Here is a 258,464-nt window from a genome sequence, read left to right on the forward strand (position 1 = left end):
CATAATTTGCTTCCCATTCTGCAGATGACAGCACACAGAATTGTGCACGTACAAAACCATGCAAGCAAGGCCACAAACCAAACCCCCATGAGAGGAGGAATTCCTGCGGAAACACAAGCAGGGAACTTCCTGACCTGGTTCTGCCAGCAGAAAAAGCAGAGTACCTATACCATACCTTTAATTTCTTCTACCAGAGTGTTTGCATTCATATTAATGGATTTCAAATAGATCTGCTTCTCTGATATGTGTGGGAACAGGATGGATAATCTCAATCACAGAATTATACCTCTGTTGTATATGAACTTAACTTATTTGGTGTCACTTGTTCTTATCTTAACTAAGCGAAAAAGCTCGGGCTTTTCTGTCTTATTTTCTCCACCTGTGAATGGCAGTAACATTTACCAGATAACAGTGTATTAAGAGAAACCAGTCAAGACCATGTGAAGTACATTGGTATTCATACATACTAAATTTCAATTTTGCATGTCTGTTTATCAATAAAAATAATAATAATGTGGAATAAACAAGATCTCTGCACGCACACATTTTTATATTTTAAATATATCCTCATTATTTACAATTTGTATTTCTATATGACTGCTTAACCATAACTTCTGACACTTGGAAGATAAATTAGTGCAAGCTAGATTTGCATATACCTGTGTCACCAAAAATTCACCTCCTTGATACTGATATAATTGTGATAACGGATTAATTTAATGCATACACATAAGCCTGTTGTGTAAAGCTGGGCCACGCACAAGCTTTACGATGAAATAATTTGGGTTGTGTCCCTATTTAGATTTCCATATTTACTTAACAAAAGGTTTCGCTGGGGCTTTTCAGTCCGTATTTACATAGATCCATCAAAGCCGGCATAGTTAGACGCAGGATGTAGTTGAAACTAGACAATAGCACAGCAGGGTTAAGGTATTGGGCTGCGGCTGAAGTGTTTTGTTAGGAAGATCTGATAAGTGCTTAGACTTTTTGCTAAAATAAAGACCCCAACAACAGTAGGAATTCAGTGGGGTAATCACACTTAATGCAGACTTTTCAGAGCAATTAGAGTTGATTGGCAGTGTCGTAAAGCCCTTAAACAGAAACAACATACAAAAAGAACTGATCTCAATTGGATTTCAGCTTCATTGCCAGTTTCAGTCTAACGCATTGTATCATCTGGTTCAACGCATATAACGTATTTTCTATCGGTCCTGTGGCTGCAAAGCACGGCTACTGAGACGTCATCTTTCACAGAAACATTACAACCCTTCCGTGGTACTTAGCTGTATCAGGAGCCAGTGTAAATAAAGTGTTTGGACTCGCCAAAGGATAGATCTCTTTTGCGATGTCCATGAGGAATTTATCAATGAATGGATCAGGAATGCAGAGAGAAAAGCAGAGAGACAGTGACAGCTGGATCCAATAGCAGAATGGACTGCAAACAGAAAGTTTGTCAAGGCTCATTTTTGAACAGCTGTGGGTTTGTGCCTACAAATATCGTAAGATGTTTCAGCTTCAGTGGATGCAATACTCTGATTTAAACCTATGCCAAAGTCACAGCAAGAAGGCTGATTTTTTCTAAGTGGAACCAGAAAATGCACTGATTTGGTAAGGCAATAAGTAATGCACTTAGTAGTTTGGGCAAGATACATTCCTGTGATAGCATCTTTAGGCGCAAATTTGCTAACGCAACCAATACTACCAAATTTTGAGTAGATGTCCCAGAGGAGCTATTTGAAATGACAAAGTCGTGCTTATCTAGTCCTTAGAGACAGGGTTTGGTCAGACACAACTATCTAGTTGGAGCAGTTTGAATGATGGCAATCCACATCAAAATTACCATATCCTTGGTTGAATTGCAGGGCCAGACTATTTGAATGTTCCTAAACTGTCGAAGTGCAGAATTTAAGTATTTTAAATCATCTTTAGGAACTTCTAAAGCCAGGATCACTTTTGAATAATTTTTGCAAAACTTTACATATTTATCTTATATATTATATATCTTATACAATCTCATATCTTATTTATATTTTTCTTTTTATACAATCCTTACGTATTGATACAAAAATATTTTGCATTAGCTTGACATTCTCTTCACTGCAATGATATATCACAGAATTACCAAGGTTGGAAAAGACCTATAAGATCATCCAGTACAACATCCACCCATCACCACTAGTTCTCACTAAACCATGGCCCTCAACACAATGTCCAAACATTCCTTGAACACTTTCAGGGTCGGTGACTCCAGCATCTCCTTGGGCAGCCCATTCCAGTGCCTGACCACTCTTTCAGAGAAATAGTATTTCCTAACGTCCAGCCTAAATCTCCCCTGGAGCAGCTTGAAGCCATTCCCCCTAGTTCTATCACCAGTTACATGAGAGAAGAGGCCAACCTCCAGCTCACTACAACCTCCCTTCGGGTAGTTATAGAGAGCATGACAAGGTCTCCCCTGAGCCTCTTCTTCTCCAGACTGAACAGTCCCACTCCTTCAGCCACTCCTCATAAGCTCTGTGCTCTAGACTCCTCACCAGCTTTGTTGCCCTTCTTTGAACCCACTCCAGGGCCTCAGTGTCTTTCTTGCAGTGAGGGGCCCAATATGGTATATTAATATAGCATAACCATTGCACAATATATCTGACTGTGGGTGCAGGAGTTCTTGTGAAGAGATGCAGGGGAACACAGCCACAAGCTGGCTGCTGTGGCAGTCACCCCAGCCTGTGCTTTTAGGGCTTCAAGGGTAGGGGACTGCTCAAGCCCACAGCTGGATGCACAGCTTCAGCATCAGAGTTTACCACATTGTATACCACACACTCTTCCATAAGTTCAAACTAATAACAAAATAATTATCTGCCAGTTTGAATGTACAAGTGGAGTCAATATATGGGAAGAGCCTTCTAGATAAAACCTAGTAGAGGTCTTCATTTGCATGAAGCTTAGTCAATGGACTCTATTATGAAAGACAGACAAGAAAGCTGTTGTTTCAGCTCTCCTAATCAAAGCCCAAAGTTGTACCAGCAGCCACAATGATCCCATCTACATAAGTGCGGGAATCACCTCACTAGTTCAGCACCAGGCAGATATGGGTGCTAACCCACTCATCCAGGCTCTCACCACGACAGTGGAGACAGAATAGGCACCTTCACAGAGATATTCCTCTCACCCCAACTCAGGTACATAAACCAGGTGGCACAAGAAGGGATAGACTGACTATCTATGAGAAGCACTTGCGCTGGTAATCCAGGCCAGAGGCTCAGGTTTAGCTTAGCTTCCAGTGATTAAACTTTACATAAATATTTGCAAGTGTTGTCTAGCATGATCCAGAGATTAGTAGAATTGTCCTTTTCTTCAGTGAAAGGACCACCAGTTTAGGGGAGATCTGATCCAGGCAGACCCTCATGCTTTCATTTTAGTCACAGATGTTGAGAAGCCTTTCATCTGCTTTGAAATCCAGTAGGATCAGAGTTTTCTTTTGCTATTTTATGCCAACTGTCCTGAACCAATGGATAATTTCTGAGCTCTGCTTTGTTCCTTACTGATCACAAGCCACGCCTCAAATCTCTGCATGTATTTCAGCAAGAAAAACACAGGTAAATGACATTTTGTAGTTTCTATGTCTTGCTACTTTGGGAGACTAAAAAAATAGTGAAATTAAAATAATCTTATACTCCCCAAAGGCAAACTCTCAAGGGTGAAGAGACTTCATGCTTGCTTGGCTGATAAAATAATTTTGAGGCTTTTTCAACACAAGCAGCTTTCCTCGAGGTTCTGTTTTCATTTCTATAACATGAGTTAGAGGCTTGTGGCTACTTAGAGTGTTAGTTAATTAAAAAACACATTAAATTAACATCCTTTGCCTTGCCATGGGGAGCACACAGCTGGAGGATAATGAGCATTATTAACTCTCATAATGTCAGTGTTGATTGCATCCAAATATTGGATCCATTATTTGTCAGTCCCCAGAGAACCACCTACAGAAGGAAACGGGTCAAGGATTAATTGATCAGCGTAAGGTTTTCTCCTTCCAGTCATGGCTGTGCTGTTGTGCCATTTATAGGTGCAGGATTGGAGAGTCAAGCTTTGGGACAGCATTATTTCTGCACAGCTCCTACCGGAGTACTTCTTTTTTGCCTGGATACTCACATAGCCAGCAATACTCCTGCAGCTTTTGGGCAGGTGCCAAGTACTGTTACAGCAAACACTGATCTCCTGAGGAACCCATGAAGGAGTTATCCAAGTGAAGGGTGGTTTTACTGATTGTTTTGTTTTTTAAAACTCAATGCTAATTTGTGGAGATGGAGACATTAACTGAGAATGTGCTGCCCTCCAGGAAATTCTCACCAGGAAAGGACACTTCAGCACAGGAATTTTGAGAGACATCTCCACCCCAGACTAAGGAATAGATCAGTGATTAGGACACTTGCCTGGGATGGGGGGAGACCTCTTTTTCCTCTGCACTCAGCTCAGCAAGTAGCTTTGGGCAACTGCAGGAAGAAGAGGAATTTTCCCCAGGCACTTCTGAGGACTGGATGACAAAAACTGTGTGAAATATATCAAATACTTAGATGTTAGCCCAACATCTCCTAAGCAGATTTTCCTCAGGTTCCCTCTTGACTACACTGTCAGTGACATCCATCTGCTTCCATGTGTGAGGATGAGATTGTTTTTAATTCAGCTGTTTTTACCTGCATCCCTCAGCTGCAAAGCAGTGGCAAATCCCCATGACACCCCATTGGTTGATCTCAGGGATAATTTCTACCCTGCAAAGAGCAGAGAACCTGCCAATCTCTAAAAACTCCACAAATTTAGATGAAGCAGGTAAAATCTATTGCTTCCACAGTGCACTGGGTGAATTCCAATGCCTGCATCAAACCCAGCCAACTGTATTGTTCACCTGTTGAGTCATGTGCTACACCAGGTGGAATATGTAGCCAGCTGGGGTCATGCAGCTCCAAGGAGAGGCTGTCCCACCTTTCTGAAATTAAACAGAAACACAGTGTTTCTAACCCCTTGAGCTGTCCATAAATTGGGTTAAATTCTAGATTCAGCTTGTGTTCAAAAGAAGTTTGAGAAATAGAACTGGTTGAGAGAACAAAACCAAATTCAGATGGTATTTTTCACCAACCAATCCACATAGCAGTCAGTATTTCCTAGTTCTTTGACAAAGCACTCATAAAAGTGGTACTGCAGCAGCTTGACCCCTTCAGATACATCAAGAATTGAAGCGTTCTGATTAAAAAAATGCATCATGATCCCAAAAATACACAGTGAAATGTATGAATTTTTTTAAATTGCACAAAATCCTTCAGAAGAAGCTAAGTACAATATGCATTTTGACCTCCAGAAACTGCAGTGCTTTGTAATGTGTTCCAAAACATTTTAAGGCTCACCTCCTACGAAACTGTGATGACTAAGCTAAGCACAGGGTTTCCAGAAAAACATCTCTTACTTCTACGCCTTATCACACCACTAAGAACTGAACAACTTGGTAATAAAATTCCTGAAATATCTTCAGTATAAATCTTTCTGAAGCCCATTACCAAAGGACATTTTCCCTTTTCCCTGAACAAGCTAGCTCAGCCTTGGCAATGTGAATGGAATGTACCCCACGCTAGCTTCAAAATGCAACTCATGTTTTCATACAGTTGATGTTGAAAATGCTCTATAGAAACAGTAAGTTGTGATCTGGCAATAGCTGGCACAAGCATTCATGGCTCCACCCTGCTGGGAGGTCAGTGACATACTAGTGTCATCTGTCTTCCCTGATTCATCCAGTCTAATTTATGTACAGTGTCATACTGCTCTCCCACCCCATCGAAAGCAACTTCTCATGGGTACATCCTCTGAAGCAGAGTAGAAAACTGATCTGAATAAAAAGAAATTTTAAACAAATGAAAAAGCACCTCAAAAATATAGCTAAGAGCACTCATAAACCAGTATCATTGGTTGCATCAGTCTCAGCAACAGGAAAACAGCAGAGGACAAAGACAGTGGGATTTAATGCAGTCTGTAACAAACTTTGAGCTTGCTTACTCTCAAGGGGCTCAGCAAAGCTTCCACTTAATGCAGCAAGCCAACCTCTCCTTAAAATCAGCAGTGTTGTTGGGTATTAATACTGAAAGCCATCTGCAGCCTGGTGAGCTATATGTATTTTAGACAAGGCAAAGCCTCCAGGGTGGCCTTGTTTTGTTAAAATGGATAGAGAAGCAGGTGAAAGGCTATGAAGATAAATAATAAATGAGTGACAGCTCAAGACCACAATTAGACCAAGGTTAATAAGCATCAATTCCATTTCTCTTTAGAAGTAGCAGCCACAAAATAAATTCTTGCTGCAAACTGAATTGATAAAGCCACTTGGCATTATGGTTGATTACAAAATAGGAAAGGAGTCATACATTAAAAAAGCATCAGTAAAAGTAAAGCGACTTGCTTAATCTTTCATAAAGTCAGCTAGGCAGTGAGATTTGGTTAGCTTTTCCACTGCACTCCAGTGCTCCCAATGAAAACCTACAAGAGAAACCTGCAAATATATTTCTCCCTTGCTTTTTCATCCCTTGCTCAGACTCAGCAACAACTTCACAGTGATATATCTAGTGTAAAAACACCCGTGTCCTTATATCTGTCTGTCCTTATATCGTGCAATCCTAACCTTCAAGGGGGGTCTTCCAAGCATGGCTGGATTTGTTCTGTGTGCTAATGGCACAACCGAAAGGGAAATCCCTCTTTATGACAACTGTAAACTTCATGACTAATGGTAATTACATTGAATTCTGCTCAGCTGTGTGTCACTTATTCATTTTATTGTACCTTCTAGGTCTTCTCAAGATAGCTGAAGCAATCAGAAGGAAACTACAATTTTTTGCTGTGAAATGTTAGTTAAATTCTGCCTGTCTTCTATTGTCACTGTTTAATCACGCCATACTAAGTGGCAAAACATCACTCTGATACGTGTGGTTCCTACTGAGTACATTAACCTATCTATCTCTTAATCCCATCTTTTACAAAATCAAATCTTGCGACAAAACACAGCATTTAATCCTGTTCAAAATTCTTCAGCTCTAAACATCTTAACGTTGTTTTACTTTTGTTAAAGGTCACTAAGAGGCAAGGTATTGACAAAGTATTGATTTATTACATGAGACCAACATAACACAGGAAATAATAATAACAATAATAATAACTATCCTGAAGGTCACTCAAGCAATCATTGTTGAAGCACTCCTTGTTTCAGTTGTGGGAACAATGTAAGAGATGGTAGGGGAGCTAATACATCTCTGAATGAGTCCTGCCAAAGAGTTGGCACAAGGCTGTCATCCTCCTGGCATCTCCAAAGGAAGACCAGGTGGTATCAGCTCTGGTAACCAACATCAGCTGAGTGACTGAATGGATGGCAGCCTCACCTTACAAACAAGAGGAACCTTGCCCAACATGAATGACTGAGAGAAGTTTTCACTCTGTTAGAAGCCCGGTGGCTCTAAAATACAAATTAATCCTGAGGTAATAATCTATTTTCTTACATATTTAAATGAAAAAATCTCTCAGAGTAATACGTTGCAAACACACTTTAAAACTTCCTTTGATATTTCACGTATCAGTTAGATGATTATTTCCTCTATAGAAAACAAGCAGATGCTACCATTAGATTAAGCATGAATAGATAGAAACTTCAACCTCATGCTGTGTGCACTGGGTATTTCTGTGAAGCAACAGCATATTGAAACAGTAGTAACTGGATACAGTTCTGAAAGTTTACCTATCACATTACTTTGGCAACGAACAATTGACAAGGTCTCTTCAGCATGCCTGACATCAAAAAGTTCTGCTTCTGACTTTTGTTACCCTCATTCCCATTTTCCTAGCTCACAGCACTGTGCCCTGCCTGACAGAGAGAAAGACTCCAGTAGTTGTTGGGGATTACCTCATAATCTCAGCTTTAATTATCTACTGTCAGCTCTTATGTTCATGTATCAGCTACCTATAGACACTCACTGTACACTCTAAACAATGGTTATGTTCATGATTGATACATTTGATTTGTATCTTCTTCTGTCAATTCAGAAGACAGAACCCTATTGATTGTCTTTATTATAAACCTGACAAATATAAATACTGATGGCATTCACAATTCTTAGTATTTCCTCATGCAGTTTTGATGTTCTCTGCCAGGATGATTTGTCCCTGCCTGAGAAGTAATTTGGACTCAGAGCCTGTTCATTATAGGGTTACTCAACAGTGGATAAAATTACTGAGTGGTTTAAGGGATTTTTTTTTTAGTTCTGGATTACCACCATCTAGAATACAACCTGTGGTGGTTCTGGCCAGCAGCTCCTCAGTGATCCACATCATATGAGCTGCTTGTAGATGTCAGGTCCTTGGGGACCAGATGGCCAAGTGGGAAGGGTGAGCACTGATGGCTATAAGAGTTCAGCTGGGTGAGTACTGAGCACAAAATCCCAAAGAGATCATTTCACAAGCCTGCAAAAGCCTTTCCACACCCCAGACATTAGCTTACTTGCCATTAATTTTCCAGTGTCACTTGGAACTTGTCCTGCTAATTAGCTTCTCATTTACAGCTGATAAAAGGGCTCTTTTGTTGCTGGGGAGACATAGGTACAAGCACAGTTGGGCCCATCCTGTTATGAAACCTGGTAAAGCTGAACCAGTCACATGAGCTTGCCTCCTCTGTAGCACCTCCTGAAACAGATTAGCTTGCTTGTTATGCAGAAGGGTTAAGAAACAATAAATGGTATCTCTCCAAAACCGTTAAGGTTTTTGTGACAGGGTGATTTCCTTCAGTCAGGCAATTGTGTAAATACTCAACCTTCTATAATAAGTACCTAATAGGCCACAATAGTGATCCACGTTCATCAGTTTCGCCATAACAAATGTGTCATTAGGTTTGTAAGCCACCTTGCTTCATTCCCCATGCATCCACATCTGTGTAACTTTCTCACTCAGTAAACGTCTGTGTTGCAGGCCTCAGTGTTCCAAAGAAACAGACACCATGAGCAAATGGACTGCTTAGCTTTAGACTAGTCTGACTAAATTTCTTTTCTGACATGATTTATAAATTCATCCAAATTAATTTGCTGGTAGGAAGTGGAGTCATTTGGTCTGATTTATACCAGGAAAGTGTACAAAAGAAAATGGAGGTTCTCTATCTTGTTCTTGTGCTCTCCTAGATTCTTGTTACTATATAACAGGCATCCTTTTCCTTTAATTACTTTCTTCATGGCTTGAGAGCTTTGATGACTTGATTAAGCTTTGCAGTGCAGTTCCAGTCCCTACCCATCTGATTAATTAGTCCAAACCTTATTAACTTCCTAATTCCAATCAATAATGTACTGATGCTGAACTGTGCAAGGGCAAACTAAGGATAGTAATTTTATCTGAAGACACAGAGCCACAGACTAACTAAACTTCTTCACAGCTGCAAAATTAAAACTACAAGTCATGAATATAACCACACTGTGATGCACTTGGGCACAACACTTATTGTGTCTTAATCATTTCTGCAATAAAACTCATACTGACATAGGCATATTGGTGGCCTTTCTGTGCTGAGCTGTTTTTTTTTTTTTCCTGAATGTTTAGCTGTTGCTGATTGAGAATGGTGCCAAGCAAGTAGCTGCAGTTTTCTGCACCTCTTGCAGGTGCCCTCTCCTTCATCTGCCTGTTCAAGGGCTGGGAGACCATATTTTACTTTATTTTAATGATGCCTGCAGACAGACTTCCTCACTGAAGGGATATTTTAGTCAGCATAACCAAAAAAGCACCTAGCAGAGTCAATGCAAACTTAACCACAGTTAAGTTTGGTTAAAGAGAAAAGGGTGCCAATTTTGTGACCTTAAACTTCTCTGCCTTAACTCTGTTGCTGCACTGTGCTGGGAACTGAAATTCTACCCAAGTCTTGGCAGAAAGAAATCACTCATTTCCTTTCCTGGCATCAGCTGTATGTGCCAGAAGAGAATTCAAGCATATCCAGAACAGCTGTGAAACGTATCAGGAAACTCTTTTTTCACAGCTTTTTTTCCTCAAGCTCCCACTTTCCTCCTCAATGACCGACTATTGCCACTACTTTGTGTATTTTAGTTACTATGATAAAATATGATAAAGGACCTGGAGCATCTCCCATATGAGGAAAGGCTGAGTAACCTGGGTCTGTTCAGCCTGAAGAAGACTGAGAGAGGACTTGAAAAATGTTTATAAATATCTAAAGGGAGGTGGAAGGCAAATGGATGAGGTCACACTCTTCTCAATGGTGCACAGCAATACGATAAGGAGTAACAGTCTAAAATTCAAACACAGGAAGTTATGTATTAACATGCAGAAGAACTTCTTAATGGTAAGGGTGATGGAGCACTGGAACAGGCTGCCCAGAGAGTCTCCTTCTATGGAGATATTCAAGACCCAGCTGCCTGTGAGACCTACTGCAGGGCAACTGCTTTAGCAGGGGGTTGGAATTGGTGATTTGTTGAGGTCCCTTCCAAACACTGTGGTTATATGATTTTGTGATATGAGAGACCAAACATTCATGAACTAGTAGCTGTGTTCTGTTTTGTTTTTCCACAGCAACGCTGATTGCGTGAATGACATTCAAAGTTCTCCAGAAGTCTGAGTTAGCTTGTAACAAACTAAATAAATTCATTATATTATAATTATAATAATGTGGTACAATAACGTGCTGTGGTTTTCAGTTAGTTCATTCTACATATTAGGGGATCTTGCTTTCTTTACAACATACATTACAACATACTCCTCACTAAAGAAGACCACTCCTGGTTTGCATCTTTGGAATTTAGGATAAGGGTGGGTAACTAAGGCTGATGTTTGCTTTTAACTATCTACCCCTTATTCTCCAAATAGATGCAGCCAGTTTCCAGACTGAAAGCATCTGAATGACAGACCCGAGAAGCACTGTATTGTGCTGAGATTATCTGCAAGCAAACGAGGAGCTGCACAGGTAGAGCAGCCAGTAGAATACAAGGGACTGTACTTAAATGCCATTGTAATTCTTATTTTCACTGGGCTGTAATTTTCAGACACAGGTGAAGTTAGTTTTTTTTTTTCTTTTTTTTTTCTTCTCATCAATGTCCGCCATTCTAAACAATCTATAGTACCAAGTACCTCCATTATGCTTTCCGCAGGCTAGTAACAACAAACCACAATTCTCTGTACAATACATTGTCTTGGAGGTTACAAGCACCAAGGACTCTTAATAGTACTGTGGCGAGAATCAATTGTTCATCTCTATAGCGCAGGAGTGTCTCCTGAGCCTTCTGCCTTTGTGTTCAGTCTCACAGATGGTGAGTGACATTTCTTTCTTAGGGAACCTTCCATTAGAGAGGCTACTTCGCCACAAATCCGGTGGTGGAGCATTTGGAAAACAAAGCACGGGCAGAAGTGGGCTTTTATCGCATTTGGTCGTGTGATTGATAAGGAATCTGTCACTTCTTCCTGTACTCAGTGAGAGACTTTAAGAAAACATTTCAATTCCTGAGCTGTTACTGTTAAAGTTATCCTGGCTCATTTCTCTGAAGTTCTATATGTAAAATCCTGTAAATTTCCTAGCACAGAGCATTCAAAATTTCTTGATGACTCTACATTTTACTGAAATTTACCTTAGGAAATAATATTCAAGCTACCTCCTAAAGTTTTCTGAAGTTACGAAATCATGATTTTCATGCATCTACATTTTTAGTTCCTGGGTTTAAATTTACACAGTTACCAGAGTTAGGCCTAACCAGTGTTACTGTAAAGGTTTTCACTAAAGAAAGCGGCAGATGAACATAGTTACACTGAAAGCAGTCTAGTTTTCAGCAAGTCCTCTTACCATACCTATGTAAAATCCTTAACTTATGCATGAACGCTTGTGAGTTTGGATTCCAACATCATGACAGAGGTGTGAAGTGAACCAGGATTTCATTTTTACTGATGACAAACTATACTGAAGAAGCACAACATAATTCCTCCCCTCTCTCCCCCCCCCCACTTCACCCCTGCATTAACAATCCAATATTATCCCCAAACTCTTCATTTCCTAGACTTTCTTGGGGTATTGGGAGAAACCAGGATGTTTTAATTGAGGACAGCAATGGCTGTCTGAGATACACAGCAGCCCATTCACCAGTACATTGAGTAACGCTGCCATTAAATGACTGGTGAGGAGCATAATATCACAGTGTTGGTGGCCAAGCACCACAGAGTTAAGAGGAAGCACTCACATAACAGGACAAACAACTCTCTTTGCCTTAGCTTCTCGTTTTAACACTGGAAAGGAGTAACACTGGAAAGAAGTGGTAATTCGGATAAACCTTAACAGAGCACTATGAACACCAACAAGGTAGATAATGTAAGTGGCAGCTCCAAGAGTGAGGTGAGCAATATAACATGGTTTCACTGGCATGTGGTTTTGCATAGCTAGAGAAAGCTAGAGAAAAATACTACTGCTGCAGCTTTACAGAAGTGGATTTCTGTGTTAGCCCATACAGTGAACACTTTCTCCCTCTATGATCCACTTTTGTGCACATTACCTGCACACAGATTTCAAATAAATCAAGACTGAAGGACCAGTGCCCTGAGTCTAAATAGATTTTCTGAGGGCAAGGCTCATGAGAAATGAAGTTAAAGCAGCAAAACCAAATTAGGAAGATCAGGAAATCCCTATAACCTCCCTCCTCCTCCTAGCTTCAATAGAACATGTCATCCTGACCTCTTCACCAGACTTGCCAAGGATGAGGCACTGGCATGGCTCCCATTGGGACCAAACCTGTGAAGAGGGCAGAGAGGGATGGTATGAAGGCAAGAAATTGTGCCTTGAAGGACCCCAGCCTTGGAATGCAAGCAGAAATATGGAGGCCACCAGGGCAGTGGAGAAGTTCTAACTCAACATGGGAAGAAGCTGCTCCCACCACATCTGTGGTTAAGGTCAGGATATCTGGCTTAATGAGATTCCTTTCCTCCTTGTCACCAAGCCATCTTCAGAAGTATGTAACTGCAAGGTCCTGGCTCTAATAGCTTACGGAAAAGCACACAGCTCTTCAAACACTTTCTGACTTTCTGCTTTTCTACCATACTTCAGGACAGCAAAGAACTTCAGGCAGCCAAGGCCCAACACCTGTGATGTCTCTAACCCCATGTCTCTCTTCTGTTTTCTCAGACATGGTCTTTGACTTGTGCGCAAGAACTTCTTTACAGTGAGGTGACGGAGCACTGGAACAGGCTGCCCAGGGAGGTGGTGGAGTCTCCTTCTCTGGAGATGTTCAAGACCTGCCTGGATGCCTACCTGTGCAACCTGGTGTAGGGAACCTGCTTTGGCAGGGGGGTTGGACTTGATGATCTCTGGAGGTCCCTTCCAACCCCTACAATTCTGTGATTGAGTCTCTTAGACCTTCTTCCTCCTCATTTGTCTTCCATTCTCTCTCTACACCCTCCATTACTCCCTTGAACATTACCTTTCTCTGATAAAGTGCCTAAAAATCCCAATCTGATTTTCACAGATGTTAATGTGATCATACCTTCTACCTGTGCTTTTTTTTTTTTTCTTCCTTTCTCGTTATCAGTTCTTCTCCTTTTCCCACTACTCCTCAACCCACTCAGAAACATTCAGACCAGATAACCATCACAAGACATAAGCAGCATTATGGGTGGCAGACAGCGCTGAAAAGACAATCAGCTGCTGAAGTTTCACAAATGCTGCAGACCATTGTGTAGCAGAGCAACGCTGTCTACAGTCAGGACTAGGACAACACAGGTTTAATCAGGAGTAGAAAGATTACCATTCCTTCCCTTGACTCAGTGCAATACTGTTTCACCACCTTCTTCACTTCTGTGCAGGTATCAGCTCTTTCATTCTCTAACACTGCCACGAACACACTGGCCACCACTTTCTGATACTGGGCCACACTGCTTGTTGTGGTAGCCTTACCCTAAAGGACTATATGGTGATGCTCTCCTAATCATTGTCTTGAGAGACACTGGTGAATAGCATTGTCTGAGCAAACATGTATGCATTCTGGTACAATGCAAACCAGACTTGCCAGCAAGAAGTGATCGCAGAAAGGTTATTTTGCATTATATGAAAGATTCATGTCTAGCATAATGGGGAAGGGAACTGCTCAAGAGAAGGTTTCAGGAACAGCACGGAGCTCCCTAGGTTAGAGGAGTTGCAACCGTAGGAACAGCAACATATGGCCTGACTCTGACAACCCAGATCCTCCTCTACACACCTCTGGATTTGTGACAGTCGAAATATTTTCTATTAACACTACTACCTCTGTATTGTGTTCATCTTCTCAATGCTTTTATCACAAACCACGTATCCCATTTTGATCTATGTTATCCTGTTATCCTGCTGGGATTCCTTCCTCATGTTCTTAGGCACTGCAACAACCAGGCTAGTTAAAACTTGTCTGGACCTCTAATGCCCAAGTTTCTCATTGAATCATGCATTTTCAGTTATGCATTCTTGTATCAGGTTGTTAGTTACCTGCTGAAGCATTAATAGCTTAAAGGAATAAACCTGTTCATCAAGTACAGTAGCTCCATTATGTGTTAAAGTCTCCTGTTTAGATGTGCCTTGGGAGAAACAAAAACCGTAAACAAACAAACAAAAAATCAATGACAGAAACAACAACAACAAAAAAAAACTGCTTATATATAAAAAAGAAAAAATACAAATTCTATTTTTTCCTTTTTTTTTTTTTTTTTTTTCCAAGTATTTGGAATTGTTGTTCTAAGATAATCAAAAGGGATGATATTAAAAAAAAAAAAAAAGTAAGACAGCAAAGTCCATTTAGCGCAGTATCACCCTAAAAATACTAAATATTTAACGTTAGGATCCATCTCACTTAAATATATTTTTTACAAATGGATTGCAGTTTCCAGAAGACAGTGAAATTCCTCTGTTGATGATATCCCAGGGGCCTGAGCTACAGCTTTCCTTCCAGGGCATTAATGGAAGATTCCTAACCAGGCTGAGTTTACTAAGCCAATAACAACTCAAGGTCACCCTTCTTAGGATGAGATATGTTCAATAGGATCACTGAAAAGGGCACATATGTTGCACACAGATGTACTTATACATGTCAATTATATACATTCCTACCTTTTGAAAACTAGAGTGTAATGGGAGTATATTTATGTTGAAAGACATTTTAAAAAATATCAGTAATCAATTTCTAGTAAGAAGCCTTGATATGAGCAAGAACAAATGCTCTATCCGGCACTTTTGATCCTTCTTTATTTTTTAGGCTTACAGACAATGGAGTAAAGTACAGTAGAGGCTTTGAAATTGTTACTGATGAGGAGCAACCAAGGACATCTATGGTCTTGAAAACACATGATCAAGGCAAAAATAAATCAATCACACACACACAAAAAACAACACAAAACCATAGGAATCTGCAGTTAGCTCTTTCTGGTGTCTCCAATGGAAATGCTTCGAAAAAATTACCTTTTTTTTTTTCCTGTTGGGATCTCCCATATCAGTGAGACACCAGATGATACACTGGAACCCAGAAGCAGTCAGCCTATTCCTTTGGTAAAATATCCCATGACTGGAGGCAGCACAAAAACCCTTGTGTCGTGCCTAGAGCACTGTTACATACAGAGAAAATTCATCAGACACGGAGATACTGATCTCTCAATTCTGTACTGACCCTCAGATCTACCAAGGCAAACTTGACAAACATTAGAAAGTCTTCTCATGGAGAATTGTAGAATTTATCCCTCAATGCTGTGTTTCTTTGAAAGAAACCTGCACTATCCTGAACAGAGAGAGACAGTTTTCTTCATTTACAATAAAATTCAGAAATTGAAATGATCAGTAAAAAGTACGAGGTTTAGCAGGCATAATATTTTGGTTAAAACATAAGATACTATGATTTCTAAGGCTAGTAAAACAGCAGGTGTTTTTTTTTTTCTTCCAAAAAACAACTAAAATATAAGCATACAGTCCCTCACTCCTCTAGTTTTGTAACTACAGACTCATTATAATGGTACTGCAATAGTGTAAAAAGGCACCACTATCACATTTTAATTAGACTTGGTTTTCCACTTCACTAGAAAAATAATACTGAAATTTAATGCGTTGACATTATCTTTAGTGCAGTGAATGCTCTTATTTCAAAATATTTACTAAAAACTCAAAGCATTTGTTTAAGCAAGTAAATCCAATTTCTGTTTAACCTTGTTGGCTTCTTGCAGCATATTCAACATGATACAGAGTACCCTCTAATCTGATTTTTTCTTCCAAGAGAACCTCTACCCCCAAAAGCTTCTCTACACCTGGGAGAAGGATTCCAGTTATGTGTGTGCTCAATAGCCAGTACAAGGCTGAAAACCAGAACAAGTATTAAATTAAGTATCTTCATTCAGCTTAAGTTTCAGGTTTGTGTTGAATTCATCTCTTATCCAGAGTCCTCAACTTATCTCAAAGGGCTCATGTTCTACTTGTTTTAACATATGAAATGTATGAAGCTATAGGTATAAAGCAACAGCACATAGTGGTTATATCTGCCTTTCTGCTGGGCCCTTGAATATCAGCATCCTATGTAGGGAACTGTCACTAATATACATACATACATATACGTATACATACATACATATATATATATAAAGACATGGTTAGTAAAGGAGCAAATTCTGAGCAATGTCATTGCTGTTGCAGACAGTAGGGTTTTAATCAAACAATACAGACATCTATCATCTAAAAAAGAAAAGTGTATGTCTTAGATCCTTTCCCATATATGTGCTAATTATAATCTTGAATGTTATAAATAAGTATAAAGTTGCATCAATTTGTTCACTATCTAAAATAACAAAAGAATTTCAGTTAGATAATCTGCACAAAAGGAAAGTCAGCAATAGACAAGAAAAAAATTCCAAGTATATTCAAGTGGCTATAACAAATAAATAACTTCATTACAGAGGAAGGAATGGAACTGAGGGAAATCTGCCTCAGACATTCTGAACAACTTCTTAAGTGCCAGCTACAGTGAGGATAGATGCCCTGACAATTAGCAACTGAAGGAATTATCAGCTTAATAGAATATTAGACGAGTTCCTGAGTTTAGCTATAGAGGCATGGATATAGTGATCTAGCAAAAGGCATCACTGGATGTGTAAATACAAGTTCTGCCCTTGGAAAGCCAAAAGGAGCTCAACAAATGGGGTTAGGAAGAGCCCTGCAGTAAGACCTGGCAGAGACCAGTGGGATATTCAAGAGGGAAACTGTAGAGCAAAATAAGAAACAGTAAACCCTGGTTACAAATGTGTTGATTTGCTACTTATGACTATGATATTTATACAAGATCATTTGCATAATGACAGCCCTTTACTTTTTGTCCCCATACACTGGGAGATATGGCTGTCACCGTGTGGTACAGCTACCTTCCAAGTCACGCACCCACAGTCTTTCTCTTAGAAACTGTGCCCATCTGGATGTGCCTTCAGGGTGGCAGAAAGAGACACAGCTGGCTGAGAGGAGTTCACGACTGTGCCTTACTTCTGTACAGTAACGCAGACATAGGCTCCACTCTTACACCAGTCTGTGTAGCACAAGGAATATCATTCATTTGCTCTGTGGCTCTTTCTTTCATTTGGAAATGAATCACTGTCCCCAACTGGCTTTGCAAATGACTCTGAAGAAAAAGGCCAAAATATTGTGGGTTGTATCCCATCCTAGCACCTCGAGAAGGCACTCTTTCAGCAGAGAAATCACCGTAGAAGATTTACTGAAACGTCTCTGCTGCAGCCTTCCAGGCTTGGCTGCCCTGCAGAAGGTGCCTGAGAGATGATAGCAGGCAGAAGGCAGCAGGAAGGAGGCTCGGCTGTGCCGTGCAGCACCAGAGCCAGCCCTGCCCTGCGCAGCTGGGAGCCGGGAGGTGTGCCCAGGACATCGGTTTGGGTCATTGTGCTGCAAAAGCTCCATTGTCGGGACAGCCACGGGGATGCTTTAAAGCACCTTTACATGTCAATTCTAGCGTCAGAAGCGAGCAGGTCAAAGAGGGCTGGCCCTCATAGCAAGTTAAACTCCTGAGGGTGGAGATAATATCCCAGCAGGAAGGGAGGAAAGTGCTGCACCCGCCTGGGCAGAGATGCTTTCACACTCCCCACCGCCAGCTTTAGGCTACGGAGCCGGCCATTATCACAGTCATTGTCATTATTATCTTTAAATCTGCTGCCTGCCATTCAGGCACCTATCAGGAAAGACCTGAGACCCTATTAGTACAGGCAACAAACCCTGAGAAGGAAGGGAGGAAGCCAGTCCAGAGATAAATTAACGCTCCTGCGGGCTACATTCCTCAGCCACCTCTGTTAACTCTCCATAACATTTATTGATAAGTCATTTTAGCACCCTTCCCATCAATCTCATCGGTCAGCCTCCAAGCAGAGTTTTGTTATGCCCACACAGAAGAATTTGGCCCACGCAAACAAGGCTCTGCTGGCCCAGGGAACTGGGATGGGCACACAGGCCCTGCCATTCCCCTGCCGCCGAGGAGCAGTTGGGGACAGCCGCTATCTTGGCTCCTAATAGCGCCTGCTGGTTCTGTCAGTCCCTGTGTGCCTCCTGCCCAAAGCGGTGCTTCCAGCCTGGACTTGAGGCAGAGGTGTGAAAATAGTGACTGGAAAAGCCATCAATTTTACTGATACAAATATAAAATAAAATAAACAGGAAAGACGTTAGTAATAAGCCAAGTCTCACTGAGAACGCCTCAAGATGATTCAGAGATGTTTGGCCCTGATCTAGATGGCCAGCCACAAATGACAATATCTGACATGGGTAATTTTAGGCTCGTTGAATATTTTAACAGCAGCTCCGTGTCATGCAAAAAGAAGTAATAGATACCCTTCTCTCCTCCATCTTAGCTATTTGTTTGGGGAAGTAAATATTTGATCGTGAAAGGATCTTTAAAGATCTGGAAAGAAAAAACACACACCAAAACAAAAGCACACATTAATAAATTGCCAGCCAAGAGAATGGAGGTGGGAACTCACGCCTGCAGCTGGATGGGGGGTTGGGAGGTCAGGGGAGAGGAAGAACGTCGACGGCGGCTGATTTACATAGAGGTTTAAGTAAAATGGCCCCAACTCATGACATTGTGTGTGAACAGCATGGTCTTTAAGGTGATGAATAGCACTGAAAGACCTGTTTGCACCTCTAGAGGTAGTTAACCGAGCTGGCCGCTTCTTAAGCTTCGACGCTTTTAAATGCCGTGTTTAGCAAGGGAAAGATGGATTAAGTTTATAAAACCTTGGCCCTTGCTCTCTAGTCATAATCCACTAAACTTCGTCCATGTTTTATTTTATTTATTTTTTTGGCTTCCACATTCTGCCAGTGATGTGGAAAAGAGAGCCGTGAAGAAACCGACGCTGAATTAAAATACAAGTGCAACTCCGTCCCCCGCGAGGCGAAAGGTGGGAGGTGGCAGCCTTCCATGAGAATGGTTACAATAGCAGGTTAAAAGCTCCCTGTTTTTGAGGGCCCCTGGGAATTGCTATGTATATAAGCAACCTGTAATGCCTCTGGGTGCCGCCGAATTGCTGGCTGGGGAAGGGACGTGGCTGCACGGGGAGGTGCACAGCTGCATCCTTTTGGACTTTGCAGGTTAAACTTCTCAGGAGTTTCTAGTGCCTAAAGCTCCCCTTTGACCATCAGTGCTATAGCTACTTACGAGGCTGGTCCTTCGGTTGTTTTTGCATCTTTGAAAACTTTCTTAGACACAGCTCAGATCAATACCAATGCAGTAATACTAAGAAGCGGAGCAGCTTCAAAAGCTGGTGCTAAAATGTACTGATAGGAGAGCTCCTGCAAAGGACTTGCACTTTGCTGGGCACTGTCAGCTCTTTCATATTACAGAAAGGTATCAGAAGCACAAGAAAATACAAGGAATACCAAATATCAGCACAACACAAAGATTAAAAAAAAAAGGTTAAGTACCACAGGGACCAAAGGAAACATGGCTGAAATCAGCAGTACAGCAGTGACTGCCATCTGCCACTGCTGTAAGGTCTTCTGCTTTGCTGTGTGTTCAGACTGTGCTGGGAAGCCAACTGGTGATGCTGAATACCTAGTTTTAGTGATGGTTTCTCTCGAAAAGAAACTCTGAAATTGGGCATTCATTAGTTCTATTTTTGCTTATTTGAATATATGAAAGGACGTTTTTAATAGACTTTTTACATACACACAGACATATCTGCATCTACACAAATGGTCGTGTATGTGCATACACGTGAATACAAAACCAACACTAATATTCTGTTAAGAGTGATAATTATGCTTGGAAGAGGAGGAATACTAGTACAACCATATGGTTATGTCAGTATGGATTTTGTAATCCCCAATACAACACTTCGGAAAAAAAAGTTTTATCCCTATGAAAATAATAAAAGTATAAACACAACTCACACCATCTTTGGTCATCTCTGTACATTATACAGGGGCTGTAATTTGTTCTGAACTGATATAATTCTGTTGATAGAAGGCTGAGTCTGAAAGACATAGACTCAAGGAACAGCAAAGATAAAATTTAAAAGATAGTGACTGATAGCGATTTTGATTTCCTCGTTGCTAGCAGAATAACAAAAAAGATGATCCAAAGTGTCACTGAGCAAAAAGTTCCAGGGGTTTCTGGGGAAGCCTTAAATGCTACCTGCCACTTCAGTTTTCCTTCTCTTGTGGCTTTCTCCAAAATGATTTTCTCTTATTTGCAAGAACTGCTCTCTCTTAACCTCTCTGTATAACCTTTTGTCATAATAACATTCCAGCCAAAACAGCTCTCATGGGACAAACATCAATCAATGCCATAAAAGAAGGATGCCAGGCCCTGCTGCTTGCAGTTTACAGTTATAAAGCTGACAGCAACAATACAGGATTATACAGGACATCTGAAGAGATCTGGTCTGGACCCTCTAGCCAAAATTCACATGCATTTAAATTTGAATAATATATAGCTTTAAAAAAAAAAAAAAAAAAAAAAAAAAAAAAAAACCACATACAGAAGCAAGCTATGTTAACATTATAGTAGTGGTGTAATAGCAAGATAGAAACAAACAAAAAAAATCATTATAAAAGCCCAAAGTCCATTCTCACACTGAATTAAACTCAGACCCCCAAAATGTTTGGCTGACAGCACTCTTGGGAAGGGTCTTTAAGTCAGGTAAAGAACTCAGATCCTTGGACAAATAACTAACACTATTTTCCAAGAATTTTCCCTTTTGCTGACATGTTTTTCATGCTGTTTGTTTACTTGAGCATCTGGGCAGGGAACCCCTCACTGTCTCAGCTCCCTGGCTTCAAAACCATAGTGTGAAGCCTCCCCTTACAGCCACTGCAAGAAAGGAAGTGTTAGAGAAATGAGGTTGGCAGGCAAGGCAGGAAAGCCAAGGCAGAAATCCACCTCATGAAAACTTGTCATTCCCACCGCAGTCACCATGCTTAGGATGAAAAAGGCAGGGCTGAGACATGGGGGAAAACCTGAGCATTGCCCACTTCTAGAGTTGGACTGTCACTTTTTCAACACAGCACACAGCTCTTACCACTGTCCTTCAGTGCTGCCACCTCCCAGCACTGCTGATCCCACTTTTGTCAGCTTCCAGCAGTGACAGAATGGTGCAGGCAGGCTGCCTTTGCCACTGCTTACTTACTGGTGGGTGCCTTGATGGGAAGCAGCTACCCTTCAGCCTTGGGGGCTGGGGGGAGGGTCGACATTGCAAACAGATTCTCTTTTGGTTGTTTCCTTGGGGTTTTCACATCCCTGGGAAAAAAATAAAAGCCCCTTTTCATGAAAGGAGTTATTTGAGGATGTTGTTGAAACTGATACTTCAGAAATAGATGTTTCTGCATGCTGTCTTCCTCTTCCATAATGGCTCTTACATTAGGGACTGTAGTGGGGGGAGCTGCTGTTGTCCATTTACTTTAGTAAAGATTGTTATTGAATGAAACCTTTAATGGGGCGCTTATGATCCTACTCAGCTAAGAGCTCAGGGCCTGTGGTAGAGTAGTCTTTCTCTCCACCTTGACAACTCTTAGGGCATCAATATGGGTAATGCCTTTGTGGCGGTCAGCCCCAGCTGGCCAGCGGACTGCGGTGGCCACGTGGAGAGCCTGTGGGTCATTTGTGGGAAACTGAAAGCTCTCTGAGGAGTGCAGTTCTCCCTGGCACCATCACATCCATCCCCATCTTTACCACCACCACCACCCAGAGCTCTCCAAACCACACAGAGCCCTGTGGCGCTATGGCCACTGTAGGAGGCAGAGCTGCTCTGGTACTCCCCTACAGCTGGGAACCCCGAGACACTTCTTCCTGGAGGGGAGAGCCACCAGCCAGGTGTACTTTGGTGAATGACCTCTCTTGTTTAATCTTAGAAACCACAGGAGAGAGTGCAAAGTGCTTGGAAATCTCGTGTCTCTCAGGGCTGAACCTTAACAGCTCACTTGATGCTTTCCTTGGGCAGGACCATTTTTCATCATAGCCAGGAGGCAAGCTGCTGGCTCAGGTACAGCTCCTGTCTGCTTTTCCTAGGCGCAGGGCTACTCTCTGCCATCGATCTGACTGTGCAAGAACTCCATAATGCAGGGGGCTCTGCTTCTGGGCAGCTGCCAGGCAAAATTCTCACTGTGCACATGCACGTATAAATGAAATCCCAGCTGAGCTGGCCAGATCTGTTCACAAGGCTGTTGGCAGCACTGCCACAAGAACACATCAATGTGCTTCTATCAGTTAAGTCTCTTGAAAGAAAAACACCAGCTAATAAGATGTTAACAGGATGCAGATAAGAGCCATACTCTAATCTAAACTTGATCTCCCAAACCTTGTCCAGCACTTAAATCCTTCATTTTCCCCACAGAACACAACTCCTGCAGCCCAGTGTCTCACTGCAGGGCTGTCAAGTGTGCAGGCCAAGTGCCACCCTTGTTCTCTCTCCCAGTCCAGAGCCATCTGAACAGAGCAGCAGGCACAGCTGTGGCCTCCATTAAGACACCTCGATGCTGTGGGGCAGTCGAATGCCTTTTATACTTCTCCATTCAGATTTGTTGAGACCAAGTGGGAGTGATTAAGTCCAAATGTGAATGGTCTCAGCTACTGGGGACTCTTATGGACCAAGCAATCCAAGGTGCACTTGCCTCCTGATGCAGTCAGCTGTTACCCAGTGGGAGGATGACTGAAATTCCCAGAAAGAGGCGGTTTGATTCTGTAATGACTTGCAACTGACTTGGTAACACCCTTCATCCATTCGCTAATACTTCAAATATACAACCGAGATGCACTGGGCAGAAAGCAACTTGTAGCAATTCACCATAGCAGAGACTCAAATAATTTATTTTCTTCCTTTCTGTAAAGAAATTATCATAAAACATTTACACATAGAGTTTAATGTGCAAGACAGCTAGTACCTTGAGTCACAAGCAAAACTCTTCACGTACTCTTTCACAGATAACTCATCACACAATGCTGCAGAAGAGTGCTAATATTTGAGGACAAGGTAGATGGGGGATCTTTACATAGGAGAAAACACACACAGCTAAAAGCATTGCAAAGAGTGCACCACAGAAATAAATAACTCCCATTCACAAGAAACAGCAAGGTTACCCACAGGCAAAGCTAACTAAGCACCTCACTCATTCAGCTTTTCTCATTCATTCGGAGTCACAACTTTTTTCAGTAAGCAGCTGATGATTTCAACAAATCTGGAGTTATGTATGGGACCAAGCCAGCAAAGCCTTCTCATGCACAATTCACATTTCTGTTGCCCTGGGTTGTACATGCATGAGCAAAAACACCTGCATGTAGGCAGGCTGCTGTAACTAAGGCTCAGTGCTCTCAGCTGCATTCATTTATGGACTGCTTATTTCAGATGCTGCCCAATGCTGGGCCTCAATACTTTACTTACAAGTGGTTCTATAGTTTTTTTTTTTACTTTCAATTTTCACCATGAAAATGAGGACAATGCAACTTAAAATACAGTAAGTTATATAAAAGTTAGTGCAAGTCAATACATGTAGCTAAACAGTATCTGCAAGATATAATGTGCAAGTAACTTTTTTTTTAGTTTTATATTGTATTTTAAGAGATATTGAAGTTGTTAGGCACAGAATATACTTTCAGTTTCTGTACTTATGCTCAAAAAGTCCTTGTTAATCCTAAGTGACCTAGGATATTAAGAGAACCTTGTCACCTCAAGAATACCATCTTTAATACTGCATTAAAGAATCAGCTCCAGCAAGGGCCAGTATTGTCTGTGTGCAACACAGCACACACATCTGCACCAACACAGGAGCCTCCTGCAGAAACACAGCCCCTGCCCAGCACTGACAGATGGAGGGCTTTGCACTCCCCATGCACAGCGGTCCATCAGTACGGCTCTCCACATGAGCTGAGATTTCACATTGCCAGGGAATGCCACAGTTACTGATTTGGGGAATATGTTGCAAAAGTATCACTAAGGATTTTATGCTGAAAGTATTTTAGTCATTGAATAACATACACTGAGAAAGCTTCATCTGGGATGGTTTCTAGGTATTGAAAGACAGGATGCATGAGGTTGCTCTCAAGTCAGAGCACAAAAAAAGCAAACCCAGTTTTCAGCAAACAAGTTCTTCACTCATAGCTAAATAAGTAGCTTTTTCTGTAGAAAACAAAAGGCATTTTTATGAGGTAATACATAGCTTTCTTTTGCTAAAAAGAAAAGAAATCAACAGTAAGCCCACACATCAATCTGAACTTACTTGGATTGTCAGTGAGAAACACAGGGCAAAAACTCTAGCCTCCTTCAAAGTAAAGGCATTCCCATGGCTTGCGGAGGGAATTTTGCATGCAGAGAGATTTGTGGAGAGAGAAGTCTCAAGACTTCTGTCATACACCTCTCATCTTAAAGCAAAGATGGGAAAATGGCTTTCTCCCTTTTCTTAAGTGAGGTACAAGAATTGATTAAATACCTTCATGCCTCAATATAGAGGAACCTCAGGGGCGGGTAGAATCATGCCTACCCCTGGCCTGTGCTGAGCACAGTGCAAAACTGCTACAGAATGCTAGAATGCCCATGGCTCACCTGGGAGAGCTGTCAGTGTTCCAGAGCCACTTCAAGCTTGGTCTTCAGTAGAGAAAGAGAAGGTAGAGCCACCACCCCACAGCACTGCTGGAGCCATTTCACACACCTGCAGCCATTTATACACCCCACCCTTCTCTCCTGGGCTAAGGAAAAGTTGGTGTCACTGCCCCCAGAGCTCTCCTGGTCAGCTCAGCTGGCCCTGAAGCCACAATTAAATACTCTTATGCTGCTCCAGCAGCGTTCTCTATCAAATAGGGATTCATTAAAAGACTTGCACACTAGAAGGAGAGAACCCACACCTTGTCATGTGCCTAAATAAAACAAACAGGTTAAACTGCCTTAGGTATACATACTTGCTAAGAACACCTCTCAAATAAGCTTTGGCATGGACAGCACCAGGCAGCCCACAGCTGCAGTGAATTAGAGGTCTGGTAATGTCAATCACAGTGATACTCACACGCGCAAGAGGCTTTTGGGGAAGGGATACTCCTGAAAGTGAGGGAACACAGAGAGGAAGGGAAGGAAGGGCGGTGCATGTCAGATCTCACCCCAGCGCTGAGTCAGCGTGCTATGAACCAGCCGTCTGCATGCAGAAAGGAATTGGAGAGTGCACTCTTGTGACCCACACCATGAGAGTCAGTGCCTCCTGTGGCACGCACACAAGCAACATACACACACGTACACCGATGCAACCCACGGAGCTGGTCCAGGAAGGTACTCCTGGCTAATGAGCAGCAGCGTGGACGTTCATGTGGAAGCGGTAGTCCTCCAGCTCTGGGAAGTGCTGGCCGCACACCGCACAGGTGCTGCCCTTGTCCTTGCTGTGCGTGCGCCGCATGTGGCTGTCGTGTGCCGCGTGCGAGGCGAAGGCTTTGCCGCAGTGCTTGCACTTGAAGGGCTTCTCTCCCGAGTGCTGGCGGATGTGCGTGCGCAGGATGCTGGAGGCTGTAAACGCCTGGGAGGCCACAGGAGGAAGGGTGGGGGGAGAGCAGGGAGAGGGGTTAGCGGGCTCCGCTTTGTGGCTGTGGAAGCTCAGAAAGATTTCTGATTGCAGACACCAGTAAATATCTCCGATGTGACAAAGGATGAGAAGTCAAGTCAATACTACCCTAATTAGCTTTGTATAGGGGAAACGTAATGCAGGTTTTCTTTGCAGACTTTACTTTCAAAGTTACTCTTTCATGCTGATGAATGCTGGCTTGGAATTCAGCTGCCAGAATTTGCTCATGCTGGGCTAGCATCTACTTGAAGGGCTTTTCTTTTTCCTTCTGTCACGTTCTGCTCTTCCTTCGGTACCTCCTAGCCCATCTTTCCCCTAGCATGACTTTATCCCCTCATAACAACCTTACATTTTAGGAGAAAACCCTCTCACTAAGCCATAAGCAAACAGATTGCCAAACAGCCAACTGTTTCCTTAATTTTTCCCCAGCCAAGGCGCTCATGGGTCCTTTACTATTTGCAGACTACACAAAATAGTTGCTGCTAACCATGTCACTATCAGAAAGCTGAGGAAAATGCCATGCTGGAAGCAAAAATCCTGTACATGGGTGTGAGCAGGCAAAGCTCGCACCCACAGAGCCTCTATAGTGCCTGTTACATAGACTGCCCTGTTACTAAAAGTAAGCAAGCACACCATCGTTATCATGGAGGTTCAGCTCTTGAACTACATCTGTCCATCACACTACACGAGTAGTGTAGTGTGACCAAACATTAGTTTGGTAAGACCAAACATTACCAATCTGATGAAAAGGGAAATGTGTTAATTCGCTGAATGATTAGGATGGCATCTGAAATACTGTGAAGCATTCCTATACGTTGTCCCTGCAGCAGATTGCTGAGCAGGGAATTAGTCCAAATTCTGCCCCAATGGAAAGCAAGAGCTAGGAGCTGACCCTGCTTCTTCAGTTCCAGATGTTTGTATAAACATGATTTCAGAGTTGGGACTTGCATGGAATCATTTAAGTTGGAAAAGACCCTTAAGATCACCAGCTCCAACCACCCACCTGGTGCTATTAAAGCAAAGCCCATCTACTGTACCACATCCCGAAGCATCACATTGTCTTCTATCTACCTCCAGGGATGGGGCAGCCTGTTCCAGTACCTCTCCACTTTTTTCGTTTTAAAGACCATCCCAATATCCAGCTTAACCCCTCCCTGGTGCAACCTGCTGCTATTTCCTCACGCCTGATCCAACCCTCTCACTTCCAACCTCTTCAAACCCTTTCTCCCACTGCATCTCCCAGCTGTACCCAGACCGTACGCACTCAGTGTATCTGGATACCAACTTAAAGAGAAGGCATCTGTTTCCTGGATAGAAAAAGGGGAAGGGCAGCACATGGTGCTGTGAGGCACTGGAACATAGGAGCTGCCCACCTTATTGCAGTAGACGCATTTGTAGGGGCGCTCCCCGGAATGAACCCGCATGTGTTTGTTCAGGCTGGAGGACTGTGAGAAGCTCTTCCCACACACTGAGCACTGCAGAAGGAACACAGGAGTTACAGGAAGCACAGAACAGCACGGCTGGAAAGAGCTGTTCTACATGGGGTTAAATTAACTAGGAACAACTTGAAATATAGTCAGAATAATTTTTTTTAAAGACAGACAAATCATGCAAAATTGCAAGCTCTTTTTGTTTGTACGGTTAAAATAGCCCTAGTAAAACCTGTCTCTGGAACATTAGCAGAAGATACTGATAACTAGTAATTAAATCTGATTCCCCCCCCCCCCAAGTTATTAAGACAGTTACATCCTTTATTTATTCCTCTATTTAAGGGAATCCCTCTTAAGGAGCACTTTGCTGGGAGATGGTGTGACAGCCCCCAGGGCACAGCCACTGCCTTTCTGCTGTATCACTGCAGGCGGTGACACCCAGTGCTGAGGTGCTGAAGTCAAGGAGTCCGTGGGGACACTCGCACAAATCCTGAGGGAATGTGCAGGAGCCCACAGATCATTTCCTTATCCCGCTGTTATTTTGGAATAAATCATCATTCTCCAGTCCAAAATAAACTATCCTATGGAAGGTCATTTTTTACTGATATAATTTCCCTTCCTTGCTTTTCAAGTCTATTTGTTTCTCATTTAATTGCAATATCCATTCAGAACAAGTTTACTGCCACTGCTGTTCTCATGTATTTCTTCCCTATGTGTTGAAAAAAGGAAAGGAAAAAGAGAGGAAAAAAGGGAAAAAAAAGGTTAAGGAAAAAAAAGGAAAAAAGGAAAGGATAAAAAGAGGGATGGAGAAAGAAGAAAAACAGGAAGAAATAACTATGATTTCGATCTGCATAATTAGTAGAATCCTATTAGACCTCAAATTTAATACAATTTTCTTTTAAATCTCTTACTAAACCCTTAAAACCTTCGAATATGATATCATTGATTTAATTGGATCTATTCCAGGAAAACGGACGTTGTCTGGAGATGACCCATAGGAACAAAGGAGGGTGCTGGGGACCGAAGCAATAGCCGTGCCACACTGGAAGCCCCCCAGCCCTTCCCAACCCCGTTTCACTGCCAGGCGTTGCCGAGGCAGCGGCTCACGTCGGGTGCGACAGCCTCGGCCGGGGACAGGCAGCACTGGGAGCGATCGGGGGGTGGGTGGTGGGGTGGTGGGACAAAGCACCTCCCCGAAGACCCCGAGGTAACGGCGGGGACATCTCACCTTGTGGGGTCTGTGCTTCTCGTGGACGTGCAGCACGTGGATGCGCAGCCGGTCCCTCTTCTCGAAGGAGCGGCTGCAGAGGTGGCAGGGGAATTTCCTGTCGCCCTGGTCCACGCAGCGCGTGTACTTGAGGTGCTTGTCGCGGTAGTAGCGGTAGGCGAACACCTTCCCGCAGCGCTCGCACTTGAAGCTCTCCCCGGCGCCTGCACGGCAAAGCGCGGTGCCCGTCAGTCCCAGGGAGGGTAAGAATGTTACAAACGGATTCCGGCGTTATCATCAACCAAACCGAACCAAACCAAACCTCTCAGCTCCCGCAGCCCCCCGGTTCCCTTTGTGCCGGGGGAGGGGAGGCAGCTCCGCACCGCTCCGCCCGTGTCCGCGGGCAGCGGATGGGGCGCTTCCTAAGGCACGGCCGGCCGACCCCGGGACGCTGCCTGACGGCGGCACCGCCGCAGCCCTTCGCTTCCCGTTCCCCCAAAAAGGACCATCGATCCACGTAGCTTTTCTGTCGTTTTCAAAACACTATCAAACAAACGCGGGTTTATTTGGTTTCCTTTGGAGTTTTAAATTGTTCTTAACCACTGAACTTAGGAACAATACAGGAAACGTTTCGAACGTTAACAACATTTCCCTCTGCCTCTAATCGAAGGCAGGTAAGTGACATTCCCTCCAGCCCCGAAACGAACCACCGGCCGCCCCACAAAGCTGGGACGCAATCCCAGAGTCCCATCGTCCGGGGTTCCCCTCTCTCGCCGTCAGCGCACCCCCACCCCTCTCCGGCTTTTGTCTTCACACAACCCTGACTTCAGACCCAGCTTCGGCTGACAGCGGCGTCTCCCTTCTCCACTGCATTTCTCCCCGAATAAGCGCAGTTGACACCGCTGCGGTAGGATTAAACCAAACACCAACAAGGAACGCCGCAAAAAGTCCCCCACACCAACAGCTCGGCAACAACAGGGGAAACGGGGGATGCTTTACATTAGCACCTCTACGCAATCCGGAGTGGCAGAGGGGGAGCGGCACCGGGATGGCCGCCCCAGAGCAGCCCGGCCCGGGGCACCCTCGCTGCCATCCGACACGCATTACGAAGGGAGCTGGCTGAGTCCCTTCGCTTCCGAGCGCGATCCGGGGGACCCCCGATGTGCTGCCACGTTCTCACCTTCGGGGTGCTGCGGGGGCCGTCCCGCCTCCGGCATGCCCTTCAGGCAGATGGGGATGCCCAGGAACTGCACGTAGCAGTCCCCGTACCACACCAGCAGCTCCTCCTTGGGCGCGATCTCCCGGCAGCTCTCGTAAAAGATCTGCCCCTGGCACTGCAGCGCCGTCAGGTTCTGCTCCTCGGGGAAGCGGGCGCAGTTCACCAGAGACATCCAGTTGCCGGCCGTGCCCTTCCCGTCAATGAAGTGGCTCAGTTGTCCGTACTCGAAGACCTGAAGGGCAGAGAGAAGAGGATCAGAGCCGAGATCGGATCGGGGCCGGGCAGAGGTCCCCTCGCAGTTCCCCCACGGCCAAAACGTACTGCCCGCAGGAAGCCCCTCCGCCAACATCTCCCCGGCTCCCCCCCCCCCGCCGCGGCTACCTCCCACATCAGCGAGTTGTCGTCGTAAGTCTTGATCTCGGTGGTGTTGACCACTTTGCCTTGGAACGGGCCGAAGCGAACTCCTTTGGGGATGGGGGCGGTGCAGAACACCCCCAGGTGCCAAACGTCCCCGTAGGCCACGCGCAGCACGGCCAGCCCTGCGGGGACAGCGCGGGCTGAGCGCGGCCGGAGACAGGGAACGGGGCGCGGGCGCGGGCGGTGTCCCTGCCCATACCTTCGGGCAGCTGCAGCGCGTCCCCGTCGGGCGGCGGAGCCGGGGGGGAGCGAGCGGCACCTGCGGAGAGGGACCCTCGTCAGCGGCTCTGAGGGACCGTGGGGGCGGCCCCCGAGCCCCCGCACCCCCCTCCGGATTCTCCGTCCCCTTACCCGGGCTGACGGGGGGCACGCGGAGCCCCGAGATGGCGTGCAGCCCGCCGGGCAGCTGGGGGCTGCGCAGCGCCCCGTACAGCACCGCGTTCAGCTCCTGCTCGCTGAAGTGAAACCTGCGGCTCTGCCCCGCCGTCTCGCAGCCCCCCCCGGGCCGGGCCGTCCGCTGCGGGGTGTCCGCCGGAGCCTGGGCGGGGGGCGGCGGGGCCGTATGGGGCGGCGGGAGGCCGAGGAACGCGGGGATGCCGAAGGGGGGCAGCGGCGGGGAGGGTGGCAGCAGGCGGCCCAGAGGCTGGAAGAAGTCGGGGGGCGCCTCCAAATACTGCGCCGGGGGCAGGAAGGGCGGGTAGTAGGCGGCGAGTCCGGCGGGGCTCAGCCCGAGCGCGTCCGTGGCGTCCGCGGCGGGGCCCGGCTCGCCGGCCAGGGCCAGCGCCATGTCGAGGTGCAGCAGGTAGAGCGGGATCCGAGGGGAAGGCGAGGAGTCGCTGAGCCGCCCTCCTCGCCCGGTGCCGTCGGGGCGAGCGGGCCGCCGGCCTCCCGTGGCTATATGGGCCCAGGCAGGGGGCGGCCCGCCCGGGGGTCGCGTGGCCCCGGGGGCGGGCGAGTGGGGGGAGGCTGCCCCGACGGGAGCCCCTACCCCGGGGCGGGGCCGCCAGTGGTTGTGAGGGGGCTCTCCGCTTTGCCGGAGCCGCCCCCGATTCTGTCCCGCTGCCGGGCACGCTCGAGCGGTGCGCCCGGGCCCTGCGAAACGGCTTTTGGCTGTGAGAACGCAAAAATCCTTTTCCAAACAGCCACAGACAGCCGGCAGTGCGCTGGGTGCCGGGCTTGCAGCGGGCTCCTGCTGCTCCCAGGCCGGGCGAGTCCTCAGCTCCGCGCAGCACTGCTTAGCGACAACTGAAGCATCGCTGCATTAGCAACATCGTTCTTCTCCAGGACTCAGAACGCGGCGTCATACCAGGCATTACGGCTCTGTCCCAGGTGCAACCAGGAGAAGACAAGTGAGAGGTGACAGCATGCAATAAAAAACGAATTTTCAGTACTCTATGCAGACTATGCAGTCCTGTGTGAAGTGCTGCCTTCCTCTCACAGCAGGGACTCACCAGAAGTCACCTGGAGCAGCTACTGACAGAGAGACTTTGGCTCCAACCTGCCGCTGACTGCGCTTGGCTGGAGGTGAAGCCATCCTCCGAGCCTTGATTTCATGCTGACACTGCAGTTCCCACCTGCCCAAAGCTTTGGGTTGGAGCCTCCTCTTAGCCTTTCAGTCTGGTTGTGAGAGCTGAGTGCTTGCACATTGAGGAGAGCCAGAACGGTGCCAGGCAGCTCCTGAGACCCCGAGTCTGAGCTGTGACACATGTGGGACTAATTCCCCTACCTACTGCCACATTGTCTGTCCTGATTTCTATTTGCAAGGCAGAAGCAGTCAACACACCAGGGACAACCAATATGTGCAGCAAGCTTAGGGAGGAGGCAGGCATGCAGCCCTCTAATGCTTTCTCAAGGCAGTCTCTCAGTCTTTATGCCTGTATGGATTTTTTGGCTTTTCATCATTTTCCCTTTTCTCTCTCGTTTCGGACTCTATCTGTAGGGCTGAAGTGATGCTGTACTGCTTTACAAAGTGGCTTTGGATTGGCAGCATTAATAGTATAAAAGCAGTGCCATGTTTAGCGGGAGCCTTTGAGTGCTGATTGCAGAAAGAAGTTTGCTTTCTCCTTAGAAATGAAATGCTGCCATGAAAGGAAAAGGTCACATATCACTGTTGTGACCACTTTGCAGTTAATCTCCAGTGACTCACAATCCCCTATAGGATGAATGGTATTATGGCTTAGAAAGCAGCAGAGTGGGCATCTGCCTGCCCTGCTTAGAGACTGAAGAGGAGACAGCTTTGGGACATGGAGCAGGACTGTACCACAGTGCCTGCTCAGCATTCCCACCTCACATGTTCCCTCCCACCTGAGCCCTTTCTGTCTCACCATTCATTTGTAACCCAAGGATGTGGCCCAAAGAATGGAGCTGAGAACAGGTCACAGCTTTGGGCCATGCTAGCCCTCATCCATGCTTGCTCTTCGTGCTTCAGCTGATGATGTTTTTTATGTGGGTCAGTAACTCCTTATTGGCTTTAGCAACAGAGCAGCGATTATTTATCACAGCACACCTCCTGGACTCACTAACTGTTGCTCCTGTTCTAATACTGAGGGCATTCGCTTTACCCCTCTGAGCTTTATCCTTTCAGTTCCAGTTTCTAATTTCCTACAACATAATTTTACACAACAGAAGCAATTTTACTGTAACACAGACAACCACCTGAGTTAAGAAGAAAATAATCATGGAATTATTAAGGCTGGAAAAGACCTCTAAAGTCACCAAGCCCAACTGTCAGCCCATCCCCACCCTGCCCACTAACCACATCCCTCAGTTCCACATCTCCATGCTTCTCGAACACCTCCATGGATGGTGCCTCCACCACATCCCTGGGCAGCCTGTGCCAATGCATCACTATTCTTTCTGAGAAGAAATTTTTCCTAATGTCTTTCATTCATCAATTCAGCATTGCTCTTGGGTTTTCCCATACACAGACCTGTCCCTTGGTTTCAAGGAGTGGGTTTTCAGTGGTGGGTTCAGATCAGGCTCCTTTCAGCTCTATGTAGAAAGTCCTTACACTTTTCTGCTTAATAGTATTTTAGAAGAGCATCATCTGCCAGTGGCAAAATGCCTGCACAGGAGATAAAGATTCTGTGTGCTCCACTAGTGTGGGCCTACCCATGAAGATTTCATGATGTGGCAGGCAATGCTATCTGGCTAGGGTAACCCTGTTATGCATTAATGCAAGAGGTAACACACTTGGATATTTTAGACCAGTTTGGGTCCAAATCTTTGCAAATTTTGTTTCCAAACTGGAGCTTTCCTTCTCTATAGCCCCACTGGGCTGGGAATGGTAGATGCAGAGAATTCTGCCTTATTTGTGGAAATTTTCTGCATCACTTTTCCAGTAAAGTGAGTTTCTCTCTCCCTCTCTGGTACCAAGAGATATCAGATTGGGGGATTAACTTCTCTTAGAGTCTCTCCACAACTGTTGCTGTATCTGCATATGCATATTTACAAAGATGTGCCTGTACCTGCCCTGCAAATCCAACTAAAATGACAGGCGTGCTCTCAAACATGACAGCATCTGCACAGCTCAGAGCATGCAGCTTTTCTGTCAGCTCCTGCTGTCCTGAGTGATTGTGTTGAAAAGGTGTCATAACAACAGGACAGGAACAGGAAATAGAACAGTGATTTACTTGCAAGCTTCATTTCTAAAAACAAACAAACCAACCCCTCCCTCATCATCAAAGAATAAAATTATTTAATTGAAAATGGGAATAAATTATATAAATCCTAAATGCATGCGGACCATAAGCTAGAAAGGAAATAAGGTACGTTGATATTCCTTCTCTGTCACTACTGTATCATCAGATATAGCAGCATTTCAGTGATGTAGTATTTGTGCAATAGCTGGATCTGATCTGCTACTTACATGAGGCACGGTATGCATTCTAGTGAACTTCTTTCCATCCTGCAGTTACAGTTTGTGGCACTAGGCTCGCACCTTCACACTCCTACACCTCCTAATATTCTGTAAGCAGTTTTTCCCCCTTTTCTCTTTCTTCCCCAATCCAGTTGTTCACATCAGTCTGAACATTGCCCAGCACAGGTCCGTTTGGGTACCCACACAGCACTCTACAAGCTTGGTTACAAATTGCATTAAGAAAGCATCTGTGCCCCATCCCATGATTGTGTACGCATAACTTTAGGAATACTCAGACCTCAATGGGCTCCTGCTGGCTACAAAACTGCTGAAGGTTCTTGGGAGTATTTACCTCTAGCAGCTGTGGCCCAGGAGCCTCCTGCCCAGCTGCCTCTGCCCCTGCTGAGGGATGCACGAAACACAGCACTCCACATTTCACTTGTATTGCAGTGTACACTTGCAAGATTTCAGGCAAAATGCAAACTGCATTCTGTTTCAGCTGTGGCCCAGTGCCTTCAGGATGCTTTACTTGATCTTTCCATTCCTTTTTGCAGCTCTCTCAGACTTCTGGCTTGGGGTTCTGTTCTTTTGGAGGCTTTGTTCTATGGAAAACATGCATCTCACTGAAACTGGGATACCTTAGGTCCCCTGGACTGGAAGGTGTTCTTTAGGTGCATTAGTTCATCAGGATCAAAGCTACCTTTTTGAGGAACTGTTTTGAGTCATCATTCTTCTGCTCCAAAGTTCCATTTATGTCAGTAGCTGTAGGCACTGGGGCAGCATGGCATGTATGGATAATACTGTGCCGTTCTCTTTGGGGGTAGAAGAGCTCCCTTTTATCGCCTGGTTTCAGCTTTCATTCATTTGGGTGCAGCAAAGACAAGTCCGAGGGAGTCTGTATTGCTGGGATTTTCAGTGAGGGGTACCTGAGGTACGTGTGACAGAGAGACAGGATCAAACTTTATCCCCTCAAAGTAATTAACCATGGTTTTTTTTTTCCGTTTTCAAGATGACTTTCCATAACCAGAGACCAAAGGGAAGGAGACAACACACACAAGGGGTCTGCTGGGTCACAAATCCAGCCTGAGCCCACCATGTGGCCAAGCGTGTGGTTGTTAGCACTGTCAGGTGCCAAAGGAGGCTCACACTGGAATGAGACAAGGAATGTGGTGTCGGGCACACAGATCTCACACCAACACTGCCGTTTGCAGTGAGCAGTTGAGGACTATCACGAGAGGGTTTCTCTAAGCGGCAGCTTATCTTAAAGTCCGGCTCTCAAGGGCTGCCATCCATCCAGGTTCATTCATGTGGACCTTCCCTGACCTACCTTTCCCCTAAGAATGCATGCAACTGTCGTCACTCTTTTCTCTTTTACCAAGCAGCTGGGCTGTGGACAGCCCTTTATCAGAAGTTGGGATTCAGCAATGCGTGCAAAACCCTTGGCCACAGTCCCAGTACGGACTTCAAGTGGTCCCATACCTTTCCGAACAGAACCGATGGGTTTTGACAGGGAGCAGCCTGTGCTCTTACCAGGCACAGCAGCAGATGCTGCTGCAGCAATGACAGAACTGTGATTTAGATCAGGTCAGGGCAGTTTGTTGCTATAGCTGGAGGGCACAGCACAGAGCAGCAGCGACAGCCTCTGCTGGTGGGAGCTGCGTTCCTGCAAGGCAGATACGGCTCATGAACACTTAGCAGTGCTATGCCAAAGCCTAACAGGAATCAAGTTGTATGAGACTGTCACATGCACAGGTCTGTGCAACTGTTCATGGGCTATCTGTATTCTACTTTCTCCAGCTCAAGAATTAATTCATCACGTTTACTGTTTCAGGACATAATTTGAAGGCTGTCAAGAGGCCCACTTGGGCCTTGGCATTTCTGCTTCCACACTTTGTGACCTGCTAGGCCAAGACAGAGGGCAGATTCCCCAGGCTGCCATTTTCCCTTGCCATAGTGTGGTACCAAGCAGTGTTTGTTCTGCAACAGTGAGACACACAGCCTCTCCCCATATTGGTTATAGAATCATAGAATGGCCTGGGTTGAAAAGGACCACAATGATCATCCAGTTTCAACCCCCTGCTATGTGCAGGGTCGCCAATCACCAGACCAGGCTGCCCAGAGCCACATCCAGCCTGGCCTTGAATGCCTCCAGGGATGGGGCATCCACAACCAAACTGGGCAACCCGTTCCAGTGTGTCACTGCCTTCACAGTAAATAATTTCTTCCCAAGATCTAGTCTAAATCTACCCTCTCCAGTTTAAAGCCATTTCTCCTCATCCTATCCCTAACTGCCTTTACAGAAAGTCCTTATCAAAATGTTTTGGTAGAATGGAGAAACCTTTCAGTGGAATGGTGAAAGGATGACACAATTTGGAAGTCTTAATAATAACAATTATTTTAGCTTATAACATTTTTGACATAAATACCTGCTCTCCCTCATTCATTTCCTAGACGACAGCAGATGGTTCTTGTGAACAGCCATTCCTTTAGCTGCTTTTATGCTTTTCAGATAAACTCCCCATACATTTCCAACTTCCTTAAAACAACAGTGTGATGTAACAAGGAGAAGCAGGCCCTGAGTGTGCTCAGTCCTACTGTGTGCCGTTTGAGGTCTGCCTCTGCCCAAACCACCACCAAAGATGCCCGTTTAGGGCCGTGATATAGAGAAGTACTTACTGTGATCTGTTTTCATACTAAGCCACTCGATGAACGTGATGAACAGAATTATTAAAAGAAAATATTCTGAGTAATTACTGGTTGGAATATATAAAACATTCTGCAACGGAGAGAAACTGCTGTGCTTGTTAAAGCTGCAGACTACTCAATCCCGCAGTGCTTCAGTGCTGCCTCCTACACCCTGACAAGAATAAATGAAGACACAACAGAAACACGTTGAAATCTCTAAAGCCATGTAAAACCCGAAGGCATTAAAATTTATTAAATGATGCAATAACAACAGAATTCTTTATTTACAATAGCATTATTTAACATCAAATAAGCAAATAGCATCGGCAAAGCAATATTAACTTGCATAAATGTATTTAAAATTTCTCTGAATATATCTACCTTTGCATAAACTGCTCACACTAGAAATACAAACATCAATGCAGGTGAACAAAGTGATGTTCAGAGTTAACTCTGCTTTGAAAATAAATCACAACCTGAAACACTGTAAGCTTTCTCCTGAAGAACCATAGTTTATATATTGCTTAATTTTACCCTTGTATAATCTTTTCATATACACACATCTCAGATGCAACTTCATGATGAACTGTACAAATAAAACCCACAAATGACATAAAGGGAAAAAAATTAAATGACAGTAAATGTTTGAAGAAACGGGTCCATCATCTCTATTGAACAACATAAAGATTAAGTGATGATGCACTTATTCCAAAATTGTACACAATTCACTATACAAATATAATACATCAGACAGCTATGTAGGAATATACAATACTTAAAAACAGATCTAAGGCATTATGCTAGATTTTAGCATTTTGAGGTTCTTGCACATAGCTTTTACCTGTAGTAAGAAACTTAAAAGATTTTGTTTTAGTCTACAAAGAAACACCAGGGAGAAAATTCTAATTAAAATCAAAGCCACTACAGTAAATTTTCTTTTGTGCAGAGAATGCTTTTGCTCTTAGGCAGCATACTACCATACAAATACTAGAAAACTTTTAAATTCACACCAACAATTAATGGCTTAAGTTGCATTTCAAAACTGATTGTGTATCTTTGGGTTCTGCGAGTGGAGCTGTGCCACCCATTTCATCTGCTAAGCCCATATGAATTCCACTTTTCAACAAAGATTAAAAAATGTATTGTATAAACTGCAAAAACATTGCTTTTAATTAATAGGCCCAAAGGGATGCCGGCGTGGGACAATATTTTCAAGATTGAGTACAAATTAATTCATTGTAGCAAAACAGCTCACTTCACTTTTTAAACTTACCACATTACATGAACACTTAACCAGGCCGTATGACCATGTACATACGCTTATTTTTCACATTATGCGCCTTTCACATTTAGTAATGTAAGTAGAACACTGATTACTTGTTCTGTTAAACAAAATCCTAGTACTTTCTCCAACAAATTTACTGTATACACGATGAAAATACTGATAATGAAGGGAATCGATTTGGCTTTTTTGTTTCTATAGTGATCAATATGATCAGAAGATTCCTTCACTCACTTTTCTTTTTCTTTAGTCAGAAGACGACAAAGTCACGATGAACCCAAACTGAGCCAAAGTGATAGGTACAACTTCCTTCCTTTCAAAATGGCAATGGATGATGGAGTATCATAATCACTACCGATGATGGGGCTCTGCAGGTCTGTCATGGAACAGGACAAATTTCCACTTGTCCACTGTGAAAAAGAATAATCTATCTGAAGAGGTTACGGTTCAGAATTGAAAATGAATACAGCAGTTATTTGAAAACTCATCTACACTTTGTGTTGCATGAAGTTGATTCATTCCAATTTAGACATTTCTCATACAAATAACATTTTGTCAGATACAGAATGCAAGTTTAACGCAGATGTTGGTGCAACAATGAGGCTGTGGATCTCAGGGCTGATGGCTAGTTTGGTTTTCCATCAGAACACAGGCAAAAGGGCGGTTCAGTGACCCAGTATTATTTCTGAGTTTGAGAGCCAAATACTGACTGCTGAAAAGCGTTGTTTCCCCAGAGTCATGGCACTGCCCTCCTTAGAAACCGACAGCACCGAATGTTTCCTTGACAATCATATTAAGGAAATAGACACCTTCTGAAGAAACAACCTATTTCAAACCACCTTCACCGTATTTCCCTCAGCCTTAATATAGAATAACTATAGTCTATTTTCAATCCCACCTGAAAAATAAAACAGAACTGATTAAACGGCAACAGAATGGATCTTTTACTCCCAAAAGGCATAGCTGATGAGACATTATAAAATGCATTGCATTTTACATGACATCCAAAAATTTGCGTTCAGGTTAGAAAGTCTGAGGGCAAAGGGTGAGGGAGAAGAAAAGAGAGGTCAAAAACATCAATTTCTCAATATTTCCAGTCCTCAGAAACTGATGTCAGTTTAGTAAAAGATTATTCCAACCACAGTGGGCAAGAAAAAACAACAACACCCTAACAGTGGCCTGCTTAGTAACAGTTAGTTTTTCTAAGATTTGTTATGAAAGAATATAAACATACAAAAATCAAGAATCGGTTCCTACAGTGGCTGCATATAATATAGGTTAGATAAATGACATTATGAGCAGAATCACAAGGTTTAGAAAACGAGAAGTCTCAAGCCTACAAATTAGGGCTAATCAAGGCATTGTGATTCTTTACAAAACACTTTTCCAGGAGACACACACGGCTAAGAAGATATCTAATTTAATACTGAAGTACCTCATTTGGAATCAACTTCACAACATGTATATCTCACAAAAATTATACAAGTAAAACACTTAAGTTTTCAACTTAAATTATTGCTTGTTTACATATAAACTGGATTTTATGTACCTTACAAAACGTCCTCATAGTCCACACTGCTTTAAAATAATCAGAAACACACGATAGTGGTGAAGTCTGTAGTGATATCTGCTATTGGTATTACATGAATCGTTATTCCCCTGACTAGGGGGGTGGGAACCAGGAATTAGTCATGCCTTAAAGCAGGTATCTTTAGCTCTTTGATATTATGCACCAATTCTGCCACTACCATAATCAGTACATGCATTATCATTGAACACTGTTGCTGCTCAGCAACCCTAACTTGCCGCCCAGATTGCTGGAAACACACCTAAGGAAATAAAGGGGGTAACTTGTTTTCTAATTGTTAGAAGGAAGAGGAAGATGACAGAGGTCAGGAGAGCCACTTGCAATATCAAGATTTGCTGATCGTTGGGAATCGAATTAAATAAGAATGTAGCAAACGTCTCTTTTTGGACTCGTGACTTTGCATTAAAAGTGTTACTAAAAAACCCAACCGAAGCGCCCCTTATCAACAGCCCTCTCACAGGATAGTTCTCATCTCTCACACAACTCTAATCCCATTCAGAATTGCTCGGTGCAGTTTTCTTCATCGGTCCGTCCTCTCCGACGTGCCGGCAGCAGGAAGGGCCCCTCAGAGGTCCTGTCCCGACCCTCCTCGTGCACTCGCCGCCCCAAAACACAGGCCTTAGTCTAAAACACCAGTATGCAGACAGAACGGAATTCTTTGCACCAGAATGAGTAAGCCAGGGAAAACAAAGCCAAAAACCAAGGTCTAGAACTAAACGAAAACAGAACAAGAGCATGGTTGTTTTTTTTTTTTCCTTAAATACATACATTTAAATACATTCAATCTGACATGGTTTATGAAAACTGCCTGTCAACATTTACTTCGCAGGAGAGATCTAAGTTGCACTAAGGTGAATGCAGTGAACAGACTGAGCAATGTCTGTACGCTAGAGCCTCAGACTGTCGAAGAGGAGGCTGCTCCCAGCGACGAGGCCCCGCGGACGGCAGGGCTGGGCCCAGCGGCACTGGGTGCCGGCGTGGCTGCGGCGCGACAAATGGGTGCAGCTCCTCCAACTGGGAAGGGTGTGGGGCCGGGCGCCCGCTCAGCTGGAGAAAGGAGCAACCACACCGCCCTCAGGGTCAGCAGTATTTCTGCAAAAAACAGAGATGGAGAAACGGAGGTTTACTTGTGTTCCTGGCTTCTTTGTTCCTTCCAGCTACTGAAGATATTGTAACGAGCTGGCATCATCTGCCACTTGTAGACTGCCTGTAAATGCACAGCAACATGGGCTTAGAGAAGTCTCATACCTGAAGTACCTATAAAATGTCTGGAGGAGACTCGGGGGAGACCTTATTGCACTCTACAACTTCCTGAAGGGAGGTTGTGATGAGGAGGGGTTTGGCCTCTTCTTTCAGGCAACAAACAGGACCAGAAGAAATGGCCGCAAGTTGTACCAGAGGAGGTTTAGGTTAGACATAAGGAAGAACCTTTTCTCTCAGAGGGTGGTCAGGCACTGGAATGGCTGCCCAGGGAGGTGGTGGAGTCGCCGTCCCTGGCAGTGTTCAAGAGGCTGGATGTTCTGGATGAGGAGCTGCAAGATGTGGTTTAGTGCTTGTGTGGCAATAGTAATGGGAGGATGGTTGGACTAGATGATCTTGTAGGTCCTTTCCAACCTTGTGATTCTGTGATTCGATGAAATGTCTCTGTGTTACAGATGCACATTTTCAAAAGAAACAGCCATCCTGATTCAATTTCTCCTTCAAAAACCATAATTAAGAAGGGGAATAAGAAAGCAAAAAAAAAAAAAAGCTTCAACTACCAACCCCCAGAGATGGTCTTTACTTCATGCATATTGCAGTGTCCTTACACAAACAGAGGACAAGCTGGTTTCAACTGAGTTAATTATCCCGTACCTTCTTCTTCTTATCATTACTTTTTTAAAACCTCAGGATGTGGTTTTCATGGTTGTTTCAAGATCGTCCCTTCCAGTGACTGCAACCTGTGCCTCTCTGCAGATTCCTGCTCCCATGTGGCTTCAGGGTCAGGCAGGTCAGACAGCTAATTTAGCTGGAAACCACTAGTTTTTTTTTTCCCCTCAGGCTGTTTCCCACTTGTACCCAGTGGCTCCTCACTGGGCAGCCTCCCACAGTGCAGGAGGCAGGGCTCAATGCTCAGGGATGGCAGCAGGAGCTTCTCTGCCAGCCCATGTGAACACTATTTACCTATCTTCTGGAAGCCATCCACACAGTCCTTTAGACTTTACCGCCCTTTTCTTTGCAATCACAGAAGGGCTAGAAGCACACCTTCACTGTCAAAGAAAGCCACTGTGGGAAAGCATCCCACAGACTGGGGAAGAAACATCTGAGCTTCTGTACCTAGCAAATAGTATCTCTACAGAGATGCTCAGTAAATTCTTCAAACTATACCAATTCACCAAACTACACCAGTGACCTGAATAAAAATGCTCTTTAATGCTTTTAAAATTATTATTATATTTCTATTCTAACAAAAATCTATTTTGTAGGATGATTAAATATATAAAGGAGGGAGTAACACAAAGAAGGCATGAGTCTATTTCTGGAATTGTTTTTCCCCTCCCTCTTGTTTAGATATAGCAAAAGCAAGGAGGACATTAAGGAAATTGGCAGATTGTTTCCAGGCCAATATGGAAAGTGGGAAAAATTACTGCAAATTACTTCCATGCTGATTCATATAATTTGAACATTAAAAAAAGAATTCTAAAGGTTTACAAAAAAGCAATCTGAAAAGCCTAAAGCTAACACGGTATTCCCCAGATGTTCACTTCTAAATAAAGGCAAATTCAAACTTTTACAACATGAAATTAATAAAAATAAATTTGTTTCAATAACCACAAAACAAAAATTCTTAGTATTTCAGTTGCAACTACACTCAGCCTTTCAAATGAAGGGTACTCAGAGCCTTGAAAGACAGAAAATTCTGTTTTCTAGTTAGTTTGAAAAACAGCTTCTTGTTTAAATATTAGTACCATTCCTTCATGTCCTAAAAGCTCTGAAAATTTTATCCATAACATGTTAAAATGAAGTGAAACAGTATTAAGGACACAGAGTAGAATAGCAAAGACCGAGATCTGACATCCACGGTTACAGGGATTTCAGCAGTACCACGGCATTTCCTGGCTACTCAGCTCTAATCAGAACGGATCCCTTTAAGTAATCCAGTTCTTGAGATCAAATTTAAGAAACAATGAGAAAACCCTCTCCAGTCTGCCTGATGAATTTCTCAGTTTCTCATTTGTCACATTAATTTCTAGGCTTTTATATGTTAATTCCACAACTGTCAAGGGATGAAGCCCATTAATCCTCTCTTCAGCTTTCTAATTACACAGCTTGTGCTTTAATGTAAGTATCTTACATAGGAGTGTAGCACAGAAGTAGTAGCTACTTAGTCTCTATTACAGGTCACAGTTCTGTAACAGATATTTATAGCACACATAAAACATTATTCATCAACATTTTCCTCACAGTCAGAGCTGCATTAGTGGAATAAAACTAAAATCACAGAGTGCCATGAGATGTACCCTTACATTACATCTTTTCTGTCTCTTTTAAAACATCCTTTAGACTTTCCTTTCTTCTCCTATCTTTCCTCAGTCATATCCTATATTTTATTCTCTGCATTTAGCTTCTCTTAATGCATGACATCTAACTGGTTTAGCAACGCTAGTTGGGAAACCACAAATGTAACTCCTCAGCACAGGACAGCTTCCACTATAGCAGAATACATTGTGTCTTTCTGTTAAGCTCCAAAATGACCGTGACACTGCTGCAGGAAGAATCCTGTACGCACAGATCCTCCACCCCAGAGACAGGCACTGCTCACAGGAACCAATGAGCTGTGTCAAGAAATTCCTTTCGGGAAGTTTTAAACAGGTGTGTAAAAAGCAGTGGCTACTTCTTCCTCACCACCTTCACTGCCTTCATTTCCTTTCATCTTAATATATCTATCTGCAGTCACTTACTGTTTTGCTTCCCTCTATTATTCATGTTTTTCCCCCCTAACAATTGAAAACTTTAAATTTTGCTTTTGGATTCAGCATAAAATGGATTTAAAAAAAATTAAATCCATCTTTCTGATTTCAACACTGCACGCAAGTAGGTGGCAGTAAGTGATTAAATTAAGAACGGACTTTGAGCAGGTTACAAAGCAACTCTTGTAGACATCATGGTTTGATCTACCTTTTTGATTACTTTTGAAGACAACTTCTTGCAAAGTGTGTGTCATAGGCCAACAAGCTAAATAAAGACCATCTCTCTTACGGTGTTTCATATTCAGATCTCTGCCTCTTGCTGCCAAAATCTCGCTATTGCTCTCTGGTCATTTTCCATATGTTTAGCCTACCTGAATCACCTTTGCACTAAAGCTTCCCAACAGATAAAAAATGAAACAGAATAAACAAGCTAGTGCTCCGTGATCAAACATTTGCCCAGTGCTGTGCACCAAGTTGTTCAGGAAATGGATGCACGTAAAGCAGCGTGTGTTAAAGCCTTACCATCCCTTCCTTCTGAGGAGCAGAAGCTGGGCAAGCAGGCCAGCAGCCACTAGATGGTGCCTCCCCCTGCTGCCTGCCTGCACGCTGCTGGCACAGGCTGTTCATCCTGAGAAGCACCCGTATATTATTTTCCAGCACACAGGTTTCCATGTGAGGCTGTATACAAAGGTCAGCTTCATGCTTTCAGATGGCTTTGCACAGCTGCGATGCTTGGAGCACGCAGGGAAAATCAAATCCCGTTTCAAATCAATTCAGGTCTCAAAATATTGGGTTTGTTGTAACAAACTTATTTTAAAAGAAAGCTATTTCCATTAAAGAAAAGTCTTCCACTGAGGAGGGGCCCCAAAAAAGCACCTTGTTCACCTGGCCTCATGTTGAGATCTCTACCATGTCTGTCCTTAAGCACTGTTACTGCCTGGAACACAAATCTCTTCTGAACTAAGCAAACACTAATTACACCATCAGTTGGAGATTTGTGTGCAAATTAGTTTAGTACCACCACTCTTCAAGAACAGAAAGTAATAAATTAAATAATTCATGAAATTTTTGCCTTACGTATAATGTAAGGAGAAGTGGAAAAACAGGCAGGATGAAACATGAAATGGGTTAAGCGTGCAGCAGTGCAAATATACATCAACAGTCTTTCCCATCATCAGCAAAATAGTCATGTAATTGCTCTTAAAAAGCAAATACAACTATAAATAAAAGTCTGCTGAATGCAACTGTCTGTTAATTCAATAATGCAATGTATTCTGTTAATGTAAACGTATTCTGTATTCACTCCAATAATGCCAGTGGGATCAAAGGAGGAACTTAATACAGAGTCACCTAAAGATGAATTCAAAATTTAACTGTATAAGACTTAATTACCAGCACCCTAGGTACCCTTAACTTTGTAAATAAAAAGATACTGCATCCACTCTAGATGACAGTATGTTCATAGTTCAGTAGCCTCTGAATGCCACCTCTTACCCGTGTTGCATCTCCGTCCTGCTTTATCATATCCATTCCAGGCAGCTGGTTTGGAAATAGATTGCCTCCCCTCATAGCAGGATCACTAACCTATTGGTAACAAGATATTAAGGAGAATGAATTAAAAATATGTCAGGAAAAGGAGTGGAAGTTAAAGTAGCATAAACTACTAATCCACTTGCATATATCAACAAGTACATTTGAAGTGTCAGTAATCAGAAAAGCAACCATAGAGCTGAGCACCCTTCTTGTGCAGCATGTGTTTGACTTGTATTATTCTGCTTCACAGTCAACAACAAAGATTTCATTCCTGATACTATGACCTCTGTGCATATTGAACAAAACAGGCTCCATAAATTAGGTCAGTAATATTTGTAAGAGGACTTGTCTGGTATGAAAGTCCTGAAAGCAGAAACATATAACTACTTTCCTAAGGTCAATGACACACAGCTTTTCTGTTTTTACAAACTACCAGGTGATTTTTCAAAGCCTGGTAACGCACAAGCTGAATTGCACTAATTGACTACTGATTTAGTGTTAATAACACTTTTTTTTTTCTTCCTTTTTCTCATGAACAATGGGAGGAAGATAGCATTAAACAGGAAAACCTGCAGCTGCATGCTTTCTTAATTGGATGGGCTCAAAAATTTTATGAGCAGCCACAGGAAAATATCAAAGCTGTGTATGTCTGCACAACTAAAGCGTCTGTCACGCTTAGTTATGTGGAAAGGGTGGCTTGCCAAATTTACAGTCTTAATCAAAGGATTAAATCTTACCATGTAGGAACTGATGTAAAACACAAATCACTGCCCGTCAGCAAGGGGCTGAAGCATTACAAGATCCCTTCCTTACAAGTTTTAAAGGAAAAACACATCTCCCCGGAGAGTCTTGGTTAACTCATTTCTCTCTCACTTCCCTCAGTCTAGGTGTAGGTGACAACAGTGAAGAGAGTCCCCTCTAGATTTTGCTGGAAGGAAAAGGCATTTTCTGTGTCACCTGCCCTTTAGGACTCTTGGTTGCCAAGGAGAGGAGGTTGTGCCACTGCTCGCTTCAGCTGCAGCAGCTTGCTGCAGCAAGGGAATAAGACTTTCATCTACCACACCAAAGTCCTCTTGTTTCAGGTCCTCCTGACTGTTTCTGTTGCTACTCAATGATTTTGCAGAGTTGCAAAGCTCACTGCAATAATATGACTAGAAAGGTGGTTTCAAATGCTACCAGAGACAAGATTGCTGTCTAACAGGAAAAGTTACATCTTTTTAAAAATGTTTTAAAGCTTAAATATTTTTCCAACGAAATTTTCAAGTCTAAAAATACTCAGCGAAGTGCTGGAAGTCTTCTAGCAATGCCATCCACTTTTTATAGAAGATGGACAAATTTTTTTAAGCTTGAATAAGAAGATTTACATCAGAAAGGAAGAGAATCACACTATTTCATTTTGAAACAAAGTAGAAACAGTTCCAAATGTCTTTTGTATTTTGTTCACTGGACAAAGGAAGAAAAAAATAAATAAAAAGCAAAGCCACAAAACTGTATCCTACTGAACTGAAAGTAATTTTGGGGACAAAAACAAGAATGTGTGATTTGCACTGTGGCAGTTAGGAGAGTCATGGAAAAGGAAACTGTGTGAAGTTCCAGTTACAGAATCTCCCTGCTAGCGATGACACAAAAATCCTGATTTGCAAGGTAACAGGTATAAAAACCCAAGCAATCAACAAAACAACCCTACAGTGTTTTGTTACGTGGATGTATTTTCTTCAGAAGACCTTGAAACATAAAATATCCCACATGAACTTCTGTGACTGCAACAACAATTCAATCAGAAAAGTAAGGAAAAGGACAAAGAAATTGAGGAGCATTTATCATCTTTTTGAAGGCCAGTAAATTGGTATAACTATACATGAAATGTGACTAAAACAAGGCAGGACATGTTTTTCAACCCTTTTGCATTTAGACACATTACTACAGCTGCCTGATGATAAAATGGATGATAAAATGATGATAAAATGGAACTATTTACAACATGTCTGTAAGAAAAGTTTTCTTCCACTGTACGGCTCCCTTCATCCAGGATGCTGAATACAATCAAAATACTTTTTCAAGATAACTCTCAGTAAATGCCACAATAGCTCTGACCTCGGGATTGCTGCCCCTATGAACAAAGAGCTCCTCTAGAGAACACCTAGAAAGTGGTTTATTTCATGAACTAAAATGTTTCCTCTCTTGCAGAGGCTTCGGATTGCTTCTCTGACAGTCCAGTAAATAACATGTGTCCATGAGGCAGAATAAATAAAAGGCAAAAACACAGCAGCAGTCCATTGCGTGAACAAGATGACTACGATGAGGAGACAGTAAGGTACATTAATGGTGCAGCACAGAGAAGGTTTAGACTTTCTTGGCCCTAGAGAAGCTGTTTTGAACATAAGGAACTGTATTGACCTGGCAGCCAGCAATTCAGGATTGCTAATGCTAATTCCTAGAAGACGTACTAGGAAGAGCAGACTGGAGAGCTTTAATGTAATTATAAAGGAGATGATACTGAGACAAGGTCTCATCCCTCAAGTATGTAAAAGTCTCTAAGCATCAAACATAGCAAGTCAGGGTGAGCACAACATTTGGGGCATAATCATCATTTTCTACATGGTGCTGGCTGGCAGCCTAGGCAGCAAACAAGAGAAGCTGGAGATTAACCAGTATGAGCAGCTAAACGTGAAGTTCTGTATTTCTGAGCCCAGGATATGATATGACTGTATGATACAGTATAGTGCTGCACAGTGAGGCAGGAGTCAAAGCCAAACAAATCTGTCTCGTACCAGAGGTAACACACCTGTTTCTGAGCAGGTAAATCAGCCCACACGTGGATTTTTACTAACACATAGTATCTATTACTTCCAAAATCATCCAATAATACGTGAAGTGCCTTTCGAACACACTTATAGCATGACTATTATTCGTTGTGGTCAGAAAGAAATGAGCATACAAAGTTAAAATGATGTCTTACAGAACAAAAACCCCCATAAAACAGAGAAAGTGGACAGCAATGAATAAGTAAAAACATACGTGACAGTATAAAAAAAAAAAAGAATGAATGAATGAATGAAATAGCTGTCAGCAGAATTAGAGAAAATACAGTCATTCTGAAAATCACCAGTTACAAAAAAAGAGTTTAGCACAACCTAAGTAAATTGCTAAGTAAAGTTGTGAAATAATATACCTGTAAAACAGGCAAAAAAATCTATTGTTAACATATGAGTATTTATTTATTCCTGCCTCTCTAAAAAGAAAATGCGAAGCAGCACAGCAAGCATTCCTGGAGAGAAAAAGTAGTGCTTTGTGGCACAGAAGTGGCCTCCCAGCTGCCAGCTGGCCACATCTGACCTAGATGAAACATAAAAACATTTGCTAGCAGACTGCAGATGACACAGCGCTGGGGTGGTAAATCAGGAGGAAAACAGGTTAATGTTACAGAATGAGCCAATCTACCTCTGTTAAACAGACTTAATCTGACAAACGCAACTGAGTGTAGACAAAGGGAGGGGAACACACGTTTGGGAACAAAGAATGTAGGGTTTGTTTACGCCGCATCTAGCAGGTCTATATGATATGGGGATCGTGCTGTGGGTTTCAGTATGAGCTCTCTGGTGTGACGCTGTCACAAACAGAGGTAAGGCAATCAATCCCTCTGTACTGAAAGAGAAATTACAAGCAAAATTTGACTCCAGACAGCTTTTGTGAAATCACCACGGCCAGTTACTGTGCGTGCTTCTAGAAAGATAATGGAGTTTAAAGTACATTCACAACAGGGACTGGAGCGCTGAAAAATAAATATTGAGATGAATGAAGAAATTCAACTTATCTAGTTTACTGGAAGTTAGATAAATGTTATCTTGAAACAAAATCTAGTAGTCTAACAGGAAGGAAAAGCAGTGCAGCAACTGTGCCAGTGGAAACAGCCGTCTGCATGGAAGTCTTTGAGATAAAACCAGATCTCCTTCCATAATGTTAAATTTCTTAGTTCAGGTTCCTGGGGAAAACCATGGAGCATGGGCATGCTGATAAACCAAAATGTGCTGTCATCTTCAAAGCTCCACTCCTTTTTTTAACTGTTGTTTGACTACATTAAAAATGCTTAAGAGCACGTGCTTGGGAACTAGTAATAATAATTCAAAAGTTTGCTGCAGTTGGACTTGACAAGTGGAAATATCAGAGAAGGTGACAGATTTGGCAGTATCAGAATTACTTCAGGTTACCAGTAGGCAGCAGCTGTAGAAGACAAATGTGATCCAGGGCTATATCTGTCAGTGTACTCTGAGAGAAATGGGGAAGAACTAGTGTTATGGCACTGGTGTTTAGGAGACACTGATTCAAACCAGAACAGCTGCAGATAAAAAAAAAAAAAAGGAATGTAAAGACTACAAGAAGAGACAGAAACAGCCTGGCTTGTTTAACTAAGCAGAAAAAAAAATCCAGCCAAAAACCCAGATAAACTACTATATAAACACAAAACAACATGAAAACAACAACAGAATTGTGTTAATAGAATGGCTCTTTTTAAAATACAGGAAGAGGAAAAGCTAAAGGGCAATATTAGAGAAGTAAATAGCCTGTTGTCAAATTTAGGCTGGAAAGAAAAGACAATTATTAACAAGTAAATGATACGGCCAGCTTTTAAGTGTTATTTAATTACCTCAGAAAAAAAATGTTTGCAATTTTGTTGACCATAGCAGTAGAAAGTACCAAAAGACATAAGTGGTATGCCTGCCAACACTTCTAAGAAAAGTCTCTAATTTGAAATCTGCACATTAAACAAACCAAAGTTCAGTTCTGAAACAAGCGTATGAATCTGTTAAGAGAACTTGTTTGTCAAATATTTTTAATGTACCACATGCATTTAATGATGAGCCTACAAACGAAAATGTTATTTTCCTTATATCAGACGCCCTAACTAGCAGTCCCAAATGAAAAAAAATATGCAAATCTCTCCTTGGCAGAAAAGAACAGGTTACTTACTGCTTTAGCAATCTGTTTTATATGCCCCACATTACAAGAAGTGTGGATTTGGAGCTTACAAAGATGCCAGCACGATAGTTGTTGAAGTTGACTGCTTGTGCTCTGGTACAAAGAAGCAGAAGCATTTTCCACTTTGCCTGTGCCAGCATATTTCATTCTTACCTGCCTGCCATTCAGCCCTAGCTTTGAGGGCCGGGCACAGACACAGGCCCAACCACTGTGCTGTGGCAACTTACCTACTGAGAACAGAAGCTAGACTGGCACACATTTTCCACAGAAGTCCAGGATCTAGTACTGTATGTACTAGCTACAGTGGTGCTAGCTCAAATGGGAAATTTGGTTGCGAATGATGCTTTCTATCTCATTAGTCACTGGTTATCTGAGTGCAGAGCTAGAAACAAAGCCTTTTTAACATAAACATTTCTTAAGAAAACTAAGAAAAGAAACATAATGGCTTACAGCAGTTACAGCCCAACACAGTGGGCCTGAAAAACTACTGAAAGTCACAGAAAATCCTCTAGCTGTCATCTCAAGTCCTTAAATTCTCACCTGCTCAGGACCCATGGAGGACAACCCTGATGTAGGCACAGAGGTCGCTGAGGTCATGCTGATCTGCCCTGTCATCTGGTTCATGTTGTTCATACCACTTGTGTTGGTTGCCATGGATACATTGATGTTCATGTTATTATTGTACATGCTGGTGCTTGCTTGCTGCCCAAAATGTGGTGGGGACTGTTGTGAAAACATGCTATAGCAAGGAATGGAAAAAGCAATGTGTCAGAATGCTGAAGCCACTAGGAAACTGCTCTCTTTTTAATATATTTTAAGGTAGAATTTGTACATATTGTTGTTTATCCCAACCTCAAAAAAAAAAAAAAAAAAAAAAAAAAGACTACTTTTCAGCTGCATCAGTGTCTAAGGAATAGATTTTCAAAACACAAGTTCCCAGGTCTGTGCATAAAAACACATGCCTTTGCGTGTGAAACTATGGCAGAGTACAAATCTGTTACGTGTATGCAATAACAGCCAATTAGCTGCTGAAATTTGTCGTCACATATTATAAATATATTCAGGAGAGCAATTTTTGGGGGGGGAAGGAAAACATCTTTTTTCCCTTCCATCCTTAGCAAAGCATAGGACTGTTGAATCAGTATTGGATTTGATCTAATAATCCTTTTTGCAGCAGAGGCGATTCACACGTATGTATATCAGATTTGCACACACAATTACGGCAAGTGGGCTCACAAATATAGACATGCATGCAGTTGTGCAGAAATTTATTTACTAAATCTTAGCGTCAGAAAAATGTGGCACTGTAAGAAACTACAGAACATCTGAGACAATTGCCCTTTATGTTCTTGTAAGGATATTTCTGAACAGCATTAAGTGTAACTGTGAAAGATTTCATCCCAGATTTTACTCCAAGCCAAGCGCTTTCTGGATGGTATCTTCCTTCTTGTGTTAAAAGTCATGATAGGGCTTTTATATTTCCTAAAGACACTCCATTATTTACACATCAGTCTTTTCCACTCTTTAAACACACTCCAGCAGTCAATGAAGGAATTACTGCTGAAGATGTGTCTGTTTAGATCTGAAGCACTACAGGAGGACTGCTGCATGTCAGGTGGCACACAGCAGCCGCCTCTACATCAACAGTTGATTTTCACCCTCCAGATGAGGAAATCCTTTCAGGGTTAGTGCTCAACCTTGCACCCGAGTACTCCACTATGTTATTGCCACACACTACCTGTTGTGAGACTTTCTTTACAGAGCCCTTTGTGGAATGCAGTGGCATTCCAGGTGCAGGACCAAAGTCCAAAAATCCCGCAATTCTCTTCCATCCCTTTTCAGGCCACCAAACCCCATTTTTAATTTGTTATCTGGATGGCTGAAAGAGTACACTACGGATCATTGTGAATATCCAGTGGTTTGTGTAAAAACATTTGACACGTCTCCACTGTAGAGCTGCAGTTTAGTGAGCCATTAGTCTGCCCAGTTTCAGTAGAAGCCGTGGCAGCAGTAGCTCTGTCTCCTGCAGATGCTTCAGGAAGACAATGAGGGAGAGGTACAGACAAGGATCAGGATGAGAGATGCATCAGTTGCTCTAAGGGGAACTCAGATCAGCCTCATCACTGAAATACTGTTTTTCTGGGTTTATTAAATGTATATAAACAAGCAGGAAAAAGATTTGTTGTTGAGCTGGGATAGTAAAAGCAGCCTGAGAGCTTTGGGATGAGGAGACCACCAGCCTCAATTGACAGAGGTCAGTTACACAACAACCTGACAGATCTTCCCATGTTCCACTGAAAAACACAGATCATTGCCATCCAGAAACTCCTTGCTGCCTACACAATGTGTTCAACGCCCAACCCATTTAATGAGAACAGGCTGATTATAATAGTTACACTGACTGGGCACGGGCCTCAATTGGAAAGGTGACTGCATGCATGAGGCATGCTACATTGCTCTCAGAGAATGATAGCTGATCCCAAATATGTGCAAGTACTGGATTGAACCTGGTTGCACTCCAGCGTTTGAAGTGGGAGGTGATATCCAGTCACCATAATTCCAGAGCAGTACAGAATGCATAGGCTATGGCTCAGCTGATCCAGCCATGTGGAAAGCACTGTGGGAGCACAACATTAAGATCATATGCAGAAGAAATGCATCCACACAAATGTTAGGAGCTGGAGCTCACTGTGCAGCACAGTTGCTTCTTAAGAACAGTTTTTTATCAGTTATCAGAGACAAAGCAATGCATTGTGTGGATGCACATCTTTTAGCTATGCACTCGCTTTGCCTTGTCTGAAGACAGTATTTAAACCAATTCATCAAGCCAAGTTGAAAACAAATTTCTTTGAGGACAGACCATTAGCAGCAAATAAATACATTTAAGCAACCCCATAAGTAAGTGTAGACCATAAATTACTGCATTGCACTGTATGCTCATTTTCGTTTTGTTCTGGATTTACCTGTTTCCACCCATATTCCCTTGTGCCCACCCATTCATCTCTGTAGAGGACTGATAGGCAGGATTAGCCTGAGTCTGCTGAATCATGGGGCTTTGTGTATGAGCAAGTCTTGGGGACATCAGTGGACTCTGAGGAGTGGTGGCCCCTGTGAAGCCTGGATCAGGCTGCTGACTAATTCCTAAAAAAGAAGGAGAGAAAATTAGCCAATGTACATTCAATGTTTAAAAAAACAAGAGCTCAAACCTGCAGACTTGTCTTTGCACTTATGTCACCTGGAACCTATAACCTTGCACCTTAATGTAGGACCTAGATATAAAGCAAGATGTCATCAACTCAATACTACACATACAACTGCAGAAATTGTTTTGCTTGAGTTTGATAGCTACTTATGTGTCCCAACCATACAAGCACTCATCCCACTAGGGACCACAAACAGAAACACTGCTAAGTGAATTCTTTGCAGAAACTGCAGTCAAACAAATAAACCATTTGTTCTGTACACAAACCCACTTTTGTGAAAGAAGTTATGCACTACCCATTTACTGCACAACTTTTAAACATTTGGTTAGAATTTAAAGTTTTTCTAAAGTTCCTACAGCCCTAGCACCTTGATTTCTCTGTCCACACAAAACTAGACAATGCCATTTGGTGAAAGCATTTAATGATTTTGTAAAATGAAAAAAAAATCTAGATGAAGAAAGCAACTTAGACTGTAAAATGTCAATTATGTGCAGAAATTTTGTTTTCAACTAAGACATTTTGGTCTTAAGTTCTTCAAGAACAGCATACTCAACAGAAACAAGCCACTCAATGTCAGCATATGGCTCAGGTGGTATGAAATCAATTTCAATATTCGCTGTTTGCATGACAACTCTGTATCTCAGTTTGTGTTATAAAAGGAGAATATCTTAATGTCTTTTCATTTTCATAAAGCAATTACAAACACGTACAGGAAAAGCACAGCTATGATTTAGAAGATGATTTGAAGTACAACAAACCAGTAAGAACAGATAGCAAATTTAGAACTGAGTGGAAATAATTTGTTTTGATTTTATCAAAAGAACTTCAAATTATTTTCTATAACTTTTACTCTCACTTAGTAGTAATGTAACTTTTACTTTTTACAGTTCTACTACTTATACAAAGCTGCATACAGCTTTGTAAAGCATACACATAAAGTTATATTAGCTATCATATTACATACAGGTTCAAGGACAGAGACAGAAATGTCCTGTCTGAAACTAAATTTTATTATTTAAACTCAATAGCTAGTTGTTAATTTTACATTATACAAAGGATTGCAAAGATTTGGGAAGAATCTGTTGGGTATTAAAGCAATGCTTCATTACAAAAATGTAAAAAACTCCCAACCAATATAAAAATGATCTTAAAGGATAACGTATAGCTTTGTATGCTGTTTCATGTGGTTTGCTGGCATAAATTCACATTCTTTGTTTGAGCTTTTACTGGACAAATTGATTTGTTTAGTCAAAATACAGAGTCTATCAAGTCTATAATACTTCCACACGTGCATGTGTGCATACACATTTGTACACTCACGTATCTATGCTCATAAACAATCACACAGATTGCACATTGCACTGCTATTGCTCAAGGAAAGAGTAGATCTCAGGGCGGTATTTGAGCTAGAAGAGTGCCAAGTACCATGTTACATTTGAGGACGGCTGTGAGGCCCAAACCTCTACTCCTCCCTGGGGAGCTGGGCAAAGAAGGGGCTGCGGGATGGGATCTTGGGGAGACAGTGGGGATAAAAGAGCGCTGAAATTACAGAGTAAGGGAGGTAGAACCAGTACCGTAGTTTGGAGGAAATGGGAACTGCTGTGCGTTCGCCTGTGGGATCCGTGGGTTGCTCATGGTTGCTGGTATGCCCCCTGTAGCAACCATGCTGGGGGTCATGCTCAAGCCCTGCCCTCGCATCATCAGCGTCCGCTGCTGCACCTGCTGCTGCTGCTGCATCTGCCGCTGCCGCAGGTGCTGGCTCAGGATCTCCCGTTGCCTCTGCGCCAGCATCTGTGCGTTGATGGGGCCCTGTAGGAAAATCACCACTACCTGTTAATAACCCCTGCAAAGGCAACACCACTGGAGCAGTCGGAGATCTCAGCTCTTTCTTTGTCCCCACCACACACCTAACATTAAATGGGGGAAAATCACCTTGCTAATGCTTCTGCTGAAAGGATTGACAACTGCAGGACAAGGGGAAATGGTTTTAAGTTGAGGGAGAGGAGATTTAGGCTGGATGTCAGGGAAGTTCTTCACAGAGAGAGTGGTGAGGTGCTGGAACAGGCTGCCTGAGAGGTTGTGGATGCCCGTCCCTGGAGGTGTTCAAGGCCAGATTGGATGGGGCCCTGGGCAGCCTGGTCTGGTATTGAATGTGGAGGTTGGTGGCCCTGCATGTGGCAGGGAGGTTGGAGATTCATGATCCTTGAGGTCCCTTCCAACCCTGGCCATTCTGTGATTCAGTGATTCTGCTGGGAATGATTTCCAACAGCACGAGCGTCATCAACAGAAATAATAATGGCATTTAATACTGCAGCAATTTCTCATTGCAAAGAGGGCTCATTGAAAAAAAATGCAGCTTTAGGAAATGAGAAGTCTGGTTAAAAATGCAGTCATATCTACTTCTAATAAATAGCCATGCAGCTTGGGTAAATATGGGGCTCTCAGAAATAAAATAACAGAGAAATACCACTACAACAGTAAAATATCATTTAAATTGCATTATTAGTATTCCAACTTTAACATTTGTGGTGTTAAAAATACTGTAGCTTGGACTAATTTCACCAGAAAATGAGAAAATAGAGGGATCTGTTCTAAAGTACTGTTTTCCTCACCTGAGTCGGCACCCCGGGCCTCAAAGACAGGTTCATATTGGAGACACTGCTGATCTGATTTATCAGTGGCTGCCGATTCTAAAGGGTAAAAATAGTTCTTAGTAGTAGAAAAAGAAAAGGGAAATGTTATATATATCTTTTTCCCAATTAGTAGGCTTGATAGCTTGAGGTCTTAGTTGTACAGATGCCAGCAGAAACTACTTTTCCTGCTCAAGTCCTGTTATTCACAGAATATCCAAATAACAACGCTGTCTTCGCAGTTCCAATCTTGTTTGAGTTTCAGACTGGACTCCTGATGTTGACACCAAATCAGACCCTATCCTGATGCTTAAAGGCAGGAACAAATGATCTTTCTTTCTCCAGTGAAGTAGTATTAATATCTTGTAAATAACACTATGAACTTACATGTTTAAAAATGACCTTTACAAGTAGACCAAGGCAAAAAAAAAAAAAAAAAAAAAAAAAAGAGAAAAAAAAAAGGGATGTAGGTAATAGCTTAGGATGCAATGAAAAATAATGTACGTTACTGAAAGATACACAGAATAGAATTATTAAGGCTGGAAAAGACTACTATGATCATCCAGTTAAACCATCAACCCAGCACCGCTCTGCCCACTTACTCATGTCCCTCAGTGCCACATACACATGATTCTTGAACAACTCCAGGGATGGTGACTTTACCACCCCGCTGGGCAGTCTGTGCCAGTGCCTCATTACACTTTCTGAGATGAAATTTTTCCTAATATCCAACCCAAGTCAAGATATAACAAACAGAAACAGACCTATGAAAGAAAAGGCTCCACTGTGGCCTTGCTCAAAGAATTAGCAAGTCCCAGGCTTAAATACTGTGCAGTATTATAGAAAGAATAAGGGAAAGCTGAAAAAAAAAATAAAATAAAAAAAAAAAAATCTACAACAGAAGAATGTGAAAGGTGCTGTTCCAGAAAACCTCATTATGGCTTGTAAGTGAAACCAGACAGTTCTAAGCATACATGCAGGACACCCCGAGTGAGCCGACGTGCCATACCTGCTGTGCCTGGAGTCGGTGCTGCAGCTGGAGCCGCAGCTGGTTGGGCTGGCTCTGGATGATGCTGGCGGGCCGCAGGCCAGGCCGGGGCTGCATGCGCAGGGCGGCGTAGCCAGGGCGCTGCCCCATGGCGTGGAAGCTGGGGTCCTGCATGGGAGCGTAGCTGCCCTGAGCCATCTGAGCCTGGGCCGTGTACTGCTGGGAGAAAACCTGAGCCTTCTGCTCCAGCAGCATGCTCGAGTCCTGGCCGGGGAAAGTCTCTGGGTCCACAGCCTGGCTCTGCAGAAATGTGGGGATGACATAAGCAGTTGGTGGGACATGGTTTCTACGTGATTGTCTGAGACTAAGACCACCTGCAAGAACACCCTTCCAGCATATGAACACTTTTACATAGCAAATTATGTAAAACTTTTTTTTCCCTTTGTATTATTTTTGCATTTCTTTTTTCTTATAAAACAAGTCTAATTGCATGTTGATGTTACAACACATGCTCACGAAGACAAATTCCGCCCTTCTTTTCTCTTCTGTTTTTAAAACAATGACTTGCAGTCTTTGTCATGTTTTTAGCATCACCATTTTATCATTATGTTAAACGAATAAAAGCTTGAAATGACAGATTTTGTAATAAAATCTGTAAATAAAGCGATGGCAGGATATTTTTGCCACTGAATCAGAGACAAATTCAAAGACATTACTAATGAATAAGGATGAGAAAGTAGATCTTATTTTAGATTTTAAAATAACAACTTGAAACAAAGATGCCTAAAACTACTACTGAAGCTAATGGGAATAAAGTGCCTAATTCTTTCAGGGCACTTCTGCACAAACTGATTACCCATTAACACAAAAAGCAAACACAATTCTAAACTCTATTCTAGGTAATATTTGCTCTTGCCAGAATAATTTTATAGCTTATTCCACACTGTCCTTGGAAATTGAGTTAATCTAAATTTCACTGCCCTCATGCAATAAAGATTTTAAGCTTTTCTAAGATGTGTGATGGATATTTTAAAAAAAACATATTCCAAAATCTGACAGTTGTGTTATGTGTAAAACTCGTTAACCATTTCCACTAAGGCATTTATTAAACACAAATATATTTAAGACTGAGTTTGAAACAAAACATCATTCGGATTTTTGGGCAGTGGTATTCCAAAAGTTATATGATACTGCATAGAAATTTCACAATGCAAAACTGAAGTTCACCAACAAATGACAGTTTACCAAGTTAATTTTGGGAATAGTTTTCACATGTCCAAAGCAAGATTTCATCAGTCCTATTTCATAGTTACAGATAGTGCATGGATGTGGAGAGATGAAAGTAGTATCTAAAACACCGAGATAGTCAGAAGTTATCACCAGGCTGCTAATGAACTCTAGGAAGTGAAATGGGTGTTCTAGGCTTATCTGAGAACATGAAATCATTATAGAGGCACATATGGCTGTTTCAGAAATACAATTTCGATGTCAGAAACATCAAGTACCAGCTTTTCTTCAAAAGCTGTTTTTGTTGTTTTTTTTGATACATGTTTTTGCACTATATAGGACTGAAATGGATCAGAACCAAATGAAAGCTAGCAAAAAGAACTGTGGGAAAAAAAAGTACATCAAACAACTTAATGTGGCATGTTCCAAATTGAAAATAAATATATAATTCTAAGTGCTTGGAATGAAAATATTTGCTTCACGGTGAAGAATGACTATCCTTTATCTCACATTTATTAACTAAGGGAAAAAAACAAACAACAAACAAACAGGTGAAATGACAGTTTTGCCTATCCAAAAGCTTGATGTTAGTGTAATACAAAGGTCTTAATTCTGCTCCTCTGATCTTAGGTCTACATAACCTTTTTTGCTTCTTCACTTTGTCCTGTTTCTGGCCATGATCGTACCTTTCTCCCACCCAGCCCTGTTCCTCTGACCACCAGGTAAGCAAAAGCCTTTAATTTTTCAGTTTGGGTCAATTTAACTGTATAAAGCAGATGGGCACAGCAAACATCAAAACAAGAACTGGGCAAGGGTGGCATGAGAGATGTGGGAATTATAAAGCTGGGGCTGAAGCAAGCTTTTCAGGTGACAGCAAGCTCTTAGACTGACTTCCACTAAAATATACAACCTCACCTTAGCTTGTAAGAAGAATTCCCTTCCGCAACACACATTTTACCTCCATCTTACAAGCTATCCTTTAACCACAGTACCTAATGTACCTAATGCAGATTCTACTATACCTGGCTAACGAGTTCTGGTATTCCCAGAGCTCTGTCGATTTCTTCTAAGCCATCAAAATTTCTTAGTGCCATATAAAGCTGATCCAGGAGAGCACCTTCATCACTTGGTGATTCCGATGAAGGATGATTACACAAGAGATCATCTGGTGAGCTGCCAAACGGTTGCCTGTGAAAACATGAACACTGCGTTGGTAAACAGCTGCTGAAAGCTGAGAAATAGTATCAGTGGATTAGTAGTCAAACTGAACTAACAAGTGGAGACAGAGATTACTTTAATAGCTGTCAATTTTGTCTAGAAACCTACTCTGGATGAAAGTTTGGCCTCCCAAAGAAATATCTAAATAGCGTGGTTAATGCCTGTCAAGATCCTTCAAGTGCTGTGTATCCAACAAGCAAGTACACTGAGTGCACCCGACTGCTGATTTCCTGCTACAGAGAGAAGTCTATCAGAAGAGAGGCAAAGAAGTCAGTAGAGAACACAATCACTGAACACAGAAAGCTAAATAAATTTATTTTCAGGTAAGCATAACCTTGAATTTTAGATGTTTTATTAAGTTTGCAATCACAAGTAGAGAAAAAATTCATTTCCATAGTTACTCTTAACTGCTTTTCTATCACACTACGCAAACCGAAGAGCCATAGAGGGATCCAAAGATTGCCTGAATGTGTACAAATTCAGTAGCTGGAAGAGTTGGCCAAAAGCAGGAAGAAAAGGACATTCATCTTTTTGTTTGCAGTAAAACACTGTAATAATTCAGCACATCCTATGGAATTGCACACTTGGGTACCAGTTTATGTACTTGGCTATATGCCTCAAGAGCATCAGCAAGAATTGGGATACTGCCAGGCTGATGGGGCCCTACAAATCCTACCTACCTCACCCCTGGATTTGTATGCAAAGCACATACACATTTACAAAGACAGAATAAATGTTTATTCCCAACCTAAAGGAGGAAACTTACTAAGAAATAAACTAACCCTGAAATTACGCCTTAGCAGCAGACAAATGACATGTTTTTGCTTTGCACTGTTCACAGACTTCTATATCGCACACAGTGCTACAAGATTACAACAGCAAATATTAAGAGAAAAGCATTCTGTGAGTAAGGGCAGCTACTATGAGCACATGATGGTAGAATCCCTGCGGGACACTGCTTGTGACTGGCCTCCACCCTGACACAGAACCACTGATCACAACCCTTTGGCATCCAGCCACCCAATTCCTAATCCATTGAACAGTCCTTCCTCCAAATCCATCCCTCTCCAATTTAGAAAGAAGTAGAGAGAAAGATGTGGTGAGGGACCATGCCAGGGGCTTTGCTTTTAATGTATGTGGTTGCCATGAAGGTCTAATCTCTACGTCAAAGAAGAGCAGAAGGAAAGAGATGCATCATTGGGCTATACACCTAAAAACACCCTGAAGGACAGTAAACAGAACAACTAAATCTGTAGGTATACGAGCTATCTGTAGCACACTGCAAAAGCATTAATCAACCTCATATGCAGAGAAGTTTCTACAACTCTCAAGATAGCGTTATAAATCAGCAAAGACGAGGAATACACAAAAAAAATCTTTCAATTAAATTGCTTGCAAACTTTGAAGTTGACTTATAAATATGAGCTGGAAAAACAATCAGTCCATGGGGCTAGCAAGAAAACCTCGCCCAAATTGTAAATAGGTATGCATATATATGGTAAGAAAAAGTTTAAAACATTTGCTAAGTTCTTCGCACTATTCAATAATGACTTTTTTCCAACTTCTTTTATAAACCAGAATGACAGTGTTTAACTTCTGTCTCAAGTAATTATTTTTACTCACATTTTGACTTTGTAAAGAGCTACATGATTCAATAGTCATGCAAACAATCACATCATACAAATTAAAATCCCAGGGCTTAATATAAAACGAAGAGACAGCACCAAACCATCACTTCTGTTTTGGTCTAGATCATCAAAATACGATTACTTTCAGATACAACGCAACAGCATTTTTTTCCCACCATCTCTAGCTATGACAAAACTGGAGAATTATCTCCCTAGTTGCTGACCAAAATCTGGGGCCCTGTATTTTATATTATGGTATCATATATGAAGTGGTAAGTTATGTCAATAGTACTTTTGGTATATATGCATCCTAACAGGGGGAGAATTAGCACTAGGATGCATTTTGAAAATGTGAAAAAGTAGAAAAGTAGCAGAGAATATGCCACAATGTTAAATTTATGTATAATATTGTAGGACATCCTTTTGGAATGAAAACTAAGATAACACAGTCAGAAGATTCAACTTTCTTCACATACTTTTTTTTTTTCCAACTGCTTCCTCTTCATTTCGTATGATTTCTTTTTCAGTACTCCTCCCATCCTCTACTGGATAAGATATTCTTACATAGTTCAAAATATCTCAGTGTTTTTCCTTTGTCTGTCCATTTTGCACCACTTATATAGTCCACATATCTCCAATTTAAGCTGTAAACTTTTTGGGGAAGACATACAGGTCTTTTTAAGCAAGTGTAAACTGCTTCTTGTAGTTATGACATTATTTTAAAGGCATAATAACCAACAACTATTTTACATGAGAGTTAAAATAGGCTGTGATCCAATCTGGTTCTGGTTACCTGAGGAGAAGCTAACCTCCGGCAGCCTCCCCTTCACTTCATCTTTCTTCCCTTTTAAAGGAATCAGTTAAAAAGGAACAAACAAAAGAGATGTTGACAAAGTCCTGCACTACTAAAAACACTGCTCCAACACAGCCATGTTGTAAGTTCAAAGGTTTTTTTATTTAAAGTGACATTTTCCCACTTTTAGTTTTAAGTATCTTCCTTGTATGAGTCCTGCTCCGAAAGTAACAGTTCTTATTTGATTATGTTGGTCCACGACCTCAGAGATGGATGTTGGTGGTATGGCAATAGAGGCAGAACCTTCCCACCAATATTCTGTTCCATGTTGTTGCCATGTGGCAAATGGAAACAGAGGGACACTCTGATACAATGGCATCTGACATGGAAGTGTGTATGAAGCAATGATGTGGAATTGAATTCCTTCACCCTATGGAAAAAATGGCAGCCACTGACATTCATGGATGCTTGCTGAACGTTTCTGGAGACCAAACAGTGGATGTCAGCACAGCGAGGCGGTGGGTGGTGTGTTTCAGCTGTGGCGACAGCTACAGTGGTCATTTCCGCTGGTGTGAAAATCACTTTTGAAATGACCCATGTACCTAACTGTAATGTGCATCGTTAGCAACAACATCGCTAAAACTAGACAGAATTTACGTTCATTTTCATATTTGAGAGGTGAAATTGGTGCAACTACCTGCAGCACTGGCAGCATTTTCTGTGATACAGAACTCTTAATTCCTCCAACCCACTAAATGGCAAAGAAAGCATTTGCAAGTGTTACTGCACCATGCATACATTTCATGAAGATAAAACACTACAAACATTACATTGACATAGCTGTGGAGATATTTTACACAGGACGTTGTTTCCATGAGGCATAAACAACTCTGGCCTGTTAAATCTCTCCATGCTTTGATGTGTCACTAAGACTCACCTGTTCTGACCACCAAATGTTGCCTGGTCTATAGGCAAGATGCTGTCTGGCCATGGTGCAGTCTGATTTGGAGGAGCCTGCTGTTGGCTATACTGAGGTCCTCCTATGTTCATCTCCAATTCAGATGGCCCTAATCAAGGAAAAACAAACACACAGATTTTTCTACTTTCATGATAAATCTTTCCATTGAATCATCAATGTTGTACTAAAAGCACTAAAAGAATTAAGACTAGTAACATTACTCTTCAAAGCATCATTACTTTTTGTTAAATATCACTTTCAAAATTTGAGTAAATGATGTAAGAACTGGGATAGGGTTTACAAAAAACAGCAAACATGACATCATAGATGTAAAATATTAGCAAGAAAAGTATTTAGAAAGGTAGTATACAAAGTCAGCATCGTAAGAGCAGTGTACTTGCCTTGGAATTGGCCAAGCACAATGACAACATTCACAGCATATCCTCTTTAAAAATATTTTTAAAGTTTCACATCCGCTTTCTTAGGAAATCCATATCATTAAGAAGCTAAAGAATATCTGGAGTTGTTATTAACACATGTTAAAACTTAACATTTTACACACCTTCCTTCCTTCTCCCACAGGAAGCTCTCACTATGGAATGCAGTTCTCATCAAATCTAGAACTGCAGTGAGACTTTTTGCTGCTTCACCTTTGACAACCCAGCGCACACGTAAAGGCACAACTCCGCACACTTACCCATATTCATGACCTGAGATGGAAGCATCTGCCTCGGGCCAGGCTGGTTGCTAGGTCTCAAGGGGATGCTGGCTGTGGGGTTGCGGATCAGGCCTGCCTGCACCGGCCTGTTCATGGCGCTGGCGGTGGGTGCACATGTCACCCTCACAGCAGAAGCCTGGCTTCCCCACTCTCCAGATGTCATGGCAGGTCGCGGGGCACTACCACTGATCATTCCTGCACAAAAGTTGGGCAGGGTCAGGCGGAGGAGCATGACTCAGGGCAGCATTAGAATTGCAGCTGGCTGACGAGCTACATTTTTAGAGATGAAAATGCAGCAGTTTCACTCAAAGCGCACTGCATCACAACTGCCTGTCCAAATGCGCGGGGCTACAGAAAGATGCCATACACTGCTTAGTCAAGGCAGTGGAGATTATTGTGCACTCTACGTGAGGAAGACCCTTTTATCATTTCTGAAACACTGTTAATAAGTGTTCCCACGTGTAGTCTGCAACAGGTGCTGAGGGTGTGTGGATAGCACTGACTTCCTTCCTCAGGAAATGAATCACGTTTGCTGATGTGTGTCTGCTTTACTTTCCAAGTGCTATGTGAGAATGAAGACTTGAGTAACAACATGCTATCGCTACACACAGTTGCAAATTATAAGGATTAAATTCAAATTTGCATTCTGCAAACATCTTTCGGCAAGTCCTTCAATTCATAGTATGTCGCCTTCTTAGCTTCAAGGCTTACCCAAGATAATCTCGAACCAATATACAGTGCAGGGAAATTACTCACAGGAACTTTCCGATAGATGCTGAAGTTCATTACCGTTATTTTAGGGGAAGTCCTCCTACATCTACTGTAAACAACCGATACGGTTTATTTACACTTGGAATATACAGAACTCTACACTCTGACAGTAGTAAAAAAAAAATAATGAAAATGCCAATGCAGCACAGACACACAAGAAAGCAAGACAACATAAAACACACTTAGAACAATATGTTCGTACAGTTTGTACATTTCAATTTTATACAGTCTAGAGAGCAGATAAAATATGGATTTCAGACTGGACTATTTCTCCATCCAGCTGCAATTTGCAACATCCTTAAATGAATGCTAAAAGCCACCCTTACAATTACTACTCATTTGTTCAGTGACGTGTTATTTATTTAGTGACGTACAACCGAGGAGAAGAGCCCTCTGAAGAGGGTCACTGTTTCATCTGCTGAGCAAAATTTGCTTCAGTATTGCATCCTCAGGTTTGTTCTGGTTGTGTACATATTCTGTCAGCTGAAATATGTGGTGTGCTAAAGCAAATGGCGGGAACACAGATAATACTCTCTAAGTTGTATACGTAAGATGAATAACATCCTCAAATATCTATACAGAAGGTGAAAGTAATAGGACACTTGAAAGACTACAAGTTGACCTCTATTCTACTCATATAATTTATATCAGACTCTGTCAGTACGTCTCTTTTAGTACTGATGCAAATTTTGGCAATGAATAGCCAGCTGAAATGAAATATGCATTTATTCAGTTTTCTTAGCAGTTGTTTCACACTTGTACAGTCTTGGACTATGTATCAGTTGAAGTAAGTCAATCAGACTGATTTTTCCAGTGAAATATCTTTTAGTATCTTTATACAATATTAGTGTGAAGAAATCAGTACACTACGAACAGTTCAGAATGAATAACACCATTACAAGACCTCATGGTTCCAGAAAAAAATGTTTTCAGAAAATGATGAAAGCCTTAACTACTCTTTAATTTAAAATGAGAACTAGCATTAATAAGTAAAGGATAACTAAGGGCAATTGCAGCATCTGCAGAGATACATCCCAAAAGAGTAATAATTATAATGTCCACAGTTCAGTTTTGAAAGGACCACTTGTAAAAAGTGGAATGGTTCATTTATTTACTTTCTGGAGGCAGAGAGATTTGATTTTTACATAAGCTTCAGCCGAACCTGGAACATCAATGTGAACAGACTCCAACTGCCAATAAAATATGTGCATGTAGAAGTTTTAAAGGAAGTGAAAAGCAGAGTGTAAAGAACATACCTAAAATATGCATTAAGTTCAAAAAAAGTACGCCAATATGTAACAGCACACTTAACCCCCCCCTTTTTTTTTCTCCCAGACTGATTGGATACATGCATTCTGTATTTGTTAATAACCTCAACATTAAGTTACATATAATGTAGTCTGTGAATCAAGTACATTAAAACAAATGGAAAGTGTTCTTACCTGTACTACTGTTTCCTAAAGCTCCTTGATTTCCTATCATCCCTTCATTCCTGCCCATCAGTCCTGGCTGAGGTATCACTGAATATGGGCTACTTGTCCTTATGGGTGGAAAGGCTCCTGCACCTGTTGGGTTCTGCAGTGTGATGTCAAGTGGTAGATTCTGGTTTGGTAATAACCTGCCCAGTTGCCCTGCTCGTGGGTTATTAAAAGCTAGACAGGAGGAGCAAACAAAAAGCAAAGTTACAAGAATGGAAACTTGTTAAAAAAAAAAAAAAAAGAACCCAAACACATTCAAAGCTTTGGGCTGAGCTATTTAATGCTGCTTAATTTACCCATTCCATCTGTCTGAGAAACATCCCTTCTTGACATTTTCATGTAAATTTCAAAATGGAACATTCTGACACTGAAAGAGATATGACTTACCTTTTTAAAAACCTTAAGTGATACTTTAACTTAGAGGGTCACTGCAGCAAAACATACCACTATGTGATGTGCATACTACTGCCACAGTTAATCTTACACCTAGTAGGACTGTAATTGCGGGCAGATTGTTAGGAATAATCTATCTTGAAATTTTTCCAGCATAAACTGTGTCCTTGGAGAAATTACCAAAATTAAGGACAGATTGAGTCTATATCTGATCCTGTAGCTCCATCTCCACATCTCCTTCCTATTTTATTTTATTTTACTTTATTTTATTTTTGTCATTAATAAATACTTCCATGATTCAGCAACAATGAATAAATGGTCATGCTTTTGTTTTTACTGTCTGTCCAGAGAAGCAAATAAATTAACTTACAAGACAAAAATGCCACCATAAAGTCTTGGATTGACCCAAAACTCATCACTACTGATGATTTCAGAACAGTTTTCCCTGTAAGCCTGAAAGATCACATAGGTGAGTAAGTTACTACATGCCTAATTGCAAGCAATCCCTGATCCTACAAAAAGCAAAGCTGGAAATGCAGCACGAATGAACAACACAGATGTGACGGTGCTCAGATCACACATTCTGCTTTTGGTTACGATGGGACTGAAGAAGGCTCCCTGCTCCTCAAGCAACAAACTCCTAAGAATTTGGCAAATCTAGCAGTGCTCAACAGTTAAAAAATATATATTTGTAACAGGTCAAATTATTTGAGGTATTTTCATATACAACTTAAAAAAAAAAAATGAAAGCAGGTTATTTCTTTGGGGAAAAAAATAGTTTGAAATTCATTTTACACTGATGTTCTGTGAACATATTAAAAGCCACTCACTACTCCCATGCACTTGTTTTCTGCATGAAAATAAGGCAGAAAATCCCTAGTAGAATTAGGCGCAAACACAAGACTGAGCTAGATGGGGGAAAAATTGGTTTTTAATTTACTTTGTAAACAGGATGCTTCTTTTTCAAAACTGCTGTTACACACCAAGATACTCTCATTGATAATCATACTTTTACTACACTTCCAACAGCTTTGAAAGCAGATTTAAAGTCAAAGATATGAAAATGATTGCAAAGTCCCCTGTGTTATGTAATACCTAGAAATAGAGTGAATAATACTTGTATTTATAGGACAAAAAGGAAAACAATTTCAGTCAATATATTATTGTATATTATATTGTGCATGTATAGATATATAATCTCTCTCTATATATATACGTAGCAGGCTGGATGGGACTTAGAGCCCAATCAGACTGGTTCTGAACACTTATAAGCCAAAGCAAAGGCTTAACTCTGAGAAGCTGAAAGGAGCCAGGAGAGACCATGCTTCAGAAAGAATATATTGAAGATTTCAGAGGCACGGAGATTTTTTTCCTGGCAGGTACTGCTGCTGTTAGGACTCCTGTACTCGCATTCCATTTCAACAAATTGTATTGCAAAGGTCTGTAGTGGCGTTAATGTAAACATTAATAACTACTTGAACATTTCTAAGAACTAAATTCCATAGACTCATAGAATGGCTAAGGTTGTAAGGGACCTTAAAGAGCTCCAACCTTATGCCGTGGGCAGGGTTGCCACCCGCTAGATCAGGCCATTCAGGGCCCCATCCAAATTGGCCTTAAAAGCTTCTTAGTCAAATTATGTTATATATTAAAAAAAAAAAAAGAATCAGAATGGCTACACTTAATTAAGAATATTATCTAAACTCCATTTTATAAAAAAAGCCCTCCAGTATACATTTAAGGAAGTGAACAGATGCTGCCGTCCTAGACAATGGGAAAAAAAACAATGGGAAACAGCAACTCTGTATAATATCTTCTTCAGCATTCATAGCTGATAAAACTGCTGCCTTACTTGCTTTCTTTCCACTATTTTATGGTGGCATACCAACATTTCAATCGTGATTAATCGATAAAGTTAAGGAAAACAGTCAGCTGGAAATGACTCAACTAGGAGCCACAATTTCATATCAAATTTAGGTATTTCTTCTTAATCATACATCTTTCTATTAATTCTGTGGAAAAGAATTCTGTCATGCTTCAAAAAGCCTCACTTGTCCTGTTTATGGAAAGAACTATTGAGAAAGAGCAACCGACATCAACACAAAACACACACACTCTTGATGCCAAGAGCCCTGCAGCAGCAGCATCACCCATAACTGTAGCACTTTCCAACAGAAATGTTTATTTTGAGAGCACACCTTAAATCTCCTTTAGAAAGGATCTAAGTGCACTGTGCGATTGAGATGCAATCTCCGACTGTTTCAGAGCGAGATGACCGCAGATGGCGCTACGCCACTGCACAACAACGGGGAAGACTGAGTTGCTGCCTCGTTCCTCCCCTGCCGCAGGCCCACAGGCACGGCAGCCCCACTTTGGGCTCCACACTCTTTCCCTGCCCATGCGCAAGCCGGACTCACTGCTCTGTGAAATCCTCATTGCTGGTTTCTGGGTGGCCACAGCCGTGCCGGGGCTGCTGTCACTGGTGAGCTGCATGAGGTCATTGATGATGGCTTGCTTGTCGACCGAGCCTGCCGGCGCGCCTGGGCGGCTCTCTGGGAAAAGCTGCGGTAGCTGGCTGTTCTGTAGGTCATCCAGGATCTCCTCCAAGTTATCCAACTCGCTGCCTGGCTGCAAACAGAGAAAACACAACACACGTTGCTGCTCGCCTGCTCCCGATGCCCTGCTCGTGCTTCAGGGCAGGGCCTTCATATGTTTCCTCCAAGCAGCCCAAAGGAAGCTCACCAACTTGTCAGAAAGGGACTGAAGGCTGCCTGGGACTCACCCGTCTTGCTTTGGGGAGCTTGGCACTGCAGGCAGCGTGGGCACTCCCTTCAGGACCCTGGCACTGGGATGCACGCAGCCACACAACGCATACCTCGTGCCAGTGGGAACCAGGAGGCTTCTTGCCATCATCTGTGCAGGCAGCATGTGTAATTTGGCAGGGAAAGAGATCCCACAGTGATGAAGATGGGGATTTATGTAGGTATAACAAATACTGCTTTCAGCACAGTTGTATTTCCAGTCTCTTTATGACTTGATTAAAAGCATATGATGGAAAAGTTGCTTCATGGCTAAAACAATTCCCCATGCGTATTTTCTTTCTTACATTAAAAATCGTAACAGTGAATATCTGTATAGAACTTAGCTGGCAAGAAGTAGATGTTTCAGTGAAGCTCTATAAATTAACAACTGTCAACTAGTTACTAGATTAGGAATTCATTTTGCTCACAGCTTTCCAGATCTGTGAAAGTAACTTCTCTACAGCAAGAAAGAAATCTAATTACATTCAATTCAATAGAAATCTAACATGAAATGAAAATGGCAAAAAACATAAAGTTCATCCTACACTAACATAAATGCTGACCTGCGTGTATTTCTTAAAAATGTTACTTTTCACCAGGATTGCTTTTGTTGACCTCTCTGTCTATGAGCACTGAGAATTAGAAACGGCTCACTGAAAGTTGGATTACAATTATTATTTTTCTAATCCTACTTTAAACTGGAAAGACTTTTAAAACTCTGTTGGGTAATAGCTACAAATAAGCAGTACAATCTCAGTTACCTCTAAGTACAGGAAACATTTTATGGTAGTATTTATAATAAAAATCACCCCTAAATCAGCATCTTCCTTAGGAGTCTACAAACACAGAAGAGGAGCGCAGCTTGAAGCAGACTGGATGGAAAGGGAACGGAGCCACAGCACCACGAACATACACACACCAGGATACCATTCTTGTTCTTTTTCGTTCACCCACCACTTCATGAGCTTGTTTGCTTATATTCACAGAGAGCTTGTGCTGCAGAGGTCAGCAAGTAGAGAAGAAATACCTGAGCTGAAATAACTTCAACTGTCTACCGAGCTGCTTGGTCTAGCTAAGAAGTGGTGTGCTAATGCTGTATTCAACTCCTGCTGCCACAGCTAACCTGCTCCTGGACAGCTGAGCTCTTTTACTCAAAGGTAGCTAGGCTGTCTCTAAGTTACATCTCTCCATACCTTTTTTGGATCATTTACTGCAGAAAAACATGATAATGCATAAAATGTTAAAGCACATAAAATGATAAAAACATGATTCCACATAACCTTGTAGTCCTATAGATCAGACTATATAGTGCAGACAGGGAAGGGTTTACTCAGTTAAAAAGCAGCATGTGGGTGATCTGGAGGCTGGTATTGGTGGCAAAGTGGTAAAAAATCACAGAATCTGGAACTGGAGCTGGAAGAAGTTTAAAGCCTCGGGGCAGACAATCAGTATATGCCATAACCTATAGAAGCTGATATAACCTCTTGTTAGAGAAAGGCAGTGACAAAATCCACAGCTTCCCCAGAGAATTTCTTTCAGCACTCTACCATCCCTAACGTTCAAGTATTTTTTTTCTCCTACACTTCCCCCACTGGAATTTAGGCCCTTCCATCCAGATGCATTTTGAATCTGGAGAACGAATTGTGTTCTTCTGCCTTCTAATTTTTTCAGCATTTGAAAGCTGCTTCATGCCTTGTAAGGTTTGAGGCTAAAGTCAAGCAATCTCAAATCTTCAAATTTTCTGCAACCTATAACCTATTTTCGAGACCTGTTATCACTCTTGATGATCCCGTGATCTGCCTTCAGCTCACCCACAGTCCTGTTGCAGTGTCCAGACCACACTTTGGTTGCTCTCCATCTCTTTTTTTTTTTTTCTTTGTGCCATTATTCTTGCCTAATTGTAATAAATAGCATTTATTCATCCTCAGTATTCTCCTAAGGTTTTGCCAACATTATATCCTACTTTCAAATGAAATCAAATTTTGTCCTCCAAAGTATTTTCAGACATTCAAGTATCACACACAGTCTTACTAAATGTCCTCCATCCTAGCACCAGGTCGTTTATGTTAACTGAAATATGGAATAGCTGCTGCTCAAATTCCAGCAGTACTTCCACTTTGACAGTGAATCCTTAAATAATTACACTGTGTGTAAGGATTTCTAAGCAGCTTCCTATCCACTCACAGTAGTTTCATCTTGACCATGCATCTCTGATCTGCTTACGAGAACGCCTCGTGTAACAGTGCCAAAAAGCCTTACTAAAATCAAGATGCACAGCATACGCTGCTTCATTTCAGCCAAAAAGCCTGTTACCCTGTTGCAGAAGGAAAATAGATGGGTCTGACATTGCCTGCTCTTGACAAATCCCCATGCTGCCTCGCTACCTCCCAGGCTCGTACAGGCAGTTTGGTTGACACAGCATAGCAACAGAAAAGGTCGAGCCAAGAGGAATTGAATGTCATTAGAAGAAACCTAAATCATTACGAGGACAGGTGATAAGCAGATTCAAAAAGGCACTCCAAGCAAGAGACACTCAAGAAATGTTTACAGAAGCTGCATTTTGAGCACTGGGAGAGCTGATGGAAGAAGGCTGCAAGAGCTGGTAGAGGAGGCTGATGTAGAGTATCATGAATTATAAAAGGATGATTCAATACTCTTTGGGGGAATTAAGACATATGGCCTTCATTAAGCATATTTTAGACAACAGAGAGGGAAATTTTTACGTGTTGCAGAGTTTTTTCCTTTGAATTTGTGGAGGTTTTTTTTTTAAACATTCTGGCTACTGCAATTTGTTTAAACATCAAACATTAAAAAATATCACGAAATAACAAACTAAAAAACAAAGAAAACATATGATACAAACGTGTCAGAAAACAGCACTCCCCGCAGTGCCTTTAATTCCTCCCAGGAAGAAGCAACGAAAGGCCAAATACAACATAAATACATAACCTTTCTTTTTTATTTCTTCTTCTTTTTTTTTTTTTGGCTTTAGCATGATCAATATCAATAAAGATAAATATTTTATCTTTAATTTTTGATGAGGTGAGGGTTCTCAACTGTTGCAAAAACACCAAGATAATGTTAGCCTGAGTTTTACCAGACCCACCCTCAAATGGCACCATATGTGTAGAAAGTAGTGTTAAAATATTTACTTGGTAAGTTTCATGGGATCTTTCTTTTATTTATACTCCGTATTTATTTTGTTAATGGTCTAGATTGAACTTTATGTAAATAGAAGGCACACCCTAAACTCCCTGCAAAGCAATTATTTGTCATGAATTAAAAACAGGAAAAAAAAATTCCTGATAAAGTGCAAAGCATCACAAGAAAGTTCTTGTGCATATATTTTTACTACCTCTAAACAACACAATTCCATCCATTTCCTTGGAACTGAGACACTAGGTCCTAGAATACATTAGTTTGTGCTTAGAAATTCTTTTTCCATTTGAAAAAGCACCTGTTTTCTAAGTACTTACCACCATCACATAAAGCAAGTCCATGTATCAATAGAATTCTTTTAGCACAACTAAAACAGCAACACCTAAACATGCAGTTTGGTTTGGAAATGCTGCCACGTCAAAGCCCAGCTTCCCCTGAGGGAATCTTTCTATAGATTAAGACTGGATAATGCCCTGAACTCTGCACTCTCTGGAGAGCTCTTTTTCACCATGGGCAATGCCCACAGCTTGCATGCGTTGACACCGCATTCCAAACTCCCTTACAACCATATGTGATGAAGCCACCTTGGACGTTTTGCTTACCACAGGATGGCTTTAGGTGTGGACACAACCTGAGGATTATAGAAGGAAGGTATAGTTACAGTTTAGCTCACTAGCTGCCTCCTCGGCACAGGCAAACATTTGACCATGAAAAGTAAAAAGAAAACAAGAAATCTCTGCTTAAATCTAGCCACAAATAAGAGAATTAAAAAGAGGAAAATGTAAGTCAGAATTGGAATCAATATTGTGTCTTCCTCTCTGCTAACTGCAACAAAAAAAAGGTACCCTGTTTTATTGTAAGGATCATCTACTACTAACTTCTGGAAATAGACTTCTAGAACCGTAACTAAAAGCTATTCAGAAAATGGAATTCCCAATCTAAGGTTCTGATAGAATTTTGAGAAGAAACCAGCATCTATAATACATCTAATAGACTCTGACTCTAAGAAACAGGCTTTTTGGAAGATCAGGGATGTGTTTAGAGGAGACAATTTAGTGTCAGGCCATTACTAGTTTCCAAGTAAAGCAAGGGGATAGCAATGTTCACAAGATGTATGAGGGACACCAAAGCACTATGTGAATTTTGGGAGAAAAAGGTACATGCTTATGAAGATTTCTGGAACAGCACTGGTGGAGAGAGTAGCATTACAAAGTTCCTGTCAGACAAACAGACTGTCTATACTGTCTCCTGGCTAAACAAGAGGCTAATACTTCTAGAGATGAGAATTTCACTCCATACTATGCCAAGTGTTTTCTCGGAGGATAAGCCATGTCACGTTCCTACATCTTGGCTTCTTTATCTGTAATATGAACATCTTAATCCACACCCAGTTTTACGAGAGTTTTGCAGTGCAAAATAGCAAAACAGAATGTTTCTTTTGTGTTGCAATAGATAACATTTTTCAGTGCATGATGTTTCTGTGATGCTTCCCTACATTCTCATTTGCCTCCAAGCTGTCTCTGTCAGAGCTGATGAAGAACATTAGTGTCAGATAGTGTCAGGCAGGTTTCTCAAGTGTCTCCTAAAGTCAGTGATGGAGCAGATGAAAGAGATTCAGTTATTGGCTCTACGAAGGGGCAAGGAGAGCCTGGGCATTACATTGTGTTTTGTTTCACTTTGGAGGGAAGTAGCCCGAAAATGTTGATTCTTCATCATGGGCTCCTGCAGAACAGCAGCAGTGTGTGTGCTCTTTGTTTTGAGAGACAGCAGAAGCAGAGGAGCACATGGCAGGAGAATGAGGGGTGAAGTCCTGCCACAGCAGCCCCACAATAGTGCTCTGGGCTGGCTCACTGCTGAGGGACAACCTCTGTAACAAATCTGTAGCTGCAAAACTTATGATCCCACTGCTTTCCCTGTTTAGTAGCAGAGAACAGCACAAGTGCTCACGTACTTAACAGCAGCAGTCCTGCAGGTCTCTCTCTCATCCTCTTCCCCACAGTGGTCTGAACTGGAACAGCAATCAGCCTAACAAAGCATGATAACCCTCATCACACCAAGGAAGGAAAAAAGGTGCAGAGGTCCTGGAAATACACACTGCCATTTGAGAAAGGTTTCCTGTCAGTTGCTGGTCTCCACAGAAGTGTATGTTTAAACTCACTACCTAGAAGACTGCTATTTTTAGGTGACTGGTGCACTTCAAAGCATTTCCTGCTCAGAAAGTCACACCAGAAGTAAAAGGAGAAAATGTAGTGGCTCTTCTGCCCCCGAGCACCCTTTGCAGAAGCCATCCCAGTGCCGCTCCACGGCAGTTTCCAAAGAAACTGCACACTCAAGTGACTAATTGCTTAAAAGTACAACATTCCTTGGGGATGAGAAGTTTTAAATAAACCTGCAAAATAGGTAACACAAGCACACAGCTAATTTTTACATACAGGAGGAAGAAGGGGGGGGGGGGAGGGAAAAGGACGCAGGAGAATGGAAGAATTTAGCACAAGAATCTGTGTTCCAGTCTTGTACTAAATAGTTCCAGCTTTGATCTAAATTTAGGCAATGAGCACTTCCTGTGGGAGACCGTCTTCCAAAGCTGAAGAGTTTTTGATGCTAAATATTTTCAGTGATTTTATAATTGGAGTAAAGTGGTTATTTGTATAAAGGCCTGGCCTCCAGCTAGATAAATGCTTACATTATTTTATATTCCCCACCATTTCCTCTCCTATCCAGGTTGGATTTCTCTTGTTTACTCAGCTCCAAGTTGCGCTGCATTTTAAGTAGGGTTTAAAACTATTTTAAACCGGGATGAACAACAAAAGCCCCTCTGTCATGACCCAATAGCTGTACGTGGCTGCTGTGGGTTTGGCTTCTCCTTGCCTCAGCACCAAGCAAGCCCCAGCACTTCAGCCCTAACATCACAGCTCCTGCAGGCCCGGCTCCTGGCCCTTCCTGCACCTCCAGCTCCTTCTCTCCTGAGGGAGAACCTCTGCCTTCAAACTTTAAACAGGGCAATACATCTACAGTCCGTACTCCAGCCCCAACAAACCCATCCCTGACCTCAGAAATATAAAGCCTAAAAATAAAAAATGAAGAGACTATTCATTTTATTGAGTTCATAATGTTGGGAGCCCAGTTTTCAAATGCTTGAGATGGTCAATACTTGAAGAAACTGAAACCTCTTTCTTTCAGGTTAGTCTTACAGTTACATGTTTGTATTTAGGGTGAGACTCAACCTGCCTATCTTTACTCACGAAGACAAGGCAGCTCAATTTAAAGTAGCTGTCCAGGCTACCATTAGTCAGCAGAGACATTGCTAGACAGCAGCTCACCTTCACTACTTTAAACACACATTAGGAAAATTCCATACTGTCCTCCCCACTGCTCTCTCCTAAGTATTTTTCTATTTTTTTTCCCCATCAACCCTAACAGAAGCCTATAGGACTAGCTTAAACTAGATTGCTATCTTCCCTTTAGACAGCTACCTGCCCTTTGAGAATAGGTTCACAGCTAAGCTCACTCCTGTTTTCTTCACAGAGATCATGAACGAGAAAATTTCAATTCTTCAAAACTTTTTATTTTTGGAGAGCAAACCATCTGAAGGTCATGATTTTTATCTACTCGGCTCCTTACATACACAGACGTAATTTTTCTGGTGACTATTAAATACTAAATTCCTGTACAGTATCAAACACTGAGGATTGAAGGATCTATGCTTTCAATCCAGTATTATCTGAGATAATACCATTGACTTCAATGCGTAGGATCTGAACTAAGAAATAAAATTATTTAGATATCTTTACAATAGCTTACTCTAGCCAGTTTAGCTGTGAGTTTCTCAATTATCCAAGTTTTTCTAGCTTAGCAAAGTATAAATTTTCAAAGAGAATTTGAGCCCTCCATCTGCAGGCAATAACAAAATATTAGCTGTATTCAGAATGACTGATATCCAGGCCTGAGGATTAATCCCCACAGAAATTAGTGTAATTTGACTCAGTTTCCCTCTAAAGCACATGGTGGATATAAAAACCACAACTGACTTAATGGCACATAGCTGTCAAATTCTACTGAAACAGAAGAGTTAAAGCAATGTTAGGAAATGCTTGTATTTTAGAGAAGAATTTCTGCACAAAGGCTACAAATTGAGATTTTTTTTTAGCATAGGCCCTAACAAGAGCGGCACAGCAACAAAAAATCTTGCACAGAACCATGAAAAATACAGGATGCAAAATAACATACTGTGAGAAATGAAATGCACTGAACAGCTAACCATCTACAGGGCTTGGGGTTGAATATAAAACTTTAAGTAAAAAAGTCAACACCAAAAAATAACTGGCATTAAACCAAAGGAAGCCGATTTGCCTTGATTTTAATTTGCAGATCAAGCAAGCATAGCACAAGCACACGTGATACCAAGGTGATACCACTCTTTTTAAACAGCTCCTGTCCTTGCACATAAACCTGCCTTAAACAGGAGAAGTGCAGCTTGCTATGCTAGGCTAGGTCACAAGCCCATCTAGCCATGCAACAACAGCCTGTGGGAAAAGCTGTCACTTAGTTAGCATCACCCAACAATTGTCAGTATCTTCTCTTAGGTCTGACTACCAGCTGGGAAAAGTTCCCCTGCCTTCAGTTCCTCTTTCCAGGCTGAGCCTGTCAATCACACAACCGCTCTGCTCTTTTAGACACAACGATGACCACAATCTAATAACATAAACTGGAAAACTGAGAGAAGATTGGATTTCAAAACACTGGATTTCAAAAGACAGATAACAGTTTACTCATAAACAGCCTCAGGCATCGAAAAATTACCAGTAGAGGAAGTTTGGGAAAAAATTTAAAAGGAGATAACACAGATTTGGAACATGTGACTTACACATAATACAAAGATTTGCTTACCTGTTCATTAGGCTCAAAGCTTATCTCTTCTTTTTCTGTCCTCATAGGTATTAACTTTGTGCTACCGGAAGGGTCTGTCTTACTGTCCAACCGCTCCAGTTTTGGGGGTATGTCTGGTAAACCAATATCTTTAGTATCATCTTTATCTAGCAAGTAGCGAAGTAGTGCATTATTATTCTTCTTAGGACTCACTGGCTCCTGTTTAACAGTCACCTCTGAACCAGGAGCTGTGCTACTGGACTCCTGGTTCAGCTCTTTTCCTGTGGCCTCTGCTGTGAGCTTGGCCAAATCTACAGGAGAACTACTATCCTGCAATAGTCTGTGCAAAATTTTATGCTTCTCCTTGAGTGAGGTTCCATGTGCCGAACCAGACCCAGGCAACCCTCCCGTGGAGTCCTTGCTGATATCTCCCATAGTACTGGACAAAGGCGAAGGCTCCATCTGATCCGATTTGGTGGTCAGCAACTGTAAGAGCTTTGTCTGGCTTTTTCCATCATGCAGCTTATTCTGTCCATCAGGTCTCTCACCACTTACTGCCGGTGGTACGCTGCTCTCACTGTTATCTTTCTGTTCTCCTGAATGGCAGCTGCTCTCTGTTTGTCCAGTTGTACCTTCTGATTGCTCCCCATAGAGTCCAAAGCAGTCTTTAGAGTCCAGGCTTCCCATCTTGCTTAACTGAGGAGGGTTCATGTTCACAGGGGAATTTTGTAAATTTCCCATTTTTAGGTCAGGTGAAGCCAACGAGGATCCTAGAGAAACTCCATGGCCCTCACTGAGGGCCTGAAGGGCATTCAGGGAACTGTTGGTGTAGTTATGGCTATTTCCTGTGCTGCTGCAAACTCCCACGGGTGAATGCAAGCTTCCTGCAGGGGAGAACTGACTAGGTGGGATTCGAGGACTGCCTGCCACTCCAGGGCTCACGCGATGCCTTGGGGAAAGCATAGAGTTTGGCTGCCCTGGGTTCATGCCAGGGCTGCTTTGAGAGGGGCTATTCATTTTTAGTGCATAGTTACTACCCTGAGGAGTGGATGCTTGGATGCTTGACACATGGTTCATTCCCCCTGAACCACCAAATCTGCCTGCTGGCATGCCCATTTGTTCCTTTGGGCCATTTATGGCAAAATTCATATTGCTACTGATGGTCATATCCTGACCTGGGTTCCCACTGCACATGGCCTGATGGGCAGGGCTGCTGGAGCTAATTGGGTTCAATATCTTTCCCATTCCTTGTCCAGTCAAATCCTGATTCATTCCACAGACATTCTGCTCTCTATGTGGCAAGGGGAAGGAAAAACAATCCATTAGATAAAATGACAGTGGCCAGCTTGCAATTATGTTACAGAAAAAGAAACAAACCCCAAACCTCACTTTAAAATAACATAGCAAACCTACAACTAAAAACAAATTGACATTTTGACAAGCATGACATACAGCCACCAACATGGCTGCACATTAACAGTATGGTTTTTCTGCTGCTCATTAACAAATCAGCAGAATAGAGGAAAAACAAAATTAGACCTCATTTAAATGACAGTCATTAGAAATGCAGATAGGTTATAATTTCAGACTCTCTCCCTTTAATGTATTTCTTTCCTCTACAGTTCAGCAAGAGCTAACTTCCATAACAGAGAAATCTCATCTCAAACATATGATCCAAACAAATACATATTTTGCAAGACAGCTGTAGACAGCTGTTTGATGGAGCTCTGAATATCTATGAGCTAGCCCTAGCACAAGCCTGGAATGGGCTATTTGCCCACCAAGTTCATAGTGAAAAAAAAGTTTAAAAAGTCACATTTCTACACTGCCAGAATATTTGGAGATTGCTCCAAAAAATCATGTGAACCAAGACAACTACTGGACGCTACTACAGAGTGGGAATGGTCTGCTAGCAATCTCGTCCTGCAAGGACATTCAGAAATGGAGAGGAAAGAAAAAAAATCACATATACAAGCTGAAATTCGTATTCTAGAGATGAAGGCTGTAAGATGGAGGAAACAGAAAAGAGACACAAAAAATACCCTCTTGTGAGAGCATTTAGAGTTCATTTCTCTTTTCATCAGTAGATTTTAATTAGCTTACAGGAGGATGCACAATGCTTTTTACTTCAGTGCTAGAACTGAGACCAGAAAAATAAGACCTATTCCTAAATACTAAAAGCTATAAAAGAGCTATAGGCAAGTAGATAAGAAAAAAAAAAAAAAAAAGAAAAAAAAAAAAAAGGATCCTGAGAAAAACTGAATCAACTCTGGACTTCCAAAAACAAATGCTAATGGGATATTCCTAGTATATATTTTTGATTACATTAAGAACATTTCTATTTGCACAAACTAAGCAGAGATAAACCTTCCCATTTTGTTAAAGCATGAGAAATGCTAAACAGATTTCGGAGAGCATTTGCTCAGGTCAGTTTCAAATCTACAGCCTCCTTACAATGATTTTCAGTTTTAATCCCATTTATTTTCTTTTTCTCAAAAAAGATGTGATGCTGTGGTTACACAAAAACAGCATGGTAATTAAAATCAGCAAGTAAAATTTGAAACAAATTCTGACAATTCCAAAGTGACAATTTTTTAAAAAAATTATTTCTGAGATCCACAATATTCTATTTATTTGACTGAGAGTGGTGGCATTTCTCAGAATTGGATGGTTAAAACCCACTACTCCATGCACAAAAAAAAAGGAAAGACAATAAATGAGGAGAGACAGGGAGTTAAATCATGCAGCTTGTCTAGAGCACAGTTCTAAAAATCATAATATATTCTTTAAAGAAGACCCAGACCCAATATGCAACTGATTCTGAACGACAGGAATTTAACCCTCCTAAGATTTTGAAATTTAATTACATCTGGAACGTTCATCGTGCCTGTTAAGTGAAATACAGGAAATTAAAATACTGAAATTAAGAACAAGAAATTAAAGTTTTTTTTTTATTTTTAATGGAAGATTTTGATCCATTGAAAATCCAGCATGCGGCTTGTAGTACTGGAATAATCTTTTCCAGCTGTAATATTGAAATAGTCTTCTCCCTGTACCAACACTGCATGTGTTGATTTCAAAAACTTGTTCATTCTCATGCTATCCGTTATAGGCCAACTGATGGTCCATCAGCCTAAAACAATCTATTTGCTCTGGCAACTTTGTACTTTCCCTCTCTTCCTGCAGAGTGTGGGTGGAACAAACAAGGATTACCTGTGAAGCATATGCAAGGAGATGACAAGCTGAGGTTCACTAGTAGTCTGAGAACGGATGAGTTTGCTCTTTGTTTGGGCAGAAACTATAGTGCCATCCGACAAGGAAAACCGATAAACAGGACTAAATGCTAGTCCCTGCCTCAGCACTGCAAGCAAGCAAAACAACAGAAGTAATTAATGAGAAATGATGAGACAGATAGCTTAGTCACTCATGTTCTAAATCCATCAACACTCATACCACAGACATCATGTAGCTTCTCAGAAAAACAGAGGAATAATTTAGAAATAAATACAAGTGATGTTGCATATAAAATAAAGGAGCCCACGTACTGTAGAGTGATCAAAGGAAAACTTACGAAGAGTGACAGCAATAATAGGACAGATATTATGAAATACAAACTATTTTAGGAGTGGGTCAAGAAGTCCTTGATGTCCATATTGCTTTCCATCAAACTTGTTTCTAACTCCCTTTGTTGCTCATACATTTTTTCATCTGTATCGCCTACATCAAGATGATTAATGCAAGTGCCTTCAGTTTCCAGATCATCTTTTTCCATTAGTGTCTACCTTCTCCTCCTTATTGCCTGCTTGAATTATCTTATAGCAGTTACTCTCAATAATTTTTTACTTTAAAAACTGCATAAATCTCTTACACAGGAACAATAAGAAATAAGAACAGCTGGAATAATAAATTACTACTTTTTGAAGAAATAATACTACAATATATAAGTGAAAAAGTTGCAAATACTATCACCTAAACTAAAATTGATTCTGTTATCCTCACCTGCTGTTAGACTGGACTGCATTTCAGTATTCTGCAGCCTTTAAGGTTTCAGTGTAAATCTGAACTTCACCAAATTAAATTCTTTAACTCCTGTAACCCTCTGTGACATTTCTTTAATTAAAATGGGAAATCATGTTAGGAAAAAGCAAATCTTAATGGATTCTACTGTTAGCACTTTGCCATCAGTGAAACCAGCCTCATCATTTCCAAAGTTCAAAGGCTACATTACATTAGGATTGCAGGTATGGCAGGATAGAAATACTAATTCTAGTTCAGAATGCTCATATAGTTGATCAGGGAAAAAGGAGGAATAAAGCACTACAAATACCTTTAACTTCCTATGTTTTTCATACAGACACATTTTCTGTCATGGCGTTTTTTTTTTGTTTTTAAATTGTAATTATTATCTGATCTTCATTTCATTGCTTGTTTTTTGTTGTTGTTTTTGTTGATACCTTGTTATTCTTTCTATAACAATGAAATGACAGTTTTCCAAGCATGGCTTTATTAAATAGCCTTTGCTACAGTGCTACCAGGTTTTCAGACTTGCAGGACGCATTGTGATTGCTTTTCTTCCCTGTCCTTCCACTGTTATATATTGTTCTGCAAGGTTTCAAAGTATTATTTAGGCAGTGAGAAAACAGGAAGCACAATTTAAACAACCAGAGGGGGTTTTCAGAGTAAAAATGTAGAGAAAAACAAAAACCTACAACTGCGAAACAATACAGAGCAAAATTTCACTGTTTGGTATGTCATTGTTTCAGTTTAACCTTTGGGCACCAGAAGGTCCAAAGCTCTTAACTTTAGCATATACCACATCAGGAAATTCCAATACTCAATGCCAACAGGATACAAGTGAAATCTCTACTTAAATCATTTTCCAAACTAATTCTTTAAGCAAACAAGAATGTTTCCGTATTCCTCTTGAGGAAATGCTATTTTTCTGACTGTGGCCAATAAAAACTTGCCATATATTTTGCTCTTTTTACTGAGAGTTAATTCAGAAGGTTTGTGTTTTCTTCTTGTTTATCAAGCTAATGTTGATTTTTTTTTCCCCACTGTAACACTGAATTACATGTAGGAGACTGCTACTGTATTTGCCTGTATTCCCAAACCACAACAAAAACCTAAGAGTAAAAAAAAAATGCAAGGGGTTCCTCTGTCAAATGGAAAGATGCTCTGGCCCCAAATATGCCTTTTCTTTTCTATGCTACCGGGCAGGGGAAGTAAACATTTTAGCCATTATTTATCTCTACTGCTGGATCCTTTGCAGCAAAACAATTCCAGAGTTTTTTTTCTCCTTCTCTTATCACTTACTCTCTTCACTTCCACAAGAAGAGTCCCCTCATTTCAACAAACTTTACAGTTCATATGACTGTCCTAAGCCTTTCCTGCACAACGATGCAGTTAATGCTCCCAGATGTATATTTTTTATCAGTTTGCACATAACTGAGAGAAGGCACCCAAACCTCAACACTGTGTTTAAGAGGTGCTAATCTGGTCTGGAATCCTTTGAAGAGGACTGCAGTAAGACATGGCTGGATGCCATAACGGAAACACCTAAATCACATCTTTGCAGATGGATCCATACCTGAAATTACTCTCTAAATCCTTACTTACTACAACTTTAATTGCACTCACTCATTCAACTCTGCCTGAAATAGCAGCATAAGTCTGTGAGCTTGTAGCATTCCTACTTTATACACTCCAAAAACTGTAATAAAAAACACTACCATATTTTTGAGCTGACAAGTTCTGAACGTGAAGATTTCATGAAAGCACAACTTATTAAAGAATACTTAACTGAAACTGCATGATTAAAGGGATATATGTGCTTGTGTACGTGTTCAGTGGAATAATTTGAGACTCCAATTACATTTTAGTTTCCAACACAGCATACTCATTGTTGAATGACCATGGCAATCATTTGTTACAGGCCACAAGAAAATCCTGTTCTACAAACATGAGCCAAAGACTGATGCCCCTTCACTGGAAATGTTCCAGTTATTTTCCACTGGTTTTGAGAGTAGTGGTTTCTAAAGGGTTTTTTGTTTAGAAATGTGTTATTATTATTAGCAGTGACAGAGATTTATGAAAAAATTAAATAAATAATTCCCACCTAGTGTCTACTGCAGAAACCTCATGGGGAACCTGTCACAATGTATTACCCTCCTACAGCTTACTTCCATAATCTTGACTGAGTAGAAGTGCTTGTGGAGAATCCTATAACACTTATCAGCTAGATACAATACAACAGTGTAGGGCTCCCGACAGTACGAGTGCTGTATCTTTGATAATCCACAGTGAGCATTTCTCACAGGAAATGTGACAGTCCATTTTTTGTTGCAGTGAAATGGAATGCAGGTCAACGAACTCATCGTGTAAGCTGAGATTCTGAAGCATGCTGTGTAGTGAATGGGAAGGCAACATGCAAAGTCTTGCATTTTACAATAACTGTAGTAATTTCACTATATAAAGCCACCTCCAATATGGCACAGTTTAAATAAGAAGGGTAAAACAAATGAGGTGCAAAACCTCTCTAAAGAGAGCCATCAGTGTGTTAGGGAAATCAGTTTGAAAAAGTGACTACCAGAAGCTTGGCTGTTGCATGTAGACATAACAAAGAGAACACAACTAATAGATACAAATAGCAAACAGTTTAAACTTGGAAGGTGCTAAAAATATGAAAACTAACCTTCCTGGTGATGCCTTTTGGCAAAAGATATTTCTCCCTCATGTTGCGAATGGAACCTCTGAATACATCTTCTCACCAAATCTTCCCAGCCAGGTTTCATAGCTGCTCGCATGCTACTAGTATCCAGTGAAGTTATTTTGCCTGAGATTAGATAAAACATTTATAACAGCAATTTCTCCTTTAAGGAAACAAACAAACAAACAAACAAACAAACAAAAGTTATAAAAAAACCCTTCTCTTTCACATACCTTGTAGATCCTGGCGAGTAGTAAAGCTCTCTGATGAAGGAAGAAGTTGCCTTTCCTTCATTGGAGCTCTTCTAGCAACACAAATCAAGCAAGACTGCAAATCTTAAAGGAAAAAAAATGTTACTTTAGATATTTGTATAGAGAAGGAAAATTTTGTTTCCAAAAAGAATTCAGAAGTACTTTCAGTATGCTGTTTGATTATTTTTCAACCAAGAATAGCATTGCATACCAGGGCAAAGATACACAGAACTCAGTGGTTTTACATCTTCATTAATTCCTACAATATTAAGCATCACAGGAGAGTGTGCTTGTTTTCTTTTAAAGAAAAAAAATATTATTCAAGGGCTCCACCATGGCCCACAGATATTGGCGCATGTTTATGCTACCTCTAGTAGCTCAACCACTTGGAGGATAAGCATACACAGAGAACACATTTCTTCAATACTTTTCTTTAACGTGCTCCAAAAACTTGTTGTCCCTGAGGTAACAGCTTCAAAATAAATCATTTTTACTTATCTGAATGCTTACAATACAATCTAAGGAAATGTACCTGCTGAAGTAATAAGGAAAATAAGGTAAAGGAAATGGTGAACCACACCTGACTTTGCATTCTGAGAACTCAAAAAATTGCCCATTTAAACCTTTCTTCCAATCATTCTTGGAAATACAGAGGTATGAAACCAGGATATCTCATTCATGCAAACACAGTTACTCGCAACTTAAACTGAAAAAATTAGGTACACATTAGAGTATACACTCATAATCCAAGACAAAAGTAAACTTCCACAGTTAAATGAAAAAGGGAAAATGTAAAACTTCTCTATTTTTCAGGATTCAGTGGTTGCTTTATTGACTGCACCAAAACTGCTGTCCCATAACTATCTGGGATAGCATGGAAAGAGAAAGTACTAAGACAAATGGAAAGTGGAAAGTACCTTCACCGTCCTCCTTGAAGGAATTTGGTTGAGAAACAGCAAAGCACTGCATAGTTTCATATTTCTGATGTGCTTCCTGATTATCATGGCCTTCTTCAGAATCAGCAAGTGGTTTTACAAGCATCCGACAGTTGAAGGTATGGCTATTACGCCTAGGAGTGTCACCAGACCAAGATCCCCCATTCACTGAGCAAAGCAAAGATCATATAGTGAGATAAACTTGGCAGCAGTCCTTTCTGCAGCTTATCCACAGGAAATTAATCAAGGTGCTTTGTAAACTGATCAGGAAACAAGCTGATTTAACTAACAACAATCTACTTTTAATATTAGGGCCCAAACCAGCATGTAACAAGGTAATTATAAAATTCTCATATTTTGAAAACATTGCTGTTTAAGTTGTACAGCCATTGCATCCTTTCCAAACAACTGATAATGGCAGCAGTAGAAAAGCAGAGTAAAATTCTCACCATTCATGCATGTAAAAGTGATAGACTAGAGTGAAAGCTATACTGGGAAGATATGCTAGCTTATATGCCTGGAAGAAAAAAGGCAGGTGTAGGAGTTCAAAACTGATTAACACAAAAGAAACAGCAATAGCATATAAGAATCAGTGTCCAGATTAGAAATAGGAAGAAAATAAACTCATATGCATTCTATAAAGACAAGATGCAATGCAATCAGGAATGTATTGAAACACATAGCCTCAGCTGCAATGGGAAAAGTTGAAGGGATAAGAATTACCTGCGTGCAGTGGTGGATAAAACTAAACCTCAACACAGAGCTTAACGTAAGTAAAAAAAGAAACAAAATCCTGCCATGCACCAATATAGGCACTGGACATCAGTCAAAACAAATTAATGTAATACCGCATGAAGAAATAGCAGGGTCATATTTAAAATACTCTTCAATTGCACTCTGCAGTCATAAAATGCAATAAAGGCCATAATTTATGGGGCTTAGCCATTAAAAGTGTTACATTTTCAATTCTTCAGAGGTTTATAAGCAAAGTCATAACATGCTGAAGTGAATTACATAACAGTTTTTAAGCTGCTGTGAGTAAATGAGGAGAGCTGTATTGACTTTCTATTTCTGTGCACCTCCTCCAAAAAATAATGATGTTAAAACCAATATTAATCTGTATGCAAAAATGGCTGCAATTAACAAAAAACTGGTTTTGAAAGAAAGATAAGCTGAAATATCAGTGAGACTGAAACCACTGAAATAAAAGATCTAACATAAAGAATGTTTTGATTTTGCAGAAGACATCATTCTTTTATTTAGACAGTCTTAAGGTAAACAGCCTAGATAGAAAGCTACCAGGGCTAAACACTGACTTTTAGTGATTCACTCTAAAGATCCATTTAAATATTTCAGTTAACAAAGAAGGCAACTTTGTAAAGAAGAAGGTACCTTTGAGAAAAATATAGATCACTGGTACAGTTGATATAATATTTTAAAAAGAAATAGTGTATATGACAAAGCCATAAGTAGTGGAAGTACATTAACTAAAGTAACGGAAATGCTGATTTATGAAACCAAAGTTAAATAAGTAAAGATATGATAAGAGGAAAACATATATACCTAAAGATTTGGGCAGCAGGATTTTAACAAATTCACTGTGGTCCCCTACATGCAGGATGCTATATATGCTTGTGTTCATCAGCTCTTCTTGGTTGTACCTTAAGTACTGTGTCACATTCTCTGAAACAAACACAACATTACCTTCGGGGTTCACTACAAAGAAGAACCCATCCAGGGCCTGAGAGGAAAACAAAAAGACAGAGAGGGAGGGAGGGTTTGGGTGGAGAGAGAAACACAACATTAAACAATCAGAATGACAAAAAGGTATTAAAAAAAAAAAAAAACACAAAAAAAACCTTTCTTCAGAAGACATCTTGAATCCATCCCAGTTCTTATATTCTTGTCATAGCAAAGTACACGTTTCATATTGAACACCTCATCTTACTTATATCAAACCAGTTTAAAAGCACAGAAGGAAAGATGCATACCTTGCATTATAACGAAAACCATACATGAAAACAAACACGGAAACCCAATCAAACTAAATAAAACAAAGGAAGATGCTGCTACCTAGCAGTCCACCTATGAAGTAGGAAACCTGTACTGAAGCCCAGAAGTCACTGCAGGACTTGCTGACACAAGGCAGTAAGCAGGGCTCCCTTGACATCCCCAGCAAGGTATCTGCAGAGCAGCAGGTCCCATGCAGCCAGGAAGGTGAGACCCGCGGGGTTGAAAAGGAAGGGAAAGGGAGTGCAGCCTGCCCTGCAGATGACAGCAGGCGGTGGGGTGCAAAGAGGATCCCACAGTTTTAGTTCCTGCTCACAGGGCTGTTTTGTTTTTCTTATTTGACACCAGTTTAATTTCATCTTTTCACTTCAGCTCCACAGTATTCTGTATCACTAACATTTTCTGAGCAGAAGCGTCTAAATAAGGCATTTCTTACATTACACTGATGGCTTCCCTTCTTTATCTCTTCTGACAGTGACAACCTGGCTAAAGGACTCTTTCACAGATGCCTGCTGTGTGCTATCTGAAACCTAACCCAAATATTACTTCACTCCTACCTGTCAGGATAAAATAAAAATCTGAGTATCAGGAAAATCTTCTCATGCAAACTTTCTTTATCTTAAGATGCAAGCCTGACTGTGCAAGCTAGAAACATTTTAGGGTATGTCCCACTAACAGTATGTCATATGAGCAGATAAAGGGGATTTAAACTTAGGACACAGAAAGCTTTTGATCTAAGCATTCAACTACCAATTAAGCCCTGCATCTTTGCCTGATTTTTTCACTGCTCTAGAAGGTGGTGGGAAATCACCCTTCTCAATCTCAAACCCACAAACACCATATTGCGCCTTCAGTGACAGAAGCAAATCTATAAAACTGGTATATAGTGATTTATCAGATTTTGAAGTGAGCAAATCCATATAAAACCTGAACTCAGTTCACTGCAAAACAGCCTAACAGTCTAACAAACAGGAGCAGCCACAGCAAGTGCATACAGGCATGTGGTATTTACTGATATGACCAAGCTTGCATTCGATACAACTTCCACGTTGGTGTTAACAGGCAGTTCTTATGTTCTCAGGCTACAGATACCTCTGAAAAATACTGAGGGTTAGTTAGCTGATCCAGACAGTGCAAAAGAGGAAAGATCATATTTCTGTTCCCAGCCACCCATCTGAGGGACCAAGAGAGGACGGCCAGGCTCTGTTCAGAGGTTCCCTGAAGAAGATGCAACAGAAACATGCTGCAACATAGGGATCTTCACAGAGATACAAATAAAATAAATCACCATGAAAGTGCTCAGACATGGGAAGGGTCTGCTCAAAGGCTGTGAAATCTGCTTCCCCAGAGATATTGGCCCTGGGCTACCTGCTCAAGCTGGACTCTCTCTGCAAGGAATATATACTTTCCTTCTAAATGAAGATAATTGTCAAAAATTCAAATCTGTGACTTCACTTTTTGTTGTTGCTATTTTGCTTCTGATCATCCTTGGTTCCTCCTGCTAATTCACTTCCTGTAGTGAGCTCCCTCCTTTCCAGGGGCTTCCATAACATCCATGCCATTTTCCTGCTGACTAGTATTTGGTTTAACTACTAACAATTCACAAGATTCAATTAATGGAGGCTCTCATGTTATTTTCTATCAGAGTCTCTGCTACAGATTAGTGTCTTAAAGTGCATTTCACCACTGCTTGAAGCTGAGGGAAGCATAACATCTTTGGCTTAGTTGCTTTCACACCACAACAACCCCCTCTTTCAGCAGCATTTCTGAGAATATAAAGAACTGGACTAGGGAGCTCAGTTGGCTGAAAACTGATGTAAGAACAGAAAAATTACATGCTGGCCACATCAGTCCCCTGCACTGGCCCACCGTGAAACCACATGGCTTTTAGAGCTGGCAGAAGGGGGTGGGTTTGGCTTAACCATTCTGCTTGGCCATAGTCCATGCTTACATCAATTCAAAGGGATTGTGAAATCAAAGCAAGAGCAGATGTTTATCGCAGTCCTAAGAAGACTTTCAAAAGCAGAAAGGGCAAGAAGGAGATTATTAGTTACTGGCACCCCATAATAACCCTCAGTCTTCCCTACTGTTTCCTCCTACAGCACCTTCTTTGCCAAGGAAGTGCTCTGGGCTGCTTCCGCCCAGCTGCTGCTTGGGCTGATCACAAAAGCGGTCATCCAGCCCAAAGCAGCACAGGCAGGGGAATACGCCCTATGGGCCACCCTCCCATTTCGTTCTGTTCAGAGGCAAAGACATTGTAAAAGGACTTTTTTAGATAGCAGAAGGCATTTGAGCAAAGTAGTGCACCAAGCCACTTAAATATTTCTGAAGCTCCCATTTCTGCAATGATTTCTTAATTCTGTTCCAAGATGTATTCCACCACAATAACCAACAAGAGCAATATCGAAGACCACTTTTCTTTAGAGCTATCAGTATAGGGGGGGAACAAATAATGGGCAACATGATGGAAAGGAAAACAAGAACAGATATTATTTGAGATGACATACTGGAACAGAGAATAAATCTGTGTTCTTTTTGTGCTCTTGCTGGCTCTCTCTTGACTATTTTTTACCCTCTTTCCATACCTACTTTTCCTTTTTAACCAAGAAATATATTAAAATATTCCTCAGAGGCAGCTGTGTGATGAATTTTACTCACTTTCTTCAGCTAGTTTGAGGATTCTTCAGTTTTATTGTTTAATAAAAACAGACAATTATGTTTCTAAACCAAATCAAGTGAGAAAGTGTTCATCGGTGCTGCCATTTTTATTACAATAAGGCAATGGAGAAAGAGTAGATTTTTCAAGAGGTTGTATAAAGGAGTTTTGTAAAGATGAAATCACTTAATTGCATTTCCTTAAAGAGATAAATACCCTCAAAACTATCTGTAGGCTTTTCACAGCAAATGTGTAACAACTTTCAGTCCTTCTAAGTTTCTTATTACCAGAGGAACAGAGTTTATTAATTTAGTTCCACAATCTTTCATTGTTAATATGCAATGGTTTTACTGTGAAGGAAAAATAAATGGAATAAATGAACAGACGGGTGATTTTCTGTGTGATGTCTGCTGCAGTAACCAATCATCTAAGACAAGCTAGGAAAAAATCATTTTATCCTTATTTTCCCCGAGATTAAAACAGGTCCTTACAATTACATTAATGGAACTTAAAGATAAATTTTAAAATGGCAGTGTAAGAGAGGAATGTTAACTATGATAGCAAAAGTAACAACAGTCAATTCACGGAGCTTGTGCAATAAATATGAAATTAGATCAATTATTTAATGACTCCAGCTTTTCAAAGAAGAATGTTTTCAATCCAACTTGTCTAATCTTCCTTATATTTAGTAGTATGATTTTGGAGTCTTTATTTCTTATTTGTACAGACAACTATATTTTCCTCAAACAAATCACGAAAGATACTACAAATACTTAAAACTGATAAAACATGCATCCTGCTATTGCAACATTCAGAAATGACAGAATAATTATATTTCAGCCAAAGTTTCCTCCTCTAGCTAGATTCAGGGCTTGTGTTTTATTTTATCTGAAGTAGTGTTTATTCTTCTTACAGATAAAGCCCAACGTCAGAACAGGAATAAACAGTTTGCAAGTGAGCTTATGCAGATAAAGCACCAAAGGACAGCAACATATGACATGAGGATCACAAACAGTATACCTACACAATATTACTATTACTGCCTTTAGAAGCCAGGTTTTAATCATGCAGCCTTTCAGTTATGAAAATAACAGCTAGAATCAGGCAGAAATCTTTACTAAATGAACTGAAATACATATCCTGTAAAGCTCTCCTAGATTACTTTACTGTTCCAGAGGGAAAAGAGTAAAGCTGGAAATGCTGGGATAATAAATCATGAAAACTGTACAGCAATGACATGCAATTTTAAAGGAAGCATTATTCATGTGAGTACTACTGTATCTGTAAGTCAGTGTTCAGGTACAGCAGCTCTCCCAAATTTGTCATGGCTTAGCATGAATAAAACATGCACATTCCAAACCCAAGACTGTATAATAAAGCAACTGAATCATCTCTGTCTCTCCCCACCCTGTTAAGGAGAATTTCAACACCAAACCCAGCAGAAATACATTGCTGCTCATCAATCCCATAATCCTAAATAGTCAGAATGGTTTGCATTGCTTGACCATTCTTATACAGCAGCCTCTAACTGCATTATTTCACTTCATTTACACTACTCTTCATCCAAGGGAGTGCAGAACTGGCTTAAATAAAGGAATTTTGTGCTCTTCACCTCAAGCATCATTGGTCCAAGTGCATCCTTGTCGATGACACTCTGGCCCGTAGATGACACATCTGCTTTTTGCACTTCATCTTCATTAGCTGCTGCTGCTTTTTCTGCAATAAAGAAAACTATGCATTAAATGACAGAGCAGTACTAATTAAGGGACAGAAAGAGACCACAGAAAAAGCGAGACTATATATGAAAGTTACAGTGCAACAGTACTGAATATGAGATTGAACGATCTCCCATCGCAATTCAACAGAAACATAACCATCATTATTTGCTTCTCAGTTGTGAAGTCTGAAGACACAAAGTAAATCCTTCCTGCTTTTTCTCTGCTAGCCATCCTAAACTACAAAACAGAACTCAGGGCACTGACAAGACTCCTTACAGAGGTGCAGTGAGTAACAGCCAGGAACGAGGCGCGTTAAGAACCAATCCCACAGAGTATGCAGAGCTCACAACTGCACAACTTTTCCATCACCACTGCATTTAGAAGGAAAATCCCAACTCTGCAATCTGCAGTTTGAATACTGTGAAACAGTGGTCTGGTTTCTATTCCCAGACCTCTGCCCACGTTTCTACTACCACACTGTTTTCACACTGCTTTACCAGTACGTTATTAGAAGAATGTATAACTGCAGGTGCTACGCTTGAAAATTACAAGGAAGACTGATTTAAGGTTTCTGGAGTAGAATGTTACACATTGCAACACGTAATACACAGCATCACAGATCATGCCCTGTGGTATGATTGGAGGGATGTTCATACACACAGCTTTCAAATAAAGAGGGCTTATAATTCCTAGCAGGTAATGGACCATATTATTTTTTCTGTTCTAGGAATGGTATCAGCATTTAAGAGAGAAAATAATAAAAGTAATAACAACAGTGTGCTAAATACATATTCTATGTACATTTTAAGTTAAAGGAATGAGAATTTTTTCTTTCTCATTCTATACACAGAACAACTTTCATTTGTTTTTCAAGTAATTATGTAAAAGAACTATGCTGAAATATAGAAAAAATAAATTATTCAAGCTTTTTACATTAAGTATTATGAAATAATTATTTTAATAAACACAAAATCCTACTGAAACTACAAATAACAAGAATTTATAGTCATTCTACAATATTAAGTCATTGACTAAGTGACTGAATAAATAAACATGTTCCTGCAAACTCACGCTTGGTGAAAATCAAAGATTTGGTCATACAAATTAAAATGTACCCAAATCTACAGGATCTCCCAGTATCTGCAGATCTATAATTCTGCAGTCAAATTTCCTCTGAGCTCTTCTCTTGGCCAAGGTCATAAGCACGATCAGACAATGCTTAGACACAAAGTGAAGGAACTGCTTCAGAGAACCCCTGGATGTTTTCCTACCAGTGACCACCTGCTGGCAGTGAGGCTTTGGTCACTCGGACCCATCTCATCCTGGATCTCTAATGTTTGTTGCTTTCAAGCAAATAGAGTCAGGACTATCTTAGCTGTCCTCTAATCACAGAATCATAGAATGGCTGGCATTGGAAGAGACCCCAAGGATCATCATGTTCCAACCCCCCCGCCACAGGCAGGGCCACCAACCTCCAGATCTGGCACTAGACCAGGCTGCCCAGGGCCCCATCCAATCTGGTCTTGAACACCTCCAGGGATGGGGCATCCACAACCTCTCTGGGCAGCCTGTTCCAGCACCTCACCACTCTTTCTGTTCATACACAATATGACACCATTGTGAATAATGAGGAAACAAGCTTTCTGGAGGCACTATTAAGACTTGTATAATTTAAATCATTAAGATTACAATACTCAGATAGAAATAAATAGTAGAAATAAATATAATTTCTTTCTCTGGCAATTTAACTGATAAGGATCTCTACTTCTGGTTTGCACTGAGGATAGAAATGTGTCTTTCTATTTTTCTTTTGGCAAAAGGCAGAGATTAAGTTGAACAATCCTTCACATATTACAATATAGCAAAGTTGGCACCACATGATGATACAGTTCTCAAAACACATTCTAAAAATTGAAAACGAATTCTAAAGGATTCTAAAAATAGGGCTGAGCTTTTAATAAAGTCAGCAATGATACTTGTTTCCCATCTGTTCTTCAAATCATAAAGTGATCCCTGGTTTCACACCGTAAAATACTATAATGGATACGGATACCATCTCCCTGTTTTCTATTCCCACTGCAGCCATCGATAGCATGTTGACTACCGGGGAGCACGGGTTTATCCTGCATGCACTGTGATACACAGACTGCAGACCTGGCACAGCAATGGCATGAGGGCATGGTTGCCACATGGCACATCCCAGCTTCATAGATTTACAAAGGAGACTTTCATCAACTATTGTTCAATGCAAAAGACTTGTTGAATATTTTTTGCCACTGTTACAACCACAGAATTCAGATAAATCCCAAACAACATATCTATATATTTTAACAATATCTCCATAAAAACATCTACACTCTTTTATGCGCAAGGCAAGGCTTTACACAAATAAAAATGTTTTAATGACTTTAGTGGTAATTAAGACAGAAACTGCAGCACTGGGTGAGAGCAAGGAATGGTCTGTCTCTGTAAACCAGCCGCTTTTCCCTATGGTTCCACTTCCTCATTTTGACACCTGGATCCCTGATCACTTCTGTTCTATTTTCAGCTGCCCCTCAAAACCGTTTGACTTTCCCACTTCCTTTTCTTTTAGCCCACATAGGGCCCAACCCAAAAGGATCAATAAATACCTTGCTTGTTACAAGAAAAACTAACGGAGAAAATAAGAAAATGCTGTTTACACACCACTTACCCACCTACTGGTGACAACATGCACTCTGCTCCACACAGCATTTTTTTAGGCACAACAAAAAGCATCATAAATCACAAGTGCTCCCAAATGATGCACTTTATAATTGGGCCTATAACTTAATTGTGTAAGGAGCTTAGTGGCCAGAGTGCTTAGAATAGGCTACACATTAGAATAGGCTGTAAGTCCCTGTACATTTATTTAAGCAGCATTGTATAGGAAACCATGGCCTCAGACAGCCACATAAAAGCAGGTCCAGCAGTAACTTACGTTGACGCAATGAACTGCAGCTACTGATAATGCTCAGCAGCACAGTAAATTACCCAATTTTGACTGGACTACAAAGCCCTTCCTGAAGCATCAGTCAGCACACACAGGAATAGCGCATGCAAAGGTGGTCAGCAGCACTGTTCTGGCAAGGGAAGAACTCAAAATGCCAATTGATACAGTGATATTGCACGTGGGGCTAACTGGGAACAAGAATTTGTTGCAGCAAGGCTGGAAAAGAACAACCAGTGCATGAATTTCTGGTGCTGGCAACACTCACGTATTCAATCACAAGTTTGTATTTTTGCTTTAATTAACATTTCCAACTTCTGGAGTCAGGTGGTGGTGCAAAAATGTGAAGTTTGTTTTTCCTTTTTCCACTTCTCCCCTCTTTTTCAGGTTCACTAGGGGGCCTAAAAACAGATCAGAAGCACAGAGTGCTTATTATTTCCGCATAGATGAATGATTTCTGAATGCTAGGGGTCAGAAAAAGAGCTGCAGAGGCTCTGAAGCCCCATAGGGACCAGTGGCATTGCCCCACGACTAACCACTGCCGCCAGGTTTTTCCACTGCAGCCACATTACATGGCTGTGCCGCAACAGCTCCAGCCCTGCTATAAACCACAGGGAAACATCACCAGGTATCCCCTGAGCAAGGCAGCACAGAGCAGAGATTCAGCAGCATCCGTATGAAAGGGGAGAGGGAGCATCCATTGGAAACAAGCTACCAAGGATCGAGTGTGCTTTATCTAAATTATAAGGCAATAAACATCACAAGTACTTGTTATATATATGTAATTATTATATATACATAATTATTAGCTCTGCTCAATTAACAGTTTAGCCTGGAGAGTAAAAAAGAATTACATAAAATGGAAGTACCCTTGAGAGAGATTCTACAAAGAATATATACATCCAATTATGTAGCGTTTCAGTGATGTAATTTATAGTTTAAATTGTGGATATGTTTATAATTGCATAAGTAGTAATATACTGAAACACATATTAATATTTTCAATTGGTTATTTTTCTAGTGTTTACTTTTCTATGTTAATATGCAGAGTTAAGAGGAGAAAAAAAACCCTGCATAAACACATTCTGGTAAATTTACCAGTGGGAAAGCCTCAAGCTTAATTTGAGATTCCTTCCAGATTCTGAAAGCAAACCTTTGTGAAATCACTTTAGCTTAACAGAAATGCCTAAATCTGTGAAAAAGAAGCCAAAAGCAATAGCTCCAAGTCTCCTGCTACATTTAAACTCAGGAAGTGTTCCTGACTTTCTGTCCTTCGGTTCCCCCCAGCCCAAGTTTTCTGGTTCTCACTGGGTACCTACAGTAGGCTCAGAAGAGCTGCTGTCAAGCCTCACCTCCTCTTGTTTGGATTTTAAACCCTCCATTCCTACAGGTGGGCAGTCAGGGTTGGTGGGACTGTCTCAAAAGCTCTCTTTGCCCTCATCCATACTTGACTCCAACTTCCTTAATGAAATCAGCTACAGAAATATTTCCCCCTTGACACTCTTGGCAAAACCAAAATGTGTTTTCAAAGTAAAGAACAAAACTCTCATAAGAACAATCCCCTTTTAGGGACTGAAAAAATATGAAGCATGCTCTGAAAGAGGACATTTGCATCAACACACATTTGTCACTGGAGAAATACTTTCGGTTCTTTGCAGAGGAGCAAAAGAGAGACGTCAGTGAAACACTGAGAGGGCAGCACACATGTTCAGCAAATTGCTGAGGAAAGAGGTGCAAATTCAGTATTCAGCACTGTTTAAAACAGTTCTTCTCCAGTGCTCTACATAATTTACATTCTAAATAATTTTTTGGAATTACTACTGAAATGCCATACCCATTTAAAATCATGTAATCTTGCTTTATTGCAATAGGTAAAAAAAAAAAAAAAAAAGCAAAATATAAGCAAAGCAAAACATAAGCAAAGAGATTTATTAGAAGAGACACTAGGAAGTTCAATTCTTCATGTTAGAAGAATCTCACGAATGAAGAAAGAATCTCATACAGCAGTAATGCCGACATCACTTGAAAGTGACTGTAAATGCTATATCATGTTTAAACACGCAGGTAAATTTACAGTGCAACTGTCTGGAAAACAAGTCATGTTCTCAGTTTTTTTGTAGGCATCCACCAATTTCTTTTACTTTGCCTCATTTCTATTTATGTGTTTACCCCGTGTGATCCTTAGGACATCTCCTGAATTGCAGGGCAAAAGTAAAATGCAAACAATCAAAGGAATAGCAAAGTATGTAACTGGCCAAAGGCAGTCAGATACTGCATTAGAAAGCAATGTTATTGTGCAATGAAATACATAATACTTAGCAAACTGATATGTTGTGGTTGGTATTACCCCTGAAACTAATAAATTAATACTACCTATGATGATTGCTAAGTATTAATGTTGACTGTGGTCACAGACAGGAGGTTTTTCACAGGAGTAATGCCATGCAGAAGTAAAAAATTAAAAGAAAAAAAAACAAAACAGGAAAAGAGTGAGTTTGTACTCGGTAATGTGAGTGGTTCTGCATCACAACACGTGACGAAGCAGAGCAGCAAGCGACGTGTAGGCTGCTCTGACGCCTGGTTAACCGCAGGGAAAGCACTCGGTACCACGCACACACATGCCTGTCAACCGGTTCCTGTTGCCTCAGCACAAGTTGGTTTTTCTCCCTCAAACCAAGCGATTTCTCAAAAGACCAGTGTCTAAGAAACGGCAGCTATTTCGGTAATCAATTTTAAGACCGGCTTATCCCATGCCTATGAATAAAGTTAGCTGCTATTTTGGGGTGGCAATTATGCGGTGAGGTTGCTCTTTCATCACACAGCATCCATCTGTCCGGAGCACAGCAGCCATCAGGCTCCTGAATGCATTTTTCACTCAGAAACTATAGATCAAGTCTTACGGGAAAAACTATGCGACATCTCGGGAAGGTTTTCGGAGGTAAAACAAGGGAGAATTATGCATCTGCACCGAACTAAAATTAGAAAAGCTGCCATATGGCTCTGTGAAGCCAGCAGCACGTTCTTATTCATTAGGAAGCATTCTGCTAACATAAAAACACAAGGCCTTCCTGTGCTCTCCAAATGTGTTTATCTTTTCAACATTAATGCACGATATATCATCAGGCTGCTGAAATCTCCTGCAGTGCATATTAAAAAAGCACAGCTGCACTTCTTCTCAGCGTATTTATTCAGCGCGAGCCATCTCCAAGAGGAGTCGGGCCCAGCTCGTGCCACACAGCCCTCCTGGTACAGCGGGCAGAAAGGGCTCAGCACAGCTTGGCACACCCATGGGGTTCAGCTTCATGCTTCGTACTGCTGGTGGAAGCGTGCTTACGTGGCAGCTGGCCCTGCAGATTGGGCTGACAGACGGCCGGGAAGCTGTGGGCTCAGGTCATTGCTTGGTAGTAACAGCGCTTACAGCAGGGTGTGGGGTTGGTGTGGGCACCTGCCCCAACCTTCTGCCATCACACCTTCACCTGGGACAGAACTGGCTTTCCTCTCAGTGCCTGCTATATGACGCTATATTTTACCTTTGGGAGGAAAACAACATTGATAATACAGTGACGTTTTAGTTTCAGTTTTTCAGCTGCTTGTACTGCCTTGTCAGCCAGGGGGCTGGAGGGTACAAGGAGCTGGGTGGGAACAGGGCAGCTGATCCAGACTGGTCAAAGGGATACCCCTGCTGTGTGACTGAGGGGAGTTGGTCAGAGGGACAGCCAATGCTCAGGGACTGGACAAGCATTGCTCAGTGAGCAACTGTGCTGTGCACCAATTCCTCTGTGTTTATACACACACATGCGGGCTGTTCCAAACGTAGTGCCTCCTATTTAATCATGTTGCTTCACAGCGTCAGAGGTAGGTGGTAGTGGTTGAACCTTCCCACCAACACTCCATTACATGTCGTTGCCGTGTGACAGATGGCAGCAGAGGGGCAGCCTGACAAAATGGCGTCTGGCATGGAAGAACGGATGGAGCAGTGGTGTGTCACTGAACTCCTCCATGAGGAAAAAACAGCACCCACTGACATTCATAGATGCTTGTTGAACATTTAAGGGGGCCAAACAGTGGATAAGAGGCAGTGGGTGCTTTTCAGCTGTGGCGAAAACTACAGTGGGTAACCATTGCTGGTGCAGATTTTTACGAGCGCAACATGAAGGCTCTTTGTTCACTGCTGATGAAAATGCAATGCTTATGGCGGTGACTATATTGAAAACTGTTCTGTACCTAAGAATATGCTCTATCAAGTAGTGATATTGTGCTCTTTATGTCAGTTATAGATTCCAAAGAAATAAATAGGAGGTGTTACTTTTGGAGCAACCTGTGTGTGTATGCATATATTAAAAACAGATAAAAATATAAAAAAATACATAAAAATAAAAATACATACAATCATAACCACTCTTTCTCTCTTCTTATTAAATAGTTCTTATTTCAACCAATGAGGTTTTTTTGTGCTTCTTTTTTTTTTTCTCCTGACTCCCCCATCCCGCAGCAAATGGCTGTTTGGTGCTGAGCTGCTGCTGGGTTACAGCACAGCACTGCTGTAAGGAAGCATCGGGGAGACAAAGCATCTACAAAGAGCTCTGTATGCTCACACATCCACCAAATAGAGGTGAACATTCATGGAGCTTTTCGGGCTTTTAGTCATGTCTGATCTTCAAAAACTCAGAGACAGAAGCCAGTATGTAATACTTCCCTAAATAGTGAAAGTAAAATAAGCACTGAAAAACTGTGATGGATTTAGGAGTAGAAACAAACTGAACTAATAACATAAAATTAGTCAATTTCCTTTCTGGTAGCAATGCTGACCTTACTCCATTGTTCTTTTTTGTTCCAACAAGAACAATAATTTTTTCACCCTATACAACTTCCATTAGAAGAGCTGTCTGTGAAATAATCCCCTTCATTCAGTTAAACTGGAAAAAATTCAGGACATTAAGAATAAAAATCATTAAACTCAACTCACCAAAAATAATATTTAACTACTGGACAGAAAGAAGCCTAGTACCTCTGTATGTACTCTTGCTAAATACTTTAACATGTACTTTACTGCATTTTTTCAGTTTCTTCTCCTTCCCATTTTACTTCTTTTTTTCAGCCACTGCACTACAAGCCCTTTTCTCTTTCATGATTACAAAACTCAATGGTCTACTTCTTGAAACTAAGCTTGCAATCTGAAGAAAAAGTGCAGTTTAAAGAAAAAACAGGACAAGAAAGCTTCCTGCAATTCCAGGTCAAGTGTGTCATCTGCTGTGCCCATCTACCAGTGCTGGAGCCCCCAGCCTCACAGCTGCTGCAGTCAAGACACTGGTCTTTTCTGAGCACTGAGCCTCAGTCTCGCCTCTTTGAAGATACTTCAGTATCTTCTCTGAAGGTTGCTAACTGCTGGATTTAACATTATTTGCAGAAACACGTAGCTACCATTCACACGTTTCATAGAATCATACATTCACAGAATCACAGAATGGCCTGGGTTGAAAATGACCCCAAAGATGATCTAGTTTCAACTCCCCTGCCACAGGCAGAGCCGCCAACCACTATGCCAGGTTGCCCAGAGCTTTTTTCTACTGTTTAACGTAGCAGCAGGGATTATTCAACCCTGAGATGACCATGGTGTCACTGCTTTCAGTTAAACGCTGCTAAGATTGTGAAGGGAAGTAAAACCTAAAATTGCAACCCACTTGCTGCTGCTTAAAACAGAGCTGAAGAATAAATTGTCCCAGACAGGACCCCCAATCCTTACCAACTTGCTCCATCCTCAACATGCATCCAAAATACAAAACAAAACGGCAAGTAAAATAATTTCCCTGCTGAGATTATTTCTAGTATTGTTATTCATTAGTAAAGACACAGAAGGACAAGTGTCATACTGCTATTTCAGTGAAATTTAAACCGAGTCTTAGAGCTGCTCTGCATTGAGAAACTATTTCTCACTCAACACCTCATTCTAAATCGTGATGTTGCTCTAAACTATCACACTGAGTGGCAAGTTGCTTTTCATAAAGATGTACTGAATGTGGAATTAAGCTTCCATCACAGTCATCATCTGGACCTGCTTCAATATTGACCTCTAGCACTACGTTTTCAAACAAATAAACAAAAAAAACCCAACAAACCCAGCATAAAAGAATACAACAGGATGCAGAATTTTCAGACAGTTCTTAGCTTACAAAAATATATGAGTACTTTCAACATACACTCACACTATCCTTCCAGTCTGGACTGACTGCCTAGAGAAAGCGCACAAATAAATTATCAAAGGAGCTCCCTGTCCAGGAGACTTCCATATCAAAAGGTCAAGATCCAAGAAGGCACTAAGGATTTATAATCTTCACTGGTTCAAAACACTGTTTAAAATGCTTTTTTTTCCCCCCCTCTGCACTTGCACTTCCTACAAACGTGAAGAAGGCTCAAATTGCTTGACTGCTTGTGGTGCAATTTAGAATATTTTAGAATTGCCTACAGTGCAGTATGTAGACAACTACAGAGCACAAAATGCAGATCAGTTGCATTGGCCATCAGAGTCTTAGACAAAAATTCCCTCACCGATGAACTACTCCAGAATCAGAAAAACATATTCAAATATACATAGCTGTAGTTACATGCTCTCTTTCTCTCTCTCAGGAAATATTTTTGCGTCTTTTGGTATTTGGATACTTCAAAACGTTTATCAAAACTACCTACTTCTGCATACTAACAAATGTTACGCATCCATCAATGCTGACTTAAAATCTGTTACGTTAATATGGCCGAATTCCAAACGAAAAGGCCAAGCCAACTGACCTCTGCACTGAAATACTAGATACAAAGGTTTGGCATCACACAGTTTAACAGAGTAATTATTTTCTTTGGTATGTACTGAATTAGGACAGAAAATGTTACTGTATTTTTTGGCATTTTAAATTTTCTAAGTGTCAGATATTAACTTAATGAGTAACCTCATCTTGTTTTGATAATTCATCTCTAAAAACAGCGTTAGTAATAATGTCTAAATGGTTGGAGCCCAATGTTCTTTAACGTTTTGGCTCAGCTGATGTTTTGAAAGACAAGAAATATGGCAGGATTTGATAATTTAGCTCAAAACAGGGCTCCACTGCTGTCTCAGGAACAATATATTGCCTTCACAAAAGTTAACAGCTCTCCAAAGTATCACAGGCAAGATTATGAAAACAGAGATTCAATGGTTAACACTCTTTAGACTAGAATCGGCAAATATAATTGCCAAGCTAATTAAACCTATAGGTTTCCAAAACTCAGGCCAAAATAACAAACTGCAAAGGAATATTTATCTAGTGAGACGCCATTTCTTGAAGCCTTATTCTTATGTACTTGACCAACTGTTAAAAGGAACCAGATGACTCCCTTTCTTTGAACGCCACATCACCATGATTACAAAATATCATCTTTATTTTAGGATGCTGATGATAAATCTTTCTGACATACCAGATCATTCACAACAACATGCAAAGAGCTTTTTGCTTTTATAAGTTGCCATAGATGACTGCAAAAATTTTCAAGAGCCCCAATATGGCGCACCAAAAAGAAATATGAGGGATCACTGGCTCCCTGTGATCTCTGTGAAGGAAAAAGTTTCCATAATGAAGTGTAGGCCAAAACTGAGCACAGATAATTGAAGACAGCTAAGGAAGAACAGAAACAAGTCTAATTTAATGTGCCCATGCTAACATACACAACATGTCTCCTACTGTTTCCAATAGCTCAGATTATAGGAGATAAATCTTTTTATGAAAAAGCTCTAAATCACTGAGAAAAGAAAGTTTTCTCCCTATAAAAGCTCACTGTTCAGAAATAGACATTGGGGCCCCTCATTTTGCTTTTTTACCCATCAGCACAGGCCAGAGCCAAACATTTAAAGTTGAGTTTAGAAACAGAAATGTTGCTGTCACTGCAAGTTAAAAAGCAAAAAAAACAAAAAACCAAAAGCTTCCTTAAAAACATCTTCTGCGTGATGGTTACTTAGAGAAAACTGTGAATTTAAATTCTTCATGAAATTGTGTTCAAAATTCATTTTGTATCTTCCAACAGGGCCTACATTGCTTTAGGAATGTTAGTGGCATGGTTTTGACTGGGACAGAGTTAATTGTCTTCATAAAGTCTCATATGAGCCTGTGTTTTGGATTCTTGATGAAAATAGCAGTGATAACACATCAGTGTTTAGCTGCTGCTGAACAGTGCTGCATAGATCCAAGGAAGTTTTGGTTTCCTGGATCTCCTTGGATTTCCTGCTAGAAATAGGAGCTGGGGGGGCTCAAGGAGCTAGAGGGGACAGAACCAGAACAGCTGACCCAAACTTGTCAAAAGGAGATCCCGCGCCAGGTGGCATAATGTTCAGTGGTAAGTACTGGGATAAAGAAGGAGATAGGTGGGATGCTTTGGGTGGTGATGTTTGCAAGTAGACAAATGTACAAAGCATCCTACTTTATTAGCAGCAGCTGAACATCTGCCTGTCGATGGGAAGTAGCATGTGAATTCCTTGTTTTTCCTTGCTTGTGCATGCAGCTTTTGCTTTTTCTAGCAAACTGTCTTTATTTCAACCTGTGAATCATTGCTCTTTCACCTTTCCAAATCTCTCCCTCATCCCACATGGGTGGAAAAAGTGAGCAGTGGTGTGGTGCTGAGCTGCCTGCCAGAGTTAAAATATAATAGCCAGGAAGGATGCTAATGACTACTAACATGGTAGCAGTATAAGACATTCTTTAAAATGAAAAGATTTTATTTCATCACCTTAGAAAAGTTTGGCTTATCTGGTTGCTAAGATTTACATCCAGACAAATTCACTTTTCATCTCAACGAATGTTCAATTTACATTAATTTGTTCTGTTAGATTTTAAAGTGGCTACTAATAGATCTGATGGGTACAAACAGGCTCCCTTCAACAGTCTGATCCATGCTTACAACATAATTAATCAGGCATTATCATTTCTTGTTCTCTACTTTAGAGTCATGAAGTAGAGATCAGCATGCAGTCTTAAATGGCACTATAATTCAATATATTATTTCATAAGCAGAAAAATAAAAACAAACAGTATTGCTTTCTCTGTTTTCTTAGTGAGCTCAATCAGCTCTGCTCTGCGAAGCAACTTCAACCTACTCTGAAAGCAAAGGGTTCCCTTAGCCACTGACAACTGGCAGCTCACAGAAAAAGATGCTCCATGTTGTGAGGCTGGGAACTGCTGTATCAGGCTGGATGCCTCCACTCGGCACTTGTGGCTTTAACCAGGAAATGCTAAAGACTAAGGACTCCAGCCATGCCCCTTCCCTGGCACCAAGGCTGGTAATACTGGTCTGCAGCAAAGCCAGTACATCAGATCATAAGTCCTAATCCCAAACCTTTTCCTCAGGTCAGCAATTTACTTGTGGAAGGAAACTTGGGTAGCTGCTTCTCACTCCACCCATCTTTTAAATAACAATTGTTATTTCTACAGGATGCTGGGATGCTGTTTTTTGATCTACAAATCTACACTCTAAGCCCTTTTGTAGATCTAGGCCGAAGCCTTGTTAAAAAAACAACAACAAAACACTACCACAAATCTCTGGGAAGGTTTTAAGTTCTTGAGAACCCCTTGTCTGAACTTCAAGGAAAGAAGGAATGTCAATGCCCATGACCATCACAGAGCTCAAGGAAAAAGTCTTCTTACACCATAACTCACAATGAAGCTGATTTCATTTCATAAAAGTTTATGGTCTGGCTTCTCAACGTGTATCACTGATGTAAGCTTTCTGGACATCTTCATAGTTTAGACTGTCCATTGTAAAAACACAATTGTATTTTGAACCTTAAGTAAAACAGCCCAACAAGCTGCATTACAAAAGTCCAGTTAAAATCAGTAGCTCTAGCAGCCAGAGAGACGGTGACTCCGCTCCCAAGCGTCATGGTAATTACAATAATCCTTGATACTGATCACTATAACACTCAACCATTTGTTAGTAAATTTTATCACACTCCCTAGGATTATTTCATTATTTCTCAGTGCAGCACTAAAAGAAAAAAACAATATCAGAGAGACAAGGAGCGATTCTACATAAAGTATCACTTTTGACAGCTGATCAGGGAGTACTGTGTTAAGAAAAGTCAAGGGGGGATAACTAAAATAACTAAAGGTAGAAAATTCAACTCAAACATTCAAATATTTCCTCCACACTGAGAGGGTAGAAGGTCTTGTAGAAGTGAAGGAAGACAGGAAAAATAGTATGTTATTGGCATAAAACACCTCTATATTTTTCCACGCAACACCAAAACAAACAAAACAAGAGAAATCTAAATGAGGATCGCTCTGAGTTTTCCGACCTATATTTAGAATTAACAACCTTGACATCTCTTCCTCCTCTTTTTTCATTTCCAAGTGAATCAATTGTTATATTTAAGCACACTTCCTCTCCCATGTTGAACATAGGCCCGACCTAATGTGACATAAAATAACCCGTCTCTGGAAGACGTCTCTCAGAAGGATCATGGGAACTGCAGGTTGTTCCAAGTCTTTCTAGGAAACTGTGCCTCAGAAGAAAAAATAACCATTAAAAGGTTAGCTCTCTTCATACTCACACATCTTCACATGACAAGGGACTGCTATTAACTGTCTAGCCAGATCTTCCCAACAGAACCCAAAAAGTTTTACCAAGTGATTTCTGCATCATGCCAAGAACCATCACTGCACTGCAAAATATGCACTTCAAAAGATATTCAAATCAGATTGTGAGGGCTGATGAAACCCACCAAATTCTCCATTAGGTTGTTTCAAATTTCAAATAACTTTCAACTCAGAATCTGCAACTCATATACGAGTTGACTTTGGCCACAGACTGCAGCTTTTAGGCTGCATACTGCTTCTGCCTGTTAAAGAGTCCTCTGTGGCAGGCACAGTGCACTGCTCCGTTTTGCCTTGTATCAGCAAAGTTTGCAGGGAAATGCCTTCCTGCTTCAAGACGAATGGAGCCTAAATCAACAGATGTAGGATACTGCTGGTTGTTCACAGGGACACATGGATACTGTTCTAGATAACCGGGCAGCATCTGGAGCATCTCCAGTTTTGGAGCATCTGCAATTGCATTTACTCTGTTTTTTTTCTACTTTAGAAGAACTTAAATTTATTTCTGTATTATCCTCACTCCATCTCTTAACTGACGTTCTCTCTAGAGAAGAACAGCATACCTTCAGAGGGAAGAGGAAGAGTATCTGTGTTTGTATGTGTGTGTTGTGCACATACTACAGCACCTACTGCCTTGTAAAACACACATGGACGTTCCAACACACTTTAATGACAAAAGGAAACATAAGGCATGTGTGTCTTGGCTTTCTAATCACCTGTCTAAGGATGTTCACTGGGAGCACCAGTGTACATCACAAAGAAAGTAAATGAGTGTTTGCCATGTCATCTTTCAAGCTTCAGCCTATACATTTTTCCCCCATTGCACACTGTGGGTTTTCATAAAAGAAACTGAAACCTGAAATATTAGCTCTTTTTCATATAGTCAGCCATTTCATTTGAAGAGATCCCCATTTCTAACTGACTGTGCAGCTGTCCATATACAGAATCTTTGCAGAAATAAGAAAAGGCAGGAGTTAGAGCAGATGCAATTATCTTGTTTTCAGTTTGAACACGGAGCCTTTGATCAATACCTCTTTAACGTGCTGTGAATCCACAGGTTTTCAGGATTCAAAGATGGTATGAAAGGCATTGCACTCTATTGTGAGTAAATATTGTATTATTACTTTTCAGGCTGCATTCTTTAAAAAGAAAAGATAAAAGCCGTGTAACACAAGCTGGGTTCCTTATAGTAGATGATTTTATTTTGACAGAAGTATCATCATTACTCTCAGTAAATTAATTTGCTATTCCATAAATTAAGCTCTACAGAAAAAATCAAGGTAACATGAAGCTTCCTTCCTCATTTACTTTCTTTACATGTTGCTCATACTGCGTGCACTAATCTAAAGCACAAAGCAAGCCTTGGTGGCCTAGAATCAGTACCTTTTGCACTGCATATTCCAGTAGCAATAGAGACTACCAACACTAAGATACTAATCATAGAATGGCTTAAGTTTGAATCGAAAGGAACCATGAAGATCATCCAGTTCCGATACCCTGCAGTGGGCAGGGCTGCCACCACCAGATCAGGCTGCCCAGGGCCCCATCCAACATGGCCCTGAATGCCTCCAGGCACAGGGCATCCACAGTTTCTCTGGGCAGCCTAAGCCAGTGCCACACCACCCTCTGGGTAAACAATTTCTGCCTAATAGCTAATGTAAATCTCTTTTAGTTTAAAACTGTTCCCTTTTGTCCTATCACTGTTAATCCATGTAAAAAATCAGTCTCTCTCCTGTTTGTAAGCTCTACTGAAGTACTCAAAGATCACAATGAGGTCTTCCTGGAGCCCTCTCCAAGCTAAAGTCCAGCTTCCTCAGCCTTTTTTCATAAAAGAAGTGCTCCAGCTCTCCGATCATCTCTGCGGCTCTTTCCTGGACCTTCTCCAACATCTCCACATCTTTCTTGTGCCATGGGCCCCAGGCTTGGGCACAGTACTCTGACACACGTGAAATGAGGAGAGGATCCAGAAAGTGTGGCTTCACCAAGAGCAGATAGTGCCTAACCTATCTGGTGGCCTCCTATAATGAAGTGATGGCACTGGTGGACAACGGAAGAGCACATGATGCCATCCACCTGGACTTGTGCAAGGCCTTCGACATGGCCCTGCACCACATTCTTTCTCTAAATTGAAGAGATACTGATTTGAAGGGTGGACAGTTCGGCGGAAAAAGAACTGACTGAATGATTGCACCCAAAGGGTTGTGATCAACAGACCCATGTCCAGGTAGACGCTGGTCACAAGTGGTGTCTGCCTGGGGTCCATCTTGGGACCAATGCTCTTCAACATCTTTATCAATGATAAGGAGTCTAGTACACTCTTAGCAACTTGGCTCATGACACTGAGCTGAGTGCTGCTCCTAATACTTCTTCAGAATCTAAATGTAATATTTCTAATTGACCAGAAACCAGGTGGCACAGCTGGTGGGAAACTGCTAAAATCTTAGTTCAAATTGTGGAGTTATTTATGTATGTGAGCTGCATACTGTGTTTTATTTTTTTTCAGATTTAAAATGTAAAAATGCATTTATAATGTCTGTAGAGTTCATAAATGATTACATGATAAGTGGCAAAAGAAGAACTGTAGAGGTTTTAAATGCAGCGTGCGAATATGCTATTTCTGAGAAAGTAGCCTTCAAAATCCTAGATTTCAGGGAGAGATGCCTCTGCCTTACTTATATATTCTTACTACACTCTCAGAAGTTAAAACACACATTGACTATTCTATAAACACTAAATTAACAAAAGCAAAACTTAAATGAAAACACTCCTTCAAGAAACACAGAAGGAGTGCTTTCGACAAATCTCCCAAATCCTGTGAGATTTAGCAGAACCACCTGAATTTTGTATAGCATTCCACAGCTCTTGGACCACAATCATCTTTGCAGGTACAGAACATAAAATAAACAACCACAATCCACTAGATTTGAATGATTTTCTCTCTTGGTCACATAGAAGTTATGAAAAAAAAGCAAAACAAAAATCAAAGAAAAGCAGAATTCAAGTAGGATACAAAATAAATAAGTTTTCCTGTAATGCTCACCCATAACTACTACTTCTAATTGAAATACCAGTGAAGATCAAATATTCAGTTCCTCTTTAACTTTGAGCCACAACTTGGAGTCGAAGCTTAGCTTTCCAATTTAAAACTTCAAGAAATTTATCCCTAGAACATTCATCACCAATGGACAAGGCACACATCTTTTTAAGAGAAAGGCATCTTTCACAACCAGAAATGTTCAGGAACTCCAAGGTAACCATAAGACAGATCATGGCTCAGTCACTGCAGGCTCTCAGCCTGCTCATGTGCCTATAACTGTGTAAGAGGAGGTCCCACCAAGCCTCTGTGGGGAAATAGCTCCTCTCCTACTTTGACAGCCTGGCCAAATCGAAAACACGGCTCACTGCATAATTGCTAATGCCAGGGGAAGGGAAGGAACAGGAACTTGCGGCCACAATGAGGGCTGAGATGGGTGGAAGTAGCTCTTTCAACAGCTGCCTCATTTCCTGTGGATTAGTTTGTGCCCACATATCAACATCCTTAGGATCACTCTATTATTGCTCTTAGCGAGGAAAAAAAACACCAAAAACCTAAATCTCCTACTCAGATGACAAATAAACAGTCTCATTAACTTTGAGGAACAAGGTCATATTTATTCTAAACAAGTAGATAAAATTCTAACCATGACTAAGGGAGCAAAAAATGACAACAATCCAATAAAATCTCATTATATGTATAGATGTTGTGCTGATTTCACAGTTTTGATTAACAGTCTGGTGATTATTTTTGCCCATTTTCCTGAAGCGATCCCAGTTTGATCCCAGTGTATACAAGCTACATGCCATAAGAGAGTCTTCAGATACTCTTACCATAAGTCATATTAGGGAAATCACAATACTGTTTACATAGAAAACGATTATAGTAACTATATAGGATAGTTTAAATGTTTTAACTCATGTGTAGTGAAAGCCTATTTCAATGAGTCTGTGTGATCGGCAGCTCCACTGAAATAAGCAGACCTCAGGAAATTTCACACTTGGTGAATCTGCTGTCTAATGACTACATGTCTTCCAAGCCAGAAGAGAAACTGACATTTTGCATTACCTAAAAACAGTCTAAATTCTTCATTGAATCAGCAGTTCTCTCGAGGCATGCAAGTATTAAGTCAACATAACAGGATATTTAGCTGAAATGCATTACGATGTACAGAGGAAGATCAAAGCCATTTTCAGCACATCACTCTCAGCTGTTGGTAGTGGAGACAGCAAAACAAATTCAGTAATAGATTTTTTTTTGTAAATGTTCTGCATAAATTGCTTCACTTCACTGTACAAATTCCTCTGACACTTAATTCAGCCTTAGAATCCTATCAAACTGAAAGCACAGCATATATAACCAATAATAGCCATGCAGAATTCCTTCAAAAGATTCCTAAAGTATAAAATAAGGTATACGATAGCATCAATTTTAAATCTCCTAACATCTCAAATACAACAAACTTAGAATAATCACTAATTATAGTACAAGTGACTATCTGAAATACTTTCAAAACGAACAGACAAAAAAAAAACCAACAAAAAAATGTAGCACACATATGCTCTCCTAAAAGCCTGATTTTGTAAGATATTAACACAAAAAATTTTAAACCTACAAGTGGGCCCACTGACTTAACAGGGATTACTCATGCTTTGCAGTTGCTTAAACATCCTGTGAAGCACGAATCTAAATTCAGATCTGATAAATTCAAAGTAACAGCAGCAAAAGTAACATCTCATTACACCTTTAAGACCATGCTGTTTTCCTTTAGCAAGCAATTTTACGTGCATACTTGTGCTGCAGGTCACAAAGAATATCTGCTGGAGCGAACCCGTGATTACAAAGTAGTTCCGCTATAGGGAAGCAAAAACTGGTTGTGCTATCATAGGTGAAATCAGCAAAATAAAGTGTATATGATTAACAACAAGCTTTTTTTTTTTTTTTTTTTTTTTAAGATTCATACATCCCATTGCTCCTACATGTCTCTTTCCATCAACTAATATTCCTTCCCCCTGTGGCGTTCAGCTTTCACATCGTGATTCGTTCTGTTCAAGGTCTGTCTTGTAACGCTATTCTGAAAACAAGATCTGACAACTCAAAAGTATAAATTAACAGCTGGACTGATAATCACCACCCTAATATATCCCTGTACTACTGAAAGCCTGATACACAGCACACGAAGTCTTCTCAGAAACCAGCTGGGCTCCGCAGGAAAACAGAGTTGGGAGATCAAATTGCATTTGGAGACACTTTGGTACAGTAGGTTACATCCCACTGAGAACGAATCTAAATAACCCAAGTGCACGTCATTGTTAAAAAGGCTTCTGAAAAAAGAAAGGCTTGAAAAATAGGGGAAAAATAAGAGATGCAGATCTGGAATTTAATAACAGGTACTCAGGTCAGTTGAGGAAAAAACCCTCGCAGTGTGCTTGAGGGGAGGCCATGTTCTCCAGCACTCCCACCAGAGGGGTCACAGAAACACAGCTTCACTAGAGACACTGCTGAAGGAGCTTGAGGTGTCTTCATGTCCTCTGGCACCCAGCACACTTCTGATACCCAGAGAAGAAGGTAAGAGCACAACTAGATAATGAAGATAAAGAGGTTTCAAAGACTGAGCCAGGAGATGTTCAAGCAGTGAAATATAATGAATAGTCTCTATTTGATAATGTGAGCTATTTACCTGCTGACACCGATGTTAGCGTGATAGATAAACGAGCTTTAAACTCAGGGCAAAGGTTTAATTTTGATACAGTGCTTAATAAAGGAAAAAAAAATCAGCTAAAGGAGGATGTAGCAACCTAAAACAATAATGAGAAAGAAAAATAAGGGGAGAGTCAATCAGAGGATACGATTCAAGGAAAGGGCGTACCATAGGTATGAAACCAACAAGATCACTGTGAAGCAGTTCAACTGATTATATGACAGCTAATTATAGCTTCTGGGTTACTTGGCTAATAAAGGAACGTTTATCCCCAGAGGTCTTCACACTTCCCTAAAACAAGCCCTTTAAATTAAGCATGCACAGATACGAATTTAATCTGCTTGTATACATGTGAACACCAGGCTGTTTTTAAAAAGTAAAATTCTCAAATCTCCAATAGAAACATCAAATTAAGATTTACATGAATTGAGCTTCTTTTTCATCTTTATGCTGAAAACACATTTTTTAATCTCCACTGGATGACAACAACAAATGTGTATGAGATCGCTGTACGATAATATGGTAAGAGATCCCAGAAGAAAATTAAGCTTTCTTTTATTTTTTTAAGAAATTTATCTTCATTCTCCCAAGTACTATGAACACTTCAGAATCCAGATTAAAAACTGCAAGCAATGGTTACATCTTCTAAATATCTTTAATTCATCTAGTGAACTCAGTTACATGCATGTATTTATAACTTTGCTTCCAAACTGAAATAAAATGAATCTTTAACATACCACAACTAAAGAATCTTTGAAGTGTATACTGTGAGAAATGATATAACGATAACGGATAATATGTTGCAAATACATATTTGCATATAAAATATATCCAGAAAATAAAATACTAAATTGCACAGTATTTCCACAGCAAAAAATCTATTACTTTTTTCAGCTGCTAGCCCAGAAATCTTGACATGGGAAATGAATCCCAGTCTGTACTCTTTCTTTCCTTGCTTTCATTCCTAGAACCTAGAATAAAGCCTCCTTGTCAAATCCCAGTGGCAGCTATAAAACTTGTTGCCTTCAGTGGCTTTACTAGGTATTTATAAATGACTGTGCTTTTGTAAGTAATTAAACCTTAATGTGTGATTCTATTTATAGACAGAAGAAAATGTATTGGAGAATTTTTAGTATTTATTTACAAAGTCCAAGCTCTTTAATAAAACTTCTAAATAATAAAACTGAAACAAGTTTTTACTACTTTACTTTTGTCTTTGAACAAAGACCCACTGTGCAAAAACTGAGCAACCCCAACTTGCCCACGTCTGGGCAGAACCTCTCAGGACATTCAGAACCTTCAATGTAAGTTTTCTCCTACAGGTATTCAGTGTAATGTTGAAATAAAATAAATATATACATATATACATATTTTTTAAAAAGGAAAAATATCTTAAATGTAAGACAACATTATTTTTATACCTGACTCTCATGGCACTTTATGTAAGTATAGTATTATATTTGTTATTTTGCCTTAGAAAGATCTACTATCTAACATAATGCAGTGTTTCACCATTGTAAAGGTCTTCAATTGCACAGTGTGCAGAATCACAGAATGGCCAGGGTTGGAAGGGACCTCAAGGATCATGAATCTCCAACCCCCCGCCACATGCAGGGCCACCAACCTCCACATTCAATACCAGACCAGGCTGCCCAGGGCCCCATCCAACCTGGCCTTGAACACCTCCAGGGACGGGGCATCCACAACCTCTCTGGGCAGCCTGTTCCAGCACCTCACCACTCTCTCTGTAAAGAACTTCCCCCTGACATCCAACCTCAATCTTCCCTCCTTCAACTTAATGCCATTTCTCCTTGTCCTGCTGTTATCTACCCTTTCAAAGAAGATATCTAGGCAGTGGAAAAGCCACCAGAAAGACTTCTAACAGCCTAGAACTTATATATTCATCATTTAAACACATCAAGAGCAGGATCCCTACATGAAGTGATAAAATCTCTGCAAAATATGACAGTAATAGCAATATTTTCATAATTTCTTCAATACATTTCTTTGGTTAGGTTGTGAACAACAAATAATGTTTGTGAAGTTTGAAAGTTTACCATACGTGGCCTGCATTTGTTAACAAAGTGCCTGTTTCAAAACAATGTTGTATTTCAGAATACGCTGTCAGATGAATTTTTTCTTAAAAGGAAAATCGCTTTTCATTTACTATAACAACAAACAGATACAGCTTGTATATAGAAATTGATATCAATTATTTTAACGGATTAATTTGAAATACAATAATCCTTGTTTCTAGACCCTAAGATGCTGTTGTGACCACTCTCAAGGCCTCAATGTTTTGCACTGCCCCTTAGAGAGGACTAAGGTCTACATCTGCTACAAATTCTACAGAATAATTTTACAGTTATCAGGCAGCCTAATTGTTCTCAGCTGAAGAATTGGGAGTAAAAGATCAACATCATAAAGAGTAGTTTAGTATCTTCAGTGTTCAATGGTTGCGATCTACACCTCCTAGTTGAAACAAACAGCATTCTTTGCTTTTATAACTTATCTTCACAATTTTACTTTCAATTGTTTTTGCAGTAAAACGATATGAATTTAGAAAATGAAGTGTACCTTTTGTTTTGATACAATTCTGGCACTACTGTTAGCCCATGACGAAACAAATAATGCGGATATAATCGGGTCTGATGTACGAACATTTTGTAACTATACAACAACCACTTTTAGGATACTAATTAATCAAACACTGACACGTCACAGACTCTGAAGCAATTTGACTCTGCATTTTCCATTTAACTTTGAATAGGCTCGTATCTGGAACTACAGATCTACTTACCTACCTGTTTTAGAAATAAATCCACGCCTAAGTTATGTAAGAGATAATCTCCAGTTTTATAAATTCACAAATACAACAAGGAAAAGGAACCACTATTTACTTATGGAAACCACAGGATACTGAAAAAGTGAGAGATGTTTGAAAGTGAAAAAAAGTGAAAGTGTTTGAAAACCAAAGCAATTACTTTAAATACAGCTTATAAAGAAATTCCAATCTTCTTTTAAATTAAAAGAAAACCAATATGCACACACTTTGAAGAACTTGAACCGGTCCCAAACACCTGCAGCGCTATTCATGCCTGTCCAGATAGACCTGTGCCATCAAAAACACTTCAAAAAATTTTAAGTTCCTAAAAATTTTTTTTTTTTTGCTTTAAATAGGAAATATAACAAAAGAAAAAAAAATACGAAACTAATCTTCTAGACAAAGAACAGGAAGAAAACTGTCACGTTCTCTGGTTTACATTTATAACAGGACCCTATCTGGAGATTAGAATAGCTCCAGATCTATTGTAGTTCAGGAAGTGATGTTAGAATTTAGGGGACACAGACCATTTAGGTCACAATATCTATTCATATGAACAAAAGAAAGCAAGAGAGGGAATGCAGAATACTTTCACATCCCATGCTCTCCTGGATTATTCTTATTTCATGTGGAATCATCATCCACGTAAAAGTATATCAGTTCTCTTTTTTCCCCACAAACTCATCCTGCTAATTCAACTTTTGTTCAAGTACAGCTGATTGCAATCACATTAGATGCACACATCAGTCTGACTGACCTTCTTTCCCTGTAGGCTATTTCTGAATTTTTAGTGAAGGTTACTTTTAAAATGCTGAAAATGATGCTTAACACACTCCATTCACATTACATTATAATGCTTTTTACAATGATAAAAAAGTGCTTGGAAATTTGCTAAAGAAAGTCTGAAGAGACTGAGTTTGTAAAAAAAATAATATATATATATACATTAGTAATAATAAGCACAGAAAATATTAATAGTCAATGAATTAGACTTCTTACCTTGTTCTTTTATCTGACGAATTTGCTTCACAGTTTCTTTCAAGATTGCACATTTGTCAGGTTTAAAGTTGAAGTTGTCAATATCATTAAAATTTGCAAAAATCAGCTCTGCAAGTTCTTCTATGTATTTATTCTCTTGCTCACGATTGCGTTTCTCAGTGCTTCTTTTAGGGCTGAGAGAGGAGCATAAAAATGTATTTAATGTCAGTTCAATTGCTTTCTGGTCAAAGATGATTTTAAATGGTTTGAAAGTAATCTAACAAAAACAGAAAGAACTGCCCTCTCTCACTACAAAACTAACACACACGTTACTCAAACAGAAGCAGCATTAAAAAAGACATTATTTATTTTTCCCTGTAGTCATGTTTTGTTTCAGAAGAGATTTGGGATATGAAGTTCAAAACAAAAGATTAACTGGGGCAGTGGTCACATTTGAACATTTACAAGTCTGCTTCTTCATGTTGCTAAGAATCCAAGGAATACCAAGCAGTGACAATATAAGAGGAAATAAAGCAGCTTAGAAAGTTAATTTAAACAACTCACACTCCCTGCATCTCTTTCTGAAATTACACAAGAAGATCATAAGAAAATATGATAAATGAACAAGCAGTTACAGTTTAAAAATTATTCCAGTGTTGTTAATGTAAATTTTATGAAACTGTGAAATATTTTTCAATTTCCTGATGATGTACAAGAGAGGCGGAAAAAAACCTCTTAGGTTGGTAAGATGAGTGACCGAAGACTCTCTCCAGTGATCAGCCAAAAAAAGTTTTCACATAGCTAACATATGATCACCCAAATTGCATTGTATTTTAGCATTACAATGGATCAGTAAAAACATAAAGAAATTTCAGGCCCCACCCTCCATCACAGAGTTACTGGATGACACAGAATTACTGAATCAGTATGGTACTGATCCCTCCTAGCTAGAATAGCAATTCTATCATTCTCAAAGGATTATGAAAAATAGGTGCTCATTTATCAACTTTTTCTAATTTGTTTTCTTTCAGTATCTTCAGACATAATTGGTCTAACCTGGGTCCAAGCTGATCAGGATCCTTGCGTTTTCTTGTCTCTGCCCTGGATGGGTCAGAGGTATTTTCTCCCATCCCACTCATCTTGAACACATATCAGCAACTGAAAAGAAGAAAACGCAGGGAAAGTGTTACGGTGGAAGTATCATGAGTTCCTCTGTTTGTGTTTCTAAGTTTCTTGTTCCATTCCCAACTCAAGTTTTTACTTTGCAAATCTATCACTTGAAATAAGAGTTTGAAAGGTACCAATAAAGATACCATGTTTATGATCCTACAAAAAGCTATGCAAAACTCATCCAGAATAAAATTTGTGGTGAGCAAGGAAAGCATTTTCATCTCTTCCACTGTCACCAATTCTGTAGGAGAAGATAAGTACATTTTGTGCCTGAGTTGCTGAATTTTCACGGCAATTTTGCAAGGTTGAGTGAGGAAATCCATAATGCCATACAACAAGAACAACAGAATTGAAATACATGAAATGAAACATGTATCACAGCTACACAAAAAGACAACACATACAGCTTTGGTTAAAAATCAAAACATGATGTTTGCACAACTGCATGTACAATATAGTAGAAACTGATCATCTGTCAACACTAGAGATCACTGAAGAACTGATAAATATTTTGCACAATTAATCTAACTCATAAGGAAAATAACCTGCCAATCTATCACGTGTTAAAACAACACAGGCTCATTACAAATTGTGCGATAAACAGCCCAGGGAAATCCTGCCCTGCTCCTGGCCCCTTTTGTCCCGCGTGCCTACAAACATGTGGAAGTTTACACATTTCTCAATAATTAGCAGTGTTCCAGAGATAGAAAACGCTGGAAGAAGAGCACAGGGAGATGATGTAGGTCATCAAAAAGACTGCGTAATGCAGAACCATTTGTCCAGCTCCATCCAGAACCATTCACCATTTGTCCAGTTGCTGCCAGATTTGCAAGTCTGATTGCAGAGCGACACTTCCAGACGTTTCAGAAAGCTTCTGTATTATTTGGGATGAGCAGAGAAATAACCATAAGGGCCATAACAGAGCAGGTGAGCATTTCTAGGAGGTGATTCATACCATGCTAAAAGGCATGCTGGAGGCATTCATCCATGATCACTTCATGCTGTCATGAAGTGGAAATTTTGGTCAGATATCAAAATCAGTGGGTTCACCACCTCCTCCAAGCCATCATTTCTGCCAGCTCCCTTTCCTGTGCTGTCCTTATCAGCCACACTGAACTTAATAAGTGAACTGATGTGGGTTGGAATTGCAGTATCCTCTTCTTCATTTCCTCTTTTCAGATGTTGGTATTAAAAGCGTTGGTTCATACTGTAAATCTTCGTTTTCCCAAGGTTCAGGCTGAATGAATGTAAGAGCACAAACAGTCTGAAGGCTGACATCTAGGCAGAGATACAGTCATAGTTGTAACTGTATACTGAAAAAGTTTCATCTATTAAGGAAAACAAAAACAAACAAAAAAAACCAGAACAGTTTTAGGAAAAATTGGCGCTGTTTTTCTTGAAACTAATTGGACTTCATGAAAAAAATAGATCAACACTGAACAGTACAACTCCCATCAGCCTTGTACACGGTTGGTACCAGGTCCTGTTACAAAAATATCTAGATCGTCTTTTTCTTTAAAATATCTATACGTACATAAGTATATATCCATGTATGCACATACCATCAATCTGTTGAGAACAACCTACTTCAAGGCCTTCTTGCTCTGGTTCTGCAGCAATGGAAGAACATGGCTTAGTGGACAATTATGGTGGTAGGCGGGTGGTTGGACTGGCTGATCTGAGATGTCTTTTCCAATCTCGTTGATTCTGTGATTCTATTTCCAGAGCAGACCTGAGCTCTCCAAGAGAAGACTTGCCATAACAAAGAGACAACCTGCATCTCATAGGGCATTCCCAGCACCACACTAAATCCCACTTTGCTGCAGAGAGCAAAGCATCCGCTGAAGCCTCCAATGCAACTTGTGACATACTCACTGCTCCTTGACAACCATGAATCTTATCTGATTTATAATCAGACGCCCATGTCAACCTTACTTATCTAAATGCAAAACTAGATATATACATTTGTCTGGTTGGTAAAAAGCTAAGCACTTCCTTGAAAATAGGCGTTTGAATGAGTATGCAACAGTAGAGAACCAAGGAAAAGGAAATATACTCTTAAGAGTGAGTGCCAAATTCTGTACCTGGACAGGGTGACCCTGGTTGTATGTACAGTCCGGGGGATGAAATACTGAAGAACAGCCCCATGGAAAGGGATCTGGGGGAGGTTCTTGTTGAAGCCGTGTTGAATCTGAGTCAGCAGTGTGCTCTGTCAGCCAGGAATGCCAACCATACCATCAGATGCAACAGGCCCAGCACTGCCACTGAGCGAGTGGAGGGGTTGTCCGGCTCTACACCGCGCTGTGCGGCTGCATCTCAAGCACTGGGGTGAGGAGTGGAGGGGCAGCGCTGAGCTCTGCTCTCTGGTGACAGCGACAGGACTCCAGGGAATAGCACAGAGCTGTGTCAGCGGAGGGGACTGGGCATTAGGAAAAGATTGGTCACATGTGAGTGTGATCGGGCACGGGACAGGCTCCCCAGAGCAGCGGTCACAGCACTGAGCTGCCAGAGTTCAAAGAGTGTTTGCTCAGTTATATAGTCTGATTTTTGAGTGGTGCTGTGTGGAGCCAGGAGTTGTACTCCTGATGATCATTGTGGGTCCCTTTCAACTCGCTATACTGTATGATTATATAAAGAAAATTGTGACAACAGTTACAGAAGTTGTGAGGAGCCCGCAGTCCCAGATCTCAGGATGGCCTCGCTTCGAAGACTAAATTTTTCGATCACCATTGTGAGAAAAAAAAAAAACCAAAAAACAGCAGCATGATGAAAGCTGTACATTCCAGAGATAATCTGATCTCCGAGCAAGTCTCAGATTGTGGTCTAAATTTCAGAAGAAAATTGGGTTGGGGAATTCCTTCATTTCTTGTGCTTCCCGAATATTACCTGAGAAATGCTGGGTGTTTTTATAAAGAAAAGCAAGCATGGAGGCTCACAAAAATCTGTCAAGCATTCCATCAAATTTAGGAGGCACACCTCCTTTCAGTCCCCTTCTGCCCCAGGGGAACAGGAACAGATATCCACAGTTATTCTATCTAATCTCTTCAGCTTCAAAAGGAGCTTATTTTTTGCTAGAATCCAACTTCTTCCAGTAGCTCCACCAGTATACAGCTAATTCTTCTTCCACCTATGACCATGCTGTTCTGTAGGAATTTCCTACCTCTCCAGTACCATCCTCTGGAGGACATGTTAAAATTAACGTCCCACCATAAACATCCAAACTTCTGTCTTTCTGTATTTAAAGCAAACAAAAGTGGTACCTTTATTACAAAATTAACATCTTCTTCCTATGTTAAATGCAGGCAGCAATTCCAAGCAGTTTTTAGTTAATTATTTTTATTAATTTCTTTTTTTCTTTTTTCAAATTATCTTTTTTTAAAATTTGCATTTACGGGCCAAAACATCTTTTTCTCAGCATCACTGTCAGTCTGTTCTTAGAATGAGTTACTTTTTCCTTTTTACTCATCATAAAGTTTTTCTGGAAATCTACCACCCACTACAAATGTCTTCTGCTCTCCTTACGTCTACACTAGAAATTGCATTCAATACCTCACACATCTCTATAAGCTCCACAGTTCCTGAATGTTAGGTGTCTGTGCTCCAGAGCAGAATGCAAAATCCCAAGCTAGGTGCCTTGAAAAGTGAAGAGCTAGATAGATGATACTAAAGCAATCTAAAAATAATCTCACAAGCCAAAATGAAAGTCACTTAGCACTATCCAGAATAGAGCATTAAAATCAAAAGGATGTGAACCCAAACATTTACTAGGAGTATAGATTCCTAGGGAGATCAGAATCTAGCTGGGGTAAATAAATTCCCACTGTTCTCTTGGGATTTAAAAGCCAAACTGCTGAATTGTCCTGAATTAGGACAAACGAGGAAGAATCACCTGTTATAAAACATGGATAAATCTGCAGCACTGTTCTTCCATAATGCTAAGTACCAACTGCAGCAGAGATGAAGATTCAGTTCCCTCTTTGCAGAGGGATTTCAAGCCTGTATTTTTTAATCATGCAGAACAGCCCCCTGAGGTGATAGGCTATCAGCTTGCTGGAGCTGAATATTTATGAAGGCAAATCAATTAATTAACTCTCAAAGTGCAGTAGGAATCTTTAAACGTATTCAACTCATAGGTGAGTAGTTTGTACATTGCTTTAAGAAGCAAGGGATTAAGGTTTGAGTCCCTTGAGCTGAGGAGGGCAGCCACCCCACCTTCCTTCTCAGCAATGACTCTAAAAGGTTGAGCAGAGCCAAAAAGGTGAGAATCTACCCCATTTCATCATTTGTTTTGAAACAAAAAACAAACAGAAAACAACCATAAAACAACAACAAAACACAGCTATTTAAGGTTGGTTTTTCTGTGTGTGAGCCAATTCATGTTCCAGATCTATGCACGCTACCCGATGCAGACCTCTGGGCAGTACAGCCGCCTCAGTAACTTCAATGTAGCAAAAGCAAGAAACTAAGGCCCCATTTTTTTCAGAAAAGAATATTTCTTTGGACATTTAGAACTACAGGAGCAGACATCTAGGAATTTTTCAAGTGAAAACAGTAAAAATCTAACGACTTTAGAATGTAAGGATCTAAACAAAAACAAACATTTGCGGGTCAAGATCAGCTAAACTGCTTGTAGCGGTTTTGAGGTGCTGCCCTCTCAATTAATTTACACATCCTTGAACTTTCTCGGTTCTTCAGTATTAGCAATAAACCCCTAACTGTACTAATTTAGATATTAACAGGACGATACAGGAACTTTTAAGATTCTTCTAACCAATCGCCCTGAAACACACAGAATAACTTTCTCAGACTACAAAATGCAGCTTCCAAACTGGAGGACTAAATTTTCCTAGGAAAGATGAAAATTCAAAACTGAAGCCACGGAGAAGCTGCACAATGACAAGTTAGAGGCTCAAAGTTTTACTTAATAAACTTCCCCTATAGGCAACTACTTTAGATTAGAAAGCAGCATTGATCTTGCTTATCTTTTTAGACATCTTTGCAGGAATTTCCAGAAAGAAAGATAAAGAAATAGAACAGTTCCATTCATTTAGTGCTTCAGACGAAACTGAAATGAAATACCAGCTCTATCATACGTCTTCTGAAACAATCTGCAGCAAAAATCAAGAAAAAGTGGGTAATGATTATTTAGCTTGGTATTTACTAGAAAAAGAATTAAGTCAAACTGGGAATTAGTAAGAACAAAAACAGAAGTAATCACTGAATAGACGACAGAGAGAAGGACAAATACTTCTGTTAACGAAAAAAAAGATTACAAGATGGCATGTCAGGCAATGAATTAAAATAATGTTTATTTCAAAGAAACTGTTATACAAAGGGGAGTTAAAATGAATGTCTTGTAGAATTAACTGTCATGCAAGATCAGGCGCTCTTCTTTTATGGTACAAAATGTTTGCAAGTTGAACTGCACTCCAAAATACAGACTTACTATCTCACTGTGGAATAAATATCTGGCCTTCACTGGCAGTAGCATATTTTTCAACTACATATATAAATAGCTGAAAATGTATTTGAAATATATATTTTTTCCATTTGTGCTATAGAAAACCCTTGCAACAATACTCAAGAGATCAACTTCTAATGTTGACTCAGATACCACTCAAATTTCAATTCCACTGGGCATCAGTGAGGAACAACAGGGCAACGGAAAGATAAATACATTCACTGCACCATTTTTATACAAGGAAGTAGATAATTAGAGAAACAGCATTATTATTACTAAAAATACCTAAGAACTAAATCTAGGCTCAAACAGATGTCCTGTTTGGGACACTTCTGATAAGTAACTGCTTACATTAAATTTATGTTTTAAAAAATATATACTAATTAAAAATATTTTCAAGGTGTATTTTTACCACTCTCTTTTATATCACTGCTGCAGGACTAAGCATTCAAAATAGTGGTACATTTCAGTCTAATCTTTCCAATTGTTAAATGTAAATCACAACACAGAAAATTAATTGAATAATCTCTTGGACAGCGTACATTATCAGTGACAGTCATTGAGACCTATTCAGTTACCACCAGATGTTGGGAGATTGAAAAGAGAGCCAGAAAGAGGTTTCAATTCATATTTTTCTTGTTATCAGAAACAAAACAAGAGTTTCTGCTCTCATTGTGACAGCACATCCGCCTTCACATCCTCTACTGGCAACTGCTCTAAGTTAGAATACACAGAAAGACTTTTCAACATGATTATGAAGCAATAGTAAACATGGTACTTTACAAAAGAATAGTCTTAATAAATGCCATCAAGGAGCATGATATATAGAGTAAACCTTCAAGCACAGGTCCTCAGCATCAATGAATCCAGTTAATCATCCAGAGTTAACGTAGAAGAAGACTGTGTGCATTTTCATCTCTTATCAGTTCAGGCCATCTTCCAAACAAGGCCTGTTAAACTGACAGATTTATTATAAGCCCAACAAATACAGTTAAAGAATGAATGAGGATTACACCTTCAAAGCCGTTATTTCAGTCTGAAAAGTAGCAAACAAAAGGTAACGTACCATAGAGCGGGCAAGCAGGTAGCAGTACCATAATGCTACCCTTCCAGCATCCATACAGTTAGTGCAGACACAATTGCTACATGTAGAAGCAATTTATTCAAGTTACTGTTTTGGTGAGTAGTAAGCAGCAAAGAAATACTCGGCTTCCTGGCCAAAGAAATTACAGCTCAATGAAAATTTTGGCTAAAATTTTCTCTTACTGCCCAATTTACCAATATAAACAGCTCATATTTCTGTGGTTAATTATAAACTGAAACATATGTCCATTATATTATTTTTTTCTTCTAAGTTCTCATGATTAGAAACTTTCAGTCTCAGTTTCATTATTACTGATGCTCCCTGTGTATCACTAATTTTGGTAGAAGCCACAGCAAAGTTGGAAGTCACATGCAACTCGTGATTCTTCACATTTTTTCTTGCTTATACACTCTTTTTCATTCAGTGCATTCCTCAATCTGAAAATATTTAACACTGGTATACGCTGTAATTTTCAGCTCCTTTGAAGAAGGCAATAATGGTAAGCACTTGCTAGCAACTTTCCCAGGCCTGAAAAGGAAGTCACTGTCAAGCATAGGATAAGACCCTGGACTAGAGTCTGTGGGCCACTGTAGCCTAAGGACAACCTTTTATTTGTGAGCAGCAGCAATCCACGAGGGTGCTTTGAAATATGCTTTGATCCCCAGCATTTGCCACTGAGCAAGTATAAAATCGCCACCAGCCGAGGCAGCCCGCCTGTGCCTGCACAGCTCCGCACGTGGCTGGGGATGCCTGGACTCCTTGGGAACTGACTGTCCCTTGCACTGCTGTTCTGATAAATTCAGAGACACGTGGCTTTGGAAATGAGTGAAAAAACAGAGATGAAAATCAAGGGAAATAAGAGGAGGGAAAAAAAAAAAAGATTGCATTGTCTACTAAAGTTAAATTAAGGCAAGACATCCTCCACTAAAAAGTTCAACAGGGAAAACAGGCTAGACAGATTAAAACATACTGAACCACTGTTCTTCATACACACCTTGGTATAAGCAAGCAACATGTTCTACAGTCATCTTCTTACACTCATCCATAATCACTCAGCACATAGAACTGGGACATATCCCAAGAGAAACAAGTCCATTCTGCCAAAATAAGTAAGATGGCCAGGACCTAAGTTGGCAAGGTTGACCTCATATTGAAAATCCCAAGTAATTTATCCAGCTGTACGTCCTTTTGCTTTCCTGAAACCCAGTCCCTACTTTCACTGTAGATGAAACTGCCTACAATCATCACTCTACAACAGTCACACAGGACAAAGTGAAAACAGAAGAGTTTCTGTGACAAAGGTAGCAGTAGTAACTTGAAAAACTGAATGGTTATCCTTAAAGGGCTTGTATTAAAACCTGATCTGCACCCGTGGTTAATCTGGCTGTAGCTTTTTCTATCTGAAAAGAGTACTTATCACTTCAAAGATACAAATTCATTTGAAAGGCTAGTAGTGGCAACATTAAAATGAGATTTACGGTAATATTTACTGAATGCTGCTTCATGCTTCAACTAGAACATAATTTATTAGAAAACCAATGTATAAGAACAGAACTGAGAGAACTGGCTCTGACACTTACCACTTGTATTTCTGCTCAGTCTACAAAAAGGCATAACAGACTATAAACAAATGTTTAAGTGGAAGGCTCCTTCCTCAACAATATTTTTTCTCTTACTTCTGTGTAATAGCTTTAGAGTGGTGTACTAGTGACAAGAAGGCATATTCCATTTGCAGACTGAAAGCCAATAATGTTCATGAATTTTTTAGCTAAAAGACACGTCAAGAAGCCACTTCAAAGACCATCTAATAAACACATTAGGCTTCAAATGGGCAGCAGCAGCTCTTTAACACATGCTCTAACAATCAAATAAATGGTTAACATTAATGTTCAGTGTTATAGGCTGGTATTTGCTAGGACTTTCTTTAAAATAAACCTAAATCTGAAATATTAACACATTGGGTTGTTTTTTTTGTTTTTTCTTTCCCTCAGATAATCAAAAACCACAGCTTTCTGAAATCTGCAGTTCTACTTCAGACCTCACCAAAACCTGACAGCAGCAATGCAAGATGGCTCCTATCTTCTTAATTCCCATAGGTGAGGTCTCTTAATACAGCCAGTCACTGAGCTCCTTACAGATTAGCCTACATCAGCCACCTCTAATACGCTCAGGAACAGCAAGACTGAGATCTACTAAAACAACACAGTAAAATACCATTGGAAGAAATTACCCTTTACCTAACATACAAAAGTTTTGCTCCATTTCTACTTTCAAAAAGTTTTCTTTTTTTTTTTTTTTTTTGACCAGTACTACCAGATGTGGTGCTATGGAAAAAAAACTATTCAAGATTCTGCATCATAACTTCAAGTTTGAGATTTTACTCCTCTCTCATTATCAAGAACTATTTCTGATTCTTGATCCTCGATCGTAAAAGAAAAGTAGCTAGAACCCATGGTAGTTTCCATTTAAAACATCACATCAAAAAAAAAACAAGAAAACTCCCAGGGCCAAAACATTACTTGTAACATACATCAGCTGCTCTTCCATTGTTTTGTTTGTAAATAAGGAAAGCAAAGGTAAATAAGGATAATAAAAACCAAAACATCAAATAAAAAAGTCTAAATCTTTATAAAATCATTTAATCTTCTAGGTTGCATTTGATACTTATTAAAAAACGGCTGCAAAAAAAAAAGTATTACGACTGCAAGAACATTCACTGAAAAAGGGACAAAATTATTACATGGGACAATTGGTTAAATATTTTTTTTTCCTTATACTTCACACCTATTCATAATTTTACTTAACCAACTATTTTGGAAATGCAGTATTTGAAATCTACTGCAGTTTGAATCTTTGTGAATACCACAGCTGATAAATTAAGCAAACCTAACATCACAGAAAATGTCACAGGAAACCTTGTGTTTAAATTGCCTTCATTCCAACTTGAAGGCACTATTGCAGCAGTTAGTCAAGCTTGTTTAGACTCCTACTGAATCCTTTCTGCCAACATCAGTTTCAAAACTTATCTGTCCACCTAAATATCCATGCCAACATTCCCCCCAAAAAACAATCAAGCAGCAAAGGGGGGAAAAAACGGACAGAAAAAGATTGAACCTATGGCTCTGTCACAAATTTAAGCCTCTGTGTGAAAATTCAAACCCAGGTACATTTTTGCTGTCTCACAGATACTACTGATGTGCACGCACGCATTACTTACGCTACCAGCAGCTTATACAGTTAGGTGTGATTTTCATGATGCCTATCTTAATGGCGAGAAAAACTCGATCGCAATAGACAAAGGCATTTATACATCTCCATGTCACATGGATGCCTATATTAGGATTTAACTCAAGATATCTGTCAAACAGCAGCCTGTTTACTTTAGATAAGTACATTCCATTAATAAACAGCTCAAAAAACTGTGTTCTGTAAAGGTAGAAAGTGAAAAGCAGAAGCAGAGACAGAAACGTTTCTGTATCAGTTGTACAGGATATTATATAAAATTATCCATCCCATTATATTGAAATCTGAGTTCTATCACTTATCAACCTCGAATTCAGTGACTTCACACAGTAGTCCTCCCAGTCACTGGGATCAAGCTTAGCATCTCTGCATGGCTACATCACTCAAGAGCTGCCAGTCAGATACATATAACACAAGCTTGCTGGAGCTTCACCAAGAGATGCTTCCTCTGCAGCCCACCATTCACAGCTTTAATCTGGTCATCAAAATCATGTTCCTGCAGTTAATTCTTTACTGAAAACATATAATCTTGCTGAAATTTTCACTGCAGTTTAAAAATCCATATCTATGCATAACCTCTCGCGCCTAATCAAAAATTAAATTCATGGTTCTGATTTGCACTTAGCTGCAACAGTAGAGTTTGCTTTGGTCTTTTACCCCACCACTTGCTACTAGAAAGCATGATGAAACTTCAGGTCATTCTACGCCTGAATGCCAAGGTGCTAAATACCAATCATTTCATTAAAAATCTGCTTTGCAGGAAGCATAGCTAAAAATGTTCCCTACAGTAGTTATACATATTTTGATGTTATCATGATTAATGAATAATCCATTCCATGCATTCCTACAAGGTACATCCATGTATTCACACACCTCTTTCTAAAATATTTACTGAGATACTCTCCTAAGCATGCATTTAGTTGCACAATGTATAAGAACATATGAAGCTAACAGTGAACCAAAGTCAAATGCATTTGTATTCAATTTAAATATATTCTTGTCCTCAGCTGCGCAAGTAGCCATAGACATAGGAGCAGCTTCCTATGAGGTGAATTTGACTTTGTGTCTGAACATGGGCCTGGGGCCCCCACTCTGGGTGTCCCTGCTTGAGCCAGTGTTGGACCAGTTGGACCCAGAGGTCTCTTTTCACCTCAGCCCTCCTTCGGTTAGGTGGTGCCCTCTGCCAGTGGAGCAATACAGCTGGAGCCCATATGCGGTTCATAGCTCTGCAGCACTTCTTTAAATTATACATCTAGTGCAGCCAATATATGATTGGCTCAGCCATTGCCTCTGCCTTTGAAATACATTTAAAGCAAGAAAATTCAGCGTTCTTCACAGCAGAAGGTGGCTTTGCTTGCCTCAGACCAGGTGGTGCTCTGGTGATAGGAGCACTGCCATGAGAAGCACAGTCTGGCTTCAGCCCCATGCCCTGTATTTGTGTGGGCAGGAAGCTCCTTCAGCAGGGGCTTCCTGAATCCCATCCACAGCAATATCCTCCACTTACATTGGAGCAGCAGCATAAGAGTTTGGAATTCTTTTTTTTTTTTTTTTTTTAAATTATTTAAAGAACAATCTTGTTAATATGTACTTTAAAACTGCATGCTGAGTTGATTGCATATGCAGTATTTGAGTGCTTATACTTGTATCAACAGCCAATATGCAGACGTACATTTTCTTTTTTTTAGCATAGATGTACGTTCAACTCTTGTCAATACACTGAGGGCACTAACTGTGCCCACTGTTACTGAGCTCAGGAATCCAAACTAACAGACTAAGTGATGTCAGAGCCACATAGAAGTGTCTTGTGAACATTTATTAAGTTTTAGATTAAAAATAAAACTTGATAAGAAGTTTAACTTTCAACAGCAGTCAGCACACCCTAAGTGGGTATGTTCTCAGTAGATGAATAAGTTAATTATGATCTGTGATCAAGAACAACTATTACTAACGACTTCAAATTTCATGTCTATATTAGACTTCATTTGTATACTTCTATTTATTTCAGGGAAATACAGCAACCAACAATAACAGAAGAAGAAAATTTAACTGTCATCTTTAAGCATCTAAGAAAACATAACTCATAAAACCTATTTGCTTTTGTTAGTCAGCTGCAAGGAGCTGTAAGAAGCAAAACGTTGTGGACATAAGCTTCATATCCACAAGTACATATAAAGGAATGCAGCCTGCGTCCAAATAAAACCTACATAAGAACAGCTGCGTGAGTCAAATGAAAGAGACTAAAATTTATTTAGTGGCTTGTTATGGAAGCCTGTAGTAGTTTGGGGAAAAAGTGCAGAACAACAGCAGAACGACCCTTCCCTCTGTTTCAGACAGTTGGAGGGTCAAGAGCCCTGATGGCTGAGATATTCCATCCCTCCCCTCCAAACCTATATTCAGGGGTGCCTCGTTTACTCTTTAGTCCATAGACACACCTTCGGCCTCCCAGTGTTACAGGCAAAACCATGTGAGACAGCCAGGCTCCTTCAACAACAGAGATCACGTTCTGGAAAAAAAATGAAGAGTTCTAAAGGGGCATATTATGACTCAATTGAAATAAATCAGAATTTTATCACAGACTACAGTGAAGCTTGTATTTTCCTCGTAGCCTACTAGAGGAAGATGTCAAACTGTTATTTTGCTCTTTTGTAGGACATAAATCACTCCACAGGCCTGCCACAACTGTGCTGGCATCCCGCAGCCCAAGGAAAACAAGGTTCTCTACTATTAAAGCTGGTTGTTCATCACCATCTATTTCATTCTCTTTGTAAAAATAAACTGAAATTAATTTGCATTAACGTTGAAACCATTTATGGTAAAGAATAATCACAACTGCTATGAAAGAATAAGTGTATATTCCATGTATTTTTAATTTTGGAATATAATCAGAGCAAGCAAGAGATACTCACTACATTTATAGAAGCAATGGATCAGAAGGCTGCAGTGCACAGCCCCGAAGCGAAAAGCACCACACATTTAGAACTGGACTGAACCAGAAAAAACTTCAGGAAAAGCAACTAAAATAATTTTATTATGGAATTCTAACAGAAACTTCTAATTGGCATCTTGTATTATGGTTGCTTAATCACAACAGCCTATGCTATCAGGAATGAGAAAACAGAGCACTACAGCATCTTACAGTTTGTTTGGGAACAGTGTGCAAAGTGGATGACGAATGTGAGGAGCAAGATTTGAAGAGCTAAAGCTTTATCTGCAAGCAATAATTTTTGGTTCAACTCAGGCATTCTCCTAGGCCTGTTGGAGCCAATCAGATACGAGCAAGAAAAGCAAACCAGGAATCCAGCAGGCTGACCTGACAGGTACACAGCCATCAGCTGACAGTTCTGTTCTCATCCTGCACTCCGCTCAGTCAGCCTGGCTCACAGACCCACCCTCAGCCCTCAGTTCAGCTTCATCTTTATAACGATGGGGCCAGACTACTGTAGTGCACTAAGAAACTTGTTCAATTTATTAATGATGCAGATACTGATCATCAAGGCTTTCTTAACGTCCTCATCCCTCCTCCCCACCCCCATTACTAATGTAAATAAATAAAATGGTGCTCCAGTAAAATAACCAGTGATCTGACCTCATCGTGGCATCTGTTATTAAATACTGTGGTTAGACGTCCGGAGTGAAATGCCATTTTCAAAGTGGTCACCCAGCTCTGATTTACCAATTTTTGGCAGCATTGTTTTTTCTTACAACATGGCATATTTTGCAATGCATTATTGCATTCCCTCCTTCCTTATTCAAGAATTTTACCTTACAGAGATGACAAATGAGCTGGAGGGAAGAAAAAGAAGAGAAAGAAAAAAGACAGCAACATCTTTCAATTACTACTAATGTAACCTTTTTGGCTATGCTACCATAATTGTGAAGCGTGGGCAAAGGATAAAATAAAATTCCTTGGGTTTCAAAGATAGTGATCAATGTTCTATATATGCCGCGTGCCATACTTAAAGAATTACTTATGAAAGGAAATACTGTAACTTCTGAGCTTCGTGAGAACATAAAGCCATTTGAAAGGGACAATCTACAGCAAAAGTTGGTATTATTCAAAATTTTCCCCCTTAATATGTCCAAAAAGGCATCAGGCAAATAGAAACAACCACACAGACAGCTGCATGTTTGCAAAACCTCGGTGCAACCTTTTCAGTTGGCACCCACTACCTTGTGGGATCTCCCCCAGTGAAATGAAGGAACACAGCACAGCACAGCATGGCACAACGTGGTGGGCTGGGGAAGTTGCACTGTCCTTGCAAGGCCACATTTGCTGGGGGGAAGACACAAGGTTGCCAGGTTGGCCCAAAGGCTCTGCAGGCCATGGGCCTGCGCTCTGCCATGCCGCGTCCTGCACTTCACGTCCCCAGCAGAGCAAAGAGGACAAGCAAATAAATAGTGCTGGCTTGTTTACCTTTCTGTCTCTGTCCTCACAGCATGAAGTAAAGTAGCTTCAAACACACTCTCCGTTACTCTGGAAAACACAATATTTTCCTTCCCTTTCCTATCTCAAAGTAGCATGAGTTTTTCAAAGTCCTAAATAAAATAAAATAAAACTATGGCATTTCCTGTAGGCATTTAATTAATTATTAAAAGGATCCTACACGTGATAGTCACCAGCACCACTGCAACGCGTATCCAGGAAAACATACGCTCAGGAGGCTGCCCGAGCACTGCAGCAATGACCTGCTATTCTCAGCTTTGCGAGACAGCCCTTCGCTTAGGGAGCAAAACTGTGCAGAAGTCAGAATCAGTGCTCTGGTACACATCGTTTTATCACTTTTTCTGGTGCAGGATCACTGTTGTTGCTACACAGGGGAAGTACAATGCTGGGCTTAATGCCGTGTGCGACAAGGAAATAAAACAAACAAGCTTCAAGAACTTCCTGGGTAGGGGAGGCAGCTCACTGCCTTCCCTAACTGAGAGTAACCGCCTCACATTTACCGGGGATATCATTATTAAATTCGTCTGCACTATTAAGCGTTGCCCTCCCAAGGTTAAAAGAAAAGTAAATACTGCCAAGATAGCCAGTGACATCAACACGCGCAGCCAAGAGATAAATACGAGGTCTGAAGATTAACTGAATGTCATTGTATTTGCAGGATCGCAGACTTGTAAAGAAAACGGTAAAGATTAGAGAATCGAGAAAGTTATGTAACAACTGCTCATGTTTCCATGTGTTTTGTCTACTTAAGCTCGCGGTCAGAAAGAGAAAGCTCTACAGCAAAAATTTCTCAGTCTGACTTCCTCTGTACTTTTTCATGTGCATAGAAATTACTGAATGCTGAATAGTAATTACTGCAATGAAAAAGGCACTCGTGGGCTCCGCCTCCTCTCGATGGTGGGAAAATACAGATGGATTTGTGTATTATTCTGGATACCATAAAACTTGCTTACAAAAATATTTCCTGCGTGCTAAGATATATTTAGCTACGTAAACCCATAAAACTGTCACATGCAATCACAAGTACACCTGTAGCCTTTAAAAGGAGCGAAACTACAGACACTGGAGAATCAATTTCACGTTATTTCCTTACATTTGCTACTTAGAAATGGTATCTTTATCTCCCTTGTTCGAGAAGAAATGAGAGTTCCTCCCGCTCCCCAGAACAACCCCCACCCCCAGCAGAACCCAGAAAGCCCCGACGCACCCAGGGCACACAGACGTGCAGGAAGAGAGCAGCAATGGCAATGAAGTCACGGCACTTCGGAAACACACCTTGTTTTCTTCCAGCCCTTGCAGCTCGAGACAGATCCCACTAGCTTTTCTGTGTCTTCAGATCAAGATGTACATAAATCCCTCATCCACCACGCTTGCTTTTTATTAAAAACGGAAGAGGAAAAAAAAAACAAAAAACAAAAAACAACAACGAAGAATTTATATATATATATAAAAAAAGACAATTACCAGAAAATTTACAGCCTTAAAAATATCAGCTCTCCATTATCCCAAAGCTGTGTTATGTCTCGATGTAAACCAAAGCACATGCTGAGCGAGGACGTGCGCACACAGCAGCTTATCATCTCTGTCATCTGCTTCTAATGACAGCTGACAAACTGGCCGCGCTAATCCTTCCCTAACTGCTGATCAGAGAGATCCCCCTTTGACAATCCAGCATGGTGGAGCACTCGAAAATTCCTCCTGCTTCTGTTCTGTTGCTGCTCTAAAAAGCAGTTTCCTTTTCATTGAGATAATGCCTTTTCTGCAGTCACGTGGCACCGGGCTACATGAGCAGCGCTTTATGATAATCACAGAGCAACTCCCTCCCTCTGACCCGCGCTTCCCAGCGTACGGCTCCTGAGGAAACCCGAACCCGGAACACTTGGAATCCTTTTATATCCTCCTCCATTGACAAGCAGATTGGGCTGCTGATGCAAGGCAGGAATGCACGTGCCCTCTCTACTTCTTGCACCAAAACTAATTAACAAATACGTTTCTAGGCACCGCCTTTGTTGGGGCACACACACTGGCCATAAACACGTCATATGGGACAAAACTGAATATTAAGCTTGCTTAATACAAAATATCTGGCATGCTAGGTTTACTCTTCTCCCCTGTAACTTACTCTTTTGCCTGTAATTTGAGTTCTGCTGCAATACTCTTCTCCTAGCGACATCCTATGGCTTATCTCTTCCCAGCACTGAACTCTCATAAAAATGCAAAAAAAGTACAAACAGATATAACCTCCACAATATGACCACAAGCTGCTTCCTTTTTCTGTTGTTCGTGTTTTTTGTGGAGGGGGTTGTCTTTTTTTTTTTTTTTTTTGACGTAACATCATTTATCTTGCTTTAACACAATACCCTGACAAGCGTCTTAAGCATTTTGCTATACCCATCTAAGTTTTTTCAGCTTCTGATTTCCCATTCCTTCTGATACAGAGCACCAGGTCTCAGGTTGGTTTGCACCAAACCACTCATGAGGTTTCCTACTTGTAAAAGGCAAAGTAGCTACACAAAAGACAAAAACACATGCACAGAAATCTGACAGCTCAGACCAGCAGCCTTTCTGCTACTTCAGTACTGAGTTTTGCAAACTGTTAAAGAAAGCTCTGGATGGGGAATCTTAAAGAAATTTTCAAGCCCATAAAACAACTTTTGCAGCTTTGCACTGACTCCTTTCAGTTCTTAACAAGGGAACAATTATTTTCTTTTCTCCTTCTACTTCCATCATCTTCCGTTATCCCACATTATTCTCCTTAAATATAAGACTGATCATAAACTTATGGTTTTACCAAACACTGAGAAGATTAGTGTTGGAGACTGTGGTTGTACTCGTAAGAAAATAAGATGGATGTCATGAGGAAGTAATGATTATTCTGTGCATTTTGGCTTCACCCCTTCACCTTTTCTGTTTATTTCCCTCCCTAAAGACAACTAAAAGCTCCAAAGAAAGTCAGAGCTGTTTCAGGACTGACCAAATGGAAAGATGACTTTTTTGGGGCACAGGAGCTAGAAATGGAATGAGATCCCTTTCCAAAGTGGAGCAAATCCTTTTTTTCTACTTTTCCTTCTACTGTGCTTGAGATATGATCTGTGGGAAAGACCTTAGGTCCAGGAAGAAAGAAACTGATTCAATAAGGAGACTATATAATACCCTATATTCACCAAACATACACATGTGCACAGTAAACTGAATATTAATTTTTTCACTGATTTCATAGGATATCCTTATATTTCAAAGTGCCGCAATGTAAAAGGTAAATAAAGTGAACATTATTTTGAGTTACATTTAATGACAGCACACACAAAAAACAAACAAACAAACAAACAAAAAAAACCAACAAAAAAATAACCAACAAAAAAACAAATGTGTGGAAAAGTGAAGATTACACACAGATACTTGATATTCAAGAAAATTAATTAATAGACAAACACTAGAAGCAAAATGAGCTTTCCGAAGGACATACACAAAACACTTTGCTTGAGAAGTATAATCTAAGAAAAACATAAAAAGTGGGAGCATACCAGTCAAGATACCAGGATAGGAAATCTACTGCTAATATTTGCAGGAAACCCAAAATAAAAATTGAAAGCCAATGCAATGTGGTGAGCCCAAACATAGCAATGGCCAGATTAGGGAAGGAATTGCAAGTAAATAAAAAGGAGAGAACAGAAAAGGATTATTATAGTCATGCAGTATGAATTAAAGACTGAAAGAAGTAAAAGTACACAGACGTTAGGAAAAAGATTGCTTGGTGAACTGAGTATAGATAAAATGAGTGGAGAATAGGGAGTATGGCATCGTGGTACAGAAACTGATTCTAGACAAAACAAGAAAGAACAAGCAAGTGAAAAATACTCCTATTAGAAAACAGCAGTCTGTGTATAAATAAGGAAACATGCAGCTGAGAATGAGGAAAGGCTCTTGGTTTTATCAACCAGTGAATAAACACTTTCAGTGGAAAACTCAAAATCTGTGTCTCCTTTTTAACAGTTTCACAGGAATTAATCCAACAAATTATTTGGGATTTAGGACGTGACCTTTAAAACAAATTCTGGCATCGCAGATTTCTTCTGCAAGACGAACATTTCATATGCAGTAGCAGTTCAGCTGAAGTTTTCACTAGGAAACATATTTCATTAATACTGCGCTTTGTTTGCCCAAACACAAGTGGCTTTGCAGTGGACACAGGAAAGCTGTTCTATCACTACAACATTCACAATTTCTATTTTAACACAGTAAAATAATTGAAACTGATAAGGAGAAAACTGATTCCATTACATGCATTTAATAAAAGTTTTCTTGAACTTGTGCTCTTTTTTCTTCCCTTCTTTCCTCTGCAGAAGAGTGAATCAAGAGCGAGAGATGAGAATGCACCATGACAGAGCCGGGGCCTGCTGCTCACCCTTTTCCCAGCACATGTGTACCTGAGGCAAGGCCTGGCAAAGCAGCCCCCAGCCATCTTAAGGCTTTTCAGTTTGTTCTCTGAGTGTCTACGCCTCATCCTGGAGAATCCAGTCCCGCCTCCATCAACCCTTTGATCCTCTCATGCAGCGCGCTGAATGAGGTGCAGCCATTGCTGTTACAGTGACAGCAGCTGTTTGCACTGCAGAAGAGTGAGACACTTGAAAACGCACTGGAAAGGTGACAGAGCTGACTCTGGCCTTTATTCGAGTCAAGAGGCCACTGACTTTTAGGAGAGCTGACTAGCCTGTGTCAAGTGCTGTTTGTGGCAAAGGCTGGGAGGGCAAAGACCTCCACCAGCACAGAAAAGGAGAAGCGGAGATGCTGAGGCCTGACTTCCAGGAAGCACAGTGAGCATGTTACAGCTCAGAAATAAAGGCAGTGCAATGATTTTTCACGTGTTAACTTTCCATAAATGTAGAAGCAAACATACGGCTTTCAAATATCAGATCATAAAATTCCTCTGTGTGAACACTAACATAAATGTTAGGATTTTCAAGTCGGAACTGGAAACTTTTGACTCAAGACATAGAAATTTCACCACTTCAGGAACTCCTAATCCACTACTACTTGAACACTAAGTAGATTTTGCTTTTACCAGTTGAGCTAAAATAAAGAGGGTTTGAGAAATAAAATCTGGTTTTTCTGACCTTTGCACCTTCTCTTGAGAGACAACGAACACCACCAACTCCTGCTGGAATCGTATTGATTGCATTTCCACTGGGATTTTCAGCACTTGTCATTTCTGACAAGCATCTGTATTAGCAGCACTTACACCGACAGCAGCACACTGCTAAGTGCTTTCTGACTTCTGACCATATGAGAACTTCAAGAAGGCAGGAACCTCCTTCTCTCTTAATAACACAGATAATACTATTGACTTCTCTTAGCAGTATGAAAACATTTATGCTTTCGGATTGCGGCTCTCATAACTTTCTAACTGTGCATACAGCACCCAAAGCGTGCAAGTTTCTGCAGTATTTGACTGGAGAACTCAAATATTGTGCCATGTGCTATAAAAAACAATTAAGTTCTGCATGGACATGTCTGTTGGCAAATATATATATATATTTTTAAATACAAGTGTGATGACCCCTATTACGTACTTTTTGAGTGAATAATGATTGTTTTTTTTTTTTCTTTTCTTTTCTTTTTTTTTTTTTTTCCAATTTTTTAATTAATCTCTGCTGCTTCAACACTTTACCTTTATTTAAGAAGGCATACGAAAGACCAAAAAAATGTCCTGGCTAGGACCTGTCTCTCCACTTCTAAACTACTGAAAGGCTGGATCCTCTGCCTTGAGTTTCTTGGCAGTGCTCTCTATGGGTTACACAGAGGGCTGCTCTCTGATGGCGTTGAGTCTCACCTCGCAGAGAGGCAAGCTCAAGACAGCAGATTGCTTCCACTGATGTCGGAAACACATGAGAGGAACTCAACACAGGAAGCTGAGCAAGCAGAGAAAACCAGAACAAGAATGGAAATACTACAGAAGAGAAGTAATAGGTTGCATTAATACAATACGTTACATGCATAGTAACACCTACCATCCCTTCTTAGGAATAAAATTATATTATTAAATCCAGATTTTATTTTATTTTTTAAAGAAATGACTTAATACTAAAAATGTGGCTTTCAGTGAGTGTATTTTCAAAACACAGCTCAATATCTTTATTTCAAGAAATCAAAAGCTGCCTAATCACAGAACAAAAGTACTTATGGGGAAAAGATTTCTGATAATAATAGAATCACTAAACCTGCATACCAACATAGGGCAAGATTCAGCAAGTGAAATTTTAAGCTAGACAGAAGTTACGTGATAGACTAACTGATGTTTACTTTTAATAGTGGAACAAAATCCAACTATTTCATCCAAGGATAAGGTAGGTTTTCTTTGTTGTAGTCTCAGCTGGAGACAAATCCATCTCTAAACGACATCCTATGGCTCAATCAAGGTAGAAGATTAAGGAAGAAATCATTTGGTGAAATGTTACGGTCTCTGCTAACCAGACAGGGCAGTACAGCATTACACTCCACCTGGCCATAAAAGCACTGCTGTGTGAACTCAGCAAGACTTGATATACTGCCTGAGGTTTTACTTGTAATAGAAAGTTGCTGTTGTGTTTAATGCAAGTGGGACCCCTATCTTTAGTTCAAGATACAGCAAATTACCATGTCTAGTGATGAATACGCGAGTCTCTGTGCCTGGACTTCTCTCCAAAGAGAAAACTAACATTTCCCACTAAGACAAAAAATCTTCTGTCCTGTCTCTGCTCAGTAGACTTTTTCTAGCCACCAGAAGCATGAAGACATTGCTGTGCATTTGGGCAGCCAGCTCTTGTAAGTGGCGAGAAGGAAACACAGATGGACTGTATCTCACAGAGCCCAGAATTCTGGGCTTTCATGTCCCTGTAAGAGACGTCACCAAAGAAGGGAAACTACCAGAATAACTGGCCTCACATGTGAGAAACTGGAATGCTGGGACAGCTGCTTATTGCAAATTTGAGAATAAATCATAAGCTAATTCAATGTTTCATCATTCACTCAAGCTAAACCTTACAAACGTCAGAAAGTGCTATGTCAGTGTAAATGATGAAAAGCAAACAGTGAAGAACAGTAAACACCATGGACTGACCTCTTGTCTTAATCATTTGGAATTCAGTACACAGTAACAGTTGTATTACTAGAACAGGGCTATGTCAAATTTTGATATAAAGCCAGATTTCTAAGTGCCCAGAATATCACTGGATGATACAGACTGGTGCAGAAGAGAAACAAAAGAAATATAGCTTTTCTGTTAAAAATTACTTCTCTTGGTATCAACAGAATTGTGGGAAGAGAGACACCTGTTTGACTGAACCCAAACACAAATATTCCTAAGTTATTGTCACAGATAGCAGTATTTGATGAGAGAACCAAGAGCCAAAGACTGCAGCCTAATGAGTAAAACAAAAGTGAAAGGAGAACTATCAGCAGCTGGAATTCATTTCAATGGCAAACAAATAATTAATCAAATAGGGAATAAAATCAACTTGAGGACAATTACTAAATGGCTGAGGCTGATGTGATGAAACTGAAATTTAACTGAAATGTTATGAAAATTCAAGATGTTCAACTCTTACAAATTAAGACAGTAAAAGGGGAAAAAACCCAACCTTATGCTAATATAACGGTAATTGCTGATGTAGAATATTCAGGAATATTTAAAGCCATGACAGTTATGTGTTCAGCAGATGTATGACTTCTCTCTCACAACAGTGCAGGTTTTCTACTAGTGTCAGCATTAACAAATGTGTCTAAAGAAAGATAATAATCACTTTATATGAACAAAGGACAAAATGTAGATGTGCCAGTAATTATTCACAGTAGAAATGAGACACAGAAGTCTAAGAGAGACCTAATTTTGAACAAAAATGTTACACAGTCTCAATAACCCCCAGTGTTTATAGTTGAATATTTAAGTCTATGATAAGAAAGGAAATATGTCAGGACTTGAGCCTATTGCTAACTCTAAGAGAAAAGTTCAACACAGCAAACTATAAAAATAGAAATACAGCTCTCAACTTGTTTCCTCTGAGTTTTCTGTAAAATTGACTGCAGAGGATGTACATATGTACGACAGAAGGGAAAGGCTCAGAAAGAGCATACAGCTCAATCATTTTCATCTGATATATTTAGAACATGTAGATAATACTGTAACATTCTGATAATTTCTACACACATACATCAGTGTTACACTTCACAATTCACAGAACTATTTCTTGAAATCTCACAGATGACTCTTAATAATAACGAGATTTCTATTTATATGTTTTGAAAAATATGAGGTTCTAAAAATCTCATCTTTTCAAAGCTTCAAGTTAACCATGCAACAATAAATACTATCGTATAAACCATTTGTGTTGAATTGTCAGAGTATCCCTTTGACAAGAGACCAACCAAGAGATCCTTTCTCCCATTCAGCATCTTGTCACAGAATGGCTTGGTTTGGAAAAGATCTTAAAGATCATCTAGTTCCAATTCTCTGCTGTGGGCAGGGGTGCTATCCACTACAGCAGGTTGCCCAGAGCTCTATCCAACCTGGCCTTGAATGCCTCCAGGGATGGGGCATCCACAGCTTTTCTGGGCAGCTTGTTCTTGGCCAGTACTACAAGGAAAATAGGTGGGATATGCGACATTTCAAGACAAAAAGGCCTCTCTTACAGAGAAGATTTTGCAGTTTTAACAGCAGTATAGTGAAGGACAGAAACGATCTCTAAAATAATTGGAATGTAATGTCATTTACATGTTTCAAAAGCCATAATTTCAATCAGAAGCCAACAGATAATCAAAGAAACTGCCAGACAACTGACATGCTCTATGCTTCCACACTACCTGCTCTGGAGGAGCATGATGCCATGCAGGGCCACATGAAACATGTACAGAATAACTGCTGCCCTTACGAAGTGCTATTGAGCTTCTCTGATAGAGTCTGATCAACTGACTTGCAGAGGATGCTACAATCCTCTAAGTCTGAAGGACTGGTTTTCTACAGATGGGAAATGTGTTTTGGGATGCTATTGTTTTGGGACGTTGACACAGATGCCACTGACTACCACACTGACAGCCAGTCAAGTTTTGGAAATGGTTTCACACTTAGCTTGGCAAAAACAAAATTCATGAATGATCATTTATTCTCTCAGACAAAAGGCTAACAGGTGTGGACAGAACATAGCTTAAATGAACCAAGGCCACCAACAGATATTAAAGGGAGTTTTAATGTCCAACTGGAGTAATTCTCTTGATGAATATGTTTGACATGCCCTTTTGAATGGCTTTTTTTTTTTTTTTCTTTTCTTGAGATAGCCATTTTTCTCCAATGCTTTTTCATTTTTAAATCCTATAGAATAGTGAATACAGCACACAGCCATGACTCTCCAGAAATGTAAGCAAAGATATCCAAAGCAAAAGAAATATATACATGTAGATAGATAAATCAATCATCTACACCAGAACACCACCACCACAAACAAACACCACTGCTTTAGAAAGAAGCAGTAGTAGTAGAAGTAAATGGTAAACCTATGCCTCTATAAGCCAAGAGAACAGCAATTTCTGAAATCACCTTCCTGAAGACTTTGGATTCAACATAATTCTGAATATGCTAGCTATATAGAGGCTTATACTAGATGGCATTGAGAAGGGATAAATATGAGAACACTTTGACAGGAGCAAGAAGGGAGAGCCTCAAGTGGAAGCAATGAGTGATGCACTGGGAATTAAGTAACAGTGTCAATTAAAGTGCCTCAATTTTAGAAAGCCAGGCAATCTCATGATTGCAGCTCTTAGATGCGATATTTCATAATACAAGGAGGAAACACAGCAAAGAGAAGGTCAAGCTGCTTACTCCTATATAACACTGATACTAACATTTATATTTTCAGCGAGGATTATTGAGAAGAATAGGGGAAAGATGAGGAAGTGCTAAAGTACCCATTTTTATGCTTTAGGCATTTAGAAAGCTTCCATGACATAGGATCCCTGCCATCTTCAATATATCGCACTCGGTTAACATCTCTCTATATAAATACATACAGATTAATTACACTTGTTAATGTATATCCTGCAGCATCTCAGCCACTCTCAGAGCCAGAGCAGTTGGCAAATAAGTAAATCAAACCAGCAAAGTCCTCAAGCTCTACAAGCTCTACAGCTGAGAAGAATGCTAGATGGAAGTATCAAAAAAATGCAAACAACAACCAAAACGATGCCTGAAGCACAACAGAAGAGGGACTACATGGAAGGGAATACAAAGGGAAATATTTCAGAGCAGATGACTGCTGTTAATCAGTTTACCATAGTCTAAAAGTATATTCTTCTAAACTTGCTATATTAAGGCATGTAAAAGTAATTTCACTTTAATTATTTTTTCTCCCTCAAAAATCTCCTACTTAGCATAGCACTGTTTCCCTTCTCCATCACAATTTTTGTTCTAGCAACATCTTCCAACAGTTTTTTGGACTGGATGTGATTTCAGGTGTAAAGCCACACTTCATCCAGTAGTGCAGTAGAGAATACCAGGAATCTGTTATTGCTAGGGGAGGTCTAAAGTTTGTGCAAGAGCCCTCTTGCCTCTATTGTTAGTATTAGAAAGCCTGGTCCTTTCCCAAATAGTTAAAGGCTTATTTGGATTTAGTTGGATATCATTCTGAGCTAATATTTGGACTTGGATTAAAGGCCAAGCACTTTAAATTTATGCTAATGTCATGGATCTCTATGTTAGATAACTTACAAGTGTGCTCTGCCTAAGACCATTCCTTGAACTCATCCACAAACCAAAAGTGATACACGTAAGAGAAACTCAATTAGAAAGCAGCACATATCAGCAGGAACATGTACAGTAGTGTCCTTCAAAACCTTGCTGGTTGCCTACTGATTTCCAAGAAGAGTTGAAGCTGTTCACACAAGTGCAAAGTCCCTTGGAACACACTCATTTTTGCTTTCAGTATGTAATATGTGTGTGTGGGTGTGTAGATCTGTGAGCATATTAAAAATATAAGATCTTGATTAACGTATACCTAAATGAATAGAATATAAATAGTAATCAATGACTGCAGCATTTTTCCCCTTCCACATTTTGATGATAAGTATGACCTACAACGAACCTTAGGAATCATACTAAAAATATCAGTTTATTTCAAATATTGAATGGATAATGGCTACTAGTATTAGCAATCAGTTGAAAGGAAGTGATCCTTCACCTTGTGGTAAGCCTACCATGGTTTTGAACTCATGAAATTCAAAATCCAGTATTCCCCTGAACTTTTCTGATCTCATTTTGTTTGTTCTTTAGTTTCTGAAGTGTTTATTATTTTGAGAACTGCATTTGCACATATCAGAGTAAGCTGGGCACTCCCGCTTGAAAGCAATTCCTTGGAGATGCTGAAGTTTCAATACTATCACATGCACACAAAGATTATATTAGATTCCATATAACAAATACTTTTTCTAAGTGGAGTTCTGAAGGTATGACTTCTATTCTCGGGGGAAAAAAAGAACAGACAGGATTTCTACAACCCTACAGTCTGCATGCTGTGCATATCATGTAGCAATAAATAATTCATATTTTGACCTTATGGGATACTTTTTACCCACGGATTTCAAAGAGCTTTCGCAAAGGTGGATATATGTTTTATTATCTCTAGTTTATAGATCGCAGGATGAACAAAGAAATGAAATGACCTACTCAAGGTCATTCTGTGAGCCAGGTGTACGTAGGTAGCTAACACCAGGCACGCTGCCTTTTTACTCAGGTTGCAGCCTACAGCAACGCTATGAAAACAGCCAGATACTACAAAGCAATGCCCGTGAGAATGCACGGTGGATGTTAGCTCTTTATTAGTCTAAACACACCCAAGAGGAAAAACAAGAAAGGACTGGCTCTAGGAAATGGTACCGGGAAACAGCACTACCTCCATCAGCAAAGCTATCAGCATCTCCTCAACCGGGATACACAAATTTGTCTTTCTTCCATAGTGCAGATTTCTTGGAGACCACATCAGAGACCAGACTGCACTTGAAGAAAGTAGTTGTGGTCTACTTAATACATGAATGATACCGATAGGTATTTCAGCAGATTATTTTCTGATACAGATTTCATCACGCTTCGTGAACCGTTCAACCTGAAAATAATTTGCTTCAGAAATATTGATTCTACCCAGAAAAAACTACCAGAAGAAGGTATACTGCAAGGACCAAAGTTATGTAAGACAGAATTGAGGCCCACCAGATATTCTAAGAAATCAATTTTCGTGAGCTAAGAAAGCAGTCTTTTTCCTAATGTTAATATTAATGTGAAGAAAAAGAAATTTAAACCGGAAATAAACATGAAAGAAATGCTCAGTAGAAAAACTGTTTAACTGCAACCCCCAAACTAATCCCTACATCTGGGAATATTTATAAAACTGTACCATTGTGGGAAGAAAAGACAGTTTAGTTTATTTGTTAGTTAACATAGCAGTTGTAATGGCTTGGATTAAACGTTTAATCTTGCAATTCTCTGAACTGTCTTACCTAATGTTAAGTCCAAGGCTCTACTCATGTCCTTAACTGCAAAGATTACGTGCAAATGCTTTGTTGGCACTGGATCAGACCACTCCTGGTTTTTCAGGGTGGAGCTTTGATGTTGTATCAGACTGCCGAGGACTTAAGAGTATACAACAGGCACAAATTAATCTGCTGTGCTGCCCTCTGAAGTGCAGGAGCAGCAGGACCCAAGGTCCATATGCATTAGCCAAGGGAGATAACAAAAGTGAGGTTGTGTCTTTGTTTTCCTTTGGTTTGTTTCTTTTTCTTTCCCAGAAGAAAGAACATAGACTGATCTGCCACAAAGGACAACCGAAGTCTGTTGAAATAGCACGATATTTAAGCAAGCCAAAGATTCATATTTTACAGGCAAAAAAATATTGCCACTATTATTACCGCTGACATGCAACAGTTCAAAATCAAACACAATTCTATAAAAGCACTAGATTCAACTAACATAGCACATGAATGCCCTCTTCACAAAAAAAACAAAATAAAACCCTAAGTTTTTAAAAAGGGAAAAAGAAAAAAAAAAAAAAAAAGGGGGGGGGAAGGAAGAAAACAAATCTCAAACCACACATACTCCTTCCTTTGCATGTGCTAAAACGAGGTAAACCCAAAACGTGGCAACTGCAAACCAAAGAATCATTTTGAAACAAAAAAAAGTAGTTCTTGCTTGTGCTATAAGAACAAAATGAACTTAAAAGATATACTCCGTGCAGTAAGAAAAGACAAGATTTGCCAGCATTTTCCTGGGATTAATTAAAGAGAAATGATTTTAAATCCCTCTCTTTTTTTCCTAGCCTCTCCCAGCTGAATTGGGTACCAAAACACAAAGTAGGCAGGGAGGTAGCTGCTATTTTCTGACCAAGTTGTCCACAGCAAAGCAACCTGATGATATTTTGGAGAATTTTTTAAGCTTCCAAAACAAAGTTCTTCTGAAGACTGAGTGATGTATGTTCCTCTGTGCAAACGGAGTCCTGCAGACAGTAAAATGAAACATGCGTATGTCATCAAAAATTCCTGTGTGGGTTTTTACGAGAAGCTGTTAAAAGTCTTGGTATTTACACCTGGCTGCAGAAAAATAGCCAAATATAATGAGCAGGTGAGTAATACTTCTCAGCAGAGTTTGGTCTTTGATTCCCATTCAGCTGAAGTGTAAGCAGGGATATCAGCATCAAGGAGAGCTGCACACAGCTCCTGCGCAAGAGAGCCCCCGTGCCAGGCATGTTTCACCACAGTTCTCCCCATATCTCTCTATATGTAAGCTCCTTACCTTTTTTCCCGCCCCTCACTACTACTTTCACCACCTGTGCTTAAGTAGATACTATGTAAATTATTATAATCTTATTAGCTTTAAGTGGTCACGTCTGCAAACATGGGCACTGCCTCTGCTTTCGCCAATCAGCTTTCACTAATCTGCACACTAATATTGCTCTGGCTGTGCTTGGGATTGACTGTCACGAGGTCAAAACAGTTACCTGAGCTGACACAGACCCCAAAAAGCACACTCTTCTGCTGAAGACTAGCATCAAGCTAATTCCCACTTACATAGAAAATGAGGGTCAAATGTTCCTTTTTTCATTTTCAAGATGTTTGCTGCATCTCAAGCATTGTCCAAAACCAATGTCCAGCTTGCAAGAGCAGCTGGTTGAAGAGAAAACTCTCATCAGATCCCTTACCCCAGGACAAGGATCTTCTGCATTCCTACCTAGTTTACAACTGAAGAGTACAAAATTCAGCAGCTTCACTCTCGTAGTGAGTATTTCACCTTAATTTTGGTGCTTTCTGTGAAAAGAGGTTTAACCCTGCACCTTGTCTATTTACTATTCCCTAGTAAATTAAATCTACCAGGAATAAAAGTTCTTTTAACTAGATTTAAATGGCAAATTACTACTTTTATTGTGAAGTTCCACTGCCAACGTTTAGCTCAGCGTGCAGCAGACAAACAACATCTATATGCTAATTTATTTGTAATGATTTTCCAATGGTTTAATGACAGCTAAAAAACCTCTCAATATCTAGAATGTTCGTGTGACGATAATTCACTTGTAGTGACCTAAATATTACCAGTACAGCAGTAATGGTGCCCTCTTGCAACACAATTTTGACACGTGAATTAGAGTAGGAAAGCACTGACCCAGTTAAGTTATGCTTCCATACAGGACAGTAAGGAAAGAATGGCACCAGGCCGGGAAAGTTATCCTTTGGGAGCAGAAGAGGAGGAGAGTTAAGAGACAAGCACACAATGGTTATTGTATCTGTATGCAAGGTGATAGCTATTGTCTGTTGCTTTTTCAGAGTGAGAATAAAGGAAAACTAAATTAGGTATTTAGATAACACTGAAAGGAAACTATGCTAACATGGTGCGCAGGAGTTTCACCTACTTACCAAAGGTAGATAAGAACTTTTGTTCAATTTACAATGGAAAGCTTCCTAGGCTGCTTTAAGTGATATTGAAAGTGTCATTTTAACTATTTTATTTCCAGAAATTATTATAGTAAGAAAAAGAGAAAAATGCAGGTGCTATGAAGTACATATAATTTGTTAAATATTTAACTCTTGGAAAGGACAACGTTTTATAGAATTATACAGCATATTCATTAAGTAGATATTAGATATTGTTGGAGATGCTTCAGTTCCTGCTATATGTAACTAGGTAGCCTATTATTCATAAAGTAGAGCATGTATGCTTGTCCTTCACTAGATTTCTACTTTAATCAATGAAACTATGGAGACAATTCCATCATATTTCAATAAAATTTCAATAACGACATTTTGGGACCTTTCTTTTCGTCCTTCAAAAAAGATCATGAAAGAACACAAGTTGCTAAAATAGCTTCCCTTCTCAAATACGCAATCCATCTTATTAATTAACTTTCCCTTCCTCTCCATACGTTAAAGAACATTCTTTCCCTACAAAGCTGGCTTTCTATTCTACACCCCCAAAGTAAGACAAATTCAGAGATGGCGCTTATAAGGTAGAAATGTGGCAGCAACAGTTGCTATTTTCAGGTGGAATAGCTGCCACATGAACAGCAAATCCATGCAAGTCATGGCCACAACAGAGACAAGCCCTTGACGTTGAGGAATTACACTCCTACCTTGAAGATCAAGATTACTCAATCAGGCTTTAACGTCTGTTGGGTCACTCTGCCAACCCACAAGTTCCTACCAAGGCTGGCTCTCTGCCACCTGATTTCTGCTTATCAATATAAGAGGAGGATGGATGAGTAGTATTTTCAAACAACAAAGTTTGTTTCAGGGTTTTTTGTTTGTTTGTTATTGGAGGGAGTTAAAAATCAGTAGAAGGAATTAGTTGACGATAAGGTATGTTGTTTGGCATTCAAGTAGTTTTCATTTCACTGTATTTTAACAAACTGGAAAGTTTCAAAATCCTGTGTGACCAAATCAATCAAACTCATGTGGTAACAGTCACTGAGCCATTTAAGTGCCTCAAAGCTTTCAGCAGCAGCTCTTTGCTGCAGGTACAGGCATGGCTAAAGTGAATACATTTGTCTCCAAAAACAAATGGAATTAAACCCAGCAGTAAATGTAAAGTGCAAGCTTCAACATGAAAAAAAAAAAAAAAAAAAAAAGAAAGAAAAAACGAAAAAGCACCTTTCTTTTATCAGTATTTGAAAATTCTTCCTTCCTTCAAAACAACATTTTTCAGTATCTTATTTATCTTACTACCATATGCTTGCAATTTCCACTCTGTAAAACCAAAGGCAAATTTTTGTGAACCGCAGTTATAATAAAATAACTCCCTCCATGGAATGGTCTGAAAGCTTGGAGTGCTCTTGCTGCACCCCTCCACATCTGGCACACACATCGGATTATAAACCAGCGGGCAGAGCAAAGAGATGGGAAGGAAGATAGTGGTCGCATCACAAACACAAGGCAGCACACCTCCTACAATGGAGACTTTTTCCCTGACTGCCAGCGTGTCAAAGCATGACAACGAAAGGCAAACATGGGAGAAGTGCATACACAAAGATCCTGCACCTCAGCCAGATCCCTGATAGGCCCTGGGTCATACAAAATATGCTCAGCAGGCTTTGCAACCATCGCTCTGTGCCAGTAGTGCAACTGGGCTTCTGACTTTGTTGACAGACAGAGTTCACAGGAAATCAGTCTCTCATTCACAAGGCTCTTTTCCTTGATGTCATTTGTAATTTCATAGGGACAAATGAAACCAAAGCCTAGCCAAATGGCCTACATGTCATAATATTTTTTTTATCAGACTAAACTAATAAATGTAGTTCATAGCTGATCTTGCTGTTCAAAACTCAACTGGAAAAATCAAACGCATCAAAAAGAACCTAAGAATCAAATGGGATTATTGGTAGGGCCATTTCCCAGGTCTCTCTGAAGTCACACTTCCTCATCCCTTCAACCCTATGGCAGCAGCAGGACACATAAAACCTTCATCACGTCTTTAAGGCTTAGCAATAAATACCCTGCAGTCTGAATTATCAAAATTATTCAGAATGGTCAAATGATTTTTTGTTCAAAACCAACTTGGCACGCTGCTCAGGAAACCATTAAGGCAAACAAGAACGACAGAAGTTGGATTCTTTTTGCTAAGCTAATTGATGGCTGCACCAAAATGAAACATGCAACTGCATATGCAAAACTTTCAAAGACACACTGTATTACGGTTACAAAGCGACTCCCCCTCCGTGCCTGCTGTAATATGATCGTAATTGCTGTGAAAGGGCTAGAGACCGACTATACGTTAAATCCTGCCATCTGTAGGTGCTTTACACAGTTCCATTTGCTGCTGCCGGGTCAAAAGTTTACTGTATTTTCACTTGTTCATAACCAATCACAGCAGTCTATGCTACGTGTAATCTTTGACCTGCTCTCAAAGCAATTTTTGTATTATACAGTCATATGATTACACTGAAGAAAAACCTACCCACACATTTTATTAAGAATACATTTCTTGTTGGTTAGCTTAATAATTATTATTTCCATATTCAGTAAGTGTACTGTAGAGATATTGTTCTTCCCAGTGAACTCCCCTGGAGCCCAGCAACCACGCTGAATCCTCCCCGTAAAGAGCTCCAGCAGTTCTGGCCGTGTGCAGTTGGAACCACATGCAGAACGTGGTTGGAAGGAGCTCACTGTACCTGCAGCTTGGAAGGGAGGGGAGCAACCGCTCCGTATGCCTTGAGAGGGGAGGAGAAGCTCTGCAGGCATTTCAACTAACTTTTGGTGTTTGTTGTGAAAGCGTCTTTGAAAATTAGGATTTTCACATTAATATCCCTACATTCTTAACGTAAACATTGAATACGTAACAGGAGGTTGAATGGAGACATTGATGCTGCTGATATTATTACTATTATTAAAATATTTACACAACAAGCAGTCCCACAAGCAACAGAATTAATGAAGCCTCATCTCCCACAGATTTGCATCCCCTGGTTGGTTGACTTCTGCGTCAAGAAAGGCAAAAGCTTTGAAGAAAGCTTTCCCACAGCTGGACCGTTTGTGAAAAGCCTATCTTTTCCCATTGCTAGGATTCACACGCAATTAATAAGATTTAAGATTATTTCATGCTGCAACCTTTCCCTTTGTCAGGACATGTCTAGGTGCTCCCACCTATACCTGTTTTCACAAAATGTGTGGGCTCTGGCTTCAGAGATCTCTGCTTTGCCAAAAGACGTGACCAAAATCCACAACAGTTAAAGCTGCCACCAAAGAGAGCGGTACCAGATCTGGAGGTTGGTGGCCCTGCTATGGCAGGGCGATTGGAACTTGATGATCCTTGGGGTCCCTTCCAACCCAAGCCATTCTATGATTCTGTGAAGAGAGATGAACGACACGAGTGCATGTGTACACAAGTGTCTGCTTTCATTCCATCGAAAGAAGACTAAAAATAAATAAGAATATTTGACCTTCTTATAATTTCTTAGAAAGCTAATTTAGATGGCCCAAAATAGACAGATGGTTATACTAAAAGACTGTTTAACAGAAATATTATGAGATTTAAATCTACCTATAGTGGATTTTGGCAGGCAGTTTTCAATGGAAAGCAGAGAGTCAGACCCAACGTTTTGTAACAAAAGTTATACAGAAAGAGATACATTTTCAAGGACATGTATTTTACTTTAGTCTACGAATTGTGATAGATTTGTGATCCTTTGCTTCCTTTTTTTAAATTCACTATTTATGCACGTGCACTCTGTCTCCAAGGACAAACTAAAGTCGACATTCATGAATAGTTGCATAGCTGTGTCTCATGTCTGATTCTTACACGCTAAACCCTTTGTAAATGTAGCAGAGAACAAAGGCAAGCCCAAGCCACTGAAAATATCAGTCAAGTAACATATACAAGAGAATAATCAAATGAATAATATTAAATCATTTCTAAGCAGTTCATAACCTAAAATGCATTCACACTCAAAATTATGTAGTCACAATCATTCACATAAAAACAAAGGAAAAAACAAAAACAAAGAAAGAAGAATTTACTCTAAATATATAAACCAAAATCTGTCTGAAACAGCCCATTATCATCTTACCTCTTGCATTACAAAGACCACAGGCTTTTACTTAGCAGCTGCTAAACAAAGACTGATGCTCTGGTATCCGCCAGCTATGCTTATTGCACTTATGCTTTGTTACCAATCATCTACCCAATTCAGAAATTAACACATAGAGGTACTGTCAAAAAGCAAAACAGAAAACATGCACTTCTAACTCAGCGCCTGCACTTGGAGGTACTCCTATGGCTCTATATGAGCATGTAAGCAGAAAAATGTTGAAAAATCCATTCTCCACCACTCCTGTCTAAAATCTTTAACTAACTCGTACACAAGAGGGACCGTGGATCTATTTATGAACCTAATGTTTGAATAAATCTCCATGTGCTTGGAAAATGCTTAATTTTTTCTACATTTTCTTGTGCTCCCTATTAACAACGACAGAAGATTAATTTAAAACATAGCAGAAAACAAACAGACTTTTGAAGTTTCATTACTTCCCCCTGAACTCTGTAATTTTTATTTCTGAAAATTCAAAGTCTGTCTGGAATAGAAACCAGATTTGGAAGAAAAATGGAAAGATCTTATGACCAAAAGTTGAGAGAAGCCCTGAAACCACAGTTAAATTATTGAAGATAAGAACTGGAACATTACAGTCACAAGTGTACAGAAATCTTCTAAATGAGACTGTTGCTCAGTAGAAGTTCCACCAGAATAAAAATACACAGGATTTGAATCTAGGTGGTTATAGCTCCTTTTAAGAGTGCATTACTTCTAGTATTTCTACAGCTCAAAAAGAAATATTAGAAAGTTTGCAGGTACTGAGCACGAATTCATACTACCTATTGCTACTACGATTGATACTACTTATATCACTGGGGCAATTTGCAGAGTCCAAAGCTGATCTGAGCAATCTGACTAAAGAACTTGTAAGGACCCAATTCCTGACGAGGAGAAACAGACGACTCCTAGGAAGCAGATCTTTCAGACCAGAAACCACAGGGCAGCCTGATGAGACTCGGTGGGATTTACAAGTACCTGGATTTCATGTAGGTCCATAGAGCACCAACTGCGGGGAAGTGCGATGCAGCAGAAATGATGCTTTCATTCAGTTTAATTAAAGAACAACAAACCTGCAAAAAAGACTAGAGGCCAAGAGCGACCCTCTTCCACAGTGCATGCATTTCTCTGTGCCTAAGTTAAGTAATGCAGATTATTTAAATACACATGCATAAAAGCAACTTAGAGTTTTTTTCTACCATCAGCTGAAAGATCGTAGAAAGCCAAGACCTTAAAACTAAAATCTTAAAGCCTTTTTAGTACGATTTTTGTATTATTTTGTTTTCACCTGAATCTCCATGTTATAACTACAGCATAATGGTTCCCCCCTTAATACTCAATGGTGAAAATTCTTGAAACAGTCAATGGGAAAAAATGCAGAATTTAAAGAAAATGTAAACAGTATAAAAAATTGAAATCTTCATTTAGTATTTAACCTTATGATAATAAAAATACACAACTGAGCATAGAGGTAATTGCTTTGGACAACCTGCATCTATTAAATAAATATTCAGTGCTCTCATGTAATGGGTATGTGTATTATCTCAGGATAATAAAATTTTTATAGACTATCACAGCATACCAATGACAAATACATATACACGTACTGTTTTTTTTTTCCCATTCCAACTTCTCATGCTCTTTTCAAGTTTAATAGTTACTGTCTCAAATCAATGTTTAAAATTCCCTAAAATGCAATAAAAAACTATAACAATCTACAGTAATACCATGTCTCCTCAGAAAGTACTATTTGACTTCTCAAATGGCAATTAGAAGTTAGAATCTGAATTATGTCATATGCAAATGTTATGCTTTTTATATGCCACGGTAGCTTGTAATTGATAAAGGCATTTTTAATGAACAGTCTTGAAGGATGTGGTTTTCTATTAAAAGAGGTCACTTATCATAAGGGCTCTGCCATTATGTTTTGGTGGTTGGTTATAGATTCCTCCCACCTCCACATTCTCACAGACGTCATCTCTGAGTCTTCATGGGAGTCGCTGACCTGACAAGCCTGCACACCCCACAAGGAATTATCCCAGATATACTGCCAAGATGCCAGTGATGAAATAAGACTGGACCACAAAGGGTTGGAGGCTCTTCTATCGAGCTCCCTCCACTGCTGTAGAGGCTGTCCTCTAAACCAGACTGGGACAAGCCCTGAATAACACCCAGGTGCTGGGCAGCATCTGCTGCTCCTGAACTCCCCAACTCCTTTGGCAAAAAGCAGAGACAGACATCTCCTGCAGACTGGTCTTGGCCCCACTGGGACCATACTACTGCACAAATGAGAGCAACCTATTTGCTGCATTGAACTGACTGGTCCTACCACCCTCTTTGATAACACAGCCCCTTCCAGTCACTTAAGTCACTGAGAAAGCACCACACAATGTGAGCACGTTTCAACACCTGAGCTTGGATTAGAAGGTCAGCCATGAAGGAAATTATGGCCATGTCATACTAAGCAAAGAAACACAAAAGTAACCCTGGCAAGTACTCGATTCATAGAACAGAGTACAGAGAAGCTCAAATATAAGCTGTGTCACCACTTCCCTTCAGAGTTGGAGCTGCATGTTCTCCTAAAACACTGGAAGACAAGAATAGAAAGGAATCTTCTACACAGCTGAATAGGTTACAACCCTTACTGTGTCTTAAAGTTTTAGAATGAAAGAAACACTTCAAAAAACCACAGTTTTTCACAAGTCTTAAAGCAATTGTCACTTTCCTTGGTCTTCTCTTGTCCTCCTTGTTAAAATACAGCCAAAAATTCTGGGAAGCTCCAAGCACAACCGTCCTGATTTCTGTTCCCTTCACGATTGCTGTTGTAAAATATTTGTCATGCAGAGGCCATTAAGTCCTCAGGCTGGATGTTAGGAAAAATTTATTCTCCGAAAGGGTGGTCAGGCACTGGAACAGGCTGCCCAGGGAGGTGGTAGAGTCTCTGTCCCTGGAAGTGTTCAAGAAACATGTAGATGTTGTACTAAACGACATGGTTTAGTGGGGAAATATTGATGGTTGGAGTAGATGATCTTGGAGGTCTTTTCCAGCCTTGGTGATTCTATGATTTTAACACTTCTTTTGCTTTTAAAATTCCATTCAAAGAAATGAATCAAGGTTCTGGACATCCTTGTAGCTGTCCTGGTTATTCCAGTGACAGCAAAATGGGTTAGCCAGCTTTTCCTAACAAACGGAAAACCTTAGGGAGCACAGTATGAAGTAGCCTTTTTAGGGATTATTTCTTGCATTATGTAAAAAATTGTCATCATAAATGCATAATGCCCCTCAAGGCCTTGGGTAAGCACTATCCACTATTTGTCTGATAGTGAAAGAGGAAAGATAAGAAAGGGAAGCAAAATGTTTCTTTGCCATCATATTATGTGAAGGACAGAGAAATGTTTGTTGAGTTCAGCCTGAAGGTTCTTACAGGGCTTTGCAAAATGCCATGCAGCCTCTCACATGATGAAAAGCCTCTCCAAGGCTGTCAGAACAAGAAAAGCTCCACTAGCGATCCTGGCTATGTGGCAAGTGCTTTCATCTCAGCAACCGAGCAGGGCTTCCCCAGAGCTCTACTGGGAGAGCTGACTGCCCCTGGACAAGCTCCTCTCTGGTTCCTCCCAATAAGCAGAGAGACCAGGGAATATTCAGAAGGAATTTGCTGCTGAAGTGCCTGACAGCAGCAGAGGCAGAGAAGCAATGACAGGCCTTTTCTGGATGAGAAGCTGGAACTCTCCTCAAAGGCCCCGTGCAGCCTAAAACATATTTGAAATGACCTGAGTATTGGAGCCAAAGAGGAACTTTCTTATCCTTCTGTATTTGCTGTGCTTTTCTGCCATACTGAGCGCACGAGTAGAGGCAAAGACAGGATAGGTGAATTAACTCAGAAAAAAGCTGTCCAGAACAGCTGAGCAATCAGTCTTCAAAAAATTAATGACAAAAGACTTTGAAGAAAGCCAATTTGTAATGGAATGTAAGGAGGGAAGTCCCTGAAGAGAGAAGCTGTCTACCAGCTCTGTGGCAGGTTCTGCTGCCCCGTGCAGTTTATGGTGGCTGGCAGCCAGCTTGGCGAGGCTCCCCTGGACACAGGAGGGGCCTGGACACGGGCCAGGCTGGGCACCGCTGCCACGCGCAGGGTGAACGAAGATCCCCTCTGTGAATTTGGTTAGGAGCGAGAATATCGGGGTTTCCTAACGTTCCTCAAAGAGTCGAGCTCCCTGTTTATACAGGGATGGAACACGTGAAAGAGAGTACTTCATTCTGTTAGAGAAAACGAGCCACAGATTGTTAATTATATGGCTATTTGCACTTTGACTGGAAGAGGAAGTAAGCTGGTTATAACTACTTTGGGCTTTACTCCTGCAACTGCATTGAAACCACATTTATGACAGCTGAAACTACGCGATTTATATAATGTGGGCACTTCCTGTTTTTCAAGCAGTACTTCAACAGTACTGCACTACTGTCACTTAGTTCACGTTAATACATTCCAGTTCCAGAAAAGTTAAACGCGCTCAGTTTTGAAGACAGCCTTAAGATCCTATTTTACTATTTTTAAATGAGTAGATAAAACTCAATATATTAAACTACTGCTGTCAAGCATCTCCATTTCTAGGACCTAATAATATTCCGCAGGCGTCAGGAAGCACATGTGCTGTACATGTGTGAGCCCCAAACACCCAGCTGTCATCAGGGCGCGCACAGGGCTGGCTGACGGTCACTGCACGTCCCACCAGACAGGCAGCCTGCACTCCAGCTACACACACCAGCAGGTCCGTCTTTTCCCACTCAATATGCAGTATAGTTCAAGCAATTTCTAATAGCAGCCTTGTTATTCTGAACAGTACACTACTGATTCTTAATGGTGGCAAGTGTATGTTCCATTTTATAGGCACTGAGCATGTGGAGTAACACAGTCCTCTCGGTATGAATAATAATAAAAATATCATTATTTGACCAGAAGATAATTTTGAAAATGCCATTTAATAACCCTAATAAGCAGCAGGATGTTTCCTGTGCTTTTTCTCTTACTTTGCTTATTTAATTGGATCTCTCAAATCAAACTTCTGCAATTACATAAATCAGCTCTCTGCTTTTCTGCCAGTTAATTTTCTAACAGATTACAGCAGGAAAGAATCTATAGACTGATCAATTAAATATCAAATCATATCTCCAGTAACTTCTGATGACAAGACATGATGATAATTCTTACTTATTAAAAAAAAAAGGAAAAAAAAAGACATTTAATTTACAACGTATTGTTCCAGCTTTGTTTCCTGACATACAGCTTGAGACTCAAGTACCCTCTATAAAGGTTTTTACAGTCTAAATCTCCAAAATACTTAATACAGAGAAGAGTCAGCACTTTTACTACCTGCTCTCCAAGGCACAGCCTCTTAGATCTGGTCATTGGATCCAATCCTATAACTGTGAAACATGCCAGTACTGCAGTACTAATGGTGAGAGAAATCTTACAGACCTCTTAGTCTCAGACTGGGAGAAGATTAAATGAAGATTCAATTAAGAAGTTTTTATTAAAAAAAAAAAAAAAAACTCCTCCAAACAAAATAAATACTAAAGAAATTCTAAAGGTAAAACTGCCATTACACCTGGTGTAATAAATTCTCTTAACTTTCCAAGTAAAAAAGTGTAACTCATACACCTCTTCTCAATCGCTTCCCTTGGTCCCTTTCTTCCTTCCCCAAGCACAGACATGGCTCCAAAGCAGCCCACAAGCCCATTTGCCACCAGAAGAAGCCAGACCTACCATCTCTCCTTCCAAACCATCCTCTGCACAGACTCTGGTCCAGCCACACAGTGAAGGAGTTGCAGAGCCAGACACCTGGACAAGGCCAAAACGTGGGCAGCTGGCACGAAGGAGGCAGGGTGGCAAGGCACTCTTGGGGAAGTTGTGAGACTGAGATTTGCAGTAATGACACTGCTTTGGTGACATCCTCACAGAAAGTCACCCTATGTTCACGCTCTACCTTCCAAACAGGGAGGACACAAAGAAATCCCATTTTCAGGGTGCAGCCTAAGGTTGCACAGTTACCTTAAGAGCACTGCCAAACTACAGACAAACTCTAAGCCTCAAATCTTTTAAAAATTATTTTTATTTTGGACCGAGTGGAAGCATTCATGCCTACAGCCCTGCAACTTATCCCTCCCCCCCAAAAAAAGTACTGTATTTCTAATGTGAAAAAAAATAATAAAGAAGGACTCAATGAAGGCAGCTCAGATTAGCTAGCAGATACATCACAGTGGAACAATTCCGCTGTTAAAGATTATGCAGATGTTATGATTGAGGCAAAGAAAGTCTTTCTTTAGCTACAGCACAGCTGTTACATACAGCTTCAAAAAGACTTGGCACAGGACTTCAGCCACAAAACTTCCCCCTCGCTTCATTTCATGTCATCTGAGACTACAGGGAGCTGTACCAAGGACAAAGCTAACACGAAGGGAGCGTGGAACATCTTATCAGCAGGGCAGCTCCTTAAACTGCCAGTGCACCTTCACAAAACTCAGCTATATGTCTCCATTCCTTTTCAATGAAACAATCCCTTGTGGAAAAAACAACAACAACAAAAAAAAAAACCCACAGCAGTGATACAGCACACTGCTGTCCCTCTTATTTATACTCGCATATCTTTTACTTTAAAGACAACAGCTGAATTACCACATAATTAACATGTATTACTGCTTCAAAAATAGCCATAATAAAAAATACAGGAAAATATCCATTAAGGCAAAACTATAAAGTATTATCAACTTCAGTTCACATCCTTTATTACCCAAGTCACTCCAAACAGTAGTCAAGTACCCTGACCAAGAAGCTGACAACAGCACAGTTTATGATCACACTGAATATATGTGTTTAATGGCAGTCTTATATTATCCACATCACATATGCACCACAATGAACCCATGTATTCACTGCCTAAATTCAGTGCTTAGCTTTTGCCTTTCAGTGATGAATGGAAAATGTGTTAAAACAATACTGCTAGTTACATGGTACCCAAAAAGCACTGGCACTGATTTTGTATACTTAGTGCTAAAGTCCAAACAACGTAATTTCATTTGAGTACTAAAATCACACTTAGTTGTGATTTCCCTTCAGTGATTATATTGGTAGGAAATATATCTGAGAAACATAAATTATGTTGTATGTGCATGGGATTAAATCAATGCATTTCTGAGGCACGTGAACAAACTCTTATAAACTGTATTCAAATGTTTCCTTGTTAATTAATTCAAGTGGCATCAATTCTGACTCTTATGACACACTCAGCTTCCACCACATGAAGTCATGAACTGATTTGTCACCTACAACATTCTTCCCACAACTGTGAAGTCTGAGATGAATTACAGAATCATATGAGTTGGAAGAGACCTCCACGGATCATCGAGTCCAACCCCTGCCAAGGCAGGTTCCCTACCACAGGTTACACAGGAAAGCATCCTGTGTAAGGATGGTCTTGAATATCTCCAGAGGAAGAGTCCACAGCCTCTCCCACATGAGACAACAGCAGTGGGAGCAAGTAAAATACTGCTAGCAATACAGATTTCCTTCACAAGCGCAACAAAGTAGAAGAAACTACAGAAACAAGGAAGCACAAGCAGAAGTGTACTGAAAAAGTGGATCTTTATATACATTTTTTTTTAATTGCTCAAATACTTTGTTACTAAGACCTGGACAAAAAGCTGGAAATTGTATGAAGATATTAGCAACGTTGATTAAAAACAACAGTGAAGAAAACTCATTAGAGGGAAAACTTAAAATACTAAAAATATTAACTGTGGTATTGCTATATTCATGAAAACGTAACACTTCAAAATGACCTACTTTAATAATAACATTAAAAAAAAAAGAAGGAATATGGGCACTAAACCTCAGACTCTACTGGTTTTATAAAGCACCATCTACTCTTAGAATCAGTAACAGACTCGTGAAACTGAATCAATTTGTTCAACAGATGTTTCAGTTAACCCAGAGGAATTTACTTTTCTATTGCAAAAAATAAAGTGCTATGAATAAAACCCCACTGTTACAAGCAGCTTTCAAAATATACTAGCCCAAGATTAGCTTCCATTTCCATTATTTCTTTCACCTAGCAGGAAAGATTTTCCATGCTGGCTTGGACGCGCTGCTGAAATGAAGTAGGCACGCTGATAGCACACAGCTCCCTCCCACCACAGCCCCGGGTTTGCATTTTGCTTGGCCCCCCCTCTTCTCATTGAGCAGCTCTGTGTAGCTGTGCCAGCATAGTGCCCCGCTGCTGCAGCTCCAGTTCTCTACAGCAGCCTCTGAGTTGGTTCTATACCAGAGGCTGTTGCATCAGTCTAATTGCAACATCATTTCCTATGCTCTGGGCAAAGCAAAGGATTTCATTTTTAACTTCTGCTCCTAAGATGCAGGTCGTTTCTGCCCGCCCCTCTCCATCTTTTTTTTTTCTTCTTTTTTTTTAATATTTGAAACACAAGGATTTAAATAAACACTTCCCCTGCAGGGCAGTAGTCAAACAAAAATACCTCAGGTTTTCTTAGAAAGCAGCACTGAAAACCCTGCTCTGTGCCTGAAGCAGTGCAGCAGCCGCTCACAGACCAGATGCAGTGGATCCCCCGTGAGCAGGCTGGAAGGGGAATGTGCATTCCTACTCTGTGTATTTAATATAATATTTAGCTACTACTAAAGCTTCAGCTCTTTTACTGCCTCCTTCTTCTGCAACACAGAGTAACAGCTTATCTGGCAAACGTACTCGCTATGTTTCTAGGCACCGTGCTCTTGGTTAATTCATAAAATCTGATCTAATGTTAGATATTCTGTACTCAGGTTAGCTAAGTTAAAATAATATTTAGCTTAACCATGCCTTGGCCAAAAATTTCCCCACTATCTACTGATTGCAGTGCTATCATAGTCGGCTGTGGACACCACACTGGGAAAACACAGATCCTGAGACTGAAGAAATGCAGCTGAAATTCTGACCTCAAGCCATTCTGATAGTGAGTATTACAAACACTGGGTGCTTTGTATCTGATACAATAACCAGGCACAAGAGGCATGTGCCGGGGATGAGCGATGAATTTCCTTGTCATTTCAGTTCTGTGTTCATACATTATCCGAGTTGACAGCATCAAAAAATGCCCTGCTTCCTGCACCCCAAATCAGATTGTGTGATACAGACATCTATGCTGAAGTCAATGTATGAAGCAGGCACTCGCGGGAGGAAATGCCAGAAGTTTCAGAGCAACCTGCACTCTGCCCTTGCTTGTATGGCTCAGTGTGCCCTGCTTTGTGTCACTAAACTTCCAGGGCACCTCTGCTCTGCTCAGCATACAGAACCAAAGCAGGGAGTTGCCTCCCTCCTGGTATTTGCCATACAGGCCCATTCCTTCCACTGGACATTATTCAAACCTCTTTCTAGAAGACAGAACAAATCATTTCTTTGTGAATTCAACGGTGCAGCCCAGCTCAACAAACAGAAGGGTTACTCCCACTGTTACTCTCAACTTAGAATAACTCTGTTATTCCTGACTTCCTAACCAAAGCAAAGCCAGCTTTAAGGTCAAAATGATTCCCCAGTTCTGAGCACAACTTTGTCTGCAGTTTGGCACAACTCAGACCTCATTTCTTCACAGTGCTTGGCATTACAGCATGCTTTATATAGCACTTTCAAACCTCAGCCCCCGCTGCCTCGCTTGCAGTTATCAGTGCTAAGCTCTTTCCCAAATCAGATACAAAGATCTCAAGTCATGCGCAGGAAAGCAAGGCACACAAAGACAGAAGAAAAGCCCAAATCAACCAACTCACCTAGCATCACACAGGAACTCCAGCACGGCCAGGAAAAAAGTCCCAATCCCCAGGGCAGCACACAGCTGCGCAGAGCATCCGTACGGCTCCTGCTGTCAGCGAGGCTGGGCCACCACGGAGAACAGCCTTTGCCCCGCAGGCACCAGGTTCATCCCCAGAGCAGGTCCATCCTGTGTGCAGTGAAGCAGGGGTCCTGCAGAACAACAGCATGTCAGCAGATGGGATAACACAAGGGAGATTTGCAAAGACAAACTTGGATTTGTCTTTCTTTGACTTGGGCAATGCTATGCTGCAAAGATGTTTGCATCACCACTTCCAGAAAAACTAAACTAAGTTACTGGAAATAGGCAGTGCAATGGCATCACACCAATACCTGCACAAATTCAGATCTTCAGGCTGTTGTAGAAAGTGAGTAACTGAGGGACTGACTGCAAAGGCAAAGCAATCTTCTTCGAGGGACTAGTAATAGGTAGTGGTCAACATATACTGTAGGAGCTCTTACTAAAGCACACGTTTCCTTACACTGAATGATTTTTACAAAAAAGGTATTTCCAGAACTCCTCTGCCTGTTTTCCTCAAGCCACAGCCCCTGGACCGTGCTGATTGAAGGCCTGGCCCTTTTTCACTCTTGTCTTTAGAGCAAGACTCTCCAAACTCCAACTCTGTTGCTTTTCAGCTTTTCTTGCTGTCTCCTGCTGACTGGCAGTGACACTCTCCCCTTGTCTCCCCTGCTTTGTTCTTCCTCCTGTGTGCCCTGACAATCCCATCAACTATTACCCTCCTTCAAATCCATCACCCACTTCTTGATCTGATCTCTCACCGCCTTAAGGACTCAGTTTCTCAGTGCCACTGCTCATCAATTCTTGTTGCACTGCATCTTAACTACTTACCATCTTCTACTCCCCTTCAACAGTCTCTTTCAGCCTAGATTTACCCCTTTTCACAGAATCATAGAATGGTTTGGGTTGGAAGGGACCTCAAAGATGATATATTTCCAACCCCCTGCTGTGGGCTGGCTGCCACCCACCAGCTCAGGCTGCCCAGGGCCCCATCCAGCCTGGCTTTGAACACTCTCCAGGGATGGGGCATCACAGTTTCTCTGGGCAGCCTGTGCCACTGCCTCTCTGGCCTCTGAGTAAAGAATTTCTTCCTGACAGCTAATCTACATCTCCCCTTTTAGTTTAAAGCCATTTCCCCTTGTCCTATCACTATCAGATCATGCAAAAAAGTCAGACCCACTCCTGTTTTCTCCTTAGCTCCACTGCATGAAAACACAATGGATGACAACAGTGGCAGTAAAGGCCTGCTCAATGGGACAAAGTGCAGGGAAAGAGGAAGGGCCCTTACATCCAGCTCTGTCTCCCCTGCTTACAGCTGGGATTATTTATTTGGGGTGGGGACCAGGCCACAGCTTTGCTCGTGTTCTCGGGCACCAGGCAGCCCCTTCTGTCCTGCACAGCTCGCTCACCTCTCATCCCAATTTTATCAACCTCCTACCCACTGGTTGATTATTCATTTCTCCCAGTCAAGCAGTTTCTCTTCCAAAGCTGTCTTAGGAGGAATCACTGAGAATTAGAGAAGTGGGATTTCTGGCTCTCAGTTAGAATGGCCAACCCTGTTCATTACCTCCTGCTGAGACACCTTCCCAGGTGTACTTCTGCTGGTTTTAGGGGCAGCACATGCAATCTGCACACATTTGCTCAACAGGATGGAAAACGCTGCTAATTGCAACCATGCAGCAGGACAGCATGCAAAAGCTGTGATTTCTTTAAGAGCACACAGTTTGGTTAGATCTGGGATTCTCACACTGCTGACAAAGGCAAAGCAGTGACTCATAAGCCACTCTTCTTCCCTCAAAGCCTATCACCAGCACTTTCTGCACTGCCATTTCAAGTTTCTGCTTCGAGGGGTGAGACGTAAGCATTTGCAAAAGAAAAAGATATTCTTCAAAAAGATGACATGAGAAATAACTTTTTTTTTTTTTTTTTCCCCACAGATTGTTATAAATAGCCAAATAATTTTGATAGGAAAAAAAAAGGTATGTTGGAGGCAGCTATTCAGCTTCAAATATTTCAGCTCCAAAAACTGATTTTTTGCAAATTTATAAAAACAGAAAGTACCACCATAAAATTAAAAATAAGTAAATCAATCCAGCATCCTATCCAGGAAAACATCAGGCAGCTTTGCTTATTACAATTCCTGGCACTTCCCTCCCAGCCCTTAGCAGTGTAAGCCATCCAGCTCGCTAACACAAGAACAGCACAGATACTAAGATCTGAGATCAAGTGGTCAAGCTGCAAACGAGCTGCTGAGCTGGGGCAGTAGCTGGGAACACGCCAGGGCGGCCTGCCTTGTCTCCAGCACCAATGCTGTGGCTTGCCTCCAGGCACTGCTCACACCATAAGTGCCCTGGCAGTCCCACTGCTTGGCTGCACAACTGCAACTGCACCCCAAAACCTTCTGGGCCACAGAAGTAAAACAGGTTAGTTCGATTCACGCTGAAGGTCAGACCGAGCTATCGAAGATAATTTAAGCAAACCCATTTATTCTCCATCTGGGCTAAATGGGAGCAGGCAGGTATAACGGTAAACAAGTCAACATTTTCTCCATGGTTCTTGTAAATACTTCTGCACAAACACCATCCAGAAGAGCAGATCCAGTGAAAGTATCACATGTCCACAGCTGCATGCAAATTATAGCACAGCCTCAACGTGCTACAACAGCAATTTTTCAATAAGAAATAATTATTTCCAAGCAACGACTGACTGTTCCTGTGGGACTGTATTTAGAGACATCTGATGTACCCAATTTTCAAAAACTGCTAACTGCAGCAAAAATAGTATATGACCTACATGCATATTCCTGGAACGTTCATTTTCATGAAAATAAATTGAGAAACTGAAGTAATTTTATTGCATAGTAGAGAAACTGGTTGTCGAGCATCTATAAAAGCTGAGTTTTCCTGTAAAGTACAAAATAATTATCACTTGTTACAGCTAAAATGAAAAATATTAACTAAGTTGAAGTAAACTTCACTACTTCAATGTGCAGTCACAGAAAGCACACTAATCTTCATCCTAAAAAAGACATCAGAATTTTGTGCGCTGTTTCTTTTGGCACAATATAATGCTGGCTGTCAGTAAAGGGCTTTTTCAATGAAGAAAAATGGAAGGAAAGCATTCCCATTCATACAACTCCACTGAGTTGATGAGAATTGTCCAGCACTGGTAGTTGTTTCACAACTATACACAATCAGAGCAGACTTGGGTCCTACACATCACTATAGAGTGTTCCTAAACACTCGTCTGAAATCCAGCACACCTCCAAAAATGGTATCTGTTAACGCAAGCCAACTTAATTATTTTGTCACTGAAATAAATATTTATGAGCTAAAACACTATATCAAGTAGGAAAGCTTTAACGTAAAACAAATCATAAAACACTGATAATAGAAATGCTTGAAATGGCTCTAGGAGCACATGGATTTATGTAAGATTTGTGAACATGTAAACACTCAGATGGATATGTGAAGAAAAAGGTGAAGCACAGTGCAGAGAACTAGCCGTCAAAAAGACTGATCTTCCTTAGGACAAGTGTATCCTTGCCAGGACTTTGGCCAGGTGGCTCAAGCATAGTGAACATCCTACCCATCAGCCCATTCATTTTAAGGCAAGATTTTTTTTTTCTTTTTTTCTTTTTCTTCTCTACATAGTTTTCAACGTTTTTAAAGTACAAGTTATTCCCTGAAATATTCTCTGAAAAATTCCCTGAAACCTTCAGCTGTTCACCCTTACTCTTCAACCCCCTCAAGCAGGAGCAGAGAGGCGATTCTTCCCCTGTACTCAGCACTGGTGAGGCCGCACCTCGAGTACTGCGTCCAGTTTTGAGCCCCTCACTGCAAGAAAGATATTGAGGCCCTGGAACGTGTTCAAAGGAGGGCAACAAAGCTGGTGAGGGGTCTGGAACACAGGCCATATGAGGAGAGGCTGAAGGAGCTGGGAATGTTCAGCCTGGAGAAGAGGAGGCTCAGGGGAGACCTCACTGCTCTCTATAACTTCCTGAAGGGAGGTTGTAGTGAGCTGGGGGTCGGCCTCTTCTCTCGTGTCATTAGTGATAGGACCAGGGGGAATGGCTTCAAGCTACGGCAGGGGAGATTCAGGCTGGACATGAGGAAGTATTACTTTTCAGAAAGGGTGGTCAGGCACTGGAATGGACTGCCCAGGGAGGTGGTGGAGTCACCGAGCCTGGGGGTGTTCAAGGAAAGGCTGGATGTTGTGTTGAGGGACATGGTTTAGTGGGAGCTATTGGGAATAGGTGAACGGTTGGACTGGGTGATCTTTTAGGTCTTTTCCAACCTTGGTGATTCCATGATGCTATGATCACAAAAGCCGCACTGCAATGCAAACAGTGTATTTGATATAATCAACTTAATGGAGTCATTTGATGAGGGATTCTTCTCTATGTGGCAAAATTAAGTCTATTATTTTGTTTAGCTATTTTTTAAAACATAATCACAGAATCACAGGGGTTGGAAGCAACCTCAAGACATGCTCAACCCAATAGGTCACACAGGTGGGTGTCCAGCCGGGTCTTGTATAGGTCTCTCCATAGAAGGAGACTCCGCAACTTCTTTGGGCAACCTGTTCCAGTGCTCTGTCACCCTTACCATACAGTTTTCCCGCACATTATATAGAAATTCCTCTGTTCAAGTTTTTGGCCTTTACTCCTTGTCCTATAAACTGCATACCACCGAGAAGAGCCCGGCCTCATCCATTTGCTTCCGACCTCCCTTTAGATATTTATAATTGCCTCTCAGTCTTCTTTTCTCCAGGCTGAACAGTCTCAGGTTACTCAGGCTTTCCTCACATAGGAGACGTTCCAGACCTTTAATCATCTTTGTGGCCCTTTGCTGGACTCCTTCTAGGAGATCCCTGTCTGTTTTGAACTGGACGCAGTATTCTAAATGTGGCCTCACTAGGGCAGAGTAAAGGGGAAAGATTAAGTTTCCTACAGCATTAGAACTTTCATTCACCAGAAATCCCCAAATCACAATTTCCCTTTTAATTTCAAGAAACAACTAAAACAAATTTACAAATGAAAATTGTACTATCCTAAATAAATAACGCAGCAGCACAAAAGCTACTTCATGTATTGATCAACATGTATACTACAGTTTACAATTTGACTTCAATCTGTTCAAATAGCATGACACAATAAGATCAGTGTGAAACAATACGGTTCTTATGCAAATAAGCGGACTTGCAAACTAAGTTTGCTGCTCTACAATACACTGCACACAGCTCTTCACAGTTTGTTCTCACACTGGAAAGTAGAATAAAATGGAATAACAGCCTTACACTGTATTCCATTGATTTTACTGACTTAGCTAATGTTAGTTTAACAAAGAAAAAAAAATATCTGATGAAACAGAAGTCACAAATAGTGACAATACCACCTACAACCTCCCAGTGATATGGCACACTGTCCATAATTTCATGGCACGATGTCACAAGAGGAAACTTGTATCTTGCAAATTCCATCTGACACGAGAAGCACTCACCTAACCAACCCTCTGCTGTTAGCCCAGTCCCATACACCACTACTGTGAGCTCGAGGAAATTTAGCTTCAGTGACCTATTTTTACACCTATCACCTCCTCCATTCCTTACCAAGCACCTGGGGAAGCACAGGATCCCCACTGATTTTCCTTTCACCTAGGTGCTCCAGAAATTCAAAAACAGGTGACAAAATGCATACACTTGCAAAAGACACAAGGAAGTTCTCCAAACAGCAGAGAATTAAAAAAAAATAAAAATGAGAAATTCTATTGCTCTCCTAAACAAACAAGCTTTTTAATTAGACAATGTTTATTAAACTCTAATATCGTATTTGTGCCTAATTTTGGAGATTCTGTGAGAAAATGTCAGGTTTTACACTATCCTGCTATCCCAGTAACATACTCAGCCCCAGGAATTTTAAGTGCTGAGCCCTAAAGCCATGATGAGTAGAAGCAGGAAGTATTTTCTAACAAGTACTCTTGTAAGCAAACAAAAATCCTGTTTAAATGCTGGGCTCCAACCTCTCCGGCTACATTTGTAAAACTTTATCTCCTTTTTGGGATCTCTTATTTGAGCCCACAAATCTTTCCTTTGGTAGAAACACCACAACCATCACATTACAAATCGTGTTGGATCAAAATACTGGAGGTATGCAGTCACACCAGAGTGCGCCAACCTAAAGCTAGGTGCTGTTAACAAAATCCTGTCCTATAGTAAGTAAGCCTGTTCAATTTAATGATATGATATGGCATAAAATTGTTGATGTTTTTTGTACATTACCAAACTGAATTAGTTCACCAAAGGGTTGAGAGAAGTTTTGACAGCCAGTGAGATGCGGATATGACACAACAACATGGCCAAGCCCTGGAAAACAGGAAGGGAACAGGGAAAAGGGGTTTCATTTCTAGAAGCAGTCAACTTTTTTCTTCTACCGGATTAGGTCAGTTTATCCAAAAACCTTCACCACCTGTTGATGCTTCTCCATTCTGCATAAATTAACACCTAATAGCCCAAGGCACTATTCAGGTATGTGTGCTGCCAGCTGAGTGCATGTTTGACAAACAGCCCCATATCTCATACCTTTGCATCTGCATACTGCATCTCCCGTTTCTCCTACAGAGAATGAAGAATCTGGGAACACCCCAAAAGAGCAGTTTCCAAACTCCAATCCATGGTCAAAAGACATGGGCTACAGAATACCACTAGTCCAACTGAATTGTATCAAACATCATAATTACAAATGCCTACATTTCACTGCATTATAGCAATAACCAATGAGATAATTTAGCATTAATGGTTTAGTATTTGGGGAACTACCTAGTTTGATCTAACTTATTTGGCGTGGGTTCTTCTGCAAAGAAACCCACTCAGCCCATGGCCAGAGGAAGCCCCATCCTTAATTTGTGGCCTCACAGGTACCCCTCTCATCAGCCAGTGCAGACCCCATGGACACCACATACTGCATACTACTCAAACTGGGCCATGGAGAAGCTGTGAAAACTTTCTGTAATTCCTTCAGCTAAGTGGAAAAAAAACAAGAACAGTAACTAAGCATTTTGGTTCAAAGTGAGCTGCCTGGTTTCTATTATTTTTTTGATTTGTTGCCAAGTCGTTTTTTCCCTTTTCTTTAAATGAGCTCAACATCAACTAACTATGGAACCTAGATATTTTTTGTTTTGTAAAAAGAATTCTTTATCAAATCATCTTCCCAAATGCAAATCGGTTTTCTGACAGTGACAGTTACACCACAGAAACGAAGAATTATTATATATTAATCACATGAATTTATGCGTCAAAATGAATGTATAACATTTTAATAGAAGCTCAAAATAAGATAATTCTACTGAATTTACTATAAAACCAATGTACTATGCATATGGGTATAAAGAAATACATATGCATGTATACACAAAATTATAAGACATAAATATATATACACATATACTTTCTAATACAGGTTAAAAAGTTATTTGCCAAACCCCTGTTATTCAGTTCTTCTAAAAATCAAAGTCACTCTGATTTTATGACTAATTTTCTCTTTTGGTTCCAAGATGTTTCTCCAGACACCCAAAAGAAATGTGCAAAGTGCTTTTGTTCCCACTAAATGGAACACAGTGAACACAAATGGAAGAGGTTGCATCTCTCACAGACAGACAATACTTGGATTCTTTCAAGTGCTCCTTAAGCGCAAATGGAAGCAAACAGAAAAGCTGCCACAGCCACATCTTGGTGCAGTCCACAGCTTTTTGTCAATCTAATCAGTGCAAAGTTGGGTGCAAAGAAATTCTGACTATTTTTAAATGAAAGAGGTTAATGAGTGATCTGCACTCATTGGTTATGACACTCGATCATGCTCACCACACCTCACAGAGGGCCCCAAGCACACCCTGCCAAGTTTCCAACTTACACTATTTCACAGGCTATTTTGTTTATCCACTTCATCAGTTCCCTGAGCACGTCTCCTCCTTCCATCCACCTTTCTGGAAGCTGGGGGCCATTCATGCATTTGCTACCCAACTGGTTTCTAACTGGGCGGGCCCGTTCTTTCTGTTGCCTTAATGTCTGTGGATAAGACAACTGAATGTTCCAGTTTGATAAGCAGCCACTCCACTCCACAGCAAGATGTGTGGGAACACCTGGACCCAGGCCTGGCCTGGTGTGGCCATGCCCCCAAGCTGAGCCATCTCTTTGGTATGGTCAGCACACCTTTCCATGTGTGCAGAGCATCCCAGCATGCACACCAACCATCTGGGGATGTGTATGTATATCTATCTATATGGTTTTTTTATTCCCATTCCACTCTCAAGAAAGTTTCATTTGCCATAGCTTGGTAAAACCAGGCATTCCTGTGTCACCTTCCTTCTACCTCACCTTCCACCTCACCCCCCACACGCCTCATATCTTCATTCCCATTGTATTCAGGGGTAGGTCTTTCCAAAGGCCAGCTTCGAGCTGCACCAGGAGGATGGGTGCTGGGGATATTCTGCTGGGAGGTGTTAGTGGCTGCCATCACACAGCTCTTTGATCTGCAGAGGACTGCGGATCTGGGCCTGCTAACCAGATGCAAGGGGCTCCCTCCTTCCCCCTTTTCTTCCTTCTGCAGTACAGACAGACAGAAATGCCATCAACTTGAGTGCAAGAGTCTATAAAACAATTACAGAGTTATTCTGAATTTTAAAAGGTCTACTTTGTGCTTTCACAGAGGATGTCAGAAAGAGTTTGCAAACCCACAGCTTAATTTGGAAAAGGATTCTTTTGTCACAATCCTTGTTGTTTAAGAGCAGTCTGAACTTCATATGCAATTTTAATTGCTGACGTTTAACAAAATGTAGTTTTCCAAAGTTCTTATCGTAACCATGTACTTAGAAAAAAAAAAAGAAGAATTTAAGATGAAAAATATGTGGGATTGTTTTAGTACTTTCTACTAATTACTACCACTTTCATTAGTTGGAAAAGAAAAAGACAATTTTTCTCCTAAACTGGCATGGAACAGCCAATTCAGTAAGCTGCGCTTTTGTTTCCTGTGAGACGGCAGTGGAAAAATCTCTTCCATTTATTCGGTCTTCAGAGATCAAAACTGGCTGGGTGTCAAACCTGCACTGTAGAAGCCCAAATCCATTCAGCCATGCATGGATAGATTCCACAGTACTTACAACCAGTTATCAGTATCAGCTTAACAGAAGATGAATCTCAGGTATCCTCCAATGAGTGTTACTGCAACTCTTTATAAAAGGGAGCAAAAAGCTGAACCGACAGTTCAGCACAAAAGGAAATTAAAAAAAGCAACACTAATGGCAGTGCCAAATTACATTAAAGAACTCATTGATGTTTTACTAGATGAGGTTTGCATAAAAACATAAAATGAGAACTCATACAATGGTGAATGAGCATCCTGGATAGCTGTTAAAAAGCTGTTTCAGGATGGTGACTGCTCCAAGACACGCCACATGCAGCTACAATACTCAACATGCTGGTTTCACCACCTCACTCGTGATTGCAGGGTGTGCAGAAATCATCATAGGGACACACAGGGTAAGGCCTAAAGGTGAAAGAGTGCTGATGAGAACCTTAGATAGAAAGATTATTTTATTATTTTTTAGAAAGGTAGATCTTTGAGGAAGGAAAAACACACCAGGGTGAACTGAGCAACTTGCTTTTAAGTAGAACGAGGATAGGTTCCTAGGTGACTGCAATGAACTGATTAAAATGTGCAGCCCTGTTAAAAAGGCACTTATCGCATGCAATCAGGTACACAGCATATTAAATCCAAGGAAAAATATTAAACTTCAATTTCCGATACATCCACCCAACATCGCAGTATCCTGACGTGCCTTTTCTATAGCAGAAGTTTATGAATAACAGCACCCTCAATACTTTTTAAGCTCAGATTTTAAAACTGAATGGAATAATTGTTTAACAAAAATATTTTTGCAACCTTTTTGTTCTGTATCTAACTATACTGCTTGCTCAATTTATTTTTTGTTTAGCAAACATATTCAGTTCATTCTTTAAGATAAAAGGAACTGCAAGCTAAATCACGTTTCCCTTGTTATTAAATATTGTAAACAACTACTTTACCCTTAAAACAAGCAACTGTTGTTACGCATTCAGCACGCATGACCTAAAAGCTCAGTATTCTCAATCCATGCCAGCAAGCTGTAAGGCTGCAAACCTGCATCTGAGAGCAGACGAGCCTAAGCATTCTGAAAATGGCCCTGTCGTGTGAATTATATAGATTTATTGATACAGATGCACACACAAACCCACGTCCCGTCTTTACAGTTTAATAAAATCTGCAGAGTCTTTAGGGCTGCTGAGAGTAAGTGCGACTTTTATCACCACCACATAATCGGGCCTTTTTAAGGCTCCTCTCCTTGCCATGCAATTCGTGGATCACAGGAACACAGAGACTCTGAACCAAGTTTTATTTGCACAAAAGCAGAGGAAACGTTACACAACACCAGCACTCATATGGAGGAGGAGAGAATCTGTGCTGCTCATACCCAGATTTGCCAGAATTCAGCCTTCAGTCACAATTTGCTCAGAGCTTTGAGGTAAGGAGTAAATTTTTTTTTTTTTAAGTAAATAAAAACACCATTCCTGAATACAGAAACTATTTATTGGCGTTTGGGGAGCAGAAAACACAAGTGTGGTTCAGGTATGCTGCAGAAATCTGTTGCAAAACAGTAAAACTCTCCTAATCTTTGTCTCTTGCTTGAAGCAAAACAGCTTTGTATTGTCTCTAAAAATAGGAAAGGAGTGCAGGGGGAAGAGAAGGGGGTGGAATAAGAGGATAAGTGGGAGTGAGAACTGATACACCATCCTGGCATTAATTTATAAAAAGACTGGTGAATTGTATTCTTAGACTATGGCTTTCCTAACAAAGTCAGGCACATTCTCAATTATCAAATAAAAAGAGTCATCCTCTACTTTTTATTCTGTACATGCAAGGGAAAAAAAGGAAAAGTTTTGTTTCATCTGTTACCAAAACCATCACTCTGTAGTCAACACTTCTAATGAAATACAGGCCAGAGGATTAGTCAGAGCAGATTCATGGAAAAGAAAAAAAAAAGAACAACAATGGAAATCTGTATGCAAATGCAAGATTATCACAGTAGTTAAACCCAAGGATGAGCCCTGCCCAAGTATCTCTGAGCACCATCCTACAAGGCTTTCCCTCACTCAACTCCACATCCATGAGCAGATCATGCAAGCCATTGCCCTAAAGTAGAGAAGTGATCCTGAAATCGTAATTAAAGCTCTCACTTAAGCATTCTAAATACCAAATGTACCAGAAATGCAGCCCTATCTGCAAAAATCCTATAAAGATTGTGTTCATTTCTGCAAAGAAGGAGTGGGCAGGGGCCTGGAGCAGAAGGCTGTCCTCTTGCCTATGCTTTGGACTGTTGCCACGCAGAGGAAAGGTTGCTGCAGAGCAACATCCCAGATAGGAGGCAGAAGAGGAGTTCTTTGAAAGCCTATGGTGTTGCAGACAAACAAACAAGCGCAGACATCTACCGATCATGCTTGTCTTGGGAAAAGCAGGCTGTGGTACAGAGCCCCAGGTTGGCTGGAGGCAAGGCAGCAAACCACTGAATGGCATCAACACAGCTTTCAGGCCAGATCCATCAGAGGAGGAAGTGGCAACAAAACGCTTTTCATGTTTTAACGTCAGACCAATCTCAGCTGGGGTTTTGTGCAAGTAAATTGGACTCAGTTTTTCTCAGAGGGTTATTTTTAAATACCTGACCATATGAGGTTCCTTGGAATAGGAAAAAAGGGGAGGCAAAACTAAACGGTCATTACATATATGTATAAATATAACATTAAAAAACCCACAAGATATTTAAACTGACTAGAAATGTCCACTTTCACTTTAATTTTAAAGTTGGCAATGGACCTGGACCAAAAAAAGGCTATATTCTGACTGAGAGGCAGCAGTACACAGTTTCTAAAACCAGTATTTAAAACAGTTCAGAAGAGGGGAAAAAAAAACCAACAGAGCCTTGCACAAAATCTATCCCTCAGAAAAGCAGCAACTCAATTTTGAGTCCTTATTCAAATATGTGCTGAAGCCACTCAGTGCTTGAAGAGAAAGCTCAAGTATCAGAGGCAACAGCAGCGAGTTCACAACCAGAGCGTGGGGCTGTACAGAGTTCACTTGATGGCAGCAACATCAACAAATAAGGGCTGGAGGGCTGACCCTGAGTTGTCTCAATGCTACTTTCCCTGCAAGAAGCATCTGCACCAGTGCCAGAAAGACTCCCGTGTTTATTTCAATATTTTGAAAGAGAAGTAGATAAAGGCTCGCATCTAGGTCTATGCAAATCATCTAGAAAGATTCAGTGGGATGCTGAACATCAGAGAACACGTGATCACAGGCATGAAGTGTTATCAAGAGAAACGACTGAGACCAAGAAGGAGAATACTTGTATATAATGCCACAGCCCTGAATCCCAATACTGTCTGACTGTCATTCTGGTAGGTAGGAATCTAGCAATTCTATTTTTTCAGCAGTACCCATTAATATATTTAGAACCAAATCACGTAACGCTACCTAAAACAACAGAACGAGCAACTGCCTCAAAAAACTGCTTTCAGGATTAAAGAGGCATATTTTTGTGTATAGAGAATAGCGTTCATATATCAATTTATCTCAAATCAACTGTCCCCATCTGTTTACTCAGGCCTTTTTTGGGCTGTCACTATCAATAATATATGCAAAAATTTGCATAGCTCTGCCAGCAGTGCTGGTTAATTGTCTGTTTGCTGAAGTTCTTCTGAGCAAAATTATTTTATTTGTCAAACAAAAACGGTGTTTTTAATAGTGTTTTGACAATGGAATAGCAAAATTCAAATATTAAAATTACATTATATGATCTCAATGTATGATAGTGTCAGCCAAAGAACTGAAGTTCTGCCAGTCTGCATATTCCCCTTCCCAGGCTGTCACTGGTATTGCTTCTCTGTCACCTCCTCCTTTTTAAATTTGGACTTTTATACCATGGGAAGGAACTGATTTCTTGGTTTCAAAGAAAATGCACCCACCCTGCTTCTCACAGTGGAAAACACAGAGATAGAAAGTCTTCTTCTAAACAAAGAGCCCAAATTGAAAAGCAAAAAACAAACAAACCCATCAACACTCAAAATTCAAAAAACCCCCAAACCACACAGATGCCACCAAAAGAAGAAAGCCACTAGAAACACTTCATCCCAAATGATACTGGTTCGTATTTGCCATTTTACTTAAGTGTTTGGATATTCCATAAATTTTTATTTACTGTGCGTACTGTTGATTTCTGAAACTACACAGTCATGAGTGCCCAATCCTTTGGCTTGCAAGGGCAGCTTTGAATGAAGAGGAATTGTCTGCAGCTGCATCTATGAAAGTTTCTCTGAAAGTAATGCTTGCTAATTGTTTCCATAGAAACTACAACTGACACAAAGAACACAGTAACACTATTTGATAGAGAAATTCTCAGCTACGAAACATTCTTTTCCAACATAGTCACCAACATTAGCTATGCATCTTTGCCAGCAATGAACAAAAGCCTGTATGCTGTGCTCGGGACAAATCTGCACCAGCAAAGGCAACGCAGTGTTGCCACAGCTGAAATGCACCACCCACTGCCTCACTGTGCTCACACCCACTGCTTGGTCTTCTTAAGCGTTCAGCAAGCATCAATGAAAGTCAGCAGGTGTCATTTTTTCTTCATGGAGGAATTCAGTTTCACACCTATGCTTCACACACACTTCTGTGTCAGACGCCATTTTGTCAGACTGCCCCTCTGCTGCCATCTGTCGCACAGCAACAAAATGCAATGGAATATTGTCCAGAAGGTTCAGCCTCTACTGCCACATCACCAACATCTGCCTCTGATATTATGGACAAACATAATATCATAGGAGGCATTATTTTTAGAGCAGCCCATATAAAATATACAACATAGTTAATGTATGTAAGTGGCAAAACCCACATCAATTTTTAATTTTTTTTTTTTTTTTAAACATTCAAAAGAAAGCCACAAAAACACAGAACTTGTGAGATACATTACTGTTTTTGTGAAACTAACAACTCCATCTGGCTCAATGGCAGTGGCTTCAATTCTCACTGAGCTCTCAAGGTCTTTGTCAGAGATTCTGGATAAAATTTTACTCTTCCTGCACTTCTTTCTTAATAACTGTTGTTCACATATGTATATGCTGCTAAAAAGCAATGACATGAACAAGGCAAAACTATGAAGTGAGGGATATTTCTCTCTAATAAGAGACAGATTATGAGTCTGGTAAAGAGACATGGTCTTTTCTGTGAAAGAAAACAGAGTTGTATATAAACAAAAAAAAATTTCTCAAATTACTGCATCAAAAAGGAAAGCATGGCTGCACATTTTTTACTGTTCACAGGATCGTGTTTAGCCAGCGTATCAAAACGCATCAACTTATTTGCCATCACTAGAGCTGGCACTGCATCACACCTTCCCTGTGCCCTTTTTTCAGCCCAGATGGGGTTCATAGCACACCGATGCTCTGCTGGTGCTGTGGGGCCTGGCCAGACCACTGTGTGGGATGAGCTGCTGACATGATGGCACAGGGCAGCACTGTGAGATGTGCTGGGCCACCTGCAGCTCGTGGGCTGAACATGCCTGTACAAAGGTTTCCTTCACACAGAGAAGCGTAGAAAATATCCTACAGTATATTATTCCATGGGTCACCTCTGTTTGTGCACAAGTACTGCAGCTAATGAACTTTTGTGCTGTTTAACAGGGGAAAGGAAGAGATCCATCAACTTTTAACCAGATCATATGACGTTTTATGTATCTTAAATGCTTGTTTCCATTCCAAAGCAGGAATTTTCTTTCTGAGCTTAAAGGATTTCTCTTAAAGTATGAACAGAAAAATAAAAATAAAAAATAAGCATTCACACCACACTTAACAACATGTGTACCCATCACCCACACAGACAGAATAGAATCCCCTACTACACACTGTTTTGTGTACCACCGCCATCTGTACTTAGTTGTATTTGCAATATCTCAAAGAGTCCTAGCCATGTCCCAGATCTCTTAGTTTCAAGCAATGCATTTTGGGTCCCCTTTCCCCAGAGCCAACAAAATACTTAAGGCATTGATCCGGTACCAACAGGAGAGTGAAACAAAATATGTAATATTTACAAGAGAAGAGTTGCAACCAACCATAAATTAGCTTTCTTCGGAGCTGTTTTACTTTCTGGTATTTATAACCAGTTACAAATTAATAGTTAGTTTGGAGTGAGTGCAATTGAGTATCTGCAGGAGACTAAAACCATTAAAACCATCTGCAGAAAGCAAGTGGAATTAAATGATCCCAGGGCTACTTCTCTCTGCTAGAACCTTTGTATTGTGGAGATACTGTTTCCTTCCCACCTTCATAAATCTCTTCAGTATTTAACAGAGTTAAATTATAAAACCACAAAAGGAAAAAGCACAAGAAAAACCAACCAAACAAGAAGAAGTAAAAAAGTACCTTAATACCAGCAAAAGCCTATTTCATGTGAAAACAAGGGTTATCTCATTCACTTAGCTTCCACGTTAGCACATCCCTCTGCAAATAACACCCAGCAACAGAAAATCAAGCTCTTGAGTTAGCACCTAACTTAGCTTGCCTGAGTAATTCCATCTCTCTACGTAGATGAATTACAACAGAAAATTTAACCGCATGTGTCATTTTCTATTTGCACTGTCCTCTATACTTCACTACAATATTCAGTATATTCAATATTTTGTATTACTTCCACTGACTAACGTATGACTCCATGCATCATTTCCTGCAGGTTTCAGAGCTGTTCAGTGGCATGAATTACATATTTTCCCAAGAGAATATTCTATATATTCTATAAAGTTCACCAGTAAGTCAGCGTGATTCACTTACAGCATCATTTGCATTTAGGGTCTACATTATGCCTGCTCCCAGCATGAGCAACAGGCAGTATGTAAATGTAGATAGTTATTATGGAAACGTAGGCCCTAATTTTACAGAGTATTTAGGAAATATGTGTATTTAAATATTCAAAGCACATCATCTCGAGTCAAAGTACAGTTTCTCCTTGAGAGGACCGAGCGCTCAGCATTTTTACAAATCAGCCCAGAGCTGAGCATAGACAAGCAACACACATATTTCGTGACGACCTCCTAAAATGCTAAGTGACATGTAAGCATCAAGCAGCTTTATTGATCTTATTTCATTCCTAAACAGACAACTTTCTGAAACTACATGCCCTCCTTTCTCTTCAGCATGACAAGCAGCACTTATGCCATAGCCTACCCGGCCCAACCCCTCTCCAGTTCCTCATGCCAACACCAGTCTTCCCTGCTCAGCCCTGCAGTTAACTGCTGGACCTCCAGCCAAGCACCACAACACCACTGGGATAAGAAATGCAAGGAAAACAGGGCAGAGAGAACCTATGTAGATCAGGTGTTTGTTTTGCAAAAGATACTGAGCAAAGCACAAGTGAACTCAACAAAGACAACATCTGATATTTCATCTACTGAAACCAAAGTATGTTAAAACTTACACCCTGCCCAAAATGTTGATGTAATACATTTTCTTCTGTTCAATTAAAAAAAAACAAAAAACAAACAAAAAAAAACCAAACAAACCAACAAGATCTAGCTTTTTTCTTCAGAATATCTAAATTCTCACTCCAAAGCACACACTCTACAAAACTGTTAAGGGACACATTAAAGCTTCAAACAGTCTCATCCACAAACACAGAGACTCTTGATCAAAAAAAAACACAGAATAAGTATTTATTTATTCAACTTCAGGTAGACAACCACCATGAAAAACCAGTAAAGATGAAAGCAACTGAAGATTAGATTTCATATTTGTATTGAATTCTATCAGCAGAAGTTACAAATATCATAACTGTCTTAAAATGTTAGTTTCTCCAACTCTCTGCCCATTTTCTGTGGTTTGTCAGCTTCACAGGCCACAAATCTCCAGATACTGAGGTTTATTTAACTCTCTATATAAGTTTGAATAGTTTATACAAAATGGGCTTTTATGTGTGTATGTATATATAAATATGACTATAAAAATTTTTATTTCAATATGAATAAGTCAGGGTTATTTTTTTTTTTTAAGATAAAATATTTTCTAATTTAATGAAAGAATAAAGCATCAATTTCAGAAAAAAATAAGAATGTTGGGAGAAAAACTTATCAACAATGCCTCGCTTCAAGACATCTGTGAACTAAAAATAATAAATTAATTCAAGTCTCCTGTGAAGAGGCAGATATTTATCATGCTAGAGAACAGTGGATTTCATACAGTGAATTTTTCTACCTCTCCTTTTGAGTTTTCGTAAATCTGAACATGTGCAGTAAGCAAACACCTGATCACATTTGAGAATACAGATTAGCAAACCACAAGATCCACTGATCACATAATCTTACTTTTTGCACATTACAGGCCACAAAGCTAAATTAATTTTTGAGCTAATACTTGAAACAGCGCTTCTCTGAAGGGAAAAGCATCTGATCTTGATTAAAAGTCATTGTGAAATTCACCCCATATATGGCAGCGCAGTGCTCTTCTGTTGCTGTCCTTACAACACAAAAAAAAACCAAAAAAAAATCTTGTACCTTTACAAAATACTTTTGAAGTCTGCAGAAAAGGAGCACGGTACCATGCTTGCTCAGTACCGATGGGGGAGAACAGCCATCTCCATGGTCAGTCATTTAAACTTTATCTGAGCACTGTTTCTGTAAGGTATTGTATCAGCGTATTGCATGAAAACTACTAATCATTCCTCAAGATAAAATCAGAGCTGATCTTGTCAAATAAGCTATATCAGCTAACATTAATTATACTGCCCTCTTCTAATTCATGGTAGTCAAGTCCTGGGTCAGCCTTTTCAAGATTTTATCTAAGGTCAGAGTCAGGCCATTAAGTCTAGAACAGCAGCTTATCCCGAACAAGACAATATTCTTCCAAGTAAATCTAAATTTTCTGCATACACTGAGGGGAAAAAAAAACAAAAATCAACATTATCAGCACAGAGAGCTGTGTAGATAAACCATGAAGTTACTGGACATCAGTTGGCAGATTTACAGAATCACAGAAACACAGGGGTTGGAAGGGATCTCTGGAGAGCATTTTTCCAAAGCACATGCCTTATATTTTCAGCACAAATTTATGTGCATCTATTTTTAGGTAATTCTGAATTTTTAGAATCCAGAATCAAATCGTGAAACTTAAAACTTGTAACTTTAAAAAAATAATAACAAATTTACCATTTGAGAAAGTTTTGTGCTTTACCCATCTTCATTTCTCATAATGAAATGCAATGCCTTTATTTTGTCCCTCTCTGAAGAGTACAGTGCAAATCGTCTTCAGTTTGGAAGGCACCATCTCCACATTTAGAACCTCCAGAGTTAAGGTACTACCATAAAAAGTCTTTTGAATATAACTCTCAGCTTGAGGTCTATCATGACAGCCTCCCTCCTCCTCAGCTCTCAGAGGGTCAATGATCTCTTCTAAAGATCTGGCAGTCACACTACAACAAATCTTCATCTTACATTCAGCTTTTAAAACAGATATAAAATTATTTCCTCTCACAGCTATTTGAAAATCACCAATAGTTAATAATGACAAAGTTTCTGGCAAATTTAGACATCCTCAATATGCCTAGCTCTGTTTCAGATTGTTCAATTTTCCAGTCATACATCTGAATATGAAGAAGGTTTTTTTTGGGTGGCAGTCAGTTTGGAGGTCTTTTCTTATGTACGCAAATGCCCTGAAATGCAAATTTCTGGGTAAAGAGTATTACACTCTCATTCACATTTTTTCATGTAATACCCACTTCCCTTAGAACTGGAGCTTCAGTCATACACTAAGAAACATCTTCAAAAACCTACTGACCTTGGACAGTGGCCTTCCAATTTCCTACTCGGTAGTCGGTATATCAGAAAAGAACTCCCAATTAAACGGACACACAAAAACCCTAAGCACTGTTTGTATATGTAAATACATAGTGAAGGAAAAATCTAAAGTTGAAACAGATGTCCGTATACTAGAAGCAGCACTCTGAGAAGTTCACAGTGATTTTCCAAAGGGGTGCCTCCAATTCCCAATCCTTGGCTCATTTCCACCTAGCTGTCTTCTAGAAAAGAAAGTCTACTTCCTTCACCATCTTCACTATTTTGGGATGGAAAGTGAAAGGGATGGAAACAGGAAGACTCCAACCACAACACAAGGAAAAAAAAAAACATCAAATGAGAAGCAGAAAGGGATAAAACTGGCAATTGCTTTTTTTTTTTTTTTTTTTTTTTTTTTTTCCAGCACAAGTTAATCACAGCTGTCCCTATATTAGCCCAGCTATAGAACTGCACCAGCAAGCAGGCACCAGAGGTTTGTCCAAATTATGAAGGCTGGCATCACCAAAGCTTTCCACAAAGGAACTGACTTTGTTTTTCAAGAAGCATTAAATCCATAAATTTTGTCATCATTCTCTGCATAATGTAGGCATGATTTCACAAAAACTTTGCTGTTTTGGTTTGCTGGCAACATCAGTTAGGAACAAAAGGGCTTTGGTTGGGGATGCTGGCAACCCTACATCTCTGCTCACTGACTACAGCACGTCTTACCCGCCCCAAACAGTTTGCATCATTGCTCTCAATGCACATAAAGATCTGCCATACATAGAAAGGGTGCTATTAAATTAGTATTACAAGCAGTCTCTAACCCATATCACTTTCTTTTAAACTTCATTTTTCTTATTAATACAATGAATAAAAAGGCAAAGCAGGACAACAAAATCATCTCTAGTCTACAGAGATGTAAACGATAGGAACAACACTGATTCCTTTCATTAATCAAGCACAGGGAAAAAAGAAGGAAAAGCGAAGCTGTTCTCTTGAAGTAACAAAAATAATAGAACAGAATAATTTTTAAAAGATGGTTTACTGCAACAGTTCTAAGGCATCTTGTAAGTTTTTAATGTTATTTAATTTTGTTAGAATTGTAATAAGAGTAATCAACATTAGTTTATCAATTCTGCATTTTGGACTAACACAAGAAATGTTTTTAATTAACAGCTTTCCAAAACGCTGACAATGTTAAAAGTAGATATCAGATTTTTCTGAGATTTGTTGAAAAGGCTTCATCCTATCACACAGCAAGTGAATTTCTGAAGTAACAAAGAAGACAACACATTTACAGGCAAAGAAAATTCCACTTCTTTATAATTATGTAAACAAACTGATAATATTTCAAATACGAAGCAGTCTTCTTATGGGAAAAAGAAAACAAACTCCTCATTAAAAAATGCCCTTTGCTAAGCACTTTCACATGCATTGGAAAAGTGACCAGCCTACAGATGTCACTATGCAACCCTTACGTACATGTTGTTTGTTGTTTTATACATACACACAGAGAGCAAAGAACGATAAGATATAATCGGTGATATAATCAACATTAAGACTCGAGGAAAGGTCTTATGTATATTCTCCAACAGAAGAAAAATATTACTCTGCAAAACAATAGGGATATGAAAGATTTAAATGAGTCCTCTACTTTCCTATACTGTCTCTAAACGTAATCCCAGATTGATGTTCCCAGAAAGCTAAAGCATCTTTCCCCTACAGTTGTACTGAGATGTTTTTACATTGTCATAAGTGGACCAACAGCCTTAATGATCAGACATCTTGACCAAAAATGACATGGAAAAAAAACCTGCATATATGGAGAAATGCAGTGAAATAAAAGATGTTCCATCATCTTGCAGAATGGTTTTTAAAGAGCCAATAAAATTACTTCAGCAAATGAATTTGCAATGAATTAATTTTTGTTTAGAATTAACATGGTCATCACTTCAGACTTTACCAATGGAAATGCAGTGCATCTTGAATGAGCCTTTGAAATCTAAAGTAATATTATCAGCTAAGTCAACAAGCACACAACAAATTCCTAACTTCCAATAGCCACCCTGTTTAATAAAGATGGTTTAAGGTATAGCTATTTGTAAAATGAATACACACTTGCTAAAAGAAATTCATTCAGCAAGCACAGAGTAACATAGTTTGATTGAGTGATTGATTTCATTCACATTAAAACTCTTTCCGTGGCTGAGACGTCTGTGAGATCACTTTTACCAATGCCAATTCCCTTGAATCTAATGCCTTTTCTTCCTCAGTTCAGGTACTAATAAAAGTCTCTCTCCTTTACTCACCTTTCTGTTACTATACAGGTTTTTGAGGCATTCACTCCTCCTCCCTTTGAGTCATTTGCCAATTTTTATTGAAAAGCGCTAATAATGCAGAAGTACAAGTGATGAAACACTAAGAGAGGCAGCAGACAGCATAAACACAATCATTGCTTTTAATGCAAAACAAGTTCAAACACTGAACTTCTGAATTTCAAAGGGTCATTAAATCCTTTCTTAGTGAAGGTATCTGAGTATATCTTGGTGTATGGGGAAAGCATAATGCCTTTCATCACATTTGTATTGTACTACCCACAACTCTCAAAAGCTGATGAGAACAAAAACTGCACTGAATCACAGCAAGACTGAATTCTGGGACTGCACAGGTAAGACACTGCACTGCCTGGCAATTAAGATGTTGGAGCTGTTACCTGCTCTGACCTAATTAGCTCCTTACTAAAACTCTTGTCAAGACAAAGCAATTGTTCTTCAAAAAGTGCTAAACCTCATAAGTTAATACTTAAGCTTCCCCCTAGGCTTTAACTCCATTAACTAGAGGTGTTAATTAGATGGAGCTGGGTAAATCAATCAGGATCACACCTCTAAAGGCTGGACTAGGTAAGGCCCAGCCCTAATATATTGAGTCGATAGATTTATAAGCATACTTATTAACATAACAGCCAAGCAAATGTCCCACAAGGCTTGTAAGGATCAGCACCTCCAAGGTGCAACAACACAAACGGATTAAAGGTCTCTCGTAATGAAGAAAAGTGGTGACACTGATGTTGGGCTAAGTGAATACATGTTGGTGAAACTCAACGTGTACTTCTCATTTGTAATTGCACGCAGCTACTATCTCCCAATGCTACTTAAACAACAAAGGCCTGGCTGTAATATCTCCAGATGAAATATTTAGCAAGACATTACCCAAAGTTGTTCTGGTTTTCATAGAATCATAGAAAAATAGAATCACAAGATTGGAAAGGACCTACAAGACCATCTAGTCCAACCATCCTCCCATTACCATTGCTACACAAGCACTAAACCGCATCTCACAGCTCCTCATCCAGGTGCCTCTTGAACACTGCCAGGGATGGCGACTCCACCACCTCCCTGGGCAGCCATTCCAGTGCCTGACCACTCTCTGACAGAAAAAGCTTTTCCTTATGTCTAACCTAAACCTCCCCTGGTACAACTTGCGGCCATTTCCTCGGGTCCTGTTTGTTGCCTGGAAGAAGAGGCCAAATCCCTCTTCACCACAACTTCCCTGCAGGAAGTTGTAGAGTGCAGTGAGGTCTGAGCCTCCTCTTCTCCAGACTGAACAATCCCAGCTCCCTCAGCTGTTTTTCATAGGACTTGTTGTGCTCCAGACCCCTCACCAGTTTCGTTGCCCTTCTCTGGACACGTTCCAGGACCTCAATGTGGCCCTGTAGTGAGGGGACTTTGAAGTCTGGATCACAATTACACAGGGAGCACGAAGGGCTGCATGCAACAGAGACGATATACAGAAAACAGGCACTGGGGTTTGACTAGCAAACCACATCTTGCTTGTACCATGAGAACACGAGTTCTCTTACTCTACAAACTAATTACTAAGGGAAAAAAAAGGCCTTCATTACACCTTCAACTTGTAAGCAACATGTGAGTGAGTAGCTCTGGAAAAGGATAGCACAGCACTGAGCTAGCATAACCTGTATGCTTCAGGTGTAAAGATCCCAGAACAGCAGGATATTACAGCACCCCTAATGAACAGGCTACTTCATTTTACAAGACAGATTTATTCTTTTTTTTTTTTGTTTTTCGTTTTAAGTAGAAAAGACAGAAAAATTCCCTATTATTTTAAGCACCAGGAGTTCTCCAGCTTTTCGATGTTGAGCAGCTTTATTTGAAGTTATCACACAACTGGGAAATCTTGCTGTCCAAAACTTTAAGCTGGTTAAAATGCTGGGGTTTTTCTAGAGATATCTTACTGGAAACAGTCCTTACATTCATACCCCTCTGAAGATGTTAAACATGTGCCAAGACTCCTATTTTAGGCTCATCTTCCAACCATCTCCCTTATAAGGGCAAAGTTTTCCAAGTTTGAAGCAATCCAAAGCACTAATTTTATATTAAAGATGTCCTGCTACAACCTAATTAAATTATTGAACAATTTTTGAGTACTTTCCCCTAGCTTGTGTGAAATAACATAAATTAAAATAAATTTTTTAAAAAAGGAAGATTCCAATCTCAGTCTTTTGCAACCAGCACTACAATTCTTCAGAGTCTGAAACCAGGAGTAAGTGCAGACAGATTAACAAATATATACTCTAAAAGTTGTTAGCAATTCTCCTCCATCGTGCAAATATAGAAATCAATTTTTCAATGGACTACAGGAAAATTATGCCCTGATTGTTCTAAGATACACTTAGGAAAAATTTGTATACACAATTTTCCTTCAAATTTGCTTCAGCGCTACACACATTAATCAAGACAAAAAAAAAAAAAAAAAAAAGACAAAAAGATAAAAAGACAAAAAGATAACCCCCAAAACCATAGCCAAAAGAGAGCATTTCTATAGGATGTACTATTTCTGGGTGATTTGAGGCAAGAGAGCCATTGTATGCATGCAGCTCCTAAGCCAAATTCTGCATAGCCAACAGCCGAATTCCAGTCTTATCAGAGACTTCAATGCCTTCCTGAAGACAATATACTCAACTTTATGTACTTCTGAATCTTTCTTGCCTTGGCAAGTCATGGAACTTCAGCTCCAGCCTCATGAATGCCTAGATTACATTCAATAGTGCTTGAAAACAGCTAGATTTTCTAACATTGTCTATAATTTCACAATTCTTAAGAAAACATCTAGACTACAATTGAAATGAACAAAAGAAAGTTAAACAAGATATAAAGCAACATAAGGAAAAGAAATGTTAAAAGATACAGTACTCACAATCTTATTTATTCTCAGATTTAGTATCATTTTAGAATAAAAAAAGTAAAAACACTAAATATGCACATCTTATTCTACTAGTAGAAGGAACTCATTTGTAATGATAAAATATCAAAATATCACCCCATTTTGGGTGATTTGTTTGGCTTGGTTTTGTTTGTTTGGTATATTGGCGTGCAGTATAGTGAGAAACACCCTCAAAACAAAATCCTCAAAAACTAACAATTTTCCAGCTCTGCCTACAGCTGAAATGCCCCACTCTTATACTTTCATTCTCTTCAATACAAAGAAATTGTGTTTGTTGTTAAAAAAAAAATAAAAAATATTGCTTTAGTCAACTGAAAACAAAACAAGCTTTCTGCTATATTTTCAGTTTTGCCATATCTTTAAGGCCAAGCTTTGCTTGCAACCATTACAACTCAACTGCTTAATGTAAATGGGAAACCAACATCACACTCACAGAAGGCAAAAAGCACTGTTTTTTTTATGCAATAATTCAATGACAGTTATGTTAGCAAGCACACTTTTCAAAGATCATATCAAGCATGACTTAAACAAAAAAGGCCTAAACCTGAAAAAAAAAAGAAAAAAAAAAATTGAGTGGAATGTAAGAAATTCACCATTGTTAAGACAATTTGAAATATTCACTTTCTGAAATCCTTCTGTCATATTCCAACTGAACCACTTTTCCAGTTCTTGACTGGTAAATTCATCCCTTCATCATCTGTAGCCTTTTCTCCAAATAAATAAGTCTGCTCAACAATTCAGTGTACTGCTTCTTTATGTAAAACATTAATAGATATTTTACTGATGAAAAAGTTTGAGTGGGCAAACTGAGTGACACTTCCCTGTAGGTGAACATAAATGAGAGAACTGTAAATCCTAAGATTGCTCCACTTGATAGTATCCCAACGCAGGCACAAAAGGAGATCGACTAAATTCCAGATTCTTTCCCATATTAAAAGTGCATTTGAACATTAAGTTCAGAATTACTGGATATTTTCCTCAGACCTCACTATTCATTGTCTTATAAACATGCAGAAGATGAAATCCTAAAAGCAGACAAGTGCACATTTCTGGTCTGTTCTCAGTTCTTTGCAGGGCCACTCTCCACCAGAAAGGATAAGCATGTTACAAGGGATTGCAATTGCTCATCACTAATCCTCCGTACATTTTCTTTATATTTGAGTCTTCATGAAATTTAAAATTAACAAGATTTCTCAATAGATCAATCCTGCTAGACAGAACTAAGAGACTTCTTGCAAAGAAATGAAGAATGCACAATAGGTATACCATGTACACACACCATAATTATGATACTCTGTTCAGGCTTGAAAATCTATAGGTTTTGACATCTTTCCATTTATATTTTTTCACCGAAGAAAATGGTTTAGAATGTGGAACTGCATAATAGCTCCATTGGAATCAGTGTAGAGACAAGAGTATAATCACAATCTCCATCACACAAACCACTACAGTACCTCCATTATTTTCAGCTGCATTGAAATAGCTGCACTGTCATTATGCTTGAGGTGCTGATCGTTAATGCGCCCAGATACAGCAGGTCACTATACAATACAGTTTCCAAGCGATGCATGATGCTTAATAAAGAGACCAGAGGTTGAGAAGGAGGTTAAGTTATGGTTTCATCCTTAACAGCAGCCCCTGAGATACTTTGGCAGTGGCTCTGTTTCCATGGGTGACTTTTCCCTTGGGCAGCAAAGTAGCACCTTTCACCTAAGGTACTACACAGGTATTTCACTAAGGCAAAAATGCCAGCATCATTTCAATAAGATACTTTTGCTTTTCATTAAACAGTCAAAATGTAATTTGCCAGAAACACAATGATCCTAGTATTTCAATGAAATTAATCGCAAAGGCAGAAATCTCTCTCAGCTCCAATGCCAATTCCACCCCACCCACACTTCACTGAAAACTTCCAAAGAGCCAAATGGGCAAGAAAATCTCACAGCCTCTTCTCACAGTAAGAACATTCGAGTTTGGCGCATATTAGATGCAGTTTATGACAAACATTCCATTATGTAAACTTCCATGAATAATTTCCTTCTATTTAAATTAAAAATTCAAATTGAAATAAGGCTGCATACCACAAGAGATGTTTTATTCAGTATAATGAAATTACTTCATGTTAAATGTCAGCCCATTTAACCAACCAGAACCTTTGTGCCCAATAGATGTTGAATAACAACATGATCAGACAGTTCTTGTGACAGAAACCAGGCGCCAATACCGAACACCGCAACAAACATGGAACAGTCTTGTTAAGAAAGACTTCAAGTTCTAGAATGAGTGTTCTTGCATGGGCAGATGTGATGTAGCAGTACATCAAGAGGGTAAATTCATCTGAAACGCAAAACTACTGACATCTGTTACCAGCTATGTTACATACATAGTTGTTCCTGCAGTACCCTGTCATTCAGGCTGTAGTATTTTCATACTCCAGCCGTGCAGATCCCAGAGGCCCAAACCCACATTTCCTGATTTCTACAACAAAGAGTGTCATTAACTACCAGCATCATCAGGAATGCAGTACTACAGTAACCATACTTAAAGGAACCTTTCATCTAGTTTGAGAAAAACAAAAATATGGCGAGACTGGTACAACAAGTTAATCAACTTCTAAGCTATTAACCATTAGCTTCAAACAAGACAGCTCGACTAGTAAGCACAAAGCCTTACATGCACAGAACCTGTACTGAACTCACATTAGTAAAAGCATTAAATGTACAGTTTAGTTGCCTTATTCTGATTCTTGACTTCAGTTTAGTCTGCTTATTCTAGTTCACTACTTTCCTCTCTTCTCATTTCACTCATGTACAAGTAATGCATAAAGTTTTGCTTTTCAATTTAGCTGCTAAACCACAGTCTCAAAGGGGCTATTCCTTGCTACACAACTCTATCACTGGATTCTTATAAAGAGCAAAGATTCAAAATTTATTTTACTAATATGCTGCTGTTTGAAAAAAACATCTGCGCTGTTGGTTAAGAATTATGACTTCTCCAAGTTTTTTTTTCTGCAAATTGTGCTTGACTGTTGACTTTTATTAAAACAATAATACATTAAAATGTTTTTTCTATAATTAGTCTTAGTAAAGTCTTATAGCTCTTGGTAATCTTAAGACTTCTAATTCCTTACATTCCAGTATGTAATTTTGCTGTGCCACAGTCAGTCTAGCTGCAGCAGAAGCCAAAATCTTTATACACAGCCCCTCTGACTATGCCTCTTGTATTCTGTCATTTTCACGTGTTCTGCTAAAACAATACTAATGTTTATGCCATTTTTACCTTAGTTTGTCCTTCTGCTTCCTTTTCTGTGATGTACAGACTTTAAGCAGTGTGCACAGATGAGGATATAAACAAAGTTCCCTACGTTTCTCGTGTAAAACTAAAGTTGTAGAGAACTAAAAAAGCAAAACAAAAAAAGAACACCTCAAAAAATCCCGAGTTTTTTAAAAGAACAAACAATAGACAACAAAAGGTGCTGAAGAATATCATTGCTGCTTCACCTGACTGGGTGCAAGGTAAGCTTAGGGATTCCAGATACATCTTTCAGCAACCGACAGCCAACTTGCATGCAACAAATTCCCACTTCCAGCTCCACACAGACAACCAGCACTTTTCCTTACAAATTCCAGCTGACTGTGGTACTGCCACTGATTTTTTGTGACTCATGTACACTGAGCTTCTGGAGATCACAGGTTAAATATTAGAGATAATCCTCTTGTGGCTATCCAGCTATCTGTAATTTGTTTAAACGTTGATTATATTGGCCAGGCTGTTGAATGAAAATTCTCTTCACTGCTCAACTGTGGAGCCCTGTTGCAGTTCAGCTGCAAAAGTAACAAAGATGCTGTTACTGGAAAAGAACTTGCTTATTTATCTGCCATTCCTTCTGTATTTTGTTTACCAGTGGCTGCAGCCTTCAGGAACAAAAGCTTTTCAGAAGTTTAAAACCAATTAGCAATATTTTATCATCTCCACTTATTTAACTTCACGTAAACATAAAGGAAAAAAAATTACATGAAGGATTTTTTATCTGACTTTTCAATGTCAGAAATCCTGGTTCTTTTAAAATATATTTTTAACTGAAAACTGGAAAGTTCCTCACTGGGACTCTCCTTACCCCATTATTTTTTCTTTAACAGCTCAACCTCTGAAAAGGAGCTCCAGAAGTCAAGCTAAATTAGTCTCTGAAAGTGCTTACTAGATGAGATTAACACAATTCCAGTCATATCCTGATTAAATACACCAAACAAGTAGCTTTCATTGCAAAGTTCTCAACTGTATTTTCCTTTTACAATTTCAATAAACGCCTTCTTTTTTCAGGAATGTGGTGAGGGGAAGAAGGATGGAAACTGATGGAAGATACAAGAGACAGTAAACAAAGGACAAAAATTCTGGGAGAGTCAGTTTGTTAGTTCCAGTTCACAAAACATGCTTTTAAAGCAAAATTTCATTTGCTCTCAAAGATGCAAATTTTTTAATTAAAACCTAATTAATTTAGAACTAAAGAATTGTAAGCCACACAATCATAAAATGGCAGCCTCTGTCTTGCAAAGTTTACAATATAAATAATGATCCTATAACAACGTGGCCCACCCTGCATGGGTCTTATGCTATTTTCCAGGTTATTGTAAGGATCTGCTTAGAATTTCGATAGATTTGGACAACACTATCATCATTTTCACTTGTTTTTAAAGATTACTTGACCAGCAGTTAAGTACATAATACACATGCACATGTGCTAGAGAGAATACATCTGATTAGAAACAAATGCATCACACTTAAAAACTAAAAGACTTACATCACAGAATCTGTGATACACAAACTCCTGGTTTTAGAAGAGTGCAATTTCTGGCAAAGAAGTGTCCTGAAATTACTGAAGTTGAATTTGGCCCAGCATGAGAGAGACCACTGAGAAGAAATTGTCAGGCATGCCCAAAACCATCAAATCACAGTATCTTTTCAACACAGTCCCAGTATCAAGCAACAACAAGACGACAGAAATAAAACAAAGACCTATTGAGGGCATTTCAAATAACCCTGCTATGCACTTTTCAATGCAACTTGTCAGTAACTCTTATACTTCAATTGTCAGTAACTCTTATACTTCAACCTCCTAACTCCTTTCATCATAAAGGATCTTGAAAACTTTTCAAGCAGAAGTGCCTACACCTCTATGGTTTACAGTATATCTTTGATATTCAGCAGAGGAAATCCCCATGGACTATAAGACTGTTTTTGTTTTCTCCCATGAAATTCCACTCACTTTTGAATGATGTATAAGCTGTTCAAGTCAAATTTTTCTCCTCTCTTTCACTCCTGCAAGATTTTTGGTGGCTTACCATAGTCATAACCAGTGGTTATAAAGCTGAGCTTACTTCACCACCAAAGCAGCAATGAAATTGCCAGAATCATTTCAGAGGGTCAGCAGAAAACTCTTTCCTTCCACGTCCTCTCAATTCACCTTCCAAAGTCAGCATGCAGGTCAGCAGATCCCTTACCACCAACCATGACGCAATGATCCTCAAAGCACAGGTTCAATATTAATTACGACAGCCAATTTTCCACAAGAGAATAATTTTCTTAAGCATTAAACATGGGAAAAGACTGTATGACCAAGACTATCTGATGAATTCCAACACCTTAAAACCTAAAAATCAAACTATCCGCTCTATCAAAGACTGACGGCACTGGCGTTTTTTTCAGTTCAGTCAAATACTCCAAGATACTACAGCTGCAAAATGACAGTGCTATTATTTCCTCCTAATTAAATCCAGGATGGCTCCTGCGCAAGTTTTGCAAGAGTATAATTTGGGTTACATACTCAAGACACTGAAACATGGGAAACAGTGGCTTGACAGTCATCAAGGCTGCTTTGGGTATTCTACCACATCATGCAAATACATTATGATGGAGTGTTTTAGTTACATAACACCATTCCTTCATTAAGTTTATCTTCTTCACTGTGAAGAAAAACAACATACAAATGTCCTAAAATCATGTAAATGAGCATCAACCAAGTGCAAGCAAGGCAAAGAGCACTGTAGCAACTTCCACATGAAAAGAATACTCTCATTTCTTGCCAAAGAAAGACTTCTCTTCTTCTGGTACTAAGTTGTTTTTCTCTAGACATTGAATACTTTTTCAGTATTAATAAGAAGCAGCAGCTTTGGCTTAAGGAAACTTCAAGTTTGAACTCTTTTACTGTATTCCCCACCATCGCATTTCAGAATAGAGAAGCACAGAACAAAGGTTTGCACTTTGAGCACACAAATTACAGCACACAAGAGTGGTATACAGTTTATATCCCTACTCTTCCTCAAAATCAAGGACTTCCACAGCTTCAGTATATTTTGAATGAGAAATCACTTCTTGCTCATTTTATGTGGTGCCCCTTGTTCTTGAATGGGTGAAAAAAACCCACAACAATTGACAATTGCTCCCATGCAATCTCAACCACAACCTTGTTAGTCTCTGCCCTATTCCTTCTGGGCATAGGACAGACCACTATTTCTTCTTCAGACAGAACAGGTTAATTTTCAGACCCAAAAGAACTGCTGATCATGCTTAGTGAAATAACGGGAGCATAGAGTGGGATGCAGCCATGGTCCTCACCTGTACCTGGCAGGTTTAAGTGATTCTAGCTAGGGCACTCCCAGAGTTTTCCCAGAGCTGCAGTTACTACTAAACCACTGAAGCAATCTCAAAGAAAGATCAATCAGGTAATACTACCTGAAACTTTCTTACTGCTTCTAATAGCATGGAGTTACTCATCATCACAGCCTCACATCCAAAGCGTAAGAATTTATACTAAAATCACTGTGACAGAATCCCTTAATTGGCCTAGGTTGGAGGGGATCTCTGGAGGCCACCTGGTCAAACCTCTCTAATCAAGCAAGGTCAGAAAGAAGGCTGTGCAGGAACATGCCCAAATGGATCTTGAATATCTCCAAGTACATCTCCCAACCTCTCTGTGCAACCTCTCAAGGCAATGACCAAAGTCTATCTAGTTCTTATTACCAATAATGATCCCAGCCAAACTCTATATTTGGGCATTCCTGCCCTGCTGCTCATCAGAACGTGAAAGATTCATTCAGCGTTGGGACTGTACATGCCTCAAAGCCACTCATCCTCACCAATCACAAGACCTTCCTTCAAACAAATCTTCTCAACTCTATTTATATTCACATAATCTATCTACAGGGTAGAGCTTAGTGACTCTGCATCGTTTGAATGAAGTGTTTGCACCTTTTACAGAAAAACTGCGAACTGCTATCTGACCTTCTATGCAAATCTAGAAAGGAAATGGTGACCTGCTCCAGTTCATGGTATGCACATTAACAAGAACAGCTTAAGAATACCACCCACAGAATATCAAAGAAAACTGAGAGATCTTCCCATGTGATACCCATAACATCTCATTCAGAAGGCCTGAGGAAGTCTTGGCTCCTGCAGAGACACAGCTTCAACAAACAAGATGTTGGAGCCTTCCTAGAGCTTCCCAAGATGACTAATTTTGCTTTGGATAGAACTGACCAGTAAGACCAGGAGAAAATATGACTGTTCTGTGAGGCAAACCAGTTCAGTCCTGTGCTTCTTCAATACTTCTTACACAATAACAGAAGAAAGCAGAGAAGGCTTCTCAAAGTAAAGAACCTTTGACAAGCAGCTTTCTTCAAGGGATACTGAAGCAAAGAGGAAATCTGCTAAGAGAGGAAAACCTGCTTTTTTAATTCCTATAAAGAAATGAGATATATGAATAAAATTACCTTAGTAAAGGATTTCAGACCTGCATCAGACAGCACACGTTCTTAGAAGAATAAAATGACATCAACATAAGCATCACAGAAAGAGTCACACTTTGATTCACTCAGCAAAGATGAAGGAAGCAGCACAGGCTTCAAGGTATGCAACCCTCCAGCTTTAACAACCTTACAGAATGATGTAATTTCAATACAGGAGGTGTGCCTGCTTAGAGAAACCCTCATGAAATCTCTTATCCCCCCTGTTCAGCCAGCTCTGCTACAGCAAATAATGCTGGGCCACACCTGGAAATCTTTGATCCTTCATGCTCCAGGGAGAAGGAGTAACCAGCAGCCCAGGAGGATACATGAAGTGGGTCAGAGAGTTTCTTCACAGTGTGATGTTTCTTTCAGTCAGCAAAGCTCCTGCCTACTGGAGCTGGCTCTCATAGCCAGTGTATGACAGACAAATTTCAGCAGGAAACAGCATTTCAGAGTCGCACCAACTCTTCATAAACATAACCATTCAAGACATCTGTCACAGAAACAGCACTACAGTTAAACCAATAAAACCCTTTTATTCATTGCTGCTATCTTCCGGTATTTATAGTCTTCAAATAAGTACACGTAAGAAGCCATCAACCAAAACCTAAAAGCAACTCAAGTTTCATTAAACCACTTCTCAACCCAAACACAAGAATGAATTTTACCATATTAATGTTTTTCAGTCACTGTTTGCAGTTCTGTAACTGTACTTCTACAATAACCAAGCTGATAAATCTATGATAATCAGTTACAAAAGCAAGGCTGATTTCTTGCACAGGAGATACACCTATTTAACAAAGCATATGTTACTGTGTTAAATGTTACGTAAATGTTTTCCTAAAGAAAGAGTGTGCATTTGATCACTGTTCTGAATATTAGGGCCCATGAAAAGTTGATACGTGGAAATATATTTATTATTATTTTAAAATGATTCCACATGTACTCGAGAGCAATCACGTTTTCCAGCACAGTAGATCAAATCTGAAATAAGTGAGAAAATACTATAACAGTGAAAGATTTATTTAAGATGAAAATCATGACAGTCAGCATTACGATTTGTACAGAACTAACACTTAAAATGTGTGTTCATGCTCTAGCCAAAAGAGCAACACTGTGAACTAATAAATAAATATTAAAAAGCAGCAATTTCCAAAAGGTGGTCCAAAAGGCCATGGTTGGCATGTGGTCCTACTTACAATATTTTCCCTCTAAGTTTCTATTAGAAGCACATGCTGGTCTTGGGAAGAATGAAGGATGAAAGCTGCTCCATTGCTAAGAAAATCTGGAAAACTTCGGATCATTTTAAGTTAAAAAAAGACAACAAACATGAATGGTTAATTAAAACAGTTCACTTTTTCTTTCATACCTATTTCAATAGCCATTAGAGTTCCTATTGAAACAGTATCAAACTCAAAACTACTAATTACTGAACAGTGTTTCCAAACATATCAAAACTACGTTTGCAAATTGGATGTCTTTGGAGATGCATTATTTACAGTCTGAATGGCTCACATTGCTCATACTACTCATTTATATGAGCCTTTTTCAAAGCTAAAAAACAAATGCACAGGGGTTTTTTCAAAAACTAGAAGCTCATCATCAACTGTTTTCTAAGCCAAATAAAAGGTGTATTTTTAACATCACCCAGACAGTATTTTGTTTAAATATCTCTTTAGGAAATAATACCCTACTGATATCCAAGTTCATAGTTTCAGCAACTCACTGGAATTCTATGTCAGACTCACCATTGTTGGTAAACAAACTGGAAGATCTTTTTTATTCCTGAAATGACTACACTGAAAGGAGAATGTGAAGTAAGAGATTTGTCAGAGACAGGCTGACTTTTATTTACCAAGTGACCCACAAGCACAGATCCCAAGCAGGAAGTTATGCCTTAGCTTGAACCCAGCCAAACACATAGCTAATTTTTTTCCACTGATGAAATTCAGGAACCACCCAATTCTGTACCACACCACGTATTGTTGTGCTAATCTGGCACACCAGCCTTCCAGGTAAACATAACGCTCATTGGAATGTGCATGGGCCCATACTGCAAAGCCAGGTGGACCACAATCTGACAAAAAAAAATCTGAATCATGCCATGTTCAAATGTCCAGTCATAGAAGCAGTAAAACAAAAATAGCTGAAACATAGCATGCTACAATAGCATTTCACAGTTAAAACCTGTTGAGGGCTACAGCCTACTCAGACACCTGTTGGTGACAAGCCCAAATCCTTTCTGTTAATAAGATGTAAGGAGCATGCAGTGGGGCAAAGGGCTGCTCCTTCTGCCAAGCTCTGTGCAAACCTTCAGGCAGGCACAGTGCCAGCTGGCATCCCTCTCTAACCAGAGACCCAATGTTTGCAAGATGACCAAACATTATTAAAAACTGGTCACCTCTCCTTCATCAAGGGCTGCACCGACCGTCTAAGGACTGCTGAGGAGCAAAGATGCCCTGCATGCCCTGCCAGCCAAGACAGATGTTCTAAGACATCAAGGCAAGCTTGATGATACTTCCAGGGTAATCAGGAGAGAAAAGCATGCCTTCCTATCATCTCGCCCACTTCCAGCTGGGTTTAAGGGATTTCCAGTCACTAACAACTTCACTATTACTGCTGCTGTTAAACTTCCTACGGCCTCATAATAACCATATCCTGGCAATAATTCATTACTCCAAAATTCATCTTCTAGTTTTCCTAATATCTCCTGACTTTACTTTTTACACTGTCCTCTTGATAAAAAAAAAAACTCAAAACAATGCACATTGCCAAAACACACAAGAGTGGCAATAATTGTGTTGGCATGTTTCAGACCATGTTTTGTCCAGAATAGTCAGGTTTACAACATGCTGTCCAAACTTTTGATTTTCCTTTCTAATTCGGTTGTGTTGTAGGCCTTTTTTCACTCCCCATAATTTGATTAGCACCCATGTATTTTTACCACACATGAAATGTTGTGGCTGGGCTGCCAATTGCCCTGTATAACCAACATGATCAAGCTATACTAAAACAGATGCAAAACCCTTGCATCCCTTGCAGGGTCTACCCTGAAACAAAACCACACACACACACACACAAAAAAAAAAAAAAAAAAAAACCTATTTTTTTTCTTTAACAAGTTTCAGAACATGTTTATTTAAGGTTAGAAGATTATTTTCTTTCTGTAATAGTAACTTTTGCAAACTGAATTAAAATGTTTGCTGTAATAATCTTTGCAGGTTGCCAAATGCTTCCAGGGTACAAAGTCACAAGCTCTGTGGAATGCTGCTCTGTGTACTCTGCCTCTGCCAGCACACCTTCCCCAAGTAACCCGTACAGCCTGAAAGCTTGATGTCTGTCCATGCTTTTAAGCTTTGTTAACAGCAGAGTACACAGATTCCACTTTACCAAGCACACTGTCTTTTCCTGGGTTACCATAGCAAGTGCAAAGCCAGCTTCTCCCTGTTGTACAGCCAAACACATTAAAAAAAAATATTCCAGGAAGACAAGAAATTCAAAGGACCTGTGCAGAAATAAAAACAGCAGAATTGTGTTTCCCCACTACATGTCATGGTGACAGGTTATGCCAGCAATCCCTCTACCTTAGCATTCATCATTTCTGTAAAACATGATAAAAGAGATGATTTTTTCATATGTACCTTCAAAGTAGTATTGCTGTGCATTGCACTTGCATTAATTTATGCTATTAGTAAAGAAGTATATTGTGCTAGCATAATTATTTCATTTGTTATGTAAAAGCAATAAATCTCAGTCCTTGAAACACATGTCCTTGCGAACCAGGACTTCAAACAACAGCTGGAAACATTCAGGATCACATGTAAAAATAGTAATACAGTTATTAAAATATAGATGTCCAAAATTACAGGATGAACATTCCTACAAAGCTTAAATCATGCTTCACAACACTGGGAAAAGTCCCAAGGTAGAGAACACAGCCTTCTGGCAAACGAGCCCTCCACCAGGGCAGCACATCAAGTGTGTGACAAGTCCTGGAACATTCACAGGGGCAACTGGTACAGATCACTTAATATGCTCAAGATCAATATCTATGCACAAACAGCAAGACCTAGGGAACTAAGCATGGAATTGGTATCCAGCAAGTCTTGTGCTTAATACTAGTGCAGAAACAAATATGCATGTGCCTGCTTTCCTAAGTGAAAAAAAAAATGATGATACTCACTGATGCATTAAAGTTTGAGTTAAAGAAGTGTTGTGAAGTTCAGTGAAGGAGTATATACATACAAAAGTACAGCCTGAAAGTTTCTGAACAAATTAACCATTGCCTCCTCCATTTTCAGGAATCTTGGCATGAAGGAGAAAAATACATTACGATACTATTACAAAAAAAAAAAAAGAAAGAAAAAGAAAAAGCATTTCTCTAGTGCTTCTGTTAGGTCCAAGAGAACACACCTTCAAAAAAAACACCACAAACCCTCACACAGAACAAGTTGGCATGAGGGAGATATCAGACACTGGACAATTGTACCAACTCTTCCCACAGTCTGACATAACATTCTCTTTAGTAAGATGACACAATTTTCTGGATTTTTTTTCCTGTGAAACCTCAGTACAAAACACAAAACATGCTTCTGACCTCTCCAAAAGCTAATGCCATAAAGCAAAAACTGAGGTAGTTATGGATCATTATCAGATTTTGACTTCTGGCTTATCTTAGAACAACTGATGTGACTTCTTGGGAAACAGCACATACAAACACCATGAAGGAAACACTACATAAACAAGTTTTAGGAATATTCCTCCTCAAAGTCTTTCAGAATACAAAAATTGCAGCTTACTGAAGACAGGCCTAGAAAGCTCTTACTCTTAGATTGAAGGTGGCCTTGGAATTTCTTACTTCTTTTAGCTCCTTCATTAATCTCAACAGGAATGAAATACCTTGATTGGCTGATATGGCTCTTCATGTTTTTTGTTTGCTTTGTTTCCTCTAGACAATACAGAATGTTAACACCATAAATACATCTCAAAATTTATTTCATAAAAAGAAAAAAAAAACTTTAAAAACCCAACAAATCAAGAACGCAGATATCTACGTTAGCAGGTCAGCTAAAGACAGCATTCAGAAACACTACCACAACCACACACACGATTTAGAACTGAAGAAAATACTCTTCCTACCTAATTCACAAAAACACAGTTCTGAAGTATCTGACTGTAAGCAGGAGATACTCCCTACCCCATTGGTTTAAATGTACACCTGGTGTGGCTGAGGTCTTTCAGTGTTGGTGACTTCTGCCCAAGAATTCAAATGAACAGCTTGCATCTATCAAATACATGGAAATGCAGAACTATAGCTTAAACTGAAGTACATTTGTATTGATTTTTGTAAGTAGGTATTGGCTTTTTACCCTGCAAAGAAATGAAATGTTTTAATCATCAAGGGAAGGTAGATAATTCTGAAATTTGCACATACACAAACCCAGCAAACAGAAAGAAAGGAGATGGAGTAAAACCTGTTCCAACAAGCTGAACATTGGAAATCTCACTCTTGTACTCCCCAGGAGCCAAACCAAAAAAGATACAATGAAAAGCAGTTTAAGAACAAGGTAGAACAGAAACCATACAAAGTGTTATGGTACTGAGGAAACACATTAAAACACACTTTTGTCCTTTTAAAAGGTGGAAAAGAAAAAAGAGGAGGATTTTTTTCTTCATTTTGCCTTTGAACACACATGCACAAGCCCTTCGCAAGTGTCCTTGGATCTTACATTAAACATACCTTCCCTATAGGTCATTAAATTGGCAGAAATCAGACAAAAATATTTGGCTAAGGCAAGATAATTAAACCAAGCCTCCATACTTCAGCAGAAAACGTTAAAACGTCTGGAAATAAATGGACTTACAAGTGCTGATCATTTACCACGAGGATTTAAACCTTACATATGGTAGTCCTGTGGAGTTACAGAGTGCCAAGGGGTGACAGCACTGCAAGAATAAAAAAACGCGGCAAAAAGTAATTTCAAAGAAAACTAGACACGTAGAAAAGTACTTGTGCAGCTCTTCTTTTGTGCCAAGCCCATCCAAAGCTGGCTCTGCAATCAAAGTTCTGTTGTACCATTTGTAGACTGACAAGTAATTATTTGCGCACAACTTTTAGGAGCAAACATGGACATAATATACAGCTAAGTAAGGCAAATTAAAACCAGCTGAAGCCTGCACAGATACTCTCCAAAGCATTCATGATGTGGAAAGCTTTTCACAAGAATTCCAGCTAATTTACAACAGCAGAGGAATCATCCCGAGACGGCTGGACAGATTTTTCTCTGCTAATGGTTATATTGCATTCCTGGTGACAAAAGTTGTTGATGTTAATCTGGAGTTGTAGAAACAGCACCAGAATAAAAACGGCCTGGCGTACACTTCCTACATTTTTTCCTTTGAGAACACTTGAATTAACCAAGAACTTTGTTTAAAAGTTGAAGCACAAGAGAATTGAAGAAATGAGTCTTTTACCTTGCCTCACTTAAGGCTGATGTTTTATTTTCACTGCGTTAGGCCAGTGAAATTATCTTATCGCTGCTTTGAAATTATCTACCCATTTTTACTTTCCTTTCCAGTTACATAGGGAACTACTCAACTACAGCCCTGTTCTTTCAGGACTCATTTCAGGACTCATTTTCTCTGAGGGCTGGTCTTTAATAGGACAAGCTAGCGCATGTGGCCAACTGCTGGATTCGTATCTGAAAACCGATCAGCATCTACATCACCACTGAATGGAATAATTGAAATTACTGCATCGTCATTCATCGATAGGCCTACAATCAACTCCAAGCATCACTAACATGGTTTATGAGAACAAGAACTGGGCTTTAAAATCTCAGTTGTTTCCCGACCAGAGCTGTCACTGCTGTAAGACGTGACTTGGAAAGCTTATGAGGTGCAACTGAGTACTTACTCAGCTGGAAGTAATAGAGCAATACTTTCACAAGAGCATTTAAAAACTAAGCGTGCAAATGATATAACACCAGCAGACAGAAAATAGACACGAAAACAAAACAAAGAAGGGAGGAATAAAATGCATTTATGTGAAAAGTAAAATCATTACTATGAAGTTTCCTTTTTTTCCTGAATATCTTTTTTGCCCAGTAATAACAATGCATATTTTAGTAACATCCATTCATGCCTTACGCTTGGGAGGCAACCAAACACTCATTTAATTTGCAGAATAGCACTGAATGCAGAAGTCCAATCTTTCTATTTCTGCCACATTTTACAGCAATTTATTTATCTACTGCACTACCTAAGTCCGGAGACCTGCAACTTGTTCCATTAAATGTATCCTGAGATATACAGGAAGCACACAATTACCAGAATTATACTTAATTGCATAGATACTGTCTATACTAAAACAAATAGGTAAAGGTCCATGCTTAAGTGGCCATTTTCACACTTGATTTGTGAAGTTTGAGACCAGAAACTTTAGAATCTACTTGCACGTGAAAGAGTATAAGTTATTTTAGGATTTCCTAACTATTAGGGATATAAACTGTGCAATAGAGATTTAAGTCCTTTCTCAGGATTTCAACATTTGAATATAAAATATGTTCCTAAAGGCTAGTTATCAAAATATGTATCATTCTATTTACAGTCAAACAATAACAATTAATACTTCTACAACTGAACTCACAAGTCGTAACAGTGTATTTGCCAGTGTATTTTAGGTTTGCCACCGAAAATACTTTGTTTATTCTACTCAAGTCACAATCCAGTTTCTCATTTTATTCCCTTCTACATCCATGTAGTTGTTTTTACCCATGTCCATGCCTAAGTTACACCCAATTCTGCATTGGTAAAGGGAAGTGAAACAATAACTTTCATAAAACTAAAAATCAGAATGCTGTTAATATACGTACACAGCGTTACCAAATTTGTAACGCTGACACAAATTAGGTCCTATTCTTTTTGATGATATCTGTTTATCTAAGAGGAAACAGAGAATCAGCACATTCCACTTGGTTTCTTAAATGCACAAAAAATCGAAGTGTCAGAAGTAAATTCAAAGTGGCGCTCATCTGAAAGCTGAAGAATATTTTTGAAAAAGAGGAGTGTTAACATTTCAAAGCGTGATTTGAAAGCTCTTAAGGGAGAAGTTAAGAGATGGGAGGACAGGATTAGAGCAGCTCCATTACAAACAAATACAGAATCTAATAAAGCATAGTGGCACAAAATCAAGTCTGTATGTGGGTGGGACATTATGTAAAAGGAAATACGTAAATGAGTCCACAATTACATTTATTGTTTTAAGAATACCCATGAAAATTTGGTTCCATTGCGCTAAGCAGACTGTACTGGATTCCCACACCATCTTATTGCTATGACCACTGGTCTTTTTTCCCCACAGTTTCTTTTTCTCCAAAATCAAGTCTCATCTGGAAGAAGACCATGAACTCGTCAAGGTAAGTTTCCATTGCTTCCACTTCATTCTCCACATTTTCTCACCACAACAGAGCAGGGAGAAGGGGTCACCTGCGCAGCTGCAGAACACTCAGCTTCAGATGAGCAGCAAGTACATTTTCTTTGAAATAACATCTAAAATACACTAACCGATCAAAACCAGTTTATTTGCAAGAACATAACAGTTTTAGGAACCCTGTTAGAAAAGATTCAAGATGAACCTTTGAGTGAGCAGTAGAGGATGGCCCTAAGATAACCCATCTAACCACCCCAGTGCTCACTACAGATGTTTAAATCCCTGACTTGAATCAGACAAGCTGGCAATTTTACAACCCGAGTCCCTGTCAACACAGGAAAATGCCGTAACACCGGCTATTCATTATTTCCAAACCTCTTTCATCCGCACAGTCTGCAAAACACTTCTGAAACTTTAATCTCATCCTCATATATAACAAGCATGTATCAGATATCTCACTATTTTTGGGAAAGGAAAGTAAAAAATCTGCTTTAGCTCTACCCTGCTTAACTTCTGACACAGGCTAAAGCCTTGAATCATTTGTCTTACCATTCACACCCATTTCCTCAGATACACTTTACGAAAAGGGGTTGACAGCTGGTGTGAATGCATCCCAGGAGCTCTGAGACCACTGAGGACCTCTATCTCCTCAGGAGATGCTTCCCAGATGTATCAGGAAACGAAATGGCTCAAGGGCCAAAGTGAGAACTTAAGCTTCAGTATTGCCTTACTTATTTGTCAAGGATTTAGAGACTGCCATAAAATCTGTATCATCAGAGTCTAGCTAACTCTCTACAATAATTTAAGTTCTACACTTGATTATGGATAACGGGATTCTGTCTGCTCTTTAAAGCAGCATCACAGAAGTTTCTTAAGGGCCATCATAAGGCAATGAAATGAAAAATATAGCATTAAGGTCTTCAGGTGGTAAAAGCTTCTGCTTTTCACTCCTTTTTCTAAAGTCTGAAGAATGGTCAGACCTTTTCAGGTCATTTTCTAGCCAAGCCTTTACTTTTTGCACACAAATTTAAATCACATTTTGTGGTGAAACTTTAATCTACCAAAATATAATTGTGCATAAAAGAAAGACTATTGAGCTTCATCCACACACACAAAAAAGTAAAGCTGCCAATATAAAGCACACATATGAAAAATTAAGCCAATAAAAATATATAATGAAAGACATCTGACACAAGTGTCAGTCTATGCCTGCTTGTTTTGCCAGCTGTCAAACTGTGCTAATATACACTGGTAAAAGGCACACTGTCAGCAACACTCCTAGTATTTTAACGAACAATCACAAAATACATGCAGCTGGATGAAAAATATCTGCACTGCTACCAAACTGACTGAACAGGGCTGGTGGTCCTTTAAAAAAAATATATAATAAAATAAATTAATGCTCAATACTTCTGACTCTCTAACGGAATTCTTTGCAGCACAGATCCCAAATTGTTTCTTCCCCACACAAACCTTTTTGAGAAAGGAACTCTGTGCAATCCCACATGTGATCATTTATATAGTTATTATTAGTTATTATAAGTAAATACTGTTTCCAGGCAGCCAATGATGTAAGGTTGAGAAGTGCCATCCATTACATACTTATATTTTTAATTTTTTTAAAATATATGTAATAGGAAAAAAATCTTCCAAGTAGTTTTGTGCACCCCCCCAAAAAAAGAATTGTTTCAGTGTTGTGCCAATTTAAAAAGCAAATGTTTTCCTCTATGCAAAACAACAGTTTCTGATACGCTTTGTACCTATGCATATGAAGTTGCAAAAACTGCAGTAAAACCTCAGGATGTGGTTCCATTATAATGCTCCTTCAATCCACTCAAACCAACAACAAGGAGTTAGAAGGAAGAAAATGAAAACATATTCATGCAGTTTTTGAATTTAACACATTCCCTGATTAAATAACAAAGCAGCAATACCATGAGACAGAAAAGAAAATTGACTAAGGTGATGCTGCATGCTTTAAGATTTTATATAGCCATCATCTCCAGGAAACCAAGGAAGCAGCAGTAATAAGAGTTACTCATAAAGACTGCAGCCTAGTTTCCTGTTAAATATATAATTGTGCTGCAAAAAAAAACCAAAAAACAAAAAGCCAAACACATTACTTTTGAATAACCATTCCTTAAAAAGTATGTCTCTATTCTTTTCTTCATTGCAGGCAGGAAGCTAAATCAGGCTTGCATTCATTCACAGAGGAGGCCCACTGTGCCATGTCAATTTTAGCACTGAGGAAGGTGAATGAAGCAAGTTTTCACTACAAAGCAAGTTTATTGATGGTTAGATTATAGTTTTTTTGTTGCTTTGGTTGTACATGTTTGTGTGCATTTTCTTCTTCTCCCTTTGTCAAGTATTTAGGAAGTCAAGATCTGGCCGCTCTAATACCAACTGCAGTGAGAAAGGCCAGGTGTAAAGTGGCTGAAGCTGCAAGCACTGGCTGGTAGAGATGCTGCAGCACACACTGGACATGATGGCTCAGACCAGACCAGCTCCGTGAAACACCCCTCAGAGCTCCTAGGGGATAGGCTTCTCCAGGAAAACCTTATAGAAAATAAGCACATTATCAGGGGTCATTTTGCAAGATACACTGAAGCAAAGCCATTCAAATACTGCAATCAGGAATTAACCAAGGCCCAGTTAAAGCTGGTTCGCAGCCATTCTGGAAATTCTCTGGGGCATTTAAGAAGTATTTTCAGGTTTTCTTGAAGTATCGCTGCCCTCACCAGGGGGTTCAGACCCAAGCCACAGGCACCTTCCACCCTGCAGTGTTCTACCTCTGGTGAGCCTGAAGCCCGTCATTAACAGCTTGAGTCCATTATACTTGTGCTTAACACGTTACTACTCAGAGAACTTTTTCCTCAGCTTTTTTATTAAGCAACACCTTAAGTTGACTAAGTACATAAGTCTCACTGCTTTCACTCATCCAGACGGGAACTAGGCACAGAGGAAGAAGTTCTAATAGTGGTTTATGTCTACAATCACTCACTCTAAAAGATAGGTTCCAATATATATTATTTCCATCTTTCTCTTGTTCCAGTTAGTTCTGTTATCACCAAGACTATTAAAATGAAGCCTTTCACATGAGTAGTAGCTCAGTGAAATATCTCTCAACCATTCCAAATGCTTTCTGTACAATATCAAATACTGCCAAGACACTTAATCAGATTGATTATCTGAAGCTGAAGCAAACAACTTGCAGTGCTGATAGCCAAAATCATTATGTTAGAAAAAGGGGAAGGACAAATGAAGGCCTGCCCTGCCCCTCTGCCATACAGCACTGTATGCTTTCTGCCTGCCAGTACCTTGAAAATCAACTTATTTAAAAACAGGGAATTTATCACTTATACATATCACAGAGTATCATATCAGTATCTCAGATTGTTGTACCAGTATGGCACAAGTAAACAACTTCTAGCAACAGACTTTAAAACACAAGAAACAGTGCCTTGACATAAAACCTTCTGATTTTTAAGATAGGGCTGTGTTAAACCTCACAATTCCTCTGCATCAGAAGACATGCAGCCTCCAGCTACCAAGAAGCAGCAGCAAGGCAAGCAAAAAAGGAGCAGGACAACCGCACCAGCAGCTTGAGCAACTTGCTGCCTTCACTGACCTACTGTGGTGCCCACCCAACAAGGACCTCCTGATGCTGAATAGGTTTTAGCATACTTTCTGTCACCACCATCTCCCTGTGCACAGATGCTCATGCAGCCTGTGGGAGCAGTTTCTCTGGGGGTTGAGGAAGGAAGCGGCAAGCACACGCAGCCACACAAATGCACATCAACATGTTTTGTCTCAGTCATAATCACATGAGTTTTATTTCCTTCAGACATCAGATTGAAACGAGGAGAGTAAGGAAGGTGCGTAAACACGCAGCTATCATAATCCTCTGTTCTCACACCTTTTTCTTTCTCTCCTTCTCACTTCCACTGTGATTTTGGGTCATTCTTCCCTGTTACATCTCACTCATCATCACGGAGAAGCTTAGGAAACATTTTGGTATCCATGTAATTCCTATAAAAACATCAGAAAGTGTAATCTTCTCAAAGCAGCTGCATTTTGGCTGTTTACCAACCATTTTACAGTAAAGATAATTAGTGACTTGCATACAATTGTAATCAATACCAGTCCAAAATGCTGCTTCCCTTGCCGCTTGCTCTCTGTGCTAACTATGCCAAGATGGTGACAGGCTTACTTAGCATGGTTATTGCTTCCAGTTTCAAATCCTTATAGTTAATTAAGTTTTTTTGGCTCTAGACGATCTATGTTAAAGAGCCAAACAAACCAAAAATACTCTAACCTCATCACTTCACTATTTCTTCTTACTGTAGCCACAATGTGCCAAATACACTCGAGGACGATTCTGTTTATAGTGAATGGCTAACATTTGTTAAGTGCACCTCATATGTTACTTTTGAAATAAATTACACAGCACATCATACATTCCAATAAAAGCTGGCAACCAAATGCGGGTTGTTCTTCTCACATCAAGAGAGGGTTCTGTGCTTCAGAGGCAAAAGCCTGTGACAGAAACCATAAGAAAAAAAAGAAATACATGTAAGCAGTGTTTCATGAGTGTTAGGCACCTTATTCTACCACCTGGCAAACTGACCTTCTGCTTCTTGTACAAAAATCCATTGCATTTTTGGATGGAAAAGTATCAGAGTTTCATGACTGCTTTTAAAATTTTATATAATATGCACTTACACATGCTGGCATGCACACACACACAGAAATGGAATTCCAAGATTCCCATTCAAATACAAAAAGCAAAGCTAAAAAGATTGTAACAGTGATCAGAATCTCAATAGTCCTTTTGAGAAATCAGCAGGAAATGATAACTAATGAAAAATTCCAAATATTATTAATACAGGAAAATATGTCCAGCTTTGACAACCAATGCAGTCATGGAATAAACACTTCCATCTTCAGTAGCTGCTAAAACAAACACTCTTTTACAGGCTTTGACAGAGAACAGAATTCATTTCCCCCTTACAGCTGCACTGCTTCAAAGTCAGTTAAACATCAATGTGACAGCCTTACTTGCCAGAGCTTAGACATTTACTGTATTATCTTAGCTGGACACGACCAGGAAGCAGAGACTGAAGGCAGAGAGGAAAAGGGGAAAGAGATGAAAATCAATATTGTTTTTCTTAAACACTTTATCAATTATTCACCAAACTCGTGGCCAGAGAGTTACTCTTCTTATTCACATATTTTGTATTTAAGACTCTGTTAATACAGAGCACAGGTTTGAAGGCAAAAAGTTCACTACAATAGAGATTATTTACACAGATTGTATTCAGGCATCCAAATTCTCACTCCAGTGTACTTCTACAAATAAAACTTAGACTGAGCTATTACTACCTTATTTCCAACCAGCTATCACCCTACTGATTTCCTCATTAACATCTAGAAGAGACACAGTTTATGCTCTCACTCTTATTTCTGCCTTTGACTTTCCAGTACAATCCCAATCTTCCAAAATGATAGTGGAGCCAAATTTATGTTTATTTCACACAAAACAACAAGCATGTTTGTAAGTATTTAATAGTAATCAAGGACTACTGGTCAGATGTCAAGCTGGCCCTGACAATGAGTACAGAGCACTAAGTATGCTGCCTTGAATGAAAAATAGACACCAGATAACTGCAGCAGACATTTACAAAGAGAGGCCCATGGAGTATTCCTGATATTCTGTAGAAAGCTGGCTGGTCCTATGGTGACAGCTCTGCTTGCTTCCAGATGTTTAATTGCAGTTAAGAAAACTCAGAATACATCAATTCATGTACTCATTTCCCACGAAAGTAGTTGTCATGGCCATAGGGGAGAAATTGTGTGATCACAAAGATGTCTTGTGTATTACCTACCAAAATACAACACAAACTACTAGTGGAAAATCTGCCAAGTGACTCGTTCTTTTACGGTACATGATCTCTCTAAACCACCACTCAGAAAAAGCTCTGTATCATATCATGACATTTTTCCATTAGGACTTGGAACATGCTTTTCATTTCCCTACATATGCTGTAAGCAAGCTTTTAAAAAAAAAAAAAAAAAAAAAACGGTATATTTTCCCTTATTTTTATTGGTATTTTCTGCCTACATACGGAAAAGAAGATGGCTATGAAAGTCTACACCAGCACAGAGAGAGCAGTAGTTAATAAAGGCAAAACGCTACATCACCATCTGCATAAATCATGAGATGAGGTGCTATACTTTTTTCCTTATTTGAACTCTCACTTCAACCAAAGTCAAAATTCTAGAAAAAGCCTGATGATTTGTGGCCCTATAATCTGGCACAACCGCTAAGTTTATATTCAGGAAATCTCCAAATCTCAGTGAATAGGAGTTTGAACCACCTTTCACCTTTTACAAGGGTCACATCAGGGTTAAAAGGAAGAAAAACAGAGATGCGCTTCATCTACCAATAATAAAATCAGTCTTCTCCACATGTGATAGAGCCCTGATTGGAAGATTTCTCATTGTTTCCACAACCACAATGCTCTAAATTTCATGGCATCCCTACACAGTGCTGTACAGCTTCAGTCTGCAGTGTACTTGAGGTTTCTGTCTGGAACTCATCTCTGCAAACTCCCACACTCCCCTATTAGAGCTGGAGTCCGAAGACAAACTTGAGTTTACATTTCCCCTCTAGGAAAAAGAAGTACAGAAGCAAATGAAACATCCCCTACAAAAGCAAAAGCTCTTTAAAATAAATGAATAAATAAAATAAATTCCCCTCCCTGGAGGTGCTCAAGGCCAGGCTGGATGGGGCTTTGAGCAACCTGGTCTAGTGGGAGGTATCCCTGCCTAGAGCAGGGATTGCAACTACATAATCTTAAAAGTCTCTTCCAACCCAAACCATTCTATGATTCTAAATCCAAATAGTCCCAATAGGCAATTTTCAGGACACACTGCAGACAGAGGCTGTCCATTCAGCTAGACTTGCAAGACAATGTGGCTCATGACTCCGTGTACTGTGTTGTGTGAAGTGTTGCTGAACTGTTCAGGGCTTTGGAATTGTGGGTTAGGGTTTTGTTGTTGTTGGGTTTGGGTTGTGTGTGCGTGTGCGATGCTATTGCTTACTCCAGCAGTATTATTTTTATTAGCAAATGGGTAACTGCACCTCTCCTATCAAGAGCAGGATACCCAGTTTGAAGCAGCAAACCAGTCCAATTCTAACATGCTACCAAATTGTCAGATGGAAGCTCATGAGCAAGGCCCAGCTGCTTGTGCTGCAACTAACACTTCACTGTATACATTTTAATACAGAAGACAGAAGGAGGAGGTTTTGCATTTGAAAACAAGCCCTTAATGGAAATGTAGAGAAATAAATCTGTGTACTTTCTATCTTTATAAACCTTATTGTATTATGTTATTTACATCTCCCTGTCAGTTACTAGAAATTATGGAGAAACGTTCACATCCTAAAGAATTTCCCTCCCCTACATACACATACAAAACTGATGACTACACTGCTTTTTACCCAATATTCCTTCTCAACATCTTACAAGATTTACATTTCCACAGCTATTGCCAACTTCAGAAACCTGCCACAACATATTAATTCAAACTGATATAAATCGAACTTTACATGAACCAATACATTTGTATTCTTAAGTAAATTAAGAAAAAAAATCAGAAGCAACACTAAATAAATTCAACCATGCAATTCAGAGCAAATATGCAATTCAACTAGCATAGAGCTGGAGTTACTGAAATCAGAAATCTCAGCTGAAATAAAGGCATGCAGTCTGTGACAAAATGGCAGTGGAAAGTTTTGCAGGAGGGGCTGCACACAGCAGTGCTGGAGTTGAGCCCACAGCTCATTCCAAAACTCTTGTCAAAAATGTCTTCTGATATTTCTCAATATATACAATGCACACTGCACAGCTCGTCTCTATTCAATAATCCTGAAGAGACACTAAGTGCAGTTAAAGTGATTTATTCTGCTGAGCTTTTCATTGTATTAATTTATACTCTATGACATCACAAACCATAGATATTTAAAAATTCAATTTAATTTGTAAGAAGGAGAAATATGTAACCTGCTAAAATATGAGCAGGTATGTTATATGGCTTCTAAAGGTGAACTGTGGCTGAAAAAATGAAAGAGCGATATGCACAGAACCTCTAGCATAAATAACATCAAAAAGTGAAATTTCAGAGAGAGTTCATTATTAACTGAAATCCTGCCTTTATTTTCCCCTTAAAATTCAGTTACAAATTAACTTCTAACTATTCCCTTTATGTATGACACAGCACAAAGCATTTGAGTTCTTTATTTCAGTGCTTTGCAAATTAATTGTAAAGGTTCTGGCAGGCTAAACATGACACGCATGAACTTGCAAAATATTCAAGCTGCTTCTTTGTCTGCTTATAAAAAGCAGAACTTCTCCCTCCAATTCCATAGTCATGTGCACGCCATTTAATAACAATTTTGTTACAAAAAATAGTAGCAATTCTTCTTGAGGCATAAAAAAGAATCTGAAAAGACAAAACTCGCCCATGCACAAATAATGCTGAAGACAAAACAGATGCTAAACCCTAATCCCATCCTAACCTCCCCTTCAGGTAAGTATATTTTCCCCTTATCTCTCAAACACACCAATTTCAATAATACATCTGATGGTAACTACAAAAAAAAAAAAAAAAATCATTCTAAAAATACAGCTTTTTCCCCTCCAGGTAGTCCTTGGCAATAAGCCCCATTCATATAATCCCTTAGTCATTAGGCGACAATCCTCACTTAAAACAACAAACTCTCCCATGCGGCTCTATTATAAGGCGATACCATGGCACCTCTTGTAATTTAAAGACATGCCATTTTCCTTGAGGTCAACCAGACAGCAAATCAAATAATCCCACAGAGGATTCAGAGAAAGCTTGACCCATTACTGAAGTGTTAAATTAGAATTTCAAAGAATAACTCCATTGTCACCACACAGAGATAGTTTTTAATTCTTCTCCTCTGTGAAAAGCACAGCTAAAGCAACGCTTGGTTTTATCTCCTAACACAAGCAGCCAAATATAGTGTTAATTCAAATCAATTTGGGTCATTTAATAAAGTGGAAAAAGGCCATTGCTTGAACAGCAGTTCTTACAACTTCATTAATATATCACAATACGGGTAGACAAAAAGCAGACATTTTATTTATATTTGAGGAAAACAAATGCTTTTATTTTCTATGAACAGTCCACAAACTTCAATATTCTGTATATGGAGAAAATAATGAGAACTGAGTCCATTTTACAGATAAGGAAGAGAAGGGGCTTACAGCTCAGGTGACTTGTTCAGAACACCTCTCACCACCCCGGCACTGAAGTAGAAGCTCCTGGCTCCCAAGCACAAACCCAGAGGATAATCCTATTGCTGTAGTTACCCAAGTATCATAATTCTCATAGGCAGTCTTAAATTTCCACCACAGAATCCATTCATTCTGGGATGAACTCTGTAAGCCGTCAAATTCTACAGACAGTTCCTGCCACCTCATCCAAATCTGTTGATTAGGAAAGAATTGTCCAAACTATCACTAAGTTCAATTTTCATTGCTGACTCTGGTCTCAAGTTTAAAAACAAACAAACAAACAAACCTGATAGTTCAGCACCATATGAGATTAACAGATGCTTCACACAAAGAGCCACAGAGATCATCATCAGCATGGCATAAAGATTCTTAAAGTTACATGATACTCTAAACAAAGCAACAGGACAGAACGAAGAACTGGTAATACAATCAATACAAATTACAATATAGAAACAAACAAAAGCATTCAATTACTACAATACCTTAAAAAAAAAATCACGTGTTGCTTCTACCCTATTACCAACTTCCTTATCTTTCAATGGAATAAAATCACTTAAAAAACAGTGAAAGGTGATGCCTTCTGTACACTCAGCTCATACAAATGAAAAAAGTCTTCAATTAACAGAACAAGGTTTTACCCAGCATGGGACCCTCTTCCCTGAAGGAAATTCCATATCTCTCTGGGAGATGCCTTCTGAACAGCTCATATTTTTTATTTCTCCATTACTCTAATGCAAGATCTAAAAATGCTGATTTTGATCTTTTCAGATTTCCAAGAATTCCTCATGGCAAAATACTTCACGCTGGTCTAATCAAAGTATGTGGAAAAAAGATGGCATATGCAGTGACAACTATGGGAAAATCAAATTAGTAACGTATCTTCATAGTCAAATGTATTCATTTAATTAGGAACAGAGATACCACTGCTATAAGGAACAGAGCTGTCCCTAGAGTGGATTTTTCATTTCAGTCTCTACAAAAAAGAAGCCCCCAAACAACACAAAACCTAACATATTTCCAAAACTGTTTCAAGTTGCACAAATCCTCAGTTTGCCAGCAAAAATGCCCTTGTTTCAGAAAGTTTACTTCACATCACAGTAGAGTAAGCTATCCTGAAGCATTACAAGCAACCACAAGGGAATTTAATTGCTAGATATATCTGTAAATGTACACCTTGGCTTCCTCTGCAGTACCTTGTCTGGAAAGACAACCTGATAGGTAGCATATAAATAAATTAAATAAAAAGAAGTGGCAAAGTGAAGAAACTCCCGTCCTTTATTGCACGGCACGCACAGCAGCTAGGGTACTCACAGCTGACACGAGAAATCCAGCTCTCCAACAAGGCATTCAAGCAGCACTAAGAAGCAGAAATGTTTCAGAGGCAGAGATAGATAGAAGGGAATATCAGCAGCCCAGAGAGGCAGCATCCTCCCACTTGGGCACCCTGCTGTGCAGCAGGAGCACCATGACTCCCTCCTCCATGCTGCTGCATGTTCCAACTGAGGCAGCATATAGAGATGCGCCCCCCCACCTCTCTCCCCTCAAGACAGGTGTGGCCCTGACCATGCACATTGGTGTCCATGTGGGCCCAAGACAGCATTCCCCAGCCTGTGAACCACATCAGGTAATGTAGGCTGTGGCAAGAGACATGTCCTGCAGGTGTCCAGGGACTGGTGAGGCCAACAGAATAAAGGAAGCAGCACTTGTGGAACGGTAACAGGCACTGGGAAGCAGAGGGACTGACCGACTCATCTCCAGCCTCTCCTATGGCAGTTTCACATGGATCAGAGTGTCCTGATCCACACATCATCTCCCCTGCCCTGGGGTTTTAACCAAGCAGACAAGTATGTACTACCCAAAGCATTATCATTGTCAGATGATGCCAAACTTTCTGAACTGTCATTACTGGAAATAAATTCACCACCAGCAGGCTATTACATTTCTTCTCTTTCTTTCTAATAGTGCCCTAAAATAGGAGCAGAGCACCATATGCTTGGTTCTAGGCTGATATTCAAAAATGAGTTTAATACTACACAGGTGTATATACACACAGCACGTCTGATGCTAACCAGCGAAAGCAGAAAATTAACAGAGCAAATGACATGTAACAGTTTAGGCTGAAGCACACTTCCTGTAGTGTACAACAGTGGTGGTAACACATTTGGTATATAACAGCAGCAGAACAGCATAAGATATTTTCATATAAGATGATGTATTGCAGGTTGGTTTTTTGTGTAACAGTTTCTTAAAACATCTGTCAATTTGTATCAAGCATGTCTTAAGTGTTATACAGTAGACTTACATGCATTGATTCCCTAAATATTTCAGAGCTGATCAGGAGATGAGAACTTGAGTTATGACAAGAGTGGGCTTATGAGGAACCCAAGACCAGCATCATAGTCACAGACAAGCACTTTAAACATCAGTATTCACACGTGAAGCTATCATCATACATACTCTGTTCTATCGTAGAATACATTCAGGTAGTTACACACTGCAATTCCAGACAGGGAAGGTTTTTTTGTATGGACTCCCCAGCTGTTCTAAGCAGTAAAAATAGAGCTAAGCAGGATTTGTGAAGAGAAGCCAAGCGAAAAACCACAACTGAAAACTGAAAGGCCATAAAAATTAACTCAACTGAAATTTCATACATGTTGGCCACCTACATTCAGAGAAATTTATGTTTCAATCCCATTCCAAAATACTACTAACTGTGGCACCACAAAGCAGAGTTTCAAGCTTACACCCTGATCAAAGCAATGCAGCAGACATCTCTCTTATAGCTGTGAAACAGGTGCCTGGAGATTGAAGGACAAAGGAACCCAAAGCAAAATGGAATCCTCAGTTCAATGGGTATGGACAGTTAAAGGTCTACATAATATCAACAAAAGCAGGAGAAAAGCATGCTGAAAGAAAATGAATGGAAACATTTTAACTCAGTATGACACCGTTTGCCTCAAGGATGAACTGACTTGAAATACCTACTACAAATGCAACTCTTCTCAGTTCTGATTTTAAATGTTCCTAGATCACCTATTGCTGTCATTGGGAAATATATGGAGCTTGGTGTATACTGAACACTGTAGTTTATTGAACTGGGATTACTGAGGAACAAAATACTGATAATGAAAAAGAGGAAGCATCTGGATCATCAGTTGCTAAACACGTATACTAAAATCTGGTGCCTGTGCAGTCAGCTAACCACAAATGGCTGTCTTTTCCGGGGAAGGAAAATATTCAAATACCTTCTCTCTCTGCAGATTGCTAAAATGAGTTGTTTTGTTAGGCTATGTACAGTTGGAGAGATATTTCTAAAACATTTAAGACAGTTAAAGATATTAATAAATGAAATATTATCTAAGACTGCATTTTCAATAACCAAAGTTTGTTTAAACAAAGTTAAAATTTCTTGCCAATTCAGTTGGTAAAGGTAAATTAGTCAGATGAAAACAAACTGTGCCACGCTTTATATCAACCAGTTGCAAATTCACTCACTATTCTTGTCACATAAGTCTTCAGAGTTAACATCCCAGCATTGTGGCATGATAAAAATTCACCCACTTTAACGTACAGAAATATCTATGATCCTCAAATTATTGTACTATAATGCTGTCAAATAAACAGACTACTGGAATTCAATATTCAGAAAGCCAAGGCAAAATCTACCATCCTTAAACTGAAATACCAGTGTCATTTTCAAGCCCTGTATTTAATTAATACTATTTACTGTCAAGAGCTGAGCTGGGTAAATATTTCACTCTTCCCAATGCAGGGGTTAAACGCAGGCCCAGAGGAAAATTTGCCCGAATAAATGCATCTCATCTTCTTTGATGATACAAGTGCTCAGTTGTCCTGTTCTTGACCCCTCTAGAATTCCCAGGCTCCAATACTGGTAGTAGAATGTCATCAATCCATATTTAAAATACATATTGATTTTCCACAGACAATAATGACAGCTATTTCTTCTGAAAATGCATATATACTATACCTTTGGAGATATAAAAAGGTTCCTATCAAGTTAAGAAATGAAAAAAAATCTTTCCAAAGCCCATCACTAAGTCAAGACCAATATTTAAGAAGTGAATGAAATCAAGTTAGCTATCTCATTTCCTAAATATTTTTTTTTATATATCTCACTAAAACTGAAGTGTTAGAAATAATCTTCCTGGATATTGCTACAACAGACAAATTTCAATCAATTGAACGATAGTGTTTTCAACAGGACTTGATAAATGGGGTTTGATTCTATCAGTTCAGTAAGAATTTCATTGACAGAGCACTCCATTTAAATCCATTCAAGGTAATTAATGAGTTTTACATATTTAAGGAAAGTTTACCTCAGACTTCGAATGAAATTGAATGTTGTGGCCTCAAAATACTGAAGTACTTGAAATCTGCTTTCACTGTTAACAAATCTAGTTCTACTAGTAGTAAGGATGATGAGGTTTCTCTGAATTCTCCATTTTCATTAATTTTAAAGGCAAAGCAACATACTGCATTTGTGCAAATTTCACCTCTTCCATACAATAAAAATGAAAGATTTCCATAATCACTAATCCCAACTTGAAAAAGAAAAAAGATCTCACAAATCTGAATAGATGCTCATTTCTCACTGTACCACCCACACACAGTGTTCACTCTCAGATTAGGAGTACAATTTTGACCCTGACTGGATTAAATTCACTATAATCAAGAATCTATTTTAATAGGCACCTTTATAGCCAACCCACATCAACTAATATCGCTACAGGAGTGACTGAAAACAGAAAATCCAATCGTATTTCATGCAGAACAGAACCACTCGGTATTGAGGTCTCAGAACGTGACCGCATTCTCTTTATTTAGCACAAACCAATTCAAACCAGGCTAAAAATCGTTCACAAATTCTGCTTCAAATGAGAAGATGTGAGTCAGTAAAGATTATCCGTTCCCATGATCAATAACTATTTTATTTCAGTTTTTTTTTCTGAAATACTGCTCCTTTGGGAGTTAAGGTGCTGTGTATTTACACCTGAGTTCTTGGTGGGCTCCATCCCAGCACGGCTTTGAATTCTGACAGAAGGGAGCTCTCTCCCTCCCTCATTTATATTTCATACTTGCAACCTATTGTAATCTTTTCTTCCCCGCATCTTCAAATTAATAGTAAAGACTCATAAAACTTGTTTTAGTGTAAGGTACTCCTATATTTTCAGTATCATGCTTCACTTTCTGACAGTGCTCCTTTCACACATACAAGTATTTGGAGGACTCCATCTTAAGTGAAACATCTGTCAGAATTTTCTTTATCTACAACTGCTGTGAGAAACAATAAGGAGTGCTATAACTCATAACAAACAGACACAAGTATCTCCTATGTATCACACTTGACACTAACTACAACACAAATGCCAATGAAGCCACTACAAAGTTGGATTGAAACAGAGCGTCATTGAAAGTGACAGAAAACTGAGATTCCTATAATCTACATTCTCTTCTTTTCCCTGAGAAACATTCCCTGCAACAGAAACCTTTTAATACAAAAAGAAAATGAGAGACAAGATACTTTCTGATTGGAAATTTTTAGACTGGAAAGTCAAGTTCACACTTTTATCTGTTTGGCTGGTTTGCAAGTCTGTCCTTCTTGCCATCTCTAACTGCATGTCTTCTTGGTAGCACCCAGCAGCTACCCTGCATTACCCTAGCCACCACACACACTGGTGTGTGGTCACAAATTCCAGCATTCACATTACTTCCATGTGTTTCTTCACGTATGCTCTAAAGCCATTTATCACGTCCAACTTTCAAACCTTTATGCACTGTATCACATTCAAAATAGATCCAATCAGCACTAAGAATTTCACCTGCTGAAAAGCTCACAGCAGCTGCAGAGTGAACACAAGTTCAGCCACACTCCTGGCACAGCATCACGATGCCCAGTGAAACGCAGCACCTATTCCACAGGCAGCTCCCATTAAGAAGCCAAGGCCAGGACTTAGGAGATTCCAGCTGGTATATCCTTCCTAACTTCACATACTAATTAACATAAATTCGTTTCTAATTGATACTGTTCTATAGAGGGAGAGCACCTGAATAAGTCAAACAATAGGACTTCAGAATTCGATGATATCAATTCCAAGACTTCAAAGGAACCAAAATTTGAAACTGCTCCATGTTTCATGCAGCTCTCTTTCACTGAACTGCCATGGGCACACATGGATAAGCATTCCATTTAGAGCATCAGGATATTCTTTGGGAAAATGGCCTCTCTGCTGCCAGGCAGAGGCAGATTCCTTGCCTTTTGAATCATTTCACAACATCCATTTTTATGTTGTACAGGTTTCTTATTCACTATTATCAATTTACACTTTATATACCACATTTTACCTTTTAGTTGCTCGTATTAAAACTTGTGAACTTTTCAAGAACAGCAACCATGTTTTAGTCAGTATCTGTAGAGGTACCAGATTACTTTCTGGCACTATAACAACAAAAATTCAGAAGTTTGGTGCAGAATTTAGCAGCACTAAACAAAAGAAAGGTTGCCTTTTTAGTGTTTTTCTTTTCCCCCACTCAGATTAATTACGAAAAAAAAAGGTAATTATATGCAATTGCTTTTTATATATTTACCTTTCTCAGTTTTAACCTAACATATTTCCTTGTTAATATAGAAAATTATAATCAAGATGTCTGAAGTGAAAACAAACACGCTATCAATTTGACAACAGAATTTCATGTTCTCTTTGGGGGAATTTTGGCAATGGCATTTTTCTTTCTTCATTAGTCATACCCAACTCATTTTATTACGAGTCTTTTATTCCCTCGAAGAAAAAGCAGATATTTTGAGATTAATATTCTCTTCTTCTTAAACAATTAATTTAAATGATCACAAATACAGCTTATTAACGAGAAAACCTGCATGCACACATTATGAACATGATGCAGCTCAGTGAAGTACTTTAAACAAATAATACCGTGTAAGCAATAAGTGTACATAAGCAAGCAATAAACAACATCTACGTGGCACAGCACTTTCAAGTTAATTTACTGTACAAACAAACTATTCAACCAATATTACAAAGTTTATTGAATGCAATGAACTGCAAATCTTTGTTATCAGCACAGCCACCAAGAAAGGCAGGAAAACAGAAGCTCAGAAAAGCACCTTAAACCTGTTTTCATTCACTGATGTTAGAAAATCGAGTAAGTTTAAAGAAAAGAGTTGCTAGCTTGTAAAAAAAAACAAAAAACAAACAGTCACTCAATGTAATTAACAAAGGAGGAAATTATACTTGAGGTAGGCATACATATTTTAAACCATAAATGGCCAGCATTGTACAAACAGCTATGCCCCAAAACAACTAAAGCCCTTCTTAGCTGGCTCATTCCCCACCTCTATATTTAGTGTGCAAGCCTCAAAAATACATATTTCCGACCTTAATAAGTCACTCTATGTGTTAAAAGACAACATTTATTCATGAGTACCCTGAAAAGGTTCTCACATAAAATCTCAAACGCTTATTTGTAAAAGGTTTATACCAAGTAAGTACACTGATATATTAAACATGCCTAAAATAAAGATACAGCAGTTATATTTTACTTTCTTTCACTATTCTACCAAACTATTATTAGTATGCATTTAAACAATCTGCAGTGGTCCCTTCTCCTAATTCTCAATGGCATTATCCCTTCTCCTGAGCAGTGCTGAACAGGAACAGCACTGCCTGATGTAGCCATCAGACAGTAATTTTTGAGCAACAAGCAGTTTAAGTCATCAAGTGTCATTATACTTATTTCAACCCTCAATTTAAGTAATTTATTAGTGCAGATAGTTGGATGAAAAAGCCTGTATTACTTCATACTCAACCTTCACCATAAGACAGACCATAATCAGCACATTTGAAAAATATCAGTTCCTTGGTTAAAGGATCAAGTATCAAACAAACTTCAAGGGAAGGAAGATCACATTGATCTCCTTAAGCCCTTCTCAGTACAGAGTCCCATTTCTGGTCTTGGCACAAAAGCAAGGTCCCTGCTTCCATAACCAATTTGGGTGCTACTGTTTCAAAGTCTCTAAGGTGTACATATTTCTACTGACTGCAACACCACATTTACTCATTCCACCACACAGTGGAACACGTTTGTTCCATTGTATCCACGCAATCAGTTTAAGACATCTCACATCAAATTTCTTGGTGAAGGAGGAAGAACAAAAGCAGTCCAACAAAACACAATAACAGTCAACTCACCGAGACTCAGCGAGGCAGGCAAGGAGTTTCAGAGTCTGTGAGTATGGGGGGCCCAAGCACTCAGACACATCTCAAGTGTGCTGTGAACAAAATTGAGAAAAAAAGAATTAGCCTTTTTCTGGAGGTAGGCAAGAAGAAAAGAAAATATGACAATTTTAAGTGTAACATAACAAGGGAAACATTATACACTTTGCAGAGTATTAACTGTTTTCCCAGACACAACAATAATCTCTTTCCAGTTGCATAATCACTATAGGCACACAACTTCCTCTTTACCTGCTGCCTCCTGCAAATCTGCAGATAGCAACTATGATGTTTGAACTAATTTACACAAAGCACAGTCCTCATTTTCAGAAAAGAATCTGTGGTAACTCTCTGTGAAAGTGGTTGGTTCCTTTTTTTGGTTGACTTTATAATCAAATCTTTAAAAAGGAGAAACTGGTGTTTTTATAAAATGTCTCTCAACTGTCACTAAAAATTGTATGTATAGAACCACATTCCTTGAATCTTCACTTAGAGGGCAACTGTCCTCAGCAATGAGCATCAGCGGAAAAATTAACACAATAATAAAGTAATAGTATTACAATGACTTAAAAAAAAAAAAAAACAACAAATACCTATCTCTTCATTAGCACAGAATTTAGGATTTCAGAATAGCAGAGGGCACACATCACTAAGCAATGTATACTGATTCAGGGAAGAGGAACAGGAGGGTAATACTAGCACGGCACTATCCACAAAAAATACTATACTAGGACTTTTTTTTTTGTAGATCAAGCAGTACTTTATGTAAAATGTATCCAAGCAGGCTACCAAAGAGCTTTTTAATTCATCATTCTGACTAACAGAAGAGTAGAACATGAAGAGCCGTAAGTTATCAACAACAACAACATAAAGCACTAATTATGCCTCAAGAAAAATGGATTTTTAAAATGATGTTATTTCTGTCAATTCTTCCACCTCACATAAACCTTCTTCAAATAAACTTGGCCTGAATTCTTCTAGTTAGACAAAATACCACTGCAAGCTGCCAAAGGGCCCACTAACAAAAAAGTATTCTTACATAAAATATATACACAGGAGATCTGAAAACAAACATTATCCCCTCAGGAATGCCTAAGTATACGAGGCCTACAAATCACAAATATGGTGCTTTGGAGCTTGCTCGCATTCACGGAAAACGTGATCTTGTCTTAGAATAAAATTCTCAGTAGAACACCAGATCATGTGGCAATTTCACAGGGATTACAATTTCTGTCAGAGACCTGTAGCACAGAAAGAGGCAGCAAGGAGAAGCCACTGCCCAACTAGCAGATGAGACAGCTGGGTGCTGAGTGCCCTTCATGCCAAAGGCAGAGGATGAGAGCTGCAGCCCCAGCCATGGTGGGGAGGCCCTTTTCCGTAAGATAGCAAAGGCAACAAGAGCTTGGATACACAAAAGTGTTTTCCATTCATCTTCCAAGTCCCAGGGCCAAATCCTCTTCCTCGTGCCTGACTTTCAGTCGGTCAGCAAAGGAGGATGGGCACTACTCTCGTACCATTTCATCTCTCAACAACCAGCACAGCCGGTGTTTTGCTATTGCTAACATATTTTAGGTCCTCCCCTCCTGATCTATGTGGCCTTCCAGTATCACTGCTCAAAAAGTCTGCACCGAGCTAATGCGATTCCCAATGGCTAGTTAATAGAACATAGGGCAGCAACAACAAAAACTCTCCAGAACTTGTCATTTCCACTTGCTCTATAAGTAAAACTTTCTAAAAAACAGTAATAACCAGGCTGTCTGAATGCCAAGACACTGTATGACAGTTTCATACAGAAATACTATCTTCAGAACACTACTAACAAGATTTTTCTTTCTAAGCCTCAAATTGTACCGCAACTAGCGACAAGCCTGATGTACCCAAACACATATCATTCAGCGTACTCCAGATTTATTCTTTTCATTAAACTACACCACCTCTGAAGAAAGCGACAAATACTGGGCACTGACATCACCTATTAGTCCTTGCTTTCCTTTTCAGGCCCTTTTCTGAAGTACAAAGGAAAAGCAACACTGTAGGAAACTGCACCACTAGCACCTATTCCCATGCTAATCATTCCCACAAGAATCACAAGGTCCTTAGGGTGCCTCTGGAAACTCAACAGAAAGCACCCTTGCATAAAGCCAGCTTTCACAGTGATATAGTACTGTTAATGGTGGTGCTCAAAGGCCTGTATGCAGGCCCCAAACAAAAGTATACATGAGGAAATGGTCCCTGCATCGCTTTAGCTATGACACAAAAATGAAATATATCACAGTTACTATTCTTCACACTCGTCATTTTCCAATACCACCATTCAATCAATTTTTCATTCTCCAAAGTGGAAAAAAAGAATCTTTTAAAGGCAAGGTTCAAGGCTAGGTGCAATTGATAAGGCCCAAAACAGTGCAACATCCTCTGACTTCAGGCCACTTGACATCTTCATTTTCTGTTCCTTCACAGTAATTTCTTTCTTTCAAAGGGCAAAGAGATATCTGTATTCCAGCTACCTATGCCAGTGTCAAAGCTGTGTTACCTCCTTGCCTCAGAAAAACTACAAGTTGCAAACAAAACAAACAACACTGTCCTGACAAACTACAGCATACCAGAGAAGAGTGAAGGACAACTTTCAGACATACGTAAAAAAGACATTTACTTAGTGCATGTAAGCTTAGCAGATGTATTTTCTGACCATCTACACGCAGTATAAGAGAGAGGGAATCTGAAGAACATGAAGACGAGTCATCTTCTTACAGTACAGTTAAGATTAATCCCATACACAAATGCAGCAAGAAAACAATTGAAGGTCTCACTTGAAACACCGTATCTTTGTATCAAAGCAAGCCATGACTTCCCCTCCCCAGAAAAGAGCAGAACAGTCAGAAGTACATTTGTAACACAAATGCCAACACAAGTTGGTTAAAAAAAAAAAAAAAAAGTAGTTAAAAGTAGTTAAAAAAAAGAAAAGCTTTAACCTATGTCATTAAAGCTACACTTGAGAGCATCAACAGGTTGGCTTAAAAAAAAAACAAACAAACCAGCAATGAAAGATAAAGGCAATAAGTGTTCTACCTCTACTAAAACAAAACAGCATACTTTAGCTTGTAAATTTCAATTATAGGGAAAAAAGACAAAAATACTCAAAACATGCAGGCTTGGATTTGCAGAGCTCTTCTTGAAGCAGCAGTTGTAATCTGCTAAAATAAATAATATATTAATCTGTATAACCTCACTCTTCCTCCTCAAAGAAACTATTTTAGGAAATTGATAGGAAAGCAGAATGACATAGCTTGTATGTATCTCTGAAGACCAAGGTACAAATCCGTGTAAGAGTAGCAAGTGAAATTAGTTGAAATAATCACATTTATTTTTGAGAATAACAAATGTGGCTGGTCCACATCCTCTGACATTACTTCAGGGGCAGAAAAGCTGGCAAACTCAAAGTCTGGTGGAAGAAATCTGAAAGAAAGTTATCTGCACTGTAGATCAGGTAATACCTGAACTCTCACTTGCAAAAGGAATGAAAAGCATATGACCTTGCTTTATTTTTCTAAATTTGATTCTGTCATGGAGGCATATGATGTATTTGTGAGTCCATAAAAATAGCTGTAATAAGTGTCAGGATATACTATCAAATTTATTCATAGGCAGAATTTCCTCCTTCCTCACAAAAGTTTCCTTTCGAAATGCACTTCAATACTTCCTCCATAATCTGTGAGGTACAAATAAGTGACGTGCTGCATTGTTTTTAATTGCAGCAATTTTCTTCAGAATCCCTGTGTAGGACTCATTAGAGATCAATACTAATGGCAATGAAAAACTGTATTTGTTCACATACAGATGAATTACTATGGAATCTTACATCATCTGTGAAGTAATTCTGACCTAGCAAGTAAAACGTACTTTACTTTCCATGCCCATTCTTCAATCCCAGTCTTTTCCAGGAGGCAGCCAATAAAGCAGCCAATTGTGATATGCCCACTATAAATCCTACCAAAGAGCAACAATATGTCTTACGTAGCTCACTAAAAAAGCATCAAAACAGCACCGCTCAGTCATCGCTGCATCAGATATATGATCTCAATACACCCCAGGATCCCCCCACATAAGTTCATGTGATTTGCATTACCCAAGAATTACAGATAAAGCAACACATTCAGTATGCATCTTTAATTTGTCACCTATATCCCTTGCCATTTCATTAATACATGAACAGTTTCCATAAAGTTTACTACTTCAGCAAAATACATCAACCTTTCCAAGTAGCAAGTAACTTCTCCAACAAAGAAAAACAACACAAAAACCATAATTGGGATTTGCACAGACAGCTCGGCACCTTACCTGCAAAAATCAAGTGCATTTTACAAAAAGGCTCCTGAAAAAATCTAATCAGAGCATGCTCACAGAAAGAGTGAGATTTACTATCAGTTATAACTGCTAAAAATGACAGCAAAGAAAGAATAATATCTGCCAGTAACTGTATTAATGGGAGACTGTTATGGAAGCCATTTAAGGAAATGCATGGCTTGGAATGGTATAATGATGCAGCTGCAGAAGGAAAAAAAAAGTGTGCAATGTTAATGTGTTGTTGTACAGCTTTAGACATCTAAATTAATGAACTAACTTCAAAAAGCCAACCACCCCGGTGACCGTACACTTTCTGTAGTGTATAGTTCTATGTGATTTCCTTAAAACTAAGCAAATTTCTATTACACTTAACTTGAATAACATCTTATTTCCATGGAACAAGATTGAAAAATCAAAAACAATAGCAAAATGTAATGCAGTGAATCCACCACATTCAACATCTATATTCTTGAACTATTCATCAATTCAAAGTAATTTTATAAAAGCAGCAGAAATATTCTAAAAGCTCAGGAGAGGAAACATTGTTCTAGGTAATAAGTAAATGCAGGACCGAACAGCAGAAAATTAATTTCCTCCACTCAGCTTTTTTTTTCCATCAGGTAAATTCATGCTAATGCTATTTCTAAGTACTTACATCACAATACTGACAAAACAGTTCGGGCTTTCTGTTAGTTTAAGTCCTGATTTAAAAATACATCATGATGATTTTCTCTTTTGTTTTTGTTTTAAACGTTGCACCCTACATTGATTCAACTACACAAGCTGTCACTTCCCACGTCGCATTCCTACCTGGTATATCTTAAGAAGGCTAAAGATACTGAATCATTAAAACAGGGAGCGTTTGCATAATGCAAATACTGCTGACAAACTACTAACCTCAAAGTGGTAAGCTGTTTTAGTAGCACGTAACCACTGATGTCATAATATGAATTACTCTTACTACTCCAAGTTACCATTTCAGCGACATGCATTGCTGCTCAAAATGTTATTCCAACACACAGCAGGAATCCTCGCAACTGCATATTTTGCCTGAAATCTTAAAATATTATCAAAATACTATCTTTATCAAAATACCATCTATAATAAATAAGTGAAGTGTACGTTATCTAAGCTCGATTAACCTGACGGCTAAAAGTCGAAGAACACTTCTGTGAGGCTTAAATCCCCCAGAGAAGAGAGGCTCAGATCCTGTCCGCCAGCACACAATGGAATCACAGCTGACGATGCACATCTTTTTCTGGATGTCTCCATATGCTCAGGAGGGTTCCCCCCCCCTCCGTCCCTCCCTGTTTCCCTCTCCGCCCCCCTTGCTCCCAGCATCGCATTGAGAGATTTGTCATTATCTGCCACCAGGAGCATGAGAATGTTTTAACAACTAACACAAATAAAGTGGTGCACTGAACTTCACCTTATTTAAAAATAAAAACAGGGGCTCCTGCCAGAGTAGCCATCTGTAACTACATGATCTGAGAGCAGCAAATGAGCGCTGAATGGATGCTGCCATATACCCTTCTACAAAGTAAATATCAGCGTTCCAGTTTCTAGCTCAAAAAGCTAAGTCACACAGAAGGGCACATGCTCTGTAACAGCACACCCAACCTTTGACCTCAGCAGCCAAATGCAGAAATAAATGTAAACCAAGCATTTTGACATTGGTAAGAATACTACAGAAATGCATGGGATTCGTTAAATACTTCATATGCACTTGGAAATGGTTTGCATTGTTTAGAGAAGCCAACCATGGCAAGTGTGCAAAAATGAGCATGACAGAGACAGCACTGGCTCAGCACTGCCTTCCTTCAGCGCACAGCCTATTAGTGCTGAGCAGACAAAGAGAGTTACATTTGTACTTGAATTTGGCACCAGCCTTTCGTTCAGCCTTTTCTCCTAAACGAACTGACAGTATCCTCAAGGCTTACATCTCACAAGCCTCAGCAGTTTCCAGAATCGCAATCCGGGTGGTGCTAACAAAACTCAGCTCAGCACCGAACCCCAGATTTTGCCCATGAGACAGTGACATCAGCAACAAAGAAAAGGACCACGAGACAGTGGGCATTGTCACTGCAGCTGTCTTTCCCGAGGACTTTATTCTTCCTGCCGAAAGCCCTCGCACTGCAGATGGACTGGGTAGGAGCTGCCTTCAGCCACGGAGCAGTGCTGCACAGCACACGTCCACAATGGGAGAGAGCCCTGCACTGAACAAGCTGCACCTTCAGGATTATAAAAACACAAATATTCTCAAGTAACTAACCTTTATTGCTCCAATTTAATACAATACAATACATTATATGCAAACGCATCCTCAGTGTTTGTAGTTGTTTATTTTTTTTTTTTCTCTCCTATAGGGAAATGTAGCTGTGCTTTAAAAACTTAAATACAACTGTCTTATTGCAACAGTATCATTCTTGTTAGGAATAAAGTATTCCTCACTGAGATGTATTGGGTTTCACGGAGCACTGACACCACCAGGACACACAAAGAAGAACAGGGCAGATGCTCACACCCTACTTTGCAGCACACAGCATCTTCAGAAGCTGCAGTATGAAGTATACGTGCCTACGAAGTAACAGTGCAATGTGTGGGCCTTTTTGCCAGTAAAGGCCTCGAGCTTGAGAAAATACAAAGTTGAGAAAACTTCAGTTTTTAAGCAAAATAAAAGAACCTGCTGACTGGAAAACTGACACAATGACAGTACCTTCATCAGGACTTTATTGTGCAATGCTCACCAAAATGAGATACAAACATATGAAAAATTATCTGATCCCTCAAATATTTGTCTGGCATTTAGGATTAACCTTTCTTTCTAAAGCTGTTCCTAGTATTTCTGAGGGCCAATGCCATAACAGCACTGCTCAGGGTGCCGGATCCCAGGGCTGGCTGCAAACACCGAGCTCACCGTGGCACTTGTCGTGGACTTGGAGAGTAACCACGGGTGTACAGTTACACATTGCTTTATCTCCGTGACACAGCGCAGCTGACTGCTGTGCTCAGTTCCAACACAGCCCTCAAGTAGCTGTATTCCAAGTGACAAAACCAGGAGCACGCATGCATGCCTGCAGATGTATACGTGTGCAGATCTGCATGGGCTTTGTGTACCCCACGTGTGATACCACCACTGATATAAACAAGAAATAGTCCTGAAAACTCTGTAAGAGGTTGGTACTGACACAGTTCCTATTCACGGGAGTCCTTAAGCTGTCGGGAAGCAAAGCAGTGCTGCTCTGCAGATAATGGTTTGGGCTGAGCACTCTTCAGGACTGTGCAATGCCTCAGCAGCTCTCCATGCCCCACAGCTGCTCAAGGCTCCCCCAGAGCAGGGCCCAATGCCGCTGTAGGGCTGTGAGAAGTGAACAGGAGAGGAGTGGCTTTGTAATTTGGTCCATGCAAACTCAAAAGGCTGAAAGTTAATGAACGCTATCAGCCACTGGGGCAGCAAATTCTGGAAATAAGAGGACGAGCAGCATTAAACCGTTCGCCTATCTTCAGCAGCAACAGAGCCGTGCTGGAACTGCCAACACAACGCGCTGAGCTCAAACTCTTCAACACCACAGAAATATTACCGGGTCACTTACACAGGCCATTCACCTGCTTCCTAAAAACCAGGCACGCAGCAGCAGTTTCTGCCGAAGGAGCAAAGCCGTCCTCCTCCCACCAGGGCACCGCTTCCTGGCTCAACGACCGCCGCGGGACAGCGCGCCTCAGCCCCGGCCCCAGCCCGCATGACGGCACCGCCACCGCTCCAGCAGCTCCCGCGCCGCGCCGTGCCGGCCTCCCGCACGCAGCCCGCACGGTCCCACCCGCAGCGCCCAGGCCCGACAGCGCCGCGCCCCACGGCCTGGGACGAGCACGGCGGCGGGGTCCCCGCGGCGCGCACACGGCGGGGCGGGGGAGAAGCGGCGGGCACCTCCCCTCCCCCGCCCCCCTCGCGCGTTCAACCCTCTCCACCGCTCCGCAGCGACACCGGAGCGAACGGCACCCGCCCAGGGACCCCGGCCCCGCGCCCACCGCCGGCTGCCACAACCCCTTCCTCCTCCTCCTCCCCATACTCCTCCTCCTCCTCCTCCCCTGCCGCTCCCCGCCCCGCGCACACCCGCAGCCACAAGGCACTGCGGCGGCCGGGCCCCCACCCCTCCCCTCCTCGGGCGGATCGCGGGGAGGCGGCGGCGGCGGCGGGGCGCCCCGGGGCTGCGCAGCGCCGTGCGGCCGCGGCCTGAACGCGGGGCCCCACCGCTCCACCGCCCGCCCCCGCGGTTCGGCCCGGCGCGCGCACGCAGGCGCAGCCCCCGCGCAGAAAGTTACAGAAGTTGCCCGCGGTGCCCCCGCCTTCCCCGCGGAACGGAGCGGGGCGGCCGCGGCACTGCGCCGGTGTCACACGGGGAAGCGGCGAGCACCGCCCTGCTCCCGGATCGCCCCTTTTGTCGGCGGGCGCGGAGCCTCCCGCAAGTTTCCCAACCATCCCCTCTCCGCAGTTGTGCCCCGTCCTCCCCCGGCGGCTCCGACCCCCCCGGCCCGGCAGCGGCGGGGCCGTCCCGGGGAAGTCCGCCCGCAGCCCGAGCGCGGTGCCCGGCGAGGGGCGGCCCCCGCGCCGCCCGGCTTAGCTTCACCCCCCCCCCCCCCTTCTTTCCCCGTTTCCTCCCCCCGGCCGGGCGCGGGGGAAGCCGCCCCGACGCGGCCGCCCTGCCGCACGCCAACGCCGCCGCTCTCCGCACCGCACCGCTCCGCTCCCGGCGGGCAGGGGCCGGGGCACACCCCCCGCCGCGGCGGGGCCGAGGGGGCGCGCGGGAGCCGTTACCGGGGTCAGTGTCGCCTCCCGCCGCGGCCGCCGCCGGCGCTGACCTTCGCTTTGTAAGATGAAGCTGAAGCTGGGGCTGCGGCCGCCATGTTCCCGTTTTAATAACTGCCTGCTTGTTTATTTCAATGGAGACCCTCCCACCGCTCGCCCTCCTCCTCCTCCTCCTCCTCCCCTTCTGCCCGGAGGAGGGCCGGGCGGCGGGAGGCGGGGGGAGGCACAAGGCACACCCTCTGCCCCCGGGCACGGCGGCGGCTGCGGCCGGGCCCCACGCTGGGGGCCGAGCGGGTGCTCCCGCGGCGCTGCCCCGCTCGGCGCCCGCGGACAATGGCAGCCGTCCGCGCTCCGGCGGGGGAAGGAGGGGAGAGGAAAGAGGGGATAAAAAGTCCTTCGTCCTCAGCGCGAGAGACTTTAAGCGCGGCTCCTCGCTGCCCCAGGGCGAGTGTCAGTGGCCCACGTTCACCCAAGCGCGAGGACAGCCTTACCGCCTCCCTTTGCCCCTTGGAAAAGAAAAAAAGAGGGGAAAAAAAAAAAAAAAAAAAAGAAAACGCGTGACACCGCTGTAAGAAAGCACGGCATCAGCTGCGTCTCACGCGACGGGGAGATGAAGATGCAGTCTTTTCACTGTGTAGGGACTGAATAGAAGAGTTAAAGATTATTAAGGGCTGAGGGGTGACTGTTGACCATTGCCCTTCAAATCCGCGTGAATGCCGTGGGGCAGAAGTCCCACCTTGGCAGAAGGGCTTTGTGTTTTTACAAGAGGTAGTGATGGCAAGCTGCACTCAGCGGTGGTAACAATTGTTATTTCTGAGGGACGTGCAGCCCCAAGTGTTTGGTGGTCGTCTAGGGGTTATACATTGTCACTGCTGGTATGGCTAGCTCTGCTTGGCTCAAGCTTTTCTAGTACTGCCAGGACAATAACCCTTGTTCTTCAGATGATTACCTCTTGCCCTACTGACTCTTCTGCCTTTGGTTTCCCATGCTCGTGTTTGGTTCAGATTATTTTACTGTTTTCTTTTTCTTTCACTGAACGGTAATAGCTCAGTTGTTTCTCAGAGCAAATATAAGGTAAGCTTTCTACACCACTCTTTCCCCACTACCGCATTCAAAAAATGTCAGTGCAACCAAATCATTGAAAACTTCTGGAGAAAGAACTGGAGTAAGGGTGGCCGTCAGAAGAATTTTCCAACTTTAATGATTCCATGACTCTGTGATCAGAAATCTGTCAAATTGAGTTTCGCCAGGAAGTGCAGGGGTAGTCTGTCTATTAGAATCATAGAATCACAGAATCGTTTGAGTTGGAAGGCACCTCTGAGGGTCGTCTGTTCCAAATCCCCCATTTCCAGAACTTCGCACCAGAGATCCTACTTCCCACAGATGTCACTCTTTTGGAGGGTGCTTCTGGCACCAACATGGGCAGCAGCCAGGAGACAGAAGGGCCACTCAAAGTGTGGAGAAATCCTAATGTTACCTTGAAATAAGACGGCAAAGGAGAGCAGCTTGTATGTGGAAAAAAGCCTGGGGCAAAGGGACGGAGCTTTTCCTCTGGTCTCATTTGTTATATCTGTGCAAATTTCTGTAGCAAATAAGCTAACAGTTATACAGGCAATAATCTTATTTACCTCGCGGTCATGATCCGTTCATTTTCCCATGCTAAATGAGACAGTGGTCTGCTGGAAAAAATAATGTAACGTCTTTGATATTATAACCATAAGCAGTCCAATTTAGAATCGCGCAAGTAATTTTAGTTCCAGTCTTTCTTACACATGAATGCCTGACTTTTTTCCAACCCCACACATCCTTTAATGCAACCAAAAGTATTCATTAAATGATTACCTGCACTCATCAGAACAGCCCTTCACCTTGCTGGGTGCAAACACAAAGACAGCCCATGTGTCACAAAGTTCAGGGCTCAGCACTGACAGGTTCTCCACTCTGATGCAAGAGAGTGTCCTTGTCACACTGTGTGAGAGAAGGGATCTAACTGCACACATGTCTTTAAGTTCTCTGAAATTTGTTCAAAGCTCTTAATTCATCAGCAAATACACATTGTCATCAAAGGCCAATAAAGCCTGGTTGGAAGTATCATTGTGTGCAAAGGCCAGGAATTATGTTATTCCCAACTGCTACTCTTTAAAGCAACAACATCATCTTCTAGAGGAAAACGGATCTGCTGAACATACTTCAGTGCTGGATTTTGTTCAGGGTTCCAGCTCTTCTCTGAGCTTGCTCCAATGTTTTGCCACCAGTGCTGCGTTAAGCTGACTGGATATGGGTTTGGCTTCTCAATGGAAGCTCCTCCAAGAGCAGTATATACTTTCTGCCATCCTCTAATGTCCATCCTTGTCCATCTTCAAGGCCAGGTTGGATGGGGCCCTGGGCAGCCTGATCTCGTGCCTGATCTAGTGGGTGGCAATTCTGCCTGCAGCAGGGGGTAAGAGCTGGGTAACCCTTGATGTCCCTTCCAAGCTAAGCCATTCTGTGATTCTGCTACTCTGTGATACTCCTCCCATTTATACTTCTACCCTTGCTGGCTATTTTGTTCACTGCATCACTTGATTATTCACTGTGATCTACAAATCTTTTCTGGTGTGAAATTTAACGCAGAGAAGCTTTTAATTCCCCAGAATTTTCAGTGAAGCTTGGCTAAATTTCGTCATCATAACTTTTTTTTCCCCACAAATCAACACCATGAAAAGGGGAATCTGAATGTAAGAGTGTTTCCTCAATCAGTTTAACCATATATTTTCAATGACCTTTGTTGCAGTTCTTTAAAATCATTTATCTTGTCTATGTGACATATTTCTGTGAGTAGATCTAACATACATAGCAATGTTCTTGCCTGATTTTCAAATAAGCCATGAAGTTGCTCTTCCATAAGTTGAAAGGTAATGAATAATTTGTTTAATGTTCTTGAAGTTGGTATGCCTCTTAAATATGGCTGTCTTTGAAGCTTCATCTGCAGCTTTAGTGCGTAACAAAAAAGCTTATGTGCACCTGCTGACCCTTGGACTGTATGTAAAACAGATTTTGGTGCACAGAGTCTTTCTCGTGAGCAACTGCACTTACTCTGTGGATTCACTCTGCCTGCTTTTATGGAGAATCACATCCCTACTTGCTCATTAACATTCCCAATTTGATTTAAACAAGGCCTTTATGAAATCAGTTGAATTTTTGTTGATCCAGTACATACCTAACTTAAATCCACAAAGAAAACAAAATGAATTTTTAAAACAAGAAAATCTACAGTATGATCTTCAGCCTCTGTAGGGTGAGCAGATGTGTGAAAGCCTTCTGATTGAACCTCCAGCTCCAAGTAGGGCCAATTGTGAAGTTACCCACAGACTTGCTGAGGGTGCCCTTCAACTCATCACTGAGGTCACTGACAGAGGTGTTACACAATAACATCAAGGGAATCCTGGCCGCCAGCTGGATTCTGATCACAACCTTTGAGCCCAATGGTCCAGCTGATTCTGCCCTACTTACCTGCTGCTTACCTAGTTCATACCCCTACAGTGTGCTTAAAAGAGGTTTATAGGTGACTGTCTCAAAAGTGTTGGAAAATTAAAGGTAATTTATATGCACTGCTCTCCTCTTCCCCATTCCCAGTGCAGAGATTTGGGTTGGCCAGGCAGAACTTATGTTTTGTAAACTGTTACTGCCTGTCCCCTGTCACCTTCTTAATCCTCCCACAGACTAAGGTGAGACTGGCTGGCCCCTTCTTTTGCAAATCTAGCCCCTTGAAAACAGAGGCAACTTTTACCTTCTTCCAGTCACCATGTGCCTCATCCAGTCACCATGACCTTCCAAAAGTATGCTGTGCTCCCCTGTTCTGATATGCATGCCTTGTGGTTCCTACAGCTCCTACCCCATCTCCAAGCACTCCAATTATCCTCCTTCCATTATCCCTTCACCAACATCTCCCCTCTCCAAGTAACACTAACTTAAGTGGTGCTACATTCTTTTAAAGAATCTGGGATCTGGCTCAACTTCTCCAATGGGATTTTGGCTTCATTTACATTTCATGCATTGATAGATTGGCTTAATTAAGATGTTGCAGTGAAAAAAAAATATCCTAGGCATGTAGTGCATATGGATTATTCTTGAAAGTAAGATTGATTGTTCTCTTAAAAATTTAAGACATCGTTTTTTTTTCACCTCAAATAATAAACTTGTAAATTCAGAAGGCGGTGAATCAAACATTTGATTGCATTTTGATCTGTTATTAACAGAGTTATTTTTCTTCATGTTCTTTCTTTTTTTTCTAATCAGACAACCTTGAAAAACTCCCAACTTTTTAAGACAAGAAATCAGTCGAAAACAATTCCATGTTATAAAATGCTTTGAATTTGCTATACCTACTCCTTTTACAGAAAGGTACTATTAAAAATTCTGGGTTTGCTTGACTATCTGCATGTGAAATTTCTAAATGTATAGAGAAAATATTAGAATTTTAATCAATATTTATGCAAATTATTTTAGTAGTAAATTACTCTTGCATCATTCATGCTACTTTGTCAATAATTCAAGCTGAGATGTTCAGCTGAGGGAAATATATGTGTATAACTCAAGCACAACTGCTATACTGTTGTATATTTGTCCTTGTATTCCAGTATCACACCTAAAATCTCACACATTTTTTACTCAGCCCACTTACTTTTGCTCCTTTCCTTCAGCTATGCATAGCAACCATGACCACAAAAACAAAATCTGCCCCTACATTTCTTCTTGTACACTGCAACTGCTCAGCTGTTGGCACAGACCCAGCTGTGAGAGGAAGGCTTGCTTCTCTCTGCCTGCTGGGTGCTCCTGGACACCCCTATAGCTGCTTGACCCTGCTGGCAGGAGCAGGTTCCTCCCAGCCTCAGGACTTCTGTGGTTCTCTGATGCTTTTAGTGAAAGACAAAATGCTTTTTCTTTTTCTGCTTTATTTCACACTACTCTTCTAACTTCTAACTTTTCTATTACTCTTCTCTAACATTTTCTTTTTTCTTTTGACCTTATTTTCCTTTTTATCTTTATTTTTTTTTCTAGGCTTTTTCTAACCAATTTCTTCTATATTTTCATCCTGCAGCATATGCTCAGCAATACTTATGCCCTGACATATTCTGCATATTCCTATGGCCTGTTCCAAAAGTACAACAAGCCCAGCTCATCCCTATAGTCAGACTTTCATCTAGAAAGTCAAAGTCATCGAGCATCCACACTAAGGAGCATAATTGAGCTTCTATTTGGAACTGTATATCACTGTCTTCCTCCCTTGCTTTCCTGTGCTTGAATATATAAAATTTCCAACCTTCCCAATAACTTGACAATAAAATGCTTTGCTGAGCAAAGGAAGAACTGACACATCTTAAAAGACACCCAACCATTAGCAAGTTGGCATGTACATTTTAAGAACCCCTGTAGACACTCCCTTTTTTTGCTCCCTTGGATGTCCTCAGAAAAATTACTCCAATATTTAACAATTACTTCTCAGCACTGACCAAACACATCAGAATGTTTTCCTCCGAAACCATAATGATTGTGCAACTTTCTAAGGGGTGAATACACTTTCTAAATTCTCTGTGAAGATTACACATTGAAGATGATCAATCCATGTTCTCCATTGGCCATTTACCATATAAACCTGGAGATATGTACATATGTAAATATATATGCAATTAGAGTGCAAAAGACATTAAAAAAAAAACAAAACAACAACAACAACAGAGAGGAGGTGAAGCATGTTTTTAACTGGCAAAAACTCAGCATGTCTGTACAAGTAACATATTTCATACAGCAGACTTAAGATCTGCCTCTCTGTATTGCAGTTCTTAATGCTGTTATGAAAGAGAAGAAATGAAGATGGAGAGATGACAGTGATTTAGTCACAGAACCAGTTAAATGGCTTTCCAAACTTGAGGCCATGGGTAACATTTTGGTTTAGAGGCAGCACAAGGTTGATCTTATGAATGCTTAATCAAAGTAAGGTGTAAAGAATTAAATATGAGGAGCCTGGCACAACTCAGCTCCACATTTGATTTCCAATCCTAAACCACAGAATAATCCATGTTTTTTGTTTGGTTGACTTTTGTTGGTTTTTTTTTTTTTTTTTAATGCTTTTTTTGCATGACATTATTTTAATCTAATAAATACTAGAAGAAAAAGTTATCATCCCAGAATTTTTCAGACTAGATGGCAGGGCAGGAGTTTTCAGTTTCCTGAGACTACCTCTGTTTCAGCCTTAAGGCTTGCCCCCTGAAAGTTGGTTAGCATCAGCCTCATCTGACTCACCAAATGAAGGCATTAAGGATGGGGAACAATCATTCCTAAAGGGTGAGCCAGACATTGCAGGCCAACAGGTTGAAGATTTCCCTGGCAGGTGTTGGACATTTATCCTTTCCTTCCCTGGGCAGCTCTTGAGGCCCACTGACTTCTGTGTGCTCCAGGGTTCTGATGGTCTCCTTGCAGTCTTCCCACATCTGGGTTTTAGGAGCAGCTACCACATGATTTCTCTAGGTGTAGGATGGGAAGACACGTTGCTCACCATATAGCAAACACTTCTGAAGTTTTCTCCTTTCTTGTAACAAGAAGAAAAGTTAACAGAGTTGACTTTTAAATTATCACTGGTCACCAGAATTAACATCTCACCAAAATGAGTCTCAGAGCTATTGCTCCAGCCTTCCTAGGTATTCTGGAAGGTATTCTTCCTAGATAGACTGCTCTTGATCGGTATGAGATAGCTCGCATTTCTGAAGTTGCTACAATACCATAGTACATGCTCACATCTCTCTCTTTTTATTTATATATTTTTGTTGGAAATACTGCTTTTATTTTTATTACACATGGTTGTTAAGTTAAATATGGTCCATCAGGAAACGAAGGTTAGCAAAGGCAAAACTAAAGCAGGAAACTTTTTCACTTTCAAGTTCTGAAATATATTTTTAGCAATTATCATAGTATTTGCAAAACCAAATGCTGAATGTTAAACTTTCAGAAAAACTGAAAATTAAATAGAGAAAAGGAACTAAGAGAAATGGATTAACTTACTGTTTATAGTTGCAGTAAGATAATACATGCTTGATCAGGTTCTTGAAAGATGATGCAAACGCACTGAATGGTTTGGAAAAACACAACATGTAACAATGTGCATACTTACACATAACTTAACCAACTCAATCTTACTATTGTGTAGTGACTCCAGTCTGACAGCTGAACTAATGGGCTCCATCAATAGTTCTGCCTGCACTGTTTAAATCAACAAATGTGCTGCAAGAGCCACTGTAGTCCTTAACTTTTAGAGGATGAGTGGCATAGAGCTTTCCCCTATCCCTTGCTGTCCTTTTCAGAAGACTAGTTACATCCTAAGCTTGCCGCTTTGCCTTTTGACCCTCATAAGTAACAAAGATCCAGAATTACAGAATTAAAGCACATTTGAAGAGGTGGTGGTTATGTTTGCTGTGCCCACTGGGACTGGGGCGTCTAAAAACAATCAGCCTTTGTATGCTCCTCTGCCCAAAGCCTCAGCCTTACGCTCACTGAAGGAAAAAGGTTCTGTGTGGGAGACACAGACTGACCTGAGCCAGAGCTGTTCATTTTTCACATTAGAGAGTGCCAAAGCATGAGGAGGAATTTCATCCCTATACAGAAAATAATCACATTCCCTCTTAGTTTAAATGCAGCCAGGTGGGTTAAATATATACTCTCTTTCCAGAAAAAAAGAAACAACAAGATCATGAGGCTGAAAGAGGTCAGGAGGTCATCTGTGTCCTCCCCCTCCTTGAAAGCAGGACGCTCAACGCCTATCTCACTGCTAAGACATTGGTCTAACCTGTTCTTAATGACCTGTGATGAAGACATCACAGCCTCCCAGATACTGCACTGCCCTGCTCTCCCCACCATTAGTTTTTCTAAAGCTTAGACGTGGTTTCTTTTGCTGCACTTTAAGCTTTATCCTCAAATATATCATAGGTATGGTGATCTGATTTTTTGGGGTCTCTTTACTTACTGTCTCTCACCCACGTGCAGAACTGGCACTGTGTTTATAAATATTTATGTATTTCTAGTCTGAGCAACCTCAGTTCCTTTCAGCACTCCTTTTATATCTTGTTCTACAGGTCCCTGGGCTTGTGAGCATTCTCCATTGATGAAGGAGAAAGTGTTTTTGACACTGAACATCCTGCTTTGTCTGAGATCTTACATTTCTCCATTTGCCAAACAAACATGTGTCTCTCTGCATCCCAGTATGCCCATCCCCAACAAGATGGCATTGCTCACTCTTGTTCAGAAGTCAGACCTGCCACTCTAATGTTAAGGTGTAGAATCACAGAATCATTAAGGTCAGAAAAGGCCTCTGAGATCATGTAGTCCAACTGTCCATCTACCACCAGTATTGCCCACTAAACCATGTCACTAAGTACTACAACTAAGTCCCCAAATTTAAAAATGTATCTTAGTACATATATATATATATATATATAATAGTACAGATTATATTGACACATAGCATTTCAACTGAAGACCTCGCCCAGTCTTTGCTTCATAAAACATTAAAAGAAAATACTACACAATATTATTAAAAAATCTGGCTGTCTTTTGAAGACTAGTGTCTGTACATTTCAGCAAATTCCAAACATAGAATGACAGCATGGTAAACTACACTGGGGAAGTTTGTGTGTAGATCTGCCTGGATTTTCCAAAGATAAGCGCTCTTGCATTAGTTTCTCCTTCGTCAGTATTTTCCCAAGTCAGTATAGTGACATCACTCTTGCACTACAGAAAAGTCTCAGTATTATCTCACTGGTAGCTTTATGCCAAACAATATGATGTGTAGAAAAAAAACAAACATCCAAAGCTGGAGAAAGATACTGTTTTTTTTTTTCTATGAGACTGAGATGGTCGCATTTGCTTGAGTTTTACATATATATATAAATATTTTTATACATGCCACGGCTAACTATAGGTTCAAACTGGGAACTGCTTTTTTCCTCCTTTAAGGATTAGGAGGTTCAGCTGTTGAACAGGATCCCGTTTTGCTTAGGACTCCAAATTTATTGTGAACAGTTTTTATCTGACCAAGCATAAGCTAAAAACAAGACAGAATGGGTGGGTAAAAGAAATTAAAAATACAAATACAAATAAGTAAAAAGAACAACCTAGAAACACCATCCCCACTCAGCACCTAGAAACTCAAGCTAAAAAGGACAATGAGAAACTGACCAAATATGGGGTTTGGTATGAGAGAGAGGTGTCCTACTCGACCAGCTGCTTAACTGCTGTTGAGTCACTCTGGGTAGAAACTAGAGCAGGGTAAACAATGCAACAATTCAAAAAATTCAGGAGACACCCTAAGGTAAGTGATTTGGCAAATATATTGAGCTTTGCTGGGGATACTCATTGGGACTGCTTGCATGCCTAAGTACCTTGCTAATCAGGAGTCTATTTAAGATATTTGGAGATAGAAATTGAAATGTGTTTGTGTAGAGCTGCTGAACCTGGTTCTAGCTAGCTTTTGCAGGAGCGAGTCATGCATAAAACAACATGCCTTGCAAACATACCTTCATTTGAACTTATTTGCTACCTATATATTTTAAAAGACAAGTTTTTCATACTTACATTTGTAGATACTTATCATCCTTTCTCCTGTTTAAATGAAAGCTATCAATGAAAGAAATGAATAAATCCAACACTTCAGTGTTCGTAAAATGCTTCTGATTTTGAGGAACATATTTTTTGCAAATAGAAAATGCTGTTTTGTTGTTCCAGAAATTACTTCTCCCTTAATATTTTAATAAAATCTTTCATTACAAAACTTTGCTTTGTAACATGTACAATGTGTACCATCCAGAGAAAGCACTGTATAACTGTGTATAATACATATGATTTTGATTATGTCAGTATTCATAAATATAATGTATTTAGTCATGTAACATAGTTATTGATAGAGAACGCACAGTTTGGTTTTCCATATTTTTGCATGTGCAAACCCTTTTATGAAAAAATGCATTTCAGTTCATAAGCTCTTATAAGAACTGAGCAGAATACTAAATACACTCTATTAAATGTTTTGTAACCCTTTTCTATTTCATTCCTTACTTTAAATTATGTTAAATTTCCCCAGTGCCTGTTTCTTAGCTAACTCTTCACTGACACCTTATTTGCAAACGCTTGTAAATTGTGGTAGAATAATTTTGATCAGAGAATCCTGTATTGTATTTCTATTAAAATCAGATGACAAATACAACCGTTTAGAAATCAACTGCAGTTTAACTGTTACACAAGGACAAATGCAGACATCCCTTGATACAGCCCATAGTTGTTATTATGAGACAGAGTTGAGCTTACTTCCAAAGCGCTCCTCACTACTCTGTCAAAAAGTATAAAAAGTAAATGACAACCAAGGATAGCAAGGACAGCATGAGAAAGGAGCAGGAGGCTTGCCTACTTTGAGTAAGCATTCCTAATTCACACGACTCAAACAAGAAAATCAAGTAAGCCAGCAAACCCGAAACAGTGGAATGAAGAAGTAATGCAAGAACGATTCCTAATTAGTGCTGTTTATTTTTCAGAAGCAGAGTATTTAAACATTTGGAGTTTCACCTGACTCTATTAATCACTTGTGATATTCTGCATTATATATATATGTAGAGATGTGCCTATATGCACATTATAGGCATGAAATGTGATTTATAAAATCACCAGCAGTAATTATTTGTACTCACTGAAATTAAACATGCTGAAGTCAAACTGATAGCAACTACAGGAGGAAAAGCTAAAGCTATGCATATTTCTGAGAAGATAAAATTCTAATAATCAAGAATAATTTGAAGAGATAATTTCTCCTCTTTACATACAAAATGCTTGTTCAGTGCATGGAGTAAGAAATTCTGGAAACCAAATGCAAATAGAGGTGAAACTGAAAACCAAGTTGTTTCTTAAACACAGAAATGCACATACTAGATATCCTTTAATATATAACCAAATCATGATTAAATTGCTACTTCAGAATAAGTGAAAAGGTATCTTGCTAAAAAAATAAATGAACTTCCTGAATAGCTAAGCTATGGAAATATATCTTCACCTGAAGCAATGGCATCCCAAGCTTTCTATGTTCCTTCAAGACCGACCATAATGACATATTTCATTCACACAGCTCAAATAATCCGAACATGGAAAACATTACAAAACATTACAAAATACTGTGCAGATTGCAATAAGGATAGTATCTGCATTGGAATAGTGCATGCTTTTTGTGGAAAAAAAAGAAAAAAGAAAGATGCTACCAGGGAGATCATGAAGATTCAACTTTGCACTGTGTTTTGTAGATGCAAGTATTATTCTAAATGCAAGCAGAAAGAGACCTCACCCTATCTCAAATCACAATGTCTGCAGCTATCACATATTAAAAAAAAAAGGGAAAAGAATACTTTGTAGTTCTGGTGTAACTGGTTCACACACAGGTGCATCAAAACACTGCGTCAGCTCCTTTTTATATGGATGCCGTGTGCTATCCTTACATTTCCTCATTAACTGGGACGGAACTACAGCACTGACATCAATTACATAAAGCAAAACAATTCTTGAGTGTTAAAACAAGACCATGGAAACGTTTCCCTGGCTGTACTCTATGCTTTTTTTTTTTTTTCCCCAGCCAATATCATTCCTCTCTCTGCACTGTGAGATGTTCCTATTGATACTGCTACTCATTGCCTGTTTTAAGTATAAATAATACACTAGGGAAAATGTTCCTCCAAGCAGAGTAATGGAAACCAAACAGCTTGCAGTATATCAGCTCCAAACTGAAGGCTTAAAATCCTGTAAATAGACTAAGATTCTAACTTTATTAAAAAGCCTGTTACATCTGTACTCTTTGACAAGCAGTTGCATGAAGTATTTTGTGTACCAAATTCTGCCCTCACATTCAAAATGTCCATGTGTTGGGGGGTTACAAATGTAGAGGGTTCTAAGCTTGGGCACATTCTTAGCCACTGCGAAGAAAAAGGCCGTGTAAAACAAACTTTCCCAGTTCTCATAAACTGACAACCCCAGTGTAATTGTAATGGTGAGTAAAAGCATTACAGACATTTGACTTTCAGAAAGCAAATTGATTGCTTTGGACTGCTCAGCCAGAACAGTGAGATCTCATTTACCTCTGGGGTGAAGGGTCAGCTCAGGCATCAACTGACACCGCTCAGGTTTGCAGCAGGAGGTCCGCTTGGTTTCCAGCAGCCTGCACCTTCTGCCCACAGCCCTTTGCCCCAGCTGCTCCCATTGCCCCCATCAGATCCTCTGTTGCTCTTTGCTTCCTCTTTCACAGAACATTAAAAAAAATCTCCAGCCTCCCTTTTCCACAGCGAAATCGCTTTCTCTGCCATCTTGAGCAAGAGTGGCTGGGGGGAGCATTAACTTCCCAGGGCAGGGCCTGGCCTGCACAGCCCTCCGCCATCCCCACCAGCACCAGAAAAACATGGGAATAGAAATCACTGTTAATAACACCCAGAGACAGCGGTTCAATGAGAAAAAAAAAGAAGAAAAACCTTAATGAAAACTCTCTGTTGCTCTTTTGCTGAAATTTTCATGAAACTTGGGCATCTGGTAGATGTGAGGGAAAAAAAGAAACACATGATGGCAACATACGAACAAAAAACATGCTTCCAATGGGCAGTGCATCTTATCAGGAGCCAGGCGGCTTAGATAGCAGGCAGCACACCCAGGAGGAATCAGCCCTGACAGGCTCTGTTTGGGTATTTTGTAGAAGAAAGCAGGGCCCAAACTGAGAGCAGCAGGGCTGCCTCGGACCCGGACCTTCAGCCCTGCAGCTCAATTTGTACTTTCCCACTATCTTCGTAGAACAGCTTCCATAAGCAATTAACTCACTTACAAACTAATTAGAAGAGGTTCAGAACCTTTAAAAACTGGGCCCTCGTAGCTGTACAAAAAAGAAAAGAAAAGAAAAGAAAAGAAAAGAAAAGAAAAGAAAAGAAAAGAAAAGAAAAGAAAAGAAAAGAAAAGAAAAGAAAAGAAAAGAAAAGAAAAGAAAAGAAAAGAAAAGAAAAGAAAAGAAAAGAAAAGAAAAATTAACAAAATACTAATTCTGTTTCTAGGAGTGAATTTTCCACAGAGTAATAGCTGTTTTCTCTGAACTTAAAATTCTTAATTAATTTGATTGCATAGATTAAGACATAGAAGCTTCACCAAGAGCAGTTAGTTAAGTCTCTTCAGTTTTATTAAGGGATACAAAAACTTGTAGGCTTGTTTGGGAACCCAACATTTACTAAGATAAATGGTGAGGTAATTATATTCAATGTCACTGAAAGAAAATGACAGAGAACCTTATGTAATCATTCTATTTCTTTATACCCACATTTTTTTTGCTTCTAAGCTGCAGTCTGTATTTTACCCAGCCATATTCCAATTTCCTTCCTAAGACAAGCTGCAAATTGAGTTTATAGTTTATTTTATAGTTTATTTTAATATTTCCTGCCATCAAATTATGTGGATAAGAAAACATGTATACTCATGCCATAGTCCCATTTCTACTGAAGAAAAGAGTATACAGGCCTGCAGTATAGAATTTCATGCAAGCAGATTTGTATCTCCCTATCTTAGCTTGCCCAGACTTTGAAATCTTTAAGAGTAAGCACCATTTTTTTTTTTAGGCTAGTTGAGGAAGGAACTTCCAAACTTCACATGGAAAGCTGAGATATCTTTCAAGATGAACAAAATAATAGAGGAAAAAAAAAAAAAAAAGAAAAAACAAACACCAAACCATACATGTAGCATGGGTTTGCTTACAGTTCCATTAAGAAATGAAGCACATCATCTGGAAACACTAAGCAGACCTTAATTTTCTTCTGAGCACAGTTTTCTGACATGTATGTTTGATTTCATCAGAAATCAAATCAGAAACCACAACTCCAAGGATGAAATTCAAAGAATTGTATCTACATTAAACACTTCACATGAACATGACAAAAGAAAACAAAACACCCCACCACCACCACCAAGAGAAGAAAATAAAATAAAATCACTGTGCAAAAAGCAGAGTGCAGGACAGGAGAACATGTTCTCTTCAGGGATCAGTGAAAGAATTTTGATTTCCCATGAAAAAGACTTGACAGGAGTAAATGAATGTTAGTAGAAACACAACAGGATCACAACAACTCTAGTTTCACCACAGGAATACCAAGGTAACCATAAAAACAAAGCGAAAAACATTTGATTACGATAAACAAGCAAGAAAATCATTTGAGGGAGGAATTTAAAACTGGTGTCTGCATATTTCCAATTAAGTTGAAATTGTTATGAAATCGGTAAACCACAAGAATTACACAGCAGTTGAAATTCCTTAAATTAAATAAATGCTTTCTACAGCAAATGATTGACAAGAAAAAATAAGCGTATTATTTTTATGCTAGATTATATGCAAAGTTGAGAGTATTATCAAGGGAAATGAATCTAGTAATGGCCAAGATTTAACTGTTGGTAATATCAGGGTAATTGAAATTTTAATGTGGTCTGTTCTCCTGTCCTCAATGCTTTCTAAAAATCAGGTCCCCTCCAATCTTTCCACAAAAACTGGGGCACATAGAATAGCTGGCAATTTGTTAGAAGTGTGGCCTGAAAGTACCTTCACAAAATAGATAACCTCACAAAGCTTATTCATATTCTAGCTGACTTCAGTGCAAATTTTAAGCAAATGCAGAATACCCTGGAATATCAAAAAATGAGAATTAACAGATAAGTCACCTCTCATAAAAATGAAAACAAAATACAGCATCATATCTGATAAGGTTCTGAAGAAAAAATCCAACACATTTATGAAGAGGACAAAAAATCTCCCCAGTGCGTCCCTTGGCAGAATAATCACTAACAAATCAAACAGTGTCAGATACATCAACTGCTCTCAGAAAGTACCAAACTAAATACCAGAAATGCCCAATGGCTCTAAATTCAACAGTCTAAGCGTATCACTGTATGAAACTGGGGAAGTTCTCTCTTCCCACTTTACCATCATAACGTGTTAGTATTTGTACTAGCAGCACAGTGCATAGAGGTGCTCTAAAACTAGAAAATGCTAACACTTTTAGTTTTATTACTACCAGTACAAAACTCCTTATATTTTATCCAGATATGTCTTTGAGAGGTTTGAATGTACCTGAGTGTACAAGATAGCCACTACAGAGAAAAGAAAAACAAAAAACTAATTCATTTCGAGGTTATTTTCTAGAAAAAAGTTAAGAGTGCTCAAAGATATTGAAATACAGAGTGGAGAAAGTTAGGATCAGACAGAAAAATATATATACCCATATACACGAAGCTCTGATTATGTCTATTTAAAATCTTCCTTTTCCCTCATCTTTGTATCAAGAAGATTTTACAGTCTTCTGTCTGGCCTTCTAGGCACTTGGATGCCTATTTCCTGGAACTGAAAGTGTGTTCTGGAGAATAGTTACCCCTTAGAACCCTTGTGATACATGTTACAAATAACCTGACACAGGAAATGCTTAGGAGCTTTGATTTTTGTTGCAAAGCAACAGAAGAGCAACTTGCTCTGAGTAAGATACAGCAAGAAGTCTAACACACTTCAAAGAAGTATCAATTACTTACACAAAATTGATGGTACAATCTCATTAAAATGCTTTAAAAAATGGAAGGAACACCTGTAGTTCCCAACCAGGTTGCCATCCTGCAATAACAGAGCCTGTTTCACAAGTTTTTGTGGGGGTTCATGGTGCGTCTTCTTCATCTTCCCTAAAGGCTGACTTCAAGCTGTTTTTCAGGTCTTGAAAGCCATCTACAGCCATTTTTAAAGATCAGAAAGTTAGAACAGTGATTATTTAAGTTTATTTAAGCCAAGTGTTTAAGCTTAAGGAGGTTTGTGAAACTGGCTTCACCTCTTTCAGCATCTTCATTAACAAAATTGCATGCTAATCACGTCAGGTAATACTAAAATAAGAGGATCTGAGAAAAGAGGTAATGCAAATAAATAAATAAATAAATAAATAAATAAATAAATAGATAGATAAAAATCAAGCCAAACCAAAACAACAACAACAACAACAAAAAAAAGACAATCAGTGAAGTTGAAAATGCTTAAAGAAAATACAGTATCAGTCTTTTAAAACTTATTGCAGGGAGAACATTTCAATCACCCTGATATTCACTGGATAAACAGCACTGCTAGGCACAAACAGTCCAGAATGTTTCTGCAGCGTGTGGGAGATTTCTGATGTAGATGCGAAAGGAGCCAATGAGAAGAGGTGTACTGCTGGACCTTGTCCTTACAAACAAGGAAAGAGTGGTCAGGAAAATGAAGTTTGGGGACAGCCATGGATGCAGCGACCATGAGGTAGTAGAGTTCAGGATCTCACATGAAAGAAACAAGGCAATTGGCAGGACTGAAACCCTGGACTTCAGGAGAGCCAACTTTGACCTCTTCAAAGACCTACTTGGAGATATCCCTTGGGTAAGTGCATTGAAAGATAACTGGGCCAAAGAAAGTTGGTTGACATTTAAGCACCACTTCCAAATTCAATACAGATGCATCCCTATGAGTAAAAAACCAAGTAAAGATGGCAGAAAAGAAGTAAGGCTACGGAACATGGAGAATGGGTCTGGACACTTTGGGGGAGAGATAGGAATGTTGTCAAGGCATACAGAGATGCAGTGAGGAAGGCTAAGGCCCACCTGGAATTAAATCTGGTAAGGGAGGTCAACAACAACAAGAAATGCTTCTTTAAGTACATCAACAGCAAAAGGAAGACTAGGAAAAATGTGGGCCTACTGCTGATTAAGGTGGGTGCCCTTGTAACGAAGGACACTGAAGAGGAAAGCTAGTGATCGCTTTCCTTTCTTCAGTCTTTACCACAAAGACTGATCCTCTGGAATCCCAGATCCTGGAAATAAGAGAGAGTATGGGCAAAATAAGACCTCTTCTTGATTAAGGAGGATCTGGTCAGAGATCATCTAGGCAAGCTTGATACAAACAAATCCATGGGCCCTGATGGGGTGCACTCATACGTGCTGAGGGAACTGGCAGAAGCCTTTGCAGAGCTACTCTCCATCATCTTTGAAATGTCATGGAGAACAGGAGAGGAAGGCTGGAGGAAAGCCAATGTCACTCCAGTCTTCAAAAAGGAGGAGCCAAGAAGTGACAGGCCAGTCAGCCTGTCCTCCATCCTGGAAAGGTGATGGAAAAGCTCATTTTGGATCATCTTGGTCGTCTCCAAGCAAGTGGAAGAGAAGGAGGATATCAGGAATAGTCAACATGGATTCACCAAGAGGAAAAAATGCTTGACAAATCTGATAGACTTCTGTAACGCCGCGGCTGGTTGGGTAGATGAAGGGAGAATAGTGGATGTTGTTTACCTTGACTTCAGCAAAGCTTTTGATATTGTCTCCTGTACCATCCTCATAGATAAGCTTGGGAAGTGTGGGATAGATGAGTGATCAGTGAGGTAGATTGAGAACTGGGTGGACTGTCAGAGGATTGTGATCAGTGGTGCAGAGTCTAGTTGGAGGCTTGTGGCTAAGTGCTATTCCCCAGGGGTGGGTACTGAGCATGATCTTCTTTAGCATCTTCATCAATGACCTGGATGAAGGGATAGAATGCACCTTCAGCAACTTTGCTGATGATACTGGGAGGAGTGGCTGACACACCAGAAGACTGTGCTGTCATTCAGCAGATCTGGAAAGGCTGTAGAAGTGGTGGAAAGGCTGTAGAAGTGGGCAGAAAGGAACCCTATGAGGTTCAGCAAGATCAAATATACAGTCCTACATCTGAGCAAAAATAGGTGCATGAATCATTAAAGATTAGGGGCTGACCTACTGGAAAGGAGCTCTGCAGAGAAGGACCTGGGTGTTTTTGGTGGACAATAGGGTGATCAAGAGCCAGCAGTGTGGCCCTGTGTCCAAGAAAGCCGATGATACCACAGAGTGCTTTAAAAAGAATGTGGCTAATATGTTGAAGGAGGTTCTCCTATCCCTTTACTCTGCCCTGGTGAGGCCATATTTAAAGTGTTGTGTTCAGTTCTGGGGTCCTCAGTTCAAGAAAGACAGGGAACTTGTAGAGAGAATCCAGCAGAGGGTCACAAAGATACCATCTCTGTTATGAGGAAAGGCGAAGAGAGATGGAACTATTCAGCCTGGAGAAGAGAAGGCTGGGGGGGGATCTTAGCAATGCTTATAACTGTCTAATGGACAGAAGTCAAGAGAATGTGGCCAGGATCTTTCCAGTGGTACTCAGTGACAGAACAAGGGGCAACAGGCTCAAACTGAAACACAGAAAGTTCCACTGGAACATAAGAAAAAACTTCTTTACTTTGAGTGTTGCAGAACTTTGAAACAATATGACCAGGGAGGTTATGGAGATATTCTCTCAATAATTCTCAATTTATTTCATGAACCACATTCATCATAAGGACAGAGTAGCTCACTATCTGTATATTTCACAAGAATTCTGACCAACATTTAAATTATGTGTCATTCTGAAAGATGGCACTCAAATCAGGTTAAATTGTCTGAAGAAAACCACAAACTTCACCATTTCACAGAGCACAACTACCAGAAGACCTGGTACTTCCTCATGCCACAAAAACTTCCTTTAAATTGTGCTGTCCTTATCTCTATTTCAAGGTTTTCCAGCTCTTCTCATAAAACCAACACTTAATGTAAAGGTTGTAACTGACAACTTCTTTGATCACTGACAATTTCAGGCCTAGTTTGTGATAAATATTAGCACAACTGGTAAGGCTTCAGTAGGATTTGTATGCCATCTTTCCCCACTAAAGTGATCACTTCTGCTGTTATTCTCTGAAACTTTAGAATCATGATGTAAAATGAACCCATCTGCTTAATGCAAAAGGAGAAATGTAAATTTTAATCAGTATTATTTTTTCCTTTCTGAAGTGGTAAAAACAAAACAACATGCTCCTCGCTCTTAATTTTATGCACTCAGATTTGAAAACCATGAATCATAAGATTAATCAAAAGGCAGTGCAACTCTGCCTTTTGATCCAAGACAGAAAGCCTCACACGCCCTGTAAATCTTGGGCTCCAGCTTACAAGAAAAAGTAAAGCAGTGACTGGATGTGCTCAACCCAGCCAGCACCCAAGGCAGAATACTGAAAAGATTCAGTATTATATATCCAGTATCCCTCACTCCTTATAGCCTCTTCCTTTTGGCCATTCCCCATGATAATCAAAATAAGCATATTTATTCGGCTTACTCCTGAAATGCACCTTCAGCTGCGGGACCAGCAGGACTTCCACTCCTCTCAAAATACAACCATTTTGTGCAATTATTAGCAGCAATAAAAGCAGTGGCAAACTCCATTGCTTTGCTTACACCAACATTGTTTTGTTCTTGAAATTTTTATTACAATCAGGGAACATATTTAGGAATGACAACTTTACCACCCACTCTTTGATGACATAGAAAGTAGTCAGATATTGACCTGTGCAATAAAAAAGCACTTCTTTTTTTGTTTGTTTGTTTTTTTTCCATCAGGACTCTGTACATGGGAAATTCCAGCACACCATGGAAAGCTACAATGTGTTGTTTCTGTAATTATATATTGATAATCAGAAAAAAAAGAAAAGAAAAAAAAAAAAAAGCAGAAAACTAAATAAAATCTGATTTTAATTCATGATCTTGACTTCTCTTCTAAGCTTTTCTGACACTGGCTCAGCCTCCCCCACTCTGCATCTCGTTGCACTGAATGCTGCCTGATCACATGGCCACAATTCAAAATGAGACCAAATGACGCAGAAAACTAAAATTGAACTTTAACCCCACCTCCTCCCCTCAGCTATTTCCCCCCTGTGCTGACTGCAAAAACACATATTTATATAATAATAAGGAGGAAAAATATCCCAAGCAAGTAATTCCCCGCAAGTACTGAAGACAAATAGCAACAAAAAAACCTCATACATTTAATTTGACACAAAGACTTTTCTTTTTGCACAGTTCTGCCAGGCATATTATCTGCAACTGGAAATAGAGCATTTAGAATGAAGAGCAGAAATAGAAATGTAGGGGTGGGGACTGTGAGCTCAGAAGAGCCTTTTGTCTGGCGATACTGTGACTAAAGATAATCTTTGTTTATCTTGTATGTTTGACTTGTGCCTTGTATATCCAAAGTGTTGGAAAAAAATGTGGAATTGCAAGTGAGTAACTGAGCAAACCCATAATGCAGGGTATAATTTTTAGGCATGGCGAAGGCAGGAAAAACAAACTCTGCAGTTATTATGCTGTATTTTTTTCTCTACAGTAATCTCTCCCAGACTTGTGGTGCAAGAACGTTACGGTTATAGTATACCTGAAGTAAGGATTTCACAGCAGAAAGAAACAAAACGATGGTCACATTTATTAATGTGCTAATGCAGAAAAACATAGCTGCAGTGCACCCCAGCTACGCGAGTACAGTTTAAAGATAAAACTTTACGGGGAAGAATGAGTAAGCTCAAGGCTGTAGAAAACTGAATAGGATTTAAGTATTTAGTGTCATCCAATCAGTGAAATATGATTAATGAGTCTGGAGGAGTACACTGCTTTTTAGTCTGCAAAGTAAAATGAGTATGGAGGGAAACATATTTGAGCTCTTCAACTATAAAAGAGGCAGCAAAATTCTGCACAGCTAAACTCCACGTTATATCACAGTTGCTTATTTCTCCTCTGTGTGATTAGAGACTCCCTTTTCCCTCATTATGGGCTTGATATTATTGAAGCAAAGCCAACAGCAAGTTAGCAAGCCAGCAGGGGAGCAAATTGATTATACAGTTAGCTGTGGAAAAACTGAAATTCTTTATTAAGGGGAAATGAAATACAGTTAATTTATGCTTCAGCTCAACCCCTCCCATACTACACTTACTCTGCTGGTACTCTGAATATTCTCTGAAGCTACAAGACGGCCAAGAAATTACAGAAGCTTTATTGATATAAAAATAAGTCAGGCCTTCAGGATTCTTTTAAAGGGTTTTTCTATTACTAATTACCATAACTCACTCACTATATAGGACAACACGGCATTAAAACTAGAAAGAAAGGTGGAAGCATTTGGTTTAATGTACACTGAAAGACTTAGCTATCTGTCTTCAAGCGGTCTTACAAAGGCGGTTCACAAATAAATGTAAACACCAACTCATCCGTAGAAAAACAACTTCTGTGGTATCTCAATTACAAATCTTCTTCCCCAAATGAGGGAAGTAATCCTTTGAGACCAGAAGTCATTTTCTGAGAGAAACATTAGGCCATTTACTTTATTTCTGAGAAGAATGGCACGTTAAACAGACCACAAGATAGAGTTCACTTCTGGAAGGAGATCTTGCCAAAATCATCACATGGTGCCATCCTCACCCTGTCCCAGGTGATGGTATTGGAGAAGCTTGGTATTCTTTATTAAGCAGAAAAGCACCAAAACCTACTGTGCAGACTGCACCTGAGGACAACACCTCCTCCTGTCCACAACCCTTTGTTCTCCCACCCCAAATGTGTGCCCTTGGCAAAGCCCTGATAAATGGGGCTCTCAATGGGACCCCACTGAGAAATGCCCCCTCCCACGTGCCTGCCACATCCCATTGTTTTCAGCTGAGCTCTGGACACCAGCTTCCATTCCCAACGGCAGACACTGCTTCTTCTAATCTATTTTTCATCATCCCTTTCTGTCCCCTGACGGGATGAGGGATACATCATCTTCAGAGGGCACCTTGCCTGCTGTCCCACGGGGTGTGAAGGGTGGGGGAACTTCTCAAAGATGAACAGTTTACAAAGAGACAGCCCACACGAGAAACCCACAGGGGGAAATGTTTAAGCAGAACACTCCCTAGGAAGGAAAGAAAAACAAACCATGCAACATGCTTTTAATAAAAAGTGTGAATCAGTCAGGATTCACACGCATGAACGCAGCCTTCATCAGAGCAGTGAGGAGGGGCAGCACTAATTGCTGGCATGCCGCAGGTACACCCCTCAGTACTTCAGTCTGTTTGCATCAGCTTTCCTTCTGCTTTCTCTGTGCTTCTCCTCCAGCATCTGCACATGCAGTGTACCAGACACTGATTAAGGGCTTTGAGGTTTTCCCCTCATTTTCAGACAAAACTTTTACCAGCACTCTGCACCTGTCAAAGCCTTTTGGCTGAAAATGTTCAATAAAAGTATTAGTATAAAAGCAACAAAGCCTTGTTTGCACTACACACGACGTGAATAATAATAGCACTACAGGAGAAGTAAAAATACATGTTATGCTTTTATTTCCTGTTGCCTCTCCCTTCCCCCAAAGTATTGCAGAAAATAAACGCCTCATTTCTTATTTGCTGTTATAATATCCAGTGAGTAATCCAGAGAAGTGATAATAAATGCAAGTGAAAGTTTGCATACAACTTGAAGTGCAGAACAGCTTATTTCACTGAAAACTGGATGTTCACCAGGAAACAAGGAGGGATCCAACTGCCCCTGCAATTGCTTGAGACATATTATTTTTAAAGATGGTATTGAAGTAATATGCAGGAGGAAAGAAACTGTTTAAAGAATAGTGCCAAGACTGGCAAATCTAAAATTTCCTACACATAGTCATACTGCAGCTATTTTGGGAGCCACAATCACCTCTTGGAAAAATAAATACATTTCCACAGAACAGCAATTCTGCATGTTGCACTTGGCCAAGTTGACTGCAACCAATGGGGTAATGACTTTTACAAGAGGCAAAAGCCAGTCCTTCCACAAAAGCAGCTCCTTATCTCAAGAAATACAGAGCTATTTTGTTAAAAGAAAAAAAAGAAAGTATTGGAGTGTGTTTGTACCTAAATGTGCATTACTAAACAGAAGTACAGAAACTTCTGGTTTGTTAGAAAATTTCTACTAGGAAAAAGACTGCAGATCTGCAGTACATAAACTAATGTAAACAATCATTGACAGAAAAATGATGCTCTTGTTCTAAGGGGGATTTTTAAAAAGAAACAAAACCTAATGGCTTTACAAAAAAAAAAAAACAACAAAAAAAAAATCACTGAGTCAGATTTCAGAGAAATTCTTTGTGCCCCTCTGAACCACCTTTCCTGATCTATGGTTGCTATGCATTTTAAGTAGTACTATTCATATATGATGCAAAAGAATTATAAAGAAACCAACCAACCAAACCCAAACAGTTTATCATAGCTCTGACTGAGATGCATCCAAAAAGCATCCAGAAAGAAGTGGGTGTGTATGTATGTATATATGGAAGTATATACATATGTGCATATATAAAAATGGATTAAATGCATGTTGTAAAAATATCTGAAAAAATCCACAAAACACATGAGAACTAAAATAAAACATAACAAAATGTGGGAGGAAAGCCTATGCAAAATAGACTATTGAATGAGAAGATGGTAAAAGCCTGTGGGAGAGCTACAGCTCTTCTCCTTTAGCAAGGCAACGGAGGCATGGGCCTCCATCGTGAAAAGTAGCCCTAACATGGCCCTGTTTTGGGGCATAACACACTCTAGTGAAGCAGGGCCACCTCAAGGAGAGGGCTTGGCGAAATCTAGAGCGCAGGCTCCAATTCAATGTGCCCCATCATCTGCAATACGCTTGCTGGACATAGTAAACATTATGTGATTTCATAGTGCATGACCAAAAAAGCTATGATACACAAAAAGCAGAGGGGACAGATGCTTCCTATACTAGCAAGAAGCTGCTTTTTAGGGAAAGAGCTGGGTGCAGGTTAGTGAATTACATTACTAAATGTATCTGTCCATGTGCAACAAATCTGGCTATAGCCTCTGTGAACACCGTGAGCCTTCATCTTTGTCACGATGAATCCAACCTGATCCATGTGAATGGCCTTTTCAACATCTGGGGTCACAGATACCCCCAGATTGCAGTGAAGTATTTGGTGGCAGAAGATCTCCAAAGTCCTATGGGTGACCCCAGTACAGTCTTAAATATGAAATAAAATACAATTTCTTATACCTTGAAGGAGTGAAAAAATATTTTCTGTACAGTAGGCAACGAAAAGAAAGGTGGCTGAGAGCACATAACAAGTGAATGGCACAGCTAGAGTCTCTATCCTAGCTTTGTGTTTTGCACAATACAGTTTCCTAATGCTTTCACAGTGGTCTCTAGTGCTTTTCCATTAATAATGTTTTGCAAAGATTCCAGCATTTCAAAAAATCGTTACTGATTTTGAGTGTATTTTTCTGTGAGTCCAAGTTGAAGCTCTAAAAGAAAAGATAAAGAAGCTGGTCTGGTATTCTGGTATTTAATGCAACAGAGAGGCATCTCAGAGGCAGCTGGTATCAAGAAGAGTGACAAGATTGAAGGCACTCAAAAGTTCTCAGTGAGTTTCAGAAATCTGTCACTTGTGAGTGCCATTTCCTGCATCTTTAAGACACAAAAAAACATGCTTCAGCATCAGAGAATGCCTGACTGCAGCCAGAGGAACAAGCATTACCAATGTCAACTACAGCTTTGGCAGGTGTAGGACCCTGTACTTAAATAATTGTTATCTGTAGGTGATTCCTTGAATCAGTTGCAGTGAAGGGGACAAGTGCTTTTTCATCACCTCACTACAGCCGGATCCTAAAGAGGTGCAAATCTTTCTCTACCCCACTAAGAGAAATGAAAATGAAGAGTGAAATTACCTTACTGAGAAAAAAAGCTGGATCTTTATTTTCCTGCCCAGTTTTATACAGTTTGATAGGTCTTATCGGCCTAATTTCATGAATATTCCTAACAATCTGAAAAGAAAGTTGACCAACACAAATTAAAAGAATCCTGAAAGAGAAGAGAGATGGAGAATAATGTTTAACCATTGTAGAACTCTTTTATTAACATCACCTACTGAGTAAGGCTGATGCACAGCAATCTGGGCTGTTTTGCTATAAGTGGAAAGTTACCTAAGTAGAGTATCTCTGCAGAAACGAAGGAATGCAGCAGAAAGGTGAAGATTTGAAAAGGAAGATCTGGTTCCCTGAAAAAGTAGAGCAATATAAAAACAAGTATAACAATTAGGAGAAACGTTCCTTAGCATCCTTACGATGCTAAGAATAATGTTTTGTAGGTTTATAGTGTGTATAGAGTCAACTCTGCATCGTTGAGACTACTAGAAGATTTTAGAAACCCTAGACAACTGGAAAGCTCCAGAAGAATATCTGGAGCAGTAGAGCTTGGCTGATTCCCTATGGAATATTAGGTAATAAATCCCATGAAATATAAGGTCATATGGGGACTCAAACTGAGACTCAATAGGGAAGAAAATGAAAGTAAAATGAAAGAGAGGGGCAAAAAGGAAGTTTGATGTAGTTACAAAACATAGGTCTTTGCTAAATTCCTGGATATAATCAGGGCAAGTTGCATTTTGAGATACTGCAGGTTCCTTGTGGCTGAAAGAGTTTCAGTCTCGAAGCCAACAAGGATGTTAAGGCTCAATAGCAATTGTTTGTTCCTTTTGTGTAAGATTATGTCCTTGAGAACATGGAAGTCTGGTACAAGGATAAAAGGGGTAAAACCATCAAATATTCTTACAATTTCTGTAAACTTTTTCTTGCCTGTTGTGCTTCTGACCAGTGACAGGAGATCACTTAGGAGAAGCCCAGCGTTAAAGCAGATAAATAATGAAGCAGGCAAAACATCCAACTGACGCTGAAACAACACCTCTGAAGTGGATGTGTCCAGAAGAGCCTAGTGGCTGGGGGGAAAAAAATATCCCCACTTTATATTTTAAGATCTACTTTTAATTCAGTGGTATTTAAAATATGTTTTCAAGAAAAGTGTTTTTAAAAGCGGTGAGAATTTACAGAATGAGACCAAAAGGTGAAGTCCCAAATGACTTTTGGCTGAAGGGGGATAGAGGAGTCACTGGCTCACATGTCTCAGAAAGATGGCCTTGCATGCATCCCTGGCCAGATCCCAGTTCTGGTAACCACTCTCAGCTTCCCCCAAGACATCTTCTGGCTCTGCCTCCCACTCAAAGCTATTGTGCAAGAGATCTCTGACTTGTCAGACTGATAGTGCTCTTTCAAGCAGAAGTAGCTGTGATTCAGCCAGCAGTGCAGTAACCCTTCTGAGACTAAAGCTCCCCCAGCTCAGCTGGAATTAAAGGTGGTATTGTAGACACAAAGAATTTGTTTTTCTAAGCTTTTTCACAACCATTGAATTGTTACTGTCTTTATGCATACGATGTCTCATTGGTAATGACCAGCATCTTTCACTACAAACAGGAATAAGGTTGGGCATTTCAGAGCAACATTTCAGTAGCAGGAGCAATATTATGAAATAGGTTTTTCATTTGTTCATCAAGTCATCTCAAAAGATGAAGAGAAAAGAGGATGTCCTAGCATTACAGAAACACTTGCAGTTGTAGGGCTGGCAAAGCTTGACTCGAAAGCTTAGACACTTCTCTAATCATGCCAATGTTTCTTCAGCATCTCCAACAGCAAACCAGAACTTCCTTTGGGTTCTAACACAAGCTGTTTCCTGCCTGTCATCCACTGTTCTTAGTTTGCTTTCAAGTAGGCTCAAAAGGTTGCATCTGCAATGTTTGATTTTCCTAACCAAATTCAAACTTCTGGCCATCGGCAGCTGTACCTCAGCACTGATTTCCTCTTACACTCCTTTTTTGACTGGTTCACTAGAAAGACTCCTTGTTTCTGTAATACTTTCTAAATCACTTAAACAGTTCTAAAACAGCATTCCACTTTTCCATATTTTCCAAATGTCGTTAACTTACTTGTGGTGCATTTGTGATTCAAGGTTAGTACTTTATGGAGAAAAGCATTAACATTAAGATACAGCTTGCCTGTAACATTTTAGAAACCAGAATATTCATACATCAAACATCACTATAATAGTCAATTAGGAGAGCTGCTTCTGTTCACTTTTTCTCCATACCACTGCCTTTGTCATGAGAATGAAAGACCCAGTATGATGCCTCCAGCAATGATGGAGGGGATCTGCATTTTCAGAGAAAGATCTCAGGGACAACTTACCAGTACAATTTAGTTTCTTAGAAATGAATTGAAAAAGGAAAAACTGGAAAGGAACTAATCTCAGGTTTCCTAAGTTACCAAGATTCCATGAGAAATGATGCAGAGAAAATAATTAATCAGCAAAGCAGCTAGCAGAAGGTATAATAAATAGCTTTTGTAAGAAGATATATATATATATATATATATCAAACTAATGTCATGTTTCTCTACCATATCTATGTAAAGAAAAGTAGATTAAAAATGCACAGTTCTGATTTAAAGCATATTTCTGGTCGTATTACAAAAAAACCTCTTTGGGCTACACCCACTGGTGAGTTCCAGCATTTTTGGTCATGTTGGCTGTCAAATATGCGCATGGAGTTTTGTTCATGGGAAAGGTCCATTTCATGTTTCCAGGCTCAGGCTCTTATTATAGCTGAGATCAAACCCTGTAATAAAACCCTCCACAGCCGCCAATCCTATCATACTCAAATACGTACACTTCCACTGAATCCTCTAGCCTAAGCTACCATCTACAGCTTTACTTACCCCAAGGATATTGCCAAAGGTGCATTTTTTCCTCATCATTTCATATTCCAGACATGGCCAAAGTATAAAATTCAATCATTTTGTTCATCTTACATCAAGAAAGCAACAGCCTTAACAGCACAAGTCCGCAAACAACAAATTCAGATACGCTGTTCCAATTTAAAACCCAGCTTTCAGACCCTCATGGCTTCTTTAGAACCCCCCCCCCCCCCCAAAAAAAAACAAACAAAAAACAACCAACTTCACAACTTCCCCATAATGAAGACATAATCTGTCACTTTCATTCTGCCTTCTGTACTTCTGCCTATGCAAATTCCGCGAAATCCTGGGAAAAGCACGGCGCACTATCAGGCATACTTGCATGAAAACCCAGAAAACAAAAAGCCCTGCACTTTGCTGTCCTGCCCCCTCTCTATAACATCTCAAAAACCCAATGCCACCAAACAAACAGGATGCTACTGCCAGACGCTGGCAAACTGGATTTGATCTCAGCCCCCAGGCTGCATCGTGCCAGCAGGGACTGCTGCAGCTCTGGTGCTGCACACAGGTCATTTCTCATGTCTGCCAGAGAAGAGAACCCATGAACAGAGACAGGGATGATATTAAGCAAGCAATATTTATGTATTACTGACCAGGAAGTAATATTTATGTATTACTGACCAGGAAGATTTATCCAAAAAATTCCAAACCAGATAAAAACCAACTTACCAGCAAAACCTGCAATCCTCTGCATTAAATGTCCTACAAGAAAGATGGAACTCAAGAATGACATAGTCCTTCATTCGTAACACACCTTTAAACTTCACTTAAATGTTGATCACTTAAAAGCCAAGGAAGAGCAGGTGAAGTGTTTAGGTGGAACCGGAATGGGTACGCAGGGACAACCAAGAGCATTCTGTTAACATATTCAATACCATATTCCAATCTGTGCCAGATCACCTAGATGAAGCACCTAGATATGCAGGTCACATAACTCTGTATCAGTCCTGTGGATACATACAGCAGCCATTTGGTTGTACCTATGAGATGTGAGGATCTTGGGGCCAGCCTGAGGATCTGTATCCAGCCGTACAACAGCAGTCATAAAGTAACACTAAACAGAAGGAACAGCAGACATCTTCTCCCTACCCCTTAACTACCTGCTACTGCTGATTTGCTGCTAACTCTCCATACTGCTCACCCCCTCCTTTCCACAACACTCTTACTTTTTCAAGCCTTATATCCCCACCATTTCCCCAGAGCAACCAGCCCCTTCCCACCTGCTGCTCCCATTTTGTCCTGCTTTACAGCTGCTGTCATACAACTGGTGCAGGTCCATTAGTCTGCAGCTGGTGGAGGTAAGTAGCCCTCCCCTATCAGCCTTTTCAGCTCCTCTCCACAGGTGTTATTATCCCAGCTCAGGGATCACTTAGTGAGGAGGCCTATATACAGGATATCAACTTTTTAGTAGATTAATAGAATATTTTAGAGGTAAAAAGCAAACAAACAAAAACAAAAACAAAAACAAACAAACAAAAAGCCCAAACACCATGGAAAAAATGCACCAGCAGCTTGGAGCAGCAGAAGAGAATCATTTCCTTTCTGAACTCATTTGCTGCTGAGTAAATTATGAAATAAAATTATATTTCCAATTGCTGCCTTCAGGGGAGCAGAAGAGAATTGGAAAGAAAAGCATAGTGCTGAAGAATGGGGAGCTGTGAGGGAAGTTTCCAGCTCTGCTGCAGGAATCCCCTGACAGGAGCTGTAAGTCAGCCAAGCTGCGGGTCGGGCACAGATGAAGTGAGGTACAACAGAGACATCCTGCTCTGGAGCTCTGTGCAGCTCTCAGGTGAAAGTCAACATCGTTGGAGGCTCCTCATCAGCAATGTTGCATTTTAATGCCTTCTACTTAGCGTTCCCTTTTCCGGGCGCTTTGCCAGGAGACGTAGAAAAATGAAAACAGAACAGCGATAAGGACTGAAAACGAAGAGTTTTTACTTTGTAAATCAATGCAAATCCCTCCTGGTTAAAGCCACGTTCTCAGCAATGCTAAGCATCGCTCCCTCTCGTGGCTAGAACCAACCATTGCTAACCTGGGGGCACTTGGAAATCTTGTGAAAATTCATTTGAAGAATTCTTCACCTAAACTTCTTTCTCAGTGCACAGTTATGTACACATTCACATGGACAAAGCATGAGTTATGAATTACACTATGTTTTCAGTTCATACTGGGTATACAATTTCATCTACTGTCTTAATGTTGAAAGACTGCAAACATTTACCTCCCTCAAATGGCTGATAAAACTGGAAAATGAAACTTACCAGGGTCCGATATTCACACACATAGAGCTCCATACAAAGGCAGTGAGTTTGTCAGTGTTTGCTGACTGAAGTGCTGTGCCCGATAGCCAAGAGTTGAGCCGACAGACTCACTTGCAAATTAAAGATGTGAAACTGCTGGATTCCTTTGCAAGATTAAACGCACACCCTTCAGCCTCTCTTCCAAGGTTGTGCAGAATTCTATCCACTACTTTGTGTGGGCATTTCAGGATTTCAGTTACTTCATAGATCTCAAAAGGTTTTTTTTTTTTTTTTTTTTTTTTTTTAATTAGCACACTCCAATGGCAATTATAAAGCCAACATACAAAGCAAAGACAGTCTTTACAAAGTGAAAGTTGAGTTGTGTTATTGGTGTTGTTTAACAGTGCCATGGCAATGTACTCCAAGGGCTTGAAGCCCACTCTCCTGCCCTGGCTTCCAGCCTGCTAACGAAAAGGAGGACGCCTTTCATTCTGTCTCAGTGCACCGTAGACTTGCATGAGGAGACAAAACTAAATGTAAAATAAGCAGCTCTGTTTTCCAGTCAAGCTACAATTTCATCATCAGAACAATGAATTATTTTCTGTGCTTCCACTGCTAACAAAATTTACAGAAAGCACCAAGTGTATTAGAATTTTTTATATGAAATATCATTACACAATAAATTCTCCCCAGAAAACATTGCAGTATGAAGATGGGAATAAAAGACCGTGGAATTACCAATATTTATGTTCTCTTTCAACTTAATAGGAATTTATTTGAACAAGAATGCATTATTTCACTGCATAGAATGAGTAATACAGTCATTCACAGGAGTAACAGCTAACTCAGATATTTCAAGCTGATATCAGGAAACATTCAAATTTATCTAAAATACACAGCTACCGTTAGATTTGCTGCAAAGAATGGTTAAGAAACCAAGAAAGAAACTACCTTGAACATAGGACATGCAAAGTCATTTAATCACCGACAAAAAAGCCAATGTGCATTCTGGGATTTTTCCAACCCCACCTTCTGTAAAGTTGCATTCAAGGTGCAAACGTCCTTGAAACAAGGAGTATAAAGGTGATATTTTGGAAACAAACTGTAAGAACATATGTCCATACTTTCCAGGAACTTGCAGTTGTTTCTCCTCAGCAGTGGCTGTAGCTGACTTTGTTGGAGCCATTACGTCTTCCTAAGACAACTAGAGCCATCTCTTCAGGAGTTCCCCTCACATTGTCTCCCTGCCCTTCCTTTCTATTAAGGAGCTGTAATTCAAGCTTAAATACTTTGGAAAGGAACTCATTTTGCTGCAGCAAAGGAAGACTGATGCACAAACATTAGAGGAATCTAATTTTAGATCTTTCAGACAATACACTGGATCCTTCCACGCATTATTTAAGCCTATTTATAGACCCTCAGACAGGGCTGGAAGCACAGCCATCCATTGTAGGGCTGCTCAACTGTGCTGTGCTGGAGGGAGGAGGTGATCAAGAGTCCCATTGTTCTGGGAAGGCAGGTATTCAGGTGTTAGACGAAATGTTCATTTGCAGCCTGAACCGAGATCAAAAGATTCCGCCGCTCGGCAACTCGGCCGCTGCCAAAAACTGCGGGGTTGCTGTAGAACTTGGAAGTCCCACACCACACCAAATTACAGGCCCAGATACAAACATTACTCACAGCTGCAGGCACGGAAAAGTGACCGTGTGCCAGGGTAAGAGGGGGAAAAGCTGAAAAAGTTTTCGTTCCTCTGGGGACGCTTTCTGGAGCGGTATAAATGGCTGCACTGTACCCCAGGGGCTGAGCGGAGCAGCCAGCAGCTCCCTCATAGGCATGTGATGGCCAGACCAAAGTTCTCCTTTCTGGTACAACCCCTTGAACACTGATCTAAAAGCTGGCATTCTCCAGGCTCCAGGACTCTGTTATCAGAAGGCGCCTCACACCCCAGCCCTTCTTCACTTCTTCTTTTTAGTTCTATTTTTTTTTTTTCCCCTCCTGTTTAAATGAACATAAATCTCATCACATCTTCTGACTACAGAAGAATTTTGACAGCACATCTCAGACAGTGCTTCCACCACACCCATGCATGGGGAGGAGGATTCAATATGCTGAGCTGGCAATCAGGCCCAGCTCTCTGTAGCACCACAGAAGCCTCTGGACCACTGGCTCCAATTGTGCTATAAGATGAGAACAGCATTTTCTCTGCGGTGCTTCTCATCTCTAACTCATAGATCATCTTTTGTCAGATTTTTACTTAGTTACAAGTCCTCAGGTCTTCAGCTATTCTGGAGCATACATGTTTTTGAAGTTATTTTTAGTTATCCAGGTCAAAGGACTTTGAGTTGGAAGCATGGAAAATCCAAAGCACTACGGCACAGCAGCTTGTTTTCATCATGCAGTGTGTCTTGAGTAGAAAAACAAACAAATCTGCTTCTGAAGTTATGGACAGTCTGAACAGAAATAGCCTTCCCATGAAGCTGACTCACCTGGCCATGCAGAACCCAAGGCATTACCATTCATCTTCAAAACAGCAGCTGCAAGGCACAGCACAGAAAACAGAGTCACAGAATGGCTGGGGGTGGAAGAGACCTTAAAGCCCACCCATTTCCAGCCCCCTGCTGTGGAGGACACCAACCAGCTCAGGCTGCCCAGGGCCCCATCCAGCCTGGCCTTGAACACCTCCAGGGATGGGGTACCCACAGCTTCTCTGGGCAGCAATGCCAGTGCCTCACCACCCTCTCAGTAAAGAATTTAATATCTAATTCTAATCTCTCCTCTCTTAGTTTAAAACCATTCCCCCTTGTCCTATCACCATCATCAGACCACGTAAAAAGTTGGTCTCACTCCTATTTATAAGCTCCC

The 258,464-nt window shown here is 40.2% G+C and overlaps 2 protein-coding genes across 9 annotated transcripts; both read right to left on the bottom strand.

Moving 5' to 3' along the window:
* Nucleotides 1-25,777: 25,777 nt before the first annotated feature.
* PRDM14 (PR/SET domain 14) lies at nt 25,778-31,113 on the bottom strand. Its single transcript, XM_052704925.1, is given in 6 exon segments — nt 25,778-26,008; nt 27,427-27,528; nt 28,712-28,914; nt 29,871-30,141; nt 30,291-30,657; nt 30,659-31,113. Coding segments are annotated over 6 exon segments (1,629 nt in total).
* A 5,984-nt stretch (nt 31,114-37,097) lies between these two features.
* Nucleotides 37,098-226,018, bottom strand: NCOA2 (nuclear receptor coactivator 2). 8 transcript variants are annotated; one of them, XM_052704870.1, is made up of 25 exons: nt 225,849-225,986; nt 216,668-216,747; nt 158,706-158,898; nt 131,100-131,197; nt 115,479-115,580; nt 114,444-114,616; nt 91,205-91,308; nt 86,490-86,667; nt 84,909-85,094; nt 83,974-84,075; nt 83,726-83,866; nt 80,245-80,392; nt 77,053-78,322; nt 68,623-68,833; nt 65,777-65,986; nt 63,543-63,758; nt 62,825-62,954; nt 59,271-59,436; nt 57,043-57,321; nt 56,016-56,093; nt 54,978-55,212; nt 53,164-53,341; nt 50,741-50,939; nt 45,185-45,274; nt 37,098-40,832 (listed from the first exon to the last, which is right to left on the bottom strand). In XM_052704870.1, the coding sequence occupies exons 5-25, from the start codon at nt 115,559-115,561 to the stop codon at nt 40,821-40,823; spliced, it is 4,389 nt and encodes a 1,462-aa protein (XP_052560830.1). In that variant the 5' UTR covers nt 115,562-115,580; nt 131,100-131,197; nt 158,706-158,898; nt 216,668-216,747; nt 225,849-225,986; the 3' UTR covers nt 37,098-40,820. The 8 variants fall into 8 exon arrangements, with proteins under 8 accessions (XP_052560830.1, XP_052560831.1, XP_052560832.1 ...); XM_052704871.1 differs by having other exon boundaries at nt 131,032-131,197; XM_052704872.1 differs by lacking the exon at nt 131,100-131,197 and adding an exon at nt 165,044-165,127.
* Nucleotides 226,019-258,464: the final 32,446 nt, after the last annotated feature.

The sequence above is a fragment of the Tympanuchus pallidicinctus genome, unplaced genomic scaffold (assembly GCF_026119805.1).
Source record: "Tympanuchus pallidicinctus isolate F22 unplaced genomic scaffold, pur_lepc_1.0 scaffold5, whole genome shotgun sequence".
In the NCBI taxonomy this organism is placed as follows: domain Eukaryota; kingdom Metazoa; phylum Chordata; class Aves; order Galliformes; family Phasianidae; genus Tympanuchus; species Tympanuchus pallidicinctus.

Excerpts from the sequence above, each read along its gene's own strand:
- NCOA2 (XM_052704875.1), bottom strand. The coding sequence starts at position 115,561 with ATGAGTGGGATGGGAGAAAATACCTCTGACCCATCCAGGGCAGAGACA. Across the intron at positions 80,393-83,725 it reads CAAAAGGCATCACCAGGAAG|TGCTGAGGCAGGGACTAGCA; the intron begins GTTAGTTTTCAT and ends GCTTGCTTGCAG. Across the intron at positions 78,323-80,244 it reads TCCTTGCATATGCTTCACAG|AGAGCAGAATGTCTGTGGAA; the intron begins GTAATCCTTGTT and ends CTTGCCACATAG.